Raw genomic sequence first — 288,358 nt, 5'->3', positions numbered from 1 at the left:
AGATTCTGCCTTAGTTTACCTTATGTTCTCATATGTTACTCTGTATTCTACCTTATCTTACCATACCATATGTAATCTTACTGTATTCTACCTTATTTTACCTTATGTTCTCTTATTTGACCTTACATTATGTAATATTACTGTACTCTAATTTATGTTACCATTCCTTATGTCAACCTAATGTTTTCTACCTTGTGTTGCCATACTGTATGTAACCTTATTTTACCTTAATGTTATCTTACTGTATTTTATTTTTCTATGCCTTATGTAATAATACCGTATTCTACCTTATTTTCTTATGTTTTCTTATTTTTCTATTCCTTATGTTAATCTTACTGTACTCTACCTTATGTTACCATTCCTTATGTTATGTTACTGTATTTTACCTTATATTACTTTATGTAATCTTACCGTACTCCACTTTGTTACCACAACTTATGTAATGACACTATATTCTACCTAATCTTAGCTTACTTTATGAAATCGTACGGTATTCTGCCTTATTTTACCTTATATTCTCTTATCTTTCCATACCTTATGTAATCTTACTGTATTCTAACTTATGTTACTATACGCTATGGAACCGTATTTTACCTTATGTTATCATACTGTATTTTATTTTACCATACCTTATGTAATTATACTGTATTCTACCTTATGTTCTCTTATCTTACCATACCTTATGTAATCTTACTGTATTCTACCTTATTTTACTTTATGTTCTCTTATCTTTCTATACCTTACGAAATCTAATTGTATTGTACCCTATTTTAACTTATGTTCAATTATCCTATGTAATCTTACTGTACTCTACCTTATGATACCATACCTTATGTAACCTTATTTTGCCTTATCTAATTTTATGTTACCATGCCTTCTGTTATCTTACTGTATTTTATCTTATCTTACCATGCCTTATGTAATAACTGTATTCTACATTATTTTACCATATTTTATGTAATCTTACTGCATTCTACCTATTTTAATTTATGTTGTCTTACTATACCTTATGTAACCTTACTGTAATCTACCTTATTTTACCTAATGTAACCTTATGTTACCATACCCTATGTTATCTTACTATAATTTACCTCATTTTACCTTACGTTGCCATACCTTATGTAATGATAATGTGTTCTACCTAATGTTACCATACCTTATGTAATCTTACTGTATTCTACCATATATTACTATACTCTATGGAACCGTATTTTACCTTATGTTATCTCACTGTATTTTATTTTATTTTACCATTCCCTATATTATTATACTGTATTATACCTTATGTTCTCTTATCTTACCATAATTTATATAATCTTACCTTACTCAACCTTATGTGACCATACCTTATGTAAACTTATGCTAACTTATGTAATCCTATGTTACCATAGCTTATGTTTTCTTAGTGTATTGTACCTTATTTTATCTTACCAAGCCTTATGTTATCTTACAGTACAGATTCTGCCTTAGTTTACCTTATGTTCTCATATGTTACTCTGTATTCTACCTTATCTTACCATACCATATGTAATCTTACTGTATTCTACCTTATTTTACCTTATGTTCTCTTATTTTACCTTACATTATGTAATCTTACTGTACTCTAATTTATGTTACCATTCCTTATGTCAACCTAATGTTTTCTACCTTGTGTTGCCATACTGTATGTAACCTTATTTTATCTTAATGTTATCTTACTGTATTTTATTTTTCCATGCCTTCCTTATGTAATAATACCGTATTCTACCTTATTCTCTTATGTTTTCTTATTTTTCTATTCCTTATGTTAATCTTACTGTACTCTACCTTATGTTACCATTCCTTATGTTATGTTACTGTATTTTACCTTATATTACTTTATGTAATCTTACCGTGCTCCACTTTGTTACCACAACTTATGTAATGACACCATATTCTACCTAATCTTAGCTTAGTTTATGAAATCTTAGGGTATTCTCCCTTATTTTACCTGATATTCTCTTTCTATACCTTATGTAATCTTGCTGTATCTAACTTATGTTACTATACGCTATGGAACCGTATTTTACCTTATGTTATCATACTGTATTTTATTTTACCATACCTTATGTAATTATACTGTATTCTACCTTATGTTCTCTTATCTTACCATAATTTATGAAACCTTACTGTACTCTACCTTATGTGACCATGCCTTATGTAACCTTATTCTAACTCATGTAATCCTATGTTACTATAGCCTATGTTTTCTTAGTGTATTTTACCTTATTTTATCTTATTTTACCTAGCCTTATGTAATGATAGCTGTATTCTACATTGTTACCATACTTTATGTAATCTTACTGTATCCCACCTTATTTAACTTTTTTTTCTTTATTACCCTATTTCCCTGAATTTAAGTCCTAACCTGAAAATAAACCGTTAATTTTTTGAATTTTTGAGGGTGCGGCATTATTTTTCAGGATTTTTTATTATGCTTCAAAAATACACTCAAGTTACAGTTAATAAAAAAATCAATGTAAATAGTGTCCAGGCAGCTATGCATATAAAAAAGTAAAAACTTTTGGAGCAAAAATTAATAAAAGACCCTGTCTTATTTTCTTGGGGGAACAGGGTATACCTTATGTAATCTTACTGTTTTTTTACCTTATTTTACCTAATGTAATCTTATGTTACTATACCATATGTTAACTTCTATTATTTAGCTCATTTTATTTTATCTCACCATACCTTATGTAATGATAATTTATTATACCTTATGTTACTATACTCGATGGAACCTTATTTTACCTTATGTTATTTTAATGTATTTTATTTTATTTTATTTTACCATAATGTATGTAATCTTACTGTACTCTACCTTATGTGACAAAAATATATGCAATCTTATGTTACCATACCTTGTTTTTTACTGTATTGTACCTTATTTTGTCTTACCAAGCTTTATGTAATCTTACTGTACAGATTCTGCCTTATTTTACCTTATGTTCTCTTATCTTACCATAAATTATGTAATCTTACCGTACTCCACCCTATGTTACCATACCTTATGTAGTGACTCTGTATTCTACCTTATCTTACCATGCCATATGTAATCTTACTGTATTCTACCTTATTTTACCTTATGTTTTCTTATCTTTCCGTACCTTATGTAATCTTACTGAACTCTACCTTATGTTACCATACCTTATGTTATTATGTTATCTCAGTGTATTTTACCTTAGTTTATATTTATATGTAATCTTACTGTAGTGTTACCATACTCTATGAAACCTTATTTTACTGTATGCTATCTTATTGTATTTTATTTTTATTACCATACTTTATGTAATGATACTGTATTCTACCTTATTTTACCTAATGTAATCTTATGTTTCCATACCTTATGCAGTCTTACTGTATTCTACCTGATTTTATCTTATGTTTCTTTTCTAGCCAGAAATAATCTATTGATAATATATTCTACTTTATTTTACCATACCTTATGTAATCTTACTGTAGTCTACCATACATATATTACCATAATTTATATAGTTTTACTGTATTCTACCTTATTTTATCTTATGTTACCATACTTTATGTAATCTTACTATATCCTACCTTATGTTACCAAATGTAATCTTATGTTACCATACCCTATGTTATCTTACTATATTTGTATCTTATTTTATCTTCTCTTACCATACCTTATGTAATGATAGTATATTCTACCATGTATTACTTTACCTTATGTTATCTTATCTTGCCTTACCTTTTGTAATCTTACTGTAATCTACCTTATGTTACCATACCCTATGCAACCTAATTTTACCTTGTTATCTTATCACAGCTTATGCAATGATACTGTATTCTACCTTATGTTATCATACCTTATTATACCTTATGTATCTTATGTTGTCTTACTGTAATTTACCTTATTTTATCTAATTTTTACCATAATGTATGTAATGTTACTCTTTTCCCTATTTTACCTTATTTACATTTATTTTATCGAACCTTATGAAATCTTACTGTATTCTACCTTCTGTTACCATACCTTATGCAATCTTACTGTATTCCACTATATTTTACCTTTGTTATCTTTCCATGCCTTATGTAATCTTACTGAACTCTATGTTACTATTCCTTATCTTACTGTGTTTTACCTTATTTTATTTTACCATGCCTTATGTAATTACACTGTATTCTACTTTAACTTACCATACCTTATTTCAACTTACTGTACTCTACCTTATGTTACCATTGCTTATGTTATCTTACTGTATTTTACCCTATTTTATTTTACCAGACCTTATGTAATGATACTATATTCTACCTTATCTTATCACACCTTATTTGATCTTAATGTACCTTACCTTATGATTCCATACCATATGTTATCTTGCTGTATTTTACCTTATTTTATCTAAGATTATCTTATCAAACCATAACTTATGTAACCATACTACCATATTCTACCTTTTCTTATCTTACCATATCTTGTGTAATCTTACTGTTTTCTACATAATTTTCCTCATATTATGTTAACTTACCATACCTTATATTTTCTTATCATATTTTAACTTTTGTAATCTGATTTTACCATACTTTATGTAATCGTACTGTATTCTACCTTATTTTATCATGTTGTCAAATCTTACCATGCCTTATTTAATCTTACTGTACTCTACCTTATTTTACCGTATGTTTTCTAATCTTCCAATACCATTTGTAATCCTACTATATTCTACCTTATTTTACCTTTAGTTACCCTTTCATTCCTTATGGAATATTACTGTATTGTACCATATTTTGCTTTGTGATATCTTATTTTACAATACCTTGTGTAATCTTACTGTATTCAATCTTATCTTACCTTTTGTTATCTTATCTAACTTTAGCATATGTAATGTTAAAGTGTACTACCTTTTTTTTTACTATACCTTATGTAATCTTACTGCATTCTACAGTATGTTATCTTATACAACTATACATTGTATAATTTTATCTTAACATGAATTATATAATCTTACTGTATTTTACCAAATTTTATTTTATGGTATCTTATGTCACCCAAATTTATTTGATCTTACTGTATTCTTCCTTATTTTACCTTTTATTATCTTAATTACTGTATTATAACTTTTTTATGTTCTCTTATCTTACCATGCCTTATGTAATCATACTGTTTTCTACCTTATCTTATCTTACCATATCATAAATAATGAATAATTTAGAATACATTAAGATTACTCAAGGTATGGTAACATAAAGTAGAGTACAGTAAGAATACATAAGGTATAGTAGGATGAGGTAAAATACAATAAGATAACATAAGATATGGTAACATAAGATAACATTAGATAAATTCAGTAGAATACAGAACAATTACATGAGGTATGGTAAGATAACAGAACATAAGGTAAAATAAGGTAGAATACAGTATCTTATCTTACCATACCTTATGTAATGAATACAATTTCATTACATAAGGTATGGTAAGATAAGATAAAATAAGGTAAAATACAGCAGGATAATGAAAGGTATGGTAATATAAGATAACATAAGGCAAAACAAGGTAGAATGCTTTAAGTTTACATAAGGTATTCAAAGGGAAAAGGAAGAAAAAATGATCCTGCGCTCCTAGGGAAGTAGAGATCCAGGAAAAAGGATTGTACTCTACTGCCCTAGGAGCGCAGGATCATTTTTTCTTTCTTTTCACTTTGAATACCTTAAGCAAGTGGGTTTCACCTCCCAGGTAAAACACAGAGATCCTGCTTGCTCTCCTGCCATAGCCCGTCAGGATTTAAGGACGCACCAGGAAATCAGGAACCGGCATATTTGTATTACAGGTTTTTCGTGGATATGGAGGTGTAGGTGGAGTTCTCCCATAGACTCCACCGTACACCGGGTGAGTACATATCCGCTTTTTATTTGTTTCATACACTTAAATACTGTTGTTTCAGTCCATCCACACTGGAGGAGCGCTGTCCTGATCCACATTTTTGTATTAAGTTTACATAAGGTAGAATACAGTTTCAATACATAAAGTATGTTAAGATAAGATAAAATAAAGTGAAATACAGTAAGATTACATAAGGTATGGTAGCATTGCAAAGCAAAATAAGAAAGAATACAGTAAGATTATTTAAGGTATGGTAACATGAGAAAAAGCACAATAAGGTAGCATACAGTAAGATTACATAAGGTTTGGTAACATAAGGTAGAATACAGTATCATTACATAAGGTATGGTAAGGTAAGATAAAAGGTGAAATACAGTAAGATAACATTGGTAACAAAAGTAAAGTAAAGCAGAATACTGTAAGATTACATAAGGTATGCTAAGATAAAACAAGGTAGAATACAGTAAGACTACATAACATATGGTTACATAAGATTTGAAGGTAAAAAGATAGAATACAGTAAGATTGCTTAAGGTATTATATAAGATAAAATAAAATAGAGTAAGATAAAAGGAATGGTAAAATAAGATATAACATAAGATAAAATCAGGTGGAATGTAGTAAGATTACATAAATTATGATAACAAATTTAAATCAGGTAGTATATAGTAAGATTACATAAAGTTTGGTAACAGATCATTACAGTATCATTACATAAGGTATAGTAACATAAGAAAACATAAGGTAGAATACAATAAGATTGCATAAGATATGATTACATAATGTAGAATACAGTATAGTTACATAAGGTATGGTAACTTAAAATAATGGTTAAGGCCTTAGTCAGACGGGCGTTTTTAGCCGCGATTTGCGCATGCGCATGCGTCCGTCGATTTTATAAAACCATTGCTTTGCAATGGTATCGGACACATGAGCACTTTTTATGCGCTCGTCCGATAAATTATAGAACAAAAAATCGCAGATCGCACCTATCTGCGATCTGCGATTCCTGTTCTCTTCTCTATATGCGCTCAATGGGGCCGGCGGCAGCAGCGCCGACCCCATTGAGAACATATAGAAGACAAATCATTCTTCTCTGCCACAGCTGTAACAGCTGTGACAGAGAAGAACGATGTTTGCCCATTGAATTCAATGGAGCCGGCAATACAGCCGCTCCATTGAAAGCAATGGGCTGCCGGCGTGCGGGGTTAATTGTCGGAAGGGCTTAAATATATAAGCCCTTCCCTGCAATTCATCCTAAAATGTGTTAAAATAAAAAAAAATTGTATACTCACCTTTCCGCTGCAGCCGGAGTCCAGCCGCGGACGCTGTCAGTTCTCCTGAACTGCTTCTTGGCACTATCAGCCGGCGGGGCTTTAAATTCCCCGCCTGCTGAATAATCTGCCTCTGATTGGTCACAGCCCTGACCAATCAGAGGCAGGTTTCACTCACACACCCATTCATGAATTCATGAATGGGTGAGTGACTGCTGCCTCTCAGCGCTGAGCCAATCAGGGGCAGGTCTGATTCACATCCATTCATGAATTCATGAATGGGTGTGAGTGAGACATGCCTCTGATTGGCTCAGCGCTGAGCCAATCAGGGGGCAGGTCTGACTCACACCCCCTTCACACCCACAGCAGGACGGCCGCGCGGAACTCCGGCTGCCGGGAGCAGGTAAGTATATATATATTTTTTATTTTTACACATTTTAGGATGCATTGCAGGGAAGGGCTTATATATTTAAGCCCTTCCCGACAATTCATCCCGGGCTCACCCGCAGTGCATTGCTTTAAATGGAGCGGGCTCTATTGCCGTATCCATTGAATGCAATGCGCTGGACAGCTCCGGCCCGTTTCTAATGAAACGCGGCTAGGAGCAGATTTTCGGGCGATTTGCGGGCGACTTGCGCGCACCGGTCACGCGATTTGCGGATGCGCATCCGTCATGCTATCCGCAAATCGTGCGAAAAAACGCCCGTCTGACTAAGGCCTAATACAGTAAGTTAACATATGGTATGGTAACATAAGGTAATATCAGGTATATTAAGGTAGTTTGCAGTAAGATTGCACAAGGTATGGTAAAATAAAGTAGAGTACAGTAAGATTACATATGGTATGGTAGCATAAGGTAGAGTACAACTAGGTTACATAAGGTATGGTAACATAAGATAAAAGTAAATAAGGTAGCATACAGTAAAATTACATAAAGTTTGGTAACAAGGTAGAATAAAGTATCATTACATAAGGTATGGTAAAATGACATAAAGAAAAGGTGAAATGCAGAAAGATTACATAAGGTATGGTAAAATAAGAGAGCTTAAGGTGGAAAAAGATAGAATATATGAGGATTGCAAAAGGTATGGTAAATTAGGTAAAATACAGTATCATTACATAAGGTATGGTAAGTTAAGATAAAACAAGGTAAAATACAGTAAGATAACACTAGATATGGTACCATAGCAGATTATAGGTAGATTATAGCAACATTAGAGATGGTATGTTAGGAAAAGAGTACATAAGGTGAAATAAGGTAGAGTGCAGTAAGATTACATAAGGAATGATAAGAGAAGAAAACATAAGATATAATAAATACAGTGATATTACATAAGGTATCGTAACATTAGGTAGCATACAGTGTCGATGCATAAGGTATGGTAAGATAAAACAAAGTAAGGTGAAATCTCATAAGATAACATAAGGTTTGGTAAAAAAAAAAAAAAGTGCATAAGGTGAAATAAGTAAGAATATAGTAAAACAACATAAGGTGTGGTAACATAGCATAGTAAAATAAGCTAGAATACAGTAAGGTTACATAAAGTATTGTAAAATAAGGTAGTGTACAGTAAGATTACATTAGCTTTGTTAAGATAAGAGAACATTAGGTAAAATAAGGTAGAATACAGTATGATTACGTAAGCTATGGTAACATAAGATGCAATGTAAAATGAGGCAGAACAGAGTAAGGTTTAAAAAGGTATGGTAAGATAAGAGAATTTAAGGTAAAATAAGACAGAATACAGTAACGTTACATATGAAATGGTAACATAAGGTAGAATACAGTATCATTACATAACGTATGGTAAGATAATATAAATAAAGGTGAAATACAGTTAGATAACATAAGGTATGTTAACATAAAGTAAAGTAAGGTAAAATACAGTAAGCTTACACTAGGTATTGTAAAATAAGGTAGTGTACAGTAAGATTACATATAATATGGTAACATAAAATAAGTTAAAATCAAGTAGAATACAGTAAGATTACTTAAGGTATGATATGATAAGAGAACATAGGGTAAATTAAGTCATAATACAGTAAGATTACATAAGGTATGGTAACATAAAAAAGTAAAATAAGTAAGAATACTGTAAGATTACATTAGGTATGATAACATAAGATAAAATAAGGTGAAAAACAGTAATTTAACATAAGGTATGGTAGGACAACAAAGGTTAATAAGAATATAGTAGAATGTATAAGGTATGGTAAGATAAGGTAAAATACAGTATTGCTACATAAGGTATGGTAAGAGTAGTTAAAATAATGTGCGATACAGTAAGTTAACTTAAGGGGGTTGTCCCGCGATAGCAAGTGGGGTTAAGCACTTCTGTATGGGGAGTAAGTGTATAACTGTAAGCGGGTAAGTGTATAACTTCTGTATGGCCAATATTTAATGCACGATGTATATTACAAAGTGCATTAATATGGCCATACAGAATTGCTTAACCCCACTTGCTATCGCGGGACAACCCCTATAAGGTATGGTTTCATAACAAAGTAAAATAAGGCAGAATACAACAGGATTACAAAAGTTATGGTAAGAAAAGAGTACATAAGGTGAAATAAGGCATAATGCAGTGATATTACATAAGGTATGGTAACATAAGATAGAATACAGTGTAGTTGCATAAGCTGTGATAAGATAAGATAAAATAAGGTGAAATACTGTAAGATAACATATGATTTGGTAAAAAGAAGAGTCCGAAGAAAAAGGAAGAATACAGTATGATTGTGTAAGGTATGGTAGCATAAGATACAAGGTAAAATGAGGCAGAGCACAGTAAGCTTAAATAAGATATGGTAAGAGAAGAAAATTTAAGTTAAAATAAGAGAATACAGTAACGTTACATAAGGTATTGTAACATGAGGTAGAATACAGTATCATTACATAAGCTATGTCAAGATAAGATGAAAATAGGTGAAATACAGTAAGATAGCATAAGGTATGGTAACATAACAACGTAAAACATGGTAGAACACAGTAAGGTTACATAAGGTATTGTAAAATAAGGTAGTGTACAGTAAGATTACAATAGCTTTGGTAAGATAAGAGAATATAAGGTACAATATCATGAGTAACATAAGATATGGTAACATAAGATAATATAAGGTAGAATACAGTAAGTTTGCATAATGTATGTTCTAAGTTAGAATACTTTCTCATTACACAAGGTATAGTAAGATCGGTTAAAATAAGGTAGAATAAGTTAGAATAAGGTTTGATTACATAAGGTATGGTAAGATAAGATAAAATATGGTAAAATACAGTAAAATAACAAAAGGTATGGTAACATAAGATAATATAAGGTAGAGTACAGTAATATTACATAATGGTAATATAAGAGAACTTGAGGTAAATTAAGGCAGAATACAGTAAGATGACGTAAGGTATAGTTAGATAAGAGAACATAAGGTAAAATAAGGTAGAGTACAGTAAGATTACATAAGGTCTGGTAACATAAGGTACAATTCAGTAAGATTACAGGAGGTATGGTAACACAAGGTAGAATACAATAAGATTACTTCAGGTATGGTAAAATGAGGTAGAGTACAGTAAGATTACATAAAGTAAGATAAGTTGGAATACAGAATCATTACATAAGGTATGGTAAGATAAGAATAAATACGGTGAAATGCAGTAAGATTACATAAAGTATGGTAACAATATAAGAATGTAAAATAGGGTATAATACAGTAAAATTACATAAGGAATGGTAACATAAGGTAGAATACAGTATCATTACATAAGGTACGGTAGGATAAGAACAGATAAAGTAAAATGCAGTAAGATTACGTAAGATCTGGTAACATAAGGTAGAGTACAGTAAGATTACTTTAGGTATGGTAAGGTAATGTAGAATACAGTATCATTACATACAGTATGGTAAGATAAGTTACATTTAGGTCAAATACAGTAAGATATCATAAGGATTGCTAACAAAAGGTAGAGTACAGTAAGATTACATAAGGTATGGTAAGATAAAAGAACATAGTGTGAAATAAGCTAGAATACAGTAAGAATACATAAGGTATGGTAACAAGGTAGAATGCAGTAAAATTACATAAGATATGGTAACAACAGGTAACAATGTAAAATGAGGTAGAACACACTAAGATTACATAAGGTATCAGAACATAAGGTAGAATATAGTTTCATTACATAAGGTTTGGTAAGAGAATATAAAACACGGTAAAATACAGTAAGATAACTAAAGGTATGGGAACATGAGATTACATTAGGTAAAATAAGGTAGAATACACCAAGAATACATAAAGTATAGTAATATAAGGTAGAATACAGTAAGATTACATAAGGTATAGAAACACAAGGTAGAATACAGTTTCAATATATGAGGTATTATTACATAGGATCAGGCCTCGGTCACACGGTCGAGTTTTGGTCTGATTTGCAGACGCGCTTGCGATCTGCAGATATGTAGACCCAATGCATCGCAATGGGAGCGGGCACATGTCCGTTTTTTATGCGGATGTGCGATAAATTATAGGACACAATGATTCGCAGAACGCGCCTATCTGCGTTCTGCGCAAATCAGTGTTCTATATATGTGCTCAATGGGGCCGGCGGCAGCAGCGCGACCCCATTGAGAACATATACTAAAGATCGTTCTCCTCTGCCACAGCTGTAACAGCTGTGGCAGAGAAGAACCATGTTCGCCCATTGAATTCAATGGAGCCGGTAATACAGCCGGCTCCGTTGAAAGCAATGGGCTGCCGGCAAGCGCTGTATGAATTTTCGGGGAAGGGCTTCCCCTGTGCCACAACCTGGCACACAGATCCAATCCCCCTCAGTGGTGTGACCCGGAGGCGGTGAATGGCCTTCGTTCCACCTCGTGGGGTGCCTGACCATCATATGCCTGCGCATGCTGGTGGTGGTGAGGCTGGTAGTGGTGGCTCCCTGACTGATCTTGGTGTGGCACAGGTTGCACACCACTGTTCGTCGGTCATCCATGCTCTCACTAAAAAACATCCACACCTTGGAACACCTGGCCCTCTGCACGGAGGCTTGCAGTGAGGGGGTGCTGTGGGAAACAGTTGGGGGATTATTGGCTCTGGCCCTGCCTCTCCCCCTGGCCACCTCACTGTCTCTTCCAACCTGTTCTGCTGCTGCACTTGCCTCCCCCTCTGAAGCCCTGTCTTCAGTAGGCTTAGCAAGCCAGATGGGGGTCAGTCACCTCATCGTTCAGCAGCTCATCTTCTGAATCCTCTGTACACTCCTCCCTCAGACTTACTGCCCTTACTACTACTACTTTACTGACAGACAACTGTGTCTCATCATCCTCATCTGCAAAAAGCTCTTGAGACAGTTGCCGGAAGTCCCCAGCCTCATCACACGGACTCTGGATAATTTCCAACTGTTGGGCATCAGTCACGACAAAAACTCCTCAGGTGGGTGAGGAACCGGTTTTTCCCTCTCAGGGCAGGGACCTGAGAACAGTTCCTAGGAATCTGCCTGCTCAGAATCTGTCATTTTCCTGCAGTGACGAGGCTGGGAGGAAGGAGGAGCAGCCAGAGGATTCAGAGGTGCAGTCCCTAGTCCGGTAGGAGTGGACTGCATGGAAGACTGGGGGTTCGATACATTGCTGGATGCTTTATCTGCAATCCACGACAGGACCAGCTTGCACTGCTGTGCTTGTAATAAAGGTCTGCCACACAGACCCACAAATTGTGATATGAAGCTGGGGAGTGGAGAGACATGGCGCTCTCCTAATCCCTCTGCAGCTGGCTGTGATTCACCCTGCCCAGGACCTCGGACTGTGCCATACCCTCACTTGGACGCCCGCGTCCACGTCCATGTCCTTGACCCTTACCCCTACTCCTCATCATGTCAGATAAAGGATAGAGCAGGGCCCAAAGAAATTACCCCACTGTATAGCGCAGAGAACTGGGGCTAATTCACCGCACAAGAGACTTGTAGATACCAGAGGCTCTATGTTGTGACAGAGAAAATTAGCCCGCTGTCTTGCGCTGAAACCTAGGGGTAATTTACCGTTCACAGAGACTTGTATATAAGGGAGGCAGAGAACTATTAACCCAGTGGATAGTGCTGAAAACTAAGCTACTTCACCGCACACAAGGAAAGTGTATTGTGAGATGCTCTGCACAGGGGCAGAGACCTATTAACCCAGTGGATAGTGCTGAAAACTGCGCTACTTCACCGCACACAAGGAAAGTGTATTGTGACATGCTTTGCACAGGGGCAGATAATTACCTATTAACCCAGTGGATAGTGCAGATAACTGCGGCTACTTCACCGCACACAGTAAATGGTAGATGTCAGATACTCTGCACAGGGGCAGAGAAATATTAACCCAGTGGATAGTGCTGATAACTGCCGCTACTTCACCCAGCACAGAGAATGGTATAGCTGAAATGCTCTGCAGTGCCCCAGTAAAAATAAGCAAACTGTTTGGCAATGAGAACTCTGCCTAATGCACTGCACACAGAGAATGGTATAGCTGAAATCTGTACAGGCCCAACAAAAATTAGCGTACTGTTTAGCAATGAAAACTCTGCTTAATGCACTGCACACAGAGAACGGTATAGCTGAAATGCTCTGCAGTGCCCCAGAAAAAATTAGCATACTGTTTAGTGATGAGAACTCTGCCTGATGCACTGCACACAGAGAACGGTATAGGTGAAATGCTCTGTACAGGCCTAGGAAAAATTAGCATACTGTTTAGCGATGAGAACTCTGCCTAATGGACTGCACACAGAGAACGGTATAGCCAAAATGCTCTGTACGGGTCCAGGAAAAATTAGCCTACTGTTTAGCAATGAGAACTCTGCCTAATGCACTGCACACAGAGAACGGTATAGCTGAAATGCTCTGCAGTCCCCAAGGAAAAATTAGTGTATTGTTTCGCGATGAGAACTCTGCCTAATGCACTGCACACAGAGGTATAGGTGCACTGCTCTGTACAGGCCTAGATGCTTGAAAATAAAAATTGGTGCGCTACTGCTCCCAGCCAGCCACAAAAGTAATGCACACAATGAGGAGTAGCCCCTAAGAAGGACTGTTGGGTTCTTAAAGTCAGGATCCCTGCCTAACTGCACCCTACACTAGCACATTCCCTATCGCAGCATCAGCAGCTCTTTCTCTAACCTCTGCCAGCATGCGTCTGAGGCAAGCCTCTGGCAGCACCAGTTTAAGTACTCGGCGGTCACCTGATTGGCCCAGCCACTCACTGGTGTAGACATGCAGAGGGCTGGCACATCACAGCAGGAAGTGGTAATGCCGTACTTGCATGTTTATTGGCCAAAAAATGGCGCTAAACATGCGGGGAAGGGAAATGAAATTTTCTTGAGTACCGTGTGTTGCTCGACTCCAGTACCGAGCATCTCGAGTAGTCCAATACTCGAACGAGCATCAAGCTCGGACGAGTGTGCTCGCTCATCTCTAAAGATAAGGTACAATACAGTATCATTAGATAAGATATGGTACGATAAGATAAAATAAGGTAAAATACTGTTAGATGACATAATATAGGATAAAAAAGGTAGAATACAGTAATATTACATAAGATATGGTAATATATGGTAGAATACAAGGTATGGTAAGAGTAAATAACAAAAGGTAAAGGTAGAATGCAGTACTATTACCTAACGTATACACTAAGATAAGATCGTATAAGGTATAGTAGCATAAGATAACATAAGGTAGAATACAGTAAAATTACATGAGGTATGGTAAGATAATGTAACATAAGATAAAATAACGTAGAGTCCAATACTTATATATAAGTTATGGTACGATAATATAACAAGGTAAAATAAGGTAGAATATTGAAAGAATGCATATTGTATGTTAAAATAAAAGATTACAGTTAAATGACATGTTATGTTAACATAGCACAGTACATTAAGGTAGATTACTATAAGATTATATAAGGTATGGTAAAATGAGAACATAAGGTAAAATAAGGTGGACTACTGTAAGATTACATAAGGTATGGTAAGATAAGGTAGAATACAGTATCATTATATAATGTTTGGTAAGATAAGATGGAATACAGTAAGATTACATAAAGTATGTTAAGATATTATACCTTAAGGTAAAATGAGGTAGAGTACAGTAAGAGTATATAGGTTATGTTATGATAAGTAACATAAGGTAAAATTAGGTAGATTACAGTGAGATGAAATAAATTATGGTAAATTCTAACTTTAGATAAAATATAGTGATTAAATTAGGTATAGTAGCATAAAATAACATAAGGCACAATAATATACTTTTAAATAAGATAAAATACAGTGAGACAAGATTATAAAAGTTACAATTGGGTACATTATGGTAAAATTCATACTATGTTCATACCACGCAAATCAGCAACTATCAAAGACTGGTAATGGTTTGAACTATGGTGAAGGAGGAGAATGCTGTGGATACCTTTGACTGCCATGAAAATGAACAAGGTACTATTAGATCACGTCAAATCGAAAATATCACTAGAGGGCATAATCATCGAAAAGCGACTCTTTTTTTGGAAACGTGATGCACGCTCACTGGAAACAGTATTGATGCTTGACAAAGTCAGTGGAAAGAGAAGATCAGGACGACAAAGAGCAACATGGCTAGATACAATCAAGGCAACCACGAACATGTCAATCACGGAAGAAGCTGTAAAAGACAGAAATGAGTTGAGAATAGAGATGAGCGAACGTACTCGTTAAGGGCGATTTCGCAATCGAGCATAGCTATTTTCGAGTACCTGACTACTCAGGTGAAAAGATTCGGGGGGCGCCGAGGGTGAGTGGGTGGTTGCAGAGGGGAGTGGGGGGGGGGGGGAGAGAGAGAACTCCCCCTGTTCCCCACTGCTACCCCTTGCTCCACCACGCCGCCCCCCGAATCTTTTCACCCGAGTAGCCAGGTACTCGAAAATAGCAATGCTCGATTGCGAAATCGCCCTTAACGAGTACGTTCACTCATCTCTAGTGGAAAACATTGATCCATAGAGTGACTGAAGGTCGGATGCGACTGAACGGATAATCATCATGGTAAAATTACAAAAAATGTGGTACATAAGGTAGAATACGGTAAGATTACAGGAGGTATGGTATATAACGTAGAATACAGTAAGATTGCAGAAGGTATAGTAGGATAAGATAATAGGGCAAGATAATATTGTGTAAAATAAGATAAATACAGTGCGAAATTAAAATAAGGGACATTATGGTAAGATAACATTACGTAAGATAAGGTAGAATACAGTTAGATTACATTGGGTATGGCGAGATAAAATAACTTAAAGTTAAGATAATCATAAAGATAAATGTGTTAAGATAACAATAATAAGATAAAGTACAGTAAAGGATAAGACATAGTAAGATTCATAAGGTGAAATATAATTTAAGAATAAAATAGATAATATAAAATAACATCAAAGATAACATTAGTTAAAATGTGATAAGATTACATAAGGTAAAATGCGATAAGGTACGGTAAGAATATAAAAAGTATGCTAAAATAGCAAAATAAGGTAAAAAGCAGACAGTAATTTAACATAAGCAAAATATGATATCAATTAGAGATGAGCGAGTATGCTCGGTAAGGTCAGTTACTCCAGTGAGCCTTGCTCATCTCGAGTAACTGCCTTCTCCTCCGAGCGTGCTCGGGGGGGGCGATAGGGGTGAGTGGGGGGGGGCGATGGGGGAGAGGCAGAGATCTCTTACTCTCCCACCCCCGCCCCCCTCCGCTCTCCCCCGCCACCCCCCACTGCCCCTCCACACATGCTCGGAGGAGAAGGCAGTTACTCGAGATGAGCAAGGCTTACCAATGCAAAGGAAGGTAAAAAAGATTTTGTAATGTATGATAAAGTAAGGTGAGGTAAGGTAATATAAGATATGGTAACAAAGTGAAATGTGATACAATTAAATGAGGTAAGATAACAATGTATGATAAGGTAAAATGCAGTAAGAACATTAGGAAATTTAAGGTATATTATAGTAAGAAAAGCTAAGTTATGGGCCATTTACACAGGACGATTATAGCTCAAAATTTGTTCAAACAAATGAATTTGAGTAATAATCGTGCTGTGTAAAAGCACTAAAATAGCTCACTTTTTTTTACAGATTTTTATCGCTGACTTTCAGTCAGTTTAAAAACCATTGGTGGATCGCAGGCATGTCATTCTGTATAAACGCTCCCCACTTATACCTTCACATAGAAGGTGAAGCACTGAGTGAGAAGCATGTGAACCAGCGGTGAAGTCTGTTAATGTAAGCGCTGTGCACAAGAGCTAATGAACCTGCTGGCAGTGACGTGACAATAATAAAGTAAGATTATTTAAAATACTGTATTGGTAAGATAAAATAAGTAAAGGCCCATTTACACAAGACGAGTATGGGGTAAAGCTCATCGCTAGAGATGAGCGAGCATGCTCAGATAAGTCAGTTATTCAAGCAAGCAACTCTCTTCTCAAGTAACTGCATTCTTGTCCGAGCAGGCTACCCCCCGCTATCGAGAAGAGCGATGCTCGCTCGAGTAACTTATTTATCCGAGTGTGCCACTCATCGCTCTACTCATCGCTCATCCTGCAGTTTAAACAGCGGCCATTCAGTAGCGAATGGCCGCTGTGTTATCTTAATTGAGGGGGGCGGGGGGGCGAGAGAAGAGAAATTTCCTGCAGCGCCCCGCCCCCCTGCTGGCCGCTCCCTGACCCAGCCAGCTCTGCTAGCTCCTGTGCAGGAGCACGGGAGCTTGGAGACACAGGGACGAGTGTTGGACATCGTTTGCCCGACACTCGTCCTGTGTAAATGTGCCTTAAGATACAGTAACTTAGCATAAATAACATTAACCCCTTAATGACGCGGCCCCTTTTTCTTTTTCCATTTTCGTTTTTTCCTCCCGCCTTCAAAAAAATGGTAACTCCTTTATTTATCCATCGACGTCGCTGTATGAGGGCTTGTTTTTTGCGGGACGAGTTGTATTTTTCAATGGTGCTATTTAAAGTACCGTATAATGTACTGAAAAACTTTTTAAAAATTCCAAGTGGAGTAAAATTTTTTTAAAAAGACATTTCGCCATCTTTTAGTGCGTCTTGTTTCTACGGCGCACAAACAGCAACAAAAGCGACATGATAACTTTATTCTATGGGTCGGTACGATTACTACGATACCAAACTTGTATAGGTTTTTTCTTACTTATACTACTCTTTTTTTTTTCAAAGACATTTAATTTTTTTTCAATTATTTTCTGCGGTCATTTTGTGCGCACAATAACTTATATTTTTCCATCGACATAGTTAAGCAAGGGCTCATTTTTAGCAGGATGTCCTGTAGTTTCCGGTAGTATCAATTTGAAGTACATACAACTTTTTATTGCGTTTTTTCTGGGAGACAAGGTAACTAAAAAAGTGCATTTCTGGCATTCTTTTTTTTTTTTTCGGACAACATTCACTGTGTGGAAAAAATAATGCGCTACTTTGATAGATCGGACTTTTACGGATGTAGCGATACCAAATACATATTTTTATTTTATAATTTTAATTTTTTAATAATAGATATGGCAAAAGGGGGGTGATTTAAACTTTTATAACTTTTTTTTTACAATTAAAATAATCTTTATTCATTTTTTTTAACTTTACTTTGAAGGGGGGACTTCAAAATGCGATACTTTGATCGCTCCTGCAGTATGACGTAATGCTATATGCAATTTAACAGGCAGTCTATCAAGCCACCCCACGGGGATGGCTTGATAGGCAGTCTGGTAAGGCAGCTCTGCGGCCTTTCATTAGGCCCCCGGCTGCCATGACACCTGCACGGCTCCCCCGGTCTCACCGCGAACGGCCGATCACGGCTATTGCCCGCGAGTGTCAGCTGTTATAAACAGCTGACGCCCGCACTGTATGAAGAGAGGTTGCCACCATACTTATCTCACCATACTTTATGTAATCTTACTTATTCTACCTTATTTTATCTCATCTATCCATACCTTATATAATGATACTGTATTCTATCCTAGTTTATGGTGTTATCATATGTTACTTTAACCTATGCAATCCTGCTCTCTTGAACCTTATCTTACCCTACCCTATGTAATCTTACTGTATTCTACTTTATTTTACTTCATGTGTTCTTATCCTACTTTACTTCATATAATCCTATCTTGCCTTACCCTATATTACCGTGTTGTATTCTACCTCTATTTTTTTTATTAACTTACTATGACTTATGTATCCATACAGTTTTCTAACTTATCTTATCTTACCATATCTTGTGTAATCTTACTGTTATCTACCTTTTTTTTACCTTATTGTATGTCATCTTACCATTCCTTATGTTTTCTTACTGTATTTTACCTTTTGTTGTCTTATCTTACCATATCTTATGTAATCTTACTGAATTCTATCATATTTTAGTTTATAGCATCTGATGTTACCATACTTTATGTAATCTTACTGTATTCTACTTTTTATTATCTTATTTTACCAGACTTTATGTAATCTTACTATATTATACCTATTTTAACTTTATGTTCTCTTATCTTACTATGGCTTATATAAAACTGTTTTCTACCTTATCTTACCATACTTTATGTAATATTAGTGTAGTCTACCCTATGTTATCTTATCATACCGTATGTAATTAGACTGTTTTCTACTTTATCTTACCATGCCTTATGTAATCTTACTGTATTCTACATTATGTTATCTTATCTTACTGTACCTTATGTATTTTTACTGTCTTATACCTTTTTTTTACCTTAGCTTATCTTATCTTACCATAGCTGATGTAATCATACTGTATTCTATCTCAACTTATCATCATACCTTATGTAATCTTACTGTATTTAACCTTATTTTATCTTATCTTACCATACCTAATGTTCACCTGTTAATCATGCTGTATTCTACCTCATTTTACCTTATTTAATCTTATTTTATCAAACCTCATGTAATCATACTGTATTATACCTTATTTTTCTTTCAAAATGTATTTATTAAAGTTTTTAATATAAATCATATAACATACAGTGGAAATTGGAATAATGAGTTATGTCATTAGAAATATATCATTTCTGAACCTTAAAAGAAAAACACACCTCCCCCCCCCCCCTTACCCCAGGCTATGAGTCTTCCCGTGGGTTTACATGTGATTTTCCTCCATACTGAGGAGTTCAAGAGGTAGAGAAAAGGCAAAAAAATCCCCCAGAGGGAAAAAACTGACTAAATTCAAGGGGACCATAAATAGTGATATCAATGTAGGGCTATGAATAGGGCTCTGTGGGCCTTGATGTAGCTGTTGCTTGGACCAAAAACCGAACCCAACTCATGAGAAGGGACACGCTAAACTAGTCTAAATGTAGACATCAAATCAAGGCACGTCAAGAGAGCCCCTGAGAAAACAAAAGGTCCTCTGAACGGCACTCCAGGCAGTTACCAGACCTCTGAAACCCATAAGTTTCCCTCTAGGTACAGGTCTGTATACAAGCCATCATGTGCGGAGGGCTGAGAAGATACATTCTAACTATTGTAACCGTTTTAACTATTTAAGTTGATACAAAAATATTAAGAAGAAAGGAAGGTGAAAAGCAGAAGAGAAATTAGATGGTGAACAGAGAGGGCCAGACACAGGGGAGAGGGGGAGGCGGAGGGGAGAAGGTCATTCCTGTCATGGCAGTATGGGATCTTGGTGTCACAAGGTATCCAATGACCCCATGTTAGGCTTAGAGAAAGCCCTCCTCCAGCCACCTAAGAAAGGCCGGGGAGCTTCTGAAGTTGTGCCACAGTGCCCATGTACCGTAGAAGCCTGGATATCTCGTCTCAGAGTTGGAGCTCCTGAGCTCATCCATATATTCAAGGTAGTCCAACCCAGGCAGCTCTTGGAACCGCTTTCCCCCCCATTTCCAGTATTTGGGAACGGTGGGGCGCTTGGCCATTATAAAATAACTCAGTAGGCTCTTCTTGACCTTCAAGACGGAACCTGGGAATATAGAAAGGAGTGCCATTTCTAGTGACAAGTCCAAAGGGGTTCTGCTGAACGCCTCATACAGATGCACTACATCATGCCACAGGGAAGCTATGAGAAGGCAGGTCCACCATATGTGGTACATAGTACCTACTTCAGAGCTGCATCTCCAGCATTTGTTCGGCACCTCTGCGAAGATTCTGTGGAGTTTGTCTGCGGTCCTGTACCACTGCATCACTATCTTGTAGTTCAGTTCTTGGGCTTTAGCAGATAATAATAGCTTATGAGACAGGGTGTAGGACTTGGTCCAGAGCTCTCCAGAAATACTTCTGCCAAAAGCATCCTCCCAATGTGCCTTCCAAGTTGATCTCTCAATGTGCCTCCCCAAGCAGGGGGAGACAGAGTTCGGCAAGAAAGAAAGGCACGTTGATGTAACTGTGGCTAGGATCTGTGGATTTCCTACTAGTGGCATCATTGGCCCAGAATTGTCACCACCCGTCCACCCCGAGCCAAATGTCTCCAGGCCTGCAGCAGGTTCTGCATAAGAGGGCATATGCCTGTCTCCTTCCAGACCGCCCCATTCAACACCCAAAAGGCTTCCCCCAGGTCAAACTGGTTTTGGTCCCTCTCCAGTGCCACCCACGACTTAGCAGATGCATAATGGAAAATGACCAGAATGCAGCTGCCAACCACCACTCTGTGGTATAATTTTATGTTCGGTAGGCCCATCCCTCCCTCCTCTTTGGGTCGCATAAAAGTTTTATAGCCAAGTCTGGGGACAGAGCCACTCCAAACAAACCTGATCATTGATCTCTGAAAGCAAGTGAAGAAATGTCTGGGCAAGTCCTAGGGTAAGATCTGAAAGGTATACAATATTCTAGGCAATATATTCATTTTTAAGAAATCAATCCTGCCAAACCAAGACAGGTGAATTTTGGACCACTGCTCCAATTCCAACTTAGTTCATAAATCTGGGAAGGGTCAGAATGGATTTGGACTCCTAGGTATTTTAGGGCTTTCTCTCTCCATTGGAAGGGAAAGGTTTTCCTTAACTCCCTTGCTTCCGAGAAAGCTAGAGTAACACTGAGAATTTCTGATTTTTGTGAGTTCATCTTGAAGTTGCCTAATTTCCCATATCTGGCCAGCTCTGACAGTATTCCCGGAAGAGCAACCCAAGGATTCAAGATGTAAATGAGCAGGTCGTCCGTGAATATGGAGAGTTTTTGCTCTTTATCCCCACACCTTATCCCCTATATGTCGGGGTTTCCACTCAAGGTGTTTGCCAAGGGTTCCATTGCTAGAATATAGAGCAATGGAGATAGGAGACACCCTGCCTAGTATCATTTTTAATCCTGAAGTGCTCTGATAATAGACAATTTACCCTGATCCGAGCAGAAGGTGAGCTATATAGTGCCATGATCCAGGAAAGGACTCTAAGGCCCAATCCCACATCCCTAAGGTCTTATGCACACAGCCGTGATTGGCTCTGCAAGCGTAATACTGCAGCAGAGTCCGTCATGGCACCCCCCAAAGACCATATACTTACCTTCAGATCCGCTGTGCGAAGTCCCTCATGACGCTCAGGCGTGCATGTGCTGTACAGCACATGATGCGCCACCAGCCGGCAGCGTCATATGATTCGGTGGGCGGAGCGCGTATTCACGCTATACTTCCACTGTGCTACAGTGGAAGTATAGCGTGACGGGCGGCTTCCATTGACTACAATGGAAGCCGTCCGCACGTATACCTGTGGCAAATAGGACATGCTGCAGGTAATTTCACGCTGTGGAATTCTGCAGTGGAATTCCGCAGCGTGTACATTGAGCTATTAGGTTCAGTAGAGCCTAATAGCTTTGGTGAAATGCCGCAGATTTGCGCCATGTTTAATGCAACGGAAATCTGGCCGTGGGCAATAGACCTAAGTGTTGTCTCCAGAAAGCTCCAGCTCGCCCTGTCAAATGCTTTTTCTGCATCCACTGCCAATAGGCATAGGGGGGAGCTGGAGCTGCAGGCTTTGTTTATCAGGTATAATGTTGTAATCGTGTTGTCACGAGCTTCTCTGCCCAGGACAAACCCAACCAGATCCTCGTAAATAAGTTGTGGGATGAGGGGGTTAAGTCTATTGGCTAACATTTTAGAAAATATTTTGAGATCGCTGTTGATGAGGGAGATGGGCCTGTAACTGTTGCAAGACAGAGGGGCCTTTCTTGGCTTCAAGATCACTACAATGTGGGCCTAAAGTGCCTGGGGAGGGAAGGGGGAGCCCCTGGAAGCTGCATTGAATGCCTCCAACATAAATGTGGCTTCTTGTTTGCTGCAAAGCTTATAGAAACTAGGGGTGAACCTGTCAGACCTGGGCTTTTCCCCACGTTTAGATCCTCAAAGACCCGAGACATCTCCGCGGGAGTGAGGTCACTCTCTAGAGCAGTGGTGGCGAACCTATGGCACGCGTGCCAGAGGCGGCACGCAGAGCCCTCCCTACTGGCACGCGCCCCATCGGCCGCTCACCACTTGTGAATACCAGCAGGGGCCGCGGCTCCCCTGCCGGCATTCACAAACGGCACTGCTAGCCGCGCTGATCCCAGCACACAGTGACTTCAGTGTGCAGCTGGAATCCCTCTCCCCCTGCCCCGACGTCTCCTACTACTTGGTTCCGCCGGGAGGGGGGGGGGGGAGGCGTCCAGCAGCGTGTGTGTCAGAGTGTATGTCGGGAGCATGTTAACACTTTCTTCCCCACTTCTGCAGCAATCAGCAATTCCCAGCAACCTGATTGGTTGTTTGGGTTGGTTGATTCACCAAACAACCAATCAGGTTGCTGGGAATTACCTATTGAGGCAGAAGTGGGTAAGAAAATGTTAATATGCATGCCGGACCATGCTGACCAGAAGAGGAGCATCAGCTTTCAGGAGGAGGAGCTAAGTATGTGGGTCTCGGGAGGGGCACTGTGGGGTGTCACTACTGCACTGGGGGGCCACTGTGGGGTGTCACTACTGCACTGGGGGGTGTCACTACTGCACTGGGGGGCTGCTGCGGGGTGTCACTACTGCGCTGGGGGGTGTCACTACTGCACTGGGGGGGCGTCACTACTGCACTGGGGGGGGCGTCACTACTGCACTGGAGGCCGCTGAAGGGTGTCCCTAATGCACTGGGGGCCGCTGGGGGGTGTCACTACTGCACTGGGTGGCCGCTGCGGGGTGTCACTACTGCGCTGGGGGGTGTCACTACTGCACTGGGGGGGCGTCACTACTGCACTGGGGGGGGCGTCACTACTGCACTGGGGGGGTGTCACTACTTCACTGGGGGGGGCGTCACTACTGCACTGGGGGCCGCTGGGGGGTGTCCCTAACGCACTGGGGGCCGCTGGGGGGTGTCACTACTGCACTGGGTGGCCGCTGCGGGGTGTCACTACTGTGCTGGGGGGTGTCACTACTGCACTGGGGGGGAGCGTCACTACTGCACTGGGGGGGCGTCACTACTGCAATGGGGGCCGCTGGGGGTGTCCCTAATGCACTGGGGGCTGCTGGGGGGTGTCCCTAATGCACTGGCGGCCGCTGGGGGGTGTCACTACTGCACTGGAGGGGGCGTCACTACTGCACTACTGCACTGGGGGCTGTCACTACTGCACTGGGGGCCGCTGGGGGGTGTCCCTAATGCACTGGGGGGTGTCCCTAATGCAGTGGGGGCCGCTGGGGGGTCACTATTATTGCTGTGGGGTGGGGGACACTATTACCGCTGGGGCCGCTGTGGGGTGGGGGTCACTATTAGCGCTGGGGCTGCTGTGGGGGTCACTATTACCGCTGGGGCCCACTGTGATGTGGGGGGTCACTATTATCGCTGGGGGGTGGGGGTCACTATTACTGCTGGGTGGGGGTCACTATTATCGCTGGGGGTGCGGGGGGGGGGGGGGGTGTCAGTATTACCACTGGGGCTGCTGTGTGGTGGGGGTCACTATTACCGCTGGGGCCGCTGTGGGGTGGGGGTCACTATTACCGCTGGGGCCGCTGTGGGGTGGGGGTTACTATTACCGCTGGGGCCGCTGTGGGGTGGGGGTCACTTACCGCTGGGGCCGCTGTGGGGTGGGGGTCACTATTAACCCTGGGGCTTATGGGTGGGTGTCACCATTACCGCTGGGGCTGCTGTGTGGTGGGGGGTCACTATTATCACTGTGGGGGGTCAGTATTACCGCTGGGGTCGCTGTGATGTGGGGGTCACTATTACCGCTGTGGCTACTGGGGGGGGGGTGTCACTATTACCGCTGGGGTATGTTTACATGTGGCGGAAATGGGCAGGGCTGTTTCAAAATAGACAGGGTGCAGACCTTGACTGCTTTTTGGATGCAGAAATGCTGTAGAATTTTTCACAGAAATTTCCGCTCAGGACGTTCTGCAGCATTTCTGCATCCAAAAAGCAGTCAGAATCTGCAGCCAGTCTGCTTTGAAGCAGCCCTGTCCTTTTTAGAACGACGGGGGTACAATGATACGTTGTGACAAGCCCCGCCTCCTGATGTGTTGGCACTTTGCGATAAATAAGTGGGTTTTGGGTTGCGGTTTGGGCACTCGGTCTCTAAAAGGTTCGCCATCACTGCTCTAGAGCCTCCGCATCGTTTGGATGGTTTTAGTGAGATGTTGCTGTAAATATTGAACATATTATCGGTCGGGGTATTTTCTCCAGCCTTCCCAGAGCATAGTATGTCATAGAGGTTGGTGTAATAAGCTCTAAAAGCCTCTAGGTATTCTCCCTTATTTTAACTTATGTTAGCTGATGTTACTATACATCATGTAATTTTACTGTATTGTACCTTATGTTATCTTATCTTATTGTACCTTATGTTATCTTATCTTACCATACCTCATGTAATTTTAGTGTTTTCTACCTTATGTTATATTATTTCACTGTATTATACCTAATGTTGCCATACATTATGTAATCCTACTGTATTTTACTTTATTCTACCTTATGTTATCTTATCTTCCATACTTTATGTAATCTTACTGTGTTTCACCTTATGCAATCTTGTCTTGCCATGCCTGAAGTAATCTCACTGTATTTTACCTTGTGTTATCTTATTTTACCAAACCTTATGTAATCTTGATGTATTCTACCTTACTTTACCTTATGTTATCTTATTTTATCATATCTTGTCTTATCCTACCTTATGTAGTCATACTGTATTCTACCTTATGTTACCATACCTTATGTAATTTTTCTGTATTCTACCTTATATTATCTTATATTATCTTATGTAACCATACCTTATGTAATAATACTGTATTCTACCTTATGATATTTTTTGTTATCTTATCTTACCATGCCTTATGTATTCTACCTTATTTTACCTTATGTAATCTTCTCTTACCTTATGTAACCTTACTGTAGTCCACCTTATGTTACCAACATACTTTATGTAATCGTACTGTATTTTACTTTATGATGCGTAGTGTTTTCTTATCTTACCATACCTTCTATTTTTTACTGTATTCTACCTTATGTTAGTATACCTTATGTAATCTTACTGTATTCTATAATATTTTACCTTATGTTCTTTTATCTTACCATACAGTATGTAATCTTACTGTATTCTACTTTATGTTATCTTATTTTACCATACCTTATGTAATCTTGGTGTATTCTACCTTATGTAATATTATCTTACTGTATTATACCTAATTTTACCATATGTTCTGTCTTCTTAAATGTTTACATTGTGTGCAGTCTGACATTCAGTTTAACCATTTCTGTCTTCCAAATAAACAAACTGTTCTTCTTAATCTAACAGGTTTATTGGTTAACAGATCGTAGAATACGAGTGTGCATTCGGTAAAACTATAAGAATACAAATAATTCACATAAGTAAGATGCATAGGAAGCACGCACTACATTACACAACAGTGACATGAAGGCACATGGTAAAATGGCTGCTACACATAGTGATGCATAGCTAACTAAACAGTTATAACTCTTTAAAGGGGTTGTCCCGCGAAACAAAGTTGGGGTATACACTGCTGTATGGCCATATTAATGCACTTTGTAATATACATCGTGCATTAAATATGAGCCATACAGAAGTTATTCTCTTACCTGTTCCGTTGCTAGCGTCCTCGTCTCCATGGAGCCGTCTAATTTCAGCGGCTAATCGCCCGATTAGACGCGCTTGCGCAGTCCGGTCTTCTCCGTGTTGAATGGGGCTGCTCGTGCTGGAGAGCGCTCCTCGTAGCTCCGCCCCGTCACGTGTGCCGATTCCAGCCAATCAGGAGGCTGGAATCGGCAATGGACCGCACAGAAGACCTGCGGTCCACCGAGGGTGAAGATCCCGGCGGACATCTTCGCAAGGTAAGTAAGAAGACACCGGAGCGCGGGGATTCGGGTAAGTACTCTCCGGTTTTTTTTTTCAACACATGCATCGGGTTTGTCTCGCGCCGAACGGGGGGGCTATTGAAAAAAAAAAAAACGGTTTCGGCGCGGGACAACCCCTTTAAGTAACAACACAACTGACTACTGAACAGCTCTGCATACTGGGTCACAACTTGATAATTCAATGGTAAGTGAAAAAGTATTGGCACCCCTATGTAATGTAACTAATCTAATTCTCTAACTTCCCGGTGTCATACAAACATGAAATTTGGCATGACCATTCTTTAGGTCCTAAAAAGGAAAATCAAAGGAGTCACAATTCGATTATTCAATTCTAATTGCAAAAGTAAGTGCAGACCTATGTAATGTAACTTCTTGGTATCATACAAGCGTGAAATTTGGCGCGAGTATTCTTTAGGTCCTAAATCAGGAGAGTGGGAGGGCTGGCACACTGGGACATCGGTACATGCAGCCCGAGGAGAATCTAACGCTCCTCTATGTGTATACATATTTTATTCTTCGGTTTCTCTAAAGGAACCTTGACTTCATAAAATTTTCCGTGCAAACAACACATAAACACGTGTATCAAATTAACTCGGACGAGGCCAGGTATATCAGCTAGCACCTTATATAATCTTACTGTAGTTCACCTTATGTTACTTTACCTTATATAATACTTTACCTTATGATGCCTTATGTTATCTTACCATACCTTATGTAGTCTTACTGTATTGTACCGTATTTCACCTTGTTATCTTATATTACCATACCTTATGTTACTGTATTTTACCTAGTTTTACTATACCTTATCTTATATCTTATCTTTCCATACTTTATATAATCTTACTGTATTCTGCCTTATTTTATTTTGTCATCTTATTTTACCATACCTTGTGTAATCTTACTGTATTCTACGTTATTATGCCTTATGTTATCTTATCTTACTATACGTTATGTAATGGTACTGTATTTTACAATTTTGTCCCCCCCCAAATTTTCTTGGAATACCCGAGTCAAAAGAATTACTAAGTTCAAAGATGGGTACCAAAACTACCCCTTTCTAAATCACCCTTCTGAGAACGTGGATCTCTCTTTTAAGAAGGGGGTTTGGATGCAGGAAAACAGACTGTATGTTCCCGAACTTGCTCAACTCGAAGTTCTTAAACTGATCCAGGTTTCTAAACTTACAGGCCATCCTGGAGTCAGGAAAACTCTGCAATTACTGCTCTGTTCATTTTGTTGGCCTAATTATAGGAACAATGTGAAAAAATATATTGGCTCTTTTGTAACGCATGCGCAAAATAAGATACCACGATCTCCTCCGTTAGGACTCCTTCAACCACTTCCAGTCCCATCCAGGCCTTGGGGATCAATATCAATAGATTTTATTGTAGGTCTTCCCCCTTCTAAAGAAATGACTACCATCTTTGTTGTGGTGGATCAACACTAATGGCCTATTTTACTCACACCAAGGAGATTCCTGGTGTGGAACAAACTGCGGAATTAATGATCAAGGAGATATTTAGGCTGCATGACATTCCTGATAGAGTAGTTTCTGATAGAGGGGTTTAGTTTACAACAAGATTTTGGAAAAGCTTCTGTACTGCCTTAGGGATTACTATCAACCTTTCTTTTGCCTTCCATCCTCAGTCTAATAGCCAGACCGAAAGGATTAACCAGACTTTTGAGCATTAGCTCAGCTGTTTCATTTTCTACCTCCAGGATGATTGGGTAGACTACTTACCTAAACCAAAATTTGCCCATAACGCCCCCTTTGTTGTACGAATCTTGAAAAGTGTATCTAAAAATGTAATCAATGTGGTGCAAAGTATGTAATACAATTTTCTGGTGCAATTTGAAAAAGTAAATCTGACCCAGTGTTTTCCATTCTATAGGGAGAAATGAAAGCCAAAGAAATGCTGGGAATCATAGTTCTCTCATAACCCCCCTCCTTATAACATCCCATAATGACAGATCAGCATAGAGATGTTCGGAATTCTCATTCTCTCATCTTATACCCCCTGAACATGCTAGGACAACTAAGTTCCATATTTCCTCCCTGTAATTTACTTGGATATCTTTTAATGGCCTGGACATGTTGAGAGTTGTAGTTCCCTGCTTTTATACAGAGGTATAAGCTGGTGGGTGTGTGTGTATAGGGGTGGAGTTGTTGAGCAACTAGTGTGTGTACCGCAGTTGGGTACTGTTGTATCTTGGGATGGAGACATGGGTTGGGCTGAATCACTGACAGTGAAAGGGCAGTTGACACCCCCAGCGGTGGATTTGGTGATGCTGGAATGGCCCCCAGCACTGGATTGGCAGCCTCCCCATCCTCATTGATTCTTCACTGCTGACCTTGCTGGCAAGGTTCTAGGCGGTGTAGAATAGTGTCCCCTGTAGCTAGGGTTGCCACCTTTGTCACGAAAAAATACCGACCATGGTAAAAAAGGGCATGTCTTGGGGGCGTGGCTGATCGCAGCATTTTTGCTGCATTAAGACACGGCACCTCTGCCTGCAGGGACAGCTGGATGCTCACCCCGCGCTTTGTAGCCTCACAGCAAACAGGAACTAGGAGACCCCGTAGACCGGCTGCCTCCTCACATCTGTCCGCTCTCCCATTCGCAGTTACCGGCTCTGCTTCTTGCTTAAGTTTCCCCCTTAGCTTCCTGTTCCTGCTACCCGGCGTGTACCGCCCCGCACCAACCACAACAACATGGGAACACACGGCCTCTCCTTCCTGCTCACCCCACCAATAACAGCTGACACTTCTCTATGACTCTTAGTCCCCGCTTCCCGCCTCTCTGTGTGAGGAGACGGGTCAGTCTGGCGGGCTAGGAGGTGCCAGCAGTGCTGATGTATTGGTGCCTGGTGAGTGGCTCTACATGTTTGCTGGCTAGGCACACCCCATATATACACTCCATATACACAAACCTCATATAAGCCCAACCAAAATACCGGGGCATTCTTGTATCTTAACGCCACCGGAAGTGGTGGGTGTAGTCAAGTCTTAGGCTGTTTGACAGTCAGGAGATGCCCCCCGTGCCTGATTGGCTGCAAAGTTTGTGCTGGGATGGAGAGTTACAGGTAGTTTTACAGTTACATAGTAACATAGTATGTTAGGCTGAAGACAATGTCCATCTAGTTCAGCCTGTCTCAACCTTCTTGTTGATCCAGAGAAAGGCAAAAAAAGCCCTGAGGCTGAAGCCAGTTAGCCCTTTCGGGGGACAATTTTCCTTCCCGACTCCATAATGTTCCTACTTGTCTGTAAGACCCGGATCAACAACCCGCTGGTCACCAAATGTCTATATCCTGTATTATCATAGTGCTCTAGAAAGACATCTAGTCCCCTCTTAAAGTCCTCTATGGATTTTGTCATCACCACGTCCTCAGGCACAGAGTTCCACAGTCTCACTGCTCTTATACTAAAAGAACCCCCTTCTGTGTTGATGATGAAACCTGCTTTCTTCTAGATGTAGTGGATGCCCTCTTACCGATGCAGTCTTGGGTATAAACAGATCATGGGAGAGATCCTTGTATTGTCCCCTCATGTATTTGTACATAGTTATTTGATCGCACCTCAGCCGTCTTTTTTCCAGGGAAAATAATCCCAATTTTGATAGCCTCTCTGTGTATTTCAGTCCCCTCATTCCATGTATTAGTTTAGTTGTCCTTCTTTGGACCCTCTCAAGCACTGCTACATCTTTCCAGAGCACCGGTGTCCAGAACTGTACATAGTAAGCCTAACTGTTAAACTACTCCTAACCCTAACCCTCCATCCCAGGACAAAGTCCTTTCACACTCCTCTGAACTGTGTAGCCGCCGTTCTCGGTCTCCCAGCAGCCGGTACGAACGTGCCGCTCATGTAAGGTACTGTCCCCAGCACTATGAACCCCCTTCGCCACTCCACAGGCTGACCCTGTATCCCACACACCGCTGCATTCCCACAAAAAGCCACAGCACCCCAGCGGCCACCGGTGTTGAGGCCGACCCTGCAGTCCACATGCCGCAGTGTAAGCCACAGCGCCGCACCCCCGGTGCTATTCACAGCAACACTACAGGCAAGGCACTTCCCCGGCATCAGTCCTGCACCGCCCACATTACTCATGGCAACACTCCAGCCAACGCACTTTTCCGGTATCTGTCACCGAAGCCGGTCTAAAGCTTATTAAGGAGACAGACAAGGAGGGCACTTCCCCAGCATCAGTCGGCCTAAATCTTTTTCAGGAGCTCAGCAAACGGAGGGGTGAGGCAGAGGGAACTTAATAATTGAAGCCCTAATCACAGAGGATCCATAAAATCTATTTTTATTAATATAAGTTAAAAACACTGGGCCTTTGGACAGACAAAAGAAACAGACAGTGAATGAAAAAAGACGAAACAACAAAAATACTCGTAGAATATTCTAAATGGGATTCTAACAACTGGTCTTTTATATCCGACACAGTTTCTATTTCTATAGACTAAGATAAGGAAATTCCATAGAGAAAAGAGAGTGATCAGCTTCCAATAGTATCCAGGCTCAGCCCCAATTATAAGATATTCATCATTTTGGAGCCGGCTATGGATAAGCAGTCTTGTCAGCTTATTTACTAGACACAGTACTTATATATATTCAACCTAAACATGAATGATGTATCCTGATTAGAGATGAGCGAACGTGCTCGGCCCCGCCCCTTTTTCGCCCGAATACCGCGATTTTCGAGTACTTCCGTACTCGGGCGAAAAAATTCGGGGGTCGCCGTGGCGGCGCGGGGGGTTGCAGCGGGGAGTGGGGGGGAGAGGGAGAGAGAGAGGGCTTCCGCCTGTTCCCCGCTGCTACCCCCCACGCCGCCACGCCTCTCCCCACCCCCCGGCGCACCCGAGTACTTTTCACCCGAGTAGTGAAGTACTCGAAAATCGCGGTATTCGGGCGAAAAAGGGGCGGGGCCGAGCACGTTCGCTCATCTCTAATCCTGATGTTTGGAAGTCTCGATATAACTTAAGTAGAAACTACCAAAAGAAAAAGGGTCCACTGGCTTATGTATAATGTCTCAAATATAGTTCAGATGATTAAAGTGTGATTTGTATGGTTCTCATATGGTTCAATGCATTTCAGTTGGACTTGCAACTTCTTCAGGAATCGGGCAGTCAAAAATACAAAAGTATTACTGAATAGGGGCTTAATAAATTTCAGGCACAGATTTTGGAGTCTGAATATAATAGTGATGACTTCCAATGAAAATACAATGCCAAGCATTAGAGTAGTTTGCTTGACTGATTTAGGTTCAGGGGTAAGTCTAGGTAAAGTACAATTGCCATAGCAAGGATCAATACCCAAGGGGCCAGATGATGAGGCCCTTAGGAGTAATTGTATCCCTTGCCAATCATTCACTCCCAGACTCTCAGAGTTTGAGAGTGGGCAGCTTAGATTATTGTATCAGGTAATTTTAAGAGAAAACCCTGATCTAGACTGCTCAATAAAATACTAAGTCCCTGGTTGTCGATAATGACCAATTACTAGGCTATCTATAATAGGAGCAGTAACGGAGACAGGGGAGGCTAGGTAAACAAGAAAAGTAGCATGGCCTCCAGCCCTGATGGTGAAGTGGTGGCCATATGTCTGCATTGAGTGTGTCTCATCTTATATAGTCCATAGGAGGGGTGGCCCCGCCCCTCAGAGTCCGGGGCATCCTATCATAGATAGGGGCTTAATTAGCCATGTGGAAACACAAAACACGCCCCCCATACACTGTGGATCCATAACAGTCAATCCTAATCCTATGTCCCTTCAAAAATCCTCTTTTTTGGATGCTGACATGCTTAGTAAGAAGTGGTTGTACCCTCGTTGTCGTTGTCATGTACAGACGATCCCAAACAGCGCTTCAATAGACCAGCGCTGAAATTTCAGGCCACTTCCCTACATGCGCGTCATGCGTCAGTGATAGACGCGTTCACTGCATCCCGCGGAGGGGCAGCACCTGGTAGAATGGGTGTCATGTCCCTGCGACGTTGGACTCATTCAATATACGTCATGAGGGGGAAGTCTGGAGCAGAGGGGATGCCGGAATGTAGCCACTCCCTTTTGCTAGCATGATCGGTGTCCCTACGCATGACGTAAGACGCATGCATGGCGGTCGCCATTTTGTTGAAGCCCAAGGGTTGCTCTATTCTCTGGAAACGCTAGTGAATGAAGGAAGTATGTTACCGTGGTTACTTGATTACACTTTGTTCTTTGTACATCAATTACATATAGTGTACATAGAGTAGGCAGCCCAGAGGTTGAGTATAAATAATAATCGCCACAACTTACTGAATATATATCCACTAGCGTACCCGTCGCGCGTTGCTGCGAAGACAGACATACATACATACATTCGTTTTTATATATCTAGATGACGGCAGCAGCGACCACTGAGGTTTTGTAGGCTGCTGCTTCCCCCTTGCAGGCTGAATAAAATAGCCGTTGTGTGGAACATCCAATTTATCCGGCTGCTGTGGCTTCTTGGGAAGATAGCCTAGTACATGTTTGCCCACTTCCAACTCCAATGGAGACTGACTGTAAATGGCTGGCGTGCTCTAGTATTTATGGTTTCAAGCTGTACGTGTCATTGCATACAGTCTATCTATCTATCTATCTATCTATCTATCTATCTATCTATCTATCTATCTATCTATCTATCAGGGTTATTGCATACAGTCTATCTATCTATCTATCTATCTATCTATCTATCAGGGTTATTGCATACAGTCTATCTATCTATCTATCTATCTATCTATGACATCAGGAAATGAGAGAATTAGATTCCGTACGTAAAATTTGAACGCTAATTCTTTGGCGCTTTGAATTGAATAATCGAGTTGGGACCCATTAACTTTTCCTATTTCAAGTTTCTATGACATTGGGAAGTGAGAGAATTAAGTTGGGATGAGACATAAGGCCTTGCCCATAAGCATTCCCCAACCTCCAAGAACTGAACCTACCTACCTGCGCGTTGCTGCGAAGACAGACATACATACATACTTCGTTTTTATATATCTAGATGACGGCAGCAGCGACCACTGAGGTTTTGTAGGCCGCTGCTTCCCCCTTCCAGGCTGAATAAAATAGCCGTTGTGTGAGAATCGCTGGGGGGGGAGACATTCTTACTGCTGGGAGAATTGCTGGGGGGGGAGGGGGAGACATTCTTACTGCTGGGAGAATTGCTGGGGGGGGTGGGAGACATTCTGACTGCTGGGATAATCGCTGGGGGGATGGGAGACATTCTGACTGCTGGGAGAATCGCTGGGGGGGATGGGAGACATTCTGACTGCTGGGAGAATCGCTGGGGGGGGGGGAGACATTCTGACTGCTGGGAGAATCGCTGGTGGGGGAGCGGAGGCATGACTGCTGGGAGAATCGTTGGGGGGAGGGGGGGCATGGTGACTGCCAAGAAAATCTCTGTGGGGGAAGGGGGGCATGATGACTGCCAGGAGAACCGCTGGGGGGGAGCCATTATGACTGCTGGGGGAACCGCTTGGGGGGAGGGGGGCATTATTATTGCTGGCGGACAGCTGGGGGTGGCATTGTGACTGCTGGTGGACCACTGGGGGGGGGGTATTATGACTGCTGGGGGAACCGCTGGGGGGGGGGGGAGCGGGCATTATTACTGCTGGGGGACCGCTGGGGTATGTCACTCTTATTACTAATGGGGGGAGTGTCACTATTATTACTGCTGTGGGATGTCACTATTATCGCTGGGGTGAAGGTGTCACTATTACCGCTGGGGTATGTGTACATGTGGCAGAAATGGGCAGGGCTCTTTCAGAATAGACCGGGTGCAGATTTTGACTGCTTTTTAGATGCGGAAATGCTGCAGAATTTTCCACAGAAATCTCCGCTGAGGACATTCTGCAGTATTTCCGCGTCCAAAAAGCAGTCAGAATCTGCACCCGGTCTAATCTGAAACAGCCTTGTCCTTTTTAGAACGACGGGGGTAAAATCATATGTTGTGATAAGCCCCGCCCCCTGACGTGTTGGCACTTTGCGATACATTTGTAGTTTGGGCACTCGGTCCCTAAAAGGTTCGCCATCACTGGCCTAGTACATGTTTGCCCACTTCCAACTCCAATGGAGACTGACTGTAAATGGCTGGCGTGCTCTAGTATTTATGGTTTCAAGCTGTACGTGTCATTGCATACAGTCTATCTATCTATCTATCTATCTATCTATCTATCTATCTATCTGGGTTATTGCATACAGTCTATCTATCTATCTATCTATCTATCTATGACATCAGGAAATGAGAGAATTAGATTTTGTAGGCCGCTGCTTCCCCCTTGCGGGCTGAATAAAATAGCCGTTGGGTGGAACATACAATTTATCCGGCTGCTGTGGCTTCTTAGGAAGATATCCTAGTACTTGTTTACCCACTTCCAACTCCAATGGTAATTGGCTGGCGTGCTCTAGTGGTTCCAAGCTGTACGTGTCATAATAGAGCCTTAATGACATCACAATGCAGCTTTATAGAACATGTTGGGGCATGTTCAAGGGCGTCCGATGTTGATGACATCAGTGATGACATCACAATAGCAGGTGGCTTACTTATTCGATCTACGTGGGGGGGGGCGTAACTTTCGACGACGCTCGCGCGCCATTTATCGTAGGATATTTGTACTATGCCTATAATCTTCCCAGGAGTGTACTCAGCAACTTCCCAAAGTTTCATGGCGATCGGATGAATGGTGTAGTAGCTCATAAAGGACAAACAGACACGCACGCACGCACGCACGCAGACACGCACGCAGACAGACATACATTCAATTTTATATATATAGATAAGGAGAGATCAATAGTTTATTTTAGAGATTCTACCGCGTGATTAAAGACGGAGAGATTTATTTTTTATTCCATCAGCAGAATCTGCTTAATTTATGGTAAGTCTAATTTAGGAGTGAGGGATACCAATAATTAGGAGGAAAAACCGCACAGTGTAATTATGTCCCTGTGTACTAATAAACGATAAAGATAACCGGCTACATATATTGACCATCCCGGCCCAATATAATCATCATTGAAAAAACAGATGACAGTGCACCATCCTAGAGCACGGAATGCACCAAACAAACAGGCACATCATACATCACTTTTATGTTTGTGTGACTAGCTGTCACAGGGTGGTAGTGGAGGGGTGAGTGCAACCAATCAGGTACTGGGGGCCTGACCTGGCTGTCAGGCAGCCTAACACTTGGCTACACCCACCACTTCCGGTGGCATCAAGATACAAGAAGATCAAATACCGGCCTGTAATAGGGCCATTAAAAAAAATAAAAATACCAGCAACGGCCTGACAGGAAAAATACCGGCCAGGTCTGGTGAATTACTGGCCGGGTGGCAGCCTCCTGTAACTTTTCCCCTGGCACCTCCAGTAACTTTCCTAAGCGGACTCCCATAATTTCCCCTTGCAGCTCCTGTCACCCTCCACCGCTGCCCCTTGTGCTGTTGCAGCTCCTGTGCGATCAGTCTCCCCACCGCTGTGCTCTGCTCCTCCTGCAGTGCTGATTAAGATGCCTCTGGTCTTACTGTCCCCTGCTGTCAGACCCTGAGCTGGACCTCCTGTCACTTACTCTGTCACTGCGGCTCCAGTGCGATCAGTCTTCCCGTCGCTGTGTTCCGTTCCTCCTTTACACGCTGCCGGTGTCCCCATCCCCCACTGTCACTCTATGGGCTGCAATATGCTTTCCGGGAGAACACCAGGGACATCACATGCTGGCGGGGGTGGAGGGAGCCGAGCAACAGCACTCATCTGCTGCCTGGGGAAGGGAGAGGGGGGGACCAAGCTGCACCGATAAGTCACCAGGGACCTGACCTGCTGACAGCTGGGGGAGATTTGATATTCGTCAGTCACAGTTTACACAGTCGAAGCCGGCACATGACATGCTGCGGGAAACAGCCAATCCATTAATGGGGCGTAACTAGCACCTTCCCTGTCAAGCAGTCAGCCCAACCCATGTCTCCACTCCTAGTTCTGGTGGAGACAAGATACAGCAGTACCCCGCAGTTGCAGCTAGGATTTTGTTGCCCTGTACTACAAAAAATCACTGTCTAGATCACCATAGAAGTGCTCATTAACCCTGTCTATGCTTTAGAGCCGAGAGTTCCGCCTACCAACCCCTTCCCTGCCTTAGACTACCAGAGATGTGCCCCTTAACTTACTAAACTTTTAGTGTTTCAGCCCAGGGCTGTATTTACAGCTCACACTACCCTAGGCACAACGCCTAAATACAACCCCCAATAATGGCACATTTATGCTTGCCAATTATCCCCATGATTCGCTTGTTTCTGAGAAGCATTGATAATTAGTGGTAGAGTGTCCATACACCTTACGGTTGATCTGCACAACCTTCTGGAAATGAGGGCTAATTTTTGGGTGGCAGCTGGACTTCGTTATTGTTCTAATCATCAAGTGCAGATGCCTCCTGATAATCAGCGCTCATCCTCAGTGTACACAGATGACCTTAACAACAGTGAAAATCAATTTTTCATTGATCATCAGTTGCGATACCATAGAAATCATCATTGGTGGCATGATAGATAAATGCAATGCAGAAGTCGTTTTTGGTGACATTTACACTTCATTGCTGCACAACCTGTTTTGGGGGTTCATTAGTGAGGACTGTGCGCCCCAGGAATCACATGCTCTATTGCGAAATACAGGGAACACGATATTGTACCAAAATCTGGAATCTGTATATGTAGAGCATCTTCAGCTGTGATGTTTGCCTCTGAGGAATTTGATGCAAAGACATCTTTAGCCAATGCTGTGAGTTCTGGTCAGCAGATCCACGGTCAGGAAACTTGTCTGTATTGTGGGCAGAAAAATGTGTCCATAATACGTTCATCTGAAACTGGCCAGATAGTGATTATGCAGTTACCGCCAGTGAGCACAGATAGTGTCTCTGTTTTCGTTCTTCTCTATCTGGGTCCAGACTGCCATCGAGACTTCATTTAGCCACAACTCAATTCTGCAGTTTTTCCCCATCCTAGAACTTCCCTAATGCCTCTCCATAATAATAGTGCTCATTCTGAGACCCCACAAAATAATAGTGCCCCTAAGGAGAGATATTACCTTATATAATCTTATGGTGGTAATATTGATCTTTGCATGACCACTATGATCAGGATGCACCTCTACAGTTGTAAATGTGCGTTACCTGGATTGGGGGCTCACTTGGGATGAAAAATTGAAGATATTTTGTGAATTTTATAACCTTCTGCACCTTTTCAGACTTTCTCCATAGACAGAACTAGCAATGAGTATTGTGCGTGTCTTTTTTAGATTGTTTAAAATATAGGTACTTCAAAAAATGTAAAAACGCTGCTTATCTGTGAAAAATCTTTAGCCTTTATTCACCAGTGTCACACATAAATGTCAGATCAAGAGTTTATGATAAGATAAATGTTTAAAATATACTTGCCGACTGCAGGGACAGAAAAGTATAGTGAATAACAACATTGCAGAACAGCTACCAGTTATTTCCTGTTACATGGTTTCTACCACGTCTTTGCATTGAATGTGTTTCGTGGCCATCAGTCAGTGCTGAAAGTAGCTCTGAAGGTTAGAAAGGTTAGGGACCTCAGCTCTACATAATAGCAACCCACTGCTGCCAGCCTCTGATCTGCTGCGTCTGAACCTGTCACTGCCAGATATTATCATTCTGCCCTGCCAGTAATATAAAGCTGCAGGCGCTGGTCCTGCTTCTAGTCCTATAGGATGAAGGAAGGAGCAGCACTGAAGATGACAGCACCCCTACACTGCAGATTTCCACATCTAGTAAGAGAGACTAATTCATGTCTGCACCATTTCATCATATATCAGCCAGTATTCGTCAGAAGACAGTAGCTGTTCTCTGCTCTGAATAACACATGGGGGCAGTATACATATCACTGACTACAGGTATAAATGTGAGGTTCTTGGCGCACATTTTATTCAAATTATGCGAGCCCATCTGCCCCGTCACGGTGACCTCATTCAGATGAGTCCCTACACTAAGACTATTCTTGTAGAAGTGGAGATGTTCAGATGTCACTTTTCCATGGCTCATGCCATCATCTGGCAGAGCACAGAATCACATTGTCTAATAGAAAGCACCTATAGAACAGTTACTACACTGAGTGCATTACATCTATGCATCTCTAGTTGGATATAGCCTACATTATATACATTATTCCAGAAGGAATCTTGATATACAGTATCCTGCTCCATACATTACCACTAGAGATGAGCGAGTATACTCGGTAAAGGCAATTGCTCGAGTGAGCATTGCCTTTATCGAGTATCTCCCCGCTCGAGATGAAAGGTTCGGGTGCCGGCGCGGGGGAGCGGTGAGTAGCGGCTGTCAGCAGGAGGGAGGCGGGGGGAGAGAGAGATCTCCCCTCCGTTCCGTCCCGCTCTCCCCTGCAGCTCCCTGCCCGCCGCCGGCACCCGAACCTTTCATCTCGAGCAGGCAGGTACTCTCTAAAGGCACTGCTCGCTCGAGCAATTGCCTTTAGTGAGTATACTCGCTTATCTCTAATTACCACCTATAGAAGGATGATAGTGTGATACAAGTAATAGTGCTGTGAGTGACTATACAAAGTGTAAAATCACACTGCAAGTCTGAATGGGATTCCCCAGGAAGAACTAGCGGCTAAATAACCCATCACTAGACTGGCTCTAACCTTCTATTATCCTCATCTATGGCTAAGACCATATGAGCACTGTGTGCCCCCTACAGCCAGATCCAGAGATCAGCACTCAGGAACTGCAGGTAACAGTGAGGATAGAAGAAGGTTGGGGCACATGTAATGCTATAGAAATGCTACTCACATATAATCAGAGAATCCATATAAGGGTGCGGGCAGACGAGCGCATAAACGGCGCGTTTTTGCGACCAAACGTATATACGTGACCATCTGAGGCAATGGTTTCGAATGTACTCGTTCACATGGGCGATTTTACGGCGCGTAAAAACGGCAATTCGAAAAAAACGGAACATATGCGACCGAAATACGCGCCAACGCATATTCGATCGCCGAAAAGACCGTTTGCAAAGTAGGAACAAACGAAAATACGCTTTCTAGCTCTGGTCGTGATCGGTGAAAAACGATCGCTCGGGCGATTATACGTTGCGCTCGTGTGAATGTAAATACGCCTACGCTCGTCTGCCCGCACCCTAAAGCTGAACAACTACAGTGGAGGTGTCCGATTCTACAAATACCTTGTTAGTGTAGGGACTCATCTGAATAAGGAGCCCCAGAGGGCAGATGAGAAGAGATCTGTTATCTACAAAGTGTGCTTCGCTTATTTAGGGACACCATTGAGTGTAATTGGAATGCTTTAGTGAGTGCAGAGTATCCTGTATTCTGTATGATCAGTCACAACAGAGTCAAAATCAGGGTCAAACATTATAATTATTAGTTTGTTATTACTAATATTACTAATAACTACACATATTTTACTTTATTACTTTCATTTATCTTACCTTATTTTACTTACCTTACCATGTTATCGCATTTTACACCTTATAGGTTAACTTAGGCCTATTATACCTTATGTTATCTAACCTTATATTAACATACCCTATGTAATCTTACCATAGATTACCATATCTTGCCTTATGTTATCTTATTGTATTTTACATTTTCTAATTTATCTTATCTTGCTAATACAGTATATTACTTTATCTTGTGTTGATATATTATGACTATGAGTAGGGTGACTACCGTACTATCTCAGTAGATCTCAGTAGAGACAACTGGTATTGTCCAGTTATGATTATCAGCTCCTGATGAACTGCTTATAATCAAGCAGGGAAACGCGTTGAGCTGTCTCTCTCCTTCCCCTTCTTTTGGAAGCTTGATGATTCAATTTTACATCTATTAATATGATTCACTGAGTTATTGTGAGCAGCCGTCTTACAAGACAAATTAATTGTCAGAATTCTTTAATAAGAGATCTGACATCCACAGTCTCTCCATCTTGTGTCCAAGTATTTAATCATATTTGGATATATAGAGAGTAGAGATGAGCGAGCATACTTGCTAAGGACAATTACTCAAGCGAGTATTGAGTACCTGCCCACTCGGAAGAAAAGATTCGGGTGCTGGCGTGGGTGACCGGTGAGTTGCGGGAGTGAGCAGGGAGGAGCGGGGGGAGAGAGATCTCCCCTCCGTTCACCTCTGCGCTGCAATCTTTTCTTCCGAGCGGGCAGGTACTCGCTAAGGACAATGCTCACTCGAGTAATTGTCCTTAGTGAGTATGCTCGCTCATCTCTAATAGAGAGATTAGATGGTCCACACATCGTATTTTGATGAGTTATAAATGATTACTCATCTGCATAACCCCTGTCTATAGTGTCTATTCTGTCTGTCAGCCCATAAGTGTTTTTTAAAGGATCCCCTGGAGACATGCTCCATATATGGTGGCCCTAGGGCCAAAAGACTCTGTATTAGGACATACTCCCTAATATATACAGTAACATACCACAATTTGCACAAAAATCCATGGGACGCTTTATTGAACAAAAAGATCAAAAATATATCTCCAAATTTCAGAAAATTGATTTCTTTCTTCTTCTTAGCAGAAAAACAAACTATTGCCCATTTCTGGCGCAAAGCTTCTCTGGACTACTCTGAAGTTTAACGCTCACTCAATTGGTATATGATAAACAAAAAACTAACTTCAATAACTGAAGATAAAAGTGAAAGATTTGATAGTGTATGGCCACCATGGATAAATTATGTTCTCCCTACAGCGGGGGTGAGCCAACTACCCTAAATTTATTTTAATATATATAATTTGATGGTATTTTTGCCCCTCTGGGCAGCAGCCCTGGGAGAGAGGGAATCCCCACCCCTCCATTATATCCTACCCTGCTCCCACTTTTTCCTTTTTGAAATAAGATGAGGCCCTTGCCAGGCCATTGTTTATACAATTCGTGAAATATTTTCTTTTTATTTTCTCAAAAATATTAGTGAAAGCTGAGAAACATGATAGGATTTGATTGCCAATATTTTATTACGTTTCAGGGTTACAGCTACTTTATTGTGTTATGTCTAAAAAAATGTCATACCATTATGTCTTTGTATGCATATTTGAAAATTCAATAAAAATTATTGTTACAAAAAAAAATATATATATATATACACTCACCTCTCATTGTTGGGGTCCGGTGGTTCTTGCCGCTTGGCTCTCCCCCCCCCCCCCAAAAAAATTTATATATATATATATATATATATATATATATATATATATGTATGTGTGTGTGTGTGTGTTTCTATACACACTCACCTCTCCTCACCCTAAAATCCTCCCTAGCTTGTGTTAAAAATATAAAATATATATACTTACTTGTCCGCCGCTGTCGTGGTCCGGCGGGTCTTGCAGCGTGTCTTCCCGATTCTGCACTAAAGATCTTTCAGCCGGTGAGGATTTAAAATCCTCACCAGCTGAAAGCGCTGTCTCTGATTGGCTGAATGCTCAGCCAATCATAGGCAGCCCTCAGCCATTCCTTGAGTGACAATCATGTTCTAGAGGCGGAATTTATGAATTGGCTGAGCCATGGTGTCAATTAACCCCAGAGAAGTTACATTATCTGGATAAAAATCCTGGCAGAGGTCCTTACCTCCACCTCTCTGGCACTTTAACAGCTCAGCTAAAGATTTTTAGAACCCATGTATTGGGGATCTGCCTGTTTCACCATGGATGCAGTTTATCATTATTATACGAAGCTTTTGGTTAAAGACTTGACCTATACTACTGCAGCTGATGCTTAAACCCTGTTACCATCTCCAGTAAGATGCCCCTATGAGGATCTACCCCTGCTGTGGCGCAATACAAATATTGGGAGAGCCCCAACAGTGCCAGTGCTTCCTATATTTCTGCTACACCCAATTGTCAAAGTAACATTCACATAAACATAATGGCCTTACACTGTCTCTGTCAACTTTACTTCATCCACTATTGCATCCTGGTGCCATCTGTTCCCCAAGTCAGCAATGCACACACAGCTGTCCACATGAGAGGAAAGAAAATGTAATTCTTCAAACTAGGCCATCTTCTTCCATTGCTCCATGGTTCAATTCTGATGGTCACATGTCCATTGCAGGCACCTTCAGTGGTGCACAGGGGTCAGTCCAGGCGCTCTGCAGTCCCATACACAGCAAGCTGCAGGATACTATGTGTTATGATGACACATTTCTATCTATAACCAACATTAAGGCTGCTTTCACGTGGCCATGAAAATCGTACAAGATTTGTGCGATGCATGATGCACAAATCTCACACGAATATGTACCCCATTCTCTTGAATGGGCTCAAATACATGAGCGTTTTTTTTTCCTGCATCGCAGTGCGGGAAAAAAAATTGAGGCATGTGCAATCTTAGGGCGTTCCATTGGAAAGCATCACCCATTGTTTTTAATGGGACTGGAAAATACATTGCACAGGGTTCGATGTCCACGAGACTATAATGTGAGGTTTCCCATCGAAAACAATGAGAAACAGTTGCTGTTTTGCAACTGTACTGAAGTGATGGGAGGCATTTTTGTTAGCAAGCACGATATTGGGCCGAGTTTCATGGCCCGATATTCCACTCAGTCATGTGTAGAAAGCCTAACTTCATAGCAAGTTGTGCAATAGTAGCTCTTTAGTGGCATTGGACAGTACAAGCTTGCCTTCACTCCGCTTGCCTTCACTCCCTCTGCTGCAGATTTACCAAAGAAGGTATAGGGGCACATGATGAGAACACTGTTCTTCCTCTTTACAAGTCACTGGTCAGACTACACATAGAATATTGTGTACACTTTTGGGTATGGGCACTCAAGAAGGACATAGCAGAGCTTCAGCGGGTATAAAGGCAGTCAACTAAAGTAATAAACGGAATGGATAGACTACAATACCCAGAGAGGTTATCAATTGGGATCATTTCATTTAGAAAAAAGACAGCTGTGGGGTGACCTAATAACTATGTGTAAATATTTCAGGGGTCAATACAGAGATCTCTCCCATTATCTGTTTATACCCAGGACTGTGACTGTAACAAAGGGACATCTGCTACCTCTAGAGGAAAGAAAACCAACGGAAAGGAGAAGAGCAGCACTCCAGGGAATTATATCAAAGAGATATCTTTATTGTGCCCACAGACAACGTTTCAACCCAAGTTACACGGGTCTTTGTCAAGTCCTAAATACCATATACAGACTCCCAACACTTATAGCCCCCATAGCTCCACCCTCACCAATCACATGCAATGTGTCATTAACAATTAAGCAGTTAAAATAGATCATCAACCATTGGGTGGACTAGTGTGGAGACGCAGGTGAAAAATATATACAATTAAGCACATACGATAGTGTCATACCATGTGTTGTAATCTCAGGAGAATGAATCTACCCATTCTCGTCCGCGCCAGATGTATCGCATATTGATGATGTCAGCGACATCATCAAAAGGCTCACCGCATAGGATCTCGCGTTAATAGAGATACATCTCATGCGGTGTTCATTTAGGCTAAGTCCCGATATAATGCTTCTGCGCATGCGCGTTCATTCAATGTTCTCGCGTGATCTACTGCGTCCCTTTAACGCAATAAGCGTAGGTCTACGCCAACAGCGTACAGGGTACATGGCCCACTGCATAAAGTACAGCCCGCTTCTAGCAAAATGTTCAACTTCGGCTGAGTGCCGATATATGGGATCTGCGCATGCGCGGGAAGTTAATGTTCCCATATAGCCTACTGCATATCATCTAACGTAATGAGCATAGTACCACGCTAACTACGGAGGCAGGAGCGGCACTGATGTAATAGTCCGCTCACATCGAGCTAATCAAACGCAGCGAAACCTTCTCTAACGCAATAAGCGCAATTTAGTGCACATTCTGTGTATGGGCTAAAAGCAGCCCCATTTTAATGAATGGCCCAATAACTTGCCTATCAAGTAATCCTAACGCCATTTATTAATCTAATCTGTAACCATAACTATGGAATATCCCCTGCTGGACACAGCAGAGTCATATGCAAGAATGGCCACTATATAAAAAGTATATTGATATTGCTATATACTAAGTGGTCTGTTCTCTATAGCACCAATGAATTAAACACATTACAACATCACTATATATGACACAAAAACAATTTTTAATTTAGAATGCTTATATATTTATTCAGACCAATTATACATAGAATAATGGGTCACATATAGAATTTCGTATATATATACTGTGTCCACTTCCACTACTCCACCCAAAAGGATCTAAAAAAAGAAGAAAGAAGAAGAATTAAAATCAATAGTCATATAGCAACACGTGAATCTAGAAGTCAAGCATAAGCCTTCAGTATGACAAAACCGATAAAGCACTCAATCACGTTAAGTATGAAAGTGGATTATAGTCAAGGTTGAGGCCATTTGGGGCCAATGCATCAAGCAAAAAAATCCACTTTGCCTCAAGAAGTTTTAACCTACGTTCCTTGTAACCACCTCTTGTGTCTTTATCAACCGAATCTATAACCCTGAAGCGCATTTGGCTAACAGAGTGATTGAGATTGTCAAAATGTTTTGGGATAGGTAAATCACGTTTTTTCGTTCTAATGTTACTTTTATGGTTAGCTATCCTTTTGCGGACCTCCGTAGTGGTTTCTCCAACATACAGGAGGCCGCACGGACAGCTAACCAAATACACAACAAATGAAGACCAGCAGCTATACCAGCCTCTGATGGCAAAGCGTTTGCCAGATCTAGGGTGTGTGAAGCTGTCGTCCTTGATCATATCATGGCAGGCCGCACACCCTAGACATGGGAAATTGCCATTTCTGACCGGAGCTAAAGTTCTTTGTACAGATCCCACCAAAGAGGGGCAAGAAGTTCGGACCAAACGGTCCTTCAAATTGCGTGCGCGTCTGTACGCCATTATGGGAGGGGCAGCAAATTCTGCAATCCCAGGGTGGCAACCGACCAGAACATACCAGTGTTTCTTTAGAATATGTCGGATCTCCTTGCTGCAAGGTCCATATGTGGAAACGAACGGTATACGATTTGTAGTTAAAGCCGTTTTTGTGGAAGAGTCAAGGGTGGAAGCACGATCTACCTGTTTAACCCTATCCATATGTTCAACCAGCAAATCATGTGGGTAGCCTCTGGAGGAAAACTTCTTATACATCATCTCAAGACGTGCATCAAGATACTCATCTGTCACCACCCGCCGGACCCTGAGCATCTGGCTCCAAGGTAATGACTTAATCATAGCCGGCGGGTGGCAACTGGAGTAGTGCAACAAATTGCTCCGATCCGTAGGCTTTGTGTACAAATCCGTTTTTAAACAATCACCTTGTTTAATGACTAAAACATCAAGAAATTGTATGGATGTGTCAGATGCTGACAGCGTGAACTTCAGTTCCGGCAAGAAGTTATTCAGTTCACTATGGAAGGCGTCTAGCTGTTCAAAGGACCCATTCCATATGACGAAGACGTCGTCAATGTACCTCCACCATACCTGGGCAAGGGCCCAGGATGGGGAGGTACAGAGACGCGTCTCCTCCATATGGCACATAAAGATGTTTGCATAAGATGAGGCCATATTAGACCCCATCGCCATCCCTTGTACTTGTCGGTAAAACCAATCTCGGTAGACAAAAAAATTATTAGAAAGAACCAACATCAATAGGGTCAGTACCAAATTAACACATCCTGTAGAACATTGAATGAACACGCATGCGCAGAAGCATTATATCGGGACTTAGCCTAAATGAACACCGCATGAGATGTATTTCTATTAACGCGAGATCCTATGCTGTGACCCTTTTGATGACGTCGCTGACATCATCAATATGCGATACATCTGGCGCGGACGAGAATGGGTAGATTAATTCTCCTGAGATTACAACACATGGTATGACACTATCGTATATGCTTAATTGTATATATTTTTCACCTGCGTCTCCACACTAGTCCACCCAATGGTTGATGATCTATTTTAACTGCTTAATTGTTAATGACACATTGCATGTGATTGGTGAGGGTGGAGCTATGGGGGCTATAAATGTTGGGAGTCTGTATATGGTATTTAGGACTTGACAAAGACCCGTGTAACTTGGGTTGAAACGTTGTCTGTGGGCACAATAAAGATATCTCTTTGATATAATTCCCTGGAGTGCTGCTCTTCTCCTTTCTGTTGGTTTTGTTGTACATCTGATCCATGATCGTGTTGGGCGTGCACCGTATACTCAAGATCATCCTTCCTTTCAATACAAGGTGTTGTGTGTGCTGTAACAAATTGGCTATTGTTCTCTAGAGGAAAGAAGGTTTCTGCACCAACAAAGAAGTGGGTTCTTTACTGTAAAAGCAGTCAGAACTCTGCCTGAGGATGTGGGGATAGCGAATTTGATAAGAGTTCAAGAGGGGCCTGGACATCTTTCTTGAGTGATGCAATATTATATGTTATCATTATTAACAACTTCAAAAGGGTTATTGATCCAGGGATTATACGGATTACCAGATTGGAGTCAGGAAGGAATTTTTTCCCTTAAATGGGGAAAATTGGCTCCTACCTCATTGTTATTTTTTCCCTCCTCTGGATAAACATTGGGTAGGGAGATAAAGAGGCTGAACTGGATGGACATATGTCTTTTTTCCTAGTTTACCAAAAGGAACCCTTTTTTGCATTCCACTTGGTAGGTACGAACTACTGCATACTAGGAATACCACACAAGACCTGCCCTTTTGGAGATGCTCTATGTTGTGTCAGTTTGCAGCCTGGCTGTGCATTTATCTTCTTTGACTGATGGGTATATCAGCTGTTGGTGTACAGTACAAGCTTGCCTTGGGGGCAATTACAGAGGGTCTTTAGTTCCCTCCTGGCCTGAGTTCTGTGCTGGTCAATTTCTCCTTCTGTTGTGGAGTGAGGGCAGTCACTGGGTTCGTTTTCCATGGTTCTTTCACTGGTCCATCTCTGATGTGAGATATATTCTTAGAGGTTTTGGTTTATTCCTATGTTGATTTTTCTTTGTCTTTTCCTAGAGTTAGTGAGTGGCACAGGCACAATGGTAGGTGCATCCGTATCATGGTGGGCTATCCACTAGTAGGTTGGGGTTGTCACCCTCTAGTTCCCCTTAGTGAAAGTTTCCTTCATTTGTTTATTTTTTTCCTTGTATTGCAGGGAGTTCCTGGCAGTGTGGTCTGCACATTACCAGAGACTTTGGATTTTGGTTTGCAGTTATTGCACACACAAAGCAGACGTGTCAGGGCGCCAACCCTGTGCTCTGGTCGGTAGCTCTTCACCTTGACCTTGTTTCCAGATCCTACTATTGAGTCTCTGTTCTGGCTTCTCCCTGGCTCTGGTTAGGCTTGCTATATTAACCTGGCCTTGATCTCTCCTTCCTCGTGTGATTATTCTGCTGCACAGCATTGACTGATCAGCTTCCCTTCTGCCTGCTCCTCTGCTATTGTAGCAAGACCTCCTAAAATCGACTTCTGGCTTCCCACCTGACTACGTTATCAGCCTCATTCTTTGGCTCAGACTGAGACATCCCTTTGCTGACCCCTGAATTTCCACCTATGTTACCCGCTTCCTCCCTTGTGCTGCAAATCGAGACTTCTCGGGGCTGACTCCTGGCAATCCTGACCACTCTCTGGGGACCTGCACGGCTACTACACCTGAGGCTCCTATCCAGCGCTGATAAGACAAGACGTGACAGTTTAACTCAGTTATCTAGTTGTTAGGTCTGTGAGGGCCATGGAGACGATGACCCACACAGATGCAACCCAAACAAAGGCTGGAGGGAAATGAAGGAAAGAGGAATGGGTTTTGCATACACACCGAAAACCCTAACAAACGGGACTTGCGACCAGACATCCCACAATGACTGACAACCACCAAAACACTTGCCTAGAATACCAACATGCATAAGCAGATGGAATAGGTATAGTAGTATGTACGAGGTATTGATTCGTATTTTAGGCAAGATGCTTAAAAGGGTTGTCTCGTGAAATCAAGTGGGTCTATACACTTCTGTATGGCCATATTAATGCACTTTGTAATATACATCGTGCATTAAATATGAGCCATACAGAAGTTATTCACTTACCTGCTCCGTTGCTAGCGTCCCCGTCGCCATGGTTCCGTCTAATTTCGGTGTCTTCTTGCCTTTTTAGACGCGCTTGCGCAGATCCGTCTTCTCCCTTCTTCTCCCTTCGGCTCCGCTCGGCAGCATCGGCATTTTGGCTCCGCCCCCTTGTACGCATCATCGCGTAGCTCCGCCCCATGATGTGTGCCGGTTCCAGCCTCCTGATTGGCTGGAATCGGCACGTGACGGGGGCGGAGCTACGCGATGATGCGTACAAGGGGCGGAGCCAAAATGCCGATGCTGCCGAGCGGAGCCGAAGGGAGAAGAAGGGAGAAGACGGATCTGCGCAAGCGCGTCTAAAAAGGCAAGAAGACACCGAAATTAGACGGAACCATGGCGACGGGGACGCTAGCAACGGAGCAGGTAAGTGAATAACTTCTGTATGGCTCATATTTAATGCACGATGTATATTACAAAGTGCATTAATATGGCCATACAGAAGTGTATGGACCCACTTGCTGCCGCGAGACAACCCCTTTAAGCTTATTAACCCACAACAAGGGTCCTCACTGTCCTATGAGTGCCTACTCTAACAAGACAACTTAACCCCAGGAGTCCTGCCTACAGGAGGGATGATTATTCCAATAGGAAAAACCCCATGCTAGAACCTAAGGGCCTGCTTGTTCTAGATGGTATACAACATATACGCTGAACAGGACACAGTTCACACGCAAACAGACAAGGGACATACATCTTGAAGAGAGAGCTGATCACACCAACTGTCTGTTTTTCTACACAGACACTGAACACATCGATGTTCACACCAACAAACAGAGAATCCCACCCAGAACCTCATGCACACAAGCAACACGACAGCAGAACATGCATGAACATGCACGAATCGGTTCTAAGAGGGAATGAGGAAAATAGCCAAAGAAATAAATTAACAGCGCCTCTTTCCTTAGCGTTTCTTGGTGTATGATGTTTTCCCCCTCCACATTGAGAACACCATAAGGTGTGGTAACTCAGTTGATAGAGCTTTTGACTGCAGTGCCAGAGTCGCAGGTTTAAAGGGGTTGTCCCGCGCCGAAACGGGTTTTTTTTTTTTTTAAACCCCCCCCCCCGTTCGGCGCGAGACAATCCCGATGCAGGGGTTAAAAAAACAACCCGCACAGCGCTTACCTGAATCCCGGCGGTCCGGCGTCTTCATACTCACCTGCTGAAGATGGCCGCCGGGATCCTCTGTCTCCATGGACCGCAGGGCTTCTGTGCGGTCCATTGCCGATTCCAGCCTCCTGATTGGCTGGAATCGGCACGTGACGGGGCGGAGCTACACGGAGCTACACGGAGCCCCATTCAGAAAAGAAGAAGACCCGGACTGCGCAAGCGCGGCTAATTTGGCCATCGGAGGGCGAAAATTAGTCGGCACCATGGAGACGAGGACGCCAGCAACGGAGCAGGTAAGTATAAAACTTTTTATAACTTCTGTATGGCTCATAATTAATGCACAATGTACATTACAAAGTGCATTATTATGGCCATGCAGAAGTGTATAGACCCACTTGCTGCCTCGGGACAACCCCTTTAAGGCTGATCAAGGGAGGCTGAGTCACAGCTTCAACTAGGAGCAAGGGCAACCCCTATCTGTCTTTTTGACCTTTCCTTAGCGTTTCTTGTGTTATGATGTTTTCCCCCTCCATAGGGAAAAAACAAAGGTGTGATAGCTCAGTTGGTAGAGCTGCTGACTGCGGTGATTATACTGCGTTTTCCCCAAAATAAGACCCTGTATTATATTAATTTTTGCCCCAAAAGAGGTACTAGGTCTCATTTTGGGGGCATGTCTCAGTCCAGGTCCCTCTCACTGCTCTCTGGAGCTCCAACACGCTTAGCCGCAGCATTGATTAACCAATTCATAAATCCTGCCTCCAATGCGATGGCTGTGATTGGTTCTTTGACTGCTGCTCAGCCAATCAAAGCAGCGCTCAGTAAACCAATCACAGCCATTGCATTAGTTCATCGAGCGCTGCATTGATTGGCTGTGCAACACTCTAGAACCAGTCAGAGCTATCACTTCCTGGAGGTGGGATTTATGAATCCTGTAACCAGGAAGTGATCTTCTGTGGGCGGCTGAGGACTGCAAGAAGCGCATCAGCGCTCCAGAGTGGGAGAGACTTGGACCATACCTGCTAGGTAATGTAGCTGCTCGTAGTCACAGAGAGTAGAAGAAGATAACCCACAACTAGGAAGAAAATGCGCTCAGTAAACCAATCATAGCCATTGCATTAGTTCATAGATCGCTGCATTGATTGGCTGTGCAACACTCTAGAACCAATCAACGCTATCACTTCCTGGAGGTGGGATTTATGAATCCTGTAACCAGGAAGTGATCTTCTGTGGGCGGCCGAGGACTGCAAGAAGCGTGTCGGCGCTCCAGAGTGGGAGAGACTTGGACCATGCCTGCTAGGTAATGTAGCTGCTCGTAGTCACAGAGAGTAGCAGAAGATAACCCACAACTAGGAAGAAAATGGGTGATAGAATATATATCAGCAATAAACAAAAATACTCTCTGCGCTCATAGAGATTTGTAAGTAATATTGAAAAGACTTAAATTGAGAGGAAGAAGTTAATCATGTTGAAAAAAACCCTCCATAAGCCCCAATGGTCCAAATGTAAAAGAAATGCCGGACAGTTCCGGTTAGGTGTCTCTTTAGGAATGAGGCTTTAATTTTTAGACAATACCGTGGAGTACATGCAACGCTTTTCAGCCCTCCAAGGCGCCTTTCTCAAGTATAATAAAAGCATACAACATAACATACATCTATATATATAAAATTGAATGTATGTCTGTCTGCGTGCGTGTCTGCGTGCGTGCGTGCGTGCGTGTCTGTTTGTCCTTTATGCGCTACTACACCATTCATCCGATCGCCATGAAACTTTGGGAAGTTGCTGAGTACACTCCTGGGAAGATTATAGGCATAGTACAAATATCCTACGATAAATGGCGCGCGAGCGTCGTCGAAAGTTACGCCCCCCCCCCACGTAGATCGAATAAGTAAGCCACCTGCTATTGTGATGTCATCACTGATGTCATCAACATCGGACGCCCTTGAACATGCCCCAACATGTTCTATAAAGCTGCATTGTGATGTCATTAAGGCTCTATTATGACACGTACAGCTTGGAACCACTAGAGCACGCCAGCCAATTACCATTGGAGTTGGAAGTGGGTAAACAAGTACTAGGATATCTTCCTAAGAAGCCACAGCAGCCGGATAAATTGTATGTTCCACCCAACGGCTATTTTATTCAGCCCGCAAGGGGGAAGCAGCGGCCTACAAAATCTAATTCTCTCATTTCCTGATGTCATAGATAGATAGATAGATAGATAGATAGATAGATAGATAGATAGATAGATAGATAGATAGATAGATAGACTGTATGCAATAACCCAGATAGATAGATAGATAGATAGATAGATAGACTGTATGCAATGACACGTACAGCTTGAAACCATAAATACTAGAGCACGCCAGCCATTTACAGTCAGTCTCCATTGGAGTTGGAAGTGGGCAAACATGTACTAGGCCAGTGATGGCGAACCTTTTAGGGACCGAGTGCCCAAACTACAAATGTATCGCAAAGTGCCAACACGTCAGGGGGCGGGGCTTATCACAACATATGATTTTACCCCCGTCGTTCTAAAAAGGACAAGGCTGTTTCAGATTAGACCGGGTGCAGATTCTGACTACTTTTTGGACGCGGAAATACTGCAGAATGTCCTCAGCGGAGATTTCTGTGGAAAATTCTGCAGCATTTCCGCATCTAAAAAGCAGTCAAAATCTGCACCCGGTCTATTCTGAAAGAGCCCTGCCCATTTCTGCCACATGTACACATACCCCAGCGGTAATAGTGACACCTTCACCCCAGCGATAATAGTGACATCCCACAGCAGTAATAATAGTGACACTCCCCCCATTAGTAATAAGAGTGACATACCCCAGCGGTCCCCCAGCAGTAATAATGCCCGCTCCCCCCCCCCCCCAGATGAATGTATGTCTGTCTGCGTGCGTGTCTGCGTGCGTGCGTGTCTGTTTGTCCTTTATGCGCTACTACACCATTCATCCGATCGCCATGAAACTTTGGGAAGTTGCTGAGTACACTCCTGGGAAGATTATAGGCATAGTACAAATATCCTACGATAAATGGCGCGCGAGCGTCGTCGAAAGTTACGCCCCCCCCCCCACGTAGATCGAATAAGTAAGCCACCTGCTATTGTGATGTCATCACTGATGTCATCAACATCGGACGCCCTTGAACATGCCCCAACATGTTCTATAAAGCTGCATTGTGATGTCATTAAGGCTCTATTATGACACGTACAGCTTGGAACCACTAGAGCACGCCAGCCAATTACCATTGGAGTTGGAAGTGGGTAAACAAGTACTAGGATATCTTCCTAAGAAGCCACAGCAGCCGGATAAATTGTATGTTCCACCCAACGGCTATTTTATTCAGCCCGCAAGGGGGAAGCAGCGGCCTACAAAATCTAATTCTCTCATTTCCTGATGTCATAGATAGATAGATAGATAGATAGATAGATAGATAGATAGATAGACTGTATGCAATAACCCAGATAGATAGATAGATAGATAGATAGATAGATAGATAGATAGATAGATAGATAGATAGATAGACTGTATGCAATGACACGTACAGCTTGAAACCATAAATACTAGAGCACGCCAGCCATTTACAGTCAGTCTCCATTGGAGTTGGAAGTGGGCAAACATGTACTAGGCCAGTGATGGCGAACCTTTTAGGGACCGAGTGCCCAAACTACAAATGTATCGCAAAGTGCCAACACGTCAGGGGGCGGGGCTTATCACAACATATGATTTTACCCCCGTCGTTCTAAAAAGGACAAGGCTGTTTCAGATTAGACCGGGTGCAGATTCTGACTGCTTTTTGGACGCGGAAATACTGCAGAATGTCCTCAGCGGAGATTTCTGTGGAAAATTCTGCAGCATTTCCGCATCTAAAAAGCAGTCAAAATCTGCACCCGGTCTATTCTGAAAGAGCCCTGCCCATTTCTGCCACATGTACACATACCCCAGCGGTAATAGTGACACCTTCACCCCAGCGATAATAGTGACATCCCACAGCAGTAATAATAGTGACACTCCCCCCATTAGTAATAAGAGTGACATACCCCAGCGGTCCCCCAGCAGTAATAATGCCCGCTCCCCCCCCCCCCAGCGGTTCCCCCAGCAGTCATAATACCCCCCCCCAGTGGTCCACCAGCAGTCACAATGCCACCCCCAGCTGTCCGCCAGCAATAATAATGCCCCCCTCCCCCCAAGCGGTTCCCCCAGCAGTCATAATGGCTCCCCCCCAGCGGTTCTCCTGGCAGTCATCATGCCCCCCTTCCCCCACAGAGATTTTCTTGGCAGTCACCATGCCCCCCCTCCCCCCAACGATTCTCCCAGCAGTCATGCCTCCGCTCCCCCACCAGCGATTCTCCCAGCAGTCAGAATGTCTCCCCCCCCCCAGCGATTCTCCCAGCAGTCAGAATGTCTCCCATCCCCCCCCCCCCCAGCGATTCTCCCAGCAGTCAGAATGTCTCCCATCCCCCCCAGCGATTATCCCAGCAGTCAGAATGTCTCCCACCCCCCCCAGCAATTCTCCCAGCAGTAAGAATGTCTCCCCCTCCCCCCCCAGCAATTCTCCCAGCAGTAAGAATGTCTCCCCCCCCAGCGATTCTCACACAACGGCTATTTTATTCAGCCTGGAAGGGGGAAGCAGCGGCCTACAAAACCTCAGTGGTCGCTGCTGCCGTCATCTAGATATATAAAAACGAAGTATGTATGTATGTCTGTCTTCGCAGCAACGCGCAGGTAGGTAGGTTCAGTTCTTGGAGGTTGGGGAATGCTTATGGGCAAGGCCTTATGTCTCATCCCAACTTAATTCTCTCACTTCCCAATGTCATAGAAACTTGAAATAGGAAAAGTTAATGGGTCCCAACTCGATTATTCAATTCAAAGCGCCAAAGAATTAGCGTTCAAATTTTACGTACGGAATCTAATTCTCTCATTTCCTGATGTCATAGATAGATAGATAGATAGATAGACTGTATGCAATAACCCTGATAGATAGATAGATAGATAGATAGATAGATAGACTGTATGCAATAACCCTGATAGATAGATAGATAGATAGATAGATAGATAGATAGATAGATAGATAGATAGATAGATAGATAGATAGATAGATAGATAGACTGTATGCAATGACACGTACAGCTTGAAACCATAAATACTAGAGCACGCCAGCCATTTACAGTCAGTCTCCATTGGAGTTGGAAGTGGGCAAACATGTACTAGGCTATCTTCCCAAGAAGCCACAGCAGCCGGATAAATTGGATGTTCCACACAACGGCTATTTTATTCAGCCTGCAAGGGGGAAGCAGCGGCCTACAAAACCTCAGTGGTCGCTGCTGCCGTCATCTAGATATATAAAAACGAATGTATGTATGTATGTCTGTCTTCGCAGCAACGCGCGACGGGTACGCTAGTTTATACATAAAGAGCACTTACTCTCATTGGCAGGTGTATCGCCCAGATCCGGCTCCTGCTGCATTCAAATGTCGCTCATTGATGACACATCAACCGTTAGGGCAATGTTTCCCAACTCCAGTCCTCAGGGACCACCAACAGGTCATGTTTTCATGATATCCTATAGTAAGAACACCTGTGGCAATGTCTGAGGCACCAACAATAATTACATCACCTGTGCAATACTGAGGAAATCCTGAAAACATGACCTGATGGGGTGCCTTGAGGACCGGAGTTGGGAAATACTGTGTTAGGGAGACACAGTGTTTTGAATATCCATGTAAATGTTAAATTGATGATTTGAAGAGGGGAAGAACAGGGGCAGGAGAGCTCTATTTTTGTTGGCGAGAGGGAAGGAACATGGCCGAGTGGCTATTGGTTACTGTGGGTCAAAGAGCCACAAATGGCCAGTGACATTCCAGAACTGGCCTTGGAGTGGTGTCTAGTCAGTAATATATAGAATCATAGAATGGTAGAGTTGGAAGGGACCTCCAGCGTCATCTGTTCCAACCCCCTGCTCAGTGCAGGATACACTAAATCATCCCCGATAGATGTCTAACCAGCCTCTGAAGACTTACATTGAAGGAGAACTCACCACCTCCCGTGGCAACCTGTTCCACTCATTGACCACCCTTACTGTCAGAGAGTTTTTTTCTAATATCTAATTTGTGTCTCCTCCCTTTCAGTTTCATCCCATTGCTTCTAGTCTTTCCTTGTGCAAATGAGAATAGGGCTGATCCCTCTGCAGTGTGATAACCCTTCAGATATTTGTAGAAAGCTATTAAGTCTCCTCTCCTTTCTGCAAGCTAAACATTCCAAGATCCTTTAACCATTCCTCATGGGACATGAATTGTAGCTGGAGAAATTGACTCCTTTCTCCTTACATCATGCCTCCAGACAGAAGCTTATAATTGATATAGAAGTCGGTACCTACAGATCATGATTATCTGCTATTTAGTTTTCCTCAGATTTTTCTCTTTTCAGCTTTTTAGCTGAGCTTTATTAGAACAGAGCTGTGATCTATAACTGCAGTTTAGCTGCAGTGCCTAATCTGAAGTAGTCTGGGACACACCCCTTTTCTAATCATTGCTCCAGGCCTCCTATTGCAATTGGAACTAATGATGAGATAGCGGGTGTTTCTCAGACTACTTCAAAGCTGAGCTCATACACTGTCATGAGGTTATGACATACACCCCATGCACTGAGGCACTGAGAGTGGTTGGAGTCCCAGGTGGAGCAGAAGCCCTGTGAAGAAGGAAAGCTGTCGTCACAGAACGGCTTCTCCTTACACAGTGCCAGAGGGCAGATGAGAGGAGGGTACTATAAAAGCAACGGGAGAACAGATCAGCATGGCACAGAAGTCAATTGAATAAAAGTTTTATGTATGAAAACCAGTGAAATATAAAGCAGGCTTTATTAAACAGTAATATGGATAACTGCTGTACCTGCACTATAGATAACAGTACAGCACAGCTTGGACAGAAGCTCCGTGTTCAGTTATGCAGTGAGAAGACGGATTTCTCTAGCAACGACTTCTAACTACATAGCTGAATAGGGTTTTTTAATGAAAAATGTGCAGAATATATTGATTAACAGGGTTTGAAAATAAAAATCAATACTTGCCTATTCCTCCCCCGTCAGTCTTCTTATTGCATCTTCTCCAGGCCCATGCAGACCCCCGGGTCACGTCAGTGTACCTTACGTCATCGCCTAGCAGGGAATGCCGAGCTATTGCTGAGACTGTGCATGCGTGCTGTCTCACCACGAGTGTTCATATACTATTGCAGTGAAATGACAATAGCGCCACATAGGAGTCGGCATTCCCTGCTAGGCTGTGAACATTACATCACTAGTGAATAGACATTCGTCACTGGAAGAAGAGGATTCGGATGGCTGGAGGTGAGGTAACCCAGGGAACTGCAGGAGCCAGAAGAAGATCTCGAGGAGAAGATGTGGGAAGAAGACTGAAGGGGAGGAATAGGTAAGTATTGTTTTTTTTAATTACAGAACCGCTTGAAACAAATTGCAAAAACGCTTAGGGGTTTTCTTGTAAAATACTACTAATAATCTATCCTCAGGATAGGTCATAAATAGTTTATCGGCCGGGGTCCACCATTTGGGAGCCTGACCGATCAGCTGAGCGGGAGCATGCCGTCAAGTCGGAGCGGAAGTCTCGATGCCGACCTCTGTGTAGTGGCCTGTGCTTGTAACTGCAGGCAGGGCTGTCATAGAAATCAATGGGAGCCGTACCTGCAGTTACAAGCGCCAGCCACTACACGGAGGTCGGCATGGAGACTTCCGCTCCAGCTTCTGTGCACATTTGGAGCAGAAGTCTCTGCACTGACCTCCGTGTAGTGGTCAGCGCTTGTAACTGCAGGCATGGCTCCCAGCAATTTCAATGACAGCCGTGCCTGTAGTTACAAGCGCTGGCCACTACATGGAGGTCGGCGCAGAGGCTTTGGCTCTGACCTCTGTGTTATTGAGGTGCTCACAGCATGCGCCCACTCAGCTGATTGGTCATCAATAGTATTTCACTAGAAAACCCCTTAAAATCGCCTATTGTGTACAATTCACAACTAAGTAAATCGCAGCTGACCTTTAAGCAGTTCCATCTCAGGTCTATCTAGCAGTAATTTATAAAAGCAGGTAAGTGTCCCATGAATGAGACCACCAGATACTGGACACTTGGGGTGGGTGGGGAGGAGGACATACCAATAGTTTACCAGTGATATGATGATACTTTCTAATCCATAGAGCTAAAATAAAAAAAAATCTGCGCCCCCCACTAACTGCTGTGCCCCAATCTCCGCAGCGGGCTCAATCCAATGTGCTGATGATGTGATAAATAAACCAACATCAGCACTCCGCTGTCCGTTTCCAATAGTATCTATTTATTTAAAACTCAGACCTGTACCCGGTGTCATTTTCTAATAAAGTTTATTGATATTTCCTGGCATGTACGCTTTGTCGTCTTCTAATAAAGTTTGTTGTAGGAAATAACACGTATCCCATACGCGTCGCCGCGAGATTTACTCTGCGGTGACGCGATGTGTGGGCGTGCCAAGAGAGAGGTGGGCGGGCCCTTCGCCGGGTAACGGCCGTCGGTCGGTCGGTTTTGTAGTGTCGCGCGCTGTAAGGCACCCGTTGACGGCTGGTGTACCCGGCGGGTAGAGGACAGAGCAGCCATGGCTGGCCAGCAATTCCAGTATGACGACAGCGGCAACACGTTCCTCTACTTCCTCACCTCGTTCGTAGGACTCATCGTCATCCCGGCCACATATTACCTGTGGCCCCGGGACCAGAACTCGGGTGAGTGCGGTGGGAGGGCAGACGGTGTGCACAGTGCTGCCGGGAGTGCGGGGAAGGGGCTCCGGCAACAGCTTCCGTCATTGTCCTGCACACTAACGTCATGTGCTCGAGGATGCTGAGCAGTGACTTCATCAGTATACAGGTCACGTGGGATGTGGAGGGGGCACTCCGGTCCAGATGTTACAGCATGTCCCGTCCCTGCTGGCTGGAGCAGTAGTAGCAGACGTGATGCTTCTGGGAGAGTTGCAGACCCTCCCGCTCATCTTGGACAGAGCCCTTTAAAAGGGTATTCCGGGACTTTTTCTATTTACGATCGTCGGGGACCCCCCCACCCCAATGCTGGCCGTCAGCTGATTCCCACTGTTGCTGTGATCAGTGGGGGAAGCAGAAAACACGCTGATTGTGTCGCAAGTTGGTGTTGCAGTGCGACTGCTGTTGAATTTGCTAAGCTCCCTACCTGCAATACCAACCTGGTCCACTGCACTGTGGACAGTGCTCTACTGATTGGCAGGGATCCCAGTGGTTAGTTCCTGCCAATTCTCTATTGGTGACCTACTGATAGGTAGGACGGGTCATTAGTAGTTGATAAGCAGGGGTCAGTCATTCAGGTTTGCTCTGGACGTCGTCATCAGTAGGACTGGAAGTTTAATGGACTGCTTCACTCCCAACCTATAGGAGTGATGCCTCCTCCTGCATGTCCGTCTCTGACCACTATGAGGAGTGGGAGTGAAGCCGCCTATAACATTCCTGGTCACAGATGATGACATTCGGCTGCGCTGACAGGTAGGGGTCTGCTGCTCCTCGCGGAGCCATTACTGCTTACCTGTGCGGAGGATAGGTCATCAGCAGTAACAGTCCCGGACGACCTCCTACGGGCCGCGCTGTAACGGTGCACAGAAGAGCGCTGCTGCATCTCGGGTTATGTTCACATTGGCCGTCACCGTTGTGGGGATGTTGTCATGGCTTCCGTTACTTCTGACGACATGAGCAGCGGGGCATACAGCGCTGTTCTTCAATGAATGACTCCACTATAAGTCAGCCTCGTCTGTTGGCTGCCGCTCGGACCCTTCATAGGAGGGATACGGCGTTGGCTAGGGTTTGTTATGAGAAGCCACAGCCCAAATGTAACCTGCGCCTAAGGCCGCTCCCACGCAGTCTCAGATGAGTATTGGAGTGCAGCATTTCCAACACCGCGATTTTTAATACTGTCTGCTCTATTTTAGTGCATTTCAATTTTTTTTCTCTTTTTTTAACGCACGTCATCACCCATTGCAGTGATGGGGTGCGTTAAAAAAAAAACTGTCCAAAAATGCTATAAAAGGCTATGTTAAAAAATGCAGCGTTTTTACAGCTTCCTGTCTGAGAGCGATTAAGGCTACATTCACACTGGTGAGAATCTCGCACAAGGTTTGTGTGTTGCAAGACGTGCAAAAGTAGCACGAATATAAACTCCGTTCTTTTGAATGGACTTATTCACATGAGTGATTTTTTTTTGATGTTCCCTCTGACCGCCTCGTCCATCATTTTCAATGGGACCTTAAAGGACATGGTGTGCCGTGCGATGTGAGGTGTCCTGAGAAGCGCAATTTCACAGAAGTGATTTGAGGCGTTTTTGAATGAAAACTCCTGGCATCGACGTTGGCAAGTGTGATTATCGGGCCGAGTTCCTCAGCCTGATGCCGTGCCCGCCCGGGTGATTGTAACCTCATGTGAATGTTCCAAGATATTATGTAAAAATCAGGCGATCGGACCCTCTGTATAGCGAATGTCACAGGCTGCTGCAGCCGGTCACAGTGCTGATCATGAGAGCAGGGGCAGAAGTCTGCTGTGTAACCGCTGCACCACCTATGAGACTGACGGGGTAGCTGGGTGCTCTACTCTTTGCATCAGCCCCATAGACCGTATTGGACTTGCATGACCACTGCTGCATTCACACAGGGCACTCTTAGCTCTTATGATCGGTAGGGCTCATTCCCACGACCGTATGGGGAAAACGCTGTGGTTTACTAGTCTGTGTGATGTTGGCTATCGCAGCGTGCAACAGAAGGCAACACCGCACATAACCCCATATCTCATGCACGCTGTCATGCACAGAGTGGCTTCCCCCTCCCCCCCGCTCTGTTTCATAGTAGGGTTGCGTATGTATTGTCACCCTTACACAATATATTGCATATGGGCAACGTTGCATAGGCTCCCACTGCGTGATAAGCAAAGAAACAGAGCATGCTGGGATCTTTTGCTCGCTTGTATCTGCATGGAGTGTTATACGCTAAAGTGAACAGATCAACTAAAATTTACTTTCATTGACTCCATTCACAGCGTAATGTGCACCAAAATCACGGTTGTGTGAATCAGACCGTAGGCGTCCCAGTGGTCAGACCACAGTGATCGTACATTTATCACCATCCCGTGAGAAATATTTTGGGGTTCACTTCTTTAAAGAGAATCCATCACCACCTTTATGTCTCCTCTCTGAGGGCAGCATGCTGATTACACTGATGTATCTGCTGTGGGGATCTGTGCTGTAGTTTGTCAGAAACTTACATTTTTTTTCAGTAGCAACCACACATAGAGGACTACAGGAAGTAGTCCTCCATATTCATGAGCTGCAGGCTAACTCACCCACCCTCCAGTCACTGACAGCTGTCCCTCTGTGTACAGTTATAGGCAGACAAGTGTCTATCATTGGCTGGAGGGTGAGGTGGACAGTGCTTGCCTGCAGCTCATGCGTATGAGGACTACTTCTTGTACCCTGTGTATGGCTGTTACTAATAAAATGTAAGTTTAGACACACTACCATACTTCACAGATACATAAGGCGGACATCTCCATGTAATCTGCATGCCTGCCACTAGCTCAGGCTGCCCTCATAGAGGAGACATAAAGGTGGTGACTGATTTCCTTTAATTCCTTGTTTATTAACGGTCATTACATAATACACGACCATTTTCTCCATTTTACAATGTGTCAGACCCTTCTTTTCCTGCAGAGGTATGGAAATCTGTTTTTTCTTTCTTCAAGTAGTTTTTATTTTCGACCTTTGACCTATTTGATTTTCTTTTGAAAGTACTGTCGGTGCTAAAGGCCCATTTAGATACACTGATTTCAACTCGAAAATCGTTCAAAGCCATCTTTTGAGCGATAATCATTGTGTGTAACTGCACTTATATCGTGCAGTTTTCGTTAAACCATCGCTTGTCATTGTGAAAGACAAGGATGAGCCTTATCAGTGATTCACAGGGGGATACAACTTATACTATTGTTTCAGCTGTATCCCGCTCCCTGATAACAGGCGGGGTATGAAGAACAGAGCGGTCCAGTTGTGTTCTTCATACTCCACACGGCTGTATACCAGCTGAGTGCTCCGTAAGCAGCCGGGGTATGAAGAACACGGCGTTCAGCTGTGTTTTCCATACCCGGCTCTGAGCAGAGAACAGCTGGATGCAGAAGACAAGCGGCCCCGCTTGTCTTCTGCATCCGCCGCTTGGAGCACAAAGCGATCACCTTGCGCTTAAAGGCACACAACGATTATCACTCAAAAGTCGCTGAAAAGACATGTTTTGAGTGATAATCATTGTCTAAACCAGGCTTAAAGGGGTTGTCTCGCGGCAGCAAGTGGGGTTATACACTTCTGTATGGCCATATTAATGCACTTTGTAATGTACATCGTGCATTAATTATGAGCCATACAGAAGTTATTCACTTACCTGCTCCGTTGCTGGCGTCCCCGTCTCCATGGCTCCGTCTAATTTCGCTGGCTTCTTGCTTTTTTAGACGCGCTTGTGCAGTCCGTGCTTCTGGCTGGTGAATGGGGCCGCTCGTGCCGGAGAGCTGCTCACCGCGTCGTCATCGTAGCTCCGCCCCATCACGTGTGCCGATTCCAGCCAATCAGGAGGCTGGAATCGGCAATGGAACGCACAGAGCCCATGGTGCACCATGGGAGAAGACCCGCGGTGCACCATGGGAGAAAACCGCAGTGCATCCCTGGGAAAGGACCGGCGGCCATCTTAGGCAGAAGGTTTTTAAAACTCTATTTCTTCGGATCAGTGAGTAGCAAGCGGTTTAAAAACCGCTTTAAATTGCTATTTTATGCCAGGGGGGTGACAGGGGGAATGGGCTAATTGAAAATTTTGATGTTTGCCGCGAGACAACCCCTTTAAGCCTCATGTCCACAGGCGGATCAGATTCTGCATGCAGGAGTCCGAAGCGTAATCGGACCCTGCCCACGGCCGAGGACACTGTGGGTCTCCTGCTTACCCGTCCGGGTCTTCTATCCTCTTTACTATGGATGTGTGCCACCACACATGCGCATTGGAGTTTTTCTTTTCTTTTTTTTTTTTAACTCCTGCTTTCCTGTGGAATTTTTGGGCCATCCGCAATTCAATTTCGGACAGGCCGTGGATTGGATGGCTTCTATTGACTTAATGGAAGCCGTCCGTATGGGAACCGCACTGAAATGGAGCATGCTGTGATTTGTTTTCCGGACCAAAAGGTCCACAAATTAAATCTGCATGCTTTATTTAATTTGTGGACGCCCATGTTTCCCTATGGACGGCTTGAATTGTGGATTCCGCCCGCCCGTGGACATTGGGCCTTAGCCTTCTCGCCGCTGGCTTCCAATGGTTCCCATTTTCAAGGTTCTGTTAAAGATCCAGTTGTAGTGGTCTCAGTACAGTGTCACGTAGTCCAGGTGATTTATCATGTCATTCTCATGCAGACATTGTCTTATAGTGTTAAACTGGAAAAGATGGGGAGCGATCCTTACTCTACACTAGCTCCGTGTGAGCAGCCCGCTGTCCGTCTGGTTCTATTATTGTAAGAGTGGCTTGAAGGGCACCTATGTGGCAGCTTTCTACAAACCATGAGGTAATCATGTCAGCAAACATCCTTCTGGACTGTCTCCTGAGGAACGGTCCGCTCTCTCCAGGCTGACTGGACCGTCGGGGCATACTGTATAATAGCGCATGTTCACAAACAGCGGAAAGCTGCACGTTTTTTCTCTATAGAAGTTCAGCAAAATTTTACTGCAGTCTGGATGAGTTTTGAGAAAATCTCGTCCATCTGCTGCATAAATGTTGACATACGGTGTGGATTTTACATCCACGGCAGGTCGGTTTCAACATGGATTCTATCTGTTCAAATGGTGCAATCTGAATTCTACACACAGTTTATTGGCAATTTTGATGTGGATCCACACTGAAATCTGTTACCAGAGAACAAGCCTTCAGAGTTTGAAGAGACTTTCCAATAGAAGCCTCTGCGGTGCATTATAAAAGTCATATCTTTAGTCCCCATGTCCACGGGCACGCACGGATCCTGCATGGGGAATTCCGCACCCAATTCGCCAGCAGCCCTGCGTTCCTGTGGAAGTGCCGGCCAACGCACATGCACAGTGCACTTTCTTTTTAAACTCCTGCTTTCCTGCTGAATCCGTGGCCCATCCGCAATGTCAGGGACGGGCTGTGAATCAGACGGCTTCAGATGACTTCAATGGAAGCCGTCCGTGCAGGAATTGCAGTGAAATGGAGCTTGCTGTGATTTTTTTTTTTTTTTTCATCTGCCAGCAGAAACCGCAGTTGGTTTCCGCTCGTGTGCATGAAAAATCCTTTTTCCATAGCATGCTATGGAGGATTATTGCTGTGGAATCTGGAGTGGACGCCCGCTCCGGAGTCCGCAGCAAAAATCTGCCCGTGGACAGAAAAATTGTATTGGCAAGCTTTCAGAGCTCGAAGGCCTCTTCGTGAAGCTACAACAATGACTGGAAGAAAAGCACAGTAATGTAAATGATACCACCTATACCCTGGCCTGTGCATGGGGTGAAGCCTCCTCAAGATCAGCCACAAGCATAAAGTTAGGTCCTATTTAGAAGGGACGACTGTTGGCTACACGACTAGTGCTGACGTCACCGCTAGGTTGTTGACGCTCGTGCAGAGCATTCAGACAGACAGATCACCGCTGAGCAGGGAGCATTTACACATAGCGAGAAGTCAGCGATCCAGCAATGGTTTTTATGCTGGTTGAAAGTGAGCGTTAACGAAATGTAAACTAATACTGCACGATGGCTTCGCATTTAGACGCAATGATTATTTTTTGAACAAATTTTGAGCGATAATCATCCCATGTAAAAGGCCCTTTAGGTCACTGATCTGGAGGGTGTAAAGTGTCCGTGCGTCTCCTGCAGACAGAAACCTCCTCTTTTATGTCTGAAGACGCCTATTAACACAGCAAAAACATCATCTCTAAGGGGTTGTATACTTTAAAAATGGCTTTTTTGTAAAGTACATTCCTGAAGATAAGCTTTTTGTGCCTTATTCGACTGCAGCGACCTACTTGTGACCAGCTATCGGATCTGCTTGGCAGGTGCATGGTTCTTCACTGCACTAAGCCTCTGTTCACATCCCATTTTCAGCCTATGTTGGAGGTGTTCCTCAGGAGGATTTCCCAATGATGGAAGGCTGCAAAATACACCGCTTTACAGATATACATTGAGATGTATTGTAATAGGTTTTCATTGTTTAAAGGGGTTGTCTGAGTTAAGGACACCCTTGTCAATGGGTCACCCATGCTTTAAAATAAAAGAATCCGCAGTCACCTCTTCCCACTTCTGTTCTTCCTTGTCTGTCTGTTTTCAGGCAGCTGTGATGTCCTGTAAACCTGCTGTAGCAGCCAGTGACAGCGCTCGACCACCATCTCTAGGCACTGTCATTGGTTGATGCAGCTTGTTTGTAGACAGGCTCAGCTTAAAAACTGGTGTCACAGGGAGACCACAGCCAGCGGGGAGAGGTAAGTAACTGCTGATTTTTGTATTTTAATGCATGGGGGACAGTTGACGGGGGCTTCCTTACCATGAACAAGCACTTTAACCAAAGTGTATACCAAAGGTATGTTTCTGGACATCTGGACATGTTTTGCGTATACGCCAGGAGCTTCTCCCAGTGCATGCTGCAAACATGATGTGAACATAGTTTAATGCCGCAGGGACATGCTGTGGAGTCTGACTTTCAGACTAAGGGTACGTTCATACGGGGCAGAAATGCTGCGGAATTTCCGTTGCAAATTCTGCAGCATTTCCACAACCGTAACAGTCGAAATCCCCATTGGTCCTGATTGTGACTTAAAAATCAGCTACGTATCTGCAGCTGATGCAGCGCTCCATTCTCCTACCAATTCTTCATGCTATCAGCGCAGCCTTTCACCCAACGGCCACTTGTGAGCTCAGCACGTTTGGTTAGGCTACTGGGTGTTGGGCTGCGCTTATAGTGCAAAGAATTGTAACTGGATCTGCCGAAATCAGCTGAGGAAACATAACTGATTTTCGAATCAAAATCTGCATAAATGGTGCAGATTTTGACTCTCATCTGTGTGCGGAAATGCTGCAGACTTTGCTGTTGAATTTTCCGCTGCGGAAATTCTGGATCTTTTCCGCTCCATGTGAGCATAACTTTTAGTTCTTGTGGCGACTTGCTGCACCCACTATGACCTCAGGCTTATGGTTTGGACAAGTGATTGGAGTAGGTGGTCTTTCCTGTATCTGTGGTAAAATCTATTATTTACAGAGCAGTTTTAAAAGGAACGGTCATGTACGTCAATCTGTCCTCATTGATGGCAACATAAAGTCGTGACAGACATGCCAATTCCAGGGATCTGTCACTTTTGCGATAATGTGCAGTGCTATTTAAAACTTGGGCCTCCCTCACACATGCGTTCAGAAAACGCTGCTCAATATCAAACCTTTTTTTACCGCAATTCTGAATTGCGTTTTCGAACGCACGTCACAGTGTTTGACAATGCTTTTTAACACACCCCATCATTGTGATGGATGATGAGGTGCGTTAAAATGTGCGAAAATGGAACGGACAGCGCTCTATAATCGCGGCGTTAAAATCAATGTTGGCTTTGTGCCGCAGTTAGTGTGGTGCTCGGGACGCTGCGGTAAAAAGCAGTATGCGTGAGAGAGGCCTTGGAGTCCTTTTACATGAGTCAATTATTATTTGAAACCAAATGAGTTGAAAGATCGTTCGGTCGTTCAAATGATGACTTTTTACACGTAACAATAATCGTTTAAATGTAACGCCATTTTGCTCGTTTGCTGGGTCATTTGGAAGTGTTTAAAGATAACTGGACGATTGTTTGCTCAGATGGGCATGCATATCTGTGAAGAAAGCCATTAGTATTGTATGTGATGGCTGTTGGAAGACCATTGTTTGCTCAGGTGGACAAGGATATAGGCAAAGAAAAAAACTGTATTGGTTGTGGAAGTATGCGATTGGCTGTTGGAAGAACAAAAAGGGTTTTAACGTGCCCACATAGTGCTTTTACTATTGGCTGTTACACCATAAGGAGTGTCATAAAAGCCTCAAAGATTCGATCTCCGTACTACAGAACAAGGATAACTCGATTGCATGGAAGTATTGAGCACTTCAAGAGAATATACGGTTTAGACAGTTCCAACCCTAAAGGTGAGTTTTCTTGTTTGTACTACCTTCTGTAGCATAGTGTTACAAATGCAAGGTATCATTTGCAGTAGCGAGCAAAAATGTCTAGCTGGTGAGACTTTGCTTCATGCTTCCTTTCGTAATGGCGAATGGACAGCTACGTGGCGCTGCTGACTGCGAGTCATTTTTGCTCAGTATTATGAACAATACTTCATTATGACTGTCAGCCGCAAAGGAATGCATTCTGCTCATTATAACCCTTGGTATTCCATGGCATAAAGAGTTAAAGTAAATTGCCTTTGAAGTTGCTCACTAAAATGTCTGCACTGGTGTTTCATCTTCATTCAATCTTCTTGATTTTTTTTTTTCCATAGGAAGATCATGGACTGTGAAGAATACATGGAGGATTTCATTGAAGTGTACTAGTCCTTCCCTTGCTTGTGGAAGGTGACCAGCCCAGACTACAGTAACTGGACGAAGGCCGGCGACTGTAAAAAGTTCATAGAAGTTGTGCAAAAACATTTTCCTGGACAGCAGGTTGATGTAAAAGTTGTGAAGGGCAAAATACAGAACATGCGTACAGTCTATTAGAAATAGCTCAACAAGGGGGAGAGCGGCAAACAATCTGGGGCGGGTGTGGGTGACCTTTACACACCACAGCTCTGGTACTGCAGCCTCCTATCTTTCACCAGGAACCAGGAGGTCTCACTTACCTAACAATGCGTACTGAAAATTAGCGCTGCAGACTGCATTATTTTCCCATCCCAAAAAAACGCAACCTAATAGAACAGACCCCTCTGCTTTCAGGTAGTTCTAAAAACCTACCAAAATCAATGGGGAAAGAAAAGGTATCAGTTTTTGGTTTTTGTCCCCAGTTCTGTCAGTTTTTCTCCTCCAAAAGTGGAGCAAACAGATGTAAATCCTTAATGCAGCCAGGTGTGTAAGCAGCCTAGTCGGGTCACAAAATATGTTGTTCCCTTGTAAATAAACTGTGTTAATAACTTTTTTCCTTTACATTGTACATTCTTTTGTCGATTTTCCTGTGAACATTGACATCATGTCTGCAATACAAGTCTATGGACTCACGGAATAGCGTGCATCTGGCGTCACATGCTGCATATATTGTGTGTGCAAGTTTGCGTGCTTTCACATCCATGTGAGCATTCTACTCATGAGAAACAGAGCATCTCTGCTGGGACGTCAGGAGACACTGCTGCTCGTCCAGCTAATAGACCACCATGAGTACGAGATGAGGAATGGGCCCTATGAGCACCCGAATCTGTGGATCCTTCAAAAAGTTGTGTGGACACTGCAAAGAAAGTATGGCACCGCCCGCAGCAGAGAGCAGCTTAAAAGGCAAAAAAAAAATGACCTGAAGATCAAGGAACCTGAGCGATTGCAGGCAATCCGCCACTAAATCCAGCAATGAAATAGAGGTACGTCGTGCTAGCTTGTTATGGGAGAAACAGTGGGCGCTGTGTATATGTTGTGGTGAACCTTTTATCTTTTTTTTTTCCGTTTCAAGTGACTGCAAATTCGGTGAATGGTTTTGTGTACGGTTCCCGCAATCGTGCATCCTGCAAAGGTTTTTTGTTGAACTGAAATTCGGAATGGGTGACAGGTTGTAGTGTGGGGGTGCCTAGTGTTCCCATTGATGGTGGAGAATGCTTTTGAGACAAGTATTGAACAGTTAGCAGTGCGCATGTATTCTATTTTCATTTATTGTGGTTTATAATTTTTATTTTTTCTCCTATAATTTCGCAGAATGTTTGCTTACTGTGGGGGCCAGAGATTAGTGTGGGATTATGGTTATCTTGTCAAACATCCGACCGTTGGTATACGGTGGACGCGGCTGTGGGACTAATATGTGGGTGCCATGCCATTTATGTGTGGTGGTATTTGTAATGTTTTCCCTTTTTGTCTTTTGGCTACAGCCGAACATTGCAGGCACAGAGCAGAATTGAGCGGCCACTACGTCCTGATGCCCCTCCACCACAGCCATGTGTGGAGGTACTCTCCAATAGGTATCAGTTCAGCGTGAATTGTTGCCTAGTTGTGTAGTGTTGTCCGAAATTATCTTGCTTACCAACTTTTTTTTACTTGCAGTTGAGTGGGAGGAAAGCCCTGCAGAATTTTCATCTGGGCCATGTTCTTCCCCAGAGCTGGTCCCTCCTCTAAGGTTCCCACAGCTCATGGTGGCTCGTGATGTGGTGGTGGTGGAGGTGGAGGAGGAAGCTTGCTCTGTTCCTGTTGTTGTTAGTCGTTCACGACCCTAAAGGCGAACTTCTTTCATGTTTTTCGGTTTTGCACTGCTTCTTTCAGTTGTGTGATACCCATGCCAGTATCAGCTTTGACCGTTTCAGCCATCGTGTTGTTGCAGGCATATAGTTCCTCTGAGTATTCCCTCTACCTATTGTTGATAGTCTGTTGGTCATTCAGTTCCTTCCCATTTTTGCCTTTGATTGTGCCGTTACGTGCCATGTAAGGTTGTTGGGCCTGTGAGGCAAACGCTGTATCTCCCTTGTTTACTGCTGTAACACAATGCTATAATACGTTTATGAACACAGTTCTTCATAAAAAGTCTGTGTCCCTGTTAGTGTCCAGTTTTTTATCCCACAGCTGTGCACAGAAATCCTCCTCCCAGGTCGAGGATGGCTTATTTGGAAACCATCTGATGCTGGACTCTGCAACTCTGTTTGATTAGGATTATGCAGGTGAAGCTGCTCTTCCTTTTAGGAGTGTGCAAAGAAGGGATTTCACAATTGAGCTTCAAGTTCCTCCACTTTCCGGCAATTCAATACTTTCTTTACAGCGACCGCAGAATTTTGAGGAGGATCCTTTGCCTGACGGTTTTCGGGTAACTGATGGTGCCTGTCTCATTAGCTGGACTAGGCAGTAGTGTCTCCCGGTGTCCCAGGTAAAGAATAGTTTGTATTAAAGCTTTTTTGAAAAGTAAACAAGTAATAAATAGTTTATATTTCATAACAGACCGCCTTTGTGTCATATATTTAATTATATAAGGATGAATAAAGTACAACTAAGGCCGCCTGCAGATGGGCGGAAATTCCGCGGCGGGATTCCCCGCAGAATTTCTGCCCCTGGACGCCTGCATAGGATTGCATTACAATACGCAATCCTATGCAGACGGCCCCAGTTTGTCTGTGCAAAATCCCGCGCAGCAAACAAACCACGGCATGTTCTAATTCTGAAACGTCACTTGCCGACTCCGCTCTGCGCATGAGTCGGCAGCCGGCACATAAAAGAGCCGGAGCTGCGGGAGCGGGTGAGTTCCGCTCTGCTCCCCGCAGGCGCTCGGGTCGGGTCCGGCTGCGAGAATCTGATCCCGGCAGTCTGCAGGCGGCCTTATACAGCCTTCCCCATTAAACTATATAGCAATCTGCTCAGCTCAACCTGCTGTGTAAGTTGCATTTATGGCCCCCTGTCCACGACTGTGAATTCGCCAGCGATCACGCAAGCTGAAGCTTTCCATAGCGTTGCTATGGAAAGCGCCGGCTTCCTGTCCACGAGCGAAGAATCATTGCGAATTGCCCCGATTCGCCGCAGTCAGCCTATCTGTCAAATAGGCTGATCTGCGGAGAACCCTGTGCCGGCTCCTGCTCCCGGGCGTCGTCGTTCTGCCGCGGGATACCGCAATGCCTGTGGACAGGGGGCCTAAAGGGAGTCTCAGCTGGAACAAGGTGTGCAAACTGCAGGCAGCATGTTGTGGAGTGCAGTCTTGTGGGCAAAGATTCAGTTTTCGATTCATCCGTGTGTCTGCACATCCTGGCCATTGGACTGCTTGGCTCTGGATGTGCTGTGATATGAATGAATCCAGTACAACTCATACTGAGTCTTTCACCATAAACCTACACTTTAATCATGCTTAGCGCTGCCTGTAGACAAAACGCAACCATGCATACGACAAGCATCGCATACACATCATATCATCCTGCCACCAACACTGTTGAAATATCCTTTATAGTGTTTACGACAGTGAATGGCATCATCACAGGCACGACGAACCTGAAGGGACTGGACAGGTAACATCCCTGGTGCTTCAGAACGCCGCTGTCCACATTTTCGCTATTGAGTATTGCAGAAGGGGAGTATAGTGGCGTTGTAAGAAGTCATGCAAGACACAACAGGCCAGCACTACCTTGTCTGCTTTCTGGATGGAGATTGATTGCAGAGTGAAAAACGTGGAATCAGTTGGCCATAATGCCAAAAGCATCTTCCACTACACACCTCACTTTTGACAGCCGATAATTAATTAATTTCTGGGTCCAATAGTCTGTGGGGGAAAGGTTTCAGTGGAAAGGTCTCATCTCTAATGAACATGAAATTGAAATTCGTCCTTGTCTCTTTATTGCTTTATAGTCCTAGTGTATCTCCTTGCAACATCTCCATGAATCTGGTGTACTCCATAACACCACCATCCAATACTTGCCTGTTCTTGCCTACATCTACCATCAGGAATTCATAGCATTCACAAGGCCATCGAGATTATACTAAAGTAGCCCTTGTAGTTGTAATGCAATCCTGAGTTTGCAGGCTAAGGGATCCTAACATGTTTGCTATCCACAGACGGGGAATTGCCATTGAAGATCAAATGTCTAAGCAGCGTTCTTCCACTGCTCAGCAGTGTTTGGGAACTGTAGAAAAGGAACAAACTTGGTTACCAAATTAACACAGTAGTGAAGTTCACAAGCAATCACTTTGCGCCATATTCTGTTGTGTTTCCTTTACAGGTGCGTGACACTCCATTGTACATGCCCTGTTATTGTGCAATTCTCTGATGAAAATAGGGCGTGGCTCCTGAGGAAGGGAAACTTTAAAAAAAATTGATTTTTTTTTAACCGACATGTAAATATGTCTTTAAAGTCAAACATTTTTGTTCAACTATTGTCAACAATATTGTCCACCCAACTTGCTTGCTAACAAGCTGCCAAGTGCTCTTCACACCAGATAAGTAACTACAACAACCATATCTTGAAATACTCTCAATAAATGGTTTTACAGATGCCAGCAAAACAGAAAATCAGTTCTCAGACATGCACAAGTAATTCCTGAAATCTTCTGGGTTGTTCTCGCGTATCTCTGTCCAAAGCCCCATGTGTGTCGAGCTGTCTCTCTGCTGCAGCCACTGTTTGGACCAATCTCTCTGCTGACGCTTTTCGGGGATGTTCTTTCTCCATCTGTAAGATGTGCTCCATGATTTTTGCTGCCAGACAATGTTTGTCCCAAGTAAGCATCATAACTCTCAAAGTGGTGATCTTTCTATTGATCAACTGAACAAGTACAATAAATGGGGATTGAGTACTACGAACTGCAAGCAAGCTGTCCTTTGTAATGTAACCAATACGTTCACAGGTCCAAATAGCCCTCAAAATAGCCCAAAAAAATGTCTCGCAGGCGACAAGACCTCATGGCTCGGTCAGTATATTCTTAATGGCTGGCAGCTGTGAGACACTTTCATTCGCTGCTTCAAAGGATATTACACTCATTGCAAAAGGAATGACGCTAAAATGGTGATCGAGTGCCAAGGGCTGTAACGACCGAACGTACATGTAGTTCCCGCACAAAGTTGCGAATAAAAACGTTTACTGTTGTAGCACTGCGTAGCTCTCCATTCGTCATTACAAATGTCTTGATAGAGCCTTTACATCTGCTCTGCATTACACCCCGGTTTTGGAGCAGGCAATTGTTGATGTTTTGGCGTGCTAACTAGAGCTCCATCATAAAGACGAGTAGCACTTGGATCCAGTTATGGGAACCATGTCCTACTACTGATCTTCACACTAATTCATAGCTCTGCTTTTTCTTTTAAGAATCTAGAAATACAACTACAGTACATCCCTGCAACCATGTTTTATTGCATCGAAAATAAAACGAAGCGGACTAGATTGAAATGACCCTATACCTCCTGCACTGACCCTATACCTCCTGCACTGACCTATGTGTCAGATTGGACTTCTGTGCAGTCCTACTCCTTTCTAGCAAGAACTAGTAGGCAGATGGAAGGAAGTCTGACTGCAGGGTTTGTGTAGGAAATTAGAGGAGTTCTTTATTTTATTTTACTCTAAAAGGATGTAGCATATTAAAGGATAGGCCATCAATGTGTAATTGTTGGAGGTCTGTTCCATGGGACCCTTCCAGTTACTTGACAGAAGGATCTTCTGTGAAAATTATAGTGCGGCCATGAGAAACTGTCTGTATGTTGGAAATATTTTGCCTTCTAAACAGTGTCTATCAACTAAATATCTAAGTTTAAAAGTTTTGCTTTGCATTTCATTTTTAGAACAAGTCCGACTGAAAACCATCCGCCATGTATATAGAAGCTGTCTGTGGTATCAGCTAAAGTCTATAAAGCCTCAGCAGAATATAGTTCCAACTGTGAAGTAAGTAAAGGCTCTTGAGCGATATACATGTACTGAGATTTGAAAGTGGTTTCACTATATTTCTCCAAGTGAAAGCTTCAGGTTTGTGAAGCACATAAAGGGGAATCTGTCAGAATGTCTAAGCCCCTTCAACTAAGTTAGAGGAATGGGGAAAAGGGGGGCCTGGGAGCTGTGCCCCCGAGAAATGACATTGCGTACTGGCTGCGTGCTGCCATGGACTACCTTGTTGTGTATGTGTGTGTAATACACATAAAGGACATACTGCGATTTTTCTTGCGCACTTATTTCATGCAATTCATGTGAGCGGTAATATGGCCACCTATGGTAGATTGGCACAGCGTATTGCATGCACACGGAATACGGTATACCGATACTCGTGTGAGCCTGGCCTTACTGGATTTGATGTTTGAGCAAATCTTATGAATGTAGTTGGCAGATGATTTTCGATATGCGTGTCAGCTTCTTATGGAAGTTTTTAGAAATTCCAACATTTTTTCATAGCCTGGTAGAGTTGGAAGGGACCTCCAGGGTCATCTGGTCCAACCCCCTCTCAGTGCAGGATTCACTAAATCATCCCAGATATTTGTCCAGCTTTTGTTTGAACACTTCCATTGAAGGAGAACTTGCCATCTCCTGTGGTAACCTGCTCCACTCATTGATAAGCGCTGCGGAATATGTTGGTGCTATACAAATAAAGTTTATTAAGTTTATTATTATTATTGATCACCCTCACTGTCAAAGTTTTTTTTTTTCTAATATCTAATTTGTGTCTCCCCCACTTTCAGTTTCATCCCATTGTTTCTAGTCTTTCCTTGTGCAAATGAGAATAGGGTTGATCCCTCTGCACTGTGACAACCCTTCAGATATTTGTAGACAGCTATTAAAGGGGTTGTCCCACGATAGCAAGTGGGGTTGTATGGCCATATTAATGTACTTTGTAATATACATCGTGCATTAAATATTGGCCATACAGAAGTTATACCCTTACCCCCTCCGGTGTTGGCGTCCCCGTCTCCATGGCTCCGACCGAAGCCTTCTTCTCCCTCGATTAGACGCGCTTGCGCTGAAGGGGCCGCTCCGGCGTGCTCGCGCTGCACAGGTCTTCTGTGCATGCGCAGAAGACCTTGCGGCGCGAGCACGCTGGAGCCGGACAGAAGAGGGTAGACAGCGCAAGCGCGTCTAATCCAGGGAGAAGGCTGCTTTGGTCGGCGCCATGGAGACGGGGACGCCAGCACCGGAGGGGGTAAGTGTATAACTTCTGTATGGCCAATATTTAATGCACGATGTATATTACAAAGTGCATTAATATGGCCATACAGAAGTGCTTAACCCCACTCGCTATCGCGGGACAACCCCTTTAAGTCTCTTCTCAGCCTTCTTTTTTGCAAGCTAAACATTCCCAGATCCTTTTAACCGTTCCTCATAGGACATGATTTGCAGACTGCTCACCTTAGTGACTCTTCTCTGAACTTGCTCTAGTTTATGTCTTTTTTTAAAGTTGAGTGCCCAGAACTGGACACAGTATTCCAGATGAGGTCTGACCATGTAAGAGTAGAGGGGGATAATTACTAGAGATGAACAGGGGGCGCAGTGGGGGGGAGAGAGAGACATCCCTCTCTCTCCCCCCCTGCTCGAGTAACTGATTTATCCAAGCGTGCTCGCTCATCTCTATTTTTTATGCCCAAAATAGGTCATGCCCTTTAAGGGGTTAAATAACGCCAATGAAAAATACAACTTGTCCAGCAAAAGAAAGCAGTCAGACAGCTAAATTGATGGCACGATAAGTTATGATTTGTTAAAAGTGAGGAGAAACCCGTGCACAAGAAGCCATACACAGCAATACATGAGTATTGCAGTAAATAGTATTCCTGCTGACCTTCTATTAATACAGGCCTGTGGCCTTTACTAAAGATGTGAGTACTTTGATTATCATCATTGAATAGAGAGGCTGGGAGCTAGATACATTTTAAAATTAAAGTACAGTTTTTATTCTGTGCTATAGCAATGTCCTATATTACACAATGTACACATTTCACATCGCTATGCAATTAAACTTACAAGATTAATTTTTGAATAACGGAGTATATCAGGAAGGCTGTTTTTTTTGGTTTCCATTTTTCTTTTAAATAAGACTTACAAAATGAACTGATATATGCCCTAATTTTAAATAGTACAGAACTACATGTCCTGCAAACAGAGATAGAGAAAAAAAAAAAGCTCTTTTCGACCATGTATGTTGGGTTGTCCATTCGTCACTTTGATATCCAGAGCTGACAGAATTTGCTAATGTGCGATCTGGCATAATGGCACATTTTGGCCTCTGATCTCACATTCTGCAGCCTAAACTGTATGTTGATTGCAGCGAAATAAGAACTAAAAATGAACAATTGCTGCTAATGGACTTTTTTGCCAAAGCTTTTTATTTTATTCTGATTTTCTATGTATATTTCCCTAGGAAAGTAGTGTTACTGCTTGGATGGGCGGTGTTTTTATTTCTTGCCTACAAAGTCTCCAAAACAGATAGAGAGTACCAAGAATACAATCCATATGAAATTCTAAGTTTAGATCCGGTAAGTAAAATTTTCATTAGTCTTTCAAATATTGGCTTTTTCTGGGAGGCATGTGTGATGACTGCCTGCTTCAGTGAGGCTCCTGAGCACCTTGAACCACCATCCTGTTAAAACTTGGATCATCCTATCTATCTGCAGTAGTGTCTAATTTTTCCTTTTGTTGGATTAAGTCTTAGATAAAATCCATTCCTTTTTTAGTCCAGGATTTTACATTTTATATCCGAAATGAACATTTCAAGAAGCTCTAATGGGAGTTGGATGGGTAGATATTGTGTAGGTTTTTGAATAGAATCTATCAAGCCAAGCTATGAGGGGAGTGAGGTTCCCAAAGGGTAGTCTTGGGTAGTGACCGTTGCGGATTGTAAAGGTAAGCTAATAATTGAGTATGCAGGGAAATTTTTCCCAATAGAGCTTGTTTCATGGCAGGCCAACTGGTTGAGAGTGAAGACTTCCACCACTGTCTTAGATTGTTTAAGGCGAAACCGTTTATAGTAGGTTTTGAGATTAGGGATACCTATCCCTCAAGTTTTTGTTTTTGCAAGCTACTTGCAGTCATTCTGGGTTTCTTGCTTCCCCAAACAAAGACCTATAACTGAGTTGAAGGTTTTTGTAAAATAGATCGATGAACTGGGATGATTAGGGTGCGGAAGAGGTATAAGATTTTGGGAAGGATAATCCTCTTGTAAAGCACCACTCATTCTAACCATGATGGTTCTGTTTGGCAATACCTTTCAATTCTTTTTGAATATCCTCTAATAAAGGGGTGAAATTATTAGTAGCTAATTGTGACAGGGGAAAACATAATTTAGTTCCTAGATTAGGAATGTTGTCATGCGCCCATTGGTAAGGGAATTTGGTCTGGATATTTTTTTGTAGGTAATTTTGGAATAAATGGGCCTAGTGCTTGGGATTTATTGGGGTTGATTTTGTTGTATGAGATTTTCCAAATTCGTGTAGAACTCCAATAACTGCTCTCAAGTATTCCAAGGGGTTAGTTATAGTAGTAATAATATCATCGGCAAAAAGACCGAATTTATGTTGGCGCAATCCAATGTGAATACCTTGGATTGAAGGGTGGGATCTAATCATCTCTGCCATGGGTTCCATTGTCATTACAAATAATAATGGAGAAAGTGGGGCACCCCTGTCTGGTACCAGTCGTTATTTTAAAGGGGGTAAATAGAGTTCCGTTCGCCAGAACCAGAGCCGAAGGGGAACTATACAAAGTTTGTACAGCCTTTTTAAATTGTTCCTTCTAATCCAAGTTTCTCCAAAACATAAAAAACAAAACCCCAGTGTATGCTGTCGAAAGCCTTCTCGGCGTCCAAAGTGAGGAATAGTGAAGGCATCCAGTTCCGTTTTACAACAGACATCAAGTCAATCATTCTTCTTGTAGTATCTGATGCAGTAAAATTAATAATTTTGTACCTTACTCCGGATCACCCTTCCCCACCCCCCTCCCCAACTAATCTCAGATTGTGACCCATTTTTCTTGTTTAGTTTCTTATTAATGTTCAGTAGGGAAATGTTATTTCAGAACTTTTGTGCTTTGGAACTTCAACTAATTTCATAGTTTTCAATGGAAAACCTCAATTTGCACTTGTGGACACATCGCACACCGTGTGATTTGTTGTACTGTCCTGTTGAAAACAATAAGACATACAGAGATTTTTTTTTTGTTTTAAATTTATTTTTCCCACACACAAAAAAACATTGCTCATGTATATGACTCCATTAAAAAGAATGGGGTTCATATTCATGCAAGATTTTTGGCCCTGTGAAATCGGCCGTATAAGTGAGGTCTCCAGAACGGAATCCCGTATTGCAGGTGTGGCCTTCATTTGAATAAAGCTGAAGGTTTGGATGAATCCTACTTTCAGTTCAATGGGAGAGTCTGCAGTGCAGTTCTGAGCCGCTGCAAGATTTATGGAGCTGCGTGTTTCCACTCTTCAGTGTTCCTGGCAAACGGCTAATTGGCGGGGCTGATTTGTATCGAACCCCTGCTGAGCCTCCAACACAGATCTGAACTGAACCTTAAATGGGTTGTGCATTCCATGTGTAACTTCTGGATATAGCTTGTTCGTATTCCTAACGATTTACAATTGCACTGCTGCTGTGTACAGCTTCCATAGGATTGATTAGACCGATGCAGGGAAACATGCCCATCTACTGTGAGCATGGCATGGTCAGCACAAGACAGTCTCTGGCTCAATTAGACTGTGTTCACATATGCATTGGAGGCTCCATTACGAGGCTGGGCAAAATAGTGCAGCATGATGTGGTATTTTGTATGGTGAAATGCAGGATGCAATAACTGAAGTCTGGCTGTCAGCTGCTGTTCGTTTTGGCCATGTTGGGCATCTGGCACTTCTGTAGTTTGGCTCCTGTGATGGAGTAGAAAGACAGAGAACAGTGCAAATGTGAATGACAGCCCAAACCATCTGAACTGATGGTTGGTAGTAAATCCCTAAAATTGCATTAATACACAGTGTGAAAACTTGCTGTGGAACCCACTTGATCAGGATTGATCCAAGCTGACATCGGGACAAATCCCACTGCACAAATTTGATGCTGTTTGTTAAAAGCCCATTCACTTACTTTATACTGCAGTGTACTTTGCTGAACTCCGTCTGGGTTGTGCAAATCTCCCGTTACTGTGTGAGTAAGCTTTAGTCATTCGCTTTCTCTACAAAATCTTGTAAACTGGATACAGAGGGCTCAAAAACGGGTGGATGAACTGCTGGAGACCTTTGTGTTAATGTCACTTTTTCATATGGCGCGTTGTCTGGTTCTATTAATCTTTGTGAAACAAATTAAGATAGAACAAAATATTTGAACGAAACTAAGAATAATACTGAAATATGTAAGTTGTATTTTGACAACCCCTTGAAAGGATCGGAATATTCATGAATGATCACAGTCCTTTTTTCCATATGATTGTTACATAGGGATGTAATTCAGGTAGATCTTCTCAGTAGTAGACATTGACATTTTTTTGCGGCACTTTTTATTCAAAGGGTGCCACTCTCTCAGAAATTAAGAAACAGTACCGTCTGCTTTCTCTGAAATACCACCCTGACAAAGGAGGAGATGATGCTATGTTTATGAAAATAGCGAAGGCGTATGAAGCGTAAGTAATATACAGAACTCTTAACTGAATTTCAGGTCCTTCCACCATCTGTAAGAACCAGACTTGTCATAAGAGTTTGTTCTGCCGTGAGACCAGGCAAGCTTGTGTGTGTGTGTGTGTGTGTGTGTGTGTGTGTGTGTGAGATAAATAGGCGTGTACATATAATGTATATGTATGATCTATATTTAAAAAAGGTCATGTCACAATGGGTTGTAGCTACTTCCTGACGGAACAGCTGCCTCTAGTATAAGGCGGAGAAACTGGTACTGCTAGCTCCTGGACTGCATACGACCTGAGTTTGTGGAACATGCACAAGATTAACATAGGGAAAAGGAATCTAGGGAGGAGATGTCAAAAATATCGACTAGGCAGCTTTCCTCAGTCTCTAGAATGATTACCTATGATTGTTTCTTCCTGTTAGGAAGAAAGCACAGCACTGGAACACAAACTGCTGCTCTGACAAATGAAATGCTCTATAGACCTTGTTAATGGGAACGTTTAAGAGCCTATTTTTATTTTTCCCCCCTCAAAAATTGGCTTTAGCAATTTAAGGATAAAACTCGAATTGATCAATATAAAAGCAGGGGCGTAGCTAAAGGCTCATGGGCCCGGGTGCAAACGTTTGTCTTGGGGCCCCCCAACTTTTCTTAACCCTTTAACACAGAGGCATAACTTAAAGGGGTTGTCCCGCGCCGAAACGGGTTTTTTTTTTTTTTTCAATAGCTCCCCCGTTCGGCGCGAGACAAACCCGATGCAGGGCTAAAAAAAAAAAAAACGGGTAGTACTTACCCGAATCCCCGCGCTCCGGTGACTTCTTACTTACCTTGTGAAGATGGCCGCCGGGATCTTCACCCTCGGTGGACCGCAGGTCTTCTGTGCGGTCCATTGCCGATTCCAGCCTCCTGATTGGCTGGAATCGGCACACGTGACGGGGCGGAGCTACGAGGAGCCGCTATCTGGCACGAGCGGCCCCATTCAGAAGACAGAAGACAGGACTGCGCAAGCGCGTCTAATCGGGCGATTAGACGCTGAAGATTAGACGGCACCATGGAGACGAGGACGCCAGCAATGGAACAGGTAAGTGAATAACTTCTGTATGGCTCATAATTAATGCACGATGTACATTACAAAGTGCATTAATATGGCCATACAGAAGTGTATACCCCCACTTGCTTTCGCGGGACAACCCCTTTAAAGCTTCTGGGCCCCAATGCAAAACCTGTAACAGGGCCCCCAACTATAATGCTTTATTCATAGTACTAGGCTCCTTATGTGGAGAAGAGAAGCCTTATGGTCCCCCTAAGGCTCCTAGGCCCGGGTACAACCGCATCCTCTGCATGTCCTATAGTTATGCCAAAGCCTAAGGAGAACCTATCTGCTTGAACTTTCTGTCCAAACTGCAGGCATGATGTTGTAGAGCAGAAGGAGCTGAGCAGATTGATATACAGTTTTATGGGAAAGATTCAGTATAACTTGTATTTTATTAATTTATATCCCTGCTCATTCTGATCTTTAAGGTCCAGTGGACGGTTCTATTAGTGATTGATAGTCATCGTACATATAGAAATATCTATGATTCACTGATGGGATTGCCTACTGGACCTCAAAGCTCAGAATGAGCAGGGATATAAATGAATAAAATACAAGTTATTCTGAATCTTTCTCTATAAAACTATATACAATCCGCTCAGCTCCTCCTGCTCTATAACATGCTGCCAGCAGTTTGGACAGCGTGTTTGCCTACGACCTAAAGGTTGTAATTTCAATCCCCGTTTGGTTCAGGTAGCCGGCTCAAGGTTCACTCAGCCTTCCAGCCTTCTGAGGTCGGTAAAATGAGAACCCAGCTTGGTTGGGGTAATTAATAAATAATATTTACCTGAAAGCGCTGCAAAATAAGCTGGCGCTATACAAATAACAAAGTTTTGTTTGTTTTTTTTAATCCGTATATGTTTCAAAGATCTACTTGAATAGGCAACGAATTTTGGCATTGGGCAGATGAATCAAAGCTGGTGTTACGGAAAAAGCTTATCGGTTGCTTTAGACAACTGTTCAACATTTTGTAGTTTATCCGCTCTGTTTTCTACTCCATTGTTGCTTATTGATAGTTTTACTTGTTTTTTATTTGTAGTTTAACAGATGATGAATCCAGGAGAAATTGGGAAGAATATGGCAATCCTGATGGACCACAGGGTAAGCAGTTACTGCTTTAGTGAATTAGTATGTTGTAGTATGTGGGTGATTATAGTAACCATTAGTTCTTCACTGGCTTTTTTTATTCTTTTTAAAGCTACACATTTTGGCATCGCATTGCCAGCATGGATTGTGGACCAGAAAAACTCTATGCTGGTGAGTTAGTGAGAAATGAATACATTTTATAGAAGTGTTTTTTGATTGAGCATTTTAACTTTAACACGCCTAGCAATACTGATGACTGTTATGTGTAGTGGGATGCTTAGTATATAGTCATGGTGAATGATGGAGGCTTTGAAGGATCACTATAGAGAGATCATGCACCTCTCACATAGACTCTCCATGAGGCTCACATAGACGCTCCATAACCCAGTGTATCAGGCTTAACCAGAAACTCCATTTAAATACTTTTTTTTCTTTTGAACTCTTTAATGTGTGTTTCGTCTGTTCCAAAAACCTTTATACCACAGCCTTACAGCTTTTACTTGTTACTTACCGTTATAATTCCTGTTTTAGGTGTTGCTGGTTTACGGACTAGCCTTCATGGTCATCCTTCCAGTTGTCGTGGTAGGTAATCCATAGTTATGACTACATATAGTAACCTGCTGGAAACATTAATAGGGTATTTCCCACACCTGACTCTTGCCACCTAGTCACAGGTGGGGGTTGAAGACTTTGACCCTCACTACCGATCCTGAGATGGGTGTCCTGTGTACTTCTCTTTTCCTCACTGCACTTTGCATAGAAGAGCTTGAATCGAGCAACGGCCAACTCTGGTGATAGCCAAGTGTAGGTGTTTGGCTAGATTTGGTAGGCCCATAGAGTTAAACAAAACACTAGTGCATATGCTTGGCTGCCGCTCTTCAATGCGATGAGTGCACCGAGAGGCACAAGGAAGTTTTGTTTGTGGGATCAGCGCTGTTTCACTGTGGAACTGCCACGATCAGACTTTTATTACCTATCCTGTGGGACAGGTGATAAAAAATCAATTGTGGGCATACCCCTTTAATTGATAAGGATAGAATGAATGGAAGCAAAGTTGTTGCATGAAATGAATCATTTTCCCCAACAGTTTTTTTTTGTTTTTTTTTAAATTGTATTTTTTTCTTTAAGATTTTTCTATTGAAACAGCGTAAGTTGTGTTTTCAATGATTCTGGACAGATGGCAGTCATTTCAGCAGGCAGTTCCATCTGTTTTATCAACTCAGATTTTTACCATTCCAAATGTTGCTTCAATATATGGAGAAGTTGCTGTAAAAGCTATTGACAATTTCGGTAATCATTATAATTCTCTGTCCAGGCCTAGACAGTGCACCTAAAGACCTAACGATTACTTAATCTTTGTCCACCACAAGTGCAAAGCTGACTAAAGCTTTATAAACTGTCCAAGACCAGATGACCACTTTAAATAGAACTATTAGTAAAGCAGAAGTTAGTGTAGCAGCTAAAGTCAGGTAATTGTTCCGTCTAGGTTAGGCTACATGCCACCTTTCAACATAAACTAATGTATGTGAGTTCAGTCACACTGTGACTTGCAAACTATCACAAGAAATCCAGAACAGTGGGATAAGAAGTTTAACTTGGGATGGAATGTGTAGAATTTTATATAGATAAAGCTCCTCTTTTTCCTTTTTTTTTAATTTTTTTTTTTAAAGCATACATTGAGGTTAGCATGTAGATAGTGTTTATAGAGCCAACTTTCATGACATATCTGCCTTGTGTGTCTAGTGCAGTGGTTCCCAAACTTTTTCAGCCATGGAGCCCCTTATAAAGCAAACATTTCTCTTCCAACCCCAAAGCCGGACAGAGGGTGTGTTCAAGGGAGAAGTTAAGGGCGTGGCTTATCACAGCATAGGATTTTTACCTTCATCATTATAAAAAGCACAGGGCCGTTTAAAAAAAAAAAAAAAAAAAAAAACAGGGAGGAACGCTGGCGCAGTGGATGGGCTATTGATATACATTATATTTAAAATTAACATGCTGCAGAATTAAATCCCGCACCACATGTCAATATCCGCACTGGTTTTGTGCAGATTTTTTCCACAGCGTGTGGGTGAGATTTTCAAAATCTTTTCCACTTTGCCTCTCTCGCTACTGTAAATTCTGCAGCAAATCCGCCCCATGTAGTAATAGTGACCCCCTAAATTGGTGGCCCCAGTAGTAGTAATAGTGGCCCCTATTATTGGCCCCAGTAGTAGTAATTGCGACCCCTATTATTGGCCCCAGTAGTAGTAATTGCGACCCCTATTATTGGCCCCAGTAGTAGTAATTGCGACCCCTATTATTGGCCCCAGTAGTAGTAATTGCGACCCCTATTATTGGCCCCAGTAGTAGTAATTGCGACCCCTATTATTGGCCCCAGTAGTAGTAATTGCGACCCCTATTATTGGCCCCAGTAGTAGTAATTGCGACCCCTATTATTGGCCCCAGTAGTAGTAATAGCGACCCCTATTATTGGCCCCAGTAGTAGTAATAGCGGCCCCTATTATTGGCCCCAGTAGTAGTAATAGCGGCCCCTATTATTGGCCCCAGTAGTAGTAATAGCGGCCCCTATAATTGGCCCCAGTAGTGATAAGGTCCCCTATTGCCCCTATACTCTTCAGATACAGGGAGAGGAAGGGATTAAATGACTTACTACACACAGCCTTCCCTGTCTTTGCTGCACTGGAGCGAGATTACAGACAGCAGAGATGGAAGTCTGTGAGAAAAGGAAGTTGCTTAACCCCTTACTCTACCTGAAGCTGGAGGTTTAGCAGTGCGGATTACAATACGGGCAATTAGGACGGCCGTGGGCCCCTCTTTGGAGTCATTGGCCCGGTGAGATCGCCCCTATTATGAGCCGACATTGGTCCCCACTATCCTCACCACTGGAGCGGTGTCCGGACAGGCTGTACTAATCAAATGAACGTCCAGGACCTGCGGTCGGTATAGCTTTTGTGATCCGCGTTGCTGTGCAGACCTCAGGTCCTGGGCGTTTATTTGCTCAGTACAGCCTATCCAGACACCCCTACAGCGGTGAGTAGAACTGACCTAGACCTTCCGTCTGAGCCCCTGACAGTCGATCGCAGAGCACACTTCTGGAAACGCTGGTCTAGTGCATCTCAGATAATGTGTAACGCACATCAATGAGGCAATTGTGTGACTTTGCAAACTGCAAATTTTGGTTTCTACATGGTTTAATTCTGTTTTCTGCATCAGTAATAGCCAAGTTAATGGATTAAATAAGTGAAACAAAGCTAGATTATAGAGCGATTTGCAAAACTTTCAACATGGCTTTCATGGAAGTATCTTAATAGATGCGTAGAAAATGTCTGCCATCTGCAAAGATGTAGTGTTGAAAGGTGATTGGTCACTCGCCTTGGCATTGGGCTGCCCCTCCAGAGATTCCATCCTCTGCCTTTGCTTTGCTGGGCTAGCAGAAGAAGAATCTGCCACTACCTTGTGGCCGTGTAGATGATGATGATGACGACAATGTCCTTGTTGTTGTGAAGAGTTCCGCCTAGTTTCTACAGAGCTGCTTTCCGAACCACGGGGTGCAGGAACATTCAGAACAGCATGGCATGCATGGAAATCCTCACTCTTTGAACGATCAGGGCTGTTCCTTCGCCTCTGCTCTGTAATCTATGCGCCCTGGTGTGCGTTCTGCAGGCTCTAATACTAGAAAACTGCCCCTCTAGCTTCCAGATGCACCATCTTGGTTTTGCTCCAGCAATCTGGAGAAATAGAAATTTATGAGCTTCTCACCCCCGGAAAAGTTTTTTTTTAATTCTTTTTTTTTTATTTCTTCAGTACCCATAGAGGGCGTGAACATTTGATTGCTTATATAGCATTATGCAATACCATGGTATTGCAAAATATTATGTTTTAACAGGCTGCCTAATGAGCACAGGCACATTTTAATAAGCAAAAAAGCATGGCAGCTCTAGGCTGCCATGACATTTGGACGGATACCCCTGTGGTTTTATTGAGGGAGACAGTCAGGACTTTAAAATGCTGCTGTCAGTTCTTACGAAGGGTTGTTTGGCTGTTTAATGGGTTGACCAATTGCAGCTGTTGCAGGTGGGTGTTGGCTCTCAGAGACAGCCAATACCCGCTATGTATGGAGCGGATTCGGCTCCCAAGCCTGCTTCTTACATAGCATATTCTGTCGATGGCTGTAGACATCCTAACTGTACGGTAAATGTGCAGTTAGGACATAAATAGTCGTATGTGTCACGAAGCGGTTAAAGAAATAATGATAGCCTAAATGATAGCCAATTGTTTTGCATTTCATTTGGCATATCCTATGGATGTACTGTAAGCGTTGTTGGTCTGAATACTTGGCTCAGGATGAAGTGGATCTCTGTTCAAAGGAGGCAAATTTTTTTTTTTTTAACTGCATCCTGCTGCAGAATTCTAATGCACTGTGTACAGATAGAAAGCATGCCTTGAAGCCAGCAGCGTCGTGTGTGTATACATGTATTATTTGAATGTGGTGTGTGCAGATGCAAAGCATGCCTTGAAGCCAGCAGTGTTATGAATATGTATTTTATTGTACTTTTAAGAGCTTCGTGTGTCGCAGAGTATTAGGGCTAATGGCCACGGACGGATTTCTGCCGCGTTCTCCGTGGCAGAATAACACAGCTATTAAGTTCTATTGAACCTAATAGCTTTTCTGCATGACCTTTCTACCTGCTCACATGCGTGATTCTGCCGCGGATTTCCGCTGCAGGAAAAAAAATCGTGGCATTTTCTATATCACAGTGTTTTTCCGCAGCGGAGATCTCCATTAATATAGTATTAATGTAGACCGTGGAAAAACGCACGTTTTTCCACGATCACCAGCCGGGACTTTTTGTTTACCACGGTGGTACTCCCGCGGCATAAATCTGCTGGTGTATCTCAATCCGTCTGTGGGTATGAGCCCTTAAGGCAGCAGAAATGCTGAAGGTTGTGAGTTCCATCCCCGCATGGTTCAGCTAGCTGGCTCAAGGTTAACTCAGCCTTCCATCCTTCCGAGGTCGGTAAAATGAGTACTCAGCTTGGTGGGGGGTAATAAATATAAAAAAAACAAGCAAAGTGCTGCGGAGTAAGTTGGCGCTATACAAATAACAAGATTTTTTTAATTTTTTTTTTTTTTTTATTCATATCTTTGGTGGTGGAAAGCTCAAGCTTTTATATTTCCTTTTTTTTTTTAACATTTCTTCCTGATACTGACTACTTGGAAATTCATATATTGGATTACCTTATCATTTATTGTTAAATGCTCTGTAAAAATGAGATTATTGCTATAAACAAGTGATGACAGTGATGATAATATTTTTATAATTGAAGCCCATAGTGTGAATTTAGATCTTTGAAACTCGCAATATTTATATATTTTTAATTCCTGACCGTTTTAACAATTAAAATCAAGTGTCTTCTATAAAGTGTGTTGTATGTTATGGAACTGAGGAGCAATAGCGAATATGCAAATATATAGTTTTCTAAAATGTATGGGTACATTGATGGCAATATTTCATATTTATTCGTGGAATTGTTATTTCAGGGATCCTGGTGGTATAAATCAATCAGATACAGTGGAGATCAGATCCTTATTCGCACTACGCAGATCTATACATATTTTGTATATAAGACTCGGAACATGGACATGAAGCGTGAGTATATTTGACTATTAGTTTTTAAACAAACTGACTGTAAAAAAAAATACAGTCGGCTGCTGCTGCCTTTTGTCGCTAATAGAATTGTACTCCTTGCTTCCTTTTAAAGGGATCTTGTCATTGGTATTAGCCCTTGTAAACGGAGTGCCGGGGCAGACTACTGCCAAACAGTTCTTTCCAAAAATACCTTTATTGTTCTTTTTCCAAACATGCTTGCAGAAAACACTTTTTAAACTTTCCCGCATCGTGTGCTTATATCAGTGCTTCAGTCCGGTGGGCAGCCAGGACCATCTCTTCTGGCTGGAGCAGTGTACGTCATCCACAGAACCCTTTCCAACTTTCACATGTGCGCTGGAAGTTCAGGAAAGGTGCATGGGCAGATAGTGTATCGCTTCCATTCTGTGCATCTGTACATGCACCGGTAGTGACGCTAGTGTGCGGAGCTCTGGCCAAGCATGCTTCAGTTCAGTCAGGCTCATGGAAATAGCTGAGCGGCGCCTGCTCAGGTATCTCAGCTAGGAGGACAGGGAACACAGGACCTCTGTTCTCTAGATCGGCGAGGGTCTCGGCAGTGAGTTCCATACTGATCAGCAAGTTATCATCTATCCTGTGGTTAGGGGTTAAAGGGGTTGTCTCGCGGGAGCAAGTGGGGTTATACACTTCTGTATGGCCATATTAATGCACTTTTGTAATATACATCGTGCATTAAATATGAGCCATACAGAAGTTATACCCTTACCTGCTCCGTTGCTGGCGTCCTCGTCTCCATGGTGCCGTCTAACGCTGTCTTCTCCTTCCATTTAGACGCGCTTGCGCTGTGCGATCTTCTGCTGTGTTCAATGGAGCCGCTCCGGCGTGCTCACGCCGCCGAGGTCTTCTGCGCATACGCAGACCAGCTCTCCGGCGTGAGCACGCCGTAGCGGCTCCATTGAACACAGCAGAAGACCGCACAGCGCAAGCGCGTCTAAATGGAAGGAGAAGACAGCGTTAGACGGCACCATGGAGACGAGGACGCCAGCAACGGAGCAGGTAAGGGTATAACCTCTGTATGGCTCATATTTAATGCACGATGTATATTACAAAGTGCATTAATATGGCCATACAGAAGTGTATAACCCCACTTGCTCCCGCGAGACAACCCCTTTAACTTGCAATTGTAGTACAACCCCTTTTACGTTTCTGCTGGAGTGGGATTCCTAGATAATGTATCCAGAGAATTGTTGTCTTTTATAGCCGGAGTGTTGGGGTATGCTTACACATCATGGAGTAAATCAGCACCAAACTCCTTGTGCGGATTTTTACTGTGGATCGTGTGCATTGCATTGAAATTAAATAATTTCACAGTGAAACAAATGCTGCAGGTTTGAAAATCTGTAGCATGACTATCTTCCACTTTTTTTTTTCTTTCTTTTTTTAGCTGTGAGTGAAGTTTGTTAAAACACCCCTTACATTCCAATTGCATTATGTGTGAGCTCATCATTAATCTGTTCTTTTAGGTCTAATTATGGTGTTAGCTGGTGCATCAGAATTTGACCCACAATATAATAAAGATGCCACCAGCAGGCCTGCAGATAATATACTAATTCCTCAGGTAATTTATATACTATATTTTGTGTGTGGCTATATACTATAATATCTTTTGTGCTAAAGATTTGTTGTTTTTTTGTTTTGTTTTTTTTGGACCTTAGCTTATAAGAGAAATTGGTGGTATCAATCTAAAGAAGAATGAGCCACCATTGACCTGTCCGTACAGTTTAAAATCAAGAGTCCTTTTATTGGCTCATTTATCCCGGATGCAGATTCCTGAGACACTTAAAGAAGGTAGGAATATATTTCTAACACTTTATGAATTTTTATATATATTTTTTTATTTAACTTGATTTAATTTTTATTGGTTTGATTCTTTTAGATCAGCAATTTATTCTAAAGAAGTGCCCTGCTTTGCTTCAAGAAATGGTTAATGTCATATGCCAACTAATAATCATGGCTCGTAGTCGAGAAGGTAACCATTTTCAAAATTTGCAAAAAGCATTATGCCAATGTTCACTCTATCCTGGTAAAAAGTGCACTTTTATTTATTCATTTTTTTTTAACTCTAAGGCCTCTGCACACGGGAGGAAATTCCATGGCGGGATTTCCCTCAGAATTTCTGCCCGTGCCCGCTGCCACAGGATTGCATGCAATCCTATGCACACAGTCGTGATTTGTCTACGTGTGTTTTTAAAACAAATAGTTCTATTTCTTTGCGGGTCTCACAGAGGCCCACACAGAAATGTCAGTAGAGACCCGTTGGCCCTGCTCTGCGCCGGCTGGGCGGCAGCCGGCACATCACAGAGAAGAGAGGATGCCGGGAGCAGGTGAGCCACAGCTCTCTGCAGGGGCACGGGTCTGCACCCCACTGCGAGAATTCTCGCAGCGGAATCCGACCCGGCCGTCTGCAGTCGGCCTAAGGCTAGGTGCACACAAACTTCTTTTTTTTTTTTCACATGCCTCATGCATTTCATTTAATTCGACAGATAGCACACAGCCCCATTATAGGGCTCTGAATGCTACACACGTGGATGTTTTATCACATGGACCCATCGTGTGTGAAAAGATTTGTGGCATTGCTAATGCATATGAATGTTGCCCAAGTCCATCGGGTCTGCAGCGATAATTCTCTTTGAGAGATAATTGATCGTATGAATGGTCATCGTCTGAATTGGCCTCTGTGAAGGCCAGACAAAAAATATCACCAATCTAGTCGATTGTGCTCTCTATATTGCTTAGGTCAAGCAGTGTAATATGGCCTTAAGATTTTCTCACCCCCTGCCAGAAGTTGTGTAGCTGTTATACAAGTAAAGATTTTGGGGGCTCAAATGCCCACTAGGGTTAAACTGTAACCAATCCCACCACAACCTTTGCCATAAGCTGAGACCCTCAGTTGAGTCCCCTTAAAAAGCAACTTTTATTGATATGTAAGAAAATATATTACAGTAGTAATGAATTAAAAAGATCAGATTCTCAATGTAGTTTGAGTGAATGAAATGCAATAGACAAAACCGGTCTAAGAGAAACAATCAGCAAGGCAGGATACTATGTTCAAATATCAGGATCACGACTAACACTTGCTGCAAATTTGGCAAGTGATTTAGATCCCTGTTTAGATAAACTGTTAGCATGTGTGATAAATGCGGCCAGATAAACTAAGTCTGAGATGAGCATAGCATAAACTACATGAGGATCTATGCTAAAAGACCAGCTCCCCCAACTAGTTTCACCATAACTCGGCGTTATCAGAGATATAGGAGCTCTAATCTTTTTTTTTAATTCATTGCTACTGTATTTTAATACATATCAACAACTTCCGACAGGGTGGGCGAGGATTGCTTCTTTTAGGGCTAGTGACCACAGCCGTGACGGGCTCTGCAAGCAGAATTCCGCAGCGGAGTCCGTCACGGTGCCCCCTCCAGAGACCCCATACTCGCCTGCGGATCCGCTGCCCGATGTCCCGCATCCTGTGCTGGCGCGCATGTGCAGTACAGCGCATGACACGCCGGCAGCATCACTCTGTCACCCACCCCTTGGGAGCTGCTTTGAAACGTCCCATGGTCTTCCTGTATCCCCCAGTGACATAGAGCAGAAAACAGGGCGGGGCGGGGGGTTGCAGAGGGGAGTGGGGGGTAGCAGCGGGGAACAGGGGGGAGCCCTCTCTCTCTCCCTCTCCCCCCCCCCCCCCCCCACTCCCCGCTGAAACCCACAGGGCACCCGAGTACTTTTCACCCAAGTAGTGAAGTACTTGAAAATCGCGGTGCTCCATTGCGAAATCGCCCTTACAGAGTACGTTCGCTCATCTCTAATAAAAATCTTAAACTCAATTACAGTACACCATCTATATATGTAAGTTGTAGTATATGTAATGTAGGTGTGAACAACTTTATCTGCCTGAAATATCCTTTTAAGTGTGTTTATCAAGTTCATGTATAATTCTATTTCTTGTCTGGGACATTGGGGGAACTATTGGAGCATAGCTGCTGCCACTAGGAGGCGACACTAAGTACAAAAAGATCTTCTTTCATTCCACCAGCCAAGCCACCCCTGCAGGCAGTGAGCTCAATTCGTTTAAGCTTAGTTGTCCGTAGGAGGTGGTGGTCTACAATTTTTCCCCTCTTCCTTCCGGTTGGAAATACAGGGTAGCACCAGATCACCCTGTTCTACCTCCAGAAGAACAGGAGGCACACACAATCCCTAATTCCTCTTAATCCTACCAGCTGTATGGTCACCTGTAATATGGAAAGCTCCTGACCGGAGCACCCTCACCAAGTAGAGTATGGAAACTTTCCTCCCATTCTCCACCTGGGACACTTTTCTGTTTCCCAATCATCCCCGAAACTCTTCTTCTCACCCATCATCCAGGACACTTTCCTCCCTACTATTCACTGTCTTGAACACATCCTTCGCTCTTTTCCGAGGTCTGGTCAGTGTTTCCTTATGTCTTGGTCAGCTGTCTGGTGAGGAGGACTTCTTTGACTTCCTCATTCTTCTTCCAACTCTTTAGGACATGTCCCTACCATAGCCTCCCCTCTTCCCCACACTTGTGCTTAGATAAGGACTCCTCTCCCGCCTTCTTCCTCTCTCCAGAGCTCCATTCGGAGTTAGCAGCACCTTCCCTGCGGGCCTGCACTTCTAATTTAGATTGTGGCTTCTCAGGCCTGCACTGGCTGAAGCCGGAGGACAGGGCTTCCTGTTGGCGCCCTGCGAGGGGCAGGATTTCCTCCCTAAAGTACATAAGCAATTGGCTAGTTCCAACTGAACGAGCGCTGTTTCAACCATACAATAAGTGAATGAGCCAACGATTATTTTTATGGCTAGATAAAATGACAAACGAAAAGTGACCGATTATTGTTTGATCATTGGCTGTGTTTAGATTGAACAATTATTATTCACTTTTGCTGGTTTGACCAACTTCTTTGAACGGTAATTGTTTAGTCTAAAAGCATCTTTAAACAGGGTAGGCTTTGTCCTTATGGGTGTTCTCTCCTCCATCTCCCCCTTCTACAGTACCCTACACCTAAGGACATAGGAATCCCTCAGACAGGGACCAAACAGCTACCCACTATGTGCCAGACAGAGTGCTTCTGTGTGATTTGTCAGCCTCTGATGTCCCCATGGTAACCTATCTTGGGACCAGTTAACTCATATTGGTGAACCCCTGCACACGTCACCCACTGCTAAGCTCTCACCAAGCTGTCAACCGGAGGGGGGGATGGCTCATTGCCCATGTCACTATCACACGATCTGTGGTGGCCAAGCTCATGCCTAGCATGTTTCTTCAGGTGATCCACCAGTGCCCACTGCCCACATCAACTGTAGATGAAGTAAATCCAGTACGCAGCAGGGGGGAAACCTTCTTCATGCTTTCAAAAAAAGTAGATGCAATACTGCTAGACTCGGCATTTGACATGATTCTGCAGTGCATGGAAGTGTAAGCCAGCCTCCTTACCCCTTCCACAGGAGAAATAAATGTATTACTCTGTATTTGACATAATAGAGTGACTGCAAGTCTAAGGCTGCCTTGCTACCCCTTTCTACAGGAGTACATCTTTTTCTGTTATGACGATGACATGATTAGGTAGTGAATGCAAATGTTAAGAGCCTCATTGTCTCCTCCACAGGAGAAAGAAGGGTATTACTACTAGACTATTTGTCTGACATGATAATGCGTGGATTGCAAGCTTAGGCCACCACATTCCCCCTCCCTAGGAGGAATAAATGCAGGACTGCTAGACTCTATTGATTACGCAGTGCTTGTAAGTATCAACCAGTCGCTGCCTTCATGCAATGGCTGTCTGTGTTACTTTTATAGGACATGGTTGCTAGCATCAGGCAGTTACATTACATCCACTATGGATGATTTACCTCTCTCTTACTGTGAGACACTGTATCTAATGTGGTCTTCAGTTCTACCTTTCATAGGACAAATAACTGCATTACAGCTAGATGCAGTATACCAGGATTACAATTGGACAGGCAGCAGGTTGTTTCATTACTTTCTTCTATGAAAGCATTACTGTCTATCGTTCTCCATCCTAAATGTATGTTAGTATTTTCGCAAACTGTCCAATATGGCCAGTCTCTATTTAATATGGCTATATAATGGTCAGAGATGTCAGTCAGCCAATATCTTTATGTCCACACAGTTATGACAAATACCAGACAACTCATTTCCTCCTTTTGCAGAACAGGTTATACTTTTAGTGCTTTACGCTAACAGGTATACTATATTGCCACAACCACCATACAGCATCAGTAACATCTCCCATAGGGGAATAGTTATGGTTAACCTCTAAGCATATACTTGTCACTCGCCTCCAGAGATAGAGCAATTGTGATTGCAGATTGCCTTCTTCTGTCAGATTTAGTATTTGACATTGATGGCAGTCAGCACTAGTATTAATCAACCATCTTCGATTCCTTCTCTAGTCAGAATATCTGCACTAGGTTGTGGGAAAAACATGACTTCAAGCCTAAGCTAACATAGTTTCTTGCAATATTCACCCTCTAGGAAGTCGCTGTCTGCATAGTTTCAACAAGCTTTGTCTGGGTAACACCAGCGAACGATTCTTAAAGCCTTCCGTTCAGTATGTTTGCCTGGTGAATGACTGCCCTCCCTTATGTCACTGTGCACCTCAAATGCTTAGGGCTAGAAACTATTCATCTCATGCTAGATGAACCTCTTCCCATTATTATCATTACAGCAACCAGCTCTCACGCTGTTTTTCTACTATGTAGAGTTGCCAATGCTGTCAGTTATGCAAGTGCCAATGAAATGTCATTCCTACCTCCTCTTAGTGTTGCTAGGCTCTAAAGAATATCATCTTGACTAGTAGGTGCCTTTTCATCACATCTAACGTCTCAGTACTTAGGTCAAGGTGTCTGGCTCCATTCTAATGGCCATCCTTGACATGTCATCACTGCACAATAAGAAATCTTCACTTTAATTGTCTTTTTTCAACTGTGGTTTCTGGCAGACTGGACACATTTGTTAGGTTCTCATCCTTCCTTGAGATCTACCTTTTTTAAAAAGCATAAAAAGTATCTCGCTCTGCAGGTACACCTTCAGCAGATTGTTGTCCCCTCTCCCCACCCCCATACGGGTGAACCTTCTCCCAAATTCGCACTCCCCCTTTTGGGAACAATTCCAACTAGGTAGCATAAATCCTGGTCCATGCTTTCTGGTTCCTTTAGCTGATCGCTTTCTAGTGGCTACTTTCCTCCCCAAGGAGAGTCTGGTCCATCCTTTCCAGTGCTTGGGTACAGATCACTCTAGAATCTCCCCTCATGCTCATCGTTTTGGAAATTTAAATCTTGCCTCTACCACTAATTCACTACATTTCCTCACTGCCTTTTCCTTGCTTGAATCTATTGAAGAACTGTACATTAATGGTCTAATTAGGCAATTCAAAAAGGACCCGCGAAGCGAAGGTCACATCAGAGTTGTCCAGCATCCCGCAGCAGATTGAGTCACACGTGGTTTCTCTCTTGGCCTGTTGTATTCAAGAAGTGGACAACTAGATGGCTAACATCTGCAGTCGAGGTCAGGACAGCTTAGAGGGTGAACACTTCTCCCCTTAGGAAGTTTTAAGGAAGTCATTTTTAACATTGATTCTGCTATAACCTTTGTTGTCCTTGGCCATTAGCAGAGGATAAATGAACATGTAGTTTTGCGTCTTTCCTTTCTCCTGCTTGTTCTTCAGCCTTGGTTGAAGGTTGAGTTCTGTCCCTTTTCTCAGTCCTCTCAGATATCAGGTATCCTCTACAAGGCATGGTTCATACCATAGGTACCTTCTAGTTTATGGATTTTCTTGGGACCTTGATCTTAGCTATGATGTTTTTCAAGAAGCCACTTGCACATGTAATCCTCTTGGCCTCCCCTCCCACTCTAAAGTCGTCCCATCTTTTTTCATGTTCAGGTGTACTGTTGTCTGCCCTGGTTTGGTTTTTGGCAGGGCATACCAGCTGAAGGCCAATAGCTAGATGCCATTCCATTAGAGCAATAGCATTTTTTTGTGAATCTGCAATGATTTTGGCCACCCTGGCACTAAGGCCACTTCCAGGGCTTCACATTTTTTGTTGTTTTAAGTTCTACTTAATGCATTCCCTCGTGGTCACATGAATCAGTAGGTGCCAGCATACTGACTACTCACCTTCTCTGTCACCCACCCCTTGGGAACTGCTTTGAAACGTCCCATGGTCTTCCTGCATCCCCCGGTGACACAGACCAGAAAACAGGATTTTTGTTACTTACTGTAAAAGCCATTTCTTGTCTCAAACATTGGGAGAAGCAGCGCCCACCCCATAATTTATTTTTCATGGGCTCTGGTTGTCTTTCCAGAATGGATCCTCAATCTTTTCTGATTTTCACATTGTACCATCTGTTTTCTTTTTACAGTCTATATTATTTGATGTCGCAGGTTAATTTGTGTTTCTCCAGTTTGTGTAAACTGATTTAGCTCAGTACCTGCAGAAGGGCCAAGGTTGGTTTGAGGAATAGAGATCAGCGAGCCTACTCGCTAAGGGCAATTGCTCGATCGAGCATTGCCCTCAGCGAGTACCTGCCCGCTCGGGAGCAAAGATTTGTCTGCCAGGGGGGAGCGGCAGGGAAGAGCGGGGAGGAACAGAGGGGAGATCTCTCTCCCTCCCCTACCAGCCCTGCTCACCGCTGCAACTCACCCGCGCCGGCAGCCGAAATTTTAGAGACGAGTGGGCAGATACTCAACTAAGCCACTACTCGCTTGAGTAGTTAGCTCGCTAGTAGTATGCTCGCTCATCTCTAGTGAGGAACTAACACTTTTTGTACTGCCGCCCGCTTGTGGCAGCAGCTATACCTCGAAAGTCTTGCTGTTCCCCCTTCCCCCTCCCCAGACCAGATGTTTGCTGGATAGAGAGGACTACTGAGCATGTGCACATAATGGGGGAGGGCAGTCGTCTTCTACTTCAGTATGCAGCCAATGGCTAACTTGTACATGACGGGGAAATGGGAGGCTTTGTAAATATATAAATTGCACGTTCGAACAGCCTTCTTTCTACAAGTCAATGTGACACGGTCTTTAAGTTTAATTAAATAAAGAAATATGAAATGTTTTCTTTAACAATTGTTTTTTTTTGTTTTTTTCCTTCTTGCCATTTCTGAAGAGAGGGAGCTCAGACCACCATCACTTTCTTCTCTGGAGAACTGCATGAAACTCTGTCAAATGATCGTGCAGGGCCTCCAACAGTTTAAATCTCCCTTTTTGCAGCTGCCATTTATTGAAGAGGATCACCTAAGACGAGTTTTCAATCACAAAAAGGTATTTTCTGAATTATTCCTGTCTTATTTAAATGTTTACTCATTGGACCATGTCTAACTGTTTAAGAAATAATTCTGAATATACAAATGAAGAAAAAACATGAATTTTTACTTTTGTAATACCAATGTGCATCTAACTAACATGGATTTTACCGAGGATTCACAGTAAAATCCACCCTGTGTGAACATAACCGTCTTGTCTAAGCATTGACTTAATGATGATCTCCTGAAAAGGCCGTTTGTATATTAGCATTTTACAACTATTAGGCTGGGTGCACACAGGGTGGATTTGCCGCGGCTTTGCCGTGCGGAATTTGGCGGCAGCAAATCTGCCCGCGGCCGCTAATCTCGGGATTAGCCAGCCATGTGGACGAGATTTCTCAGAAATCTCGTCCACACGGGACGGCCAATCCGCTGCGGCAAGTCCGTCTGAGACCGCGGCTGCATGTCTATTTACTTTTCTTTTTTGTTTATTTTCGTCGCGGCCGCGCTCTCCTCTATGGAGCGCCGACCGCAACGGAAAAGCGAGCGGCCAGGCCGCTTCAAAGCCGCCGCGGCGGTTCTCCCGGCGGTTTTTGCTGCGGCCAAACCGCGAGATTTCCGACGGGAATATGCCTTGTGTGAACCCAGCCTTTATTGCACAAAACACAAATAACAGTACAGTGTCCGGAAAACAATTCCCTTCATTGTAGCAACTGGCTGCATTTGGATTGTGTACCTGATCCTATAGATTCTTTGCCCTACCCAACCTTTGGCTGTTTGGAGTTTTTCTGCACCCAAAAAATTGACTAAAAAGTTCTGTGTACCCCCAAAAAAGTACTAAAAGCTACAGTTCATCTTGCCAAAAACAAGCCATCACACAGCCCCATCACCACTCAAATAAAGTTTGAGGTTTAGAATATCGCAATGAAAAGTATTTTTGTTTTAAAAAATCCTATAAACATAGCATGATTTTAATTGTACTTATATGTAGATGTAGAGTAAAGTTAACATCATTTTTACTGCACCATAAACACCTTAAATGCAAAACCCTGCAAAAAAAATGTTGCTGCTATTTGTTTTTCCTATTTCAACCCACATAAATTTTTTTTTTGCTTTTCAATGCCTTATATGGTACATTAAAGGGGTTGTCCCGAGGCAAAACATCAAAATTTTACATTAGCCCATTCCCCCTGTCACCCCCCCCCCCCCCCCCCCCCGGCATAAAATAGCATCTTAAACCGCTTGCTACTCACCGATGTGATGAAATATGAACATATAAAATTCTTCTGCCAAGATGGCCGCCGGTCCTTTCCCAGGGATGCACTGCGGTTTTCTCCCATGGTGCACCGCGGGTCTTCTCCCATGGTGCACCATGGGCTCTGTGCGGTCCATTGCCGATTCCAGCCTCCTGATTGGCACACGTGACGGGGCGGAGCTACGATGACGACGCGGTGACCAGCTCTCCGGCACGAGCGGCCCCATTCACCAGGCAGAAGCACGGACTGCGCAAGCACGTCTAAAAACGCCAGAAGACATCGGAATTAGACGGAGCCATGGAGACGGGGACGCCAGCAACGGAGCAGGTAAGTGAATAACTTCTGTATGGCTCATATTTAATGCACGATGTACATTACAAAGTATGTATAACCCCACTTGCTGCCGCGAGACAACCTCTTTAAATAGCACCATTAACATATACTATAGGAAAAAGTAAAAAAAAAAAGATATGGGTCTTGAAGGGCGAGGATTGAAAAAACAAAAAAAAACAAAATTGACTGGTAGTTAAAAAAAAAAAAAAAAAAAAAAAAGTGCTTGTCGTATTTCAGGATGGATAAATAGATAGATATAAATATGTATGTGTATATGTGTGCACTACTTCTAATGTGTATCACTGTATCTCAACGCCCCTTTACAATTATTTTCATATCACAGCAGTTGTTGCACATCTCAAAATGTCCTTTTTATTCTCAATGCTTCTTAAGGCCTCATGTTCACGGGTGGGTCGGATTCTGCCTGCAGGATCCTGCAGCGGGAACCGACCTTTTCCGCGGCCATGGACATTTCCTTCCATGTCCGGATCCTGTGTGGGTCTTCTCTGTCCCGGACGGATCTTCTTTCTTCTGCACGGCATATGCCGTGAATTGTGAAGCAGAATTGTTGTAAATTATTATGTGGAAAATGTTATTCTTTACTGCCTGTGCATCTTTATATAATACAGCTGCAAAAAAATCTGAAGATAGACCTGTTTGTTTTTTTTCTATCACTTTGATTCATAGTTTAAAGTCAAGACCATTCGGGACCTGGTCAGTATGAAGGAGTCAGATCGTCGCCTGCTCTTGAGCTTCCTGGAGGATAGCAGTTATGAGGAGTTGGTATCAGTTCTTGGTAGTTTTCCACATGTTACAATGGAAGTAAAACCACAAGGTACACAAGACTTCTCCTTTTCTTACATTTTGCATCTGTTTGACGCCTCCATTTCTATTTTCGAAATCTGGGATTGTAATTAGCTGACAAGCTTATGAATTTAGTTTGAATGAATAACCATGTTTTTCTGTTCATTCAATGAATACGCCATTTTCAAGACCTGCGTTTGCTTTTTAACCTCAAACTATAACCTTTTGCTGACTATATCCCGATTACACAACTGTTCGCTTTGTTACAATGTGTCAGTGTGGGCAGTCTTCTCTGTGGTAAACACAGAAGCAGTACAAGTCCGATCCGCAACAACCGGCTGAAAACTCTGATTTTCTGTAACAAACTCAGCCATTGCATGAGCAAGACAAAACCTCACATCAAGTCAGTCGTATGAAAAAATACAAAGGCTGAAGGGTGTACATATATACGCCCAAAAGCATCAAGGTGTTAAATGGCACTGCTGCTAGCTCAATATCTTTAAACTATATATACTGTGTAACCATATAGAACACTAACTCCTGACGTGCTGGCCCAGCGCTTCAGCAGGGGAAATCCTGCATGCAGTTTTCCTGTTCTGACAAGTCTACAGAGAAGAATAGTGATGAATAACACAGGATTTACACATGCTTGACTACCAAGCAGTGGAAATGAATTGTAACTAGAAAGTTTGAATGGTATTTTTATATGTTGGTTTACTGACAAACTTGGCAACTTTGGTAAATGAGTGTATCTGATAGGAATCTAGAAAACGCCTATTAATGTTAGACTGGGAATATCCCTTTAACTCCACCTTTAATTTACAGTACTTTGTCGTAAAATCGATAAACATTAGAGATGAGCGAACGTGCTCGGCTACGCCCCTTTTTCGCCCGAATACCGCGATTTTTGAGTACTTCCGTACTCGGGCGAAAAAATTCGGGGGTCGCCGTGGCGGCGCGGGGGGTTGCAGCGGGGAGTGGGGGGGAGAGGGAGAGAGGGAGGGCTCCCCCCTGTTCCCCGCTGCTACCCCCCACGCCGCCACGCCTCTCCCCGCCCCCCGGCGCACCCGAGTACTTTTCACCCGAGTAGTGAAGTACTCGAAAATCGCGGTATTCGGGCGAAAAAGGGGCGTGGCCGAGCACGTTCGCTCATCTCTTATAAACATTTCAAAAGAATATTTTGGAGCTTAGTGAATTTTAAGCTATAGGACATAGTAAGTATGGAATTTCCCATTTCAAAAGCCTATCGCATACTATTTTGTTGTTCCGTCTACCATAATGCATCATCAGAGCACTTCCTACTTTACAATTTCCCTATGAGTATAGCCTTTTTAACATTTCTGGGATGAGTTTATTTCAAGTATTCTGACATATCTATGAATTTAACGTTCACAGCATAGTTTTATCAGGTGGTCGTTCTGTATCTGCATATTGTGGCAGATGCAGCTAGTGGAACGATCACTACAACACATCGTAAACCAATTGTGGGAACACGATTCTTCATGGTGAATTGTGTCCTCCCAGACACGTTAAAAGGGTGATCCCTGTGGGGCAATTGTCAAGACCTTGATCTGCGTGGAGTGCTAAAACTTTTCCTTCATCTTCCCTAAAGTGTTTCAGAAAGTAGTATAACTTTTCTTAATGCAACGATTAAAGAGGTTTACTTGGACTTTTTTTTTTTTTTTATTGATGAGCTATCCTTAAGATAGGTCCTCAATATCGTATGGGTTGGTGTCCAGCATCTCTTTCCAATTATTTGTTTTCAGGAGCCGCAGTGCCCTGGAACTAGCACAGTTCCATAGGTTGTGAAGTGTCCCAGAATGGTACTGCAATCTCCGTCCAACTCGCTTTAATTCACTTTGCACTTGGATAGAAATTAGATTTGCAGTACAACGCACGGCCACTGCACAATGCACAGGAGCTGCTGCAAACTGCTGATTGCTATGGGTGCTGGGTGTCAGACCCCCACCAATCTGATATTGATGACCTGTCCTTAAAGATAAGTTAAGTCCTGTAATATCCCTTTAAGCCTTATTTACATGACACTTGACATTTTCTGCAACAATTTCAACTTAAAAGATAGTCCACATGGTATGCAGTATTACAGCACTGTGCTCATATTTTTATAGTGCTAGATGATGAAGACAGCAACAACATTACAGTGGGCTCTCTCGTTACTGTCCTTGTCACTCTAAAAAGACAGACAATGGCGGTAAGTATGATTGTAATAATGACATCCTAAACTAATTTCTTTTAGTAATGCAGAGTTTGGATTATTTGCACAAGTATTTATTAATTTTTTACACCATTAAGTGTATTCTGAAAAAAGTTTAGACTTAATTGTTATTTCTTTCACAACAGGAAGTGTTTGAGAAGGAACAGTCTGCTTGCTCTGCTGAAGACCAGCCTGTTGAAGAAGGGGTATGTGTAGTGTTGCTGCCTCACCTATTAACCCCTTGAGTGGCGGGTTTCCTACCACCCTGTCGTGCCCACCAGGGCAGGTTTTTTAAATGGTCTAATCATTGAATTTCAACTAATTTTGCAATTGCGTTCCAAGAGCCATAACTTTTTCATTTTTCCATTGACCAGGCCATATGAGGGCTTGTTTTTTGTTGGACAAGTTGTACTTTTTGATGGCATCATTTTTGGGTATATATAATGTATTGCATAACCTTTGTAAAAACATTTGTAGGGAGATTGGGGGGAAAAAAAGAAATTCTGCCATTTTGTTTTTTGGATTTCATTTTTACGGCGTTCAACATGCAGAATAAATAATGTGATATCATTATTCTGAGTCACATGATCCCGGCGATACCAAGTTTATACAGTTTTTATGTTTCGGGGAGGAAAAAAAGAAATGGGGGAAAAAAGGGGCCATGTCATTAAGGGGTTAAATAATGTACCAACTTCCTTCTCTGGGTCATTACGACGCAGGGATACCACATGTGGGATTTTATTTTACATTTTTTACAAAGTAAAGGGAGACAAGTGTTTTTATTATTTTTTTTATATAATTTTTTTACTTTTTTTTATTTTTTTTTTTATTTGTCCCTTTAGGGGACTTCCACAGGGACCCATCAGGACCCCCTGATCACTTTCCGGGGGTCTGATGGTGACAGCCCTTTACATGCTGCAGTGACAGCCCTTTACATGCTGCAGTCACATAGACTGCAGCATGTAAAGGGTTAACACAGCAGAGATCAGAGGTTTTCTCTGATCTCTGCTGTAAGAGCTGGTGCCTGCTTGTCCTCTGACAGCCAAGCACCAGCTCTACCTGCAACAGAGACCATCGGCTTGCTTCTGACAAGCCGATGGTCTCTATAGCAACCTGTATACAAAGCAGGACATTAGAAGCAGGAGATTGCCGGCATATCGGCAATATCTTCCTGCTTCTCAATGTCCTGCTTTGTTCTCCGTGGGACTGTGCAGGCAGAACACACTGTCACAGCTTGTGGCATTGTGCTCTGCAGCTCCCATAGTGATACATAGCCCGGAAATCTTCCGGGCTATATCACTATCGGCAGTGGAGCTCGTCCCGGAAAATTTCCGGGCGTGCCACTCAAGGGGTTAAATGGTACAAGTATCAAAGCTTATTTTTATTGCCCACTGGGAGTGTTATAGAAATCCAGAATAGGTACTCTGAAGTAGGAGCTGTCCTGTGATTATACAGCTAGTTTGACAGTTGAAATAAGGTGATGTTTAGATGGTAAGGAAAATGTATTTCCTGTGAATAGTAATTGTTCAAGTTCTCTGGATATTGGTGGAGTTCCCATGGTCCTGGAGATGTCATTTGTGACCGATTTTAAAATGTCACTAATCCCTAAGCTCTGAAATGAATGACAAAAAGCAAACCTATATGTTTGAAGTAGCTTCAGCAGTCTCCTTACCCCTTCAAGATCAGAGATTTTTTTTCTTTTTTTCTTTAAATTTTTTTCATCCTAGCTTTCGAAGAGCCATATTTTTTTCCATTAAAAGAAGTATTTTTGAACTTAATTTTTTAAAATAACTTTAAATATTTTATTCAACCTTTTGGTTTTACATTTTTATTTAGTGGACTTCGAACGTACAATCATTTCATCCCTTGTACTATATACTGCAGTGCTTCAGTATTGCAGTATATAGCAATTTCGATGTTGTTGATCCCTAGGATCCTTCACTAGGCTTCATGCTACTATGCTACCCTATTACCACTATCACACTGGGGACAGGAGGGCAATAGACCACGGAAGTTACTGCCAACTGTGAAAAAAGAGCTTTTTCGTACCTTACCCTATTTCAGTAATTCTGTTTTAGCTTCTGGAAGGGATTTTCCAGAATTTTACATTGATACCCTACCTATTAGGGTTAGCAGCATCTTAACTTGAGTACCTGATACGATCTTCATATCTACAGCTATGCCTTTTCTTTGAGAGGAACAACCCTCTGAAGGAATTTTTGTTTTTTTTACATCTATGGCCATCTTAAAGGATTATTCCCATCTTAGTAATGATAGATCTCTAACAATGAGGAGGCCATCCGTCTTTCCTTTCCCACTGGTGTCCCATCCACCAGCTATGCAGTGACGGTAGCACAGCTCTATTCAAGTGAATGAAGCCGGCTGCAGTTCCCAGCAGAGTAGTTGGGAGCGCCACTGTGCAGGAAAAAACCTGGAGTCTGTGTTATATCCTTTTCACTCACTTAATTGGTGGGGGTCCCTCAATGGTCATAAAGTAATGGTGTATACTAGTAATATGTCATTACGTTGTCGTTACAAGATGGGAATAACCAGCTCAGGGCGTGGGAAGAAGGGGAAAAGATGAAATGAATGATTTCTGGAAAATTTAGAGAGCAGGCAAGATGGAAAGTTTGCTGCTGTTTTTTTTTTTTTTTTTTTTTTGAGCATTCCTGTACATGTCAGTTTGTTACTTCAGACTGCCATATTTATGTATAGCTGTACTACTATTGTGACTTCCTTCTATGCAGGATCTGCTATGACCTATTTAATGAAACTGTTTTTCTTTCTATCAAACTAGAATGGGTCTGTCAGTTTTTTTGTTTTGCTGAAAGAAAAATGCAGCACGCTATGCTTTTCTGACAGTAAAAAGATAATCTGATGAAAGGAACTAGCGGAGTATGAATACAGCCTAAGTGAAAAACGGAAAGTGGGCAGAGCAAAAACTTCTCTTTTTCTGTTTTATTTACAGCAAGTGGAAGGTAACAAAATAAAGAACAAAGGCTGGCAGCAGAAAAATAAAACTACAAAGAAGTCTTCCAAATCTAAAAAGAAAAAACCACTAAAAAAGAAGCCCGCACCCCCACCTTTATCACAGCAGAAACCAGGAAAGCCGAAGCAAGGCAATGATACAACTGCAAACGTGAGCATTTTCTTGGCATTTCTTACATTGCACCTTAGATAGTCATGGGCTGTATTATCAGAATATAGGAACCTTACAGTGTAGGAGGATGACTCTTACTAGTAGTATGTACAGAGCAAAACCACCCACATGGGTTTTTTTTTTTTTTGGGTTTTTTTTATAGCTGTTGTAACGGACAATTTTTAAAGGGCTTGTCCAGGGTAAAAAATACATGGCTACTTTTCTTACAAACACAGCACCACCCTTGTCTGCGGGTTGTGTCTAGTATTGCAGCTCAGCTACTTTTTACTTCAGTGGAGCTAGGTGCAATACCACACACACCCCTATCGACAAGGGTGGCGCTGTGTTTGGAAGAAGGCAGCCATGTTTTTCTGACCCTGGACAAGCCCTTTAAAGGTTTTTTTAAGATGTAGCCAATTAACACCTTAAGGATGTAGACATTATTTTAAATTTTGTTTTTATTTTCTCCTCCCTATTTTCAAAAAAAAATCATGACTTATTTTTCTGGCTTCGTAGCAGTCCGTGGGCTTGTTTTTTGCAAGCGTTTGTTGTATTTTTCAATGGTACTATTTATTGTACCATATACAGTAATGAAAAACTTTTTAAAATTTCTAAGCAGAGTGAAATGGAAAATAATACAAATTTAGACATCTTTGGGACAGTCTTGTTTTTACGGTGTACACACTACAGCAAAAATGTATATCCTTTTATTCAGTGGGTCAATACAGTTGCAATAATAAATCTACTTACAATTTTTTTTTTGCTGTAATACTTACAAAAAAAAATCTTTAAGAATTTCTGCTACCATTTTCTGACCGCCATGCAGGATAAATAATGCATTATTTTGATAAATCGGACATTGTGATATCAAAGGTGTTTGGGTTATCTTTTTTTGTTTTGATTTTATTGTATATGGGGAAAGGGGTTTTCTAAATTTTAAGAATTTTCCATTTTTTAAAATAAACTCTTCACTTATTTTGCCTTACTTTTTTCTTTTCATTTTTTTTTGTTTTGTCCCCTCAGTCGTACTGACCCACAGAAAAAATTGTAGCGTGTCATTTATGCTGCATAATTAACACTTAAAAAAAAATAATCTATGGCAGAATTGATGTGTTTTCTCTCTCTACAATCATAAAAAAATCCGAAATAGAAAGAGCTCAGATGATGAGTTGGCCATATTCATAACGTTATATATTACATTACTGCAGCTATGAACAATACAGAAATTAATTATTACTTGAAATAAAATGTTTATTAAGTTAATTTTGACTATTTGTTTTTTCACTAAAAGATTATATAGGCTAATGACAAATTTATTCTTTTGACCGCGTTTATATAGGAATTCTGGCCGGCCAGCTGCCCAGCATACGGCCATATCGCCGATTATCGTAACAAACTAATCGGATTTTTATTCGGCATCCCCAAATTAGTAAAACTACCAATTTTGGCCATTAAATTTGTAAATTTCACTGTTGTCCAACTTTTGAAGTATGCTTGCCCACTGTGTGTTGGTAAGAATTAAGTCCAAGATAGCGGATCTCTGAAGCCTTAATCTCTGTGGAGATGAATGTTTTCCTAACCTACAACTCAACACCTCCTCCCCTTTTTTTAGGTCTGTTTCTTATAAATAAGTTGTTTTCTTTAAGCCTTGTATTCCAATCGTGTATCATTCCACCAAGTTTCCGGGATGCCTATGACATCATATTTCTCTTTTTGTGTTAGGAGCTCCAATTCTCCTTGTTTGTTTTCCATGCTCTGTGCATTTGTATAAAAACATTTTAGTTTGTGATCGGTGTCTCTTGCTCCTCTACTTCTGAATTTTTTGTTTTTTTTTCTTTCTTTCCACCTCTAATAGTGAGGTTCTCAAATGTATTACCAAGCTGTATATTTTACTTGGCCTTTCACTTCCCTTCCCATATTGTTCTAGTTGAAATGCTGATTGTAGCCAGAACCTGGAAATGCCATAGCCACTGAACTGTTAGAAGGTCAGGTGCCAGCTGCAATCGGTGTAGCTCTGCCTCTGTTTTGCAGGGGAGAAACGCTCATGTAAAAGTACCAAAAGGACTCATTCATACGGGCGTATTTCTGTCCGTGAACACGCGACATATTCATAAACCAAAAATCACCTAGCCCCTGCGTATTTTGGCTCTTCTGTGGGGTTTTTGTTGCGCACTTAAATATGTGTAATATTCACCAAAATAGGACATACTGTATATTTTTTCACGTGACCAAGAAAAGTGGGAAAAATTTGTAAATGTACAAGAACCCATTGCTATCAATGGGTTCTATATACTCCATGTCACACATGTAAAAAAAAATGTGCATAATACAGAATGCATTTACACCCATGTGATTGAGCCCTTAGGCCTCATGACCACAGGGAAAATCAGGCCCGCTACGGATTCTCCAGGGGGAATCCGTAGCGGGTCCCTCCTGCCCCGCGGACATGAGCGCTTAAAATAATTAACTCACCTCTCGCCCGCTCCGGATCTTCCCTTTGCCGCGGCTTCTTCTTCTCTTTGTCGCGGCCGGATCTTCTTTCTTCGGCTCGGCGGATGCGCACGGCACGTCGGTTGCGTGCCGCGCGCATGCGCCGGCCCGAAGAAAAAAAGATCCGGCCGCGACGGAGAGAAGATGTAGCTGCGAAGAAGGGAAGATCCAGAGCAGGTGAGTATATTCCGATTTTGGTCCCCCGCGGATCCGGACGGCTTCCATAGGCTTCAATAGAAGCCTGCGGGAGCCGTCGGCGTAGGAGACCCACACGAAAATGGAGCATGGTCCATTTTTTTTTCATGCTCCATTTTTAAAAAAATCACTTTTATTGACCATCCGCGGGTATTTATCTACCGCGGGTGGTCAGTGCATCCCTATGGGATGCGGATCCGCATGCGGGTGATCCGCTGCGGATCCTAATTCATAATTTGCCCGTGGACATGAGGCATAAATGTAATAATAAAGGCCCTTACACAGGACAATTATCGTTCAGAATTGTTACGATTCCAACGATTAATTTGAACAATAATCGTCCCGTGTAAATGCATGCAGTGACTGGATGAGAATTGTTCTGTCGTTCAGTCTCTGCATGCAGAAAATTGAACAAGATGCCATTCCATGTAAACAGCAGGCATTCATTTTTGAACAACTCTGTTTACTGTGATTGGAGAGGGGGGGGGGGGAGGGGGGCACCCTCTCTGGTCCCTTACACCTCCATTCTGGCAGCACTGTGAGTAATGCCAGCTTCACTGGGACAAGTATCAGGCATTGTTTGCCCGCCCGCTCATCCCGTGTTAGAGGACCTTAAGAAAGCACATTCTTTATTTTTATCTTTTATCAGGGGTGATACGAGTTTGAATTCGTGAAGGCTGTACCAGGGGATAGATGACACCTTTTTTCCTGGTGTCACTGGCAGCTTTCCTTCTGCCACCCACCTTTTTCTTCCTGCTTGTGTGTTTAACTTTTCATACTGCTCTTTGCTGCAAACAGGTGCCGCATTCTTAGATTTTGCACCTAGAATCTGGTATCATTTGAAAGCGAAGATTCAGGGCTGTAATTTGATACCAGGTTTTATCCCTTATATTTTAGTACTAGAAAGCATTTTTAAGTCATGGTAGTGTCAGACTTGGAGCATATTTCCACTTTTTGAACTGCCGTTTATAGTATTTTTATGTAAAACACTACAACTTGGTTCTAACCATTTCTTTTATTGCTAGAAAGGGTCTTAAGAAGGAAAATAAATAAATATATTTATGAATAGTCTTGTTTAAAACTTTCCTGCTATTTTGTGTCTATAGCTTCTATTCTGATTTACTTGTTTGCTTGGTTACCAATTACAAGCAAATCTTCTACATAGTTTCCTTTTGCAGTCATATAATTCATTCTATCTGTTCACTACTTCTTGGTAATGTACATTTCTTAGCATGGCAAGGAATGGGGGCATTGCCTGAACATGGAACCGTGAGGACACTGCCTCTCAAGGCTCTGGCCCCGGGCACTGCTATTACTGCTGATATCCCACTTGAGTAATTCTCATCAGTGTCCCACATGCAAAGATAACATGGGGAAAAGATTGGAATGAGGGGGACTTACCTCAGCAGCTGGGGAGACCTGCATCTCCACGTTCCTGCACTCCATTGTGCCGCTGCGGCACTTGCAACAGTCTTCCCCACTGTGCGCTCCTATCTGTGCTGCAGCTACAGCACTGGAAGCTCTCCCATTCACCAGCACCAGATATGAGCAGCTATAGCAGGCTTCTCCTGCTGCTTTGGTCTCTTTGACTGAGGGATTCCCAGGGGACCTCGTGCAGCAATCGTAAGGAAAAAAATCTCTCCCCTTTTGCCTTAGCTAAGGAGTGGCCAGCACTACTGAGAACAGAGCAGGAAAGTATGCTCAGGACCTGACCATATTCTCCAGAAGGTACAAACATTAAGAACTCCTCTCCCTCAGCATTGACTGTTGCTCCTTCTCAGTGTGCACCCATGCTACTATCATCATCACTATATACTCCAAGGGTGCCAGGACCCTGTTCTCCCAGAGTTCCTTCTCTTTCTCCAATGCTAACTTTCCTGCATCAGATGGGCATTGGGACCACCCGAACTGTGAGAATTTATGCACTTTCCTAAGTGAGCTCCCCACAAGAAGAGACCTGGAATCCATCATACAGTGTGTGGAGTTGCGACAAGAAAGGGTTTTGGTGACCTTTAAGGCCGAGCTGTGGTCTGTCTCAGTAATTGTCCACACCTTACTAGATTAACATTTAACTACTGTGGAGCAAAATTTTACCTCACAACGTGCTTTTAATAGGTTATTAAAAGTGGATGGCCAAAAAAATGGAGGCCATCAAAATAACATCAAGCCTTGAGGTATCCCGGTGACTATTATAACTGCCGAACTCTATTCCACTCATACTGCCATTTTTAGTAGGGTCCTCTCTTGACCAGAATTCTGACAGGAGTTTCCCCAGGTCGTCTTCTAGCTTCGTTGAAGAATGGTAGTCTGTATCCTTTTTCATTAATGGCTGCGGTGTTCCTCTCTATCCTCTTCTGGTGTCTTTGTGGGATTATGTGCTCATCTGGATACTCTTGTTTACACTAAGTAACTATATGGGTTGTCCATCTTGAGGTTCTAGCAGCTTAGGGCTTTTTTTTGTGTATTCCCGTCTTATTTTTCATAATGTGTAGCTCCTGGATGTCCTAGACGCTTCTCTCACATAGTTTTTTCAGAATGTGCTTTAACCTTATTATAAATTTTCAATATTTTAGATTGGCTGACAGGTTTTACTACTTGTTTCTAGGTTGTGTGTATCATATACACTTGTCAATTTTCATCTGCCTATATTAGTTTAGCATCGCACCCAGGGATCGCTTTAGGCCTAGGTTCTCCCACTTCCCCACATGTCTGACGGCAGCTGATTTGGCTGGATAAGTTCTTTCAGGTCATTCAGGATTAGTCTTGGTGAGATTTATAAGTGTTCTTGTTGAAATGCTGTCTCTGGATTAGCCAGTTACAGCTCAGAGCACTGAATCAGGGCCTGATGCTACTGGTACCTATCTCTTCTGTATCTTCTGCCTTCTGATCTTCTCGTCTTTCTCTCACTGTCTTACTCCACCCTTACCTGCATCCCCCCCCCCCCCCCCCCCCAGCCGACAGGGCCCTTAATATGGATGCTCTTACTTTCTCTTTGCTTACTACAAAGGGACTAATTTCTCGTTCGTCTTCTCTACAGCAACAGGTTGCCTTTCTCCAGAAGACACATTTTCATTGTTGATACAGTGCCTATTTTTCATTCTTTCAGCTATCCTCATTATGTTGGCGTTGTTGCCAGCATGAGGGTTCCCTCTTAAATATTTTCTGGGGGTGTTCGAAAGTTTCTGGCTTTTGGGAAGGGGTTCACCGCATTATTTGCAAAGTTTTACATTTGCAAATTCCCAAATTTACAACCGTATTACTCTTGCACGTTTTTTGAACTTTCGTCAATGCTGCTAGGTCGTGTATACCAGCTCTCTGGAAGTCCGCTCTTTCTCCTTCCCCGACCCACTGGCTTCACAAGGTGGAGGATATTTAGAAAATGAAGAATCTTACCACCTTGTTGCATGGTGGGTCTGATGCTTGCTTTACTGTTTGGATCCCATGGACTCCAATATAAAATATAGCCTTAGCAGCACAGACCTAATGCTGTAATCCAGGGAAGCGGCTTGATTCACATCCAGATATAGGATCCTGGCCCTGGATCCAACTTCCCATCCAATAGAACATACTAATGGGCAGCATACGTGGTGCAAACAAACATCAAATATGATGCATCTTTATTCCTCCAACAACAAACGGCAACGTTTCAACCTTATGTTTGAGAGAGACTTTTTGCATGAGGTCGAAACGTTGCTGTCTGATGGATCCCATGGACTTTTAAAATTCCCAGGAGTATGCTGACATTAATAGCATTGATCCCCCTATTCTGCTTTTTCCTTCTTGACCCATTGTAGTTAATGTTCTCAGTGACTTTATGCGTCATGCACGGCTATCCTGTGGGCTTTAGTCTTGTGGGTGGTTGTGTCTCCGGTACCTATCTGAGGACATGATATGCTTATTTGTCTACGTTGGCGGACTACCATGCGTTGTGCCCATGTGTTGTGTTATTGTCCTAGGTCTGTTCTCTTTACTGCGTCTGGACTGGTCTTGTTTTTGTTCCCTATAAAATTTGTAACTTTTGAAAATAAAGAATTAATTAAAAAAAAAAAAGTCAAGAAACAAGAGTATGATAAAAAGGCGTAATATTGCAGGAGTACAATAGTGCTTGTATTCTGTAGCCTTGGAGACCGGCAGGGCTACACAGCAGTGGTTTCAGTCACATTTTTTTTTGTTTTTGTTTTTTTTTTTAAACTGAACTGGAGCAGAAATTAAAAAACAAGTGTTTGAATTAATTTTAATAAATGTCACATTAATAAATCTGTACGCAGTAAACTTCCAGACTGCCACAAGTAGTAGCTTGCAGCAGTCAGAATATTATTTAATTATATTGCTGTTTTAAGGTAGAGGGAGACACTGAGCAGCAGCGATGCAGTCGCAACATGGATGACACCTGTCAGCATGCAGCCACTGTGGATTTTAAATAGATTAGGTTGTCACATGATTTTGACATGATTTTGCTTGCAAAACCATGTGGCTGATTTGTAATACCTGTGCAGTTTTAGGTGAGATGATTATTTTCTAGCAAAATACTGCAGCCAGTTAATCAGTGTAAGAAGCCGTATGCAGACGTTTCGGACACATCACAGCCACGTTTGCACCAATCCATTATGTCTAGCCTTAAGGCAGTAGCGAAATTGAAACTTTACCAGCATTTTAAAAAGTTATATTTTAAAATGGGGATACTGTTAGGGCTCACTCACACAGGCGTATGCGTATTTGTTACTCATATTCACATGTGTTCACTGTGTATTTTATGCACCCATAGACCAAAATGGGGGTATCAAGCACCAAAATAGAGCATGCTGCAATGCATTTCACGCTTGTGAAAAACGCAGGTTTGAATACCCCCATGTAATGTCAATTCTACGATCCTTATTACTCCCGTGAAAAATATGTGCGTAACACTGGTCAAAAATAGGCTGTTGTGAGTGATCGCTAAGTCTGGGTTCACACAAAGCAGAATTGCCATGGAATTTACAATGGCAGCAAAGTGGTTATTTTGAAAACCTCATCCACTTGCTACGGAAATAACCCTCCCAAAACCCGTGCGGAAACGGACTTGCAGCATAATTTACATGTCGCAGATTTGAATTCTATGTCGCCACCTCTGCTGCGGAATTCACCCTCTTTTAACGCACAGGAATTTGCGATGAAACCCGCACCTACTAGTGTCCCACTAGTGCAGAGGTTGTGTAGAAGAATGCAATCTGCGTGCGGTGCTTTAGAATGTGCTAGCGCCATGTTAATGTAGAATTAATAGATAATTCTAATAATCTATTCTCTGAATGAATCACTGCATTTTAATTTGTAGGCAAATCACGTAAAAAATGGATATATAGTATTCCTAAAGTAATGAGGATTGTTAATGTAGTTGATGCATTCAGTCATTTCTATTATTACATTTTATCTTTTTTTTTTTTTCCTAGGAAAATGTCTCTTTGTGTAAGAAACTCTTATTCATTCGTAAAGCTGCAAAAATCTAATTAATTCAATATAATTGTGCAATCTATTGATATTTTCATTAGGATGTTGCATCAAAGGAGGAAGATGATGATGTCTCCGACAAAGGTAGTGATTCTGAAGATGAAGATACTAATAGGGATTCCCAGAGTGATGGGAGTGACAAAGATTCTGACAGAGAGAACGATGACAAGCACGGCAAAGATGACGAAGCTGTAAGATTTCTTTGGTCTTTGTGTAAATGGGAACACACAACCTTTCCCAATGAGGCTCAGAGCCATGTCCATTTTGGTGCTGGTCTTAGAAGTCCAATAGATTTACACTGTGGGAAAAAAGCAATTTCAATAGTCTCTGCTCTATTTTAGAGCACTTGATTGGCAGATCTCCCAAAAGAGCGAAGCCTGAGATCTCCCAGTACAAGACCTTCACCTCCACCACAACTGTTCAACATATGGGCTGATTTATGAGACTGTTTAAAAGAAAAACGGTCTTTGTTGCTCATAGCAGCTAATCGAAGTTCAGTTTTAATTTTCACAGTACTCTTAAAAAATGTGTGCTGTGATTGGTTGCCATTAGCAGTAAAGATGGTTTCCCTTTAGACAATCTAATAATTATGCCCTGTCTTTTAACAGACATAACTTTGGGGGGAAATTTATTAAGCCCTGCATTTCCTTTGCTGGGCTTGGTATGATTTTTTTTTTCCCTGGCACATGGTCCGCTGAATATATTAAGAGACGCACACCTTTTCATGTATTCAGCGAATCCACGAAACTATCGTGCACCTTCACTAAAATGTATGCCTGTACCCATCTAGGTGTAGCATTCAGGCAGAGTTTACACCAGTGTGTCGTGTAAATTATACATACATCTGCCGGTCTGGGGTAGCCACATCACCTCCTGACAAGCCCCACACTTTTTGAAAAAATGCCAGAGCCAGCGCAGGAGGAAGGAAAGCTACAAAATTTTTGCACAAGTAAATTTCCCTCTTTTATATACTATAAGTTGACATATATAATCAAAAAAAACTAGATGCGAATATCTGCTTCATGTCACCAAATTGTAATACATCACATGTAGATTGTATTTGGCTTTCTAAATAAATTCATGCCCGTTTTATGTACATGTGGTTTATGTTGGTGGATGCCTTCCGTTTTAATTGCGTCCCCAAGCAGTCTTTGGTCTATGGGAACAGCCTGTCCAGTCACCTGCCTTGGGGTTGGGGGGGATACATAGGCCAGACACGATGGATTTTAACCAATCTGGTCATATTGTTTAGCCGAAACTAAGCAATGTTAAAAGTTTCCATGCTCATCCATCTAGAGATGTATCCAGTCATCCTAGGATGAGCTTTTCACAGGCTGCACAGCCCCTTTTCACATTCCTGGACAGCCCCCTTTAATCTCCAAATGTGCTTTTTTTTCTGTTATAGGAGTGGCAAGAACTGCAACAAAGTATTCAGCGTAAAGATCGAGCTCTACTAGAAACCAAATCTAAAGTAACACATCCTGTATATAGTTTATATTTCCCAGAGGTAATGTACACGTGTTTCTTTAAATTGTGGTCCGCTTTTCTTATCTTAAACAATAGCCCGTAATGAAAATCTGTCATCAAACTTCCATGCGTCTATCTTTGACACGCTTTATCGAGAATGTTACATGTTGATATTGAATTGGTTTCCCATATAGGGATAGGATAGCACTTGGCATTTTGGTAATAGAAAGTCCCTCTATTAACCAAAGCAGAGAGCTGCAACAAACCGCGTTTCTCACTTGGCTGGTCTTGACCTGGCTATGTATTACTTGGGTAGCCTTTCTTTTAAATAACTAACACATAATTTCCTTTCAGCTAAATATCTGGCCAACGGAAGCTATTATTGCAGAGGTTTCTAAAGTCTAACCTGTGGTGCTAAGCTTGTTGCAAGGACTTAACTTCTCTTAAAGGAACACTGAATGTAGAAAAGGACACAAGAGAAATAACAATCCTGGCAACTCCTTTACTTTTAATAGTTTGTCTCCTATTGCAATCAAAACCTCAAAATATCTAAAAGATGCATATTTTAGTAGATCAGCCATTTCCCACTTCTCATGGCCCTGTTTGGCTGTAAGGCAACAGGCTGCAGAAGGAGTTTCACCCTCTGCCCTGTCTGCAGTAGGACATAGATTGTTAAGCCCCATCTCTTCAGACAAGCTTGTCTCCTACAGAAATTTATCCGCCCCAAAAAATCAAAGATCTTTAGGAAATTAACGCCTAAGGATATGGTCACATGTAGCGGAAATGCTGCGGATCTTACACAGCAGAAAAATCTGCAGCATTTCTGCATCAAAAGTGGAGTCAAAATGCGCACCAGTGAGGGCTTAGTATGGTGAGAGGAGCAGCAATGCAGGCTGAAACCCAGTCAAAGTTTGCACCAAAGGTTTTGCTGCTGAAACACTGCGGATTTTGCAGTGGATATTTTCGCTATAGAAGATCTGCAGCATTTCCGTCATATGTGAACGTACCCTGATACTATATCGAAATTCCTGCAGACTGAGGGCTTATTCACTGCAAACAGTGGTGAGGGTCGGAGAGGGGGCACACAGTGAACTAGCTCCCGTCCCACCTTCTCCCCTTGCAGAGAGGGGCAGCGTATATCGGCCGGGCGTGGAAACACAACCAATATACGCCCGTCCAAATAATCCCTGAGAAACTGTGGCTGCAAGTGTGAAAGTAATCAATTAATGGTTTGAAAGCACATCACTGCTTCAGGCATTTTACCTCACTTCACAAAATAAAGGTCAGCAGTAGAAAAAAATGCAATTTCTAAAAATAATGAATTCTTCTAAGCAGATGTCCTTGTATTTGTGCTTCTAGATATTTTGACATTCTCTCTATTGTTTGTTGTACTGAACATCTCTTCTCAAGGATTGTTTTCTAATCGTGTGTGAAGAAAATCAAGCTATAAGATACATGAATATGCAATATGGATACATAAATGTACATGAGATGTACTTATATCCGTTCGATAACCTCAATGTAGTTTAACTGATAAGTGAACACCACTTTAATTTTGACCCTTTCACAATGTAAATGTCAGATGTGTGTGGGGTAAGTGTGGAGCCAAGTGCGATCTGTGTGTGGTGTGTGTCGTCAGCTGTCTTGGCTGACACCCGGCCACAATCGAAAAGAACTCTGGTCATGACTGTTTTCCATTTAGAGAAAGGCACAATTGCATTTTTTTTTCTACTTCACCCCACTTATACATCTTTAATTTTTTTTCTTTGGAGCTTTTTTTTATTAATAGAAATATATAAAACAATCAGTGTACAGACAGTAGGTAAAAGAAAGTAAACAGCAGTACAAAGTATGAGTCCAGGGCATGCAACAGAGGAATACCTTGTTGACGATATACAGTCAAGTTTTCTTGTCAGTGTGACTATTAAAATAAATCAGAACAATTTACATAGTTTACAAAATTGTAAATCCTAAAGTTGCATGTATGGACAGACCAGTAAGATTAACAGGTTTTAGGTATGTCGTTAATGAGGCAAAGTGAAGAGCACAAAACTAAAAATAGAATTAAAGATAGTTATGCCATACAAGGGATTTAGATGTGTTGTACTCAGGATTTCTGGAGAACTGGAAAGTCCACCAAGGTTTCCCAATACAATCAAAGTTAGCATGTTGTCTGCTTGTCCAAGATGCTAACTTCTCCATCCTGCATATTGTATCTTATTTGTTAATCAAATGAATTCACAGAAGGCTTAACTGTTTATGAACAAGTAGTTAAATCTCAGAAAATGTAACATTTTCTAACTGATTTAAAATCAAGCACAACCTTTTTGGGTTTAATAATATGAGGGACCAGTCAGAAAAAAAGTAGGGCATAAATCCCACCAAGGCCAACACTTGTCACAAAAGGCCATACAAACCCTGTATTTACAACTCACTAAATACATCCGTGTCTGATATACCCACTGATGTATATATCATGCCACAGATATTACATTCTTCAGGCGATAAACAAAGGCCACAGACCAGTGGTCAAAGTTGAATCATCTTGCTTAGATGTGGGATTTGGCTTAAAAATCATTTGCCACTTGACACTGTAGCCTAAACCTCCTTTAAGGCAATGGGCGCAGCGCTCAGGCCAGTTTTTGCCTTAACTTGGTTCAACAAGGCCACTACTGAATGGGCCATGCAACTATGCAAATATATTCTTTCCAGTTCTACTACGGAAGAATTGGTAGACATTGCGCATCAGATAAGCCAGGTCCAGGCTTTTAGCTCGCACCTCGTCAGCTTCATTAGCCACATACTGCACCCTGTGGCTAAAATCCTGTGATGCAGCTGCCTCCCCTGAAAGGTCTTTAACAAGCCTTCCTTTTGTCGGCTCAAGACTTTTTGGAGCCTAACTGGATGAGATAATCTCTGATGCCACCGGTGGGAAAAGTTTCAACTTGCCACAGAACAGATGTAGACACATGAGAGCTCTACAGAAGAAAATAACTTTTGCTTCTTTCACTGTACAAGTCGCCGGAGCTTGGATAGTAGAAAGGCATCAGAAGAACAAAAACGAAGGCCGTACGATAAATAAAGACCCTCCTGGTGTCCATGGCCACAGCCCTCAAAGTCCTCTTCCATTAATCTTCCACATGAAGGGTGTCCCCATTCAAATCACACAGGATTGAGAGACAACCTTCCGTATTCAGGGAGACTTGGCTCACCCACATCTCAGATGCCTGTGTTTCGGAAGTCATTTCTTTGCTGTACGCATAGAATTTTCTGCACAGCCTCCGGATCTCTTCTTTAGTTCCTGAGTTCCAAGGCCAGCACCTTTCCTTGGGCGATACACAACCTATCTTCACAAGGCATTATTTTAATTACTCCTCAATGTTCTGCGCAATGTTCTATTCCAATCTATTCATGGTAAAGAAGGATGGCAGACCCGTTCTTAACCTGAAGAAGTTGAATCTGTACATAAAAGTCCAATATTTCCACATGGAGTCGCTGAGATTTGTCATTGCATCCATGTAAACGAATGAGTTTCTGTCATCCATTGACATCACATTCCCATCTGTGGAGCACATCACCGATTTCAACTCACTGCTCTTAAATTCGGGTTGACCATGGCTTCCCAAGTCTTTACAAAGATTTTGGCGTCAGTAACAGCTCTCCTCCACTCGATAACTACATGATAAAAGCTCTGATCAGGTCGACTAACCTGGAAAATCTCCATATCACTCTGGACACCCTGTCCAGGTTTGGATGGATCATCAACCAGCCCAAGTCGTTCACCGTTACAGCCTCTGGACTTTCTGGATCTTTCCTTCAAAATGGCTCAAGGTCGTGTACTACTGCCAACAAAGAAACTATTTTTCCAAAAGCATATACACTCTCTGCAAATTCAGAATCTTGTGTCCATTCATCACTGCATAAGAATGCTGGTATTGATGGTCTCCTCCTTTTTGAGGCGATTCAGTTTGGCTAATTTCACACTCCACCGTTCTTTCGAAGTGGGACAAATCCGAGAACTCTCTCGATCGGAAGATCTTAATACCCATGCAAACAAAGCGCACTCTTAGTTTGTGGCTGGACTCTCCACAGATCCATCTACAATGCTTCTTTCTGACCTTCCAATGGCAGGTACTTACCACAGATGCCAGCTTCTTTGGCTGGAGGGGTACTCCTGCAAAATCTCGTGACACAAGGCACTTGTTTATCGATGGTATGCATTCCTGTTTGATACAAGGTGAACTTCGGGCTATTCTCTTGTTGTTTTATCACTTTGCACCCCAGCTGACAGGTCGCCCAGTTCAGATCCAAACTGATAACTTGACAGCCATCGCGTACATAAGTCATTAAGGCGGAACCTGTAGCATGAAGGTCATGGCAGAAGCAGCGAATATCTTGACCTGGACCGAAGATCACCTTCCAATGCTCTCTGCAGTCCACATACCAGGAGTAGACAACTGGATAGCTGAATTCCTCGGCAGAGAGACAGTCGACCCAGGAGAATGAGAACTGCAGCCCCTAGTCTTTCAAGCACCTTGTTAAAAGTGGGGCCAACCAGACATTGACCTGATTTCATCCAGAATTTAATTACAAGCTTGCCAATCTTTGTGGCCAGGTCTCAGAATCCACAAAATCGAGCAGTGGATGCACTCGTAATCCCACGAACGGATTTCCTGCTCCTGTACGTCTTTTTTCCTTTTCCACTAATCCCAGGACATCTCAAGAAGATTAAAGTGATTCTCATCACCCTAGATTGGCCCTGCCAGTTGTGGTACGTGGATCTTGTCGATCTGCTTGTCAACTCCATGGAACTTCCCTCTTTGAGAAGATCTTCTCTTACAGGGACTCCTCTTCCACCCAAGTTTGTCGCCTTTAACGGTGTGGCAGTTGAAGCTGCGGTCTTGAGGGCCCTTGGATTTACGGAACCTGTCATTCAAACCTTATTGAAGCCTTGAAAACCTTCCTCCTCTCAGGTTTATCATCGTGTTTGGAAAAATTTCTATAGTGTGAACACCACAACCTCCACCCTATTGTTTTTTTGTTTTTTTTTTACTTTATCCCATCTCCTGTCCTTCCTACAGAAGCGTCTGGATATAGGCTTGAGCCTTGGTTCCCTGAAAGGTCAGGTTTTTGTTCTATCCATACTTTTCCAGCACCCAATGTACATTTCTATGTATTTTTCTACAATGGGTCGCTCGTGCTGTCCCTCTATACCAGTGGTGGCGAACCTGTGGCACGCGTGCCAGAGGCGACACGCAGAGAGCCCTCCCTGCTGGCACACGCGCCAGCAGCTGCTCACCACGGTAGTGAATACCAGCAGAGGTGCCGCGGCTGCCCTGCCAGTATTCACTCAGTGGTGCTGATCTCGAGTGCACACTGTGATGTCATTGTGCACCCGGAATCTACCCGCCCTGATGTCTCCTCCTTGGTTCCCTGAGAGCAGAGGGAAGGAGGGGTGCAGACGTACATTGACTTCACAGTGTGCACCTGGGATCAGCGCAGAGCATAGGAGCAGCAGCGCTTCGACGAGGAGAGCGTAAGTATATGGGTCTCGTGGGTGTTATTACTACTGGAGCTGATATAGCGGATGCTATTAGTAATAGTGTCCCCAATATCGGCTCCAGTAGTACTAGCATTACTGCGGAGGCCGCTGTGGGGGTCACTATTACTGCGGAGGCCGCTGTGGGGGTCACTATTACTGCGGAGGCCGCTGTGGGGGTCACTATTACTGCGGAGGCCGCTGTGGGGGTCACTATTACTGCGGAGGCCGCTGTGGGGGTCACTATTACTGCGGAGGCCGCTGTGGGGGTCACTATTACTGCGGAGGCCGCTGTGGGGGTCACTATTACTGCGGAGGCCGCTGTGGGGGTCACTATTACTGCGGAGGCCGCTGTGGGGGTCACTATTACTGCGGAGGCCGCTGTGGGGGTCACTATTACTGCGGAGGCCGCTGTGGGGGTCACTATTACTGCGGAGGCCGCTGTGGGGGTCACTATTACTGCGGAGGCCGCTGTGGGGGTCACTATTACTGCGGAGGCCGCTGTGGGGGTCACTATTACTGCGGAGGCCGCTGTGGGGGTCACTATTACTGCGGAGGCCGCTGTGGGGGTCACTATTACTGCGGAGGCCGCTGTGGGGGTCACTATTACTGCGGAGGCCGCTGTGGGGGTCACTATTACTGCGGAGGCCGCTGTGGGGGTCACTATTACTGCGGAGGCCGCTGTGGGGGTCACTATTACTGCGGAGGCCGCTGTGGGGGTCACTATTACTGCGGAGGCCGCTGTGGGGGTCACTATTACTGCGGAGGCCGCTGTGGGGGTCACTATTACTGCGGAGGCCGCTGTGGGGGTCACTATTACTGCGGAGGCCGCTGTGGGGGTCACTATTAATACTGATCCAGTATTTGATATCAACATTGTCTTTTATTAAAGAGTTTATTTCCAACGAATTTATTAAAGTCTATCCTAGGGAACAACTAATTATTCATCAGTGATTTGAAGTGATTGAAATTGAAAAGTGTGTTGTCCTTTTTTCATGGTATGGCAAATACTTATAGTCCTCATTTGAGTAAAACGGGCTGAATTAACCCCTTGAGTGGCAGGTTTCCTACCACCCTGTCGTGCCCACCAGGGCAGGTTTTTTAAAATGGTCTAATCATTGAATTTCAACTAGTTTTGCAGTTGCGTCTCAAGAGCCATAACTTTTTCATTTTTCCATTGACATGGCCATATAAGGGCTTGTTTTTTGCGGGACAAGTTGTGATTTTTTAAACAGGGGGGAGGAAAAAAAAAGAAATGGGGAAAAAAGAAAAAAGGGGCCATGTCATTAAGGGGTTAAATAATGTATTAACTTCCTTCTCTGGGTCATTACGACGCACATGGATACCACGTGTGATTGTATTTTTGATTTTTTTACAAAGTAAAGGGAGACAAGTGTTTTTTTTATTTTTTTAATAATTTTTTAACTTTTTTTTTTTAAATTTTTTTAATAATTTTTTGTATTTTTTTGTCCCTTTAGGGGACTTCCACAGGGACCCATCAGGACCCCTGATCACATTCCAGGGGTCCGATGGTGACAGCCCTTTACATGCTGCAGTGACAGCCCTTTACATGCTGCAGTCACATAGACTGCAGCATGTAAAGGGTTAACACAGCAGAGATCGGAGGTTTTCTCTGATCTCTGCTGTAAGAGCTAGTACCTAGCTGTCCTCTGACAGCCAAGCACCAAGCTCTCCCTGCCACAGAGACCATCGGCTTGCTTCTGACAAGCCGATGGTCTCTATGGCAACCTGTAAACAAAGCAGGACATTGCCGATATGCCGGCAATATCTTCTGCTGGTTTTTCAAAGCCCTTGCACTGCTCTGTGGGTCTGTGCAGGCAGAGCACACTGTCACAGCTTGTGGCATTGTGCTCTGCAGCTCCCATAGTGATACATAGCCCGGAAATCTTCCGGGCTATGTTGCTATGAGCAGTGGAGCTCGTCACGGAACTTTTCCGGGCGTGCCACTCAAGGGGTTAAAACATTTGCTGTTTCCTCTGTCTAAAATCTTTTCTATCAAACCTGTTTGTTTTTTCAGAGGAACTGGAAAACTTTGAATTCATAACGTGTTTTCAGTATATAGAAAATATATACTTGTATAAGTATTTTTTAGGTGCCTTGATTAGGACGCAGTGTTCTAGTGAAGCTTTGTGTACTAAAGCACTATGCTTGAATGCCGTCTGGAAATACTGACTTAGGCCTCACGTCCACAGGCAAGTGTGGAATCCCGCAGCCATGAGGCCAAGAATGACACTTTACTCACCTGTCCAGATGCTGCGGGACTCTCCTCCATTGCGGCTGGATCTTCTTTCTTCAGTCCGGCGAATGCGCTGCATTCTGAGTCAAACTTTAACCCCTTAGTGACGGAGCTTTTTTGCTTTTTTCCATTTTTGTTTTTTCCTACTCCCTTTTAAAAAATCGTAGCTCCTTAATTTGTCCATCGGCGTCGCTGTATGTGGGTTTGTTTTTTGCGGGATGAGTTGTATTTTTCAATGGCACTATTTATTGTACCATATAATTTACTAAAAAACTTTTAAAAAATTCTTAGCGGAGAGAAATGGAAAAAAAACGACGTTCCACCATCTTTCAGTGCGTCCTGTTTCTACAGCACACAAATTGCAACAAAAACGACCTGATATTTTTATTCTATGGGTCAGTACGATTACTACGATACCAAACTTGTATAGTATTTTTTTGCTGTAGTACTTAAATTTTTTTTAAAGATATTTAATTTTTTCCAATTATTTTCTGCGGTCATTTTGTGCACGCAATACCTTTTTTATTTTTTCGTCGACGTAGTTGAGCAAGGGCTCATTTTTTACGGGTTGTCCTGTAGTTTCCGATAGTATCAATTTGGAATACATACGACTTTTTGATCGCTTTTTATTGCGTTTTTTCTGGGAGACAGGGTAACTAAAAAAAGTGTATTTCTGGCGTTCTTTATTTTTTTTTCAGACGACGTTCACCGTGCAGGAAAAATAATGCACTACTTTGATAGATCGGACTTTTACGGACGCAGCGATACCAAATATATATTTTTATTTTATGATTTTGATTTTTTAATAATGGATATGGCAAAAGGGGGGTGATTTAAACTTTTTATAACTTTTTTTTTTTTTTTAACAATTAAAAAAACTTTATTGATTTTTTTTTTTTTACAGTACTTTGAAGTCCCCCTGGGAGACTTTAACATGCGATGCTTTGATCGCTCCTGCAGTATGACGTAATGCTATAGCATTACGTCATACTGCTTTTTTACAGGCAGTCTGTCAAGCCATCCTGTGTGGATGGCTTGATAGGCAGTCTGCTAAGGCAGCCCTGGGGCCATTCATTAGGCCCCCGGCTGCCATGACACCTGCACGGCTCCCCCGATCTCACCGCGGGGGGGCCGTGTGCGGGACCCCCGAACAGCGTTCGGGGCATTTAAAGGGTTAATAGCCGCGATCGGCCGAGCGCAGCTATTGCCCGCGGGTGTCAGCTGTAATAAACAGCTGACGCCCGCGCTGTATGGAGGGAGATAGCGCCGCTAGTTTTACGATAGGGCTGTCACTAAGGGGTATAAGTGTGTTTGTTCTGAAAGACTGCAGCTTTTCGAAATAACACCTATACGGGGGCACTGTGCATACCTGTCCTATGTCCATGGTTCATGCAGCATTAATCCGGTGACCCTTACAAGATTGCCTTGTGAATTAAAGGAAACCTATCTCACATTTAATTAAGAAAAAGCTGATTTTGATTTCCTGGATATTTTACATGTGTGTTTACTCTTGCAGGAAAAGCAAGAATGGTGGTGGATTTACATTGCAGACAGAAAGGATCAAACACTAATATCTATGCCCTATCATGTGTGTACACTTAAGGATCAAGAAGAGGTGAGGTCAATGATGGTTATGATGGTAAAGTAGATGTTAAGGCCTCATGTCCACGGGGAAAAGAAGAATTAAAATCCGCAGCGGATTTTAACTCTTCCGCCCGCCTGCCCGCGGATCCGCACCCCATAGGGATGCATTGACCACCCAGAGGTAGATAAATACCCGCAGATGGTCAATAAAAGTGAATTAAAAAAAATATGGAGCATGAAAAAATCCAGACCTGCTCCATTTTCGTGCGGGTCTCCCGCAGGCGTCTTTTGAAGCCTATGGAAGCCGTCCGGATCCGCGGGAGACCTAAAATAAGAATAACTTACTCGCAGCGGACCGGGCAGATCTTCTCTTCTTCCCGGCCAGATCTTCTTGCTTCGGCCCGGCGGATGTGCCCGTAGCGGTCCTGATTTTCCCCGTGGACATAAGGCCTAAGGTGTAGGCTCCCAACATGTGATATGTGTACCTCTGGGGAGTACATAGGAAAGACTTGAAAAGGATATGTAACAATCTAACAGCACTGTGAACTTTTTATCCCTCAGGGAAGGTACAATATGCTCTAAGGGGAACCTGTCCCCACCTATATTCTTTTCTCTCTAAGGGCAGCATAAGGCGGTGTGACAGGCACTGTAATTGCATTTGTATATCTGAATTATAAATTTGTAAAGTAGTTTGTCAGAAACTTACATTTTATTAGTAGCAGCACACACAGAGGACCTTAAGTAGTCCTTGATATTCATGAGCTGCAGGCTAGCCCTGCCCACCCCACCCTCCAGCCAGTGATTGCTAGCTGTCTATCACTGTACATAGAGACAGCTGTCAATCACTGGTTGGGGAGTGGGGTAGGTGAGGCTAGCCTACAACTCATAAATATTGAAGGCTACTTCCTGTAGTCCTTTATGTACTGCTACTCATGAAATGGCAGTTTCTGACAAACTAGTTCACAAATGCATAAGACCTATCACTTTAATGGGCATGTGTATCACTACCTTATTCTGCCCTTGCGGAGGGCAGTATAAAGTTGGTGACATTCCTTTTATTCAATACAAGTAAAAGACTGATGGCCATATACAGACTTACATTTTTTATAAGACGTTGCACACCACAAACGTCATGCTTTAGCAAAAATGAATGTAAAGAAAGGTAACCGCTGAATGTATTGCAGGCTTCATCCTTTGAGTATTATGAATATATGTATTTACATTAGTGTTCCTGAGACACTATCTTTAATTTTTTTAAATCTTACTTACCTTAAACATTTCTTTGTTATTAAGGTCGAGCTAAAATTTCCAGCACCAAGTAAACCAGGAAATTATCAATACACCGTGTTTTTAAGGTCTGATTCATATATGGGTTTGGATCAGATTAAACCATTGAAGGTAAGATTTTTTTTTTTTTTAACTGTTTACCATGTATAAGCAATTGTGCATATTATGTACAATGAACAATAGTTAGCCTGTAGGGCTTCCCACACACCCTAGATAGTTGTCAGCCAAACATTCATTCATCGAACAGCTATTCTTTCAAATTTCCACATAATCATCCACTCTTGTGTTTTTGTTGGGAAGAGGGCAATAAATTGTTGCCAGACTCCTCTGGTAGCCGCTTATCTCCCACATAAACAGAAAATGGAGCATTTAGAAATTAAACATGCCAATCCTTCTTTGCCCTAACATCTGCCATCAGGGGAGAGTCAGGTAGCTTGCATACCCATTAGATTATTTTCACCAATCGGGTATCTTTGGCCCTATATGCATTTAATAATCAACTGCATGGTATCTTCAGCACAAGACAAATATTAAGTAGAAATTCAATTTCAGGGATGGATCATAGAGTAACTGCTTTAACCGACCAAGGCATAATAAATCATGGTGTTGTGGATTGCCATTGGAAAACTACTGGATAACTAGCCAGGACATGTCATAATTATGATGCAGATATTGGATTTGAGAACTATGTAAAGCATGACATACACTTCTACCTACTCAACCTTATTATAGTGAAAATGCCATATTTTCAATTTGCTTTTCTAGTTGGAAGTTCATGAAGCTAAACCAATACCTGAAAACCACCCACAGTGGGACACTACCATGGAAGGCGATGAAGACCAAGGAGATAGTGAGGGCTTTGAAGAAAGCTATGAAGAGGAGGAGGAAGAAGAGGAAGATGATTAAGTTAAATTATATAAATGGACTTAAAAAGTTTTGCACATGGTCGTCTATCTGATATCGGAGCTATTCCATTCGCCAGACCCACAGTGTAGACGTTTTTTGAGGAAGTTGATTTTTTTAAAGCTACTCTTCATAATTCTGAGTGTTTTGTGTTGGTTGCTTTTGAGGGTCACACAAGCCCTTGCCATGTGCAAAGGCCTTGTGATTTGCTAAAGTCAACAGGTGCAGAGTGAAGCATTTACTCCATCTCTAGGAAAAAAATAAAGATTTTTTTAATAAAATGATTGTCTTCATTTCACAAAGTGCTCATCTTTGCCAGCTACTGACGTATCTCAATACAATGTCTACCACACTCAGCGAGAACTCAATACCAGGATTTTGATTACGTTTGTTTTTTCACGGCCAGGTATTGCTTAACTATACAACTTTCCTTCCACTTTCCGTAATTTCCACATTTTCAATATTGTATCATGTGGTTTTACTTCATCTTTTTTAGTTGAGACATTCCTCCAAATTTTAATCATACAGTGAATTTAATATATAATGCAATTCTCTATACAATACAAATCTTCCCTTCTTTCAAACAAGTAGTAATTGTCATTATTACCACTAGCCTATCAATGCAAACATGCATTTGGTAAAGGAATGGCTCTGCAAATCATGGGACCACAAGTTGTAGTATGTGGTTTTTATGCAAAGATGCCTTTTTTTGTAAAATATACATTTGAGAGGCTATGAAATCATTTCTGAAAAGTCTTAATATTGGGATAAGTAGTGATGTGCTCTGTGACTGAACGAAGACTAGACATTACCAGCCATCTATAGTTTTCAGAACAGTGCCAAGCTCCACCTTGTCTTGATGCTGTGGTATCCACATATGGAATATCTGTGCAGTTCTTTCTGTGTAGGCTCACTTGGCTCCTGCAAAGTTGAGAATGAAAATAGGGGCTACATGCACATAACTGTGTATTGCTCAGTAAACTATTACACCATTGATGACTGTTTTGCATTTGTAATGTGTACTTCCACCCCCTTCCCCCACAAATAAATAATGGTGGAGAAAAATTGTAAATTTCTGAATAATTGCTATTATACTGTAAATAGCATTTCACATACTTAGTGGTCCTGTATAGTATACCTGTTTCTCCCAGGTGGGTCTTTCATAATATAGAAATGGGTGATTCTCCGCTATTATAGCAGAATGTGAAAATAACAGGGTGAGGTTATGTCAGGGATTTTTATGGTTTGTGTAATAGTAAGATTTGGAATGTGTGGCAAATCACTTTCCTCCACTTTTTACCCATTCTCCAATCTATGTGGCCAATTGGTTGAAACAAAAATTTGCCATGTTTCTGAAAACGGGTTGTTCTTTAAATGCAAACTGACATTAAAACAAAAAAAACTTTGTAATGCAATAGTTGCAAATAAAATTCAGAGGTTAAATGGTATTTGCATATGTTATTGTGTGTCTTGTCAGCAAGAAAATGTAAAAAAAAAAATCTTAATTTAATTGACTTAACTATGAAAATGATAACTTTGTTTTAAGCGCATTCTGGCATACACTAACTACTCAGCTTATGGCATAAACTGAGCCCCAAACAGTTGCAATTTCTGCAAAAAGTGATATCTTGTACAAAAATATAATTTTTTGCACAGCATTATGCAAAAAAATGTGCCTGGTTTTCAAGGATGGGCGTCGCATAAAACTTAGACAGATGTATTAATACTAAAGCCAGAAAGTGGTGCAAATATACACTACCTTTTTTCTATTCCAATTCATGGCAAGCTGTAGCATGCCATTCATTCTATTCTGTAAGACATGCTTTCTAAATGCTCATCTCTAGATCCTCTCTCTCATCTTTGAGTGTTCATTAGTCTGAATTTTAGTCAAATCAGGTTTGATCGTGGTTTTCTGCAGTTTGCTACTTATTTCAAGACATGCAAGCATATAGGTTATACTAGTTTGGTTTTTGCCAAATGTGGCACTGGGCATTATGGCCAAACATCTCCACTATGACCTTGTCTGTTCAAAAACATTATTGCAAAATTCTTGTTCAAGCCATACTTGTTCAGTTTTTTACTAATTATTCTGTTATGAACTTCGACATTTAATATAATAATTGAGGTCTTTAGAGTCTGAGATATAACTATTATTTTGTTTTTGCAATTTCTTCCCAATCAGTGCCCATTCTGACCTTGGGGTGAATTTACTGTAATATCCAGTCCTGGGAAGATTGTCAACTGTCTTGAATAATTTCCACTAATTTCCACTTATATATCATTCTCACTGTAGAATGAGAGGCACCAAATTGTTTTTAAATTGCCTTATAACCCTTCCTAGATTGTTGCACAACAACAATTGCTTCTCTAAGACCATCGCTGATGTCTCTCGCCTCCTTCGCATTGTGTTAAGACATGCCTGAATGCTGCACACCAGCAAACTGCCACGCTGCTATTTTTATTGAGGCAGTTGCACTTGCTGATCAAGTAATCAATTACATTTGACTAGCACCACCTGGCTGTTATCCTCTTAATTCCTATAGAAGTAGTGAGGTCGTACTTAATTTTTCATACACTGCTTCTACATTTTGACCTACTTTTTGTTAAATAAATGACACAGTGTAATTGGTCATGTGTTGTTCATCTGTATTTACCTAATTTTAAGACCTTCTAAGGATCACATTTCTTTAATGTCTTGATGCATAAAACCATACAATTCAGAGACAACATACTTAGTTTTTCTCATGGCTGTAGGTGGTACCGTTCATTGTAATCCTGCCTATGATGACAAAAAGAGATGACTGTTAACCCGGTTAGGACCATGCACAGTAAATTTACGGGTCCTGGGCTTAAAACCAAGCCATATGAAAAATAAGGCCGGGACTTTAAGCCTCCTGCCCTCTGCAATTAATCAGAGACAGGACGGGTTGTCAGCTGTTAGGGGCATCATGTGACCGTCGGGATTCCCTGCTATAGCAGAGCTGTAGGGTCATAAAAGACCCTGACCAGCTCTGCCAGTGACTAATATTACCACAAGAGATGTTTTTCTGTAACTGGGGCTCCTATGGATTCCCCAGCTACAGTTGAAAAGTGTCAAATAAAAAAAAATGTGACTGTTCCCCTGAGGTCTTATATGAAGTCATGGGGGACATCGATAGTAAAAAACATAATTGCATAAATAAGTAAAACAAAATTACAGAATAAAGCAACAATATATACATAAAAAAGAAAATGACTCAAAACTGACACCAACCAAAACTGTCGCTATAAGCGCCCTGTTATCCAAAACCATATATATTATATATCAAAACGTCTGAAACAAAATGAGGATCCTGTTCCCATACTTTATTTTAGCGTAAATATACAAAAAAAAATTTAATTTTTTTTATTTTTTCCCGCAATAAAACTAAAAAATGTAAAAAGAAAATCAGTGAAAAAGATATAAAAAAATAGCCTTGTATGTCATGGGGGGAAAAACACAGCAAAAATAATTTTGATCGCTAAAGGAGAAAAAATTGTGCAGAAAAAAGAGGGGTTTTTGTCTAAATGGGCCTTAAGCTCGCTTGTTTTTCCTATTCTAATGTGAATTCAAACAGAAACTGCTGAAAGGCTCTCTCCACTAGGAGAAACTTTATTTCCCTAGACCCAAATCACAGTTCTCTCACCCAGCCAACTATTACCCTGATCTGCACTGAGGAGGAGCAAACCCCCCAAAACAGATGACTGCAGATAGGTCTTTTTCTCATAGGCAAATAAGGAAGATGGAACAATACCTCTGCAGCACCACCTATTGGATGGTAGCATTCCTGCAAATCTATGTCCAACCTTTTATACAAGTCTTAGAGAACACTCTGCTGTGGCTTATATACCTGGTCACGTCGCAGGGCCTGTTAAAGTGTCAGATGCTAACTCATAGGGTCGCTATACAATATGTTGCAATAGAGAGACAGGTTTTTTTTCCAAGATGTCCTATCTTTTTGCGCTCCTTGGAATGTATCCCCCCTTGTTTTCAATGGAACAGTAAAACACATTGCAGGCCGTGCAATGCAAGTTTGCCCATTGAAAACAATGGGAAACACTTGCTGATCCTCTAACACGCCTGAAAGCCGTGCCAGGATCGCTACTTCATAGAAGTAATGGGAGGTGTTTTTTTTTGCCAGAAAACCATTTCGCATCTGTGTTAAAACGGACATAGGTATACCCATTTAGAACACTCCCAGTCCCAGTCCTGCTTGAGGCCATTCAAGCTCTACAAAAAAAAGAATCATGTCCTTTATTTGGTCCCAAAAACGTCCTAGGATATCAAAGAACATCATGTTTCTTCACAAAAAATCAGGTGGACTATCTGTACCTAATCTCCTTAATTACTATAAGGCAGCCCGTTTAGCCCAAATCTTGCCAATTTATGCAGGGACTAGCTCCTCTCTATGGATCGCCATAGAAAATATACAATTACGTCCCTATAATTGGCCAACTCTGCTTTGGACCAAGGTCATCCTCCCAACTAGCCTCAGAATGTCAGCTTCTCTTTCATTTTTCACAATTTTACTATGGCGTAGGGCACGACTCAGGTTAACTTCTCATTCGGGACCATCTCCTCTGACCCCACTCCTGTCAAACCCAGCATTCCCCCAGGATTTGATACCTCAAGCTTTACCTGGTGGCAGTTTAATAAAAATAATTACCCTAAATAGAGATGAGCGAGCGTACTCGGAAAAGCACTACTCGCTCGAGTAATTTGCTTTATCCGAGTATCGCTGTGCTTGGGTCTGAAGATTCGGGTGCCGGCACGGAGCGGGGAGCTGCAGGGGAGAGCGGGGAGAAACGGAGGTAAGATCTTTCTCTCCCTCCCGCCCGCTCTCCCCTGCTCCCCGCTGCGACTCACCTGTCAGCCGCAGCGGCACCCGAATCTTCAGACCCGAGCACAGCGATACTCGGATAAAGCACATTACTCGAGCGAGTAGTGCTTTTCCCAGTATGCTCGCTCATCTCTAACCCTAAACGAATTCTTGCTCCATGGTAGGCTAACTTCACTTTCTGCCTTCAGAAACCTTTTGCAGCCACCCCAACAGATTGGTGGAGAATTATCCAAGTATTCCACTTTTGGTCATCCTTGGTTCCCCCAGAGACTAAGGTTGAAATGAACCCACTGGAGGCACTCTGCAAATATTGTCCAATTTACCCAGGCGCGTTGTCGCATCTCTGTAACGCACTGAATAAAGCAGAACCAGACAAATTACCTTACATGATTCAATGGGAATCAGATTTAAATGCCTCTTTAACAGTAGGAAAATGGCGTCGTTGCAGTGAGCGTCTAAGCAAAAACAGCTGGCAAGTTAGTCTTACTGAGACTTCCTTAAAGGTGCTTCATAGAGCCTATTTGATGCCAGCTCGCATACATGCTATCTACCCTGAGGTCTCTAAGCCTATTAGATGGTACAGTCTGTTTGAGAACATCAGTGTTTAAAAATGAACAGTTTGGCAGCTGCCAGCAACCAGGGCGCAAGGTTATTTCCCCTTAGTCTAAAATTTTGAGTATGGACTCAAAGTAAAATCAATTCTGGCTGAGCAACACAGTGGAGCCCTCCACAAACCCTTCTCTGTTAACCTGGCTTCTTTTGTTCCAGTACTAGTGTCCATGGCTGTCCCATTAGACACCCCAATTCTTTGCTCCCTCTTAACTATGTAATATATATAATGGGGGCAAAGAATCAGAGACAGCCATGGACAGTACATAATAGTATAGTGTATAGCTCCCCTGCCTGTTATCAACTATATATGGTATAGGAATTGCTGACAAAATGATGCCGCAATAGAAATACTTGCAAGACAATTTCAGGTGACAGTCTGCACTGTAGCCAACACGCATCTTGTCCCCTTTTTAAGTGAAATTAAATATTTTTAAAAGGGTGTTTTCAAAGCTTTTGTTTTCTGTCTAGCTCTAACAGCTGTGCCTTCTGGTAGCTTGTAGAGATAAGCGAGCACGTTCGGATAAGTCAGTTAGTCGAGCGAGCCTCGCTCTTCTCGAGTAACTGCATTCTTGTCTGAGCGTGCTTGGGGGGCGGCATGGGGTAGCGGAGGGGAGAGAGAGAGATCTCTCAATCTCTCCCTCGCTATCCCCCGCCGCTCCCCCGAGCACGATTGGACAAGAATGCAGTTACTCGAGAAAAGCGAGGCTCGCTCGACTAACTGACTTATCCGAACGTGCTCGCTTATCTCTAGTAGCTGGGCATTGGCAATTCAATAGCAACTTTGACCTGGTTATTCCTTGATTCTAGAGTTTTTCACACGTATAATGCTGGGCTCAGTAGTTCTGTTCAAGAGAGAGATGATTCACCTTCTGCTCCCAGCCCCATCTGCATGTCATTTATTGGCAAATGTGCAATGCAAACCTGAAAAAAAGAAATCCTAAATTATTTTTTCTTCTGCTGGACACTACAGACAGCAGAATAACGATAAAACGTATTTTCTTTTTGGTGTTTATTACCCCTTAAAATATTAAATTTAATCAGGTGTTGGAAATTTTTTTTTTAATTCCCTGCCTATTTTATGTCAGGAAAGAATTTTTGATAAGGCAATAAAGAATAGTGTGAAAGTGCTCCCTAAGTTTGAAAATCTCTCACCTAGTTGGAAAACAACAAACAAGATTAAATCTGTTTAGGAACCAAGCGCTTTTTTAAATGTGCACATGGACTTACATGTAACTATTTGGACTGGGGGTAGAAGACAGAATCACCTAATTTTTTTAAACGCGCAGTCCATAAATTTCGATTGCACATCTACTATAATTCAACTATAATTGAAATTTTGCTGTACACCTGTTGTGTCCTGTATTAAATATAAAGTGCAGTACATAGGACGTATCACTTGCTCGCTAAAGGTAAATATACATAAGCACATTTCTGGTAGTGTGAACCATGCTCTGAATCAAATTTCTTCTTGCATTTGTTCTAAAACGCCACAGCGTTTCATAGGGAAACACTCATGGGGCAAAACGCATTCCTGTCCTGAGTTCATGCTGGCTGTGGTTCGAGCAGTATAAACCTGATGACAGAATCCCTTTAATATAATAAAATGGCTGATTTTAATTAATCCAATGGAGTGCAGGACCTACTGTTATAACTCTCTGTGGAAATCTTTAGGGCCATCATGCTGCCATGCACCTAACGATGGGATGGACTTTGTGAACATGGCAAGCTCAAAAAATATGTACAATTATATGCTACTAAGAGAAAAAAAAATATCTATGTATACAACATTCCATAGCAGTGCTCAAGCTACATACTGTATGGAGTATAGTATTATTACCACAATGCAGCAATTAAATATTACCTCCCTGCTGTCACTGAAAGAAACATATTACACACAGACCAATACTACTAATAACAACACTATGCAGGGACCATAAAAAAACTGCTACATATCATGACTACTATATATTGATCACCATACTGTTATTGAATAAAAACAACATACAAAGATCAATATTACCCCCATACAATGACCATGCAATGGTAGATACCAGTTCTATACAAGCGTTCTGCAGACTGCATGCGTAAATACACTATCATTCTATCCAGCGATCACAGGTAATATCTAATTTTCCCTGTCTGTCTCATCTGGCTCAGACCACCATGATAACTTCCTCAAGTAATGACTTGTATCTGCAAGGTTTGCAACATGGAAATCTTTGGCTCCCTGCTTTTCCAGCACATCTCTACCTTTTACAAACTTATACAAAATTCCCATGCTACTGCTACCCCAATTTTGTGCCTGTTATTGCTCCTATTACTGTACCTGCTGTGTGGCATATTGCTGCTGTATTTAACTACAATTTTCCCCCAAAAAACACTAACTTAGTCAGTACCACTGAAAACAACAGTGCCAACTAGAAAGTGTTGTTCAAAAGTGTCATATTTTGTTCTCCAAATAGTGATAGTGCTTCACACAGTAATAGTGCCCTATTTATGCCCACACATGCCCCCAAGAGAATGATAATGCCCCCTCTGTGCTTTTCTTGCTGGTAGTAATGCCCCTGAGTAGACCACTTATAAAGTATTAAAGGGTACCTGTGACCAGTGATGAACACTATAAACAAAGTTATGGTGCTCATAGGGCAGGTTTCCAGGAGTACAGGGTGTCACTGTGCAATATCAACCCCCAAAATCCTTGCACAGAATGTGCATTTAGCATGTGGACTATGTCAACGAAATAAAAGCTGAAGGCTGTGTGCGCGCACGTAATCTTCAGCTTTTAATCCAATGACATGGTCCACATGTGAACTTTCGGGGCTGACAGCACAGGTACCAGAGACAGGTTGTTATAAAAAATACCTCTTTGCATTCTTGGGACCCTGCCCTGTGAGCACCATAACTTAGTTTATGGTGTTCAAAGCTGGTGACAGGTTCCCTTTAATGCCCCCAGTGCTCTCCTTATAAAGTAATATGGGTACTTTAATTAGGTAATAATGCCCCTGTGTAGCCCCTTATAAACTAATTATGCCCTTTACTGGCCTCTTATTAAACAATAATGCCCCTTATGTGGCCTTGAAAAAAGTAAAAACGTTCTTCGTCACTTGCTCCCCAGTCGACCACTGAGTATAGGGTCCTCTTCTTTGTGATCCTGCATAGTCTGCTTCCCGGGCACAGATTGTGTAAAGTAGTGATACCATAGCGCCGCCTGCACTGGGACACTGACATCCTGGGCATAGTTCCAGAGGTCTGCATCCTACAATAGAATGTGATTGTCCAAGGATCCAGGTCATCAGGCCAGAGGTCCGGAACATATACCCCAAATCCCTGGCACTAATGACACTCCTGAATTAAGCAACAATGCTACAGAAACTTATATATTTACCACTTGTCCTGTGAAATTGTTCTCCACCTTTTTCCAGATATGAAAATGTATATAATTTGTGCTCTATTGTTCCAGAGGTTTATATCAAGTCTTACAAAGTGTGAAGTTTCACTTAAAGCAGGCATTATCGTACCTTGTATTATTACTAGAGATGAGCGAGCGTACTCGGAAAAGCACTACTCGCTCGAGTAATGTGCTTTATCCGAGTATCGCTGTGCTCGGGTCTGAAGATTCGGGTGCCGCTGCGGCTGACAGGTGAGTCGCAGCGGGGAGCAGGGGAGAGCGGGCAAGAGAGAGGGAGAGAGAGATCTTACCTCCGTTCCTCCCCGCTCTCCCCTGCAGCTCCCCGCTCCGTGCGGGCACCCGAATCTTCAGGGACGAGCACAGCGATACTCGGATAAAGCAAATTACTCGAGCGAGTAGTGCTTTTCCGAGTACGCTCGCTCATCTCTAATTATTACCTTTTGATATACACTTTGTAATACTGTAGTCTAACAAGTAGTTAAGCGAGACTACTCTCTTCCTTTTTATTACTTACTTTTGCACCCCCTTTTTAATAAGTACATTTTCTGTGTATTGTAACTGTGGTTGTGTCGAGGAATTTACTGTAACTGAAATCTTAGTGGCATAGAAAAGCTTCTGACATGATGGATACTAGATCTCACCAGGGGAAATCCCTATATTAGAGCCATCTCAGTCACTCAAAATATATCTATTTCATAAAGGCATTACCAGAATGACATGAAAATCTAGCAAGAATTCACAGTACTGACAACCTACCCAATTGCGTTTTTTTAATGCTGCGTTAGCGCTGCGTTTTTTTAAAAGGAATGTCAATGGGACTTTCTAATGTTAAAAGCGCATCGCGCGATTTTTGTGCAATGCGTTTTTAACATTAGAAAGTCCCATTGACAGTCACGTAAAAAAATGCAAGTGGGTAGAAGCCCTTAGCCACAGGGAAGTATTGTACATTTGCGTTACTCAGTTTTAAAAAAGCATGCAACCAATACAGCACATAGGCTAAATTATATTTTACACATTTGCACACATCATTGGATGACCTTGTAAAAAATATGCAAGGGCAAATGGTTTTTCTTGACTGTTAATAGGTTTTATGAGTTTGAAAACAAATGTTTTTTATTACTTGAAACAGTGCTACTTATGTCCATGGGCTGTATCTGGTATCGCAGCTCAGTGCCATTCACCTAAAGGTGTTTCTCAATGACCATAGTTGGCTCAATCACTTGTGCATGTGTGGTAATGTTAAAGGGGTTTTCCAGGCTAAAACTATTGATGACCTATCCTTGGCATAGGTCATCAGTTGCAGATCGACATGGGATCCACTACCTGGGACTCCTACCAATTAGCTGATAAGGAGCTGCTGTGGATGGATTGAATGGCCACAATGCTGTCTGTAGCACCGTGGTCCAGTTTGATTTTGCAGCTCTCTTCAATTGGGAGCTAAAATACCAGAAAGGGCCACTATAGCTACAGACAGCGTGCGGAGCATTTCAGCCTTCCGCAGCAGCATCTCATCAGCGATCGGTGCAGGTTCCAGCAGGCAGACTCCATCCCAATCTGTTATGGATGACTTAGGCCTCATGTCCACGGGCGGGTCGGGATCCCACCCTGCCCTCAGCATGAGGACAACACTTACCAGTCCGGATGTGTGCGGGTCCTCCGTCGTCCCCTCTGTGCATGTGGGAGGGCGCGCCCCACACACATGTGCAGTGGAGATTTTGTTTTTTTTTAATCTTCTGCTTTCCCGTGGGACCTGTGGCACACTGGGAATGACAGTTTCGGGTGTGCCACCGATCGGACGGCTTCCATGAACTTCAATGGAAGCCGTCCCCGCGGGATCCGTGGCAAAATGGAGCATGCTGCAATTTGTTTTCCGGACCGGGAAAATGTTACATTATGATTGTTTGCTAGTCTCAATGATTTCCTTAGACTTCAATAATTACTATGAGCTCAACATGCAGCCGCTGTTCCACAATCCCCCTGCCATATCCTCCGTGTCCTGTACAGACAAAAGAAGTTTTTTTGGGTATTGTCAAAAGCAGACATAGAACGTGATAAGGCAGTGGGCCAACTTCCCTCTCATCCCCTCATGCAAGCCAGCTCTTACCCTTGTTGGCTCTCTCCTTTGGGCAGTCAGCACAATGCAGGACTCAGTTGTAAGAGTCCTAGAGAAGAGCAGATGATAACTGAGTCCTACTGTGTGAGTGTGTGCTGAGAGGAGAGAGAAACAACTGAAGGGTAAAAGTTATGCCCTATGGGCAGGGGTGTGGGCACATAGTTATATATGTATAATGGAGAGAGAGAGACATATTGAGGGCTACATATTGTAGGGAAGAATTACTAAAAGAAAGAATATATTTGAAGGAGAACTAAACAGCACATGTGAAATAGATTTGGGTATACTAATAGATCACAGACTGAACATGAGTCAACAGTGTGATGCAGAAGCAAAATTTTGAGATTTATGCGGAGAAGCATAGAGTCTAGATCACGTGAGGTAATTATCCCCCTCTACTCTTCCTTAAGGCTCCCACACACTTGCGTTTGCGTTTTTTGTTAACGCGATTGTCAATGGGACTTTCTAATGTTAAAAACGCAACGCAATGCACCAAAAACGCAAGTTGCGTTGCGTTTTTAACATTAGAAAGTCCCATTGACAACCGCGTTAACAAAAAACGCAAACGCAAGTGTGTGGAAGCCCTTAGTCAGACAGACAGTGCAATACTATGTCCAGTTCTGGGCACCCCAATTTAAAAAAGACATTGCCGTACTGGAGCAAGTTCAGAGAAGAGTTACGAAGATGGTGAGCAGTTTGCAAACCATGCCCTATGACAAACGTTTAAAGGATCTGGCAGTGTTTAGCTTGCAAAAAGGATTATGACAATTCTATCAAGCCACGACGGATCGGAGCAAGCAAAATCTCTCAAATTTCTTTTGAGGTCTGCAATCAAAGGCTCCGCATGATGCCAGTACTCCAACTAGACTCTCGGGATGGAATACCAAAGAATTAACTGAGAGAACTTCAGTGACTGTAAGACTAATCCCAGCTTTGAGTTCACCGGGTAGTTCTGACTCACTGTTAGTAGAAGACCAGCCTCTGAAAGGCTCTCCTTCTCTCTGCTGTAGGATGCCAAGGGAGTGGAATCAGTCCTCATTCAACCTCGGTAAGAATGTGTCGCTACTGCTGACTTTCTCCTGCACGAGTACCTCCTCCTATCTGCATGCCACCGTTGACATCCCTAGGATAGGGAATGCCAATAAACACCGGAGTAGTACTCGTCGGAGAATAATCACAGACAAACAGTTCTTTAGTACATCGGGTCCCCAGGAATGGTAAGGGCCCGGTATAAACTTTACTTTTGAAAACGTGAAAAACAATTATTACAAGGCAGTTTCCTTAATGTCTTAACAGTGCAGGCAAGGCAAGAGATTTGAGGTCAGGGAGGAAACTCAGGAAGACACTGGTTTCCCAGTCTACGTTATCTGCCGGGAACTGCTCCTGAAAGGGAACACTCCAGAGGAGGGAAGGGTAGGGTCATTCCACAGACACTCTGACAGCCCTGGAGATGCGTGGGTGTAACAATTAAGGAGTGTACTTCTACGCGATGATCCTGGCTCTGGACGGCCGTATAGGAAAACTTGAAGATTAATTATTCAGTACCTCTGCACTGGCCTTGTCAGGGAAAGTGATTACTTACAACGACTCTCTCTCTTATTTTGGCTCACTCTGCTCACATCCAAAATTCAATCATCACCGGAAAAATCTCTCCTCCGTTTCCATCTTCACCACAAGGAAGCTGAAGGTGCTTTCATGTGGCTCTGTGTTAGGTGCAACTCAGGTAGCAGACAAGATGGAACTCACTCCTGAACACTTGATGGAACCCCTTTCCCGCTCTCATGAACTCTTATTTATACCTTTACTCATACCAGATGACATGACGGACTGATACATTTACAAACAGACTATGATTTTATTAGAGTTAACCTCTCAAGCACTACAGCTGTGCAATATACACGCTGGAAATAACAAGACAGGCTTGCACAGTGCATGTATATGGGACAAACGTATAACACATTTATGGAAAGAACCAGGATGATGTACTGGGTCACTACACTGGTTCTCCTTAGGGTCCTCAAACTTACATTTAATATTTAAAAAAACATGCCAGATGACAGAGATTCTTTGTGGTGAATTTAAGACTGAAGTTTGTTTCAGTAAGGCTACATTCACACCTCCTTTTGGGCTGTCAGTTATAACTCCCTGTCTCTATTCTGTTTTTGGAGCAGAGAAATGAAATTAAAACCAAAATAAATGTTTGTTTTTTCCCCATTGATTATTATTATTTTTTAAGGAATGCTTTCAGCTTATTTCCACACTATTATAGTTATTTTTTACTTCAATCTTCACTATTTGTTGCGATAAAAAAAACTAATCATAATGGAAGAGAAACAAACTGAAAGCATTGTTTTTTTGAACCCATAGAAATCAATGGGGAAAAAAACTGAAATGTTTCTGGTTTAATTCAATTTCTCTGCTCCAAAAACAGAACAGAGAGATTGAATCATACCTGACAGCCTAACGGAAGTGTGAAAGCACTCTAAAATGTGCCAAATTTATTAAGTACATGCCCTAAAGGCAGAAAGGGAATTTAAGTTATGTATGAGCAAGAGTGAATTTTGGCAAAAATTTGCTCTACTTTCTGTCTTTAGGGATGTGAAATCTGTTATAAAGGTGCCAGCTACCCCACCCACATTTAAAAGAGGTGAGTGGGAAGAAAAAGTTGCAAATTATAGTACAAATATGGAATGCACCATAACTTGCAATTTTTCTAGAACATAAACCAGCTTAAATGCTTTAATTAATTTCCTCTGTAGTGCAGTACTGAGGGGGCCGTGCAAGATACAGGGGTTCAAAGAACTTAAGAGAGAAGTAGCACACTGTCCCCCAGTTCCTGCTTTAAGAATAGCAGTGTACCAGTTTTGACAAAAGTGTTCTTTTAAAGGTTAATTTACAGAAGCGTATTTCTCTCTGCATTCCTCTCCAGATGTTGCCAAAAATGGAATTGATTCCAGCAGAGAAACTTATTCTGAGAAAGAAAATAGTAATGAAAATAATATAATAATGGATGGCCTTAGGAAGAACTGAAGGCCACTCTTTGTGGCTAAAGGTAAGCAGATGTTTAGTGTGATACTGATACATTAAAGAAAGGTGACAGGGAGACAAAATTTACAGGGTTATGCCAGCTGCAACCGAACGGATTTGCATTACGGAATCCACGGCGGGCGTTCCGCACCGTGGATTCGAAGCACGGATCTGCAGGAATTATCGTTCATAACATTCTATAGAAAAGTGGTTCTTCCTGCACACAAGTGGAAATCAATTGCGATTTCCGCTCACAGAGGAAATATGGCAGTATGTTCTATTTTAGTGCAGATTCCGCACAGACAACTTCCATTTAAGTCAATAGAAGCTGTCCAACCTGCGGCCCTTTTGCAATTGACATTGTGGATAGGTCGCGGGTACCCGCATCATCGCCTAGCGACGGCACAGGAAAAAAACATTTGAAAAAAAATCTGTGCTGCACATGACCGATGGTTTGCCGTCCAGACAATTCACAGCGCAGATCATGAAGAAAGAATCAGGTACACGTGGTCGGCTGCCAGAATCAGAGCCGGATTCCGCTGTGGACTCTTACATGCAGAATCCGGCTCTACCGTGTACAGGCAGCCTTACTAGTAGTAGCAGTGTAGAATTTTGATCCAAGGATTTTTCCAATTTACATGGTGGGTTAAATGGTATTTTAACCAAATGCCCTTTAGAGCTCCTACCCATTAGCGTTTTTTTAACGCTGCGATATTGCTGCATTTTTTTAATGCAAATGTCAGTGGGACTTTCTAATGTTAAAATCGGATTAGCACAAAAATCGCCAAGCACAAACTTGCAATTTTTGTGTGATGTGATTTTAACTTTAGAAAGTCCCATTGGCATCTGCATAAAAAAACGCTGCAATATTGCAGTGTTAAAAAATCACTAGTGGGTAGGAGCTCTTAAACTAATCAGCAAATCTACGGCAAAGCAGCAACAGGTGAACACACCCTTATATTGTAATTCTTTGTAACCCCACTGTGCCTCTTCTCTTGCTCACATGAACCATTTTCTTTTTTCTACTCTACAGTGCCTCTATCATCTTCTCTGATCCTTATCTGTTTGCAGAGCAGCTGTCCATTAAATACAGGATGCTATGTATGTGAATGCTATAGAACCCGTTAAAATTTGCAGCACAAGTAAGCCTAAAATATTAATAGGGGAAGCATTTTGCATTTAGTTAGAAATCTAGTGTCCTAGATTCTAAAAATGGCAGAAATTCTGAGGAAAAGCAAACAAATAAAAAACTGAAGCAACCAAACTAAAGTACAAGTGGAATTCTCTAGGACCTAGTAGGCCACAAATAATTGTAACTCCTTAATAATTCACTGATAGTCACAAAAGACTAACTCTACACTAAGGAAAGCACATACAACAAGCACAAGCAGCGCCAACTGTTTCATTGTTCACCATTCAGTTGGCACAATCATTACAGGAACCATTTTCAGGCGCTTGGCTGCAGATCATCTGATCTCAGGGCACCCATTACGCATTCTGACTTTAACACTTACCCAATGTCACCTCCGTTTGCAATCGTGTCGTGAACGGCAAAACAGGACTGTTATGGAGTGGGACGAGGTTCTCCTCAGTGTTGAATCCAGATTTAGTTTGGGCACCGATTACAGCCATATTGAAGAAAAAATAGCCGTGGCAGCAGGAAATGATGCAATCACAAAACCTTTATTCCTCCAGTCACCATACATTTTTCTTCTGATTACAGCCATATTAGTGTCTGGAGACCTCGGGAGCAGCACCTCAATCCTGCCTTTGCTGTGGAGCGGCACACTGCCCTCACTGCTGGGGTGATGGTCCGGCAGGCATACAATACTCAGTCACCCCTAATAGTGGTACGAGGGACAATGACAGCTCGGCGATATGTTCAGGACATCCTGCAACCACATGTGTTCCTCTCATGGTGGCTTCCAAGAGGCATTTTCCAGCAGGATAAAGCTCAGCCGCACACAGCAAGGATGTCACAGGAATGTCTCTACAACATTATCACACTGCTGTGGCTGCCCGGTCGCCAGATTTGTCACCAATAGAACATGTGTGCGACCATCTGGGACGCCAACTTCTACAGCATATGAGTTTACACATCTAGAGGCTCAGTTACAGAAAGTGTAGGCTGATATGCCGCAGGATACCATACGGAACCTGTGTGCCTCCATGCCCACCCGTATCACATCTACTATCCCAGCTAGAGGCAACCTAATGGGGTACTAGAGCCTCCACTCAAGGGATCTGTTGGCAGATAGGTTTTCCGTAATAAACTATTCATTTACTCTGATATTGCAATCACTTTAATTTATCAGTGTTGCTATCACACATGTAACATTTCATTTGATTCTGTAACTCCTTCTAGGTGCTTGATTAATTTTTTTGAGAATGAGTGTATGTCTTAAAATATCACTCCACTCTAATTTTTGTGACAAAAAACAGACACAACTTACATCAGAATTCTGACACAACACCAGTAGTAATTGTGCGCCAAAGTATTTACAGTATGTATCACAAAGGTAGCCACTGCAACTGGAGGGGTTGCAGAACGACTTCTCAGGTTTACCTCACTCTTATTTCTCATCTGAAGTCTTAATATATGTGGGGCTCCATCTGTCAGTGACCAAATTTCATACTGTTCATTAATCAAAATAATGGTTATACGTAGAGATGAGCTAGCGTACTCACTAAGGCAAACTACTTGAGCGAATAGTGCCTTATGTGAGTACCTGCCCGTTCGTCTCTAAAGATTTGGGTGCCGACAGGGGAGAGCGGTGAGTTGCGGGAGTGAGCAGGGGGGAGCGGGGGGGAGAGAGTGAGAGAGAGATCTCCCCCCCGTTCCTCCCCGCTCTCACCTGCCAGCAGCCGAATCTTTAGAGACAAGCGGGCAGGTACTCGCATAAGGCACTACTCGCTCAAGTAGTCTGCCTTAGCGAGTACGCTCGCTCATCTCTAGTTATACGTATTTAGTAGTATTTAGTGTATTTAATTTTTTTTCCACTTGATTCTATGCAGCTGATATGTTAATATTGTCATAGGATGCTTTACAATTTTGTAAAAATTGCATAAACTGTACCTAATTTATCAAAATTTGGCACATAGCATAATACATTTATTGCAACTCACTAGGCATGCTAGACACATTTCTCCTCTTCACTCCACCTCATGGCTGGCACACATGCACACAAATAATTTGAACAAAAAAGGGCACATTTCTTTGATAAACTGTGTATTTTTTAACCTCAAAACTTTAGAGTTGGGTGTCAAAATTTGTGAAAAACTCCCCTATTTTAGAGAGGGTTCAGTTAGACTCCATTATACTACCCATCTTCTGTTCATAATTGTTGTGTAGTAAATAAGCGGAAGTGAATACCTATGTCTGCCTCATATATTTCTGACATATGAGAGAGGACACCACGACACAAACCACATGTGACGGGGGCGGAAGAGGTGAAGAAAGTCGCTGCAAGCTCTTGTGATTGTAGAGATAAAGAAGATGCAGATATATAACATATATGCCTTCTTACTATATTTGCAGCACATTCCAATATCACGCTGTTACAAAACAAACACACAGTTAGGTCTCTTGTGTGTTTTGGTTGGCAGATAGGTCTTGTGGTGCAGGCGAAGGCTACAATTAGGTGGAGGAGGGGAGACAATGTAGAGGCAGCCGCATCCCCCTCTAATAATATGAAATTCACAATCACTTAGGAAGAGATTATCCCAATGATGTATGTTCTGTCCGCTGATTGAAGGGCGGTCTAATATACCTGTAGCACGACTACATCTGCATAAATTATAAGCTGCCAGGCAGGCTCTGTGTGTACAGGAAGACAATAATTGCAGGCTGTTGTATGCACCTGCAGCTCTTTGTATGTATATGTGCATTGGAATATATATTTGGGAGTCACGTTTGCTGTATGGAGGACTTGGCTAGAGCATTATGAGGACAAAGAGATGTTACAGTCTGGTTTCTATGGCAACGGAAGGAGATGGAGTTAGAACCCAAATTCTTTAGAATATCCCAAATGTTGTGCAGTGTGTATTGTGTGCTCTGGAGAATTGATGCCAGTGCAGCCCTGGCAGGGGGCATGCTGTGTGTGTCTGCACTGGATTTCCACTTTTGTAGAGTGCCATTTTTTGGCTGAGCAGTCAGAGGAGGCCCCGTCCTGTGCATGTCAGATGTGTGTGTTCTCTACAAGTCAGCGGTTGGCTGCTTTTCCGGACATGATGTGGTTGAATCTGTCATCGTAATGGAAATTCATTGCTGTAGCTATGGTAAATGGAGTTTTCTGCCTGTGCTGAATGCATTAGTCTAATGAGATGTTTGCAGCTGGAGAGCTGAGCTGCTGGAGGAGACTTCCAGCTTGAGAGCAGACAGGAGAAGATGGCTCTGCTGTGTGTGCACGTCCTGCTGCTCAGCTGTCCTCCCGGGCACAGCACCCTGTGAAGGCACTGCCAGCTGCTCTGCAAGAAGGTAAGGGCGATCTGCTGCCTGTCATGCCCTCCTGCCAGGGCACCATCCGTGCGAGGCTGTACAGATGATTTCCGTTGTTGTGTGTGGACATGTTGGTGGATAGACAGTCAGTAAACATATCTCTTCTCACATCTACTGATGATGGATGGGACATATTTACATGTCATTTTCCTTGCAGAATGAGCAATGCAGTATATGTTATCTCAAGAGTTCAGGCATATTCGTATCCCTCCTCCACCACTCTATAGACTGTATTTCCTCTGCTTTGTATACTATACTGCTGTCTTGTTTTGCTACAATAATGACAATGTTTCATATCAGTCTACTATTATTGTTTTGTATTATGCATGCTAATATACAGTAGAAATAATAATGTATTTCCAGATGCAGACCTATGGCTGTCCATGTGTCTTGTATGTATTTGCTGCAGTCTGTAGTCTTCATAGCTTACTGTAATAACATCCATTTCTAAGTGCACTGTCATGGAAAGGCTACAATTCTTCTAGGTGAATGAGCTTGGAGCTGACCAGTCTGGGCTCTAATAGTAATACTTTGCACAGTCAGTCCTACTTGCAAGTGTCAGACTTGTGTTAGAGCTGCATGATTAGTCATGGAAAAGGAAAAATAGCTCTCTATGGACATGGCCTGAAAAGGGGGTTATATAGCCTGCTGGTCAATTCATTGTTTCCCTATGTACTTCAGTTTGGGAGATACTGTAATCTCCACTAATACAGCTTTACTATCAGCTCTTCTAATGTTTTCATGAAGCCATTCAGGGATATGTTGCAGAGTGAAAGGCTTTTAACCCCTTGTCACTGCATTTACATGGTCACATCAGGAGAGATTTAGCTTGCTGCACCTGGTGAGAGAAGTTTGGTGACAACTTTATTGCTTAGAGGTCAGACTTATCATTGTGTTTGTGACTGCAGTCATCGCTATCAAATTCACCAAACTTTTGAGTAATTTTATTTGAAGGGAATGAGAATTAAAGGTAAATAAATTACGACATTTAGATGTCTGGTCATTAAAGCTTACATGTATTACGCACACACATACTGTATTTGTATGGAATCCTTAGAAGGCAACATTAAGGCCAGCGTCACACAGGTGTCATTGTGCGTGTATTTGCATGCGCAAAATTTGCGCACACAATTAGCAGAGACTAGAACCTATTGATTTCAATGGGTTCGTTTGCATATATGTTTTTCCTGTGAAATGCATTATGCTCTATTTTCCTGTGCATTAGTGCACCAAAAGTTGACATAGAAGTCAATGATGATGGGCGAATGTGTGCAAAATCTGCTAGGAGATGTTTGAAGCACTGCATAATTGCACAGTAAAAAGAACATATCTGGAATTTATTAGACTAATTAGCCATTTCACTCAGTGCATATTATTTTGGACATGTGAATTTACGCGCGGAAAAAGTACAGTAAGATACACCATGTTCTGCAAATATGCAGCGCTCATGCGCACACAAATACGCCCGTGTCACGCCGGCCTAACACATGACAGCTATGCAATGTGTACACACACCACTCTCTCTCTAATGTGGATTCCAAAATGACTAAGCTGCACCAAGATTGCTGTCCTTGTGTCACTTGGCTGTATATCACAAATGCACGTAATATAAACTGAATATGCAAACTCACATCTAGTAACCTAGCAACATAAATAGCATAATGTCATCCTGCTAGTAATCTGTTTTAAAAAGCACGTATATAGAGCAAAGATGGATTTCACTCATTCAGTGCCAACAATGAGCTTTTGTGTTTTTAGTGCAGTATGCTTTAAATAACAGGAATTATTAGATTGCTAGCTGAATCCGCAGTCCACAAGCCTTGTGTTTCATTGTTTTTTTATTTACTAGCATCTCCACACACTAGGAATATCCTATTTTCTAACAATGCCTATTTTTTAGTGATGCTTTTGAAAGCTATTCATATTTACATATATTTTGCCCCTTTCCTTGAATCCTTATAAGTAGTTGAGCTGGTTTTAAATGACCATTTTTGTTTCTACATGTGTAAACATTTGTGAGATCTCTACTATTATTTTTTTATGCTGCCTATGGTGCCATATAGGCACTGAGGAATCCCCTTGTGTAAGGTAAATTGTGTAGCGGCAGGGGGTCTCTCTCATAACCACAACATTTATAATTTGGTAGCCACATTCTGCAGTGCTTCCCTCCAGTGACAATATTATTCTCCCCCCTTCCTGTCAAGAGGAGGAACAGAGGAGCCTGACTAATATACAAAGGAAGACCTCAGTTAGCCTCTCTTGTGCGCTCAAATCACCAGGCTCATTTGTTATATCTAACATGTTAATATTTCTCTTTAATTGCTTTTTCTATGGGAAGCAACTGCCTATGATGGGATGTGTCTATTGATGCTGTCATTTTGTATGAAGAATACTTTTTTCTTCTAAATCCTAACCCATAAACCACATGGCATAAGAAACATTACAAATGTATTTTATTACATAGTCAGGTGTCGGCTACAAAATTTTCGTAATGGATTATCAGGGTGCCAATTATTGTTACTTAAAGGGGTAATACCATTTTATAATGCTATGGTATATTGCTAAGTCAAGCTCTAATATTTTGATTAATGGGGGTACCACCTCTGGGACTGCCAATCTCAAAAATAACTGAGTTCCCTTTGCCTGTTCTGTTGCACAGAGGTATTCCTGGCTACCTGCTATGCAGGGAAATGCAAGGCAGATCCATCTAAGTGAATAGAACAGTTCTCTAAACAGTCAGATCCTTTCATTCTGTGGATCAGTAAGGATTCTGGTAGTTTTACCCTTACCAGTCAGAAAGTGTAATGAAATATAACTTATCCCCAAATTATTACATATGTACTGTAAGCACATTTGCCATTCAGAACTCTAAGAAAGTGGAGTTACTCCTCAGAGAGCTGCAGTGATAGCCCCATTGATTTTACTCAACAACTATATTTGTACCACCCGCAAAGTTCTTACATAACTTATATAAAGACCACCCCTTTCAAAATGCAATCAGTTGATCACCCTGAGTTCCTGTCCTGAAACCCTTTCCGAACAAGTGAATTTGCTGGGGAAAGCCATGACCAGCTAGGCATTTCATATGTGTTCCATGTACGATAGTATAAAGACTCCTTGAATCCACCAGAATGGGAACCATTCACACAGAACTGCTGTCTGTTCTGATTCATAGAGGAGGGTCCCAAGTGGAAGATTCCCCCTCAATGATTTCTATGTGCCCTAATAGGGTATATGCGTAGGGTTGTATTCATGAGAAAACCCTTTAAAAAATTAATGGCCTATCCTCAGGGAATGGGACAAGCCTGTAGTACTCAGAATGGCTGCTATAAATAATATGGCATTCTGTGCAAAGACAGGATCATGGTCAGGGGTAAATATTGAAGGGGCTGCAGCGCTCAAAGATATTAAAAGAAACTTTCGGACAGTGAAGGTGATCAATGAGTGGAACAGTTTGCCACGGAAGGTGGTGAGTTCTCCTTCAATGGAAGTCACAAACAGAGTCTGGACAGACATCCGTCTGGGATGATTTAGTGTATCCTGCATTGAGCAGGGGGTTGGACCAGATGATCCTGGAGGTCCCTTCCAACTTTACCATTCTCTGATTCTTCAGTCACCTGATTGTGGGTTCCTGAGCAGTGAGTGGTCTATCCTGAGGATAGGTCCTCAGTTTTTAAAGGCTGGATAACCTTTTTAATACCTTGATTCCAGTGTCTGGGAAAAGCCTATTTTGTGATAAGAAAAGACTCCGTGCTGACCTCTGTATAGTGGCCGGCGCTTGTAACTACAGGCATGTCTCTCATTGATTTAAATGAAAGCTGTGCCTGCAGTTACAAGCACCGACCACTTCATGAGAGGTTTTCACGGAGACTTCCGCTCCAAATACACAGAGGTCGGAGTGAAAGCCTCAGCACCGACCTCCGGTAGAGTGGCCGGCTCTTGTAACTGCAGACACGGCTCTCATTGAAATAAATGAGTGCCGTGCCTGCAGTTACAAGTGCCGGCCACTACACAAAGGTTGGCACAGAGGCTTCCGCTCCGACCTCTGTGTTATTGCGGCACTGACAGCAGATAGCGGTCGGGGTCCCGAGAGACAGATCCCAGCTGATCAACTATTGATGACCTATCCATCAAAAGTATTTCACTGGAAAACCCCTTTAACATACACAGTAGTAGTAATAATAATAATAATAATAATAATCACAACATTTATTTGTATAGCGCCAACTTATTCTGCTTAACAACACTTCTAATTGTCATTTAGATACAGGGGCGTAACTATAGACGATGCAGGGGATGCGGTTGCACCCGGGCCCAGGTACCTTAGGGGGCCCATAAGGCCTCTCTTCTCCATACTGGGGTCCCAGTACTATGAATAAAGCATTATAGCTGGGGGCCCTGTTACATATTTTGAATTGGGGCCCAGAAGCTTCAACATACGCCTCTGTTTAGATGTATAGAGGACTTGGAGGGAAGTAAATGTTTGGTAATGTAGTGAGTTATGGTCGGGCTTCAGCTTAGTAGAAACATGTAGTTCATTCCCTACTTAGCCTTGCAGTACATATTCATTGAGTGTCAGGCAGAAATTAGTAAGACAAACAGGGTAAATAACCTGCACTAATCACAACTTGTTAGCTCCGTGACAGTTCTAGATGCTGAATACGGTAATATACAAAAGTCTTCTCTGCTGATGCTCTATATAAATTATACACAGCAATATCTAACCAATGCTGAGGAAAGTCCATGGCACATCATCAACGTAAGAATAAAAAGCCATCTTTATTTCAGTGCTTCATGGGTATACATGCAGTGGAGCAATAGATCAGACAAGCTGAAGCAAATCACCCAGTATGCCTAATTAGCATAAAATGTAACAAAATACAATAAATAAACATAAAAACTGAAATAAAGATTGATTTTAGGCTAAATTCACATCTGGACTCCTGCTATGTTATGGGAGCAGGAAAATGTAATCCCTTGGATGAACGGAACCATCTCATAATAGATGCTGGGTCTCCTCCGGAGGCTCTGAATGGAGCCTCTGACAAATAATAATAATCTTTATTTGTATAGCGCCAATATATTCCGCAGCGCTTACATAGACGGGGGATACAGAAAGACAAAAGTACAAACATTTTAGAACCATAGTTACATAGTAATTAGAGATGAGTGAACGTACTTGGTAAGGCCGATTTCGCAATCGAGCACCGCGATTTTCGAGTACTTCAGTACTCAGGTAAAAAGATTCGGGGGTCGCCGGGGGGCGGGGGGAGGCTTGGTGGAGCGGCGGGGAAGCAGCGCGGAACAGGTGGGAGCTCTCTCTCTCTCCCTCTCCCCCCCCCCACTCCCCTCTGCAACCCCCCGCTCACCCACAGCGCCCCCGAGTACTTTGCACCCGAGTAGTGAAGTACTCGAAAATCGCGGTGCTTGATTGCGAAATCGGCCTTATCGAGTACGTTCGCTCATCTCTAATAGTAATCAATTGATGGAAACAATAGGGGTGAGGGTCCTGCTCCAACAAGCTTACATACTACAAGTAATGGGGTGATACAGAAGGTAAATGGGCTGTAGATGTGCACGGTATGGCGGAGTGGAGAGTGAGGGATGCTATACACAGACAATGGTCAGACATTTAGCCATGTGACGGCAGAATCAGTATGGCTGCAGGGGCAGCTGATGGTAGCTGGCAAGGATTGCAGTCAGTAGGTCAGGGAGCATGTTATCAGGCGGCATACAGAGGAGTTTGACAAAGATGGGAATAGAGACGGTATTAGTGTATCTTGACGCCACCAAGAAGCACTGGTGGAGACAAGACAGACAGCCTGGTGATTCCCCCCGAGAAGCTCATTGACTGCAGAGAAGGCTCGGCTGCAGGTCGTGGCAGGTAAGTATTATGATGCCTTTCCCTGTGAATACAAGTTTCTGCTCGTGCTTTGGCATCCGTGCTCCTGTAATCGCTGCTCATCGTCTTCCCTCCTGCCTGGGCATTGTTAATAGTGCTCCCCGAACATTAATAGTGCTCCTCGCGGCCTGCTCATATTCCTCACCAGGCCACTCATACTGCTCACCGGCCTAGCACCTCCGCTGCCGCCTCACCGGCTGCTCAGAATGTTCCCCGCTCCTGCTGTTTACTGGCCGGCCCTGTAATCGCCGCTGCTGCACTCAGCTGTCCGGCGGTGTGCTTTCCGCTGGTGCTGTTACATGGCCGTGCACACCTACAGACATACACTAAACAAGACATTGTTCACACCAGACATCTGCACACCTACAGACGAAAACAAGTCATTGTTCACACATTGTTGTCTGCACACCTACAGAAGCAGAGGAATCCCACCTAGTAGCTCATGCATGCATACATACACCAGAACAGACAAACGTCCACACCCAAACACATAATGGGCAGAAAATCAGACATCACCCATCTGACGAAGAAGGGACTAAGGTGTCAGACATCACCCATCTGACAGCGTAAAGGGCATCCAATATCTGGAACCACACCTGACAGAAGGTAAGGGAGCCTAGGCCCCCCAACTTATGTGAACAGGGGAATCAGGTGTCCAGACTATCTTCAGGGAAGTGTGGGAGAACAACTTAAACAACAAAACAGCATGCATGACTTCAAACACCAGGGTTCTGAAAGGGTAGGATGAGAAATGGATAATGACCAGCACCCTCTAGTAATAGGGGCTGGTATTTATATATATATATACAGTAGACACCTGGTGATTGGCTGGCTAGAAAACTGCACCCAACAGTGTGCTCCTGAAAACCTATAGAACTACAGGTCCCAGGAGCACAACGTGACACTATAGTTGGATGAGATACTCATTTGCAATAATGTACAATTACTAGAAAGAATAGTGAGATAGAGCATTGTTTACATCTTCATCACTATAATATATTTCCCTTAAAACACCAGTTGCAAGTTCTAAAATCATATATGTTAGTACTTATTGATGTTGATTACCTGCTGTTTATGTTCCTTAGTGTTTGCTTCTTTTAGGCTGGTTTCCCACGAGACGGAAATCCTGCGGAAATCTCACGGCTTGGCCGCACCGAAAAGCTACGAGATTTCCGCGGGAGAGCCACAGCATCAAAACCGACGGCATTTACCCGTGAGTTTTGGAGCGGTTCGGCCTCCGGCATTCGTTTGAGGCTTTCTCTCCCCATAGAGAGGGGTAAGGCCACAACGGGGAAAAAAGAATTGGCATGCTGCGGCTGTCAGTTCCGCGCCTCATCGCTGGTTCCACCCAGCTTTGCCGCGACGGATTGGCTGCCCCGCATGGATGAGATTTTTGCAAATTCTTGTCCACATGGCTGGCTAATCCCGGGTTTAGGAGCCGCAGGTGGATTTGCCGCACAGAAATTCCACACGGCTGCACATGACCGGGTCAGATTACAGATGCAGGATCCCACACTGGAATTCGACCCTGTGCCCGGCTGGTGACCCCGCATACCTGGCATTTCTTTTCGTGTGCAGGTGACCTTTTGTACTGTGGATGGTCCGGCCAGCGAGCCGTCAGACATGCATAGTATAGATTTTTTTTTAACCCCTGCTTTTCCCGCGTCATTGCCTAGTGATGATGCAGAATCCACGACAATGTAAATTGCGGAAGGGCCACGGGTTGGATGGTTTCCATTGAATCCGCTCAAAAATAGAGAATGCTGCGATTTTTCCTCCGCGAACAGAAAATTGCAATTGATTTCCGCTCGTGTGCAGAAGAAGCGCTTTTCCATAGCATGCTATGGAACGCATTCGCTGCGGAACCCTGGGGCGGACGCCCATTCCGGATTCTGCAATGCTAATCCGGTCATGTGCAGCCGGCCTTAAATTTAGCTGTATAAGGGTACAACTGTAAACTTTGACTACAGTTTCTCTACTGTGTCTACCGGGAGTCTGAGACATGCCCACTGTCTCTTCCCTTCTCCTGCAGGTCTGCCTCTTCTGATTGGTTGCTATGTATAAATACAAGTCTATCACAGGCTCATCAGGAGTGCATGGAGAAAGGTAAAATGATTAAAAAGGCTACTTTCACATCTGCTTCAGAGATTCCATTCAGAACGTCCAGCACAGATCCAGCACAAAATTGTGGACAAAATAATGCAGCATGTTGCATTATTTCAACCAAGAAAATTTCAGCCAACATGCCGGAAGATTATAGTCAATGGGGTCCATACGGCGCCACTCAGTCCTGGCATGTGCTGGACAGCGAATGGAACCGAACAGCAAAAACAGACCGGAGGCCTTGTGAATATGTCCAAGGTGGTAAACTAAAATATTTATACACTTAAAAGATCCCTTATGCAAGCTATATCATTGTTAGTAATACGGGTACAAGACCTCACTGCTATGCATTCAGATGTTTCTTTTTTAGCATCCTAGTTCTTTATATTGCAATGAAATCGTCTCTGTTGTAAATACATATTCTGTAAAACATGGGCAGTTGTGATTGCCTGTTTGTTTTCACAGATATTAAAGATGCGTATGAAAATATGCTAAAGAAATATTGATTCTTCTAATTAACATTTTGTGTAGTTTGAGGATTAAACTATGAGTATAAAATCATTCCTTCTGCCCTTCACCTCTATAAACTCTTCAAGCCTTTCCTTGCTTTTACAGACATTAGTGTGAAGATGATTGCCATCTTTAATAGAAACACCGTATATATCAGGGTGAATCAAAAAGTAATGCCGCTACCATTTCCACAACTTTTATTAATGAACAGTTTCCTATACACCAAATTACTGTTCAAGATAGTCACCTTTACATACAATACATTTGCGCCATTAATGAACCCAAGCGTGAAATCCAGCTTAGAAAAATTGAGGCCTTTGCTTCCTCATCCATGACTTTACAGATTATTTGATTTCATGTAAGTTTCAAATTTCATACCACATAGGCTGTTCTTCATAGCCCTCAATGCCTTCTGTGTTCATCTGGTAGACTTGAATTTTTTGGAATTTGGAGAACCACTGTGGCGCCATTCCTTGGATTGAGCCTTACTTTCTGGGTCATACAGGTATGCCCGCATCTCATCCCCAGTGACCACATTTTTGAAGAAGTCCTGTTCCTCGACAGACCTCCACTTAACTTCTCCGATTGTCAACTGTCAACTTGGGAATCCCCTTAGCACAAACTTTGTGATACCCCAAGTCAGTAATCATCGGTTATATAGAACCAATCAAACGCATGCAATGCATCAGCAATATCCTGAACTGTGCTACGTCTGTCGTCTCAAATCAACTCAAAAGCATGCTTTTGGTACTCATCGGTGACTGACATTGACAGATGGCCACTACCCAGCTTATCTGCAATTTTCGTTTCTCCTGCATGAAACTTCTTCACCCAACGCCGCACATTAGCTAATGTCTATTACAGCATCCCCAGAAACCTTTTTTTTTTCAGCTGATTATGGATTTCCTTAGGTGCACACCCCTCTTTCATCAGAAATTCAATGAGAGCTATTTGTTTTATCACTCACTCTGAAAAGTATACATTAGTAGAGTAAGGACACCTATATAACATTATCCATAGCAATTCACAATCACTTGAGTAGATAAAATGTTAAGGACAAGGTGGCATTACCCTTTTGATCCTTCTTCGTACTTTTCCTTTATTTGTGATTTTGCCAGATTAGTAAAGTCAATTTTTGTCATAGAAAAAAGTATAAATCAGACTGATAAATTCATACAGTCTGTACAGTCACAATACAAAACTATGTATGGAAAGTATATACTGGACATTACCGGTAGTAATATTCTTTTAACCAATTAGCTGATTTGAAAATTCTGATAGTATTGCATTCATTCCCAGCACAACTATATGATATTTTGAGATTCCACAAAACCAGATGCAGAAGAGAGCTAACCAAACAACAAAGTGATAGTAACATTTTTTGTGTTGGCATTTTACTTCTCTTGCAAGTAGCTTTTGCATTATGTTCTATGGCAGTCTGATAAACCAGTTTATTTGATCATGTCAGACTAGAGATGAGCAAGCATACTCGTTAAAGGACAATACTCGCGCGTATCGTCCTTTTCGAGTACCTGCCTGCTCGTCAGAAAAGATTCGGGTGCCGGCGGGGGTGAGCGGTGGGTTGCGGGAATGAGCAGGGGGGTGGGGTGGGGGGGAGATCTTCCCCCCCATTCCCCTCCCCCAGCCGAATCTTTTCCAACGAGCAGGCAGGTACTCGAGTTTTGTCCCTTAACGAGTATGCTCACTCATCTCTATCTCAGACCTATTTGGCTGGAATAAAGGAATTATACTGTAATGCAGAACTAAATGGGACCTGGAGGATATGGCCGCCTTAAAATCTGCATTGTATTCATTTACTACACAATGACCAAGACTAGAAGCTCACACAGTTATTTTTTATGTAGTCTAGCAATTTCAAATCATGGAGATAATTACTACATTTTCAATAGGCATAATCGTCAGATATGTCAGATGTAATTATCTAACCTGCATTAATAATCCTTCATTTATGTAATCACTGTGATAGTAGTGTGTACATAGTGAACAGGGGTGCAGAATAGAAAAGCTGTATATTGCAGGGCTGGGAATGATTTTCATGACAAAATACCAGTGTAGATAAATGCAGAGCGCATACCAACATTCACATAATACATTTTCTCGACGCCCTTCTGATTGGAGCCTTTTATCTCTATGTAAACACAATCTAGAATGAATGTCTTCAGTTTGGTATTGCAAGTATTGTTTAGGAATAGTACTAGACAACATGCATAATGCTAGCAGCTTGGAGATGGGATGGACTGAGGGATTTCCTCCTCCCCTCCTGCTGTTGGAATCACAGATGAAGCTGGTACTTTTGTGATTTTGCTCTTTGTGTAGCTGCCATGCTTTCATACATACTGCTGTATATACAGTGCAGCTCTGCAGCTCCTTGGACTCTGCATGAATGGAAATATATCAAGTGTGTATTGCCCTGCTTACAAACACTGCAGTGCAGCATAATGATCTATAGTTCTTAGTAAAGCTTTGTGGAGATGAGAAAATACAAAGACTTGTTTAGTGCTTTCAAGTTCTAAAGTAGAGATAGAACTACCTGTGGGCCATACTACACAATACTCAGTGGCATATCTATAGGGGTCACAGGGGTTGCAGTTGCGACCTCGACCCTAAGCCAGGGGGTCTCAGAGACCCCCTTTGCCACTGTAGCGTAGCACCCTGGAGAAAGTTCCCTCAGCGTGCAGCCCCCACACCATAACTCCAGGCTGTTATCCCCCACTGCTGCTATGCGCCTGACTCCTCACCCAGCAGCCTGTTCTCAGTGCAGGGTGAGCTGGTTGAAGAGTCAGGGCGGGTGCTTAGCTACAGTAAGACATGGTGAGGCCCGGAACCGGAAGATCATGTGATCTCAGTGGTGGTGGTAGGTCAGTGTGTTCTGTCAGGGCTGCTGAGTTGTGTAGGAAATTATAGTACCAGTGTTTTTGGTGGCGCAATGCACCACACAGCTCTGCTACATGGTACATGCACAAACACAGCTCCACTACACCCCACACATCACACACACAGCTTGGCTCCTCCCACAGCAGTGACGTCACCTTAGGTCATTTAGCCCACTGGATCTCTGTGGTAGTGGTAGGTTGTTGTCTTCTGTCAGGACTGCTGAGTTGTGTCTTCTGAGATAATAACGGCTTAGTTGTATTCTCAGTGTGTTATTTTTATCCTCCCCTTCCAAGAGCCCTAACTGTGTTGTTCTTCTGTCGGTCAGACTCTGTGTCTTATATATGTTGTAGGACCTTCGATTGCATCACCAGGGGGCCGAGCGATGACATTACCAGGGGCGGAGCATCAGAAGCACTCACACACAAACATACAGACACGTGGTCATTAGTAGTTTGATAAACTCCAACAACTCTGTAAGGACTTTCCCTTATCAAAGTCAAGAAGTACCAGACACCAACACACAGCATCAAATGAAAAGGAAAAGGTGGATATCCAGACCCTGCCTCCCCCCCAAACCAATTTTTCTTTTAGGGGTAGGCAGGGTCTAAATAGCCACCTTCCCCTTTTCATTGGATGGTGTGTATTGGTTCCCCCAACCATTTTTTTTAAATCAATTTTATAACTGATTCCAAGGACACCCCACCAGCCAACTGTTACCATGACATTTTAATAAATTCCCAACAACAACCCTTACCCAACCAATTATCTTGACAATTAAACCTTAACATTTTCCCTATGTAATAAACAATGTTAAAGGTTGGGAGGGTGGATCTTCTTTGATTTTTTTTTCTTTCAAACTGTGGATTCCTACACTTTTCTGACTCCTACTATTCCTCCTGCTTCCTCCCCCTTTCTCCTAACTTCATTATGAAACTTACCTGATAAAGGTTGTAAATATATTTGTTTCTGATTAGCCAATAAAGAGATCAGTCCTATAATATTTCTTTCTTTTTTGACAGAAAAGGATACATTCCGACACTGAGGAATATGTCAGTTACATACTAATTGACTCTTCCTTTAAATATGTCAAAGGGGAGGTACACATGCAAGTGATAGTAAAGCACTTCTAAATGTGGAAACTATTTAAAACAAATGACAGCTGGAAACACTGTTTTATGGAACACAGCGAAAATGAAAAATGAGGAATTTATACACTACAGTTCTACAATTTTCAAACTCAGTTTTCATGATTGTTAACAGTAATATGATCAGTGTAAAATGTCTCTGGTTTTCTTTAAAGAGGCTCTTCTATTAGTGTAACCAATGTCCATATGCAGTATTAGGACTAATAGGTGTCTTTCGCCGCATTCACATATAGTAATTTCGGCACGGTTACCGAAGTGGATTCTGTACCGAAATCCACAGTGGAATCCATTCTAGTGCAGCATGTATTTAATGTTATGGAAATCTGAGCCATAGTTCACATCATGTGGATTTTGAAATCTGTGTTGTGGAAAAAAAAGAATTCACCCGTTAGTTCTTGATGCGGTTGAGCAGCCGCACGCAGATAAACTCTGAAGCTTCACTTCCAGTCCTTGGGTACACCATGTTGCAACTTACTGATTTTGCTAAATGAGCTTGTTTAGCTGTGTGTGTTGAGGTATACAGTAAAATCTTTGCTTTGGTAGCATAAAGATTCATAGATTTTAGTAATACTCATAAGTAGCTACAATAATTTATAGTAATTATAGTTGGTGTAGTTATTCCTTTAATAGTCTGCTTATATTCCAATAAATCATCACTTTTGCAGTTTTTTTTATCAGCTTGTGTTTTGTTGACTCAACAGAGAGTAAGAAACTGATAAATAAGCACATTAAATTTCTGCCACCTGCTGAAGTCCACATGCTGTTATTAAAATGAAAATATATTAATTACAGAATGTTTGCCCGGAATTTTCCTTACTGTACATTATGTTTGAGGTTTTGGTTTAGTCAGATTAGGCTATATTTAAAGTTTCCCATCTATTTAATTTTGATGTGTAAATTGCATATTTAGTGTAAAATGATATATGTATTTCCAGCCTATTTCACAGCAGGCTCATCCTCTAGAATATATGCAAGGATGAACTTACATTAATGCAAATCAATGGAAGCAGGCTCGTCCCTATTCACTCCCTTCTTCCTATTCATTCCGTAGCAGTTTTAACACAATTCGGATTTATGAAAATGAACAGAAAAACTGTCCTTGTCGACATGCAACAACCAATTAGAGATCAGCTTTCATTTCTTAACATGAAAGTCCAGTTTTAAACCTGTGTACTGTAATTTTATGGTTAAAAATTCCATGCTGATCAGATTCTTAATATATCTTTATTGTAGTTGGATATGCTTTTTTTCTGATACAGAGCTCCAAAGGTACTGTATAACCATAGTTTAATGATTCTGTCTGCTTGTAGCCACCACTTGGCAGAACATAGGAATTTTCTGCATAGTGTTTTCTTAGAGTTCTTTGTACTGTATAATAGATTGCAGTATGGTTCTAAGCCTTCTCAAGTGGTCGTTCTAGGCAGTCAGAATTTATTATTGAACTGTATTACTATACAGGGATTTGGAGCTATGTACCAGAAAATGGAATCGCAGCCAATGGTATTTAGCAATGGGCACTTTAAATAACTTAGGTAAAAATTAAAATTGCAGTTTTTGTTTGTTGTGGACAAAAAGGGCAATTTTTTGCTCTTGGGCTGCAGGGATCTGCTGATCGCAGCATTCCTGAGCCCCCGAACGCTGCTTACTGTTGTCAGTGATCTGTATGTAGCTACAGCAGAGAACACATATAATGTGTTCACTGATAACCCGTGTCCCCATAGAGAAATGAAATTATTAATACAGGAAGTAAAATGTACAAAAAAAAATACATAAAACCTGAAAAAGATGAAAAAATATAAACTTAAAAAACCTGCCCTTCTCCCCCCAAAATTCATACCCTTCCAATCCCACGCACACTAATTTTAGACATCCTGCATGACACAAAAGCATTTTGCATGGGAGTCAAATGCTCAGGCATTAGCCCTTTAGCTACCAACATTTTTTTGTTAGTCTTTTTTCTTCCCTGCATACCCAGAGCTATAATTTTTTTTTTTCTGTAGACATAGCCATATGAGAGCTTGTTTTTTGTGGAATGAATTGCATTTTTTATTGGTACCATTTAATGTACCATATAATGTATTGGAAAACTCCTATGGTGAAGACCGTCTTCCTTCTGGTAGATTTGCTTTCGTTTCTCCCAATTGTGCAAAACACCCAAAAAGGAATGAAACGCCCCTATATATATCCAGCCTCAGGAGGATGTCCTAGGACCCGCATGATCACCACCACATGACCATCTCCCAATCTAACATGCAACACGAACACCAGGTGGCAACAAAACCCAACCATTAAACATCTCACAATTCATTATACATCTAATTTAATAAAGCATCAGAGATAGGCAAATGCAACACATGACCCCCTTCTTCAAGTGGGCCAATGAGTTGAAAAGATGACACCCTCCTGTCCAGCTGACAGCTTACATGCTGTAGACAGGATTGACAGCACATGTACGTGGTCAAACAGCCATGATCAGAGCTAGCTCTAATCGCAGCCTTTTGTGTCATAACAGCCATCACCCGCCAAGTATGCAACAGTCTCCGCTACTGCTTTAAAAGTACCATGACTGGAGAGAGGCAACTAATTTTCTACATCACAGCTGAGAACAGAAAGTGGTGTGCACAGAAAATGTTACTCTACTGTAATGAAAGGTGTTCTTCCTCCCTGAGAACTGGTATTGAAGACGAGTATTCCCCAGTCACCCTTCCCCTTCCCCAAACATGCACACACTTATATTACTTGCTTTGTTATTAATTACCTTGAATAAAAGCAATGGCTACAGTTTTAAAAACTCACACCTATTTGCTATCCCCATATGATACCCTGTTTCCCCGAAAATAAGACGCGTCTTATATTAATTTTTGCTCCCAAATATGTGCTATGTCTTATTTTCAGGGGGTGTCTTATTTCGCCGCGGCAAATTCGTCTGTGGGCGCTAATCCCTCAATTGGCCAGCTTTGTGGATGAAATTTCTCAGCAAATCTGTCACGGCAAAGCTGGGAGAAGCCGGTGTTGTGGTGCGGATTCACCAGCCACAGAAACGGAAAAGCGTGCAGCCAGGTCGCTTCAAAACAAGCGGCTGAGTGCCGTGGGTTTTGAAGCAGCGCTTTCCTGGCGGAAATCTCGCTGTTTATCGTTGTGGCCAAACTGCGAGATTTCCGCTGGAAATACGCTCTGTGAGAACCCAGCCTTAAGAATCACACACAGGTTGCCTGACTCACACACAGAGCCATAAAAAAATAAGGGCTGTAAAGTAACGTACCTGTCTGCAGACAAAAGTTCCTGTACCACTTGTAAGCAGGGATGGTATTGCAGCTTCCGGCCACCAGGGGGAGCTCATCACAGCAGACATGTACAGCAGGAACAGAATGTACAGTATGGACTTTTCCAGCCAGCAAGGGGAGCTCACAACAGCACACTCGTACATCACAGCAGGGACAGGATAACAGCAGACTGTCTGCAGATCTACCTATACATCTGGAGGTAGGAGACAACGGGGATGGCAGCAGGGGACAGGCCTCTTGACTTGCCTGCACACTTTACTGTGACTTCCTATCGGGGGTGCCTTATATTTGGGACTTCTGCAAATTTCAGGGGTGCCTTATTTTCAGGGGGTGTCTTATTTTCGGGGAAACGCGGTAGTTACGCTCTCTTAGGATTTTCTAAGACAGGGTGTGTCTGTAACTGCAATCTATGTGCCCTCTATAGTTATACCATATAGTAAATTCTCTGTATACCCAGTGGGTTTGAAATATTCTACCACATTTTCCAATTTCATAGATAACCAGTTAACCAATGATAGAAGATACAAATCTACTGTACTGTTATGTTCGTGCAAGGCGCAAGATCAGTGCCTCTCACGGCTATCCCCAACAGATCGAACTCTAGAAGCAGGGTGATTGCCCTGATAGGGGTGACCCCACATCGGGGGCCTAGTCTGTCTCTAAAAGGGAAAATGTTTAGTGCAGATGGAAACAGCAATGTATGTAACACAGTATTTGGTAGACATAAATAAGCCTTACACAGAATGAATAACCACAGGTACTTAGCTGACAGGAGTTCGCTGCCTCACCAAACAACTCAAACAGGACAATAACCAGTACCCATGTAGAGGAAGGCCTGGAATAAATACTCTTGTTTTATGGCTGATTGGCTGACTAGGATAAACGCTTCCCTATCAGTCCATATGCCACAGGAGATGTTGTGAAGACAACACGGAGCCCACTGAGGGATTTCGACAGACACCTCAGGGGCCTTCTGCAGTGACAGGAAAAGGGCACTCATCGGCACCTAGCACCATATGACAGGGAGCATACATCGAAGGCACGGTCATGTGGGTCAAAGCTGACTTTGTGACATCATCCCGTCTCTACTTCTTCATTGCAGCCGGCAAGCCACAATACCTACGTGAACATGTACAAAACATGTATATTCCGTACACATGTTGCCTTAGTCATATTAAAACCCCATGGCATTGGGCCCACAAAACTGCAAACATGCAATTAAATTGTAATTAATAACAGTATTTTCCGTCGTTAGGGTCACATAAGTCTCCTGTGACAACAAAGATGTCCAGTTATGGACTGTCTACACCTGGTTGACTGGATCATGTCGAACATGAGTCAAACAATTATCTGAACTGTTTGTCTTTCACCAATAGAATTACTCAGAGGAGCGACTATGACCATGCACCCACCATGACATGTTCACAGTGGTCTTGGCTTGTAGCTTTATGATAAATAAAAAGAGCTGTATTTAGCTTCTTGATAAGTGGGATTATATAAACACCTTTCCATACCTCCCACAGCATGGGTACATTCTGTACTGTTATATAAACAGCATAAATGACTCGTTTGTAGAGATGAGCGAACGTACTCGGATAAGCACTACTCGTCCGAGTACTGTGCTTTATCCGAGTACCGCTGTACTCGTCTTGAAAGATTCGGGGCGCTCCGCTGCTGACAGGTGAGTCGCAGCGGGGAGCGGGCCAGAGCGGGCGGGAGAGAAGGAGAGAAAGATCTCCCCTCCGTTCCTCCCCGCTCTCCCCTGCAGCTCCCCGCTCCGCAGCGCGTCCCGAATCTTTCAGGACGAGCAGAGAGGTACTCGGATAAAGCACATTACTCGGACGAGTAGTGCTTATCCGAGTACGTTCGCTCATCTCTACTCGTTTGTCAATTATGTAATTTCCTTAATTTAAAATGCTATGGTGTAACAGCATCAGTACTGTATGATAATATAGAATATGCAGCATCGTTCATATTTTGCCATGTTTGACAAAGCAAATTGAATCTATACTGATGCTCTTTTATGATTTCAGCTCTAGCCCGATCTATTTTAACAAGAGAGATTTTCAATAACTTGCTTATGTAGCCTTTATCGTTTGCCAAACCAAACAATGCCCCATTTCTGAGTACTGGGGCAAAAAACTCATATGCTAAGATGCAAAAAACTGTTTCTTCATGAAAGTTTTTAGCAAAAATTTTATTACTATTTTTTTTTAAAAGGTTACTTGGGGCTAGAAGGCTCTTTAAAGAGCATCACCTTCAATTATAGTCTGTGTTCTATTACAATATATTCTCATCACTGTATTCAATTCCATTTTTTTTTTTTGCTGCCCCATTGTTCTGTTCTCCCAATTCGTTAATTAAGTGTGAAAGGGTTTGCCTGTCATCATTTAAAGGACAGTTTCAGATACGTTCAAGTCATGATCCGACATCATAGGGATTAGGGTTTACTACCATAATGTGACCAAACAACTGTACCCTTATTAGTCTTTCATTTGTACTGTTGCTGATGTGTGTATGAGGTCAATGACCATTCAGTTATCAGCACAGAGAGGAAGTTATTGAATTATGTATAAAGGGCTGGACAAGGACAAAGCTCCTAATAAATATTCATGTTCAGCCATTTTAATTTAGGAATCTCAATATACTGTAATGCAGGATAATCCTACTTATGAACCCATCAATGCCAAGAGCAGAAAAAACTTATTAAAATAACTTTTATTACTATCAATTAAAATTTAAATGACAATAGTTGGCATAGGCCTCCAAATCGAAAACAAAAAATCAGGTTAGGGACATATAATCATAGGTGCATGGAAAATCTGATTCCTCTCAACTGAAGGATACACAACCTCACAGTAAACACATATTCCAGGTGAAAAAAAGATGTAGAAAAAGAATTGTAGCCCTGTTATGCCCTTATATTATTCTAAACTCAGACAGGCTTAATTCCCTGATAAGGGCGGCCATGAACGAGAACCTTACCCTGTAAACCCTAAAACTCCCTGTAAACTAGATCGCAGATGATAAAGTGACTATCACTCTTTGAGGGTGAACTGAATTGCTCCACCAATATTTTATAATAGGGGTTAAAATTCTAATATCAACACAAACCTTTGAAAAATCCAAATACGCTCATTGTCAAAAAAAAACCTCCACCTAGAAGGAGTTGTCGAAAAGGATTGAAGCTTTCAATGTGTGATTGTAACATAGATATAAGTAATTGATTACAATATCAGAGAAAAATAATAGTTTATTGTAAAAAACTGAACACTTGAAAGGAGGCTCTAATACCCTGTTGGGGCCTCTAGCCTCTAGCTTGGATGTAAAATGTGATACGGGTGGACATGGAGGCATATAAGTTCTGTATGGTATCCTGCAGCATATCAGTCCACATTTGCTGTAACTAAGCCTCTAGGTCGTGCAAACTCGTAGGCTGTCGAAGTTGGCGTCTCTCATGGTCCCATAGATGTTCTATAGATGATAAATCTGGCAAACAGACAGGCCATGTAAATGTGACAACGTTGTGGGGGCATTCCTGTGACACCCTTGCGTGTGCAGCCGAGCATTAACTAAACCTGGATTCGTCACTAATGACAACATGGTTCCACTCCATTTCAGTCCAGTTTCATCGTTCACAACACAACTGCCCACAGAGGTGATGGTGGGTGTCAAAGGCACTACATGTTATGGGCCCCGTGAGACCAAATGTCCTTCAACCAAGTGACTGGAAATAGTTCCAACAGACACAAGGGGCCTGTAACGATGGTACCAACTGTCTCTGGATGGAGTCTTGTCTTGTGGGTTTAAACAAATGACTGTGAACTGTTGGTGCTATATAAAGGGGTCACTACTGCAAGTTTTTAAAGCTGACTACTCTCCTTGTTAAGTTTGATACCAATATCATTGCCATCACATTTCTTGGTGGGGTAGTTTGGAAAGGTGAATCTACATCAATGTGGAAGTCAGTGTATAACTCTGCATATTTCCTATTCAAGAATCTGGACTGGCTCTCCCACAAACAGATAAAAAGAAAAATGGCTCAATAGAATTTTTAACAAACTGACAGAAGAGGACAATTCAAGGACAGTTATTTTGGGGGGTACTGTGTTTCATTTTGTTTTGTTATTCAGATTTATTTGGAAATGGCAGATACCGCTATCATTTTTTTATAGACCTGGACTTGATATAAATGAAACATTGTATTAGCTCTGATTTTCAGCTCTGTAATGCATATTGATTTTCTGCTGCAATGAAGACCTTGCCAGACAGAAGGGCTCTTGCACGGAAACTATTTTTTTAACCTGTTATTTATTGAAGAATTTATAAAATTGTACCTGTATGTCCACATCATAGTGAATAAGCTGTGGAAGGCTGGAGTTTCATGTTGGACGGTGAGTGTTAAGTAGATCCACAGCTTATTTCATTAAGGCCCACGGGCAGAAATTCCACGGCGGTATTTTACACAGAATTTCCGCCTGTGGAAGCTGCCATAGGATTGCGTTAGAAAATGCAATCCTATGCAGACTGCCGCGAATTGTCCGCACGAAATCTCTCGTGGAAAACAAATCGCGGCATGCTCTATTTGTGTGCGGGGCTCACAGAGGCCCGCGCAGAAATGTCACTCCTCGGCCGCTGGCTCTGCTCTGTGCTGGGCGGCAGCTGGCACATCACAGCGCTGGAGCTGTGGGAGCAGGTGAGTGCCGCGCTGGTCCCTGCAGGGGCTTGGGTCGGGTCCCGCTGCGAGAATTCTCACAGCAGGATCCGACCCGGCCGTCTGCAGGCGGCCTTAGAAGCTAATATATCCCTAATCGACCATCTCTAGCATGTATTCCACTACAAGAGAAGTTCAACTGTATGCTTGTAGATAGTCTTGCATAGAATAGCAGCCATATTGTACGATTGTTTTGCCTTTACACATTCTATTATAACTTTTTGCATGTAAAGAATCTACAAATTGTTTATCTGATTGTATGCATGTAAAGTAGTTGATGGCAAAACTTAGGTGGCAGATTAGTTATTTAAAGACCCATTTAGAGACAATGATTATTGCTTAAAATTCGCTTTTAAGGAATAATTGTTGTATGTAACTGCACTGACATCTGAAAGACAACATGCTGAAAGACAACTATCAGCCTTATAAGGAATTCACAGCGAGATACAGCTGATACTATTGTTTCAGCTGTATCCCGCTCCCTGAAGACAGGCGGGGTATGAAGAACACAGCGGTCCAGCTGTGTTTTTCATACTCCGCATGGCTGTATACAAGCTGAGCGCTCCGTGAAAAGCCAGGGTATGAAGAACACAGCGGCCCTGCTTGTCTTCTGCATCTACTGCTTGGAGCTCTCAGCTGTATAACAGCCGGGTGCTCCGAGCAGAGAACAGCTGGATGCAGAAGACAATCGGCCCTGCTTGTCTTCTGCATACCCCACTCGAAGCTCTCAGCTGTAGAACAGCCGGGCACTCTGAGCAGAGAACAGCTGGATGCAGAAGACAAGCAGCCCTAATTGTCTTCTGTATAACCCGCTCGGAGTGTAAAGTGATCACTTAACGTTTGAGCGATCACCTTGCGCTGTAAAGACACACAACGATTATCACTCAAAAGTCGCTCAAAAGACATTTTTTGAGCGATAATCGTTGCGTCTAAACCAAGCTAAAACTTGATAGCTAACTCAGACTCATTAACAAGTCATATAGGACTTCTGTGGTGAGCATGCAGTACACACTGAATATAAGGCATATTCGGGGGTATTTTGCTGCAGTTTTGCGAAAGTCACAGCAAAAAAACACAAGACCTGACCACATCTTCTGATAATGCTCACATTTTCATACTGCCTGTCATATGCTCAACGAGTCTTTTAACTGTATTAAAATTCTAATACATTAAAAGGTTGTCTCAGAGTTATGAAAAAAAAGGAGAAGCAATAGTCCTGAAATATGAATAGAAACAAAAGGGCAATCCTTCTGAATCCAGTGTAGTTGGTCCAGCAGTCCTCTGACAATCTTTTTCTACAGGCTGCCAGCATGTGACAGCTGCAACGAGTCAGTGACTTCAGTGGTCATGTACGTACTAGTGACATCACTGCTTCATGATGCCATCACTTACTGCTAAACAGCACCTCATAGATCGTTAAATGACATGTGGGAAATCGCAGTGAATCTAAGCTAAAAGGTGTTTTCACACATGCCGAATTGTCTTTCCCCAGTCGTCTCCACGACAGCACCAATTGAGATTGCCTCCTCCTGATAGGACAGGAACATACTGAGAGGTTAAAAGCTCCCCCCCTTCCCCACTTTCCTCAGTGTCTTCCTGTCCTGCCGGGAGGCAGGATCTCTGAGAGGGGCTGGTGGAGAAGCCAGCCAGAAGCTACTCACAGGCAGATCGGAGGGCAGTGGGTCAGCCTGTCCTCCCTTCCTAGCCAGACTACTCCCGGGACGCCACATGGGGTGGTAGCCCCCGGGTCAGGTTCCTCCCGCGGAGCCTCATTCCCCCTCCTCCTCCCTGCAGAGTTACAGCGTGGCGCTCCACGAAGCCCCTTGATGGCGGGGGGCGGGGCGTCGCGTCACGTGTCCAGCGCGATGACGTCATCGTGGCCGCACCAGGAGGCGCACGGAGGGGGGCGGGGCTTAGCGCAGTAGCGCGAAAATTTTAAATAAAGGAACCTGAGAGAAGCCAGAAGGTGGACCAGCACTACAGGTCGCAGGGTGTCTGCAGCACCGGGATAGTAATGAATGCTCCAGCCCCAGAGATAGCTGAAACCTCAGCCTCAGCGGCCGTAAGTAGCCAGTGCGGCAAAAAATACAAATGCAAAATCCAATGTATTGTATATGGGAAAATTGCATATTTACCCGCAAAAAAATACTTCCCCTTTTTTGTCAGGGGGATAAAAAAGATTCCCCCCCAGAACAAAACTCAAAAAATGCGTGGAGTGCGGGACGAGACTGCCAGCTACGAACCAGAGGCCTCTATGCAAGGCGTACGTAGCTAGGCTAGTCAAAGAGGAATCGGGGGGATTCATGGAGGACGTTAGGAAGCTGGTGAAAGAGGAGGTTCGATCAGCCCTAACGTCACAGCTGGCGCCACCAGCTAAACGCCAGAAAAAGGCGTATGTTCCCGACGAGCCTTCCGACTCCGAGAGTTCTATCGGATCGGAGCAAGAGGAACAGGCGGCCGAGGAGTCCTCAGATGATGAGGACTACAAAAGATACCTATTCCATCAGGACGACTTAACGGAATTGATTAAGTCAGTCAGGGCTACACTAAAAATGGAAGAGCCCAGAGAACCACGTACCTTACGATGAGATATTTGGGGGACTAGGGGAGAGGCGTAAACATACCTTCCCTGTCCACAAAAATATCATTAAAATTATCCAAAAGGAGTGGAAGAAACCAGACGCAGGCTCCTTCTCAGCTAGAGGTGTAAAAAGAAGGTACCCATTCGAGGAGGAAGTTTGCACAAGCTGGGAGGAGGTACCCAAAATAGATGTCCCAGTGGCCAAAGTAGCTAGGAGGACGAGCCTGCCCTTTGAGGACGCCGCACAATTAAAAGATCCCATGGATCGCAAAGCCGAAGGCCTTCTAAATAAATCATGGGAGGCAGCGGCAAACATACTTAGGCCAGGGATCGCAGCCACTTGCGTGGCGCGCACTCTGGGGGTATGGCTAGAACAGCTGGAGCTACACTTAACCAATAAGACGCCAAGGGAACAGATCCTAAATTCTCTTTCTATCCTGCGTATGGCAACAAATTTCCTAGCGGATGCTGCGGCCGAAACGGTTAAACTCTTGGCAAAAGCTACAGCTCGATCTAACTCAGCCAGAAGAGTGTTATGGCTGAAATCGTGGTCAGGCGACCTAGCCTCTAAAAATAAGCTATGCGCCCTCCCGTTCTACGGTCAGTTTTTGTTCGGACCAGACCTAGACAAGATCCTGGAGAAGGCGGCCGACAAAAAGAGGGGATTCCCGGAAGAAAAGCCGCAGAGAGGGAAGACCTTCTTCCGAACCCCAGTGCAACAGCCCGAGGCCTACCGAGGAGAGGGCAAGACAGGCCGCTGGAGTCACCGCAAGGGGGGCAGAGGAAGAAATATCCTCTTTAACCCCCACCAGGGGGAGCCCAAGCAGAAACCCTGACGCAAGGCTGGGGAACTTTGTGGATCAATGGGCCGCAATTTGCGAAGGCCCATGGATCCCAAAGATCTTACAGCAGGGATACCGGATAGAACTGGTGTCCCTCCCCAGAAAGAAATTCGTTATCACAGGAGGCTCAGGGCAACAGTTACACTTACTAAGGCAAAGCGTTCGGGACCTGCAACATCTAAACGCAATATCCCCTGTACCGCGAAACAAGGAAACCCAGGGCCATTATTCCAGGCTCTTCCTAGTAAGAAAACCCTGCGGGAAACAGCGGATGACAGTAAATCTGAAACCTCTGAACACCTGCATCAAATACAGACAATTCAAAATGGAGTCCATCTCCTCAACGATAAAGTTGATTCCCTAAGGGTCCTACATGGCATCCATCGATCTGAAGGACGCTTATTTCCACGTACCGATCCACGAGGAGTCCCAAAGATACCTAAGGTTCGCAGTGGATATGGGCAAAGGAATAGAGCACCACCAATTCAGATGCCTGCCTTTCGGGATCTCCTCAGCACCCAGAATTTTTACCAAAATTATGGCAGAGGTAGCTACCTACCTGAGGTAAAAGTCAATCCTAATAATACCCTACCTGGACGATATTTTGATAATAGCAGAGTCCAGGAAACTACTAACGAAAACCTAGAGATAGTGCTAGAACTCCTCCAGTCTCTAGGATGGATCATAAACTGGGAAAAATCCAGCTTAGACCCCGACAGGAAGAAGACGTTTTTGGGCATAACGCTCAACTCAGAATTACAATGCTCCTGCCTGCCCAAGGAAAAAATACAAAAAATCCGAAGGCTGGTCAAATCCTTCCTACAGAAACGATCATGCACAATTCGAGAAGCCATGTCTCTCCTGGGAAGCCTGACGTCATGCATTCCCGGAGTAGCATGGGCCCAGGCTTCACACCAGAGCTCTGCAGGCCTCTGTCCTATCCACGTGGGACAAAAAGCAGTCCTCGCTAGGGACAAAAATGTATATCCCAAACACAGTGAAAACATCCCTGCGTTGGTGGACATCCCCAGCGAACCTGCAGAAAGGGGTTCATTGGCTACAAAACCCAGCCACGCACATCACAATGGACGCAAGCGCCTGGGGATGGGGAGCGCATGTGGGGAACCAGTTCTTTCAGGGCCCGTGGTCTCAACAGATAAAAGAACAATCCTCCAATTACAGAGAGCTACAGGCCGTATGGCGGGTCCTAGAGCAGTTAGGAAACTCGCTACGGAACCAGCATATAAAGATACTGTCGGACAATACGACCACGGTCGCCCATATTCGGCACCAAGGGGGGCACAAGGTCTCCTGCCCTGCAAAACATTTCGCAGAAAATTTTCCACTGGGCAGAGGGCCGGATCCTTTCGATCACGGCAACACACTTAAAGGGGACGCTAAACCAAAAAGCGGATTTTCTCAGCAGGAGGCAAATAGACCCAGGAGAATGGTCTCTCTGCCTGGAAGCATTCAGAACCCTGACCAACCGGTGGGGGATCCCACAATTGGACCTGTTTGCAACCAGGGAGAATGCCAAAGTAGGCAATTCCTTCTCCCTCCGGCCAGGAGATCGTCCTACAGCAATAGACGCCCTAGGCCAGGACTGGGGAGAGGGGCTGGCGTATGCTTTTCCTCCGATACCGCTGATCCCCAGAGTCTTACAACATTTCAGAACCCAGGTATGCACGCTAATCCTGGTGACCCCCTTCTGGCCCAAGAGAAGTTGGTTCGGTCTTCTGACAACGTTGAGCATCCAGGACCCAGTCACCTTTCCTACCTGGACAGATCTGCTATCACAGGGGCCACTGAACCACCCGGGCTTAGACAGACTCCACTTAACAGCATGGCTCTTGAGGAATCCTCACTCAGGGGGAAGGGATTCTCAGAGAGAGTGGTAGAAACGTTAATGTCCAGCAGAAAAAAGACGACCCACCTTATCTACCAGAAGGTTTGGAGAAGGTTTTCCTCATGGAGACAGGAAAGGGATTCCGGGGATTCTATCCCGGACATCCCTTTGATCTTAGAGTTCTTGCAGGAGGGCCTACAGATGGGCCTCTCTCTAAGTACCCTGAAGGTCCAGGTCGCAGCCCTTAGCGCCATATGCGACACAAAGTTCGTGGACAATAGATGGGTCAACAGGTTCCTGACAGCAGTAGCTAGATTACGACCTAGACCCATAAACCTTGTTCCAGACTGGAACCTTAATTGGGCCCTAAGCGCCATGACAGCAGAACCATTCGAGCCGATCGAAGCACTACCGATAAAAATGCTTACAATCAAGACCGTTTTCCTAGTAGCCATCACGTCCGCAAGGCGGGTTAGCGAGCTTCAGGCTTTGTCCATTCGCCACCCATTCCTAAAAATCTCGGACACCAAATTAGTATTTAAAACGGACCCTGCCTTCATGCCAAAAGTGGTATCACATTTTTATAGGTCCCAAGACATAATAATTCCCTCATTTTTTAGTAAACCTAAAAACGAGGAAGAAAAAACCCTAAGCTGCCTGGACGTTAGGAGAGCAGTCCTAGGCTACATAGATGCGACAAGCCACTGGAGACGGGACGACAACCTGTTCATCCAGTTCAGTGGCCCAAATAAAGGGAACAAAGCGGCAAAAAACTCCATAGCCAGGTGGATCCGCCTGGCCATTATAGAGTCCTATAAAGCCCTCGGGAAGGAAATCCCCTTAGCTCTTAAAGCCCATTCTACAAGGGCAGTAGCATCCTCATGGGTTGAACATAGCTCAGCTTCGGTCGAGCAGATATGCAAGGCCGCAGTCTGGAAAAAACCCCACACGTTCATTAAACACTATAGGGTAAAAGTGCAGCAGGACAAGGACATGGCCTTCGGCCGCAAAGTCCTCTCGGCAGCAATCCCACCCTAATAAACTTTAGTTGGTACATCTCAATTGGTGCTGTCGTGGAGACGACTGGGGAAAAAATAGATTATACCTTCCCGATAATCGGGTTTCCAGGAGTCTCCACGACAGCACCCGTACCGTCCCCCCTAAGAACATAGTAAAGAAATTATAGAATATAATTTCCCCTCAAAAAAAAAAAAAATCCCAGTTAGGGAAAGAATTTTATTTAAGCTCCTACCCCGGCAATTCGTTAGAATCCACTGAGGAAAGTGGGGAAGGGGGGGAGCTTTTAACCTCTCAGTATGTTCCTGTCCTATCAGGAGGAGGCAATCTCAATTGGTGCTGTCGTGGAGACTCCTGGAAACACGATTATCGGGTAGGTATAATCTATTTTTTTCATCATACAGTCAATTACTGCGCAGCAAAACCGCCCACTGACACAATTTTGCAATGTGGGTTTTGGATTCAAAATGTGATTGTTCTCGGTAAGAGAAACCAAGTAATCTTGTAGATATGATAACTTTTAATGGCTAACAAAAATACATGATGTATCTTCTAGCTTTCGGATCTTCTAGGGACCCTTCCTCAGGCTTATGTATTGGATGCAAAACATATCAATTTGTTTCACCCGTAGAAGTTGTGCAGTCAAAAACCGCACTGCACAACCATGGCAATATGCAGTAAAACGTTACAGATTTGGCATGCATGAAAGTATCCTTAATAGGGTTGAAGTCTTGATGGATTAATGGAAAAAGGAATGTCAGGAATCTCGACCAGTGAAAACAGTTCTGCACTAAGATCTGTTGGCAATAAAGGCCCTCAGAACAGCTCATCAACATTAAATGCAATAGTCATATTTTCTTGAAAAATACTTTAAGAATTGCCTGGGAATAAATTCAGGTCATTTTAACACTCAGAATACTTGTAAAAAGAACCAGGGTGGCCCTTGGTCAATTCCACAATCTTCGGGCTCATTTCCACAAGCGTGATTTTACTGCGTATTACGTACACAATGCATGCCCACAAATACATAGATTTTCATTGATCCATTCACATTAGTGTATACACATTTTGTGTAAATAAGTGCGTAAAAAAGATGCAGCATGTTCTATTGCACTGTATATTACGCACGTTCAGCCCTGTTGTTCTCTATGGGTAGCATATTCAACGTTGTCCATATGCAATACATAGGTGGCGTCACATATGCGTCACGTTATGAGATAGAGTGGGGAATATTTAAAAAAAAAAAAGAAACAAGTCACACTGCACATGACAGTGTGAGTGAGATACTGTCATGTGCAGTGCACTATTGCTGCCAGATGCAGCGACAGCCGGCTTACCAATGGGTCCCACAGCGATAAGACGCTGCGCGATTCACACAGCGTTTTACGCCCATGGGAATGAGGTCTTATACTTCAATGAGAATAATCTGTAGTAAACCCAGATCGTTATCACACAGTAAGGAAATGTGGGGTAAATATTGGCGACGTAGTTGTGTATCTTCAAATGTTCCTCAAGTTTTTATAACAATGTGATAAATGACTCGTACTACACTCACCTGATAGATTTGTGAGAGCCTTCTACCCGAGCCAATTAACAGGCACAAATATTTATCTAAACGTTCCTTTGCCGGATCATCAGGCCATGTAAAAAGAGAAAACAATCGGCCGATGAACAAGCAAACACTTCATAGTCAGCTGATTGGCCTGTTTATGTGGGCGTAAAGAGCTTACTGGTTTCCTATATTTTCATGTAAAAGGGCGATGTGCAGCCAACCACTGATAGCATTTGTGAATGGACGTACAATAGTAGTATCGTTCATTCATATATGCGAAATCTGCCTCTGTAAACAAAAGAAGCAAGCACCAACCAATATGCTCATTGTTGGTCGACGCTCATTAGCATGGGCAGATTTTCTGCTGATGTAAAAGCTTCTTAAGAAAATCAACAGAAAGTATAAAGATCAATTGAAAATAAAAAATGTCCATCCTGAAGTGGAAGAAGTTTGTATGTGTAGGAGAAGGACATTTTATCGTTCCCAAAATGCACTTTTAAACAACTTCTCTGATCAGAAAAAGAATTAGATCTAACCTAAGAGACTGCATTTCACACCCATTATACCCATATAAATAATAGTGAACAGCATGCGTTGGGACTAGAGATGAGCGAGCACCAAAATGCTCGGGTGCTCGTTACTCGAGACGAACTTTTCGCGATGCTCGAGGGTTCGTTTCGAGTAACGAACCCCATTGAAGTCAATGGGCGACCCGAGCATTTTTGTATATCGCCGATGCTCACTAAGGTTTTCGTTTGTGAAAATCTGGGCAATTCAAGAAAGTGATGGGAACAACACAGCAACAGATAGGGCAGGCGAGGGGCTACATGTTGGGCTGCATCTCAAGTTCCCAGGTCCCACTATTAAGCCACAATAGCGGCAAGAGTGGGCCCTCCCCCCTCCCAACAACTTTTACTTCTGAAAAGCCCTCATTAGCAATGCATACCTTAGCTAAGCACCACACTACCTCCAACAAAGCACAATCGCTGCCTGCATGACACTCCGCTGCCACTTCTCCTGGGTTACATGCTGCCCATCCCCCCCCCCCCCACGACCCAGTGTCCACAGCGCACACCAAACTGTCCCTGCCCAGCCTTCAGCTGCCCTCATGCCACGCCACCCTCATGTCTATTTATAAGTGCGTCTGCCAGAGGAACCACAGGCACACACTGCAGAGGGTTGGCACGGCTAGGCAGCGACCCTCTTTAAAAGGGGCGGGGCGATAGTCCACAATGCTGTACATAAGCAATGAGAAATCCAATCCTGTGCCACCTCCATCTGGAGCTGCACACGTGGGCATAGAATCTTCAGAGCAAAAGTATCCTGTCTAGCGCTTCACGGGATAAAGGAGTGGAGATGGGGTGTATAGATTACACCAATACGTGTAGTTTAATAGCAACGCGTTTCAGCCCTCGGTGGGGCCTTTTTCAAGCATATAAAATCACATAACACAATCATTAATATAGGGAATTAAAAAATAACTTACAATTGGAGATCGTTGCAGCACTCGCGGCAGGCGCCATGTTGTGGGCGGAGTCACCGCACCAGCGTCATGACGTCAATGCGTATGAAAATACGAACAAAAAGCTGAAATGAAAACAGAATCTTCCTAGTTAGAATGGATGCTAGGAGGTGGCAAATCCAACCTGAGTATGAAGATGTTATTACTTACATATTATACTTAAATCTAAAAGTTCCGGGTACCGGCCCTGGTCACGTGATGCGTGAACGGGATGACGTCATCACGTGCAGCACGCGCATGGGTCATCTAATGATGATGCTTAGTTCAACCCAAGTCATGTGATATGGGTACGGAGTGCCGTCATCACGCACAGCATACAGAGAGGGGGCGTTGTTAACCCTTGGAGATCCCTCTATGTATGTTTGGCTTTGTGTCCCAGGCAACGTAATCAAATCAAGTAGCTTCTATGTGCGTGATGTGCGCGTATGTTAGAAAAAACTGCGGAAGTCAATGTCTCCAAACAATATCCCAGCACCATACTCTGTTCATGTACTAGGCATGCACAGAGCCTGGATTTCGTAGGGATAGATCGCTTATTGTTACCAATAAAAATGTATTTGATTTTAAAAAATATTTGATTTTAAAATTAGATAAAGAGGTGGAGGGAGGGGGTGGAATGAGGATGCAACTCCATAGGAACAAATAAAATAACTGATATTTGTTTTTTTATCTTATATAGCCAGTATTGAAATTGACTGGCTATGTAAGCATCCTAACATAGTACCTCAATAAAAATTATGATGTATAAAATTTCTCCTGTGGTCACACATAAATGTAAACATATATATATAAATGAATATAAATATATATATAAATACCTGTGGTGTTAGTCGTATTTTTTATATATAGTGCTAATCAATAAGGAGTATGGATGAAATAAACTAGTGTAAGATTGCAGAGTATACTGTGGCCAGATGGAATATAGTACTAGATCTTTTCCAATACTTCATTTAGGCCATTCGGAACAAGCGTATTTAATAGAGATGAGCGAACGCGTTCGTCCGAGCTTGATATTCGTGCGAATATTAGGGTGTTCGGGATGTTCGTTATTCGTAACGAATACCATGCGGTGTTCTGGTTACTTTCACTTCCTTCCCTGAGACGTTAGCGCGCTTTTCTGGCCAATTGAAAGACAGGGAAGGCATTACAACTTCCCCCTGTGACGTTCAAGCCCTATACCACCCCCCTGCTGTGAGTGGCTGGGGAGATCAGGTGTCACCCGAACATAAAAGTCGGCCCCTCCCGCGGTTCGCCTCAGATGCGGTGTGAGTTAGATGAGGGACAGTGCTGTTTGTACCGGAGCTGCTGTAGGGAAAGAATTGGTAGTTAGTGTAGGCTTCAAGACCCCCCAAAGGTCCTTATTAGGGCCACTGATAGCTGTGTGTTGGCTGCTGTTAGCAGTGGCAAATTTTTTTTCCTCAAAATCGCCTCTGCAGACCGTTGCACCTGGCATTAGGGACAGAAGTGCTGCATAGGCAGGGAGAGTGTTAGGAGTGAGTGTAGCCTTCAAGAACCTCAACGGTCCTTTCTAGGGCCATATTTATCCGTGTGCAGTACTGTCCAGGCTGCTGTTAGCTGTGCTGCATTTTTTTTTGCTTCTCAAAATCGCCTCTGCAGACCATTGCACCCTCCATTGATACTGCAGGGAAAGAATTGTATAGGCAGGGCCACAACACAGTTATTATTCATAGAATATACGCAGTGCTGCCTTTTGGTGGAAAAAAACTGAAAACAAATCTATTTGTCCAGCCTCTGTCCGTCCTAAGGGCGGTGGACACGTGTGAGCTGCTTGAACAACATTGCTAAATCAGACGCACCCAGCTACGCTTTACTGCTGGCTTCGCCATTTGCTTTCCTTAATTGGGAAAAAAATACCTGCTCTCCAAGAGTTATAATAACTCTGCTACCCTCACGTTCTGTGACACATAAGCAGGGACACAGCACAGTTATTAAACTTCTCATGTTCATTGAATATACGCAGTGCTGCCTTTTGGTGGAAAAAAACTGAAAACAAATCTATTTGTCCAGCCTCTGTCCGTCCTAAGGGCGGTGGACACGTGTGAGCTGCTTGAACAACATTGCTAAATCAGACGCACCCAGCTACGCTTTACTGCTGGCTTCGCCATTTGCTTTCCTTAATTGGGAAAAAAATACCTGCTCTCCAAGAGTTATAATAACTCTGCTACCCTCACGTTCTGTGACACATAAGCAGGGACACAGCACAGTTATTAAACTTCTCATGTTCATTGAATATACGCAGTGCTGCCTTTTGGTGGAAAAAAACTGAAAACAAATCTATTTGTCCAGCCTCTGTCCGTCCTAAGGGCGGTGGACACGTGTGAGCTGCTTGAACAACATTGCTAAATCAGACGCACCCAGCTACGCTTTACTGCTGGCTTCGCCATTTGCTTTCCTTAATTGGGAAAAAAATACCTGCTCTCCAAGAGTTATAATAACTCTGCTACCCTCACGTTCTGTGACACATAAGCAGGGACACAGCACAGTTATTAAACTTAGATAATTCATTCACTAGAGGCAGTGGGGCCTTTCGTTTTCCAAAAAGGGCAAAAATTATATTTGGCCTGCAGTCTTGCGCCAATTTATTTCCTGCCTGTGAAATCAAATCACTGGTAATACAGCATGCTGAGGGGTAGGGGTAGGCCTAGAGGACGTGGACGCGGCCGAGGACGCGGAGGGCCAAGTCAGGGTGTGGGCACAGCCCGAGCTCCTGATCCCGGTGTGTCGCAGCCGACTGCTGCGCGATTAGGAGAGAGGCACGTTTCTGGCGTCCCCACATTCATCGCCCAATTAATGGGTCCACGCGGGAGACGGTTATTAGAAAATGAGCAGTGTGAGCAGGTCCTGTCCTGGATGGCAGAAAGTGCTTCGAGCAACCTATCGTCTACCCGCAGTTCTGCGCCGTCCACTGCTGCCAATCCGAATCCTCTGTCTGCTGCTCCTCCTTCCTCCCAGCCTCCTCACTCCACTACAATAACACCTGCTCAGGAGCGGGAACACTCCCAGGAACTGTTCTCGGGCCCCTGCTTAGATTGGGCAGCAGCGGTTCCTCTCCCACCAGAGGAGTTTATCGTCACTGATGCCCAACCATTCGAAAGTTCCCGGGGTCCGGGGGAAGAGGCTGGGGACTTCCGCCAACTGTCTCAACAACTTTCTGTGGGTGAGGAGGACGATGACGATCAGACACAGTTGTCTTGCAGTGAGGTAGTAGTAAGGGCAGTAAGTCCCAGGGAGCAGCGCACAGAGGATTCGGAGGAAGAGCAGCAGGACGATGAGGTGACTGACCCCACCTGGTGTGCAACGCTTACTCAGGAGGACAGGTCTTCAGAGGGGGAGTCAAGGGCATCAGCAGGGCAGGTTGCAAGAGGCAGTGCAGTGGCCAGGGGTAGAGGCAGGGCCAGACCGAATAATCCACCAAGTGTTTCCCAAAGCGCCCCCTCGCGCCATGCCACCCTGCGGAGGCCGAGGTGCTCTAAGGTCTGGCAGTTTTTCACAGAGACGCCTGACGACCGACGAACAGTGGTGTGCAACCTTTGTCGCGCAAAGCTCAGCCGGGGAGCCAACACCAACAGCCTCACCACCACCACCATGCGCAGACATATGATGGCCAAGCACCCCGCAAGGTGGGACGAAGGCCGTTCACCGCCTCCGGTTTGCACCCCTGCCTCTCCCCCTGTGCCCCAACCTGCCACTGAGATGCAACCCCCCTCTCAGGACACAGGCACTACCGCCTCATGGCCTGCACCCACACCCTCATCTCCGCTGTCCTCGGCCCCATCCAGCAGTGTAGTTCAGCGCACCGTTCAGCCGTCGCTTGCGCAAGTGTTCGAGCGCAAGCGCAAGTACGCCGCCACGCACCCGCACGCTCAAACGTTAACCGTCCGCATAGCAAAATTCATCAGCCTTGAGATGCTGCCGTATAGGGTTGTGGAAACTGAGTCCTTCAAAAGTATCATGGAGGCGGCGGCCCCGCGCTACTCAGTTCCCAGTCGCCACTACTTTTCCCGATGTGCCGTCCCAGCCCTGCACGACCACGTCTCCCGCAACATTGTGCGCGCCCTCACCAACGCGGTTACTGCCACGGTCCACTTAACTACGGACACGTGGACAAGCACAGGCGGGCAGGGCCACTACATCTCCCTGACGGCACATTGGGTGAATTTAGTGGAGGCTGGGACAGAGTCAGAGCCTGGGACCGCTCACGTCCTACCCACCCCCAGAATTGCGGGCCCCAGCTCGGTGCTGGTATCTGCGGAGGTGTATGCTTCCTCCACTAAAGCACCCTCCTCCTCCTCCTCCTCCTCTGTCTCGCAATCAAGATGTGTTAGCAGCAGCATGTCGCCAGCAGTCGGTGTCGCGCGGTGTGGCAGCACAGCGGTGGGCAAGCGTCAGCAGGCCGTGCTGAAACTACTCAGCTTAGGAGATAAGAGGCACACGGCCCACGAACTGCTGCAGGGTCTGACACAGCAGACCGACCGCTGGCTTGCGCCGCTGAGCCTCCAACCGGGCATGGTCGTGTGTGACAACGGCCGTAACCTGGTGGCGGCTCTGCAGCTCGGCAGCCTCACGCACGTGCCATGCCTGGCCCATGTCTTTAATTTGGTGGTTCAGCGCTTTCTGAAAAGCTACCCACGCTTGTCAGACCTGCTCGTAAAGGCGCGCCGGCTCTGCGCACATTTCCGCAAGTCCCACACGGACGCTGCCACCCTGCGCACCCTGCAACATCACTTTAAGCTGCCAGTGCACCGACTGCTGTGCGACGTGCCCACACGGTGGAACTCTACGCTCCACATGTTGGCCAGGCTCTATGAACAACGTAGAGCTATAGTCGAATACCAACTCCAACATGGGCGGCGCAGTGGGAGTCAGCCTCCTCAATTCCTTTCAGAAGAGTGGGCCTGGTTGGCAGACATCTGCCATGTCCTTGGTAATTTTGAGGAGTCTACCCAGGTGGTGAGCGGCGATGCTACAATCATTAGCGTCACCATTCCTCTGCTATGCATCTTGAGAAATTCCCTGCAAACCATAAAGGCAGCTGCTTTGCGCTCAGGAAAGGGGGGCGGGGGAAGACAGTATGCCGCTGGATAGTCAGGGCACCCTCCTGTCTATTTCTCAGCGCATACAGGAGGAGGAGGAGGAGCATGAGGAGGATGAGGAGGAGGGGGAAGAGACAGCTTGGGCCGCTGCTGACGGTACACCGGCTGATTGCCTGTCATCCTTTCAGCGTGTATGGCCTGAGGAGGAGGAGGAGGAGGAGGATCCTGATAGTGATCTTCCTAGTGAAGACAGCCATGTGTTGCGTACAGGTACCCTGGCACACATGGCTGACTTCATGTTAGGATGCCTTTCTCGTGACCCTCGCGTTGCACGCATTCTGACCACGACGGATTACTGGGTGTACACACTGCTCGATCCACGGTATAAGGAGAACCTGCCCACTCTGATTCCCGAAGAGGAAAGGGGTTCGAGAGTGTTGCTATACCACAGGACCCTTGCGGACAAGCTGATGGTAAAATTCCCAGCCGACAGCGCTAGTGGCAGAAGGCGCAGTACCGAGGGCAAGGTAGCAGGGGATGTGCGTAGATCGAGCAGCATGTACATCCCAGGTAGTGCAACAGTCTTTAAGGGCCTGGCCAGCTTTATGTCTCCCCACCAAGACTGTGTCACCGCTCCCCAGTCACGGCTGAGTCGGCGGGAGCACTGTAAAAGGATGGTGAGGGAGTACGTAGCGGATCGCACGACCATCCTTGGTGACGCCTCTGCCCCCTACAACTACTGGGTGTCGAAGCTGGACATGTGGCCTGAACTAGCGCTGTATGCCCTGGAGGTGCTTGCTTGTCCTGCGGCTAGCGTCTTGTCGGAGAGGGTGTTTAGTGCGGCTGGGGGAATCATCACAGATAAGCGTAGCCGCTTGTCAACCGACAGTGCCGACAGGCTAACACTCATCAAGATGAACAAAGGCTGGATTTCCCCAGACTTCTGTTCTCCACCAGCGGACAGCAGCGATACGTAAGCAATACGTAGGCTGCACCCGCGGATGGAAGCTACGTTCTCTCTCACCATCCAAAACGGGGACATTTCTGCTTCATCAATCTGTGTCTAATATTCCTCCTCCTCCTCCTCCTGCTCCTCCTCCTGAAACCTCACGTAATCACGCTGAACGGGCAATTTTTCTTAGGGCCACAAGGCTCACTCAAATAATTTTTCAGAACAATTTTTATAAGTTTCAATGCGCTTAAAAGCATTGGAACTTTAACTTGAACCAATTTTTCGTTACACTGGGCTGCCTCCAGGCCTAGTTACCACTTAAGCCACATTAACCAAAGCGATTAATGGGTTTCACCTGCCCTCTTGGCTGGCCATGGCCAATTTTTGGGATGTACATTAGTACTGTTGATACAGCAATTTTTGTGGGCCCTCGCCTACAGTGTAATCAAATTAATTTTTAGCCCACCTGCATTACAGCTGACGTTACCTCAGCTGTGTTGGGCAATGCAATGGGATATTTTTATGTACCGCCGGTGGGTTCCAGGGAGCCACCCATGCTGTAGGTGCACACTGAGTTTTTAATACATCTGTACACTTCTAAAGAACCCGTCTGACTGGGCCATGCAGTGTGGGCCGAAGCCCACCTGCATTAAGCACGACATTACTACCTCAGCTGTGTTGGGCAATGCAATGGGATATTTTTATGTACCGCCGGTGGGTTCCAGGGAGCCACCCATGCTGTAGGTGCACACTGAGTTTTTAATACATCTGTACACTTCTAAAGAACCCGTCTGACTGGGGCATGCAGTGTGGGCCGAAGCCCACCTGTATTACGCACGACATTACTACCTCAGCTGTGTTGGGCAATGCAATGGGATATTTCTATGTACCGCCGGTGGCTTCCTGGCACCCACCCAGGCAGTGGGTCCACAGGGAGTTTAACCTACATGTGTCCACTTGTAAAGAACCCCAGTCTGACTGGGGCATGCAGTGTGGGCCGAAACCCACCTGCATTAACCCTTTCCAGTCCACTGTGTGACCTGTGAAGACATTAGGGTTTAAGGCTGTACAACTCCGTTGTTGGTAGACGTCCGTCGGGGTTCTCTTACTGTATATTGCCAGCCTCTCTGCTGTCGGAGCCTATCCTACGTGTCAGCTCATGCAGTACTGGCTTTAGCCAGCATATAGCGCCGTTGTATAACAGCAGAAAAAGAGTAAGCCCCCTAGGAAAACCATATACAAATTGGATTGGAAAGGGTTAAGCACAACATTACTACCTCAGCTGTGTTGGGCAATGCAATGGGATATTTCTATGTACCGCCGGTGGCTTCCTGGCACCCACCCATGCTGTAGGTGCACACGGACTTTTTACTACATCTGTACACTTATAAAGAACCCCAGTCAGACTGGGGCATGCAGTGTGGGCCGAAGCCCACCTGCATTAAGCACGACATTACTACCTCAGCTGTGTTGGGCAATGCAATGGGATATTTCTGTGTACCGCCGGTGGGTTCCAGGGAGCCACCCATGCTGTGGGTCGACAGGGACTTCACAATAGGGAGTTGTACCTGCCTGTGTCTATGAATTAAAAAGCCCGGTCTGACTGGGGCATGCAGACACCTTGACAGAATGAATAGTGTGTGGCACATAGGTTCCCCATTGCTATGCCCACGTGTGCAGCTCCTGATGGCGGTGGCACAGGATTCTATTTCTCATTGCTTCTGTACAGCATTGTGGGCTATCGCTCCGCCACTTTTAAAGAGGGTCGCTGCCTAGCCGTGCCAACCTCTGCAGTGTGTGCCTGCGGTCCCTCGTCATGGCAGACGCAATTCTAAATAGACATGAGCGTGGTGTGGCATGAGGGCAGCTGAAGGCTGCCCAGGGACACTTTGGTGTGCGCTGTGGGGGGGGAGGGGGGGCGGTTGGGCAGCATGTAACCCAGGAGAAGTGTCAGTGGAGTGTCATGCAGGCAGTGATTGTGCTTTGTTGGAGGTAGTGTGGTGCTTAGCAAAGGTATGCCATGCTAATGAGGGCTTTTCAGAAGTAAAAGTTGTTGGGAGGGGGGGGGGCCCACTCTTGCCGGTATTGTGGCTTAATAGTGGGACCTGTGAACTTGAGATGCAGCCCAACACGTAGCCCCTCGCCTGCCCTATCCGTTTCTGTGTCATTCCCATCACTTTCTTGAATTGCCCAGATTTTCACACATGAAAACCTTAGCGAGCATCGGCGAAATACAAAAATGTTCTGGTCGCCCATTGACTTCAATGGGGTTCGTTGTTCGAAACGAACCCTCGAGCATCACGGGAAGTTCGTTCCGAATAACGAACACCCGAACATTTTGGTGTTCGCTCATCTCTAGTATTTAATTTAAAAATCCAAAACATCTCTTTTTTTCGGAGGTCTGGAATGGATTTGTTAGATATATACTCCAATGGAGTCACTTTTAAACCTGAAGGATCGCATTGGGCATAGCAATGGGGAACCTATGTGCCACACACTATTCATTCTGTCAAGGTGTCTGCATGCCCCAGTCAGACCGCGTTTTTTTATAAATAGTCACAGGCAGGTACAACTCCGCAATGGGAATTCCGTGTGCACCCACAGCATGGGTGGCTCCCTGGAAGCCACCGGCTGTACATAAATGTATCCCATTGCAGTGCCCTGGACAGCAGAGCTAACGTCAGGTTAAATGCAGGTGGGCTTCGGCCCACACTGCATGCCCCAACCTGACCGGGGTTTTTAATTCATAGACACAGGCAGGTACAACTCCCTATTGTGAAGTCCCTGTGGACCGACAGCATGGGTGGGTGCCAGGAAGCCACCGGCGGTACATAAATATATCCCATTGCATTGCCCATCACAGCTGAGGTAATGTCATGTTTAATGCAGGTGGGCTTCGGCCCACACTGCATGCCCCAGTCAGACTGGGGTTCTTTAGAAGTGGACACATGCAGTCACAACTCCCTGTGGACCCACAGCATGGGTGGGTGCCAGGAAGCCACCGGCGGTACATAAATATATCCCATTGCATTGCCCATCACAGCTGAGGTAATGTCATGTTTAATGCAGGTGGGCTTCGGCCCACACTGCATGCCCCAGTCAGACTGGGGTTCTTTAGAAGTGGACACATGCAGTTACAACTCCGTGTGGACCGACAGCATGGGTGGGTGCCAGGAAGCCACCGGCGGTACATAAATATATCCCATTGCATTGCCCATCACAGCTGAGGTAATGTCATGTTTAATGCAGGTGGGCTTCGGCCCACACTGCATGCCCCAGTCAGACTGGGGTTCGTTAGAACCCCTTCACAGATATAGATTAAAATTAAATGTCTTTTATTAGTATACTTTAAAATTGTGGGCTCACATATAACACTTCTTCACGATACAAAAGAAAAGGACAAGTAACATATAGACAAAGAATAGGCCCTAGTAGAAATATGTAGGGTAACGTATCTCTCAGATAGATTTTTGGAGATCGATACCGCACATGAATATGGAGGAGGATAAAGGTCCAAATTTTTGGAAATCGATACCGCTCATGGATATGGAGGAGGATAAAGGTCCAGAAGAAAAAGGAATATTATCCAACTCCAGAAAATATGCGTACCTAGATATGGATACGGTACGAAGGATAATACCTCTTTAGGGCACAATGTTGTAGTGTATATTCATGTTGCTAAGACAATTTTTCATAGCCTCTCAATAATAGCACAGTTGCCGCATATACGGGTGCTAATTATATAGGCTCATTACAGGTCAGTGGTATTGACCAGCACGTAAAGACGGCTCGCTGTAGCCTCTCATTAATAGCACAGTTACCGCATATACGGGTGCTAATTATATAGGCTCATTACAGGTCAGTGGTATTGACCAGCACGTAAAAACGGCTCGCTCGACGCGTTTCCCTGCCCTTGTAGGGGGCAGTTCCTCAGGAGCACGGGTAATGGTTGCCCGTAGATACGTGTTTCTAAAGTTGTCGCATAGAAATGATAGAGCAACAGGATTGATGCGTCAGGATGTAGTCCTGCTATGGTTTAGTCCTGCTAAGATAAACCTACTCGATATTCCCGTTACCGCTCCTTACTAGCCACTTCCGGCGCGGCACTTGTATTAGTACCGCTGTCGGACTCTCTGAGTATTTGAGAGAGAGAGAGGGCCCTTGACTTAATCTGGTGTACACTGTGATATATGTCAGTATATGACTATCTCAAACAGCGCTTCCAGATACCCAATGGCGACCGCTATTTCGGCTTAGTTATTAGCCACTATAGCGATGCCCGGGGGTGCCCTCTTAGAGGGTTCCTGCAATATCTATTAGGGTGTTCGCATTGGTCAACACATTGCAATGAACGATGTGGATCAGTGCGACACCCAGATAGGGAAAGCTCTGTCACTCGATATTAGTAAAAGCGAGTGTTCTTCTATGATCCCTGGCCGACCCTTTTAACTTAGCTGGTAAACCTCCCAGCTGTGTTATATTCAGGTCGGGTGCCTTCACAGGTAAAGCCCAACTAAATAGCAGTATGTGCCTCAGGTAGTTTAGCTTCAGATGAAAGGCAGCAAACTCGGCTACGTTTGGGGGATAATACCCCATTCAAGGTTCTATCATGAAGACCAAGAAAGACAGAGCCCCTCTAGTATCAATCCTAGCTGGATTGAACAGGGGTAAGAAGCAGGGACAGAGTAGGAGAGGTAGCGCCTGCGGCTCTGATGGGGTTCGTTAGAAGTGGACACATGCAGTTACAACTCCCTGTGGACCCACAGCATGGGTGGGTGCCAGGAAGCCACCGGCGGTACATAAATATATCCCATTGCATTGCCCATCACAGCTGAGGTAATGTCATGTTTAATGCAGGTGGGCTTCGGCCCACACTGCATGCCCCAGTCAGACTGGGGTTCTTTAGAAGTGGACACATGCAGTTACAACTCCCTGTGGACCCACAGCATGGGTGGCTCCCTGGAACCCACCGGCGGTACATAAATATATCCCATTGCAGTGCCCAACACAGCTGATGTAACGTCAGCTGTAATGCAGGTGGGCTAAAAATTAATTGGATTACACTGTAGGCGAGGGCCCCCAAAAATTGGTGTACCAACAGTACTAATGTACCTGAGAAAAATTGCCCATGCCCAACCAAGAGGGCAGGTGAAACCCATTAATCGCTTTGGTTAATGTGGCTTAATTGGTAACTAGGCCTGGAGGCAGCCCAGTTAAAATAAAAATTGGTTGAGGTGAAAGTTTCAACGCTTTAATGAGCATTGAAATGTATAAAAATTGTTTAGAAAAATTATATGACTGAGCCTTGTGGGCCTAAGAAAAATTGCCCGTTCGGCGTGATTATGTGAGGTTTCAGGAGGAGGAGCAGGAGGAGGAGGAGGAATATTATACACAGATTGATGAAGCAAAAAGGTCCCCGTTTTGGATGGTGATAGAGAACGATGCTTCTATCCGCGGGTGCAGCCTACGTATTGTTTAGGTATCGCTGCTGTCCGCTGGTGGAGAAGAGAAGTCTGGGGAAATCCAGGCTTTGTTGAACTTGATGAGTGTAAGCCTGTCGGCACTGTCGGTTGACAGGTGGGTACGCTTATCCGTGATGATTCCCCCAGCCACACTAAACACCCTCTCTGACAAGACGCTAGCCGCAGGACAAGCAAGCACCTCCAGGGCATACAGCGCGAGTTTAGGCCACGTGCCCAGCTTCGACACCCAGTAGTTGTAGGGGGCAGAGGCATCACCGAGGACGGTCGTGCGATCGGCTACGTACTCCCTCACCATCCTTTTACAGTGCTCCCGCCAACTCAGCCTTGACTGGGGACCGGTGACACAGTCTTGCTGGGGAGCCAGAAAGCTGGCAAAGGCCTTGGATAATGGTCCCCTGCCTGCGCTGTACATGCTGCCTGATCTCTGCGCCTCCCCTGCTACCTGGGCCGTGGAAATGCGCCTTCGGCCACTAGCGCTGTCGGATGGGAAGTTTACCATCAGTTTGTCCACCAGCGCCCTGTGGTATAGCATCATTCTCGAACCCCTTTCCTCTTAGGGAATGAGAGTGGAAAGGCTCTCCTTATACCGTGGGTCGAGCTGTGTGTACACCCACTAATCCGTAGTGGCCAGAATGCGTGTAACGCAAGGGGCACGAGAAAGGCATCCTAACATGAAGTCAGCCATGTGTGCCAGGGTACCTGTACGCAACACATGGCTGTCCTCACTCGGAAGATCACTTTCAGGATCCTCCTCCTCCTCTGGCCATACACGCTGAAAGCATGACAGGCAAGCAGCATGTGTACCCTCAGCAGTGGGCCAAGCTGTCTCTTCCCCCTCCTCCTCATGCTCCTCCCCCTCCTCCTCCTCCTCCTCTGGCCATACATGCTGAAAGGATGACAGGCAAGCAGCATCTGTACCCTCAGCAGTGGGCCAAGCTGTCTCTTCCCCCTCCTCCTCATGCTCCTCCCCCTCCTCGTCCTCCCCCTCAACGCGCTGAGATATAGACATGAGGGTGTTCTGACTATCCAGCGACATACTGTCTTCCCCCGCCTCCGTTTCCGAGTGCAAAGCGTCTGCCTTTATGCTTTGCAGGGAACTTCTCAAGAGGCATAGCAGAGGAATGGTGACGCTAATGATTGCAGCATCCCCGCTCAGCATCTGGGTAGACTCCTCAAAGTTTCCAAGGACCTGGCAGATGGCTGCCAACCAGGCCCACTCTTCTGTAAATAATTGAGGAGGCTGACTCCCACTACGCCGCCCATGTTGGAGTTGGTATTCCGCAATAGCTCTACGCTGCTCATAGAGCCTGGCCAACATGTGGAGCGTAGAGTTCCACTGTGTGGGCACGTCGCAGAGCAATCGGTGCACTGGCAGATGAAACCGATGTTGCAGGGTCCGCAGGGTGGCAGCGTCCGTCTTGGAGTTGCGGAAATGTGCGCTGACCCGGCGCACCTTTCCGAGCAGGTATGACAAGTGTGGGTAGCTTTTCAGAAAGCGCTGAACCACCAAATTAAAGACATGGGCCAGGCATGGCACGTGCGTGAGGCTGCCGAGCTGCAGAGCCGCCACCAGGTTACGGCCGTTGTCACACACGACCATGCCCGGTTGGAGGCTCAGCGGCGCAAGCCAGTGGTCGGTCTGCTCTGTCAGACCCTGCAGCAGTTCGTGGGCCGTCTGACTCTTGTCTCCTAAGCTGAGTAGTTTCAGCACGGCCTGCTGACGCTTGCTCACCGCTGTGCTGCCACGCCGCGCAACACCGACTGCTGGCGACGTGCTGCTGCTGACACATCTTGATTGTGAGACAGAGGTTGCGTAGGAGGAGGAGGAGGGTGGTTTAGTGGAGGAAGCATACACCGCCGCAGATACCACCACCGAGCTGGGGCACGCATTTCGGGGGGTGGGTAGGACGTGAGCGGTCCCAGGCTCTGACTCTTTCCCAGCCTCCACTAAATTCACCCAATGTGCCGTCAGGGAGATATAGTGGCCCTTCCCGCCTGTGCTTGTCCACGTGTCTGTTGTTAAGTGGACCTTGGCAGTAACCGCGTTGGTGAGGGCGCGTACAATGTTGCGGGAGACGTGGTCGTGCAGGCCTGGGACGGCACATCGGGAAAAGTAGTGGCGACTGGGAACCGAGTAGCGCGGGGCCGCCGCCGCCATCATGCTTTTGAAAGCCTGTTTCCACAAGCCTATACGGCAGCATCTCCAGGCTGATCAATTTGGCAATGTGCACGTTTAACGCTTGAGCGTGCGGGTGCGTGGCGGCGTACTTTGGCTCGCGCTCAAACAGTGGCGCTAGTGACGTCTGGACGCTGCGCTGAGAGACATTGCTGGATGGGGCCGAGGACAGCGGAGGTGAGGGTGTGGGTGTAGGCCAGGAGACGGTAGTGCCTGTGTCCTCAGAGGGGGGTTGGATCAAAGTGGCAGGATGGGGCACACGGGGAGAGGCAGTGGTGTAAACCGGAGGTGGTGAATGGCCTTCGTCCCACCTTGTGGGGTGCTTGGCCATCATATGCCTGCGCATGCTGGTGGTGGTGCCTCCCCAGCTGATCTTGGCACGACAAAGGTTGCACACCACTGTTCATCGGTCGTCAGGCGTCTCTGTGAAAAACTGCCACACCGTAGAGCACCTTGACCTCTGCAGGGTGGCATGGCGCGAGGGGGCGCTTTGGGAAACAGTTGGTGGATTATTCGGTCTGGCCCTGCCTCTACCCCTGGCCACCACACTGGCTCGGCCTGTGCCCACACCCTGACTTGGGCCTCCACGTCCTCGCCCGCGTCCACGTCCTCTAGGCCTACCCCTACCCCTCAGCATGGTGTATTACCAGTAGTGCAGAAACAGAACGCTGTAATTAAATGTGCCGCTTATTGGCCTGTGGTTGGAGGCTGACTTCGCTTACGGAACGCCAGGAAATAATTTTGCGCAAGCCTGCTGTAACACTTAGCTGGCTGCGTATGAATTTGGAGAACTACTACACCCAGCACAGACCCAGAACACTGAGGATAGTCACAGGCAGCCCAAATAGATTTTTTTCCCCAAATTTTTTTGCAAAGGCCCACTGCCTATATTCAATCAATAATCAATATGTCTTCTGTCCCTGCCTAAGCGCTTCTGGCCCTGGAGTATGTCAAAGAACTGCAGAGTGTTGCACTGTGAACTGCAATACAGCGGTGATTTCACAGCCCAGACAGAGCCAGGAAATAATTTTGCGCAAGCCTGCTGTAACACGTAGCTGGCTGCGTATGAATTTGGAGAACTACTACACCCAGCACAGACCCAGAACACTGAGGACAGTCACAGGCAGCCCAAATAGATTTTTTTCCCCAAATTTTTTTGCAAAGGCCCACTGCCTATATTCAATCAATAATCAATATGTCTTCTGTCCCTGCCTAAGCGCTTCTGGCCCTGGAGTATGTCAAAGAACTGCAGAGTGTTGCACTGTGAACTGCAATACAGCGGTGATTTCACAGCCCAGACAGAGCCAGGAAATAATTTTGCGCAAGCCTGCTGTAACACTTAGCTGGCTGCGTATGAATTTGGAGAACTACTACACCCAGCACAGACCCAGAACACTGAGGACAGTCACAGGCAGCCCAAATAGATTTTTTTCCCCAAATTTTTTTGCAAAGGCCCACTGCCTATATTCAATCAATATGTCTTCTGTCCCTGCCTAAGCGCTTCTGGCCCTGGAGTATTACTGCAGGGCGCAATGCTCTGCACGGCCAATATACCAAAAAAAAGAAAAGTGCAACACTGCAAAAAGCAGCCTCCACAGTACTGCACACGGTTAGATGTGGCCCTAAGAAGGACCGTTGGGGTTCTTGAAGCCTAAAATACTCCTAACACTCTCCCTATAGCAGCTCCACCAAGATACCACTTTCCCTCCTCTATGTCAGAACGCATCTGTGGCGAGCCGCGGGAGGGGCTGATTTTTATACTCGGGTGACACCTGATCTCGCCAGCCACTCACTGCAGGGGGGTGGTATAGGGCTTGAACAGGGGGAAGTTGTAATGCCTTCCCTGTCTTTCAATTGGCCAGAAAAGCGCGCTAACGTCTCAGAGATGAAAGTGAAAGTAACCCGAACATCGCGTGGTACTCATTACGAGTAACGAGCATCTCGAACACGCTAATACTCGAACGAGTATCAAGCTCGGACGAGTACGTTCGCTCATCTCTAGTTGGGACCCATTCAAACCTGCGTTAGGGATTTTCAGTCACAATTCCATTTCTGTATTCCATTTTTGGAGAAGAAATTTGCAATTAAATTGGAAATAAATATTTCTGTTTTTTTCCCCATTGATTTAATTGGAGAAATGGAATTCTGACAGTCATAATGCAGGTGTGAACCCATCCTTATTTGTCCATTGTGCTTACGTCAGGATGTCGTGTCTACCTTTAGAACCTGTGAGTTTCATGCTGTATACCTGGTAACAATTTGTCACATCCCTGACATTGTATGCAACAAAGAAATAACCTTACACACTGTATTGATCTAATCTCTAAAGGTCTAGCTACAGATGATACTTTAAAGGGAAACACTATGGAGGATACATTTGAGTTTAAATTTCCTGCTAATGCGCTGGCATAGATTGACTGAGTCCTAATTGCATGCCAGGCATTGATATGTAGTGGCTGACTCTGCAATGTGTCAGATGCAGTAGTTTTCTAGAAATATTGTCAGCAATAGATCACGGAAAACACACCATTATAAGAAGACTGCGTCATGTCAGAACTATTTGAATTGCAAAATAATGGCAGCAATTACACTTAAAATGCTTTGGGAAGTGGTGTCCATGTTTTACACTTTTTCACTTACCTCTTATTTGTGTCCCCAAAGTACATTATATGGAGTCACCAATAAAAGTCTCTTAAAAACAGCATAGCTATTTAACATTAAAGAGGACCTGTCACCTCTCCTGACACGTCTGTTATAGTAAATACTTGTATACCCCATAAGATAACAATTCTGGAGCACCTCTTCTTAGAGCTTTACATTGTGTGGTTCCTCTGTTATTCCTCTTAGAAATGTATAAATACATTGACAAATGGGTGTTAGTATTTTTCCTTGTGAAAGAGGTGTGTCCCTACACAGTCTGATACTGGTAGCACTGATTGGACAGTGTGAGTGTGCTGGGATACCCCCAACTGGTGATATCCATTTGATATTTAACTCATTAAAGGGGTTGTCCGATTGTAAACTAATGATGGCCTGTCCACAGGATAAGCCATTAACAGTTGATCAGTGGATGTTTGCCACCTGGGAATCCCATTGATCTGCTGTTTGTGGGGCCAGTGTGCTTATAAACTGAGCTGATATCTGGAGGAAGCAGACAGCTCCATTTGCTCTGTAGTGGTCTGGCTTGTTATTAAAGTCCAAGTACTCATTAAAGTGAATGGGAACTTTGCCTGTACTACCAAGCTTGGCCACTGAAGTGAGAACGAAGCTGTCTGCTTCCTGCAGAAATCAGCTCAGTGTATTAGCTCAACAGTCTGATGAATAGCTGATCCATAGGGATCACAGGCAGTGAATCCCTGTCAATCTACTATTGATGGCCTGTCCTACAGACAGGCCTTCAGGAGTTTGCAACTGGACAACCCCTTTAACTTCTGGAACGCATAATAGAGAAATGGTATAATACAGAGTTAAAAGAAAAGATGTTCCAGAATTGTTATACTATAGGGAATACAAGTGTTTACTAAAACACATGTCACGGCAGGTGACCGGTCCTCTGTAATGCTGAATTTCCATGCTTTTTCTAAGAGACTAGCTCTTTAAAGGGGGACATTAACTCCTATCACAGTTACTACGGTACTGACAATTAGGAACTTCTGTCATACAGTTATAATGAAAGAGATGATAGTTCAGCACCCTGACGATATGCTGTAACTTATTTAGGTGAATATAGAATAGAGATACTGTATTTTCCGGCGTATAAGACGACTGGGCGTATAAGCCGACCCCCAACTGTCGACTTATACACCGGGAATACGCTGTAGAAAAAAGAAAATTAATACTCCCCTCCCGCGGCGCTGCTGTAGGCTGTCGCTCTCTCCTCCATGCCAACAGAGCATTGCTTTCTGGAAGCGGGGCCTCCAAAAAGCTAATGCTCTGATTGGCTAACTCAGCGCAGCGTCAGCCAATGAAAGCCGGCACTGTGTTAACCAATCACAGCCATTCAGTAATGAGGAATGGGGAAAATGCAGGGCACAAGTCATAAAATGGCTAGAAATTGTGTATTTTTTCTTTTACAGTAGCAACTTATTCTGAAAGGTTAGTTTTGCTTTAACCCCTTAAGGACATGGCCTATTTTAGCATTGAGGACGCAACTATTTTTGGGGGATTTTCATCTCCACTTTTCAAATGCCATAACTTTTTCTTTTTCTGTTGACGTGGCTGTATAAGGGGTTGCTGTTTGCATGGCGAACTATAGTTTTTAATGGTGCCATTTTTGGTTACATAGGCTTTATTGCAAAACTTTTATTAATTTTGTTTATGATTGCAGGGAGAGAAAATACATCAATTCTGCCATTGTTTTTAGTAGGGTTTTTAACAGTTTTAATCATGCAGCATAAATGACACAATACATTTTATCTGCAGGTTGGTACTATTACAACGATTCCAAAGTTCTTTTTTTTTTTTTTTAAGTTTTTCCACTTTTCCACAATAAAAAACCTTTTTGGGGATTTTTTTTTGTAAATCACTGCATTCAAAGTCCTATAACTTTTTTATTTTTCCATGGACAGAGAGCTCAGTGAGGGTTTGTTTTTTGCGTAATGAGTCGCAGTTTTTTTTATCGCTGTTATTGCTTTATTTGGGAGGCAAAATTAAAAAAATAAGCATTTTGCCTCAGTTTTTTAGGGGTTTTTTTTAACGCTTTTTGCTGTGCAGGTTAAAAAGTGTGTCCAATGTGTTGTGCGAGTTGTTACACATAAGACCATACCAAATATGTGAGATTTTTATTTTTTAATTTTTTATACTAATAGGGGAAAAAGCACAAAGCAAGGGTTTTTCTTACTTTCTTAATTTTGACACTGTTTTGATCTGTTTTTTACCCTATTTCTGTAGGAGACTTGCACCATAACAGCTATGATCGCTATGATAAAGCATTACAGGACTCCTGTCCTGCAATGCCTTATTGCTTGTTATAGCGATCATAGGCACTGGCAATGTAGGACGTCTGTAGCTGGAGTCCTGTTGCCCTGGTGACCCGATGAGTTCGGGTCTGATGACGTCACAGAGGGAGCAAGCTCTCTCTCTGAACCCTTTACATGCTACAATCTACATAGTTCATGGTCTGTAAGGGGTTAACAGCGAGGGTCGCTATCCTGATGCACCCCTGCTGTTGAAGAGGGAGGCTGGCTATCGGTGAAAGTAGGCTCCTGCTCCCGGATAGCGCAGGATCTCTTCTGACCTCGTGCTATCCTCCGGACGTAACTGTACGTCCTGTTGCACTAAGTACCACCCTGACAGAATGTACAGTTACGCCCTGTGGCGTTAAAGGGTTAAAAAAGGGAGAAAAAAATCTGGGATTACTAAAACATTAGTAGCTGCTCTTAATATACTGTATGTTTGCATATTAATTTAAGGTTAGTGAAACATATTAATTAAAACTGGAAGGTGTAAAGCGAATGTTGAACGGCACCATTATTTATTAGAAAAATAGTTACATTTTTTCCACAAATCAATGGAACAAGTGAGGATGAACATTGTAATATATAGTCCCAATTCCAAAAGATGCCGCGTAACATAAATACAAGGAAAAAAATGCAATGATTAGGAAATCTCATATAACCATATTTTATTCACAATAGAACACATCTGAAGATGAAAGTGAGATATTTTTACATTCAATTGAAAAAAACTCAGTTATAAATTTATGGCAGAAACACATCTCTAAAAAGTTGGGACAGGTCCATGCCTACCATTGTGTAGCATTCCCTCTTTTTACAACAGTCTGTAAACAACTTGGAAGAGAGCAGACCAATTGCTGGAGTTTTGGAAGAGAGTTTTGGAATGTTGTCCCATTCTCGTCTGATGTAGTATTCTGGCTGCTTTGCAGTCCGGGGTCGTCTTTGTTGGGTTTTTTGTTCCATAATGCTCCAAATGTTTTCTACCGGTGAAAGGTCCGGACTCTTCTTCTGGAAAGCCATGTTGTTGTGATGGATGCAGTATGTGGCTTAGCATTGTCTTGCTGAAATATACAAGGCCTTTTCTGAAAGAGACATTATCTGCATGGGAACATATGTTGTTCTAAAACCTCTATATACTGCTCAGCATTGATACGGCCTTTCAAGATGTGTAAGCTGCCCATGCTATAGGCAATAATGCAACCCCATACCATCAGAGATGCACTGATAACAAGCTGTATGGTCCCTCTCCTTTTAGGGCCCCCCCCCCCCCACACACACACACACAATACGCAGTGAATAGAACCCATTGATTTCACAGGGTTCATTCACTTGGTTCTTTTTTTTTGTGCAAATATAGCCTGTGCGAAAAAAAACGTAACATGCTCTATTTTTGTGCGCATTTGTGCAACAAAGGCCCTCATAGTAGTCCATGGGGTTGCACAAAAGCACATATGTAGCACGGGTATGCACAAAACACCTTTTAAATGAGGGCAGAGGTGATTCCCCCGCCCTTTTGAACGAGCGGTGCCTGCGCAGGCATAGGCGCAAAAAACATTGCTTCACTGCGCAATACTCTATGGACACCTAAGGCACCTTTCACATTGGACAGAATAAGCCGCATGACAGAACTCAAGCCACAGTAAATTCTGCATCAAAATCTGCAGGCTTTAATGCAGAATTGAAGATGGCTTAAAACCTGCCTGCAATTTTGCAATAAAATCCGCAGTTAGACCTTTGAATATTGGCGAAAAATTCCACAGCTGCAGATTTATCTGTGTCGTGTGTCCTAATTCCCTTCCATGTGGAAGGTCCCTAATATTGTTCACTTTTAGGCCTCATGTCCACGGGGAAAATCAGATCCGCTGCAGATTCTACATGTAGAATCTGCAGCGGGTCCCTCCTGCCCCGCGGACATGAGCGCTGAAAATAGCAATTTAAAAGCATTTACCTATCCGTAGCGGGCGACGAAGCTCTGTTCTTCCTCACGGCCGGATCTTCATTTTCGGCCGGCGGATGAATTCCTGACGCCGTCGGCACGTCGCCGGCACGTCGTCGACGTGCCGCGCGCATGCGCCGGGCACATCCGCCGAGCCGAAGCAAGGGAGATGCGGCCGTGAGGAAGAGCAGAGCTTCGCGGCCCGCTGCGGGTGAGTAAATGCTTTAAATTCCTATTTTAGGTCTCCCGCGGATCCGGACGGCTTCCATAGGCTTCAATAGAAGCCCGCGGGAGCCGTCCCCGCGGGAGACCCGCATGAAAATGGAGCATGGTCCAGATTTTTTCATGCTCCATTTTTTTTAAAATCACTTTTATTGACGATCCGCGGGTATTTATCTACCCGCGGGTGGTCAATGCATCCCTATGGGATGCGGATCCGCGCGCGGGAGATCCGCTGCGGATTTTAAATCTCATTTTGCCCGTGGACATGAGCCCTTAGGGCTCCATCAGATCACCATATTTTGCATGTGCATAATTGCTTGCGTAAAAATAGGATCAGCTCTATTTTTGTGTGCATCTATGAACCAAGGGCTCCATATTCTATGAGAGATGCGCACTCAATATGTGTGCCAATGCGCAATACGCTGCAAAATTCAGTGAAAAAAAGAGCACATCTGGACCTCATTAGGCTAAATAGCCTTTTAAATAACAGGAGGAGGGGTGTCACACGCACATGTGAACAGGCCCTGCGTGCGCAAATAGTACAGTTCTATGCTCCAATATGTGTGCAAATCTACCTTGTCAAACCTTGTTCACAGTGCAAATACATTGCGCCGAAGCGTGCGCAATTCTCTCCTGCAGAAGCCCTTAGTAACAGTCTTTCTGTGTCCAAAATAATTGCTTTTCTATTCAAGTAATAACTACATAAGTCATCAATTTCATACGTGGCACACAAGTTATTATTTAAATTTGTAAACAGGACAAATGTGTCCCCCCCCCCCCCTTACAAATACTGTTATAACATTTTGTGTGTAGCTAAAGTACGCAAAATACAGAGATTTTTGGCCTGAAGAAAGAGCGTATAATTTGTAATTAAAGCAGCAGAATATTCTTGTCAAACAATGGCGCACACGGTATAGAGCAAGGCATGACAAGACATATTTAAATGCGGTAATAGAAAAAGAGATGAAGGTTCTGTCAGCTATTGTGCTCACAGATTTAATAGGAGGAGCGAGTACTGTCGGCACGGAGAGGAATGGCCTCGCTCAATAGCTCATCAGTATACATTAGATTCTGCCTGCATTAATTTGGAAGAAATATTGATTTCCTGGGATTTATAGAAACAGTTATGTAAAGCTGTTCTAATTATGTTTGTTAGACTAGTAGACTTCACTTACTATCTAATTCTTTGTTTTTATTTTCCTTGCTGAAGAAGAACATGATTAAATTATGATAGAGATCACGTGATGTCAGCAGTATTCTATAGCTTTTAGCTGTTTTACATTTAAATACAGATTATATAGTAATATTATATTAGGTGCATTTAGATTGAACTCGATATATTGAATATCCTGTTTAATCTGTGCCTTGCATCTGAGGGTATATGCAACACTGCAGAAATTCTCCCAGCAAATTTGCCCAAAATCTGTAATATAATCTGCACATCATTGTGGATTTTGGTGGGGATTGAACAGGAGATTTCACCTTTTTGCATCGCAATAAATAAAATTGGTGGTAAAAATCTATGGCATTTCCACAGTAGAGGATGCTGCGGATTTGAAGGACTGCTGCAGATTTATTCTGCTGTGAGTGAATGGGGTTTGTTAAAACCCCATTGACTAAGTGCTTAAACAGATGGGTGTGATTTAGTCCCATTATGCGACTGTGAAAATCACGGTCACCTAATGGGACGAAACAAAACTATTGATTTCAATGGTTTTGTTTCCACTATTGGGCGTTAACACAATACCCGAGAAAAGATAGGACTTGCCCTATCTACCTTACACGTAGTTAATACTATGTGCGAGAAAGATAGGGCAGGACCTATCTTCCTGCTTTTTTTTTTTCAAACTCGTGCTGATTGGCGCGGAGTTGGAAAGGTAAAAAGGAAAAAGGTTTTTACCTCAGTCATGCGCAACTATGCTCCGTAGCGGCTAATGTAGTTGTGCATACGCCCATCTGAAGAAGCCCAGCATTGTACTATACTTTTGTTTTGGAATTTGGTGCACATTCCATAGCCAAACCTCCACAATGGATGAACACATTCTTATGGACCAGGTGGAGCTGAACAGTTTAATATATACTTTTCTGGAAAAGGTTTCAGTTTGACTTGTCAGTTCCTAATTTTGTAGGAGGACATCCATGGACATGACTATAGAGGGTGCAGAGGTTGCAGGTAACATGTCCATGTGCCTGAAAAGACCCAAAATGTTCCTTTGCCCAGTAGTATAAATGTGTGATAGCTGAGGCGCTATGCGATAGATTTTGCATTGGGCCCTAAAGGTTAGATTTAGGTCCTTTTTAGATGAGCTGATATATCGTTTGAACGAACAAATGCCATCAGAGTTAGTTCGGCAGCCTATTTAGATGTCGTTGGCTCCTACAAACTCATTCAGTTTTTCACGTTCGCTGTTTAAAGTGAATGATAAGTGAACGAGCCAACAATGATTTTTATGCCTACATAGAATGAACGAAGAGCGAGAAGCAAACAATTATTGTTTGTCGTTCAGTTGTTGACGTGCGCTTAGACTGAACAATCATTGTTAACTTTCGCTCACATTCCAACGGTTTCTGATGGACTACCAGTTCCATGTTTGCCTAAGAACATGGCAGTAATGTCTTCATTTGTACTGAACTGTAATAGCAGACACAGTCTGTGTACAGCTGTAGAACTGCTTCTCCAAGAAAGCAAACATGTTTTTCTAAATCTATGCAACCCATTTAAGTACAAAGTTTGACTTGATTTGGACATGGATGTAATCTATATTAAAGTTTAGATATATCTAGAGCTCTCGGATTCTTGTTCTTTGTTGTCCACCCTTTCATAAATGGCTAAACAAAATAATACAATTTGCACAATTTCCAACTTTTTTGAACTACAATTATATTTAAAAGTATTTTTTGGGTCTTTCAGTCCTGCTGTATTGTCTATGTCTATATCGAATTTCATCATAATAATTGATCTATGCAAGGAGGGTATCTATTACTTCTGGGTCTCCAGCGATACCTTTGTAATTGGCAATCTTTCCAGTTTACATAACACTGGTTCTTTATGTGAGACTGTATTACCATATACAGCATAACTGTGTTCATGCAAATAATAAGAAGGCATTATTTGTATCACATATATTAGTGCTGAGGATCTTAAGAGTGTTACTTATGGTAGACATGTATGCCCTTGATTAAAATATTAGAACTCAACTATGTAATTTTGAAGCACATACGAGGTCCACGTAAGGAAAGGACATCCACAGGTTCTATTTTGCCAGGCAGCTCGCTTCAGTGAAACTGCTTGTAGAGTTCATAGCTCAGGCTGTAAACCTTCAGAAACCACAAAAATTATAGTTGTAGATCTCAGTGGGTTACCGACAGCAACAACCTGGAGGGGTTGGATCTTGTGTTGACCAGGGATTCAGGATTAGGTTGTTCCCAAAATCCACCTCACTGAGTTGGGTTTAACACTATGGTGACTTGATAGCTTCATTATAAATCTTTCTGCGTAGTGGAACTACTAAGATAGCACTGCACCATCACTTTACTTTCCCTTGACCATTATTATCTTTCTTCATCTTAGCAAACCTCTTGGACTTTTTAGTAGAAACTTGTTCTTTTTTTCCATTGATCGTGCATTAGGAAACATTAGTATGAGCAAAGGCTGAGGTGTAGCTATAAGGGTTGCAGATGTAGCGATTGCACACAAGCCCTGGAACCTGATGGTGTGCAAAGACCTCTCTGCCACATAAGACAACAGTATTTTAATTGGCACAATTAAGGGCCTTTTTACAGATTTTGCAGTGGGGCCCAGGAGCTTTAAAGGGGCACTAACTTTTCAGACAACTTGTGCTCATCTACTAGTTTGAGCTAGACTTATTATTTCTGTAATATAGTTGCATTAGAAATGTTGCTTTACCACTCTAAATCAAATTGAAGTAGCTACCACTAGGGGTTTTCCTTGCAATTTCTCTGCAATCTACTCTTTGTCGTTAGGTACAGGGCTTCTATAGTAACAAGGACACAGACGTTTCCATAGCAGCAGGGGAAGTACTATCTTCACAGGTGGCTCCCCTTCACTTACAGGCTGCATGCTAACATATCTGCAGACAGACACAGTCTCTGCCTCTCCTGCTGTAAGAGCATATGGGTGTATGTCTGTGTGCACACATTACACACACATTATAGGGGGTTTACTAACCATTTGGTCAGAAGGTCTCTAAATGCCTGGTCACCCTGAGAAAGCAAAGAGGTGCACATTCAAATGTTACCTCTTTGCTGATTGGACCATAAACTGTGCAATGCAGCATGGGAAGGGCAAGGAAGTCAGAACAGTGTACTACTGGCAAAATGCTAAGCTTGCTGCATTCCCCCTCCCTGAAAAAATATATTGCAAACAGGCAGCAGAAATGACAGACCTGAAACAATACTAACAACAGCAAATGAGCGGAGTAGTATCCCTTAAATTACACCTCTAGACAGAGAATCCTCTGAATGAATATTTTCATAAATCTTGTGAAATAATTTTATACACAATATTTTAATTTCATTTTTGTGTTGTTTTATTTTCAGCATTGCCCAGAAATTCATAAGCCCTGTTATTTTATTCCCAATAATGTCAACAAATTTCCAAAATCTTGGCATTTTGTCAAATCTAAACAGTATTCAGTTCATTACTATCATAATTGTCACTACCATGAATACGCAAGCGTCATCTACAGTATTCAATTTATCCAATTACTATACTTTTTGTTGTATATTTCATGAAATTAATCACTTCATTTCTATCAAACTTCTTTGAAAATACATTAAAGCTGCATATAATTACAGGATCACAGCGTATGTAAATGCTCACCTCAACCAGTCATGCATAATGTATTTTGTGACTACAGTAAGGTGTTTTTTTTAAATTTGCGATAAGAATTTTGACTGGCAGAGAAGGAAGCGCAGTGAAGCTGAGTGTATGTGGCAGACATTGCCATGAGCAAATAGAGACCTTTTTCAGCAGAGGCATCCCTTGATCACTGTGTAATCAAGGCTGCTAAAAGGCTCTAGGGAGACCATTTGTCAGTGCCCTAGCTGAGAACCATTGCTAAAACTAATACAGCTACAGAAGGTATATACAGACACTAAATGTAACTGCTCTATAAATGGTTTAAATGCATATTTTATGTTAAGTATTTCCATGACTCTATGTTCATGCAGATGATTGATGGATTTTGGATATGGGTCTATCCAAGTATCCAAGCAGACAGCACAATTGTTGGTAGAGGGCAGACAGGTCACAGTACTTGCTATGAGGGAAAAAGCACATGTGCGCATGAGCTAATACGCTGGCTATATTAGCGCATGAGCCAGGGTTGTTGTTTTTTAGGACTATTCAAAAATTTTTTTTAAACGGGAAGAGAGGTCTTGCCCTGTCTTTCTCATATGTAGTTTTAACTATGTGCGAGAAAGATGGGGCAAGTCCTATCTTTTCTCGGGCATTGTATTAACTCTTTGCAATCCAATTTTAGATTCAGGGTTTCCTAGGGGGCTTTCTCTTTCTGCAATTCTACAATGGCGCCATCTGCTGGCTAGAGCCAGTACTGTGGTATGTGACATGCTGGAGAGGCCTCCGACATCAGAGCGGCCAGTAATCTACAGTAAGAATACCCTGCCGGACGTCTTCTGACATTGGAGCTGTACCGCCTTCAATAAGAATGTCTTTAAACGTCAGACAGTGGATTGGAAAAGGTTAACACCCAAATCAATGGTTTTGTTTCGTCCCATTATGTGGGAGTGATTTTAGGCCCTCATAAGGAGTTTTGGGGAAACCCATTATCCCCGCCCCCTATCTCTCCAAATATGGTAAGATATGTCAGAGATCCCCTGTAACTCCACCCCTGCTCTCTGTCCTCTTTCAGGGGGGATTCCTAGCCTGCTTCATGATCTTCTCTTATTGATTTGAATGGGGCTAGTGCTGCTGCCGCTGGCCCCATTGAAAACAATGGGTGATATCGAACATTCTTCTTTGCAATGTGAGGTTAGAGTGAAAGCATCGCTAATGAGAATGAAACCATTGAAAATCATGTGTTTTCACTCACTCTCGCATCGTAGAGAAGTAATATGGCCAGTGGGTAAGAGCCCTCAGTGATGCGTTTTTCTTGTTAAAAATGTAGTATTGGACTTTCTAATGTTAAAATTCGCATTGCATAGCATGAAAATCACAAGTTCGTGCTATGCGATAAACAAGGGGGCTCTGTAGGGAAACATGAGCTACAAAACAACAAATCGTAGCTGTATAGAGCATGTCGCGATTTTGTAGTCTAGCAGGCTACAAAACATCACTCGTGTGGAAGAACCTATAAAAAAGCATGGGCTCTGCATCGCGACAAAATCACCCATGCAGATACAGCCTTACACGCAAAGAAAAGTTGAAAAAAACCACACTGTTGAAAACTCAATGAAAAGCCCTAAAACAGATGTAGGAAAATTATCCAAAAGGAAAGAATGCCTTTGCTGCCCATAACAAGCACTGACAGCTCAGCTTTCATATTTCAAGGGCAGAATACCAAATGAAATCTACACTGTGATTGGTTGCTATGAACAGTTTTTCTTTGAGACAATTTCATAAATCTGTGTGTGAAACCAGCCGTAGGGCATTAAACAAATCTCATCTACGTGGCATAGAGAAAATGTGTACATAATCCCTTGCAGAATTTACATCTGATGTGGATTTTAAATCCTGCAGCATGTGAATTATTTCCTGTGGATTCTCACTATGGATTTCAGCATTTACTATGCAAGGGTGAAATCTGCAGCAGAGCTGTACAATTTTCACTCTAAACTGTGAGCAAAACAAAAACGCAACATTTGGTGCGGTTTTTGCGGCTGCAGATTTTACTCTATAGAAAATCTGCAGTGAATTGTTCCTATGGGAACATATCCTCATAATGCTACATCGCTTGTTTTTAAGTCTATGTTCCACAGCCAAGGCTATATTACAGAGATACTCTTGTGATGGAGTCTTTCTTTAGCATCTAATTATAAATTAATCTTAATCATAGTATGTAATAAAGAGGAATGTGATTTGTAAAATTACGGAAAAGCAGGAATATCATTTATAAAATAACTAGCTGATATACCCGGCCTTGTCCGAATTAATTTGATACAGTTGTTTACATGTTGTTTGCACGGAAAATTTTATGAAATCAAGGTTACTTGACTAAGAGTAACCAAGAAATAAAATATGTATACACATAAAAGAGTGTTATATTTTCCTCTGGCTGCATGTACCGATGTCCCTCTGCAGAATGTACCACCCCTCGCACTCTCCTCATTTCGGACCTAAAGAATGCTCGCACCAAATTTCATGCTTGTACGACACCGGGAAATTACATTACATATTACATAGGGGTGCACTTACTTTTGCAATTAGCATTGAATAATCGAGTTGTGACCCCTTTACTTTTCCTATTTAGGACTTAAAGACTGGTTGTGTCAAATTTCATGTTTGCACGACACCGGGGAGTTAGAGAATTAGATTTGGTACATTACACAGAAGTGGCAATACTTTTTCACTTAGCATTGAATTTTTGAGCTGTGACACCTTTCTCCCTCTGCAGAATATGCCACCCCTCCCACTCTTCTCATTTAGGACCTAAAGAATGCTCCTGCCAAATTTCATGATTGTGCGACGACGGGAAGTTACATTACGCAAAGGTGCCAATACTTTTGTAATTAGCATTGAATAATTGAGTTGTTACCATCTTAGTTTTCCTATTTAAGACCTAAAGAATGCTCCTACCAAATTTCTTGTTTCTACTACACCGGGAAGCTAGAGAATTAGATTTGGTACATTATACAGGGGTGCCAATACTTTTGCACTTAGCATTGAATAATCAAAGGTACAGGTGGTCATGGATGCCATAAAAGGGGCAGGGTTAACCTAAAACCCAGGAAAATGTGCACTAGCCCTGGAGGAAGCCAAGTACCTTGGCTATGTTATTGGCCATGGCGTCATTAAACCCCAGGTCAACAAGGTAGAGGCCATACAGGCATGGCCTAGATCTTAAACAAAAAAACAGGTCAGAGCTTTTTTTAGGAATGACCGGGTACTACCGTAGGTTTGTCGGTAATGGTGGCATGGACAGCCGAGGACAAGCAGGCCTTTCAAAGTTTAAAGTATGCTCTTTGCCAACAGCCAGTGTTGATAACAGCCGACTTCCCGAAAGATTTTATTGTGCAGACAGATGCTTCTAATGTAGGGTTGGGTGCAGTGTTGTCCCAGTCCATAAATGGGGAAGAACATCCAGTACTGTATTTAAGCCGGAAACTATCTCCTGTGGAGAAGAATTACTGTATTGTTGAACGTGAATGTTTAGCGGTAAAATGGGCACTGGAAACACTGAGGTACTATCTCTTGGGGAGAGAGTTCAAATTGGTGTCAGACCATGCCCCAGTGAACTGGATGAAGCAAAATAAGGAAAAAAATGCAAGGGTGACGAGGTGTTTTTTTTCGCTTCAGAACTTTAAGTTCACCCTCGAATATAGGCCAGGCAAGTCACAAGGTAATGCTGATGCCCTGTCTAGGGTGCATTGTCTGATCACGAAAAAGGCCCAGCCTGGAGAAGAGGGGGGGGGGGGGATATGTAGGCAGTTAAAGAGTTAAGTTGTGAATAGAGTATATCTCCCTCCCAGGCTCTTAGTCAGGACAGGGTGGCGGTCCAGTCCACAACTTCCCCCTCGTTCTCAGGAAGCTCAGCTGTAGGTACTGACCCCGTTAATGGGGGCATAAGAGACTGCAGCTCCCAAGGAGTCAGTGCCTGCCAAGCTGAGGAGGGAGCAACACCTCACTTCACGGACCTGAGCACCCTGCGTGGTGCACCTGTTGTTTTGTTTTGAGAGGACTTTTCTGTTTTCTTTGCTTGGACTTTACCGTAAAATAAAACTGAAGGAAGTTTTATTATCTTTCCGCTCCAATGTGTCTCTGCTGCCCTTCCCCCTGGAGGACTTTGTTACAATACATACACACACACACATGTATATATATATATATATATATATATATATATATATATATATATATATACACTAATGTGGATTATTACCTGAAATATTAAATGCCTCTAAATATACAGTACTGCACAAAGATTTTTGGCAGGTGTGGAATAAAAAGGCTGCAATAAGAATGCTTCAAAATTAAGTGCTAATAGTTTATTTTTGTCAATTAACAAAATGCAAAGTCAATAAACAAAATAGAAATCTAAGTTGCTACAATATTTGCTGTGACCACCGCTTTATCTTCAAAATAGCATAAATGCTTCTAGGTACAACATACACACAGATTTTGAAGGATTCCTGAGAAGATCGTCTGTTCAAAGAGCCCAGGAAGAAAAGGTGGAAGTTTTAGTAACATGACTATACTAATATAACTCTTCCAAATGGTACGTAAGATTAATAGAATTGATAACTTTACTTAGGGAAGGTTCCTGCGAAGATTTCCATTTTTCTGCTATTGCCAGGTGAGATGCAAGTACAATGTGGGAGATAATGAGTAAAAGGTAGGAATTTATCTGAATGAAGGAAGCAAAGAGCTAGCACCGGGTCCGGGACCACAAAACAATGTGTTTTAGAATTAACAAAATTGACAATCATGTTTCAAAATAAATGAGTAGATGGACAAGACTACCACATGTGGAAATAAGTACCTTAAGACTACAACCATGTGAGACCTTTTGATTCCAGGAGGGAGCTTTTTTCCATTATTTTAAGTGAAATTGTTGCTTAATTTCTTGCTCCCACAATTGCATATTAGTATTTGCTTTCAGATGCCTGAGAAAAAGAAACATTATAGAAAATGGAGTCACCTATAAGTGTTCTGATAGACAGGAAGAAAAAGATATAAGCAGACCTGGCGAAAAAGAGCTTATTATTATTTAAGGAACGAAGAGCATTTTGCAATCGTAAAAAAATGTAAAAACATACTATTTGGATTCTGAAATTGATTGTGTAATGGGGAAAACACTAGTTTAGAAAAAAAAAACATTTTTGTATAAAACGCCTATTTTCTTTATGCCCATAGATTCCCAACATCAAAATCCATAATAATAGAAGATAGAAAACTTAACTGAGAGGAAGGACTGAGTTCGGAACCAGGGAAGTAGAAGAAGAGACATATTGCTTCCATTCAGGGAATAAGATCTGCAAGCTCGGTAGCAAATTGGGTGATAATGTAATAGGTTTAATCCCCAGGAGGGTGCTTGATTTGGTCTAAGATTGCTGCCACAAAATATCGTTTGATATCAGGTGCTTTCATTCCCCATGTTTCATAGGGCTTAGCTAAGGTGGAAAATTAAATTCTGGCATGTGAGCCTCCAAATATTTATTGAGGATGGACTGGAGTTTCGAAAAAAGGGATTTGTAATAGGATTTGCTATGGTTCTAAAAATATATAGAATCTGCGGTAAGATTATCATCTTTTTAAAAAATATTCTTTATTTAGTCATTTTCCGTATAAAACTGCGATTCAACAATGACATAATTCAAAGGTGGTACACAAATAGGATAATGTACCAGAACATCCGACATAATATAAAACAGAGATCATGGCATAATATACTGTTGAAAAGAGGAAAATGTTTCTATTTGGTAGTAAATAGAGATGAGCGAGCACCAAAATGCTCAGGTGCTCGTTACTCGAGTCGAACTTCCCACGATGCTCGAGGGTTCGTTTCAAGTAACGAACCCCATTAAAGTCAATGGGCGACTCGAGCATTTTTGTATATCGCCGATGCTTGCTAAGGTTTTCATTTGTGAAAATCTGGGAAATTCACGACAGTGATGGGAACGACACAGAAACGGATAGGGCAGGCGAGGGGCTACATGTTGGGCTGCATCTCAAGTTCCCAGGTCCCACTATTAAGCCACAATAGCGGCAAGAGTGCCCCCCCCCCCCCGCACTGTCAGCATAAAGATCGTTCTCCTCTGCCACAGCCAGCTCCATAGAAAGCAATGGGCTGCCGGCGAGCGCGGGATGAATTTTCGGGAAGGGCTTAAAAATATAAGCCCTTACCTGAAAATCATCCTAAAATGTGTAAAAATAAAAGGAAAAATTTATGCCAGCATAAAGATCGTTCTCCTCTGCCATAGCTGTAACAGCTGTGGCAGAGAAGAACGATGTTAGCCCATTGAATTTAATGGAGCCGGCAATACAGCTGGCTCTATTGAAAGCAATGGGCTGCCGGCGAGCACGGGATGAATTTTCAGGAAGGGCTTAAAAATATAAGCCCTTACCTGAAAATCATCCTAAAATGTGTAAAAATAAAAAAAAAATGTATACTCACCTTTCCGCTGCGGCCGGAGTTCAGCCGCGTCTGGTTGGCAGTTCTCCTGAACTGCTTTCTGTAGTATTCAGCAGGTCACTGAGATGCAGGAGGAAGAATGCGGGTGATTTTGGCAAGGTAAAATCCGTGAATTTGGAGGTAATACGCCACAGCTCCGACCAGAAACCTGTCAACACTGGGCAATCCCAGAAAATGTGCAGTAGGGTCTCCTGGCCTGCACCGCACCTCCAACAAAGAGGGGAGCCTGCGGGATACATTTTATGTAACTGGGAGGGCACCCTGTAAGATCGTCATTTTAACTGCTGCTATTCTTCCTACCCAAGAAATAAATGGTTTTTGAAAATTATTTTAAATTATTGGGGAAATAAGTAAGCATCTTGTTAATTTTTAGTGAATGCATGGAAACCACTGCTTGTTAAATGAAGACCTAGATGAGGTATGGAGTGGTCACTCTAAACAAATGGGAAGGAGTTCATTATATGTTGCTTAGTTTCATTAAAGGAGATGTCTCGAGGAAGCAGTTAAATTTTTTTTTTGCCCAGTCCCCCCCATTAAGTACACATTACTAAGCCCCCCTGTAAATGACATTTCTAGCTGGTTCGTACTTACCGTTCCAGCAACTTATAAAAGTTTCCTCAAGATGGCCGCCGGCTCTTTCCCCGTCGCTCGCTGCAGCCCGACGTGCGCGCTCCCGAGACGCCGCCAGCTGTGTCTCCATGGCAACCGGACGCATCGCAGCCGCCGACCAGACGCCCCGCAGCCGCCGACCAGACGCCCACCGCCAGGCAGCAGGTAAGGCGCTAGCCCCCGGCTCCCCAGCGCTAGACCCTCAGCCCAGGTGAAGGCCCCGGAGCCCAGCGCTAGGTTCCGGAGCCCAGCGCTAGTTCCCCCGGCCTAGCGGCAGCCCCCCCCGGCCTAGCGACAGCCCCCCCGGCCTAGCGCTAGTTACCCCATCGCAGCGGCAGCCCCCCCCGGCCTAGCGACAGCCCCCCGGCCTAGCGCTAGTTACCCCATCGCAGCGGCAGCCCCCCCCCCGGCCTAGCGACAGCCCCCCCGGCCTAGCGCTAGTTACCCCATCGCAGCGGCAGCCCCCCCCGGCCTAGCGACAGCCCCCCCGGCCTAGCGCTAGTTACCCCATCGCAGCGGCAGCCCCCCCCGGCCTAGCGACAGCCCCCCCGGCCTAGCGCTAGTTACCCCATCGCAGCGGCAGCCCCCCCCGGCCTAGCGACAGCCCCCCCGGCCTAGCGCTAGTTACCCCATCGCAGCGGCAGCCCCCCCGGCCTAGCGACAGCCCCCCCCGGCCTAGCGCTAGTTACCCCATCGCAGCGGCAGCCCCCCCCCGGCCTAGCGACAGCCCCCCCGGCCTAGCGCTAGTTCCCCCATCACAGCGGCAGCCCCCCCCCGGCGCAGCGGCAGCCCGACGCAGCGGCAGCCCCCCCCCCGGCGCAGCCCGGCGCAGCGACAGCCCCCCCGGCGCAGCGGCAGCCCCCCCCGGCGCAGCCCGGCGCAGCGACAGCCCCCCCCGGCACAGCCCCCCCCCGACAAATCACTTACCTGGGAGGCTTCTCGGGGCTGCGGGGCTGCGGGGCTGGGCTTCTCCGCTGGGCAGCTCCACTTTCTGCACCTTCCTCTAACAGAGGAAGGTACAGAATGGCCGCTGCGGCGCTCTCCCGATCAGTGACAGCTCGTCTGCGCATGCGCAGAAGAGCTGTAGCGGGGAGCACACTGAAGCGGCTCGTGCTGAATGGAGAAGACCGGACTGCGCAAGCGCGTCTAAAAAAGCAAGCTGCCAGCGAATTTAGACGGAACCATGGAGACGAGGACGCTAGCAACGGAGCAGGTAAGTGGAATAACTTCTGTATGGCTCATATTTAATGCACAATGTACATTACAAAGTGCATTAATATGGCCATACGGAAGTGTATAACCCCACTTGATTTCGCGAGACCACCCCTTTAATAATCCTGACACTCAAAAAATTAGATTTTTTATTATTTATCTTGTAATATGAGATTTTTCCGAAGTCGGAGAGTAAAGACTGTACCTGCCCAAGGAGGAAACAAGATCCGTCAGTGCTAAAATAACATTGTCAGTATAGAGCCCTATTTTATGTTTCTGATGTCCTATTTTATTCCTTTAATGTTTTTATTAGTTCTAATCTGTTCAGCTAAGGGTTCCATGAGAAGGGCAAAGATAAGGACAAAAGGAGACATCTCTGCTGAGTGCCATTTGAGATTTTAAATAGGGAGGAAATACACCCAGAACTGAAAAGCCATACCGAAGGCACTAAGTACAATGACAGCATTCCGAATTTAACAGGACCCGAGAAACCAAATTTTTCTAAAGTTGCCTATAAACAACTTCAGTGAATCCAATCAAAAGCCTTTTTTGCATCCAAGAATAAGGAAGGTATATGATCTAGGTATATGCCATGTTGAGCTCCTGGGGCCTGCTATTCTATGGGTTTCCAGGAGCACACTTCCACTAGTGTGAGATGATTGAGCTGGCTGGGTGTGTATTGCTCCAGTCAACCAATCACCAGCGGTCTGCTGCACATAAATACCAACCCCTCTGGCTATAGGGAGCTGGTCATTTATCTTTCTCCTCATTGCTTCTCAAACCTTGGTGTTTGGAGTCATGCCTAGTTTGCTTGGTGTTCCTGCATGCATGAGGTTCTAGGTGGGATTTCCTTGTCTTTGGTGTGAACAGTGTCCTGTTCTGCTTGCATGCCATTTACCATCTATGGTGAGCCAGGCCCCTAGGTTCCAGCCTGGGGCCATCCCTATTGGAACGATCATCCTGCTTGCAGGCAGGACTCCTGTGGTCTAAGTTGTCTTGTATTAGGGCCGTGATGGCGAACCTATGACATGTGTGTCAGCACTGACATGCGTAGCTATTGTCGCTGACACGCGGCCGCTGTTGGCCGTTGACCCCATTAGTGGTGAATACTGGCAGGGGCCGCAGCTAAGATGGTGGAATATTTTTTGTAATAGCTAATGGAAAAGTCACCTGGCTCCAAAGATTTAAATGTTTTAAGAATTTAATGGCTTCTTGGACTCCTAATATGGAAATTAGTATAGAAAGGTTAGTTTAATTGGTAGGGTTAATATGTATTTGTGTTTTCTCTTAAGGCCGGCTGCACACAAACGGGTCAGATTCCCCATATGGGAGCCCACCCTGTGCCGGACAGCAAATGCACGTACCTGTCATAAGTCTCTTCATCTGTACCACGGTTGGTCCACATGGCTCGCCGCCGGACATGCGCAGTACAGATTTTTTCTTAAATTTTTTTTCCCATGCCGCCGCTAGGTGAAGACGCAGGTACCCGTAACCTATCCGCAATGTCAATTACCGATCGGCCGCAGGTCGGATGGCTTCCATTGACTTCAATAGATGCCGTCCGTGTGAACACCGCACAAAAATAGAATATGCTGTGAATTTTTCCTCCACTCCCGGAAACCGCAATTGGTTTCTGCGAGTGTGCAGGAAAAATCACTTTTCCATAGCATGCTGTGGAAGATATTTGCTGTGGAATCCGGGGATGGAAGTTATAGAGAGAGGAATAATATGAAGCAAATATGTTGGAATTTTCCCTGGGGATGAGTAATTTTATGACTATTGGAGTCTAGAAAGAATTTAACTCTTTCCTTGGCTTTAATGTTTTAATTGCTTAGCCAATCAAATGCTGCAGTATGATTTTCATGGGCATAAAATTGCAAATAATTTTTTTTGGAAGTAATATTGTGTTTTTACAGTTAAAAGTCTTTGAAGTTTGGCCTGCAATTTAAATAGCTATTTTGTTCTTTAGTAAGTTGAAATAGTTTTATTTAGGAGTCAATATTGTTGATCTGAGAGGTCAGGAAGCTTAGTTACTCTCTCTTTTTCTTTTAGCCCTAGAACAGAATTTTATAAATAAGCCTCTCATTTCTCTCCATACTGAGAAAACATTGGAGTCAGATACGGAATTGATAGTCAATAACATTTCTTGTTCTGTTTTCAATTTAGATTCATATTTTCGATATAAAAGGATATGTTCATTAAGTCTCCATCTTAAAGAAGGTGAATGAGGAAATTTCTCATGTAATGACAATTATATTGGGGTAAGGTGTGGTCTGACCAGTTAATGGTTCAGATTTCTGTTCATATGACCTTTCCCAATCCCCTGGCATCTGAAGAAAACAGATCAATTCTTAATTGGAAAAATGCGGTGAACATAATAAAGTGTAATCTTTCTCAGACGCATAAAGACAGCGCCAGACATCATATAACTGTTCAGTTTGCAAGAGCTGAACTATAGGGGAGGGTAATCAAAATTTAGAAGAGGAATCCAAAGATGGATCCATAACAGAATTAAAATCTCCAACACTTGTAAAAAAAAATCTCACTTGCTGGTTGTATGGAAAATATACATTTACCAAAGTGAAAGGGACATTAATAATCTTGCAAACTAAAATCATAAAGTGACCCAAAGGATCTAGATATAAATTTTCCTGTGAAAAAGATACAGATTGCTATGAGTACTCCACTTTTTTAACAGAGTTAGATACAAAAAAGAGAGATGGAAATTTTTTATGTGAACATTTAGGATGATTGTCTCTTGCAAAATGTGTTTCCTCAGCAAAGAATACATCTAATATCAAAATAGAAAATGACAAACTTGAAAATTGGTATAATGTTATTCAGCGTATATTGCACAATAGGTGAATAAAAGTGTGGGAGTATTAACATATCACGAAATCACGCATTTCTCCAAAATGCAAATAAGTGTTGGAAAGTAACAAACAACAATTTGAAGAGATGTAAAGAGAGAAAAAATTAACATTGTCATCAAGATACTTATCAATTGGAGTGACAATCATTCTTGCTGACAGAGGGCCATTCCTGTGTGATCCAAGATGGGGATTTATTTGCTGAAGGGAGTGAAGCTTGTTTGGAAACGTGACTGTCCCATTTTTTTCAAAAGTGACAGTACATCCGTTACAGATGTTACAACAAAGGGTGCTCCGTTTGTCAAAATATGAAGCTTAGTAGGGAATCCACATCTTTATTTAAAGAGGTTTTCCAGGGAGAATACTGCAGATGACCCATCATCAGGATAGATCATCAATAGTTGATCGGCTGGTGTCAGTCGCTCGGGACGCCGACCGATCAGCTGAGCGGGCGCATGCTGTCAGCACCGCAATAACACAGAGTTCGGGCGGAAGCATCCATGCCGACCTCCATGTAGTGGTCAGCGCTTGTAACTGCAGGCACAACTCTCATTGAAATCAATTGGAGCCATGCCTGCAGTTACAAGAGCTGGCCACTTCCGCTCTGATCTCTGTGTATTTGGAGCAGAAACCTCCCTGCCGACCTCTGGTATTATTGTATGTTGATCCACGTGTCAAAGTAAGATAGTCCAGCAGCATTTAAAAAATAATACCCAGCAGGGTGGGAGAGAAGTAAAATGCAGAGCCACTCACAGGGTCAATGAACCATAAGACCGCAATCAGGATATGAGAGATGAAGTGTGCGGTGGTAGCATATAAATGGTGACAAATTATTATACTATAAAAAAGGACTTTATTGTTCCACAACCATGTCAACCAAGCTACGTTTCAAGCATAGATACCTTTTATAGAGGAACGCCCCTGTCACACCCCTTACTCCTGATTGCCTGAATTCCGCAAGGCCCTGCCCTGAAGGTGCTACCAGGGTATCTAGTGATATTTGCCTGTGCAGGAGGGTTAGGGATTAGTTTTCCAGTGAGCCTTAAATTATTAGCTTTTAATGCTTCTGTTAGAGGTATAACATGGGAGCATTTACAGGTAATAATGTAAGCCTAACTGGAAAACTAATCCCTAACCCTAACCCTCCTGCACAGGCAGAAAGCAAAACATACTGTCGCCGGGGAACCTACACCCCGCTGCCAAGACTGTCCTCCCCCATGCTGCGGGCCTCAACAGTGTGCATGCCCCAGCGGCACTCAGCAGTGCTCACATGTGGCCACCGGCGGGTCTCTTGTCTGCCTTCTCCCCTATTGCATAAGGAGCTGCACAGGCACTTGGAGCGGCGACATGTGCCAACCGCCAGCTGTCTGTGCTGCCTTGCATTAGGTAGGAGCCAGACGGCCGAAAGCAGGGCACGTAATAGGAGCGAAGTTGGGACAGTACAGCTGCTGGGGACAGTCACAGCGGCCCAGCGAAAGGGGACCGCAGCTGGGAGAGTACAGCCAAGGGGGAGAGTGACAGTGGGGCCGTTAAGGGAAGATGGTAAGGGGAGATGAGGGCCCACAGTGACAGCACCGCTGCTGGGAGGATGGTAGCAGCGGGAACAGTCTGAGCAGGAGGGGAGATAGCAGCGGCACACCCACAGCAGGAGACCTCAGTGCAAGGACCTGTGGGGATCCAGCGGTGCAGCTAATCATGATCAGGGGGGAGTGACTGCCCAGTTAAGCAGCGTGTATCTTGTCTCCACCCCTACTTCAGGTGGTAACAAGATACAATAATACCCCAACCTCCCATTCAGAGAGTATATCCTGCTCAAGATCTTCAGGCGGTCTGTGCCATCAGGTTGTTGGAAGTTCAGTTCATCAGGCTGCCCCAGGCCCGGTCCGCTCCCACCCACAGGCTCAGGAACTCCAAGAGAAGGCTGGCAACTGACTGAGGGAAGTCCACCATTTGCTCCCGTCAGCTTAGGAACCAGAATTGGTAAGTAGAAATACGCTTTTTTGTGTTATAGTGGGAAGCCAAAGTAGATCTACCTATGGAAGCATCACCTTAATTCAGCTGCTAGGCATGCCCCCCTTAACAATAAACTTTTAGGGTTCACATACTACAGAATTATTAGAAATTTAGCAAACCCCATTCAATCAGAGCAAAAAAATGCAGCATGCTCTATCTGTTGCAGAAAAGTGACATATTTAATTCATTGCAATGTTATCTGTGATATGTGCTGTAAAAATCCACAGTAAAATCTGCACAGATGTACTTCATAGTGTCTGCACATACCCTTAGATGATGTTTCATCAAAGAGCTCAGTGGCAGCTGCTTCAAATATTCTTTGATAGCATATTCATTAAGGTACATCTTTTATTAAAAGCTTATGTACATGACAGAGAATGAAGTACGCTCGGCATAGTAGTAAAGCTATTCTTCTCTAGAAGCAGTGCTGCTGGGGGAGAATATCTCCATAGAGCGGTTTCAGATGAAACATGGCCTAGTTTTAAGAATTTCCATGGTTGAAGGGTTTTTTGCATTTTTAAAATCTTCTTTGCAATGTAATGTTTATCTAATGGATAAAGCGTATGCATGTACATGGTACTTATTAAATGATATGAAAGGTAAACACAAGTGAAAGGGTTCATTCACACAGGTATTTGAGTCTGCGCATTACGCACATATTTTTCACGTACATATTGTGCAGTCCTAAAAGCTCATTGATTTACATTGGCCCATTTAGATATGCTTTTATTATCATGCATGTGAGAAAAATACAGCATGTCCTTTTTTAGCACATATTACTCTCGTAACACACCCATTATAGGCTGCTAAAATAGCAGTAAATATGCATGTTACATGCGTATTGCGCACGTGAAAAATACACATGGATTACGCAGCCCCCATTAGCCCAAAGTCATAGTTTCCCATCTGAATTCTTACCTACCATGTCATGTAGTTGTCATCTTTTTTAGGCTACTGAACTATTGTTAAATATATAAGTATTCTTATATTGTGAGATTACTACGTGAAATCTCTGTGCTATGACGTCACTGCATGATTCCCCTGTTGTAAATGCCTTGAGTTATAGAAAGAAGCCCTAGTAGTAGCCGTATGGTCTTCATGTTCTAAACATCTCACGGCTGACAGTAATTATTTGAGTAGGGTCCCATTCTCACATTTGCCATGGATCCCCATGGACACTTGTTAGGCTGTTGGTTATGCCATCTATACAGCCCATTTCCCTATGCCATGTTAAGTGGTACAGGGGTATTTTGCTCAGGACTCACTCTATTAGGGACTTTTCACATGGGACAGAATTACACTGCATGACACGTAGAATTACACACCAAAATTCACAGGTTTTGTAGTGGTATTCCAAGACACCAAAGCAGTTTCTTCAGGAAATATAGCTTCTTTATTTGTATCAATACAGGTTTACAAGAGTAATCTCGTATTCTGAACCCAGTACACAGGGGGCATACACTTTTTATACAATTTACACAAAAGAATTTCCTTCTTATCTATATATATGCTGATTGGTTACAATTTGACACATTGCTATGCAAGTGTGTTAAGCACATTAGCACTCAAACTGCTGTCTCATTTCCTTTTGCCCTTAATTAGGCGTACGTCCGCCCTCCATTTCATGGCATCTGACAATTTATTTGCATTAAGTCTTTTTTTATCCAAATCCCAGCTACCACAGTCTAACTTTGGATTTTGATGCACAATTGTAGGCAGGTTTTAGGCCATTTTCAATTCCACACTAAAATCTACAGGTAGCCTGTGGAATTTACCACGGTTTTGCGGTGAGTCATGGAGCTTATTCCGTCCTTATATGAAATGTCCCTTAGAAAGTGCATAGAGCTGCTGGAAGAAGCAGCAAAGTCGAAATGTGTTTGAGCCAGCATTCTTCCTCCAGCGATAGTATCTTCATTGAGCAGCTGATTGGAATGGAAGCTGTATTTGTCCCGATGGAGCAATCCTTTTAATGTGAGTCAACAATTAAATGAGACTTTTTTGTGCTAAACATCGTTGGGCGCCTCTACTCTAGAAATTCCCACATGCTAATCAGGAATCTCTGACTGTGAGAATGTTTTTGCTGCAAAGTATTCACTGGCCACACTGCTCCCATGTACAGCCGTAGACTGCTGACTTATAGCATGTACTGTTCAGTATTAATAAGCATTTACAAACTGAGGTCTGGTCAACAACCATAGAAGCAGGGTCCTGAGCCAGACCTGAAATCAGATGTATGGCGATGACAGATGGGGATTTAAAGAGATTGTCTCTAAGGGCAGCACGAGGTAATGTGACAAGAACACTGATTTCAGTGATATGTCTGCTGTGTGAATCTGTGCAGTAGATTTTGAGAAACTTGCCTTTTATCAGTAGCAGCGCATGCGTAGAGGCCTACTTGAAGTAGTCCTGGATATTCATGAGTTGCAGGCTAGCTCCACCCACCCCGCTCTCCAGCCAATGATTGATATCTCTCTGATTATTACTGTGCATAGTGAGAATTGCCAATCATTGGCTGGATGACGGGTGGGTGTGACAACTAATGAATATGCAGGACTACTACCCTATGTGGTTGCTACTAATAAAATGCAAGTTTATTTCAAACTATTGCACAGATCCACACAGTGGACATATCAGTGTGATATGCACTACCTTATGGTCCTCTCAATGAAGGCTGCAAAAAAGATGGTGACAGATTCTCTTTAAGTACAGAAAGGGGTGATGTGACAAAAGCTGGACTAATAATAATAATTTGTATAATACTTCAGCCACAATCCTTTTTTCATAAATGCACATATAAAGCCCAATCATGTATACACAGGCCTACAATGTACATGTAGAACAAAGAATAGAGCATGAATTTTGTAAATCTGAGCTAGTAGCTGTATGGTTTTCAAAGCAATATACTGTAAGTGACAGAACAACACTATAATGTTACTTTAGCTTTCAATGGGTATTCTAATGTGGATCATAATTTATAGAAATCAGCTTGAGGCACAAGCCACCATTACATACTTAACCCCTTTACTGTTAACACTTATCACCAATGAGAAGATCACTTCTTTATTAACCTTGCTTTTGAAGTAGTTTCTGTACAGATCAATGCAATTTTAGTATTCTTGTTTCCAGTCAAATTTGTAATAGATTTTTTTTGTAGTGAGTTCCCATTTTCTAGCAAGAAGTGTGACTCCAAGTTAATGCAGTGAACATTCTTTCATCTCTCTGTTCTGTTCCAATGCTTTAGTAGTTCTTTAACTATTGACCAATGGCAATGTCCTTTGAAACTGCCAAATTCTCAAATAGATGACACTTAACAATATATAGCAGTGAGAGTAATGTGGAATTTCTAAGCTCACATGTGTGGAGTTTGATGGGTTGACCATTTGTGTAGATAGATAGATAGATAGATAGATAGATAGATTGTTCTGTTGTCTATTGCATATGCAGTAGTTTCAATAATAAAGACCAGAACTCTTGAACAGCTTTTTAATTGTTCAAATTACTGTATTCTCCTAGGATATCTCCAATGGCTCCTCTATCTATGACGTGTAGAAAACCATAGCAACCACAAATGGACAATGCCATAATATATTCTATAGTAGCTTTAATTACAGAATCCATCAATATGAAAATATAATGCACACAGGTGCAGTGTGTTGCTCATAGGTCTTAGATATAGAGGCTTAAATTGATGGACATTGATTCTTTAAAAGAAGCAACGTGTACTTATTTAGAATGCCACATCACAGCTGAGAAGTCAAGTGGAGCAGCGCTTTTCATGATTGATTGTCTGAATTTGTAAGCCAAATCAGGTATGTTTTCCGATAATCATAAAAAAAAACTGGTGTCAGACGTGGGGCTGCTTTTAGGGTTCACTTATGCATAGATATGACATTCTGAACCTTTAATTAATGTAATGTAATTGAATGGCTAGCTCACACTCAGTAATAGCTCTTATGTGGCTTCTGGGGGCATGAATCCTTTTTTCATTCTTCAATTTTAGTGAAAAATCAATAGGAGTTGATAAGTGAGGACATGTGTGTCCACGTACAGACAGCTTGGGCAGATATGTTCTTTAATATGACTTGATGACTTTGATTAGGAGAATTACAAATGCAAAAAAAAAAACACACTTGGAAGTGAGCATTTATACTAACAGAATTGTACTGACCTCTTCTAGGAGAAGAAATGTTTTTCTGCATGGTTGCTAATGTGCTTTTGTACATTTACACATTGCAGCCCATTAAGCTGAAGACCTAAGTACATAGAAGTGATAAAGTAACAGCACTAAACTCCGTAAGGTAAATTGTATGTTCCTAGCTTAGTAAATTATTAACACATAGGTGCAGCATTGTTCTAAGGAATAAGCAGGTATATCAATGTTTAGACTTGAAAAAGGCTATATATAGCTGAAACGCATTGTATGTTTCTGGCTCCCCTGAGTGGGGATCCTTTGTACCTGTAAATAAATCCTTTTCCATTACTGGATTGCTATGAATTCGTTTTGATCCTGGTGGACGTGGATTTGGACTATTCTTATTCAAGACTATCCTGGATCTTGAGAGGGGAGAATTGTTGCCAGTCATCTGGGTACCTGCTCCCCTCTCTTAGGTGAGTATTATTTCATCCTGCATGTTTGTAGCGCAGCATGGTTTGCAATTTTTGTAATGTTTAGGCACCCATAACTACAATACATACATATACTGTGTGGGTATTAGTGTATCTTGACGCCACCAGGAATTCCTGGTGGAGTCAAGATTGATGGGGAGTGGCTTATGCACAGGGCCACTTGAAAGTGCGTTCCCCAGCGGCGACAGAAAGGGGATAGCGCTTTTGTTGTCACCTGTCAGCAGGGGAGCGTGTGACCACACAGTCGGCCGGCGTCAGGGGGCTCAGGGGCGCCGTCCGTGAGCACACAGCCAGCCGCCGTCAGGGAGCAGCGAGGCGGTCGCTGCTTTCATGGAATACAGAGGGCACCGGAGCGAGGGAGCATGCTGCTGCAGGCCCCAACAGAGCCGTGATGCACCGCCCAGGAGGAAGCAGTGCCGCAGGGGACGGCACAGAGGCTGCAGGCGGCGAATGAGTGCTAAGTATGCCTTAATGCTGGGCCGCACTGACCACATACGCTGCCGCGGCTGCATTGATTAGTGACTGGCCTGGAGGCTTTGGCAGAGGATTACTTCCCTTGTTACCCTTACTTTATGACATGTAAATGCTATCGTGTTACAGCGGTACAATGGTAGCATTTACAGGTATTCATGTAAGGCTAACGCGCAAAGGAACCTTAACCCTCATCCTGCAGCGCAGGCACTAATCAATCTACACTGTGCAGCTAGGACCTTCCACGCTTGACCCTATCGGGAGCTAGGGGTGTGAGACAGGTGTTCCTCCTGTCAAACCCCTAGCTTCCAGTGGCGACAAGATACACTAATACCTACTGTGTGTATATGCGATATCACTTGGTATCTCATTTACAGTTTTATGTTCCCTGAGGTGCTTGGGGTGGTAAGCATTCAACAGTGCTTTTCTGTTTGCATATGTAACGAAGTTCAACAAATTTTCTGTGCCACTCTGGAATAAGTGCTGGAATTCATGTTGTACTTGAACAATGGATTCAAACTAGGTAAACTCAAGAAAACAAAACGATTTCTTCTGTGGTGTCGCCATTTTCCTATAAACTGTATAAACAACAAACTGGTGTGGCAGAAAATAGAACTTGCTGGTATATCATAAATAACTTTGAACTTTCCTCTTTTCAGTGATGTGAGGATTGTGTCCCTGCCTTTTGTAGTTTGTAATTAAATCCCCAGATCTGCTCCTTCTTTTTGAATAACCCTGTATATATATATGTATAGTGTGCGTCTATGTCTGTGCATGTATTATATGGTCTTACACTTTAGCAGCCCCTTTTGCTAGTAAAACATTTTACTGTGTTCAGACTTATGAGAGAATAAGGCTTATGTAAAAAGAAAATATACATGATGCAATATTGAGAGCAGTTTGTATCAATTTAACAATCAGTTATTGCAATTAGTTATCATTTATTTTAAATGGGTTTTTGGGACTGTGATATTGATCTAAGGATAAGCTATCAATAAAACGTAGGAATGGATTGGAGTGAAGCGCGATGCTAAATGTGGACAAAATCTGGAAAAGTAGGGATATCACATAGAAACTAAACGCAGGATGGTGCAAACCACCGTTTTTCCCAATAGTCATGTATGGATGTGAAAGCTGGACTGTAAAAAAGCTAATAGATGGAAGATTGATGCGTTTGAGCTACGGTGCTGGCAAAGGCTGCTGCGTATACCCTGGACGGGGAAAGTAGCAAACAGAGAAGTCCTGAATCATATTAGACCCGATATATCACTGGAGGGCAAGATGGCAAGACTGAGACTCACATATTTTGGCCATGGAATGCGAGTAGAGTCGCTAGGAAAAATCTATAATGCTTGGACAGATCAGTGGCAAAAGAAGACCCGGCCTCCAAAGAGCACGATGGTTTGATACTCTCATTGCTGATACTGGCATGGATATCATACAACTGAAAAAAGCAGTGCAAAACCGAAAAACATAGAGGGAGCTTGCCTTTAGGGTTGCCAAGGGTCGTGAATAGAGATGAGCGAGCATACTCGCTAAGGGCAATTACTCGATCGAGCATTGTTCTTAGCGAGTATCTCCCGCTCGGAAGAAAAGGTTCGGCTGCCGGCGTGGGTGACAGGTGAGTTGCGGCCATGAGCAGGGGGAAGCGGGGGGGTAGAGAGGGAGAGAGAGATTTCCCCTCCGTTCCTTCCTGCTCTTCCCCGCTGCTCCCCGCCAGCAGCCGAATCTTTGCTCCCGAGTGGGCAGGTACTTGCTAAGGGCAATGCTCGATCGAGCAATTGCCCGTAGCGAGTATGCTCGCTCATTTCTTGTCGTGAACAACTAAACAGCTAACAACAATCTGATCAAAGCTCTGATCACGTTTCAGCATCCCTGGCGATCAAGGGGCCACAGCACTCCAGTGCTGTATCCCCTTGACTGTTTACGAGGCACAGCACTGTACATTTAGTTGTGGCTGTGCCACGTACTGCAGCTTATAGAATACTCATCTGCAGTACTAGACATAGCAACAATCAAATGTACAGCGCTGTGCCTGGTGAATGAGTAGAAAGCTGGAGCACCCTGCCACTTCATTCATTTTGCTTGCCAGAGATTTCTGGGAATCGGATGTTTAATTATCAGATATTAATGGCATATTCTAACAAAAAAGCTATTAATGTTACAGTTCTGGAAACCCCCTTTTAATAGAGGGATACAGAATGATCACCATGGATGGGATTTCTGTCCCCAATGACTTTTTTTGTGAAACATGTTGTGCATTCTATTGAGTACAATTTCACACGGCTGTAATATGACCACACAGTTTTTTTTCCAAGTACAGATACTTAGGAGTATGCTGATAATAAAAATAAGTCCATGAAATAAAGTAATTCATAGGGCCCAGTACCAAAGTTAGAAATGCTGAACCTTGCAGTAGTTTTGTCATATAGCAGATCTACTGCACATATGAGTGTTTCTCACCTCCATTCCTCAAGTACCTCCAAGAGGCTATGTTTTGAGACTTTCCAATATAGAGAACACAGATAACAGAAAAGTATTGATACTAACAGGTAAGAAGACCCCCTTTGCAAGATTAAAAGGGCTGTACTACTTCTAGTTGTATTGCTACAGTAAGCAGACAGTTCTGCACATGTGCAGTGGCCTGGGGTGGTAAAGCAGCCTGAGTCCTCCGCCTACAGCCCATTAAAGAAATCCCTTAATTCATGAGCTATTGGAGGTACTTGAGGATGGGGCCTCGCTCACAGGGGTTACAAAATCTTGCTACAAAATCATCGCTATGTTTTGTAGCCTGAAAGAACCCATTGGAAACCGTGGGCTTCACATACATGCATTCTATAGCAATGATTTTGTAGCCTGTGTGAATTTATGAGATCATTGTTATGCCTGAATACAGTTACCCTGTCATTTCTACACACTTATACATTCATAAGCATAATATACATAGAGCATAGTGTTACCCCCACCCAAACAATACAATTAATCATAACTGTATTTAATCAACTCATAATCTCCCACATCCCCCCCCCCCCAAAAGAAATATTTAGACACATACAAAAAAAAAAAAAACATGACTCTTTTCCACCTAATCACCTCTTTTCAGAGGAGTAGCTAAAGGCTTGAGAGCCCGGATGCAAAAGTTGAGCAAAATGGCCCTTCCACAACTTTCCTCTGTATCGTTGGGTCTCTTAAGAAGCCCATCGATCCAACACTAGCAGGCAGGGGCATCACTAGAATCTTAAAAGATTAGGCGGAGACTAAATGTAGGGGGCACCAATGCAAAATCTGTAATATGGCTCCCCCCCCACCATCCATGTGCCCCTTAAAATACAGTTTTTTCCCATATTATAGAAGGCCTTTGGGCCCCTAAGGCTCCAGGACATGGTAGTGACTGTTACCTCTGCACGCCCTATAGCAGTGATGGCGAACGTTTTAGAGACCGAGTGCCCAAACTGCAACCTAAAACTCACTTATTTATCGCAAAGTGCAAACACATCAGGGGGCAGGGCTTATCACAACGTATGATTTTACCTCTGTCGTTATAAAAAGAAAAGGGTTGTTTCAAAATAGACAGGGTGCAGATTTTGACTGCTTTTTGGATGTGGAATCGCTGCGGAATTCGCCACAGAAGTTTCCGCTGAGGGCATTCTCCAGCATTTCCACCATGTGCAAACATACCCCAGTAGTAATAGTGACCCCCCCCCACCTCCCCCCAGAGCAGCCCCAGTGGTAATAGTGACCCCTCAGAGAAGCCCCAGTGGTAATAGTGACACCCCAGAGGGGCTCCAGCAGTAATAGTGACTCCCCCCCCCCAGAGCAGCCCCGGCAGTAATAGTGACCCCCCCCCCTCCAGAGTGGCCCCAGTTTTAATAGTGACATGCACAGCAGCCGCAGTAATAATAGTGACCCCCCAGAGTGGCTCTAGTAATAATAGTGACCCCCTCATAGCGGCCCCAGTAGTAATAGTGACACCTCACAGTGGCCCCAGTAGTAATGCTATTACTACTGGGGCCGATATAGTAATAGTGTCCTCCTGAGACCCATATACTTACCCCCTCCTCCTTGTAGAAGCAACGCTGCTCTTCTGCTCGGCACTGCTGCTGGCGCTGATACCAGGTGCACACTGTGACGTCAGTGTGTGCTGCTGGACACCGTCTCCCCCTTGCTCTCAGGGAACCAAGGAGGAGACATGAGGGGACAGGGGTAGAGGATCCTGGGTGCACACTGGGATCAGCGCCACAGAGTTAATACCGGCAGGGGAGCCGCGGCACTCTGGACAGTATTCAGCAAAGAGGGCTCTGCATGCCACCTCTGGCATACGTGCCATAGGTTCACCACCACTGCCCTATAGCTCTGCCTCTTTCCCTCAACCCCTCCAAATCCCAAATTTTCTACAACACCACCATCTTTTTTGTGCACTTAAAAACATGCGATAGCAGGCAAAAAACGCCGGCATAAGTGATTTTTGGTTGTGCAAATACATATCACATTTCCATGACTGAAAAGCAGTTACGCCCATGGGAATGAGCCCCAATAGTGACCCCCCTACAGTAGCCCTAGTAGTAATAGTGACCCTCTATAGTGGCTTCAGTAGTAATAGTGAGCCCCATATTGGCCACAGTAGTAAGTGACCCCAATAGCGGCCTCAGTAATAACAGTGTCCTCTAGATTGGCCCCAGTAGTAACAGTGTCCTTTATATTGGCCCCAGTAGTAATAATGACCACTATAGTAGTCCCAGGGATGCTGCCCAGCCTGAGGCCAATAGCAACCCTCCTATTGCATCAGGAATAGGTAATCTGGCATCATGAGACACAGGTTTATTGCAGAAGGTATATCTGGATACAGAATGTTATCTTTCTGCTTACTGCAGAAACATTTGGTATTTGTCCTGCAGAAATAACAGTCAGTATTGGTGGTCTCTTTGTGCTTGCCATTCCATCGGAATGGAAAATGGCGTTCTACTCTTGCCTGTCAGCCCCACGTGTGAGATGAGTATTACATGACACACAAATGCTGTGCGGTGCCACTTCTTATTTTGATCACCAAGCTTTATTCCGAAATACTTGTGATAGGCACACATTACTAGGAATGTTATTTTCCTCCGCTGTATCTTTGTTGTGGACTGTCTGCAGACATATCAGAAATTGTCTTGGTTGTTTAGACATCCGCGGTGCCCAGCCGTATTGTTATTAAATTCTGAAAAATAGTTCCAGTCTTACCAATGACCTGTAAAAACACAGTTCATTAATTACAACTTACTGGTGGATGATCTGCAGCGTTTCCACCATGTGGAAATATACCCTATATATTACATAAAGATACCCTGCGGTGTGTAACAGCGATTGCAAAATAGTCGCGCAATCCCTTTTGTTATTCTTTTTATTAGGTTTATGGCAAGCCTACTGGATTAATCGTATGGACACATTACAATGGCAATTGGATTACAATTTGCCCCATATCAGGAAAAGCTTACATGGCAGAAAATAACGGCTACCATATTTGAATTCAGCACACTAAAGTTACTATAGGCCACCTGTCTGCTTATCTGTGACAAACATGTGTTGCAGAGTGTAATGTACAATTAACAACATAATAAACAATCACATAATGTAAGTCATGTTAGTATCAAAGATTCTACTGAAAATGTGAAATACATTTAAGAAATAATTATATTGTCCTGGTCAATTAATGTATTTGTAGGAAAGACATGAAATGACTTACATTCTGCGATATGAGATGCCATGTCTGAGGGCGCGGTCACACGAGCGTAGGCGTATTTACGTTCGCACGTGCGCAGCGTTTAATCACCGGAAAGAACGTTTTTCGGCGATCATGATCAGAGCTAGAAAGCGTATTATCGTTTGTTCCTACTTTGCAAACTATCTTTTCGGCCATCGAATATGCGTTGGCGCGTATTTCGGTCGCATATGTTCCGGGTTTTTTTCGGGTTGCCGTTTTTACGCGCCGTAAAATCGCCCGTGCGAACGAATACATTGGAAACCAATGCCTCAGATGGTCACGTTTATACGATTGGGCGCAAAAACGCGCCGTTTATGCGCTCATGTGAACGCACCCTAAGACTGTACCTCACTTTCCGATGTAAAACACAGGGGGAATAACATCAGCATTTCTATATGCTAGTCTAAGTAAAGACAGATCCGGAGTTAAGTGCGCCAAGATTATGAATTTTTTTATTTTTAAACTGTGATTTTTATTGACAGTATAGATGTCGTTTAAAACTAAATTTTACTAGAGCTAATTAAAATTAGGTCTGAAACCATATACACATATAAGGACTCTGTGAGCTCACCCGCAGTGAAAGTCCATGGATCTATATATACATAGACATAAATAAAGTTTAGTTTTAAACAACGTCTAATAAGAGAAAAAATAATAAAGAATAAGTTGAAAGAAAAATATTGTAATGGATCAATATGCAAATATACATAAGAAAATTTTCAAAGAGGCAGGTGGTGATGGAAAACAAGACCAATTAAGGAAGGAGAGTAAATGGGGGATAGTATGACCACAATGAAAAGTTATTAATTCACAGATAATGAATAAATGTCCCTTGATGCCCAAATATGATTGTAATTGTCCATAGAGTTGTGAAGGGAGGCGGTAAGGTATTCCATTTGGTAAATATCTATATATAGGTCCATAATAGAGGTGTTACAGTATACTACCCTTGATACGCCAGCCTGGGTGCCCAAGATCTCACCCACAACCCCTGTCCCTGCCTATTTGCCTCCACTCCTGGCTAACCCCAGGCGGGCAACTGGGCAGCGGTCCCTACTCTCACTCGGGACCGAAAAAGGGACCATGGAGTACCTGGATGGAAAGGGTAGAATACCGACAGAATAGGAAGATGAAAATAACTAACACGAACAATACTAAGCAGAACTGAGGCAGATGGAAAAATCTGGCGGATAATAGCAAAGTATAGAAGACAAGATGACAGAAGTAGGAGATCAACAGAGACAGACTAGCTAGCACACTGAAAGAAACCAATAACTGGCAGTGATTGCAAGTCTCTGCCCGATCCTTAAACAAAAGCCTCCGTCCAGGAGCAGAGAGAGGGAGACAGCCAACTCCCAACAGAACACAACAAAAGAGAGCTTGTGCACGGCAGCTGCACTCACAGGTGCGAGCCTACACGGCGTTGTGCCACCAGCACCACGCCGACCAGGCACCCGTGCCCCCGGCTCGGTCAACAAGTCGGGGAGATGCGCCCCGGCCGCGGGACCCCACACACTGCCGCCTCGGGAGGACCAGCAACCACTGCATGGTAACAAGAGGGTGTAGTGGTACATTTCAAGAAGAGAGCAATGAGGCATTTAGCAGCTGTAAGGATATGGAGAAGCACCCGGGCACTTGGTCTACCAAAACCTTTAGGTGGAACATTAGGTAAATATGTAAGGGCGTCAAGTGAAATGTCTGTTTTGAAAAGTGCTGACAGAAAGATATGCATGGTGGACCAATGGGACTGGATAATAGGGCACTCTGAAAATATTGTAAAGTACCTTAACAGTGTAGACAACACCAACAGTGGTCAGAAATGGTGGGGTTAAGCTTGTGTAAAAAAAAAAAAGGAGTATGATACCAGCCCATAAGAATCTGGTTTTCCTGTCCAGGTTTGAGTCCAGAGCAATTGTGGTAATTTCCTACCGAGTCACCTCTCCGATGCAGACATATAAGAATCTAATATGGGACACAACGTTTGCTGCAGGGAAGATTCTGTAAATAGCAGAAATTAGGCTTTGGAAGAAGGGCCATTCATGCAAAGACACTCAAACAGCATCAGGGTAGGAAATGTTCTCTCTCGTATATAAATTGATAATAGTGACGGATCTGGTACTAGATAAAGGAGGCCATAGTGGGAAGCAAATGTTTTTTAGTAATTTCACCAAAGGTTGGATGCCCCTTCCATCTAATGCTCACAAGGTCACTAAAATGAAACAGCACAGACACTCACCATGGTCTATATATAATGGATGTTAGACTGTCCAGAAGAGAGGGGGTGTACAGAAAGGGAGTCAAAAGGGATTGGAGAGTTGCAAGTGGATATTGGGCTCTAAAATGGTTCCACATCTCGCTTGTCAAACAAAAATATAACCTAATAATGTGGTTAGTGGAGTATTCAAAACTGGGCCTTGGATCAGGGAACTAGAATGGATTGGAGTAAGACAGAGCTTTTCGATTTCTGTTCATTTATTGTAAGACAGTAAGGTGGTCAAGCAAGCTATATGTCTGAGGTGGGTAGTGTAATAGTAAAGGGGGATAGCAAGGAGACTCAAGCCACCTTGTCATATCCACACAAAGTCCAAAAAGTATGATTGAATGGATTTAAGATTTAAGTCAGAGACCTTAACAGGTAGGGACTCAAATAGATATTCGTACTTTCGGTGTATAGACATTTTTAGAGTTGCAATCCGGCCTAGAAGCGAAAGGAGAAGGTTTTTTTTTATTTAGAGAGGAGGTAGCTAGTTTCGCATATGAGAAAGGGAAAGTTAGAAGCAGGCACATGCCTCTTAATAAGGTTTGTACATGTTTAGCAAGTCCATGTACGAGAATGAAGTCTACATCAGCTGGTGTAGATTTTAGCCATAATTGACACTAGTTTCTGGTGTAAATTATAGTTAATATGATGCACCTGTGAGACAACACCCTTTTCTGCAATACCTCACCCACTTTTAGCAAAGTGGTAGCAGGGTCATGGTCGTAGCCATAGGGGGTGCACAGGTGGCAATTGCTACCAGGCCATGAAGCCTCACATAAGTAGACGACACAAGTATTGTAAGCAACACATGGTAGGTAGGGGGCTCTGTTACAGATTTTGCATCGGGGCCTAAGAGCTTCTAGCTATGCCTTTACAGGGTACAAAAAACATAAAAGTCATACATTTTTGTACAAGTAGGGCAACAGAAAGTGAAGGATGGTGTTGACTCAGCCTGCTTATAGACCTGTTAAGAGAGGAGTAGAGAAGCAAAGATACACAAATATATGCCGTTAGGGTATGTTTTTACAGTGGATATTTGCTGAACAATCTGTGAACTTCACGCACATTTCACATTTAGTCCTCAGCAAATCTGCATCCCATTGCTATTAAGTGACAAAGAGGGCTTAATAGGGAGCTATCTATGGAAGGCCTGTAGGCGTTCACAAGTTCCCGGGCGAGGGTGCTATGGTAACTTGTGAGCAAGCAGTTTGGGTGCCAGAGGGACCCCCTTCCCTCCGTTCAGCCACCTAAATGTCACTGTCAGTATTGACGGTGGCATCCAAAGGGTTAACTGGCAGGATCAGAGTTATCTATGATCCCGACCTTTGCAGCTGAGTGTTGGCACACCTGCTGCATATGGAGCGGGCTTGGCTCTCGAGCTTGCTGTATACAGGGACACCTGACATCTGCCGTGCATGTACATGTTGGGAAGGGGTTAAGCTTGTAGGCCTTGGAGCAAAATCTCTAATAGGATTCCCCAGGTACCATGTATCATTTATAACATTTAAGTCTTCTTTTGGGAGGGTATTTGGGCCTTGAAAGGCATCAGGGTAATATGCAAGTGCAGCCACTGTACCCCAGTAGCTATGCACCTGCATCTAGGGAACAATTGCTGGATGAATTCCTATAGACTGAAATACTAGTAATCGTAGTTGGACAGAGCTTTTATACATAATTGTGCTTTGCACAATGTTTCCTTAGGGAAAATCTGGTAATAAAAATAAACTTGGACCATGCTGATATCTGAATGTGCGTTGTTCCAGCACAGTGCAGCTCTCATATCTTCACAATGAATGTTTTGTTTTCTTTGAACAGAGAGAACAGTTTTTATAAGACGGCGATGCCATTTATATTTGTGCTTTATAGAGAGAAGGAAAGCAAATATAAGATCCATCTATACTAGGAAGAGACAGCATTGCTAGCTGTAATATTATACTATTTTTTATTATTGCTCCAATGTATCCAAAATGAAGCAACAATTTTGAATAATAGTAATTAAAAATGTCCAATCGATTTGTGTTTTTATGCAGACCTCAATGTTTCCTCCTTTTAATAACATATCAAATGTACAATATATTAGCAAAAATAGATATATAGAAGGGAGTATGACTGCAGGATGATACTAAAAGTTTATATTTGTGTTTGAATGTTCATTGCACGTATAAAGAATGTGATACCGTCAAAATGTCTGTTAACCAAATTGTTTTTGTATAACGGAGCTTGTTCTTTTTTTTTTTGCTTTCAGTGTTTTTTTTTCTGGTGAATGAATCATTATATACTTACTGTCAGAGAGCACAGTGAAGAGATGCAGTCTCCCAGAATACCTGGCAGGAAACGAGGGAGACCCCCACTTCATTCCAACCCCCTGAAAATGACTGTCCACAACTTATATTCGGGGACAGCTGGATCCATCCCAGCTGTAAAAATTCCAAAGAAGAGAGGCAGAAAGCCTGGCTTTAAGGTATTATTCTGAACATCTCTCTATACAGTGATTGCATATGTTTTGCAAGCTTGAATAAAAATAGATGATGGCTTCTCCATAATTAAAGGTGTAAAGCTGAAAAAATAAAACTTTAAAAATTAGAGAATTTCATGTTAGGTAAAATAGTGGTTAAGCAGATACAAGTCTCTCAAAATGAGGATAGATGGAGTGATTTGTGGTTGTATGTGTCTGCAGTATTAAAGGGCTATTCTGGGATTTTTGAACTAATGACGTATCCTTTGGATAGGCCATTAGTAGATAATGGACAGGGGTCCGCTGCTCGGGGCTCCAGTCCATCAGTTGATCATCCAGCCTCCTGTCAAGTTCAGCGGGCTGGACATTGGCAGCAATGGCTATTGCCGGAAGTGGGAGGGCTAGCTTTACTGCTTTAAATAATTCGGAGTGCCATTCTTCTCTTAAATGTCCTGCGTCTCTTATGGTCAAGACAGGACATGATGTCCTAACCATAAGAAAAGCAGGAAGTGTAAGAAAAGCACGGAACTCCCATTGTCTTCAATGGAAGTGAAACTCCCACTTCTTGTTGTCACCACTTGACAGTGGGCCGAATGATTAGCTGATGGACGGAGGTCCTGAGTTACAGACCCCCATCCATCAACTTGAGTGAGGATTAGAAAAGCAGTGTTTTATGCTTTTAAAAAATGTTTTAAAGAGGATGTCTCATAAAGACAATCCCATTTTATGTAAAAGCAACTGATCACTGTTGACCCAGCTACTAAAACTCCAGTAACAACAGTTACATCTAGCTATGCATTTCACATACTTACTAACCTACCAAATTTATGTCACCAAGACGTAGGGGCAGATGGAAGGGATTATTCTTCTAGCATCAGACTTTACCAGGGGTTGTTAGTATTCTGTTTGTAGTCTATTACCAAGATAACACATCAGTCCACATAAGAGCTGTAGACATAAAACAGTATGATATTTTTTTACTCTTAGTACTATTTAATGTTGCTTATTTTTACCATGACTAAGACAATGCTATGCTCAAAATGTGTAATTTATTTTTGGTTTAAATTCCATTTTATATTGGAACTACCGTAGTCACAGGTCTTCAGTTGCTTATTTTTTGCTTTAGTTAAGTTGGGGTAATAAAAATGTGTGTAGGTATGCATTTTTAAGCGTCTTTTAGTACATCATATATTTGTCTTCATTCTACAGTTTCCCCCACCACATTGAACAATACAGTTGAGTGAAATAGATAGCTTTTTTCTATCACTTAGTTTTAAATCATGTATTCACAAAATAGCATAGAGTCTCAATTTTTAAAAGCACAGTAACCCTTTTTTAAAAAAAAGAATTAAATCTGTGATACTGTGAACCTGAAAGGAGTACACAATAATCTCTAGGGAACATTCCCAAAGAATTTCACCTCACCACAACACTGCATAGGCAGGCGTTACGCTAGAAACACACTAGCAGTTTTTGATGCAGTTTGAGGTGTAGTTTTTGAGTCAAAGCCAGAAATGGATCCAGCAGTAAGGAGAAGTAACGTCCCTTGTCTATATTTTCCATTCTTTTTTAATAACCCTCTGGCATTGGTAAAAAAAAAACATCTAAAACTGCCACAAAACTTGCACTTGTGATACCAGCCTTGCACTGTTTGTTGTTGGTCATTGTAATTTATATGTCACAAAGAATTGCATGATGGCATACAATTTAACTGTACAATAATACATTTATATATTATAATAATACAAGTTGTGTGAGAAGAGGACTGCATATATTACAAATATTATACTAAGTAAAGCTGAGCATCTGAAACATGAGCAGTGGTGACAGTAAGTTTTATAATTATACACTAGCACAGCAGTAACCTGAAGTTGTTACATCCGCATGAAGAAATAAAGTCAGAAGACAACAAGCAGTAATCTTCCCTCTAAGCTCCTGTAGCTAGTGATTGAGGAAATTAGGGATCTGGGTACTGTTCCTTCTAAATTGTGGTATCCAAAGCAGTGCCAGATATTGCTGTATAGCACCACATAATTAGCTAGAATACTTAATTGATTTATAATAGCATCCCTTAGATCCAGGGCAGCAAAGAGGTTAATGTCTGCACCCCTGGTGGTCTAAGGCAGTGAAGGGGTTGATGTCAGTACCAATTGTGGTATAGAGCAGTAAAGAGTTAATATTGCATACCTGATGTCCAGTGGGTTCCTCACCAATACCAAGCTAAGACCAGAATGAACAGACACAATCCGTTATCACACAAACTGCAATTTATTGTTACCCAAATTACACAGACTGCTGTCCATGCCCCATTCTCCTGCAGATTGCATACTGTTTCCCCCCTCACAGACTTATTCGTGTGGTCCTCACTCACACATAATGCTTCCCTTTCTCAGAGACTGCTCCCCTCTCACACATTACTCTTTATGCACTTTCTCACACAGGCTGCTGTCCATGCTTACCCCCTCTCACAGACTGCTCTCCCTCCACACATTACTCCTTATGCCCTCTCTTACAGACTGCTCCCACTCCACACAGAATGCTTCCTTTGGCAACTTATTTGCTGTCAGCTGCCCCTTTCCAGCTTGCTGCTATGATCCATCACAAGAAGCAGAATATTGATAGGTCAGCTTCCTATTTCCCCTTTTTCATCGATGATAGAGATGAGTGGAAGCAGTAGATAAAGAGGACTATACAGCTGTAACTGTGTGTGGCTACACAATTCTCTCTATGATCAAGCAGAGTGATTAATCAGAGCTCTGCTCGATCAGTCAGGGCAGAGCTCAGGAGTCTGTGCAGCAGCAGATTTTCTCTGAGCTGCAGGAGCATTCAAGCTGTGCAGCGCCGCTGCCACCTATCGTAAACAGAACAGTGGAAAGCAGTCAAACTGTAACAATATCTAATTGCCACAAAACCAGGATGTTTGATACCAGCCTTACTTTTTTGTTGTTCGTCCTCTGTAATTGAGATTTAACAAAGCTTTGTATGATGGCACACAGCATTACAAGACAAGATTGCATGGTTGTATTTCAACATAATGTAATAGCACAAGTTGTGTGAAAGGTGAAAAGCGTATATTATGACATTATAGTGAATAAAGCTGACCATTTGAAACAGATGGGGGTCAGTGGTGACAGCAAGTATGGTAATTATACACTAGCACAGCAGTAAAATGATTCTGTTACATCAGCATGAAGCAATCAGCAGACACAAGCAGTAAAAATGTAACAATATTTCATTAAAACCAAGCAGAAGACAGAGTTTGGACCAGATGGCTGTTAGTACAGGAGGTCATACTTGTAGCACCATCTGCACCAATGCTTTACTGCAATCAAATTAAGAATCTTTGTGCTATTATTGAACGCATTTGGGTTTTTTCTAGCTACTCACTGCACATCTATACACAATTTCTGCAGAAATACAGTAGGTACCAATTCTTAAACAAGCGGAACAACCTTTGTTGGAGCCTGAGATAGTGGTTTCAGCATACTAACTGTGACCTGTTGCTCCTTTCCCACCAATCCACAGTGTTCTTACTTATACATGAAAACACTGATTTGTCTAAAAAAAATTGAAGAGCAGATTGTACCCCACTGTTTAAAGGGAGTCTATCAGCTGGAACACACTGTCCAAGCGTGTTTTAGAATACTTTCCACAGTGCTACAGCGGAAGTATAGCGTGACGGGCAGCTTCCATTAACTACAATGGTAGCCGGCCGCGCGTATTCCCGCAGCAAATAGGACATGCCACGGGTTATTTGCACAATGGAATTCCGCAGCGTGAACATTGAGCTATTGGGTTCAATAGAAATCCGGCTGTGGGCATTAGCCCTAAAAAGTAAATATCACTCCGCAAAAGCAAGCCTTTATACTGCTCAGCTGAAGGAAAAATAAATCATGGCTCTTAGAATATGGCAACCCAAAAGTACATGTTTAAAGAGATAAAAGTGTTTCTATAATGCAAAAGTTGTAATGTATTAAAATACTATATAGATTTGGTATTGCCATAGTCACTGACCAACAGAATAAGGCTGGATTAACACAGGGTGGATTTGCCATGGACTTTCCCTGTGCAAATCCGCCTGTGGCCACTAATCCCAGTGTTAGCAAGCCATGTGGACGAGATTTGTCAACGGGGCAAACAATCCGTTGTGGCAAAGCCGACATTAGCCAGCGCTGTGGCGTGGATTCCCAGGATGCAGCACGTCATTTCTTTTTTTTTTTCTTTGTGGCTGTACTCCTCTCTATGGGAGAGCTGGCTGCAACGGAAAAGCATGCGTCGAAGCCGCTCCAAAACCCGCGGTTTAGTGGCGCTTATCCTGCGAAAATCTCACGTTTTTTTGCTGAGGCAAAACCGTGAGATTTCCGCAGTGAAACAGTTCCTTGAGAACCCAGCATTAAGGTAATATGTTTTTTATTCCACATGGTGCACGGCGCAAAATTTAAAATGTAAAAAATAATGGCACAGAATTGTTTTCTTTCCATTCTGCCCTAGAAAGAGCTATTAAAAATTAATAAGTCCTTTGTACCCCAAAATGGTGCAATTGCAAAATACCACCCCCCCCCTACAAAAACTAGCCCTTATATTACTGCATTGATGGCAAAATAGAGAAGTCATGGCTTTCGGAATACAGCAACGCAGAAACTGAAAGAAAGATTGCTGCATGCTTCGGGCCAAAACTGTCTGCATTCTAAAGGAATTAAGAAACATGATTTGAACATTAAAGGCAATCTGTCAGCTAGATCACTCCATCAAAACTGCAGGCAGCATATTAAAGAGCAGGAGGAGCTGAGCAGATTGATATATAGTTTTATGGGGGAAGATTCAGCATAGCTTTATGTTATTCATTTATAACCGTATTAAGAGTATTTTATTCATTTATATCTCTGCACATTCTGAGTTGAGCACTCCAATGGGCAGTCCTGCTAGTTATTGATGGCTATCTGTTTATGACTGTGTGTTTATACAGACGTAGCTATCAATCACTGTTAGGCTTCCACCACGAGGCCCAAGTGCGATATCAGGCTTTGAAACTCAGCCAAATAAAGCACTTGTGAACACACAATGTCCCTGCGAATGCGAGGTGTTTTTGTGTCAGAAACACCTTGCATCACCTCAGTACAGTTGAGATCCTCTGGTGCAGCTTTCAGCCGTGATGGAGGATCGTTTTCAATGGGTGATGTTTTTCGAGGGAACAACCAAAGATTGGATTAGCAGAATGGGGTTCATATTCATGTGAGATTTGTGTGTTCTGCACAATTTTCACAGCCTTGTGAAAACGACCTTAGGACCGCCCATTGACTGTTCAGCTTTGAATTAGCAGGGATATATATGAATACAATACAAGTTATACTGAATCTTTCCCAATAAAAGTATATACAATCTGCTCTGCTCCTCCTGCTCTATAACACGATGCCTGCAGTCTGGACATACTCCCTATAAAGATGGTGAAATGTAAAGCCTTTTTGCATTAGATAAGGAAGGTTTCATTGGTGAGAACATGCAGTGTTCAAAGTTTGTAGTATAAAGGACCTTTTACATGCAAAGATAATCTTTCAAAGGAATGAAAGATTGAAAGATTTAGCCATCTATTTGCATAAAGTAACACTTTATCATCTTCATTTGCATGTAAAAGGACCTCTTGGAGAAGTTTGCAGAGCCCAGTGTATGTTTAAACACACGCCTAGCTGTGTAAACAGCTGCCAGCAGATTACATTGTTCTCCTTACTGCTAGTATAAACATGCTGCGAGGAAAACATTGTGCAGTTTATTGAAAGATGAGCGAAGTATATTCAAATGGAATGTATTCACTTAGTCATTCAGCGGCTGAACAATGGATTTTATGTGAACTATAATTCATCGTTTAAACGAAAAGTGCACGATGCCCACATTTACATGTAACGATTGTCGCTCATTTTTGGCCGTGTGGACAAATTTTGAGCAATAATCATTGCATGTATAAGGGCCTTAAGACTCCCAACCTTGAGAGCTATTGTTATATTTGCTAAGTTGTTTGTTTACAGGTATGAATCCACAATGTCTGTCAAGTAGCCTCCATTGTAGCAGTCCTGTTTTGTGGTTGTAGTTATATGTCTCATAAGATCTCATTACATTCTACTTAATAGCTGATAAGGAAAACATCACAATGCATAATCTACTTGTTTCACATTTACACTTAAGGCCCTTTCACATGCAACGATTTTCGCTCAAAATTCGCTCAAAAGCCATCTTTTGTGCGATAATCGTTGTGTGTAAATGTGCACCCATTATGCATTTAGCTGCACTATTCGTCCATCAATGAATTCAGGTCAGCATGAAATCCATTGTAGCTGATAAGACAGACCGCACGCTGAGTTCTCCACGGGCAGCACTGATAACAGCTGATAACATTCTTTAACAGCTGTTAACAGCTGCTGTCCCACTGGACAACAATAGCGATGTATTTAGAGAAAAGACCATCCGCTGTTCTATAAATACTTGCAAATGAAGTAATAAAAGGCAATAATCTATGTGTGTAAATGCAGCTTTAGACTTGGCTTCAGCATAGTCACACTGGTGTTGGTTAGAGATGACTGCAAAACATTCATACACAATGCCAAGTAATACTTGTAGACAGCTACATGTAAATTACTATATGACCATATGGATTGAGAAATGTGAACATGCAAAATGAGACATAGGAATTTTGTGACAGATTTAAGCCACCTTCACACACGCAAGATCCGCTGCGGAAATTCTGCAGCGTTTATAGCACAAGCCAAGTAAGTGCGATTTTCAACATCTCCTTCACACGTAGCAGAATTTCTTTTGCAGAAACGCCAGAGATTTGAAAAACGCTATGGATTATGAATCCGCAGCATATCTATTTATGCTGTTGTAACTATGTGGAAATGCAGCAGATATTTGCCATAGAGATCAATAGAGGACATAAAAAATGCACCAAAATTCACATTTTGATGCAGAAACACACTGAAGCTGCTTGGAAATCTGTGAAATCTGCCCTATATCGTGCTCCCCCATGTGAAGTTAGCCTTAGAATCTATTACCTTGACTAAAAACAAGATAGTTATAAATTCAGGAGACCCAAATGGGCATAGTGTTAGGGCAGCAGAAATGCAGTCCTAAACTCTCGCTTATAACCTAAAGGTTGTGGGTTCAATCCCCGTATGGTTCAGGCTCAAGGTTGACTCAGCCTTCCATCCTTCTGAGGTCGGTAAAATGAGTACCCAGATTGATGACTTGGGAAGGCAATGGCAAACCATCCTGCAAAAACAGTTTGTCACCCTAGGGTCAGTCATGACTCGGTGCTTGCACCAGGGGACTTTACCTTACCTACCTATACCAAAAGACTTCCATGCAACTGCATCAGCTGTTCACCCCATATACAAGTAACTGAATATGGTTGTCAATTCCACAAGCCTCATTTTCTCATATAATCACTTATGTTACAGACTTTTTTTATCTATCCATTCCTGAAGCTCGCAGCTTGGGGATTTTCTATATACTCACTTGATTAATTTTGTAAATTGTTTCTACTTTTACTACACCCACTCTGACAATTTTGGCAGTTATTAGCCATTTCTAAATGTCACAGATTATTCAAACAGCTTATTAGAACTCATCAGGAGGAGACAATCCATGACGCTCTCAATGACTCTATCACCATGGCGACAGAATGTAATCTGGAAAATCAACATTGGCTCTCTGAGGTCTGCTTTCTCTTACTATTTCTCTTGTCATTTCTGTGATCTAATCTCTGTGATCTGTGTGTATGAAGCACACAAATTACAGATAAACAGGAAACACTGCAGTGCAAAAGGACTGATGTGTCCCCTGTGAGTATAATCATAAGGCACAATAACGGGCTTTTAGAAAAGGTAAATTGACTTAATGTTGTCAGCTTAAAAACACCTTCACACAAAAGCGTTGTAATTTTTTTGTATATTTCGCTTTATATCTCAGCATGGCATTATTTTACATTTTGAATGGTGGGACATAATTCTCCAATCTACAGGCTATTGATCTGCTGTAAGGATATTAAGCGTAAGGTTCCATGCTGTTTTCACGCACATGTGAGCGAAGTCTCAGGTACCCGTGATATGAATGTATTCACATGGGTGTTGTAGGTCAGTGAAAAACTGTCAGTTTTACCTGTAATTTCACTGCAATTTCTATATGTGTAAGATACATTTCTGCAATAAATATGCGCAATTTGCATTACATTTACATCTGCTTTTTTACGTCCATGAAAAAAAATCGGATGTGATTTCCAATTGTAAAATGCTTTAAAAATTGATCACATTTACATGTTATGTGAGTGCGATCCCTTTTGAGGGAGTTTGAAAAATCACTGCAAGTCCTATCAGTCGGAGTAAAAAATCACTTGTGCCAATGAATTAATTCAAATGAATGGGTTCTTTTCTCGAGTGAGTTCTGTCCATCTCGGAATTAGATGGAACACTCACGTGAATATCGCTCATTTTTTCACTGATGCTTAGGAATCTGGACTTCAGAATCATTCTACCCTTCCTGTAATAGAAATTCTCTCTCCATGCACTGACTTCCTGGTGAGCCTGGGATAGGCTTGTGGTATACACACCAACCAATCAGGGCATGCAGAGCTGCTGGGGGAGGGGAGAGAGCAGCAGCCTGAACCAATGATATGACAAGTGTATAGCGATGCCCGACACTCACAGAGCGGCCAGCAGGGTGGCGGGGCAGTGCAGGATATTTCTCTCCTCTCACTCCGTCTGCCCTTCTCCATTGACATAACACAGCCGCCATTCAGTACTGAATGGACGCTATTTAAACTGAACGATGAGCAATGAAGCACATCGTCCATCGTTTATGCAGTATAAACAATTTTTATGTTATTTTTTTAAACATATGTTGACATTTCAATGTTTGACCTTCATTCAAACAGTATGTAGAGATAAACGTGAGGTAACCACACAAAAAACCTCCTGAGAAACTGACACAAATAATTTATACAACCGAAAATTAGCATTTTTATCGCTCAAAATTCATTAAAAAGATGGCATATGAGTGATACTTGTTCCATGTAAATGCTACCATCATTCACTTTTATTGTCTGAACAATGATTTTTAGGTCAGCTTAAAATCCATTCTTCAGACCGCATGCTGTGTTCTCCAAGGTAGCAGGAGATAATATTGTATTCTCTTAGCAGTCCATATCAGAACAATGGAGCTAATTGCAGAGCTCAGACTACCATTTGCTGAGTTCTGCAAGCAGCTCTTGAAGGCTCATTTGCATGCAAATGAAGCTGATAAAGTACTAATGGGCATTAGGGCCCATTAGTACTTTATGCAAAACGATCACTAAAACTATCAATCTTTCGATCGTTTTAAAGATTATCTTTGCATGTAAATAGGCCGTAAATTAGCATCAAGTTCAAATGATTAGATGATCACTAGAAAGGCTATTGGAGAAACGTGTATTACAAGTATACATATTTAGTTTGCTTTGCTCTTTGTTGGTGAAATGGGTGGATTCACTTTGTAATTATTTATTAAACTAAATATTTACAGATATGCAATTCCTGTCTGTTAAAGCGTAAGTGAAATATAGGCTTTAACACCTGATTACCTGATATTAATTGCAAGTATTTTTTTTTCACTACATGGTATGAGTAGTTTCTTAAATGCTAGAGCTAGATTTTGGTTTAACTATTCAAGAATCTATTACTTTTATTAAGCTGTTGCTTGGTCTCTTTAGAGCAGGCCTGCACAACTTGGCAATAGGTAAGCGCCAAAATCAAAATCAGCAAACCTCTTGGGGCCGCAGATAGGTTTTTAGTGGTTTACTTAGTAATTAACGGCTAAAACCCATATATTCTAAACTTTAATGATTAAACTGACCCTTTGAAAAACTAACAATGTACTAAGGAACCTAAGGAAAAGCCCAAGCAGAATCATTTATACCTTTTTACCCTGCAATGCACTTTTTGCAGGATATATACATGGCTCCAAATACTGTGGGTTGAAAGATTCTGCCACACTGCCACTTCTGGGGTCTATAGGACGTTCTCTGATTTGAATGACAGTCATGTGACCACCCGTGCTGCACAGTGCTACCACTCCTAGCAGTAAAGTTTAGGATTTACTGCTAACGGCTAGTGTGACATGCTGCAGTGATTCACTATAACCGCATGCAGATCACCGCTACTTGCCATGTGCCACTTGAAGTTATATAGCAAGTCCAGGTGCTGCCTAACAATTAACCCTACAATGCATACATTTTTTTTTATTGTGTCCACAATTCTACAGCATGCATTGCAGGGTTAACAGTAATCTGCATGTGTGCAGGCACTCAATATAGATATGCCCACGCGCCTTACATAGAATGTCCTAGAGTATAAAATACTACCATTAAACTTTAAATTGATATTGACCCTCAGTAGTGTCTCATAACACAATCTTCCTTGGCATAATATGCTAGAATATTGACATAAACAGATTGCTTTACAACAGTGCAAACTAATATACATTATAATCCACCATACAGTTTTAGAAGCATACAAATGCTATGCATCAAAACCTCCCCCATATCACAGAGTGCTTACCAGGGATATGCTGTCTTCCTCTTTCCTGTATGCTTCCAGTTTGCTTCCCTGCATGAAGACTCAGGGACTTGAAGTTGGAAGGTGAAGCTCCTTTGCTTCTTTTATGTCACTAATCTAAACAGAAATATCAGAATAGCCCACCCACTTAGGTTGTACATGCATGAGTCCTCTTGGAAGTACCGTAACAGGAGTTGTTTTTTGCTTTTCTTATAGCTGTGGAACCAAACTTGCATTTTTTTTAATTATACATAATATTTTACGTTCATGTACATCTCTGAACTAACCACAAAAGGCATTATATAATGTGTATTAACAGCAGTGTGATTCATTTCTATGCATCATTTTGTAAAGACGAAAAGGGTGGTGTATCCAAAATGGGAACTGATAGTGCTGTTCTCCCTTATGTTTTAGTATATAAGGGCTCCTGCACCACTGTTCACCTTACCCGATGAAGGGTCCATAGCCAACACGAAACGTTGTTACTCTCTGCATGCCCTCACAATAAATCTTCAAGCATTGCATCTTCAGAGTGTGAGTATTTGATTTTTTTATTTTTTTAAATTCAGGATACACCACCAACCTTTTGTCTTTACATGCATATGTTGTTTTTGTTTTTTGGGGGCAAGAATGTGCCTGAACTCATTCGTCTTTTTTATTTTTCATTCACAATAAGCAGAAACCTAATGTGTCTTAGATATGTGTTAAGAGAACCCATAGTGTCAGTCCTATTGAGTTATACTATTGCTTACAGGAAGGTGAGCTTTGGTTGCCCATTTGAATTTACAACTCAAACGCTTCAATAGGAAACTATTAATTTCAATGCAAATATACAAAGCAAGTATTACCTGATAAATGTTGGATTGACTCTAAAGATGAGCGAACACGTTCGGCCCCGCCCCTTTTTCGCCCGAACACCGAACTTTGCGAACACCTCGGTGTTCGGGCGAAAAAGTTCGGGGGCCGCCGTGGCAGCGCGGGGGGGTGCGGCGGGGAGCGGGGGGGGGAGGGAGAGAGAGAGGGCTCCCCCCTGTTCCCCGCTACTGCCGCCCGCGCCGCCGCGCATCTCCCCGCCCCCCGGCGGCACCCGGACACTTACGCGCGAACACTCCAGTGTTCGCTAAAGCCGGTGTCCGGGTGCGGATGTGTCCGTTACGGACACGTTCGCTCATCTCTAATTGACTCCTATTCAAAATACTATCACGCCATAAACCCAACAGCAGAAACACAAATTTTATTAAATGATCATGTCCATAATTAAACAAAAGTACAAAACGTATGTAAATTGACATGAAAAACTACTGGCCCTATTCCTAATACCATTATTTTTCACACCTACGTGTTTCAGATCTTTAAAGAAGACTTAACATAAGATAAAATCAACCTGAGTGAACAGAAATGCAGTTTTTGAACAATAATTTAATTTACCACAGACTGATGACTAGACATTCTCCTTCAGAATATAGCCATCCAAGCCCAAAGCAGTCCCCAACCATCACACTGGGGCAGTTTGTGTTGGATGACCTTTTTCCATCAGTAAAGGAAATCTTGACTTAAAAACATAATTTTGCATTAACCATAGTTGGGTTGTTATTGTAGAAGACTGGAACCATGTGTTTCAGAAAGTTCCACAAAACAATTCACAGAACAGCATTGCAAAAGCCTTGCAGTATCTCATGGTGGTTTTTTGGCAAAGGTTAGACTAGTATTTGTTTCTTTTGGTTAGTAGTACTTACAACTCTACATTGGATACCATTTTTGCCTAGGATCTTTCTAATAGTAAATCATGAATCTTGACCGTATCTGAGGTGCTTGACACTTGCAGTTCTCTAGGCGTTTTTCTGGATGAGCTTTAATGTGCTCTTTGAGAACTGTTGATAAATAGGCTCTTTGTGGGAAACTTTAGCACTGTAACACTAACTGTAGTTAGATGGATTACCAGACCACTAGAAATTGCCTTGTAATAGGTTCTAGACTGAATTGTTTCTTTTTAAGCTATGTAATTTTAGACTTTCTGCATTTTTATACGCAAAAAAGAACAATTAACCCCACCTCACCTGACCTCTTACGCATAGTAAACCTAGTGTACCAAGTGATTATTTGAACCAGAGTAAGTTATATAGGCCAAGCTACAGATTATTGCAGTCCACTTCCATTGGACTGATATGTCAATAAATTCCTTTGTCATCATTGTCTAGAGTTTCTTTTCATCATGCCAGGGGTTAACACTTGAGATCTTTTATGCTTTTTAACGTTGTAGAATGATTACATGTAAGTGATGTTTAGCTTTCGCATGGGTGGCTATAATCTAGTATAAATGAACCCATTTTTAAATACATTTTGTTTATTGGTGAACTCCGTAAATAAGGGTGCATTTACTTTTTTAAGGAGTCCGAGGTTTTGTTGGATGACATTTTTCTATCAATTTAAAAACAAAATTTTGCATTTACCATAGTTGGGTTGTTATTGTTCTAGACTACATTTTATTTGAGGATCTGAATCAATTAAATGTGAGAAATATTAAAAATAGTAGAAATGAAAAATATAATTTTCCAGCACTGTATGTGTGTTGCTAGAAACAATTTATTTTGTAGAGATGAATTTACTTCCTGGATGATTTTGTGTTGCTTCAATAACTTACCACTCAATATGTTTAAAGCACAAATGACATTAATTGATTGATATGCCTCTAGATAAAGACATATGCTGTTAGTTGCTGATGATAAAGTATACTTGCCACCCAAACACACTGGGGGAAACAATTTTGTGATCTGCTCCAATATTTCTGAAAATATAGCCAGTCAGTTCACTTCTTGCTTCAGTCAAGTGATTAGTCTCAAGCAGGCATGTCTAAAGGACAGAGGATTTAAAGCAACTGCCTTAGGCCACCCAGTGATTAAAGATCTCAATGACTATAAACACATTACTATTTTTACGGCTGAACTTTTGTTTATACACCAGTGAGCTTAATATAAACTTGCGACTTAATTAATATTGATTACTCTTTATTTTTTTGTAACTAACCAAAAGTACAAAATAAGGATATTGATTAATTTGTAATAAATCTCTTGACCTGATTCTTCATAGGGATCACCATGAATATGACTTGGGTATTATAACATTGCCGTCAAGAAAACATTGTCACATTTTTTTATGTTATATTTGCAATCTGCTTATTTGGTTTCATTCTGAAATGGATGAGGAACATATCACCTGGAGTAATTGGTTTTGATATTAACATTTAATTTGTAAGCGGAATACACACAGATATCTGAAATATTGAAAGACTGAATCTGATAAAACATTGCATATTTGTAATAAAATTCTGAAATATTTTAAATGAAATTCATCATTAGTTTCTAGTTAAAGTGAACCTTCACTACTCTCAGTCATTCCTTAATTTATTTCTATTACCTTACAAATTACAGATCGATTCCAGGGTTTGTTGCACCCCTGCATTTATGGTCGATATGTATTTCCTTAGAAGTTTCATCTAGATAGCAAAAGATATAAAGATTTAATACATGACAAGTGACACTATAATTACAATTTTTATTCCATAAAATAATTCCCTGGTTTACATTGTTTCATTTAGCGCTGTATTGTAATGGGTTTTTGGTACAGATGTTGTTTCTGAAAGCTAACATCTTTCCTTTGAATCATACTGCAGTACACGACTATAACTACAGGGATCAAACTGAAGATGGATTTATACAGGTTCATGGAGTTCAAAAGAAATACTTAAAATTCATATGCGATTGGCTTTTCCTATGGGGAGCTTTGTAATTAAAGAGATTCTGTCACGCCGCACCCCACTTTCCAAACTACAGTCATCATTAAATAGACTAAAAGGCAATTTCAAATCTGTACTTTTTATCCGTTTAAGGAGGACTGTTGAGTGCATGCGCACAGTGGAGTGAACTAGGCCTCTATTTGTATCAGTATGCATAATGTGGGGAATTGAAGTAAGTATAAGGATAAAAAGTACAGATTTGGAATTGGTGTCCTTTAAACTATTCACTAATGACTGTAATTTAGGAGGGGTTGAAGTGACAATCTCTTTAATAAACCAATTTTTACATTTAAATTTCTGTATTAAAGAAAACAGCTAAAAATCCTATTACAGTGTAGTTTTAAAGCCCATTTAGACACAACAATTATCACTTAAAATTCGCTCAAAAGATGACTTTAATCATTGTGTCTAAATTTGCCCATCTTTCACTATTCGGCCAAACGCCGATTTTCAGTTCTGCTCGAAAACCGTCGTTCAGCAGAACAGCTGATAAGCAGGAACTCATGCTGTGTTCTACCCGAGGACAGCTGATTACAGCTGATAACCTTGTTGCAGCTGTTCTCAGTCCTGAGCTCCACCTGCAGAAAAGCTGATAAGCAGGACTGCATGTTGTGTCTGCTGTCCATGGTGCTGAATGCTCCACAGGGGGCCCATAGCTGAACAGTGGAGCTAAATAAAGAGCTCAGATTTCCTGCTGAGTTCTGTAACAGCTTCCAGAAGCTCATTTGCATGTAAATGAAGCTAATAAAGTACTAATAGCAAATACCTATTAGTACTTTATGCAAAATGATCGCTGATCTTTCAATCTTTTGAAAGATATTTGTGTGGTAAATGGGCCTTTAAATGGATCAGTGTAAATTGGACTCTCCGTTACATAATAAAATGTAAAGATAATGATAATTACACTTTAATATTTAATATCAGATGTTAACTTTCTCAGCACTTACTGTTATTAAAAATCACATTCATCAGCAAAAACATCACAATATCAGAATTAATACTCAAGAATCTACTAATACACATAATTTTGTTTAGTCAGATTCAAACAATACATCTTCATCTGCTATAGTATTAAGAGTGCCATTTCATAATCACCTAATCCACTGTCTGTTTTACATATTCTGCCCTGGTCCAGTTTTTGCCATTGAACATTTTTCATCTGTTTTTGCAGCTGAAATCTCGTGTCGTAATGACCCCATTAGCAATTTCGCCTCCTCGCAGCACTCCAGAACCAGACATCAGTTCTATACCTCAGGATGCAGCAACCGTGCCCAATTCTGCTGTTCCACAGGCACTTACAGGTATAAGATTTCTGGCATAATTACATTGATTGATCTAGTCTGGCATGTGTATGGGTATCTTGAAGTAAGTTGAGCTAAAAAAAAAAACAGTGCCAGGCTAACTATTTGAATGTTCTCCATTGCTACATGATAACCAAATACCAATGGTATTAATCTCCTGATCTCTAGCTAAAGACATTAGATAGATGTCAGTTGATCCAGTTACCTTTATACTGAGCAACTATCCGCTGATTAGTCGTCGAGGAAAGTTGTTGAAGAGTATGAATGATAGTTGGTTAAAAGCTTTTACACTGAGCAAGAATTGTTCATTAACAGTACTGTGAGAAATCTGTTAAGAGATTCTCCGGGCAGATTCATTCGCAATTTGTTCAAATATAAATGACTATACCTTTACGTTTCATCAACCACCTATTAATTTTTGCGTGAGCTGAAACAAAATGACAAGTGAATTATCATTTGTCGACCCTGTTATGGTTGTGTTTACATGGGAAGACTGTCATTTGCATTCGTTTGTTCCAGCAATTTTCAGGCAATAGTTGTCCTATGGAAAGGTACCTATTCCCCAATGTTATCTGCACCCACCAACAATCTGATATGTGTACTCTATACTAAACTCAGCAGATCCTCCAGTGCCTCCTGTTGGGAGAGGCACGTTTTAAACAAGATGAATGTTAACTTGTCTAGTCCTCTGTTTTCCCTGAGATAAGTGCTCCACTGTGTTGCTAGCCTTTATCTCTTATCATCCTCTGTCTCTAGAAATAACATGACAATTCAGCCAATTTGAATAGGAGTATTATGGGAGCAGTCGGTGATAACAGCTGTTGGTTAGCTGTTGTATCCATGTGATATCATTGGTGCTATATTGTTACACTGAAAGTTATAAATAAGCAATCATATTAAGAAATCTAATACTACACAACATTTAATCATCGTGTATAATATCTCAATGTTTCGGTAGAAGACTAAACTACAGTATTGCAGTTATTTTCATGTGTTATTTCCTGCATAACACCAATGAAATATTGACTTTTCTTCTCTGTATTTTAGTTTGTATTTATGTGAACAAACAAGGGAACACTGGACCTTATCTTGACAGAAAAAAAGTCCAGCAACTGCCTGACCACTTTGGACCAGAGCGTCCATCCATGGTGCTACAGCAAGCAGTTCAAGCCTGCATTGACTGTGCTCATCAGCAGAAGAGTGTGTTCTCCCTAGTAAAACAGGGTTATGGAGGAGAAATGGTTTCAGGTAATGAGGAATGATGACATGCCTCTGCATAATTACTAGACTGCTTTTATTTGTTGTTCCATATTAGAACGTCCGGCTTTGGTTTCCTCAAGCTTTTGCAACTTAGCTCTTATCACATAATCATAAACAAACAGCAAAGTAGGAGCACAACTGTTCTGTGACTAAAGGCTAGGGCATGTTTTGCAGCTTTTGACATAAGCTTATGCAATTCTGTGGCTGAAAGGGTAGTTTCACACGTACGTTTTTGTGGCAGTTTTTGAGTCAAAACCAGAAGTGGATCCAGGAGGGAGAAGTATAAATCCTTTCTTTATATTTCCATTTCCTTTTGGAACCATTTCTGGCTTTGGCTCAAAACATAGCATCAAAAATTTCCACAAAAGCTAGAAAAGCAAGGTTGTGTAAGAAACAAATCCCAAACTGCCATGATAAGCCAAAAAACATAACATCCACAACTTTTAGTTGTTGTATGAACAGGTGCTGGAGAATTCAATAGTTATTATATATCTATGATGTTACATTTAACATGCAAATTACTTTTACTCAACACATTCCAGTCTGTAGTTTGTAAAACTTGGCCACATCCCAACAGAATAAAATTTACAAACCAGTGTTTAACTATTGGGACCAGTGATGGATTACCAAATAGGCGATTTGGGCAACCATTCAAAGACCAAGTCTTTTGGGGTGCCCATGATCACCCGAAGTGACCATATGTTCTGCCAGGATAGATGTCTGCTGCCATAGCTGACAGTTTCTGCTTCCAGGCACCTCTCTAACTGGCTTCCTGGCAATGGATCAAATAAACACCTTCTTTCTAGTTTGCTCTCCTCCAGCATGACATGCTGCCTGTGGAGAGGAGTTGGAGATCACATCGCCATGTAGCCAGAGACCCATTGAGGAGCAGCAGGAGAAGATATACAGTCAGACTATGACAGTCTGTCTTGTCTCTTCTCTGTTCAAGGAAAGTCCAGGGAGCTTGTGAAGCAGCTGCCTGTATGTTTATGTCAGGCAGCAGCACTAGTGGGATGTTTTCTTTTCTCATGGTTTTCACAATCTCAGTCTGGATTTTGGCCAAAGTTTCACTGATACAGTGTCTCCTGCACAGATTCCCTGCTAATTATTTTGCCCCCCCATGCAATGACAGAACTCCTAGATAGGTTCCCCCAACTGAGCCTGTTACCTTCTCTCCCTTTCCTTCTCTACATACAAAGCCTCTGTCAACTTTTGTCTCCCCCTGTACCCTTTTGCCTAACAGAACCCCTGCTATTATGTGTCTCCCCCTAGCCCCTGCATAGAGCACCTATTACTTACTGTCTCCTTGTTACCTCCCCATATACACAGCTATCAGCTGTCTCTCCTAACTCCTCCCGCCACATAGATCCTCTTCTTCTTTGTTACCCCCTCCTACTGTTCCCCGACAGTGCCCCTAAAACCTTGTCTTATCTTTCTCCTCTCCACCCTCAGTAACTGACTGTATGAGGCCCAGAAATCTCTGATGGCAACCTGAGCTACCGTTACATCTTTTATTTTTTCGGATTAGATTACTTCAATAGATAACAGCCGATAATACTTGTCCTCGCACCTGGCTCCTCTTCAGGTCCAAATACAAGAAGCTGAAAAGAACCCAAGAGTGAGGGGGATAAGTATAAGTCTAGTCTGCGGTTTGAATGTATTTAGGGGTCTGGTCTGGAGTTGACCAGGATTTAGGGCTCATGTCCACGGGCAAAATAAGAATTAAAATCCGCAGCGGATTTTAACTCTTCTTCTGCCCGCGGATCCGCACCCCATAGGGATGCATTGACCACCCGCGGGGTAGATAAATACCCGCGGATGGTCAATAAAAAGGATTTTAAAAAAAATGGAGCATGAAAAAATCTGGACCATGCTCCATTGTCATGCGGGTCTCCCGCGGGGACGGCTCCCGCGGGCTTCTATTGAAGCCTATGGAAGCCGTCCGGATCCGCGGGAGACAAAAATCATATTTTACTCACACGCTCCGGTTCTTCTCTTCGGCGCGGCGCCATCTTCTCTCAGTCGCGGCCGGATCATTTTGCTTCGGCCCGGCGCATGCGTGGGGCACGTCACCGACGTCATCCTGCACATCCGCCGAGCCGAAGAAAGAAGATCCGGCCGCGACGAGAGAAGATGACGCCGCAGCGAAGAGAAGAAACGGAGCGGATGGGAGGTGAGTTTATTCTTATTTATTGCTATTTTCAGCGCTCATGTCCGCGGGGCAGGAGGGACCCGCTGCAGATTCTCCATGGAGAATCTGCAGCGGGCCCGATTTTCCCCGTGGACATGAGGCCTTAACCTGGTAGCACAGAAAGGTGGGGAAAGAGGGGGCCCAAGTTGAGGAACAGCCCAGGGCCTATGGTCTGCTTAATCCCGCACTGGCTGGGACTGTAATGGCAATGCATAGAAACACAGAATTGCAAGTATATATGCATATATTTGTGTTTGGAATGTTTGTATAATTGTACAATAGTGCAATTTGTTATTTTTTGGAATAAATAGGTCTATGACGTTCTTAGTTCACATTGTGATCAAATTCTGTGTATCCATGTAGAACATAACTGTGACTTCTTCACCAAGTAGGTTTTTTTAAAATAATTTGATGAACATGTTTTTTTTTCCACATAAGAGTGCTTATATAGAGCAAAGCATCACGTATGGATCCTGAGAAGTGGCCCATTGACCCCTTTCAGGTCCATACTATAAACATGTCAGCCCTCCATGTGCCGCAGTATAGTGCTTTTGTAAAAAGCTCCACAATACATCTTGCATTAAAACATGTCATTTAGTCACGACATTGAGGATCTGTACAACATGGAATGGTAGTAGTGTGTTGAGATCTATATTTATAGTATTTAGACCTAGGCCCTTGTAAGAGAACTAAATCTCCTATTATATAAAAGGCTTGAAAAACCAGATGTGAGCACTATTAATGTATAAAGCTCCACTTTATTAGATCCAGATTAAAATCAGTAAGTTGCATGCAAATAAGAGATAAATGGCTGATGTTTTTGAGATATATACAGTCTCTATGCTTAGTTCTGAATGAGGTTGTCATGTTTTGCCAGATGGTCTAAATGTGCCAATTAGTATAAATGTGAGCTAAGAACACTATATTTTCTAATACTGCAAGATTGCCTTATATAAGTAAATCAATATTACTAAAATTGTTCAATGTTAATTGTATGTACATTTGGATTTCAGCTAAGGGTCTGTTCACATCAGCGTTGGACATTCTATTTGGAACCTCTGTTGCTGAATTTTGGTTAAAAAACAGGAGGAAATAGTGTAACATGCAGTGCTATTTCGACCTGTAAAGTACTGGACAGCTAGAAAATGAACAGACCCCATTATTGTCAATAGGGTTTGTTTGGCACCACTCAGTACTGTCATATGTCAGTTTCGTTCGGCCAGAGGGTACAGTTTTCCTGGTGCCATAACTGAGCCTTTTAGCACTAGTCGCAATTAACCCTAATGCAAATTTTCAAAGCTCGGCTTGTCCAGAGGACACAGTTAATAGGAAAAAGTCTTTGTATTGGAATTCATTTAGCGTCTAGACAAGTAAAGACATAACATAAGTAAAAGTAGTGGAATCACAAGTGTACAAATATAGCACATCTTAACAGGAAGTTTGTGGCACGCTACGTAGTTAGCGTTGCATTCCTACACTATTTGCATAACCCGTCAGTTAAGAGAAAACAGTGGGCCACGTAAATACCACAAGGTGCCGAATAAATGTTTCGTGCATAAAATAAACAAATGTATCTTATCTGCAACTACTACTTTAGCATTTGGGTTCTGTTGTGTCAGGAGGTCCGACTGCCTGGCATGGCACTCAATGAGATGAAAGAAGGAAGAATTTGCAGTGTTACTTACACAGTATGCAGTGCGGCAGCATGTCAGGACCAGAAAACTGCAAGTCCTGTTCTGTCCTTCTCTGATCACTTTTTTTTTCACTACTTACACATTATGATTATGCTGTATGAAAATCTGTGTGTGTTTGTCAGTGTATGACACAGATCAGCTATAATAGCAAAAGAGAGAAGTGAGTAATATTAATTCTTATTGCATTGAAAACTGTTGAGGGGTGGTATAAGCAACTATACAGTCAGTTCCTAAAGTTTGTATTATGAAAGCAGGATAAATTGGCAACTGAGTCAAAGTATCTAAAAAAAGGTGTGTCTTGTGGGGTGTATTAGGCAGGTTGTCCCAATGTTATGGTTCCCATGCAGCTTCTCTTCTTGGCCACTAGTCACAACTCATCTGCAATTTTTAGCTGCAACAGTGACAGTTGCCCACTTTGTGCCCACATACAGTAATACTTTAGGTCTCCGCAAAGTAATAATGGTCCCTTTGTGCTCCACAGTAATAGTGCCCTCCTTTCTGACCCTGGACAGTAATACCCACTTTGTGCCCTTCATGAATAGTCGATATCTTTGTCAGTGTAATGATAACTACTTATGGCCCCATAGCTGTAAGCACCCTTTCTCTCCTCATAGTAATAGCACCTCCGAGCACTAACTCACGTGTGCTCACACAAAGTAATAGTGCTCTTATTGTGTCCCCCTCAAAATAATATTCTTTTCAGTCTGCAGAGGCAGACTGTGGGATCAACATCTACTCCATCAAGGCCTGCAGAAGCTATCAGGAAAAATGACATCTTAAAGCTTTTCTTGTAGGAAGTTGGGTCAGCTCATCTTCCAGGGCTAGCCTTCTTCCTCTACAGTACCACCACTGACCTGCCCATGTGTTGGGAGGAAGACAAAACCAGCATGACTTGGTTGAACAGCTTCATAACTTGTCATGGCACTTGCAGACACAGAACAATGCAGGAAGCTTCCACTGGCTTTGGGTGTACAGGACATAGTGGTGCTCCATGAAAAGGGCAGCATTTATAGCGCATTCCCTATGCTCTCAGCCTGAATATGCCCCACTTTAAGATACATTTATACTCCATCAGTTATCATGATTCTTTTGTTCCTTTTCATAATGAAAATTGGTCAGAAAAACAAAGGAGATAAAAAAATCATACAATTCTTTATCATCAATTGTGGTGCCATAAAAGTAATTATCAGTGACATGACTGAAAAAGGTAAATACTATATTGTAACTGGATGCCAAGTCAGTATTGTGACTAAGTAATACTACCATACCATGATTTGATAATACAACCATACTGCCACTGAATACCACCATACCATGACTAAATAATACCATTATATTGTGACCAAGTAATACAACCATACAGTGACTGCATAACACCACCATACTGTTGCTGAGCAATGCAACCACTGGGAAACGTCTTTCTTTTTTAACTTTTGCTGATGTCAAATGTTAGTAGAAAGTGCAGCTACTCTTTAAACAGACGGAATCAGAGTGGTGACTAGGCTAATGCGCCTGCTCTATACACTGACACCCTGCATCTGCTGTACATGTATGGTGGATTTTGCTAAGGGTTTAAAGAGAACCAGTCTTAAAAGGGTTATACCTTTAAAAACAAGTTATCTCTTATCTACAGGATAGAGGATAACTTGCTGATCAATGGGATCCTCGTATCCAAAGGACTAGGCTTCAAAACATATCCGAATTAATAGAGTAGTGTTCACTGATACTCCATTCATTTCAATAGGACTGCTAGAGATAGCCGAGGATTTAATTTTGGTCAGATCCCCACCAATCTGCAAATTATCCCCCTATCCTGTGGATAGATTATAATCTGTTTTAGTGGTTAAACCCCTTTCAATAGAGAGAAAAAACAAAGCAAACATGACTTGAAGTAGATAGTGCATATAAACACTGGCATGTCTGAAGGGAAGACTCTACATAAGAAAAATAAGCTTTGTGAAATTGCTCAGCCATTCATGATTGGGTACTTGCTGAGATAATTAGTAAGCTGTCGTTCCAACAAAGAGAATTAATTAGAGCACGAAAAGATCTAGCGCACACTTTAAAGCGTACCAACAAACCTATGAATACTATAGTGGATGTCAGAGCTCTAGCTAATGTATTATCATGCTTTAGAATTTACCACACCATCACTATCGGTAGGCGAAAAATGTATTTCAGCAGACAAATTGCCTTACATGTGAAGAATAATTGGAACTAGTAAATTGAGTGGAGAGTTTTCCCTAATACAAGTGGAGTATTTCAAAACTATTTGATCTGAAATTTTAAATATTAGGACCTCTCCAATTATGGATAGAATGTCATAAAGGAAAGAAAAACATAACAGTTTTATAATACTAGTTAAAAGGTCTTTAGCACTTATTTTTTAAGAGAACCTCATACGTTTATTTGCAATAAATTTTAGATTTCTTGAGCTTTAGGTCTCACTTCTCATTACATAATTACTATTTTCATGGAGAAACTTGTTTTTTCAAACATGGTGAGGTAGATTTATTCAGGGGCCTGTGCAAGTAGGAAGGTTTTTCATTATTCCCAGGATGCAGATACAGTTAAATATGAGCAGGAAGCAATCAGCTCTTATAGGCTGCAGGTCACTTTAGGCTTGTAGCTTGTGGGGTGCTGGGAATTCAATGCAGGTCAGCACAATTACAATGACATCATCACACCTGCATGTACCTTTCTGCTGACAGAGTGGGCTAGTTTCTCTGTTCATCATGAAAAAGGGGTTTTGTTAGTATTGCATTTTTTGTGGCATTTTTATTCTATGGGAATGCTAAATGGGTATTTTGATTGTGTGGGGGGCACTAAGGGAGCACTTTCACTGTTTAAGTGCAGTAAGTGGGCGCTACTGCTATGAAAAGGGCACTAAAGAGGCACTATAACTGTGTGCTGACAAAAAAGGGAGCACTATTACTCTGCAGAGGCTTTAAAGGGTCACTATTATTGTGTTAGAGGCTCTAAGGATAGCCTACAAAAGGTATAGAACTTAAGCCAGCACATGCCAAAAATCACAAAATTATGCCCAGTCATTAAAGGGGTATTCCCATCTCATGCAAGTATGGCATCCACAATCGGAGCTGTTTTAATACCTGAATGGGTCCAGTGCACAGCTATTAAAATAGGAACCTCCTCTACTATTATCCTGCCGCCTCACCTAATGCAACAGGCTGCACTCCCCACTGTGGCTTCCCTGTGGTCTCTTCTCACTTACTAGTCCAGGGGTCTTGTACCCGTCCCAACTCATGACCAATGCGGCCAATCACTAGCCTCAGTGAGTACTGAGACCAGTGATTGGACGCAGCAGTCGTATAATTAGCAGGCACATGCTCTCTGAACCTGGGAGAGAGCAGAGATGACGGTGACTGGAGTGGTGGGGACAGTATAACTTTCTATGTATTTTTTATGCTTCTCTGTACTTTCAACTGTATCGGCATCCTAAGGGCTCACTCACACAATCGTATTTTGGCTGCGTATTACGCAGTGCTAAAGTCCTATTGATGTACACTGGGCCGTTCAAAACTGCATTTTTCACAAACGCGTGAACAAAATTGCAGCATATCCTATTTTGGTGTGTACTATGCACCATTATACTCTGTGGGTGCATAAATTATGCAAAGTATATGCAAGTTACATGCACATTTGCTGCATTCTGCATATTACGCACGTAAAAAATATACTTGCAATCTGCAGCCAATATGCTCTCGTGTGAGTGATCCCAATGGTGCTCTACAGTAAAAGTGCCTGTGACAAAAGTGCTTTTTTTTCTCTTTTTTTCAGTTTCCGCTTCATTTGAAGGAAAACAACATCTCCTCAGCCTTCCTGTGGTGAACAGCATAGGATATGTTCTGCGATTCCTGAAGAAGCTGTGCCGCAGCCTCATCTGTGACAATCTGTTTAGCAATCAACCCTTTGTACAGTATAGCGCCACTTCAGACAACCCCAAGGAATATGACACTGGAAGGATGGAGTCAGGTAAGAGTACGGTATCTGCAATCTATCCTGACACTTTTGCTATATATCAAGGTAGACACCTCCCCAAGTAAAGCTTCAGCCTAGGGCAAAGTGGTGGATAGTCCTGAGAGTGACTGAGAGATAGTCCTGAGAGTGAGAAAGAAGATGGTAAGTGTTAAAGCAACCATCCTGCTCACAATAAATATTTCACTATTTTAGCCAACCTATCTGGTGCTTTCCTTCTCAGTGTTGCTGCTGTGATTCATTCTTAGTCGCCTCTTCATGTATGAAAAATGGAACCATATTATCAGACTGCCCTGTGTACAGTTTGCTTCGGTACTCTGACACACTCCCCCCTGCTCTTGGATAGACTGGCACTGTTGATACCAGCGCTATAATCCTGCAGATCAGGCAGATCGAGTCTGTGGGAGCAGGGTTGGTTTTTCATTTCATGCTACCAAAGCTTTCAACAGTATCGAATGGAGTTATTTGTGGGCTGTTTTTCATAGGATAAGTTTCTGTGAGAAATGTATGGCATGCGTTAAACTGCTGTATTCAATGGCAGGGGCAAGAGTGAGGGTGAATGGTCGTGTTTTGGGACGGATGGTGTTACAGAGGAGAACAAAGCAGGGGTGTCCCCTGTCCCCTCTTCTCTTTGCATTGGCAATGAAGCCAGTGGCTGATTTGATCAAGCAATCACCTGATATAGTTAAATGACAGTATGATCTGTTGTATACAGGAGTAGATCAATGACTCATATTATGCCTATTTTTGATATATCTGGTAACATGTCGAGTCTGACTATTAATTAAGGGAAATCTGTAATTCTTTGGTTATATCTAAAGATGAGCGAACGTGTTCGGCTCCGCCCCTTTTCGCCCGAACACCGAACTTTGCGAGCAATTCCGTGCTCGGGCGAAAAAAGTTCGGGGGTCGCCGTGGCAGCACGGGGGGGTGCGGCGGGGAGTGGGGGGGAGAGGGAGAGAGAGAGGGCTCCCCCCTGTTCCCCGCTGCTGCCGCCCGCGCCGCCACGCCTCTCCCCGCCCCCCGGCGCCCCCCGAATCTTTACGAGCAGACACTGAAGTCCTCGGTAAAGCCGGTGTCCGGGTGCGTAAGTGTTCGTTAAGAACACGTTCGCTCATCTCTAGTTATATCCCTCACTAGTGATCTATTCATTGGAACATAACCAACTACAAATTGTTAAGGAATTCAAATATTTGGGAGTTGTGGTATCTTTTACACCTAAAGCTTCCTTTAGTACAAAACAGCTGGTTTAACACGACCAAGAATGTATATGTGCAAGAGGCACAAAACTTGCACGAATATGAACCCTACTTTTTTGAATATACATATACACTACATCACAGTGAGGGAAAAATCATGGTATGTCCTATCGTTTCGCATTCCTCAGAAAGCATCACCCATTTTCAATGGGACAGTAAAAAACATCGCACACCGTGTGATATGCATGCGAGTGGGATACAAGGTTTCCCATTGAAAACAATTAAAGCACCTGAAAGGATCGCTACTTCACAGAAGTGACGGGAGGCGTTTTTTTCCAGAAAAACGCCTCGCATCATGCTCACCCGTGTGTTAGTAGTTTAACCCGTTTAACAAAATCTTAGAATGTTAAAAAGCATTAAAAACACTTAAAAACCTGCTTGAATTTGCTGTGATGCTTGCTGTCTCTCTCCCATATTTTCTCCACTTGTTGACAGATGTGTGGTAGTAGGCACAATAGTATGGGCAAATCTATGTTGTTGTGCTGGTGCAAATACTTTGCTTCGGGTTTATTCACATGGCGGTTTTTGCCACAGATTTTGCATGGAATCTACATCAAAATCTGTATCCTAATGGGAATCTACGCCGTAGAATATATTGTGTGTATTGTTTTCTGCGTGAAGATTATCCATGTGCAGAAAAAAAAGTGCCATGTCACTTCTTAACTGGATTCCACACAGACTCCACATCAAGAAATTTACATGTGGATTTGCCAATTGAAAAAGACAAATCCACCTACGGATTCGCAGTAAAATTAATTGCAAATCCGTGGCAGAACCCAATGGTTTAGCTACAGATTTATGCTGTGGATTTTTAAGTGGAATCCATGTGGAGGAGATGGCCTGTACTGAGTATTATAATTTAGAACAATTCAAGAGCCCCATTAGTGCAACAAGATCTGGGCATATGAAGAATTTAGGATTGGAATTACAACTGTGATGCTTATTGGAATTGTGGCAGTATAATACATATTGTCACAATTTCAATTTGTGAAAACAGCTAGTTTTGATTGTACTTCCTAGAAAACATTTGATTCTAGATATATATGCTTGTGTAAATCTATATACACTGCTCTTTTCAGATTTTAAAGGGGTAATCTGTGATTCATATAGGATTTTAGGATGAGTCATCAATATCAGATCATTGGAGGTACAACTTCCGACACCCCAACTATCATTGGCCATTTGTAGTAGTTTCAGATTTTGAGCAAATGCTGCGGTCTCTTCTTTGGCCTGTGACGTCATGTTTATTGATCACATGGTCATTCTATAGTTCAGTGCCATTGAAGTGAATGGGATTGAGTTGTAATACTAGGAACAGTTCTGATGCAATTTATGCCATTGTGTATGTATACAATGAAGAGTCCATAGCACTTGTCTAAGTGCCACTGTCCCTTCAAAAAACTAATTACCATAGGTGCTGGAAGTCAAATCCCCACAAATCGGATAATAATGACCAATATTTAGAGCGGTTTTCCTGGCAAAAACTGTACGGAATCACCAGCGATCACCTGATCACCCTGCCTGGCGGTCTGTGCAGAGGGCTGGATGTGCATCATAGGAGTCGGGACCAGAAGTAGTCTAGATGGCTTCATTTGCATTTAAATCAATGAGAGCTAAAGCAGCTATTATACTTCCATGCCTTTCCCCGGAGGCGAAAGTGCTGGAAGTGTAACAGCTGCTTCAGCTCCCATTGATTTCAATGCCAGTGAAGCCAGCTAGGCCACTTTTGGTCTCGTCTTCTATGATGTACATCTGGCCAACTGCACAGACAGCTGGGCCAGGGGATCACGTGATCGCCGGGAATCCCATACCACAACTAACAGTTGATAACCTATTCTGAGGATAGATCGTCAGTAGTTTTTGCGTGGAAATGTTTCCGATAATCCCTTTAATACCCATTTGATAATCTTTCCAGAAATTCTATATTCCCTTTTTCCTGCACGTTTATGAAAATCTTACTCAATAAAAGTAGAAATTTAAACGTAAAATAAACGCTTACCTTGTAGATTTGTGTTAAAACAGCCTTCTGTATTACTTATCATTAATATGTACTTGAGCATGTAAATGTTTATGCGGTTCCCTTTTTCTCAGCAGAAACTGTAATACCAGAAGATTACTTGGTTGATCCTGTGAATACAAAACGATATAGTGTTGACCCTTCTGATTCTGCCTACAACTATATGGGTCCTTCTCTTTACCCTGCAAGACAGAACAATGGAGAAGGACGGCTCGGAGGTGGAAGTGGTGGAAGTTCCTCTTCGTTATGCAATCATAGGTCCAGTCAAATGTCATCAGGAGGTCAATCTTCCACAGGATTAAGGCGTCAGACATCAAGTCCCACCAGAAGTGGAAGTTACCTTGAGGGGAACAGAAGTGGTAATGAAGTTCATTTTTATTTCTTGCTATGATAATGCTTTTATTACAAACTAGCTGATATACCCGGCTTCGCCCGAGTTAATTTGATACAGGTGTTTATGTGTTGTTTGCACGGAAAATGTTATGAAGTCGTGGTTACTTTAGAGAAAGCGAGGAATAAAATATGTATACACATAGTGGAACGATAGATTTTCCTCAGGCTGCTTGTACCGGCATGTGCCACCCCTCCAATTCTCCTCACTTAGGATCTAAAGAATGTTGCGCCAAATTTCATGCTTGTATGACACCTGAAAGTTACATTGCAATTAGCATTGAATAATCTAGTTGTGACCCCTTTACTTTTCCTATTTAGGACCTAGAGAATGCTTGTGCCAAATTTCACACTTGTACGACACTGGGAAGTTACATTACATGGGGGGGCACTTACGTTTGCAATTAACATTAAATAATCTAGTCGTGACCCCTTTACTTTTCCCATTTAGCACATAAAGGTCCTATTTAGGACATAAAAAATGATATTTTGCACACTTTTCATATTGTACATATTTTAATGTGTAACCCTATACACGGAAACATAATTTGTAGATGTGAATACTTTACTTTTCAAGTCACCAACAAGCTCATTAACAAATATATTTAGTGGATCCAAGTCAAATACTAATCGCTGTACTATTAATAATTCCATCTTTATATGAGTGGTCACAGCAAATTCCATAGATGACTATTTCGATCATTTGGAATACTCTGTACTGGATTAGGATCCTTGAATGTGAGTCTTTCAGGCAATCAACCTATGTATTACTCAAGTCATTCTTTGCTTCTTATGATTCCTGCACATTAGAAATTTTCTGGGTCTTGTATCCCAAGCAGTGGGAAGTTTGTCTCATGTGTAGTTTGTTGGTGTACTTTGCATATTGTTTGTGTATTATATACTTAGTACCTTGGTTTATAGCTCTTTACAATATTGTGCTATGAAATTAATTTCTGCATTTTCTTGGAAAGCAACCCATCCACACAAAGAAGATACATTTTGACACATTTGTTTAATGCTATGCCTGCTAAATGTGTGATAGCCTTCCCACAGGTGATTCATTAATGATAGATATGGAGATCCATCACAGTACTGCATTCCCCATGGGAATATACTCCTCTAGCATATGCTTGTTCACAAGGGAGCGATTACTAACATACAATTTTTATAATTCAGCATTACTATGAAAAAAGTGATCATTGTCAGTCTGTTGCTGAGGAGCAACTGACGAAATTTTAAACATCCATGTAGCAAATCTCAAAGTGAGTCTGTACATTTAATGAAGAGTTTACCTTAAAGTGGTTTAACTAAAAAATAGTAAAAATAATAAAAGAAGGACGGAGCTAACTGCCAAAGAGAACAGAGGTGCAGCCGGAGGCCTCCGCTTATATAGGGGCAAAAAGCACTTCTATTGGCAGTCCAACAGTTCTTAGGAGCACTGCCATCACTGCTGCTGTCCTCTAGGCAACAGGGGGAGTGGAGAGAGGGTCTTCCTGACCTGAGCCGAGACCGCCGGAGCCTCCAGCCTAGTGCGGCCTAATGAAGCCAGCGAGACCGCGGGCTAAATTTCTGGGCCGGCCTGCTCCCCGGCTGATCGCTGGGTGGATCCGACAAGACCACCGCGGCACACCCTGAGGCCGGGGGAGAGGTGAGGGGACTTTTTAGCAGGCTAGAAGGCCCGAAACCGCGGCCTTGAACGCTGCTGACAGGGCTCACAGAGCAGCTCCCTGACAGGGGAGGAGGCCCTCAGTACCCCTTTACATACCAGGGGAACGGACATTCCCTGTGAAGATACCCCTCTGCATCCCAAGGAGTGAGGGCTCCCTGCATGTCTGGGCCCTGTGTGCTGTCTGGATCCCTGGATCAGTGGGGTTCACCTCCTGGCAAGCGGCCATCTTGACTGAGGGCAGAGATCAGCTGGTTTTAGTGGCAACAACTTCTGCTCCAGAAGGTCTGCCACTGTGTCCCAGATGAACTTGGACCAAGACAGGCCCATCCAGACAGTCAACTGGACCGGCTTCCACCCCAGTTCACCCCTGAGTGGACATGGACACGTGAGCAAAAAGTCTGAGGGGCGTCCTTGGAGGGTGCAGAGATGTGGACATACATGACACGGATCGGGAAGGAATGGTGTTGGGCCTTATGCCCATTTAGAGCTTAGTTAAAATGTTGCTTGCTTAACAAGTTAAACTTTTTCTATGCCTTCTCCTTATGCGCTCTGCAACTGGCTCTCCTCTACCCCCGGGAAAGGGGCTTTCCCTTGTTCCTGGTCCGGGACGGGGTGGTGGGGTGGCTTGCAGACTGCATTGCGGGGCAAGATGGATGTCTTTAGGAGATGGGGGTCCTCAGCCCTCTCCCTGACTTCACAGCATAAAGCCTTATTGATGTTTGTATTTTGTAAAAGTTTGTGCAGGTCCAGCCCTGCTTTTCATGTTGTAACACACTTAGATGACTGTCGAACACCCGCTATTGGGGAACAATCTCAGTCATCCCTGGTTGGATCTTAGGATCAACTTCCTTGTTTTACAGTTCTGGACCAAGTCTGAACGGTAAGTTACTGTTTTTTTTTGTCACTAGGTCGTCAGGTCAGTCCAACTTTACACAACTCCCCAGAATGTTATAATGGGGATCTGGTGTAAGGGGTGTCCTCAGGCTGTTTATTTTCTGTTCTTATGGTCCACATAGTGTCACATAATGTACGGGGCTTTAACTCCCCCCAGAAAAGAAAACCGGCCTTTCTCTCTTATGGGAAACACAGCCCAGACTTAATAATCATCCAAGAAATCCATTTCTCCCAGTCCTCCTCCCCCAACTATTTTCATCCACAGTACTCCAGATTCTATGCTGCATCTGTTACCACAAAGTATAGACGGATGCTGATGCTTTTACACAATTCCCTGCCCCTACACATAAACCAAGTAGATGCAAATGACCAACAGGTGGTATTTGTTAATGTATACGCCCCCCTCAGAGAACCCACTACCTACTTCCTTACTTCTTAGCCACAAGATTGCACAATCAACAGCAGCCAAATTAATTTGGGCTGGGGACCTTAACATTATGTTCTCCCCCAGACTGGACAGAACAGCTTCAAATGCTGATAGGTTTTCCACGGCCCAGAAAAGGCGATGGACACCCTCCTTGGCATCTCTGTCAGTGGCTGATTGCAGGAGAGAACTCAATGGCGCCAAAAGAGGCAACACCTATTACTCCCTGATGGCCCATTTGTACTCCAGGTTAGAATATATATTGATCTCGACTTCCCTCCTTTCAGTCCTAGCCCAGATCAGACACATCTCCTGCCCATGGTCGGATTACAACATAGCAGGTGTTTGCTGTCAATAGAATAGAGGTTACTACTAAGATCCAGATGGCATCTAAACGAATCCCTTCTGAGAGACCCATTACTTCTTGCCCAAACCACAGAACTTAAAGACTCTTTTGAAACAAACACCAGGCCTGACTCTACCCCCATGTGGATCTGGCTGGCCCATAAAGCCTATATAAGGGGTCACTTGATCAAAATAGCGTCCAAAAAAAAAGGGGAAAAGGACAAGCCCTCCTAGCCTTAGAAAGAAGGCTCTTCCTCCAGCAAACAATAAATCAGCAAAATCCCTCCCTACGACAAAGGCAATCAAGATATTAAATTACAAATCAATACGCTCCTTTTACAGCAGGTGGAACCAGCTCTTCAGTGGACAGGGGCGACCTATTATAAATACGCTAACAAACCAGATCAGCTATTTGCAACCAGTCTCCAAAATAGGACTAAAATTAATAATGTTTTCAAAATTAATACTCCTCGGGGTAAACCAACGTCCAGCCCTGACCAGATTTATGATACCTTCTACGAGTACTACAACACACTGTATAAAGCCCAAGAGGGTAATGTGCCTCCCCCAGAAACCACTTTTCTGGGAGCCCTAAAACTCCCCTCTCTTTCAAATGATCAGAGAGAATCCCTGACCGTCGATCTCTCTGAGGAAGAGATCTTAAACACCATTAAAATCCATAAGCTTGGTAAGGCCCCTGGACCCAATGGTTTTACCGCCCTCCATTACAAAACATTTAGAGAAATTTTAGTCCAATCATTAAGAAGAATATTCCACGGCCACGTGAGGGGTCATGTGGGCGAGGAGGAAAGAGAGGGGTGGAGCCAAACCCATACAGTTGTGTTGCGAAGGATGAAATTACATATGTGGTGAAGAGAGTAGAGTGGTATCTTCCATGGTAGAGGTGCTGCCTGACCAGATGATGCACCACCTGGGTGGGCATTATAGAGTAATAGAATAGGACCAAGAACTGGCAGTGGAGAAGGCGCAACACTCCAGGTTAGAGCATGTAGGAAGTGACCCAAGGTGTGGAAAACCTCTCCTTTTATTTAATAAAATACGTGATCAGCATATGAAAATGCATTTTGGGGATAACCCCTTCATCAGTTCAGCTGGGGTTTAAAATATACAAGCAATTGATGGGTCCCAAAAAGGGTTAATAATGAGATCCTAATTGTGTGTGCAGTGAGGGTCAGCCAGGGCAGGAGAAGTTCTGGTTTCTGCTAAAACGTCTTTTGCCATGGCTGACCCTCACTATACAGGCAAACAGGATCTCATTATTAGCCCTTTTTGGGACCCATCAATTGCTTGTATATTTAAACACCAGCTGAACTGATGAAGGGATTATCCCTGAAAAACGTTTTCAAACACTGATCACGTATTTTGTTAAATAAAAGAAGTTTTCTTAACTTAATGTCTATTCTAGACACCTGGGGAGCTCTCTCAGGCTTCCGAGTGAATATAGATAAATCTGAAGCATTTTATATCAATAACCCGGAACATGTTAAGAAACTGGTCAACTTCAACTTCCAATATCAACAAAAACATTAGATTACATACCTTGGTGTTAATATGACTACTTCAATACATTCCCTGTATAAATGGAATAATCCCCCCTTACTTAAAAAACTTGCATCGGACCTGCTGAAATGGGATAAGCCCTACTTGTCATGGAATGGGTAGGATTAACGCAATTAAAATGGTCACTTTCCCAAGAATACTTTATCTCTTTAGATACTTACCAATACCTATCCCTCTTCCCACCCTCCGTAGCTTCCAACGTACCATACTTCAGTTCATATGGGCCAACAAACATTTGAGGATCAAACATACTATAATGAACTACCACCAACGACTGGTGGTAGTACATTTTGTTTAGACGACGTGATCACTTGGCTGCTAAATTGGAAATGACAGTGTCACGTAATTTAGACGATCACTTGCAATAACAGTTAGAAATAATTATACGATGCGATCACTACTTGCAATGGCAGTTGTAAGGTCACACAGGATTTAATCCTGCTCGTAGATGCCACAAAGCCCTATGGTGAGCGCTTATTTTATTTTGGGCAATTAATTGTGATTTGTTTTTCTTTTTTAGTTCGGAGGCCACTGCCCTTGGGCACAATTTGTAGTTGTGAGTGGTGAGGTGCTGAATAATACACGAAGACAGATATTTTGCTTAACTTCTTGTAACACTGTATTATTATTATTATTATTAATAAAGCAAAGAGATGAGGCAATTTTCTTCAACAAGCTCAGTAAATAATAAATTATACACAATTTGCAATATTGAAGACACCTGTGTCTAACACATTTATATACTGGGAGCTTACTCTGGATTTCTTTTCTCTATTTCTCTTCATATTTACATCTCTTTTAGGGCTCTTACCCACTTGTGTTTTTTTTAACGTGATTGTCAGTAGGACTTTCTAATGTTAAAAACGCATCGCACGAAAATCACGCAGCACAAACTTGCCATACGTTTTTAACATTGGAAAGTCCCATTGACAATTGTGTTAAAGAAACGCAGCGATATCTCAGTGTTAAAAAACGTAAGTGGGTAAGAGCCCGTATTTTCCTCTATTCGATGTCAAAACTGACTCTCCTCTGTCACTCATGTTTTCTCTGATTTTTCTCTTGTTTCTCCCTGTTCTTCTGCTTTCTTTCTTCTCTTGTCTTTCTATTTCTCTTGTTTCTGCTTATTCTGCTCTCTCTCTCTGCCACTTCTCTCTCCTGGCTAGCACTTTCTTTTACTGATGCTTTTCTTTTACTCTATCTTTTTTACTATTCTGCCTCTTGTGACCGTTGTCTGGCTATTTATCGCCTCTGTCACCCGACCAATCTGTCTGCAGCCAATCACAACCTATTTGGTTGCTAGGCTACCTGCATCATCTGAGTCTCTGGACATTTTTTCTATCTTATGCATCTGAATAAAAATGACTAACCGGTTGCTAGGTTACCTGCATCAGCTGTGTTAAATGACTCAAATTAACCCCCTAGGGCTGGTTATTATATTACAGGTCCCAATAGCTAAACAGCGCTATGTAGTGCGTTTTTTCAGGACACTTCATCTACCTTGTAGATTTAAGTTAATATGGCCTTACTTTCTTGGTTCTGTGATAAAGCTGGAATTTCATACTGTATTTATATACTAACTTTTGTATTTAGGGGGTGTGACAAAAACCTGAGATATTTTCTACAGCATGTTGCACAATTTTTCCTCTCACTGCAAATATAATATTTAATTAGGTTGTACATTAATATACTGCATAAAATATTTGGAATAATATTATAGTTTTATTTGATTAATTATTTTAAAGGGGCTTTATTACTAATTGCATTCATCAACTATCCACAGGATAGAAAATAAATATGTAAACGCTTGGCGTATGACCTGCTGGGACCCCAAGCATGACAAGAACTTCACACTTTGAGGCTCCCTAGTGAATGGAGAGGCGTATGTGACCGGAACTTCTGCATGACTGATGGAGCTAGCCAAGCACTGCACTCAGCTATCTCCATAGTAGTGAATGGCACAATGGTCATGCATGCACACCTCTTCTCCATTCACTAGGGGGACTTGGAGGCTGGTGTTTCATGATCCCTGGAGGTCTCGGTGATCAAATTCCAAGTGAATATATGTTTATCACCTGCAACATATATTCGTGTGTTTTTCACGCATGTAAAAATTGCATGTTGTTCCAATAATAATAACAGATAAAAATTGCAGCATGTCCTATTGGTGTGAGTTAAGAATAATTGCTTATGTAAATTAACCCATTTAAAACAATGGGTTCTTTTCATGTGCAATTTCTGTGCATCTCACAATGCACAGGAATCATGCATAAAAATCGCCTGTGTAAATAAACCCTCACATGGTGAGTAATGCAAAATGAGGTGAATAGGCTATAGATTTTCCTCCACTCCTCTAAGGACAAAGCTTGCTCATTGTTAAGCTTCTTGATGGAAATAGGGTACGTTTTAGACAGAACTCTACATACACTCAAACTGTACTGTCTAATTGTCTAGGGGTGGAAGTAATGTCAAGCTAGCAGTTATTCAGAGATGTCTAGGACTTCCTGTAGAAGTGATCACAGATTCTTTACCATCTTCAGTGTGTAAGATTGTGCTCCTGCTGCTGTAGCCAATCATAACATACACCTTAGCTGCTGCAGACCATCTTCTTGAAAAGGAGGCTTTTTAAGCTCTGCAGTACTGTATTGTATCTATATAGATCGGTGTAACGAAGGAGCTCCAATGTGTTTTTTTCCTCTTTTTTCAAGCCTCAAGCCCTTCTCCTGAAAACCAGGAGGCAGTCAGACCATCTAGCAAAGATCCATCCAGTTGGACTGTGGAAGATGTTGTCTGGTTTGTGAAGGATGCTGATCCCCAGGCATTGGGTCCACATGTTGACCTTTTCAGAAAACATGTAAGTAGCATTTGATTGTAATGCATTACACAGTATTTTCAAGATAATGTATCACCTAGATTTTTTATTAATTAAAACCAGATAGTGAAACAATACATTTTTCTAATCAGGTTGCATTGAGTTATGGAGAGAAGACTGTGGCAAACTAACTCAGTTCCTCCAATCATTCACAGTAGTTAGGTGGATGGAGGTGGTGATGTCTTTTTCATTTTAATGTCTGTTATGGGACTGCTCTACAGTCTGTTTGAAAGATGCCCTAACATGACTAGCCCCTGAGAAATGTCCGTACAATAAGGATTTCAGTGCAAATGAGAAATAAGTCATTTACAACTAGTGCTGTATTTATTTTGGTACTAAACTGAGTATTGACTTTCCTTTATACACTATTGATTAGTCCATTTAACAAGGAAATAGATGAGAAAGATTGTCCTTTAAAGAGGCAGTACAAATGAGCATTCTTACCACAAAACTACAGTTCTTGTTAGGACAGACTTTTTGTACTAAACTTTTATCCAATTCTCAGTTTAAATGCCAGGTCTAGAAATGTGAACATCATCTCAAAGTGAAACTATAATAATAACATACAGCCTTGATAAATTCACTCATCTCTGTATGCCTTTCATGTCACTGAGGGCAGTGTTGAAGGTGACCACCTAAAAAGTAGCAGAGGGACATCTTTTGATGTTATATATAATGAAAAAAGTTTGGCACTGTGTTAGCCAGTAGAGCAAAATGTGATTATTCCCAGCAAGAGAAACCACATAATCTTGTAGATATGATACCTTTTAATGGCTAACAAAAATACATGATGTTACAGCAAGGTTGCGAACCTTTACTCTCAGCCCTTCATCAGGCATAATGAAATGGATTCGAAGAGGCATGCATATTTATACACACATACTCATGACAAGGCACTGACATGGATGAGACTAATTTGCACTTAAAAAAAATAGTCACTGGTAAAGGAGTGAAGGTTTTATGGTCCCTTAGTTAGTGAATCCTAGCCTAAAGATAGAAACATCTTTTAGAAGTCACTGATAAAGGAGTGAAGGTTTTATGGTCCTTGCGTTAAGATGCATTTATACTGAAAGATTATCGCTCAAACTACAGTTTGAGTGACAGTTTTGAGCAATTATCTTTGCAGAACTCTTAAGTAGCTAATTAGCTACTTAAAGAGTTAAACACAGGCAGAACAGGACACCGCTGATAACTGGGAGAACAGCAGCTGTTTTGCATATGCAAACAGCTTTTTTGTTCTCTGATTGTTCAGCTGTTATCCCGCTGAGAAGTCCCAGCAGGATATCAGCTGAAAGAATGCTATCAGCACTGCCCGATAAAAAATCAGCTTGCTAGAAATTAGTGATGAATGAATAGTGCACAATGGCAGTGCATTTACACACAACAATTCTAATCGGTCCAAATGATTTATTGGTCAAAAGATGACTTCTGTTCTTAGTGAATTTTGAGCGATAATCGTTTTGTCTAAATGGGCCTTTAGTGAATCCTAGCACATAAATACAAACATCTGTGAGAAGTCACTGATAAGGGAGTGAAAGTTTTATGGTCCCTGAATTAGTTTTGGGGGAGGGGGAGGGGGGGGGTCACAGGGCAGGAGTATTATCTGTGATATAGATTTCTCATACTGCTCACTAACGCATGAATCCTTGTGAACATATTTGATATATCACAGTATTTTTCAGCATAACAACCCTTTCCTTTATTTGTAATTGTAGAGATTTTAGTGGCTTGCAAAATATTTAAATTACAAGTAATAATTGATCACATTTAGTTAAATTACATAGCAATATATGTTCCAACTCAGGGCTCTGGAGGAGGCCTTTTACCATAGTGGCTGCTATGATTGTTGCCATGTTCCCTTCCCAACTTGCTGTCGTCAGTTCAAACTTCCTGATCATCACTTTTGCTGCTTGTCGGTCACATTGTGTGGCAGCAAATAGAGCACGGTGTGACTGTTTCCCCTCCTAAGAGTATGTACTGGAGATGGGGAAACTGTTGGATTGTACTTTGCACACTGGCATGTGATGTGACTGTCAGACAACTGTGTTAGTGATTATCAAGATGGAGATTTTTAATATAAGGGAGCTCTACTGAAGGGGTTTTCCAAGATTTTTTATTTAAATAGACTTCTGTTACTCCAAGCTGAACTGCTATCTCCCTCTGCTTAAATCCTCTGTGCTGCTTGCTTGCTGTGAATTGTGTATTTTGCATTTCATCTGTTTGCATCGGTACGTTCATTTCTGCATCATCCTACTCCAAGCTGAACTGCTATCTCCCTCTGCTTAAATACTCTGTGCTGCTTGCTTGCTGTGAATTGTGTATTTTGCATTTCATCTGTTTGCATCGGTAAATGAAACTTTACTTTTAGTCATTTCTGCCATCCACCTCCCCCAAATGGCATCTTTCACCCATCCTTGCTGAGATGCTTTCCTTATCTAAGGAGAGCAATAAATTTCACCCCCCCCCCCTTTTTGGTCATTAGGTTTGCAATGCTAAAGTCAGCTGGCCAGTCAATTGGAACCTGATTAGCCACTCCCAGCTGTTTCCTAGTCATACCTTAAACTTTTACTATAATATCAGTGTAAGCATGCATGCCACGCGGGTGGCTGCCACGCGAATATAATGCTGTTATGAAGTATGCTGTAGAAAGTATGAGACAGTTTGACCATGGCAGTTCGACATGGTAGGAGATAGGTAGGCCACAAACTCTGCCTAAATACTTTGCACTTCAAAGCTATCGCTAATGCTGTCACCTCTGTTCTCATTCTTGCTCTCAGTTTCAGAACTTCTTTCAAGTGTCCACCTCTGGGGCACTCTATACACATTAGCCCCTCTCTCCTGTCCTCGCCTATGCACAGCTCTCATGCACTCTTTACCTTCTTGCTTAGCCTCAAACCCCCTAGTGCCACTAACAAAAATAACAGCCGCCCTCATAAATCTCCTAGCCATCTGCTAACCCTCTCTATCCTGCTGCTACTAGCTGCTGGGGATATCTCTCCCAATCCTGGCCCACCCTCCACTGCTCCTAGCTATTACCCCCTACCGGGCTCACTAATAAAATCCCCAAGCCCAACTGATAGCCCATGCATAGCCTCCCCTGACTCCTTTAAATGTGCCCTCTGGAACTGCCAGTCAGCATGTCATAAACTGCCCACCATCCATGACTTTTTTACTGCTAAATCTTTAAACCTGCTAGCTCTAACAGAAACGTGGATACAGCAGTCTGACACGGCCTCCCCTGCTGCATTGTCTTACAATGGCCTGCAGTTCTCCCATACCCTGAGACCAGATGACAGGCGTGGCGGAGGAGTAGGTGCTCTTCTTTCCCCGAAATGCACCTACCAGATCATCCCCCCTGTACCCTCACTCACTTTTCCATCATTTGAGGTACATATGCTACGGCTTTTCCGCCCGCTGTCCATGCGAGTAGCAGTTATCTATCGCCCCCCAGGTGCTCCTCGCCTGTTTTTGGACCACTTTGCTGCCTGGCTCCCCCACTTCCTATCCTGTGAAATTCCAACCCTCATCTTAGGTGATTTTAACATCCCCACTAATGACCCTATGTCCCCTTCTGCCTCTAAGCTTCTTTCGCTCACCTCCTCCCTTGGTCTCTCTCAACTCACAGCCTCTCCCACTCACAGGGATGGCAACACTCTTGATCTAGTCTTCTTCCGTCTCTGCTCTGTTTCCAACTTCACTAACTCCCCTCTCCCACTCTCGGATCATAACTTCCTCTCTTTCTCTGTCACGCTCCCTACCATCTCTCCAGACCCACCTACCTACAGTACCTACAGGAACCTTAAGGCCATTCACACCCAGGACTTTGCTGAATCCCTACAGTCCTCTCTGTCCCCCATCTCTCTCCTCTCCTGCCCCAACCTGGCTGCCGCTCACTACAACACCGCTCTCAAACATGCCCTGGATGAAGCAGCACCCCCCAGAACCCGAGCCATTCGATGTAGAACACGGCAACCCTGGCTCACACCTCATACACGCTTCATCCGGCGGTGCTCTAGAAGTGCTGAACGGCTGTGGAGGAAATCGCAAACGGCACCAGACTTCCTCCACTACAAATTCATGCTCAGAACCTACAACCTCGCCCTCCACCATGCCAAACAAGTCTACTTCACCTCTCTAGTCTCCTCATTATCGCACAACCCTAAACGGCTCTTTGATACTTTTCACTCCCTTCTCAGCCCAAAACCGCAGCCCCCAGTGACGGATCTCAGTGCTGAAGAGTTGGCTGCTTACTTCAAAAAGAAAATAGACGACATCCGTCAGGAAATAACTTCCCAATCCCAGACTAGCCCTGACCCTAGTCCTGTCAGCACTGCATCTAGCTCCTGCTCACTGTCTGTACTCAGACCAGCGACAGAGGAAGAAGTCTCCAAATTGCTCTTCTCTGCTCGCCCCACCACCTGCGCTAGCGACCCTCTCCCCTCACACCTCCTCCGTTCCTTCTCCCCAGTGGTCATCTCCCATCTCACCACTATATTCAACCTCTCTCTGACCTCTGGCATCTTTCCCTCTTCTTTCAAACACACCATCATATCCCCACTGCTAAAGAAACCGACTCTGGACGCGACTGATGCTGCCAACTACAGACCCATCTCAAACCTCCCCTTCATCTCCAAACTACTAGAACGCCTAGTTTACTCCCGCCTTGTAAGCTATTTATCAGAGAACTCTCTCCTAGACCCCCTACAGTCTGGCTTCCGACCTCAACACTCGACAGAAACTGCCCTTACTAGGGTATCCAATGACCTACTGACAGCCAAATCGAGGGGCGATTACTCCCTACTGATCCTCCTCGACCTTTCTCCAGCGTTTGACACTGTTGACCACAAACTCCTCCTCAGTATGCTACGCTCCATTGGCCTAAAGGACACTGCCCTCTCCTGGTTCTCCTCTTACCTATCTGACCGCTCTTTCAGTGTCTCCTTTGCTGGCTCTACCTCCCCTCCTCTTCCCCTTGCTGTTGGGGTCCCCCAGGGCTCGGTCCTTGGCCCCCTTCTCTTCTCTATCTACACAGCCCCTATTGGACAAACCATCAGGAGTTTTGGCCTCAAATACCACCTGTACGCTGATGACACCCAGCTATACACCTCTGCCCGTGACATCTCTGCACCCTTCCTCCAAAACATCACTAACTGTCTGTCCGCTGTCTCTAACACCATGTCCTCTCTCTACCTAAAACTAAACCTCTCTAAAACTGACTTACTGGTATTTCCACCCTCCACTAACCGACCTCATCCTGACATCTCCATCTCAGTGTGTGGCGCCACCATAACTCCTAGACAACACGCCCGCTGCCTTGGGGTCATATTTGACTCTGATCTCTCTTTTGCCCCCTACATCCAATCTCTTGCCCGAACATGTCAGCTGCACCTCAAGAACATCGCAAGAATCCGCTCTTTTCTCACTGTGGAGACGTTAAAAACGCTTATTGTCGCCCTCATCCACTCCCGGCTCGATTATTGCAACTCGTTGCTGATCGGCCTCCCCTGCACCAGACTCTACCCTCTCCAGTCCATCCTGAATGCGGCAGCCAGGCTCATCTTCCTGTCCAGCCGCTACTCGGACGCCTCTGTCCTGTGCCGGTCACTGCACTGGCTGCCCGTTAAATACAGAATTCAATTCAAACTCGCTACCTTCATCCACAAAGCCCTCCACAGTACAGCGCCACCCTATATCACCTCCCTCATCTCAATCCATCAACCAGCCCGGGCTCTCCGCTCTGCTAATGAAACCAGACTGAGCGCCCCTTTAATTCGAACTTCTCATTCCCGCCTCCAAGACTTCTCCAGAGCAGCACCGGTCCTCTGGAACGCACTACCAAAGGCTACCCGAGCAATCCAGGACTCGCAGAACTTCAGGCGTGCTCTAAAAACGCACCTTTTCAGGGAGGCATACCGCATTCCCTAAACAAACCTCTCTGTACTCCGCCTGATAACATGCTCCCTGACCTACTGACTGCAATCCCTGCTAGCCATCATAAACCGCTCCTGCAGTCACACCGTTTCTGCCGTCACACGGCTAAATGTCTGACCATTGTCTATGTGTATAGCATCGCTCACTCTCCACCTCGCCATACTGTGCACATCTCCAGCCCCTTTACCCTCTGTATCACCCCATTACTTGTAGTATGTAAGCTCGTTGGAGCAGGACCCTCACCCCTATTGTTTCCATCAACTGATTACTATATGTAACCGTGGTTCTGTAATGTTTGTATTTTGTCTTTCTGTATTCCCCCCTGTCTATGTAAGCGCTGCGGAATATGTTGGCGCTATACAAATAAAGATTATTATTATTATTATTAAATAGTTTTGGGTCTCTGCGTGCTCAAAACTCGAGTGTAATCCAGCTCTCATAAGTGTCTATTGAAAGCACGCACCAAAGATAGGTCAGGTCCTAACTTTTCTTGCATCACGGAGATGCAACCTTGCACTTGCTTGCCCTATCTTTGATCTATACTAGGCATATTCCTTATGAAGAGGCCTTCTGTGCTTTGTCTTTCCCTGAGTGCTGCAATCTATGAACTCATTCTACATACAATAAATCACACCAATATGCTTCCCCAAATATGTCACCTCTGAGACAGCACTGGAAAAGCAAATTCAAACAGGATATCTGAGTTAGGCTCTGCTCACATCACTGTTTAGCTTTCCTTTATTCTGTTCCAGAACAGAAAAACGGACAGCTGGATCTATCCTATGATGATAATGAGGCCAACAGTCCCTTTTGTATTCTTTTATGTTGTCCAGCATTTTGTTGTTCATTTCCGGATGGATTTGTGCTAAGCCTTATTGCAGTATATGTGCTCTTTTAATTTAATGATATTTTCTCAAAAATAATAGATATAATTATGCAAAGCAGCTGAAAGCAGTAAATGACTATGGCAATATTCACTGAGCAGTCTAATGCAGTTTTTTTTAACACTGTTGAGTGAACACTAAAGGCAAGACAGGCAGGGCTAGAGGGGAAGGTTTGGGACACCAACAAGCCACTGTGCCTTTGGTTTTTAGATACTCGTGTAGGTAACAGTTTTATCCCCATCTGAAGGGAAATCTGGCTAGGCTTCTGGAGTACTATAATGGGCAAACCTTTTGGACTTTTCACAAGGCAGAATTTGCAACGAATTTGCTATGGAATCCACATCACAAAGTTGCAGCAAATCCACCTTAAATAAATGCCCCATTCATTTGGATGAGAATCCACAACATAGTCTACATTGTGTAGATTATTTCCATGCACAGATTTGGAAATGGTGTCATAGGAAAAAAGTGGCATGCTAATTGGATACCTGCACATGGACTAGCCCCATTGAAGGGCTCTAATCTGCATGTGCATTCAGTCTCGTGAAAAAGCGTCCATGTGCATAGCCTCATAGCCCTATAATGGAGCAGCGTGCTGTCTGTGGATTAACACAAACAGCACATAGCACCAAAGACGCCAGTGTGTGTGTGTGTGTGTGGGAAGGGGGGGGGGGGGGGTAAATAGTAGAAGTCACTCTGCTTTTCCTGATCGTTTGCTACAATGTATGCAGTGTATCCTGGATTCCAGATAATTTAGCCCACATAGTGCCTAAAGTGGATACTGCTCTAGCAGATTTTCAGAATATGTTCTCATGCACGTCAGATGTACAGAACCATAATACAGCAGCTATAAACTCCTAAATGGCCTGACTATACATCCTTATTCCTCTAATTTTATACAAAAAAATTGGCATGTTCCATCTGAACCCATATAAGGGTCTTTTCACAAGGGCAGAAGCATTTTGCCAGGGTGCAACAAAATTTTCAGTCCTGTGGAAAAGTCTGCGCCACAATCTGCTCCCCTCAAGTGCAGCTTTTTATGCTAAATTAAAAGTGACTTAAATCTGCCTGCAGTTCCACATCAAAAGCCTCATTTAGCCATGTAGATTTTGGTGTGGGTTTTTTTTGCAGCAAATTCCACTGTGTCCTGACAGAACACTTCTGACTGTGTGAACGAGCCCTTACAGAGGTATTCTCTTCTTTGTTTCCTCTGCTTCTCTACTTCTACCTATCTATACTGTATCCCAATGTACCATTATAAGAGGCTAAAAGTGTCCCGCTATAATAATGTCTCTTTTTTTGTAGGAGATTGACGGCAATGCCTTGCTTCTTCTGAGGAGTGACATGGTTATGAAGTATTTGGGACTAAAACTGGGACCTGCCCTTAAACTCTGTTACCATATCGATAAGCTGAAACAAGCAAAGTTCTGATCATTAAATAGCATTAATAATGTAAGATGGTAAAGTTGTAACATGTTGCCTTATGAAAAGGCCATTCTGACACCTTTTTATTTTTCATAGGCTTGTGTTATAAAATAGTTGTGTCATTTACATATTGGCCTATCTTTATTATTGAAGAGATGTGCAGCTCATTGCTCTGAGGGTGACAAAAATTAGATGGCCATTGTAACACATTGGCACAACTAGCATGCAATGCAAGCAAAACACCAAATTCTTTGTATGGCAGGTGCTATGAGATGCTATATTGACAACATGAAGCGGACAATTGCCATACGAGATGAAAACTCTCAGAATCCTTCAAGTATTATCTTTGCATTGAAAGCATATCACGTTTCTCTAACACTTCACTTTTATAAAGCTGACACACGATGCTTGTAGCTGTCCCATATACACAGTCAATTTTGTACTAGCAGTATGTAATTATTATCATCCTTTAAGTGGGTGTCTGCTGTAAACAGTCATTCAGATGTAGAAACTTGTTATATGCAGTTAAACTGAGGTCTTTTTGTATGCATTTACTGCTGGTGGAGTGAGGCACCAATCTGTTCCAAGAATATCATTTCAGTTTACTAGGAAATTGAAAGTGATCAATTTTCATATTAACATTTCATAAAAATTCTACCAAACATGGGCAAAAATTTCAAACATACATTTGCAACTTTTACTTACTTGCCCATTCTCACCCAGCGATCCCACCAACAATTTCTTAGGGTGGCTTAACAAACAACATAAATGCTGTGGGATTTCTGCAGTAGAATTTGCTGTGGAAATTCTGCAGTATTTACAGTATAATCTGTGAGAATTCTAAAATCTTCTGCATTTGGAGAAGAGAATTTCCACAACTAATCCTTTTTTGAAAAAAGCCATGGATTCTAAATCTGCAGCGTGCGTATTGATTCTGCGGATTTGCGCTGCAAATTTCAACCCTTGAAATACAAGTATTAAAATCTGCAGCAAGCTTGCAACAAAAACCACAGCTAAAGGCGCAGCGTATTTTCTGCAGATTTTCCACTGTGGAAAGCGTGCAGCAACTACACTGTTTGCAAAGCCACCCCTACAGGTCACCATTAAGCCATAACCCCTGAGCATCATTGTAAGACGAGTTTCACATGTGGGGGACATTTATCAACGCCTCTTAATGTATTAAGCTCACCATACGATGGGGAAAACTGTACTAAGCCCAGTGTTGCTTATTTACAGTACAATATTAGTGAATGGGCCGAACCCTATTCGCGAATAGCGGAAAAATTCTGCTGCGAATTTGAGTTACATTGCAGATTTTCAAATCCACAACATAACTTGCTGCAGAAATGTTACTATGGATTTTATTCATTTTAATGTAGCTAAGTCGGCAACAAAATCATGTAAAGGTTTGATTGCAGATTTTGCTATGGATTTTTCATGGGGAAATACAATGGAAAGGTTCCACTGTGTGTGAAACTGGGCTAAACAGAGTCTGTAAATATAAGAACCCCCTGGGTGGACCCTGTTCACTCATAATAAGCTAGCCACCTCTTAATCTAGGTCATACAGGATATAGGTTATAGGACCCCTACTTATGTTTTGTATATCTTGCAGTGCTGCTGCTGACCTACTGAAAGTCTTCATATTCCAGTTATTTTCTAGAAAGCATTATTGCAATTATTACAGTATATGTCGTTATCTTATATTTTAATATACAATTGCAGTCCTTATTTGTGTTTCCCAACAAGTGTTGAGAAAGCACATTCCTTATATGACTGCAGTAAAAGCCCATATCCCACTGCTACCTGCATGCTACACAAACACCACAAGTGGTTTAACGAGGTCATCGGACTTCCCCTATAACTTATAAACTGTATGATGAGGTAAGTGGGTTGAGAACTGTGGTAACTGCAGCGACGTCCGAATTTTGTGGCTTTGTGTGAGGCTAGGATTTAGTGTTTCACTTTTAATGTGAATAAACAAAATATGGAAATTGTGTTTTTGTTTCCATTAATAACTTGTTATACAGTGTTTTCCAAAAAACCATCCAACAAAAATAATTTTTTTTTAACATTATTGTATTTTTACTAGTGAAGAAAGCCCAAAATCTAAACATATTGTATAATGAAAGAATATGCCATGTAAAGCTATAGCAAACGTTAACCTGACCTTTAATGCGTTCTGAAAATTTAACTACAATGTACAACAATGCTGTAAGCCAAGTTAGCATTACTGTCAAATCAAATACTCAAAACTCTACCGTTAGGATCCAATATATCATAATCACAAAAAAAAAAAAATTGCAATATATTTAATGCCAAATCATGAATGCAAATAAAATAATTTATTTCTTTTAAAACAATTCTGGATCTTATAGGACAGTCCCTTTAAAAAAAGGACAGTCCCTTGAAAAGTCAACTCAAATTCACATCGGCAATGTGAGGCACAAATCCTGCAAAATGAATGGGGTTCATAAATGATTTTTTTCCTGTATGGCACCGCAATGCGATGCGATGCTATGCAGGAAACATCGCAGCATGTTCTATCTGGCTGCAAGATCTCGCATCGCAACCCTATTGTTTTCAATGGAGCCGGCAGCGCCAACCCCATTAAAAGCAATGGAAAACTCCATGATCTTCTGCCGTGGCTGTAACAGCTATGGTGGGAAATTGCCTGCATCCTCAAAGTGATGCAAGGCTGTTTTCACATGAAAACACCTTGGATCCCTGGGGATTTCACATGGTAGGGAGCACAATATGGGGTCGGGATTCCTGGCTCCATAGCACGCTCGCCCATGTGAAGCTATCTTTAGTGTTCATTTGCCGGACTCCGGCATTTAACACCTTTTAGCATTAAAATTGTTGCATGTAAAATCACTGGGCAGTGGTGCTTACCGCACTCACTGCTATGTATCTACGCCCTGATTTCACAGCGGGCTTTGATCAGTTTCACATCTTCTTTGTAACCTACGGCTGGAGGTTCCATCACAGATGAGGCTGAAAATGTTGAAAGAAAAAGTGCTGCATGCAGCACTTTTTTCTTCTGTCCAAAAGACGGACAGAAAGCAGATGAATCCCATTGTACTTAATGGTGTTTGTTCTGAGCTGTTCGGCTGTGGGGATTCCCTAAACCTGCTCCTAGAAAAGAGCAGGAAAGTGGAATCCCCAGCACAGATGTGACAATAACTTTAGCAGATCGTGCATGTGGGATCCCTCATGTGCCATCTGGCTGGGACCTGTTCTATGCATTTACAAATTCATATCCCAAAGTGTTTCCAACACAGTGACTTCAATCAATTCTTGGTATTGTCCACACAAGGACACAGGAAGAAGCAGAGTCCGCTTTGAAACGCGTCTGGACAAGAAATAAAGTGAATTTTACAAGTGGATTTCACTGGACCGCAAGAGGCTATATGATTTGTCCCCTACTATTGAAGTAAGCGCCGGTGTCTGGTGATCTTACATGCAACGATTTTAACGCTAAATGTGACGGGAAGCTGTTGGTTTAAGAGTTGATAAGTGCCGGAGTCCGGTAAATAAACACTAAGTGATTTGAATGTTTCATATATAATTCAATCACAGAAAACGGCCATTACTTACTGAGTAAGGAGTGCATGTAGATGTATCCTCTCACCATGCAGGTAGCTGATTCCAAATGAGGGAGCTAACTACACCTGTGCAGGACACCGATGAGACAGCCACTCACACTGCCTCTTGATAATGAGGGGGGTGGATGCTTGGCGTACACTCCCACACATAGTGGATACAGGGGGCCAGACCATTCTGATATATGTAGTTCACCATGCAGACCAGCAACCTATTAATGACGCCATAATAATTCGGCGGGTTGCCCTGCATATCCATCAGTGAACCACATTGGTACTGCCACCCTGGGCTCCCCCTGGAGTCTTAAAACCACGCTGCATGTGAATGATAGATAATAAATGCAAGGCGTTAGTTGGATTTTGGCAAAGATACATAAGCCCACTAACCACTTCACGGTCCTTGCGTTGTAGTGGGTCCCTACACTAAGATAAATACTTATATTATATTTCCCCTTCTGTGATGTTTTCATATACAATTGGTGACAAATTCTGGAGTTGACTTTTTACCTTTTGAGAGTATGAAAGAAAGAACTTTATCTAGATACAAACCCATGTTAAGGGGCTGTCCTACAGGATACAGAATTGTTTTTGCATTAAAGGAGTTTTCTGATTTAATTTCTTTACATAGTTTTTGCCCCCTGGGCACTAGACCACTGCTGCAGTGCTCCGGTGACACGGCATCTAACAGGTGATGTCACCAGGTCTCTTGGCTTGGTGATGTGTCCTTAACCTGTCAATGGGCTTTTAATGTAGAAGCCCTCAGCAGGTTTATGGGAGGGACGTCACTGTTGATAACATACAGATAGGTCAGTATTTTGAACACTTTCTATAAATTTCAATGGGCATTTTTCAGCTACAAAAGAGACAAAAGTAGCAAGTGGCTGGTTTTAAAGATATGTGCATATTGTATGCCCTTCTATAAATTAGCTTTGGCTTTATATTACAGACTGTAAAACGTGGACATCATACTACTGAAAAATATGCTTGTGTGAAAGAGGCCATAGGGCATGCTGTGCATTTGAAAATATGCAGCATGACCTAAAATCTGTGTGGATTTTCTGCAGTATGTGAATTAAGTTTTCTGAAACACCATTCACTTGCATTACACCGTTCTGTCTTGTACATTTTCCAGTGGCTGCCAGGGCAAAATTACAGGTGACCATATGTCTTATGGTGAAATGAAGTGCTTTATTTGTCTCTGTCCTCTTAATACCCAAGATAAAACATTGGTAGTACTGAATAAAGTTAATTGAAGGAGTTTTCTCACGAATCACACGTATCCCCTATCCAGTGGATAGAGAATACATGTCATAGTGGTACAACCCCTTTAAACTGAGCACTGTATGTGCTCAAACTTGCTTGTTCTGCAGCAGTTTGATCTCCAAGAGCAGAACTTGTAGGCTGTAGTTAGAGATTTAGATTTATAAACTGGATGACGGAAGCATACATATTTATGAGTACCATGTCCATAGATGTGATTTATAACTCTCTCTATGGTCTTTGAAATCTGCTCCAGGAACCAAATTGTTTCTGAACATTCAAGTATTGAAGAGCCCCTTTAAATGGAACTTGTCACCTCAGAACAGCACAAGTTATGGTGCTATTCGAGAAGGTGATGGGGAGTCGGGGAATGTATTTTTTAGACCTCACCCATTCCGATAGTATCTACTGGTGAAGTTGAGTGTGGTCTGAAAAGCTGACTTTCCAGACAGCTATGTGCACACAATCTTATAGAAGTCTATGGGAGAGCGCTCGCACAGTGGTCTGAAAAGTCAGATTTTCAGACTGTGCACAGATATTCCCCAGCTCTCCATCAGCTTCTCGAACAGCACCATAACTTAGTTTACAGTGCTCTTCTGAGGCAACGGGTTCCTTTTTACTTCGCAGATGTTTTAATGGAATAGTAAGGATGACTTTAAATTGGCATTTTCTTACATGTGTCTTGCAAAAAGCAGTTCACATCCTAGGAACTCTTCTTATCAAGCAACTGTAAATATAACGTAGGCAAGGAACAAAGATGTTGTCCATGTGTAAAGATACAGCCACATTTTATTGAGATAGCTAATGAGCTCCAATGAGTAAAATCTCTTTGACATAAATATATATAAACACAATTGAAAAATTCTAGAATATTTAATAGAGATTAAAATTTATGTAAAATAAACCCTTTTTATTTGTTTTTATAGTTTAGATTGTATAGTTTTCTATAATTGTTCCGTTCTGAATATTGCAGTAACCATGTTGAGTTATTTAAAGGGCCACTCTGGTGATTCTTTATTCCATTTATTATGTAGCTATTTCTCAGTCTGTGTGATGCTATTACATAGAACCTACAACCAAAACTCTCTAGAGGGGGACACAGGCACTCATATCACAGTACCTAATGATGATCACACAGCTTTTGCTTCACACAGATATAATAGAGGTGATCCCAGCTCATCCTTCTAACTGTATACTTATGGTCTGTTGCTTATTTAGGTGAATATAAAATAAATATAGTAATGGCAATATTGTGGATATGGTACAGGCTGTAGTGCCTGATAAACATCAAACAGGGAGCTGCACTGCATACAAGTGGCTGAAAAATACATAGGAGAAAGTGTGACAAGCAATCAGGCAAAGGGAGCTGGGATGGAAAAATGTGTTTTCGTCGGAGTGGCCTTTTAAAACTATCTACAATGCAAAATGTATAGCTTTTGTCTTTTTTTATTGAGTACCCAACATGACTATAAAACAAGAATCTAAGTATTTCATGTGGAGTGAGACCATACACAGTAGGACTCATGTAGATAAAATAGTGAAGGGAAATGCAATCAATTATAATCCATTTGTCACCTTTTCACCACATTGTATAAAATGAATGCAAAGGTCAGAGTGGTTGCTGTGAACACTCCACTACTTTTTATCTGCACTCATTTTGGACACAAGATCTATTGTGGGTTTTGATCTTTTACGCATACACAGTTTATTACCCACCAATTGGGCATGTTCCATTGGATAGCAATGGAATTTGGTGCTGTAGTAAGTATTTTAAACCCCTTTATAGTGTAACAGGATGGCAGAAGTCATACTAGGAGGTATATTTCTCTTAGAGTCCTGTCAAGGTCATTAATGAGCAGCTCCAGTGGGTGGGTGTTAAAAGGCAAGGAGTGGTGTAGGCTCTGCCCGCTGCCCTGGAGGTACAGACAGCCAAAGTTGTGGGCGCTCTAACCTCTGAGAAATATCCTGTGAAAGAAACTCATAACTGAACATTATTGTTTATGTGGGTAGGCTGGGAGAGGGCAGCCCACCAGTCGGTAGTGAGGGCAGTTTATGTAACGTTGGAGCCGGACAGGCAGTTTTTATTGTGTTGCTATCTGATGTCTGTACCACTGCACCTTAAGTTGAAGAGACAAAACGTCTGTTGAGTTGGAAAATCCAAGTCCAGGCTACTTGAGTTGAAGGTGTTTGCTGTGGCAACCATCCCGGACGATCCCCGGCTAATCCCCATCACAATATGTATACATTATATATGTAACTATTCTATACATGGTGCTAGTTCTAAATAATACAATGTGGAAAGTTTACTGTAGTCTATTACATATCATTCATCTTTTGTTAAGGGGAACATGTCAGGACTTTTTACTAATGCAAACCAAGAACAGCGCTACAAGAATCATGATCCTCTCCTTCCCACATATGTTTTGTTTGCCTGTTGATAAATTTATACCTGAAGAATTCTAGTTTAAAGTTGTGCCACGAAGCATGTAAATAAGACAAAGTGCTTCAGTGGGTGGGCCAGATGGCAGGTCTTTCCATTTTGTAAGCCATATCCCAACCTTATGGAACACGCGAGCCTGTGCAGTGTTGCGTGGATGTCACATAAGGCAAGAGTGGTGGGTTATTGGAAAATACAAGAAGCCAGCAAAGATGGTCAGGCCCTCTGGATGGATACTCTGCATGGGGTGGGGTGTAAAAAGGCGTGGGGGTGGAATTTAACCATAATTATTTAGGTATGTTTTTATGAACAGGCAAATGTAAACATTTGTGGGAATGAGAGTGTCACTAGTATTGTAGTGTTATTTTTGGTTTGCATTACTAAAAAGTGCTGACATGTTCCCTTTAAGGTAGCAAAGATTAAGAGGAGGCACTGGCATGTAAAAGCCATAACAGGCCAATGCTGGACTACAAGCAAAATCAGTCCCCTAAACAATACCATATAACATGTTACTTTGTATGTACAGGATGTGGCTTTTTAAGGACTGTAGAAAAGCTTTCTAAAGCCCCATTTACACGCAAAGATGATCAAAATTTGTTCAAAAGATAGGGAGAATGACAGTTTGAACGACCATTTTGCATAAGCTGCCAGTTTATTACCTTCATTTGCAGGTAAATGAGCCTTCCTGAGCTGCATGCAAAAACAGCAGGTGGACTGTTATATGCATACAGCCCTTTTGTTCTGCCACAAGACTGCAGCTAAAAACAATGGTATCAGCGCTCTCATGGACAATCACAGATTGCGGTCCATGCCTGGCTAAATGATGGAATTTAAACTCAATATAAAATCATCATTCGGTTGAAAAGCAAACGATGGTAGCATTTACACGCAACGATTATTGCTCATTCGTTTGAGCGGATTTTGAGTGATAGTCGTCCCATGTAATTGGGGCTTTACTGTGTTCTTGTGCACCTCAGGCTACTATGTAGCTTTCCATATCAATATTCAGTACTATGTACAATTTTACAGTGTTAAAGTAGATATTTTGTTTTTATCTTGGCAATAAAGTAATTTTGTCGATATGTAGAGTCACGATAATCTAATTAGACACTCAGTCACCAAAAATAATCCAATTTTACATTGGTTTCAAATGGGAAGAACAATGTACAAGCCTGCCCTTCCAGTAAACAGTCATTTCAGTTGATAAAGAATGGCTTTCATGGAGTAAAGACTTATTAGTTAGTGGCAGTACTAAAAGGGGTACTGTATGCCTATTTAAAATTTTTATGGCATGTCCATAGGTTACCTTAATTAAGATCTATGGGGAGAGCAACCAACATGAATTTATGAACCGATGAGTGTCCCAGAGGTGAGTATGGATACACCGAAATTGTTTAAAATGGTGATATTCTTTTATATTCAGCAATCTAGCCAAGAAGCAATCAATGTCATAGCCTAGTTTGGTTACAGTAATTCTGCGGGAAACATTTTCATTAACATTTAACTCTATCCTTACCTCCATAAACGTTATGTGTATTTTCTAAATATTGATATACAGTAAGTACAGTATGCATTAAGATACACATGCCTACCAGCATAACACCAGATGTGTAATGAAACTGTATGTACATATAAACCAGTCTACTCTGCACAAAGTGAACCACTCACTGCTGACGATTGCAGAACAGCATGTTTTCTATGGTGGGGCCAATTCGTACATGTCTATAGTGTTTTAGGACAAATACTACAAATGTACAATATCAAGTGTCAAATGTGCTTTCAGTTTTTGAAATTTTATTTGTAATTTATTAAAGTGTAGGATGTCACTATTTAAAGGCATGTTTTGAATATTGTAATTGTACATTGACTGTTATGTGTGTTGTACCTCTGATGTTTGCGTATTAATTACAATGGAATATACCTGGCCTTAATGTTTCTAATTATAATTAAAAGTAACTTTTTAATTTTCTTTCATATATAATGTTTTGTTTTCAATACTGTATAATGAAATAATTGTGATTAAACACAAATATATAAATGATAGAATTCACTGTCATTATTACCAGTTGTCTAAATCACTTAACTCTGTAATGCCTCATGCTCGCTGTGACAAGTATGTACTCTAGCACATGGTCTAAATGGAACGGTATCAGGTCCTCTCGAGAGCGGATCCACGCTCCTTAAGCCTCATGTCCACAGCCGTAACAGTAAGGGCTCATGTCCACGAGCCCTTTGACTTTGACTATTGACTTTCATTGACTCCATTCACTGCGTATCACACGGCCACGTATCAAAAACCGTTCGTGGACATGAGCCCTTAATGTACTTTACTGATGTTTGATCAGCCAGGGTAGCCTAGTTAGTAGGTAGGGAAGCCAACAGGTGTAATCAATCTTCCATGCAAAATTGCATAACTTCGTGCAGACTCTCTTTGAGCCTTGGGTGCAGAATGGAGCACAACAATAGAGCATGTTGTGTTCTTTCACCCCAATGGAAATGTGGGTGCAAAAAGGCTTCATGTGAGGGAACTCATTGAAACCAATGGGTTCTTTTGGATGCGATTTGCATGAGCGATTTTGCATGCAAAAACCGCACGCTAAATTGTCCATATGAAGAAGCCTTTAAGACACAAAACAGAGCTTACATAACCGTTTGCATGAGGTCTATTACCGTGGGAACCTGCACAGGGCTTCCTCTTATCACAATCATAGTAATGTTAGAAAACCAAGGAAATAGCTAGAGGATAAAGATAACTTTACGCCAGGCGATTATCGCCCTTATCACTCAAAATATTGTGTTAAACAGTATAGACAACCACCAACAGTGCACCAAGCAAGAAATTGCTCAGTAGTTGCTAGTCGCTTTGCTCCACCTCACTGAAATTGAGCAACTTCTCTCTCAGTATAAACAGGAGTCATTCAATCTTTGAGCGACTGCCTGTTCACTGTGAATGGAAGTCAGTGGCCAGAAAAGGCCTGGTGTCCTCTGTCTTCATTCACTGAACATTATCGCTTCTCTGTGAAAGCGCACAAGCAGTAGTCATCCCTTGTAAAGGTACCTTAGGGCTCTTTTACATGGTTTCCTATAAAAATGTTCAGATGAAGAAATTTTACACTCGCAAAAAACTCTCACTTTAAAAAGATAGGACATACATGACTGCAATGCACACATCTAAAGTCTGTTCTGCATGAAAAGTTAGGACCTGATCTATCTTTGATGCATGATATGCTGGAGTTTCCATAGACTCCTATAGGAGCAGGAGTATAGGTGTGTCCGAGGCTTGAAAAAAAAGATTATGAGTCACTAGGAGGATTTCTGCTGACCGAGGGAATTCCAAACTGCAGTGGCACCGCTAAACCCAGAAGCACATTTCAAATGTCCTGCTGTAAACTCCTGTTAGTTCCTGTGGGGATGAGGAGAAGCCCCAAAGATTCTGTTCATCTCCCCGGGGGTTCCCTTAATTCCCGCAGGGACTAACAGGAGTTTACAGCGGGACATTTAAAATGTGCTTCTGGGCAGCAAGTTTTAAATGTCCTGCTGTATGCAGCGGAGGATTTCTCTAGCCCCACTGCTGGGCAATTCCCTAGCAGCAGTTTTAGGTTGTGTTGCTGGAGTTTGTTGTTCTACAGGGCTCCAGGAGCACACCTGCACAGGTGAGGATTTATTGAGATGGCTGGGTGTGGTTGTTCAGATCAGTCAATTCCTTGGGTCTGCATGTAGATATATACCCCAGCCCTTCTGCAATGAGGAAGTTGTATTTCCCCAGTCTTGTCTGCTGTGTGAGTAGTGTCTGGTCAGCTTGCAGCTTGCTGTGTGATTAGTGTCTGGTCAGTTTGCAGCTTGCTGTGTGAGTAGTGTCTGGTCAGCTTGCTGTGTGTGTAGTGTCCTGTGCTGCCTGTTTAGTGTCTTTGGTAGAGTAGGGATTGCAAGACACTAGGAGCATTGTCGCGGCCTTGCAGCTTAAGTTCATTGGCCAATGTATGAACTAATCCCTCGCTTTTGTATTCAGCTTTACCATCTGCTTTAGTGTGTGAGGTTGTGTGTTAAGTGAGTTTGTGCATTTAATGTGTCAGTTCCGCCTGGTTGCGAGTGTCACCCTTTCAGGGAGAGCAGGGCCAAGATTCCAGCATGGGGTCGCCTTTATTGAAACAATCACCCTGCTTGTAGGTAAGGCCAAGTCATCTTTCCTGCAGCACAGGGTCAGTTTCCGCTAACCCTTGTCGTCAGGTCACGTTCATGTGGGCCTGTTGCTTAGTTGCCCACATGAACGTAACAAGCAGGTAGCAGCGGGGGACTCACTCCACTTCTCACCCCAGCAGCGGGTTCCCGAAGGGATTTCCCCAGAGTGGGGAGAGAGAGATCGTGGGGTTGGAGGGTTTCCCCGACAGTGGGGGTGGGGCTAGAGGGATCCGCACTCTAGCCTCGCCCCTCTTTTCTTGCTATAAGGAAATCCCTGGTAGAAGCCCTCTAGCCCAGCCTCTCTCTCTAGACCCGCTCCCGGTTTATGAGAATATTCCTCGAGGATTCCCTGTAGCCCCACCCTCTCTCTCTCTGCACCCCACTCCATTTCTCTCTCCTCCTGGAGCATCTGCGCTTTTTTTAAGCAACACACTGCTCCAGTGAATGAACGATTTTCACGTGCATGAAGCTTGGGTCTTCTGTGATTTTTGATGTGTATATTCTGCGTTAAAACCAAGTCTGTGTGGAAGAGCCCTTAACCCCTTAAAGACCAGCCCATAGTGTTTTTACGTCCTGCCCAAGTGGGTTTTATTCTCTGAGAAAGTAAAAACATGTGTCCTACAGAGAATAAAGCCCCGTGGGCTCTGGACGGGACAGCTTCATGCTGTTGGTGCCCGCAGGTACCCAACAGCATGGAGCTGTCATCCCGGGCTGCAGGGACCCCCCCCCCCCCCCCGGCATTGCGATCGGCGCTATCCAATGGATAGTGCCGATCGCAATAAAGTGAAAAAAAGTACAAAAAAAGTTAAAGATTCAGCTGCCCCAGATGGATTGGATCCATCAGGGCAGCTGAAATTACTCACCCGCCTTCTCCGGGGTCTTCTGTGGTGACCCGCCGCTGCTCTTCTGCGCATGCGCGCCAGACGATGACGTCACGCGCATGCGCAGAAGCCCGGGAGCCTTCGGCAAATTCAAAATCTCCTGGCTCCCAACTCCTGAAGGTAGCCGGGAACCAGGAGATGTTACCCGGCCCCGTGATCGCCGCTATCCAATGGATAGCGGCGATCACGAAAAACTTTTAAAAAGTTTTTTAAAAAGTAGAAGTTTCACCTCCCCTCATGGATCCGATCCATGAGGGGAGGTGAAAATACTCACCTCTGGTCCGCCGATGTCACCGGTGTCCTGGGACCTGAAGTCCCCCTCTGACATCGGGCACGTGCACAGAGGGGCTCGAGCCCCGGGAAATTCAAAATCCCTCTGCTCCTGGCTGCCATGTGTAGCCAGGAGCAGAGGGATTTCACCGGGGACATGATCACTGTTACCCAATGGATAACAGTGATCCTGTAAAGTAAAAAAAAAGTGTAAAAAAGGTAAAAAAAAAAAAAGTTAAAAAAGTTTTAAAAAAGTTTAAAAAGCTTACGTTTCATCTCCCCTCACGGATCATATCTGTGAGGGAGGATGAAAGTACATACAGAAGGCCCCTGGTTTTATCCGCGGACCTTACCCCAGCTTTTGTGCACACGCCCGTCGCCAAGATGGCAGACGCATGCGCAAAAGCTGTGGATTGCCAGGATAATTGAAATTCTCCCTGCTCCTGGCTGCAAAACTGAGCCAAGAGCCTGGAGATTTCACGGGGGGGCTGCGGTGAGCGGTTCCTGGTCACTTGTTCGCCGTTATACAATGGATAATGGCGATCACGTAAAAGTTTAAAACAAATTGAAGTTTCATCTCCCCTCACCGATGCGATTGGTGAGAGGAGATGAAACTTTTTACCAGAGGCCTCCGTATTTGAACCCCGACGCAATCCTCCTCTGTGAACTTACCCGGATTCTGCACATGCAACTGCCGGCAAAATGCTGGACACATGCGCAGGAGTCGGGGAGCCCAGGAAACTTAAAATCTCTTTGCTCTTGCCGAGAGCCTGGAGCAGTGACAGGTGGCCTCATTGAGCGGTCCCCGGTCACGTAATAAAAAAGTAGCGATCTAACATAGGTCGGTCTCACATGACCAGATAGGAATTACGGATTCCGCATGCTTCTGATCCGCGGTAATACGCAGATCAATCGCATTGGATTACACAATTCTGCTCACATTAGTGGGTTGGAATTGTGTAATCCACTCGCAGAAAAGAGAACGCAGCAGGTTCTATTTTACTCCGGATATCCGCAACGTAGAGCCCATTGTGCTCCATGGTCGTGGATATACCCGCTGCCCATACGCAACTACGTTGTGTACGGGCTGCGGGTACCTGCGTCATACAAACCAAAAAAAATTGTACTGCGAATGACCGCCTGTGTGAGTAGGCAGTTATGCGCAGTACATTATGCGGCCGTACGCAGGGTCACAGCCGGTATCCGCTGTGGGCCTCCGCAAGCAGCTTCCACCTACGGCTGCGTGAGCCCGGCGTTATTCAGACCGCTACCTGTAATATGTAATTTACAAGAAGCCCCGGGAACGCTTGTTTTCTGCAGTTCCAGGAGCAGCTTGTTGAGCGCCTTCTGTGCGAGACCACTGCACCTCGGCAAGCTTATGAAGACTCACGGAACGCTACTTTTTACACCCCATACCCGCCACTGAGGTCAAGAAATGACCCCCAAAAAGCATGAGAGGAGGGGGGATACCGGTTTTATTGCCCCATGTGCCCATTCCAACCAGCCTCCGTAATTACCCCTGTCTTCGGAAATACCACACAGTTCACATTATTACTTTTATCTAAGATTTGAGGAAAGCCGAAAAGGGCGCAGAGGGAGCTGGGGGGGATATTTTTAGGGAGTCAATTTTTATTTCGTACAAATGAACAATGGGGCCTGGAATTTATTCAGTTGTGCCCTGCAATCCAACGGGTGTTCCCTCTATTATAGGCCATGCCATGGGCCCTGTAAGTAGATTAGGGCCACAATGAGTATGTTTCTGAACTCGGGACAAACAGGGGTATCCATTTTGGGGTGAACGTCTTCATTCGTTTGTACGCTGTACAAAAAAAACTGTTTTTAAATAGAAAAAATTGCCAAAAAAATTGAAAATCGTAATTTTTTCCTTCTGCTTTGTAAGATTCAGTCAAATACTGTGGTGTCAAAATACGCAGTATAACCCTAGATTAATTAGTTAAGGGGTCTAGTTTTCAAAATGGGGTCATTTGAGAGGTTTCCTTATCGTTTTGGCCGCTCAATGGCTCTATAAGTGGGCGATGGGACCTGGAATTTATTCAGTTGTACCATGAAATCCAACGGGTGTTCCTTTCATTATAGGCCTAGCCATGTGTCCTGTAAGTAGATTAGGGACACAATGGGCATGTTTCTGAACATGGGACAACCTGGGGTATCCATTTGGGGGGGAAAGTCTTCATTTATATGTGTGCTGTACAAAAAAAACCTGTTTTTAAATTGATGCAATTGCCCAAAAAATGAAAATCATAATTTTTTCCTACTGCTTTGCTTAGATCTATTCAAAAATTGTACGGTTAAAATACACAGTACACCCCTAGAGGAACGCATTAAGGGGTCTAGTTTTCAAAATGAGGTCATTTTTGGGGGTTCTCTATTGTTTTGGGTGCTCA

At 42.9% G+C, this 288,358-nt stretch overlaps 2 protein-coding genes across 2 annotated transcripts; both read left to right on the top strand.

Moving 5' to 3' along the window:
- Window positions 1-59,131: 59,131 nt before the first annotated feature.
- SEC63 (SEC63 homolog, protein translocation regulator) lies at window positions 59,132-126,305 on the top strand. The gene is made up of 21 exons (XM_066607421.1): window positions 59,132-59,399; window positions 74,133-74,232; window positions 76,688-76,802; window positions 79,820-79,932; window positions 82,061-82,122; window positions 82,220-82,278; window positions 82,639-82,689; window positions 87,650-87,758; window positions 89,258-89,352; window positions 89,450-89,582; window positions 89,671-89,763; window positions 96,936-97,090; window positions 99,348-99,495; window positions 101,594-101,676; window positions 101,826-101,885; window positions 104,648-104,818; window positions 113,029-113,178; window positions 114,393-114,494; window positions 123,767-123,865; window positions 125,128-125,232; window positions 125,887-126,305. Exons 1-21 carry the CDS (start codon window positions 59,276-59,278, stop codon window positions 126,025-126,027), a joined length of 2,268 nt encoding a protein of 755 aa, XP_066463518.1. The 5' UTR covers window positions 59,132-59,275; the 3' UTR covers window positions 126,028-126,305.
- A 17,989-nt stretch (window positions 126,306-144,294) lies between these two features.
- On the top strand, window positions 144,295-282,634 carry SCML4 (Scm polycomb group protein like 4). The gene is made up of 8 exons (XM_066607411.1): window positions 144,295-144,521; window positions 228,613-228,828; window positions 244,364-244,493; window positions 245,541-245,741; window positions 253,437-253,631; window positions 256,985-257,269; window positions 264,919-265,064; window positions 273,203-282,634. The coding sequence occupies exons 2-8, from the start codon at window positions 228,631-228,633 to the stop codon at window positions 273,326-273,328; spliced, it is 1,281 nt and encodes a 426-aa protein (XP_066463508.1). The 5' UTR covers window positions 144,295-144,521; window positions 228,613-228,630; the 3' UTR covers window positions 273,329-282,634.
- The last annotated feature ends 5,724 nt before the right edge of the window (window positions 282,635-288,358 follow it).

This window comes from Eleutherodactylus coqui, chromosome 1 (genome assembly GCF_035609145.1).
Source record: "Eleutherodactylus coqui strain aEleCoq1 chromosome 1, aEleCoq1.hap1, whole genome shotgun sequence".
Taxonomy (NCBI): domain Eukaryota; kingdom Metazoa; phylum Chordata; class Amphibia; order Anura; family Eleutherodactylidae; genus Eleutherodactylus; species Eleutherodactylus coqui.
This window is presented reverse-complemented; position numbering and strand designations above follow the sequence as displayed.

Excerpts from the sequence above, each read along its gene's own strand:
- SEC63 (XM_066607421.1), top strand. The coding sequence starts at position 59,276 with ATGGCTGGCCAGCAATTCCAGTATGACGACAGCGGCAACACGTTCCTC. Across the intron at positions 97,091-99,347 it reads GAGTTTTCAATCACAAAAAG|TTTAAAGTCAAGACCATTCG; the intron begins GTATTTTCTGAA and ends TTTGATTCATAG. Across the intron at positions 113,179-114,392 it reads ACGGCAAAGATGACGAAGCT|GAGTGGCAAGAACTGCAACA; the intron begins GTAAGATTTCTT and ends TTTCTGTTATAG.
- SCML4 (XM_066607411.1), top strand. The coding sequence starts at position 228,631 with ATGAATCATTATATACTTACTGTCAGAGAGCACAGTGAAGAGATGCAG. Across the intron at positions 244,494-245,540 it reads TGTTCCACAGGCACTTACAG|TTTGTATTTATGTGAACAAA; the intron begins GTATAAGATTTC and ends TCTGTATTTTAG. Across the intron at positions 257,270-264,918 it reads CCTTGAGGGGAACAGAAGTG|CCTCAAGCCCTTCTCCTGAA; the intron begins GTAATGAAGTTC and ends TCTTTTTTCAAG.